Here is a 261,019-nt window from a genome sequence, read left to right as displayed (position 1 = left end):
GGTGGTTCTGGCATCTACCACTCCTGTGCTTCTGATCCAGGCTGCTGCTGCCATCACTGTTCTGAATGAGGACCGGGAGAGAAAAACTGCTCAGATTGCAGGTGATCGTTCAGGCTTTTATCTGTAAAATATAAAAGTCAAAGGTCTTCTGCTCTGAACTTACCTGCAATATAAGATAATCAGTGGAACAAAGTGAAGACAGAACACACTGCAATGTGCTTTTATACACTTGTGGAGTCACCGCCTTTTATTGTGGGGGTAAGTGTGTGGGTGTGTGTTTGTGTGAGTGCATATGTGTTTGTGTAAATGTGTAGGCAAGTTTGTGCATGTTTTTTTTCCTGTAGTGTCAGTCTCTTAATCTATAAGCTCTTTTGTTTCATTTTCAGAAAAACAGAATCAGTTAGATGCATTTTTGAGGAACATGCCAACATAACTTTGTGAAGTTGGTCCATGTTATGGAACAAAATAATTCCATCTCTGTGTGATTTACCTTTCAGAGCCTTGATCAGTGTCATATATTCTTTTCAGTTGATACTGGTACACACATAGATAATTATAGAAGACCAAAGCAGCCATGCTCGACTATTATTCTTGTTTTTAATCGTTATCTAGAAATAATTTAATTTTCTTGTTATATCACGATAACGAGGACAGTTTTCTTGTGACAACGAAATAATTTTTCTCATTATTTTGAGAAAACAAATTTTTTTTCTCAAGAAAATAAGATAAAATATCCCGTATCCCATTCAAGATAGGTGTGTTACACCTAAATTCACTTATCAAAATATTCCCCGTGACAGCTGGGGAGGTGCTACAGTCATGGTATGTGTAATTCTCTGAAGGAGTGATTGGTAAAACTTCAGACATGTCGCAACTTCAGCCGTTCTCAGTCTTGATAGAAGTAAAATCAGATGTATTGAACAGTGATGGATGTTCCTCAATCTGACGTCAGCTTTCATCTCTTCCTGGCTTGACTGTTCTGAAACATCCCAGTACAGAGTTGTTCTGTACTGGGATGCCCCTTGGCCCCACCTGTTGAGGTGTTGGGAAATAGGAAGATAATAGCTAAGCTCTCATCAATGTTGAAGGACAATCCTCCTCCCCGTTGCCCCACACCCCTCCCAAACACTGACAGTCCTGCAGAGCTCCTTCAGCTACAGATCGCTGCACCCAAAGCCTGAAGGAGCTTTTGCAGGTCTTTAAATCCTGCAGCAGACTGGAAACCAGCACTGCTCCCAGTAGACTGCAAACACACTCAATAAAAAACAATATAATTCATTAATGTACATAATGTTATTTTGTTTTTATAATTCTAGAAGTAGGTTTCTGGGGGGCTTGTGAGGCTTTTGCATGTTTGTGTATGCGTTTTCCTGGCTTCCTTCCACAGTCCAAAAACATGCATGTTTGGCTAATTTGCAACTCTAAATTCTCATGACAATATGTTTTTAATAACAGCAAGGCTAAAGAGCAATTAATTTACCAGCTGACCTCTGTCCAAAAGGGAGTTTGTGAAGCAGGCCAGGCTCAGCAAAGAGGCAATAAGCAAGATGCCTTCAACCAGTCCTGTGCTACTGATCTCGGCTGCTGCTGATATTAGTTGTCTTTTCAGCAGAACAGCTGGTTAACCTGTTGTGTTCACTGTTAAAACAGCAGAACTCAAATTGGGTTATTTTACTATCATTCATCAACATTAACAGAGAGTCAGAATCGCTCAAATTTTTTTTCATTAGTCTATTTGTTATTGGTTGTGGGCTGATAGTTGATAGCTGATAGGCTCCTGTGGAGGTGTTTAATGGACAATATACAGAGATAAATAACTTTTTAAGATTGTTCGCATTTTTGTACATATGTTATACAGCTGTTTGTCCCATTTAAAAAATAAAAGATTACACTTTTGTGAGAAGAATTCAATGTATTTACTCTTACTGATTCCTGCTAACTCAATGCATTGTTTTAGAAGTTGCATGGCTTATATTTAGTTCAAGGGAGCACAAAGATTTGTGGTATGTATGATCGCATCTTGGGCGGAAATGCCAGGGCCTATTTTCTTGTCCCAGCTCGCACCTGTTCAGGCAATCTCATTTGTTTCATTTTCAGAGAAACCGTTTTTCAAAGTTTCATTTTAGAGGAACCTGATAACGTAACCTAGAAAAGTTGGTGCATGTTATGAAACAGAAAGCAAATTCCTGAATAATGACTTCAGAATCAGAAGATATACTGTACAAACTGGGCAACAATTGTTAAAGCAATACTACAGAAGTTCCTGCCATAAAACTCTGTGCCTCAGATTCTTTTTGATGGCACTCTGACATTCATTGTGCACATTCCTGTTGCTACTCATTCACCTACAGCATGACTAGGCCGAGAAACTGAAGTTGAGATAGTTGTGTTCCAGTCCCTAGCAATACGTGAGATCCTCGCTTTACTTTATGGCACCACATCACACACCAGTGTTAAGGTATTCAACATAAAACTCCCAGATCTGGATTTGTGATCCTGGATCAGGTTAAAAAAATATTACAAAAATGTTTGAAAGATAGTTCCTCAAAAACTATCACTGGAAAATCAAAGCTTAGAGTCAAAAACATTGAAGACAGTGAGTAAAAGCAAAATGCTTCTTATTACTTCAGCATAAAAATACAGGCAACAAACTGAGTGAAGACCCAGGTCAAGACTGATCGTAAAACTCATATTCAGCATTTTTTAAACGGTCACAACCCCTGTGACATTATAGCACATTAATACATGTACATGTCAGGGGGAGGAAGCTGGCTGACTGATAGGACCACCATTCACTCCCGTATGTGGTCAAGGATTAGTTTTCCTGAGGAGCAAGTGGTCAGTCAATAAGCCACTTAGTTGTTTATAATAAAATATAAACAGTTTACAAAACAAAACAAAACAAAACAAATGTCCAGCTAAAGCTGATAAAAAAAAAAGTCCCTCGCAACCCTCAGTGCCAACCAGCAGGGATGCGGTCCTCTCTGATGCGTCCTCCGGATCCAGTGGGAGGAGTAACGCTGCTAGTAGCCAGTCCCCATCCACCCCAACCAAGAGTTTCCGCTGCCCCAGCTAAAATCCAATGCAAACAGGAAAAGGCAAGGCCATCAACAAACCATGCTAAAAAGAATAAATAAAATCCGGCTAGTACAGTTGATAAAAAGCAGTCGGTGAATGATGACCGGGTAATTTAAGAAAGGTCACTTATCTGTGTGGAGGGGCGAAGCGTATGTTCCCGCCCTCCACGTATCCAGTCCGGCGTCCTTTCTCCTGGCGCGGCTCCCTTCTTGCAACTATTTTGGTACAGATCCACCGATTACATCACATCACAAGGCTCTGTCTCCGGTCTCCCAGTCAGATGTCCGCCTTGCTTTGGCCCGTTGCCTGTCGCCCCGCTGCGGCTCTCCCCCTGGAGCTCCTGTTGTACCTGTGTCCGGCCCGCCACCAAAAATAAAGGGCTGGACTCACAAGCCAGTCTCGCTGGTCTCTTAGTGTGTTTTTTTCTAACTCATCTGTTTGGATCTTGATATTCGGCATAATTAGGGGCACGTCCTTTTGATTGACAAGTATCCAATATCCATGGCAGAAAGGGAGAGTGCAGCACAACCACAGTTTTTAGCCGGCTAACAGCCCGCCTTAGCTTTTGCCCGCCTACCTCTGTTTGCTGGTTAGCTACCTTTAGCTCCGAGTTAGCTTGGTTAGCTTATGGCTACAGGCAGCTCAGAGTTTGATGGGTGTCAATCATCCACCTCCATCTTGACAGTCTCCCTCTCAATTCCACCTCTTTGCCAATTTTTGGATTTTCCGGCAATGACGACATGTGTGACGCTGCCAAGACGGCAACGGTGAGAACCGCCCAATGAGCTTCAATCAGTCTGTGTCAGCTGACATCACACTCGGGATAGCCGCAGTTGATTGCCATGTTGGTTGCATCCTCATTGTGAACAACTGTTCATCGTCTTTGCCTGCGTTATAATCTTTGATAAAATGGGAGTCTTGTGTTGTGTGAATGACTGCCATACTTAGTCGTACGATTAAAAAAGGTAGAAAAGTAAGCCACAACATTAGATTTCTTTTGGTTTCCCACTTTTAAAAGAGGCTTTTGACAGCAGGTTGAAGATGTAACTGAGACATCGGATGGCCCGGTCGCAGTGGTGAAGGAAGGACATCACTTTCAACACCATCTCCCTTCGTGCGTTTGCTCTCGGCATTTTCATAAAGGGAAGTAGGAGAGTTTTTGTTGTTGCTGTTGTTTTTGTTGTGTAAGTAATGTTAATGAAAACACTTTATTTGGCTTTCTAAAGTTGCTATATTCACATTGGCTAACTTCACTTGTAAATTTCAGGCAAAGAGGGAGGGAAATAGAAATGGGTTCATCTGTTTGTGTTTGATCAGTGTTTATTTCATTAAATCATCTTATATCAAACAGAGTGAATGATTTTAAAGATACAGGTAAATACCAAGAGTGCTCTGTGAGATCTGGTGGTTACAATTGTAAAATGTAATGGAAGCATCCAATGTTAACTAGTTTTTTAATAACACCAAACATGTGGTTGCAGGTTATTAAGCCCGCCGGCTTATCCGCCAGGAGGAACTGGAGGAGCAGGAAGTGCTGGCAAACCAAGTGACTGTGGGGACTAACCAGCACCCGCCTCCCTGGCTTCATGATTGGTCACCCTACCCGTCACTCCCTAAGCAGCTACTCAATCCGGAGGAGAGGCCTCCTTTAAGAAGCCATCATCACCATCATTCGTGGCAGCTGTGGACAGTGGGACACATGTATGCCAGTTTAAGAGAGATTTCTGCTTGTGTGGTTTAGAGACTTTTCCTGTGTGGATTTTGGTGATTTGATGTAAGACTAATTCTTTTTGTGTTCTGAGTTTGAGTACTGTCCCTGCCTGAAATAAGGAGGTTTTGTGTTTGTTTATTGAGAGCTTGGTTTTGTTTTGATTATTAGAAGTCCGCCTTAGCGCATGTATTTGTTTTGTTTGTTGTATTCCACCTGTGAGCGTGTAGCCCGTTTTAGAGACATTTTTGGTTTGTTTGGTTTGTTTATTAGTGTTAAAGATAATTGTTAAAAACCCAAAAGGGACACTTTTGGTTTGTTTATTTTGTTTTGTAGTTAGACCATAGCCGGAGAAGGATTGTTTGTGTTTAGGAACCCATTTTTACTAATAAAGAACATTGTATATTCTGTCCTAGCTGATACGTCACCAGTATTGCTAGACAGATAGCTAACACAAAAGACTCAGTAGGCTTGAATCCAGATTGAGCTGATTTTACTGAGTTCTTCCAAGTTTGTAAAACTGCAACACAAAATCAAAATATACAGTATATTAACATCAACTAAAATATGTGCAAAGTTCCAGCTCAACCTTTCTCTTACTCCTTATAGATTAATGACAATTCAAAGTAACCAATCTTTAGGCAACAATATTTGATAAGATGAACACAAACATTGTAACAATAGAATCCACCCACAGGTAAGAAATAAGGCATAAGACGCAGTAAAGCAAATGTGCAAGGACACATAACAGAAATGAGGCCCAACATTAAGCAACACAGCCTGCAGCTACCTATGCTAACATTCAGCTCCCAATTAGCATTAGCATAATTAGCTTGGTTTTAGAACTGAAAATACAAAGCTTCAGAGACTATTATGATGCTCACAAGTTGGAACTAACTTAAATAAACACGGAGCAGTCATACTCACTGACAGATCTACTCCAAGGATCAGACAAATGACTGTGGTGGAGCACTCAGCCTGCATGTGCTGTGGTTCAATACTGTTCTGCATGGCGTAATGACACAAGTCACCACCAGAGGTCTCTTACATTTGCTGACTACCGACAGGAGTCAGAACACTCCCCGCTTGATATAATCGTGTTATATCACTTTACTCTATTACTTTGGGTACAAGTAAAACAATATCACTGATGGGCCTAAGAAATTCCTTAATTACCCCATGGCTAAGAGTCTTCACCATAACCTTACGGATTTTGGTGTTTGAGCTGGGGATGGTCTTAACTATCAGACCAAGAGGCCACTCATTACGTTTGACTTGAATGTCCTTTATCACAACAACGTCACCCCCCTGAAGGTCGGGCATGTCCTTCGTCCACTTCCTCCGGGGCTGAAGAGTTGCCAGATACTCCTGTCTCCACCTTTTCCAGAAGGAGTCTGCCAAGCTCTGAACCTGGCGCCACTGCACTCTACATAGATGGTCCAGTTTGAAGTCACCTGGAGGAGTAGGAATAACACTTGCCTTTTGGGTTAGAAGAGTGGCAGGTGAAAGCATTTCAGGAATCTCTGCATCATATGAGATTGGGACTAGTGGTCTGGCATTCATGATGGCCATAACCTCAGCAAGCAAGGTTGTTAGGACTTCATGCGTCAGTCTGGTAGCTCCATCCTTCACCAGCAGTGAATCCAGGATACGCCTAGCCACTCCTATCAATCTCTCCCAGGCCCCTCCCATATGCGAGGAATGAGGTGCAGAGAAGGTCCATGTACAGCCCTGCTCTTGCAGGTAGTTTTTTACTTCAGGGTCATTGGTGTTGATCTGAAGCTCTCTACATGCACCAATAAAATTAGTGCCTCTATCCGACCTTAAGTGCTTGACAGGTCCACGTATTGATAGGAAGCGCCTCAACGCATTTATGAAGCTCGAGGTTGACATTGATTCAATAACCTCAAGGTGAATGGCTCTTGTACTAAGGCAAGTGAAAATGACAGCCCACCTTTTACTGTCAGCAACACCACCTCGCATGCGTCGAGTTACAACACTCCATGGACCGAAAACATCAAGTCCTACATGAGTAAAAGGGGGGTCCATACTTAGTCTGTCTTTGGGAAGATCAGACATCTTTTGAACCTCAAACTTTCCCCTCAACCTTTTACAAATGACACATTTGAATATGATGCTGGAGATAAGTCTCTTCCCTCCTACAATCCAGACACCAGCAGTGCGCAGTGCGCCCTCAGTAAAGTGGCGACCTTGGTGAGCTACTTTATCATGATAGTGACGAACTAGGAGGGTGGCTACATGATGACCAGCTGGTAGGATTAGTGGGTGTTTCTCTTGGTCTTCCACATCTGCTTTGTGTATCCTACCCCCCACTCTAATTAATCCACTCTTGTCAACAAAGGGATCCAGCTTAACAAGGGTGCTCTGGCGATGAACTTTGATGCCCTGAGTTAGGCATTTTAGTTCCTCCCTGTACACATCCACCTGGACTGCCTTTATGATATCTAGCTTCGCTTGAGTGCGCTCTGTGGTGAGTTGCTGACTGCATCGATGCCATCCTTCACAACTACCAGTCCCTTGCTCACTGGAGAATGACTTGGACACATGAATGAGACATGCCATTCCTCTAACAAGGCTCCTCCAAGTAGAGAAGCGATGGAATCTTGCTGATCCAAGAGACTGCACTGTGACCTTTGTTGCAAGACAGGTGACTTGGGGCCGAACATCCTTATCTGTGTCTGGTTGCACAAGCTCGAATGATCCTGTTTCATTATCCTGATCTGTGTTTGGCTCTCTGAGAAAGGTAGGGCCAAGCAACCAACTGGATGAGGCCAGAGAAGATGTTGGAACTGGCCTGGTCCCATGATCCGCGGGGTTCTTGTCAGTTGACACGTGTTGCCACTGCTTTGGTTCAGTGGAGCTCCGGATGCAAGCTATGCGGTTAGCTACATAGGTATAAAACCTTCGTGAACTGTTGTGGATGTATCCTAGCACAATGCGACTGTCTGTGTAGAACCTTACTGCTTGCAACTCTATATCCATCTCAGACTGGATCAGTTCTGCCAGTTCAACCGCCAATACTGCTGCGCACAACTCCAAGCGTGGTATGGTCTGCATGGGGTAAGGAGCCAGCTTTGATTTTCCCATTATAAATCCTACGTGCCACGTTTCATCAGAGTCCAAGACATGCAGGTAGGCCACAGAGGCTATAGCCATATTGGAAGCATCTGCAAAAACACACAGTTCTGTCCACCTGTGACATGACATGGAGACAGGAATGTATGCTCTCTGAATGCTAACCAGTTCCAGTTCAGATAAGGGATTAGTCCATTCTGTCCACTGTGTCTCTTTGTCTGGTGGGAGAGGTGTGTCCCATTCATACTGCTCTGAGGAGAGGTTTCTTACTAATGCCTTGCCTTGCACTGTAATGGGGGAAGCAAAGCCAAGGGGATCATAAAGGCTGTTTACAGTGGACAGTATACCTCTCCGTGTGAATGGTTTAATATCTCTAGACACTCTGAAAGTGAAACTGTCTGTCTGGAGTTCCCAGCTTAAACCCAAACTTCGCTGGAGGGGCAAGGGGTCTGCTCTTAAATCTAGATCCTTAAAGTCACTTGCTCGTTCTTCAATAGGAAAGGCCTCCATGACCCTTGCACTATTTGAGGCTATCTTGTGTAGCCTTAAGTTAGACTCAGCCAGTAGCGCCTTAGTTCTCCATAAGAGGTCAATCGCATCATCCTCCTTTGCCACCGAGGCGAGTCCATCGTCGACATAAAAATTCCTGAAGACGAAGTGCTTTGTATCTGTACCATGTTCCGTTTCTCCATGCTCTGCCGCTTTCCTCAGCCCATATGTAGCAACAGCAGGAGATGGACTATTTCCAAACACATGCACGGTCATCCAGTAGTCGATGATCTCCTTATCCGGATCATTATCTTTATGCCACAGAAACCGAAGGAAAGTGCGGTGGTCCTCTCTGACCTTGAATCCATAGAACATTTGTTCCACGTCAGCTGTGATGGCTATTTTTTCCCTCCTGAATCTTAGTAGGACACCCACTAGTACGTTGTTGAGGTTAGGTCCACTAAGAAGCATGTCGTTCAGTGATGTTCCTCTGTACACTGCGCTGGAATCAAAAACTACCCTAATCTTTCCAGGTTTCTGGGGATGGTATACACCGAAGATAGGTAAATACCAACATTCTTGCCCTGGCTGCGGTTGAGGAGCTGGCTCTGCCTGGTGGTTATCAATAACTTTCTGCATAAAGTCAAAGAAGTGCTTTTTCATGTCAGGTCTTCTTCTAAATGAGCGCTGGAGAGAAGAGAGTCTCTGTGCAGCCTGCTCTTTGTTATTAGGAAGGGGCTTGCGAGGTGAGCGAAAAGGTAGAGGTGCTACCCAGTGGTTTTGATCATCTATGTACATTTCATTTTCCATTATTCTGAGAAACGTGTTGTCATCCACTGACATGGCTGGTTTGTCATCGTCAGGTGTTCTCTGAAACACACTTTCTCCCAGACCATCTAAACATGTCTCGTGAAAGTTCTCCTTGCCTTGAGACAATGTTGGAAGATGTTGGGTCGGACTTTTTAGTTTCTCCTTTATGTAGATATTGTTGGTGCATGGCTTAAGGAAAGAGGAGCGTCCATTTAGAAGAATATGTGTCTTGTAGGCGTTGACTTCCTCTGTCTTGTGAGTACCACCCAAGCACAACTCACCAACTATGACCCAGCCAAGGTCAAGACGCTGTGCATATGGTGAGTTGTGAGATCCGTTGCGCTGTTCGCGTACCTTATGCAAACTCAAAATGTCTCTGCCTAACAGAAGAAGAATAGGAGCACTGGTGTCAAGAGGTGGGATCTTGTCTGTCACAGATTTGAGGTGAGGAAAATCTTGGGTGCACTCAGGAGTTGGAATCTCTGACCTGTCATCAGGTATGTGGTCACATTCCAGCAAGGTGGGAAGTTTCACCTTGGTTTTCCCATCAAGTGACTCCACTGTAATGTTACTTGCTTTCCTCCCTGCAGTCTCTACTGTTCCAGAGCATGTCTTAAGAGTGTAAGGTGACACACTACTGTTAATGTCTAGTAGATCAAAGAATTGTGATTTTACTAGAGACCGGTTGCTTTGGTCATCTAGTACTGCATACACCCTATGACACTTGTTGGGATGATTGGCGTGGTAAACATTTACCAAGCAGATTTTTGAACAGGATCTGGGCTTGGGGACACCACCACATATCTGTGTGCACTTAGAAGTGACTGTAGGGTTTGCAAGGTTTTCATGCTCCCCGATTTGCTTTGCGTTAGATGTGTGTTCAGTCGTTGCCTCAAGTGCGTGCTCAGTCTGCTCTCCAAGCAACCAAGGGGCTGGACCAGGATGCAACGCTGAGATATGCTTGTTGCTTTCACACTCTTTACATTGGATTTTGGCCTTGCATTCCTTAGCAATATGCTTGGTACTGGCACAACATCGAAAGCAGATTGAATTTTCTTTCAGGTATATTTTCCTCTCATCAAGATGTTTCCCTCTGAACCCACGGCATTTTGACAGCGGATGAGGTTTATTATGTATAGGACATTGCTTGTCTGGCTCATCCTTTTTGGCAGCTGTGTTAGCTTGTGGGGCAGTAGTTGCAGCAGTGATTTCAGTCTTTCTTACTGACACAGTTGATTTTTGGAGGTATTTGGCTGCCCTTTCAACCTTGAAGTGGCTAGGTGCAGGGGAGAGGTTAAATGCAAAACTGGGGTCGTTGCGGGCCCTGGCCTGGGAACACACAAAGTCTACGAAAAAGCTGAATGGTGGGAAGGGGACATGATAGTTCTCTTTATATTGGGATCCCTGTGTGATCCAGCGTTCCCGTAAAGAGAAGGGAAGTTTTTCGACTATCGGATTCACACCCCTTGCTGTGTCTAGATATGTGAGTCCAGGCAAGAATCCCTCAGCCCTCGCAGCTTCAAGCTCTTTTAATAAATCACCTAATTCCCTGAGGCTGTGTGTGTCTTTATTAGATATGGCTGGGAAGGTATCTAATCTGCTCAGCAAAGCACTTTCAATCACCTCTGGGCTTCCGTATGTTTCCTCCAAGCGTTCCCATATCATACACACACCTGCTCTTGGATTATTTACATGTACTGATCTTATCCTTTTGGCTTGAGCTGATGATTCTGGCCCAAGCCATTTAACAAGAAGGTTGAGCTCTTCCTGATCAGTTAAATTCAGGTCACTTGTGGCTGCTAGGAAAGAAGATTTCCAAGCCCAGTAGTTTTCTGGGTGATCATCAAAGGGCACAAGACCAGAGCTCACCATTTCTTTTCTCATCAGATAGTGGGCAAAGTCCATGTTCTGGGGAGTTGAAGGTGAGTATTTCTTAAATTGGACCTGAGGAGGGGCCTGGCAATTAGCAGCTGCATATTTCTTCGGAGTGCCAGGAGTCGCAGGTAAATTTTCCTGCTTTGGGAGAAATACCTTCGGAGCAGGAGGAGGTAAGTAGTGTTCACTCCCCACATGTTTGTGATCATCTTCCTCCTGGAATGACTTATACTCCGACTCATGTGGCTTGTTGATAGGCACTTGAGTTTCCCTGCTTTTCTCATGCAGGTTTGGCAGCAGTGGGGTAACCTCTTGAGGCTTCTGTGGCACATGTTTTCCAAATGGCTGCGTTTCTATATAGTCTTTGGTGCGTTTCATTGGGTCTTCAAGAGTTAAACTCTGTAACTCACCAAGAGATCCTCTTTCTTTATTTTCAGCTGCTGCTGCTTCTTCGAATATTGCTGCTTCTTTTAATGCTGCAGTAGCTTCTTTCTCTTGTTTTAATACATGAAGACTTGCTTCCAATAAAGCCTTTTCTTTCATCATGGCTGCCTCCCTTTCTGCAAAGGATACTTTTATTTTGGCTGCTTCGGCCTTGGCTCTAGCCTTTGTCGCAGCAGCACTGACAGATGTCCGGGTTGAGGTTCTGCTGGACTTGTCAGAAGCTGAGACCCGAGATCTGGTCTGGAGCTGAGACTGACGTTCTTCATCGCTGTTATTACTCATCTCGTCAGAGTGTTAGGCTTCTGTGTGCTGTTCACAATTATTTATGTTGCCTTTTCCCGCTGTGTGGATGTCATTTTACTATTCTGTCCTAGCTGATACGTCACCAGTATTGCTAGACAGATAGCTAACACAAAAGACTCAGTAGGCTTGACTCCAGATTGAGCTGATTTTACTGAGTTCTTCCAAGTTTGTAAAACTGCAACACAAAATCAAAATATACAGTATATTAACATCAGCTAAAATATGTGCAAAGTTCCAGCTCAACCTTTCTCTTACTCCTTATAGATTAATGACAATTCAAAGTAACCAATCTTTAGGCAACAATATTTGATAAGATGAACACAAACATTGTAACAATAGAATCCACCCACAGGTAAGAAATAAGGCATAAGACGCAGTAAAGCAAATGTGCAAGGACACATAACAGAAATGAGGCCCAACATTAAGCAACACAGCCTGCAGCTACCTATGCTAACATTCAGCTCCCAATTAGCATTAGCATAATTAGCTTGGTTTTAGAACTGAAAATACAAAGCTTCAGAGACTATTATGATGCTCACAAGTTGGAACTAACTTAAATAAACACGGAGCAGTCATACTCACTGACAGATCTACTCCAAGGATCAGACAAATGACTGTGGTGGAGCACTCAGCCTGCATGTGCTGTGGTTCAATACTGTTCTGCATGGCGTAATGACACAAGTCACCACCAGAGGTCTCTTACATTTGCTGACTACCGACAGGAGTCAGAACATTGTATTTTATTTATCCTTGGTCTGGCTTCGTTTGTGTTACTGTCCTATTGACCCCTGGACAAATGGGGGACGTAACACAGGTCAACCAGCTTATGAAATGGCGGAGGCTGACCCAGATTGGGCACCATCCCTGCTTCCAGGACACACATCAGTTACACCCACAAACGCTGCACGCTCTGCAAGACGAACAAGACGGGATCAGCTGAGGAAGCAGCAGCGATGAAGTCCACCAGGATGCAGACACTGGAGAGAAACAGACCATGAAGCGGACACCTGATGCTAGACAAGATGGTGATCAGCTGATCAGAGGATAAGACACATGATGATGATGTATGTGTACAGTCAGACAGTTGGAAAATTTTTTTTTTTCAATATTATTTGTGCAGCAAAAATGTGCATTTTTTTGTTTTTGTACATGGCTTAAACATAAATAATAGTGTGTCAATGGCATTTTTTTTTAAATATTTTGACTTTTCGTTACCTCCTAAGCACATAAATAACCAGTGTCAGTTTTGATAATGAAAATTACGTCACATTAAATTTTAATTACATTACAAAATCTTGTGGAGATAAACACTGAATAGAAAACATGATTGTTAACCAGATGAGAAGCTTGACAGTTTTACTTTTTCACAAAAGTTTTCATTGAAATTCTCAGTCAGAATAAACAGTAGCAGCACAATAGTAAATAAATAAAATTTCAATAAAAGAAAATAGAGAATATGCACACATGATATAATAAAACAATGACGTTGTGGCATAATATCTTCAAGTAATGTAGAAAGAGAATTTTACATCTTTGCATGCCAATTTCAGCACTAAAACAATATAACTTGCAATTGTGCTAAAAACTGCAAAATATGTGAAAATTTGTCAACAAGAGGAACAATGAGAGCAGATCCAGAAATCTTTAGCTGCTGCATGCTGTTGACTTCAATAATGACACAGGGCTTCAGTGGAGAGTCAGTCAGGTGCTGGGAGTGCAGGAGCTGTAGACAACACACTGGCAGACAAACAACAACCGTTTACAACAGTGTTCAACCATTTGCTATATTTAGCTTCATTTATAAGGATGTCTATATTATTACAGTTTATGGTTTACAGGCTGATGCCAGACGGACATCTTAGCTTGAGTAATTATGTTGTATGAAAATGTGGTAGGGTTATTAGATCATTTTAAACTTTTTCTGAGTTATGTAACATAAATATGAAGTTGTTTCTTTTGCAACATTATAATGCATATTAATAATTTATGCTCAGAGTTTAAATGAGTAAAGAAAATCGGACAACACAAGCAAAGTAACCCTAACCACCAGTCATAACTTCACTAACAGCAGGTTAGCAAGTTAGGTCATGTGTCTGACACAGACCGATTCAGCTCTTCAGAAACCTACGGGTGACATCACGCAGGGTCCGTCCATCTTTACGGTCTATGGTTAGAACAGGCATAGCAGGATGATGTAATCTTAGGTGCCAAGGTTTTCCAATTCGAGTAACTATCGGTTGTTACAAACCCCCAGCTCTCTAGGTAAAAGATGTTGTAAACCCAAAACAAATTCTTAATTAAAGGATTTATTTAATGGGTGATTTTTAAGTGACAACAAGGTGGGTTAAACAGTGCTTTTAACAAAAAACGAGGCCTCAACAAGACCCAGAGGCTCTTCAAGCCAAATGCCAAACACAAAAGAGGACTAAGCAAAAGAAGGCCACCAGGGCTTACATTTAACTTTACCTACAAATTACAAAACACAACACAGCTTTTCTAAATCAGACCAAAGGTACAAATGGTCACAGAAGATCCACCAATCTACTAGATCCACAAAGTTTTACAAAGTTTCTACGAAGCACAAGAATAACAAGTCTACAGAATATATCAGGGATTTCCAAGTCCAGTTCTGGTGAGCTAATTTCCTGCAGGTTTTATAGGTTTCCTGCTGAAACACACCTGACTCAGATCAATGGATTATTAACAGGCTTGTGCAAAACTTTTCCTTTGAATGAGGTCTGTTGTACTTGGGAAAACATCTGCAACCTGCTGGACAGTAGCTCATGAAGACTGGAGCTGGAGATCCCTGGAGTAGATAGTCAAACCCCAAAGTCTGGAAAACTGTGGGGAAACCACACAGCTGCTCTGAAACACTATCAGCCTGCTCTTTAAGTAGGGCTGATTAGCCAGGACCAGATGGAGAGGAAGACCAAGCAGCCAATCCTGGCTCGGGGATGCCACAGCCAGCCAACCGCAGGCAAGGACCAACACAGCAGGGGTAGATCCAGATGGCTGTCCAATTGTCTAATTGGGATCAAACAGTCAGTTCAACATATCCAAAGGCCATGGGGCGAAACATTGGTCAAGACGTTTTACGGCATCTCAGCCTGCATGATCATGCTACAATTTCCTAGTACGCTCTACACATCCTAAAAGGTATCATGCAGTACTGCTCAGCATCTCACACACAAGAGGATGACCGAAAACATGTAATTTCCGATAAGAGGGCTCCTCGGCTGTTTTTTTAAAAAAAAAAACACTACTCCAACAACTGGATATCAACTTACTGTTTTAGATGTGCACCATGGCTGAATCAGACAAAAAGCGGATCTTATCAAAGGAAGTGGTGGGAAAAAAGTGAAAAAGTGACAAAGCAAGAGATAAGACCAGAGTCAGCACTGGACTGATTTTTACTGGCTGGAGAGAGCTGAGCGAATAGACAAAAACAAATAATTTTAGCCTTTGTTAAGGAGCACTAAAGAACAAACATCTGTTGAAGTTCAGCAGTGTTGCTTTATATATTTCAACAAGTTTCCCATATTCATACTTTTCAGCTGATACTACAAAGCACATACACAAATATGTGCTCATGGCACATACACAAGCCCACACACACACACACACACAGACACACACACACACACACAAATTAATGAAGAAAGACAGGTTCTGATGCCAAATAAAAAGTATGACATTTAAACTAAGAGCCAAAGAGGACACACACCCATCACTTTTATTGTTTTAAAGGTGATGATGTTATGTAGTGATCTTGATATAAATAGTAACTGGAAACTACCAGACTCTAACAGATTGTACAACTGATAAACCAGTTGTGTGAGCAATGGGAATCAAAGGGAATGCAGAGTGGAGAAAAATATACTTCAAAATTATCAGACAGCTGTTTCACATGATTTTTAGCATTTATTTATAAGGTTGCCTGCTTTAGAGTCCAGTTCACAATCATTTTTCACCAAATAAACATTTGGAAAGATAACAAAGAAAAATTAATTATCACTCATTTTAACTCAAAAAACAATCATTAGATGTAAGTTTATGTAATTTTGTACATGATCTCTTTTCAAAAACGCACTTATAATCATCCACAAAATGTATTTTATTTGATTAAAAGAACTCAGTAGAAATGTATTCTATGGAAAGCATTGGCAAGTTAAAATTTATCTACCCGCTCTTCGACTAAACTGATCAATATCTTAAGTTTCCACAACTCCTCATCGAGAACATAATAGTCCACAGCTGACTCCTGGTTCATCATGTCGACATAAGTCTTGGTTTTCTCCAGCATGGTCCTGGTCTTGTCCACAAGTGAATCCATTGCAGGAAAGTCATCAGGTAAATTCTCCTGAAGTTTCTTCATTTGGGCTTTCAGTGGGTCCATGTAGTTTAGATATTCGGTCAAGAGGTCTGACGAGGCCTTTGTTACCATGTACTCAGCCTAATGGGAGAAGATAAAAGTGCATCATGATATTGAAAGATGCTTTCTCCAAGCCGCAATACAGGAATAAATTCTACAATCTTCTTAATAGACAATTTCCTTTTGATCAATGACAAGTAACACCCTAACAGATTTTTTCATGTGATTTATAATCAATGCACATGTTGCAAAAGGACCAACAGACTGAGTGAAGTATAACAGTAGCACTTTCTTTTTAACCACAGTAGGTAACAGCATATTTATCATCATACACTTACACAAATGTGAATATGTGAAATTTTTACTTACACTTTGTCAAAAGAAGCAATTTATACAAACCTTTTCTTTGGTCTAGAGCTTTGATTGTGTCATTAATTCACTTTCCCATTACTTAAAACTAACACGAGACAATGCTACATGAGCACCGTTTTACTGACCTTTATTTTCTCCATGTCTTGCTTTGAACTCTGATAAGTTTCCTTCAGCTCTGCCTGCAAATAAACAATTAGAATAAACATATTGTGACATTTAAAATACATCCTGTTAAAATATTCATAAACAGAAAAAAAGATCTGTGAAATTGTTTTTAATAACAGAAATGTTAGGAACAATTAATTTACCAGCTCGCTCTTATCAAAAAGGGAGCTTGCAAAGCAGACCAGACTCAGCAAAGTGAAAATGAGCAGGATGCTTTTGGTGTTTCTGGCATCAGCCATTCCTCTGCTTCCAATCCACACTGCTGCCATCACTGTTCTGTAGGAAGAATAGAGAGAGAAAATCAAATTATTGTCAGGTTCGCCTGTAATACAACATTAAAGAATCTGCTGCTCTTAACTTACCTGCAACTTAAGGTGATAAGTGGAAAAAAGTGAAGAGACAACACACGTTAATGTGCTTTTATACCTTTAAGTCACCTCCCCCTTTTTGTGGATGTAAATGTGTTAGCATAATCACATGTTTGTCATGCCATAGTTCCAGTTTTATGAATCATTGTTGTCTTTTTTGTTTCATTTTTACATAAACGTTTTTAATTTTGCAGTGTCATTTTACAAGAACATGCCAACATAACTTAGTGAACTTGGGTACATGTTATTAAAAACAAAATAAAACATACAAACTGCACAACATTGTGGAATGAAGTAAATTATAACTTTTATATTTAACTTTCAGAACCACTATCACGTATTTGCTTTTATGAGTCTGTATCATGGTCAGCCCATTCTTTTCAGCCTCCCCTCATACTGATCCTTAATTATCTGACAACAAGTGTACACACATGGAGTTAGGGTCCATCTGGGTCTGGGCTCATGTGACATTTACACTGTGTACAGGTGAACTTCATTTCACTAATGATGTCACTTCCGAATGTAACTGGTTGCACTGGAGCTTCTTAGGGGTTTCATAACAAAGGGGATGGATACATATGCACATACCAATTTTCAGTTTTTTATTAAAAAAAAAAAAGGAATTATATATTTCACACTTCACTTCAAAACCTAAAAAAAGTAAAAAAAAATAATAATAGAGGTCGAATTCTTTTGCAAGGCACTGAATGTATAGTGTGTTGACAAATACAAATGATCAGCAGGTGAGAGGCAATCATCTGACTCAAACCAAGTCATGACTTAAACATGAAAGGAAAGCAAAACTAATGTGAATGAATGAACAATGAACATATGAAACTTCTAAGCCTTGAAAGATAAAGTGGCCATGGCATGTGCCGATGCAGTTTTAAAACTAATCAGTTTCTGTTTTACTGTGTGACAACATTTAAAAAAATGTGGATGAAATGACTACAGAGGTGATTTATTCCTGTTATCCGCTATGTGAATGACAGTTTTGACAATTAACTTTGTGTGTTATGTTGTTGTTTAATGTTTTATACTTTATAGATTTTCTATTTTTGATTTGTATTTCATGGATGCCGTTTTTCTTTTCGTTTACATTTACATTGCATTACATTTACATTTATTCATATCTACATCTATAAATATGTTGTGTTACTGTTGTATTACAGGGGAGACAGAGCAAAATGTCTCACAGGGAATTTATTCTCAACATCTAGGTGTTTCCTTGGAATGCAAAGGATATTGAAAGAAGCACGATTGATACTGAAAATGTTCTCGTCCATTTCTTAACCACAAGCCAAGTAGTTCAGTTAAAAACCAAATATTTCCTTCTGTGTTTGTTTTATTTTTTATTTTCAAGGCTGAGCACAAGGGGCAGGTTAAATGTGGTTTAATACTCAAAGGATCCAACCACAGCAACACTGATAGAAGAAGCATGCAGATCAGAGTGGAGACTATGCTGAAAAATACATTTTTGGAGTCAAATTCAGCCATTGGATCATACTCTACAAAATTTCCTGCCTATTTTCAAAGGTATACTTTTTCAGTTGATAGTTTTGGGCACACACACACACAGTAATATGGGTTTATATGATATAGAGGTACATTTTCGCCAAACCAGCCCGGTGGTGGTTTAGATGGACTACCGTTTCCCGACGTCCTAGAGGAATGAGAGTAAGCTTAGAACAATGCAAAAAATATTAAACATTTTTAGCTCAATTTAGGTTTCAGCTTGATCCACAGCACCCTGACTGTATAGTGGTTTATATAGACATTTAATTTGACAAATGTGTGGTGTATAAGGACAAAATAAACATTATTAGGTCTTGAAAGGGACAGTGACGTCACATTTAAATTGCTCCTTTTTATCATAAATACACACACCTGACAGGAGATCACGTCTGAACATTCTGGTCCTGATGACATCAATATGTAACAAAAAGAAAAACAACAACAACAACAAAAAAAGAAAACCTCTGTTCAATCTTTCGTTGAACCTGGTTGAAGTAGCATCTCCTGAAGAGAGGAGCAGGCAGCAGATGCTGTTTCTACACTTTGTACGGGAGCAGATTTCATCTGATTCATCATTTCTCATGTCTGTTTTGTTTTATTTCTCTGTCAAACTAGCATAGATTTTTATTTAAACAGATTACACTTTTTGGAAGAATTCAATGTATTTACTCTCACTAATTCCTGCTAACTCATTGCATTGTTATAGAAGTTGCATGGCTTATATTTACGTTCAAGGGAGCACAAAGATTTGTAGTATGTATGATCGCATCATGGGCCGGTCTGGGCCAAAATGCCAGGGCCTATCTTTTGTCCCAGCTCGCAGCTGTTCAGGTAATCTCATTTGTTTCATTTTCAGAGACACAATTCTTCGAAGTTCCATTTTTAGAGGAACCTGATAACATAACCTAGAAAAGTTGGTGCATGTTATGAAACAGAAAGCAAACTCCTGAATGACTTCAAGGTTTAATCAGAAGATATACTGTACAAACTGGACAGCAATTGTTAAAGCAATACTACATAAGTTCCTGTAATACAACTCTGTGCCTCAGATTCGTTTTGATGACACACTGACATTCATTGTGCACATTCCTGTTGCTCCTCATTTCCCTACAGCATGACAAGGCCGAGAAACTGAAGTTGAGAAAGTTGTGTTCAAGTCCCAAGCAGATCTGCGCTTTGCTTTATGGCACCATATCACACACCAGTGTTAAGGTTTTCAACATAAAACTCCCGGATCTGGATTTGTGAAGCTGCATCAGGTTAAAAATAAAATATATATAAAAAATGTTCAGAAGGTAGTTCTTCTAAAACTGTTACTGTAAATTCAAAGCCTAGAGTAAAACACTTTGAAGACAGTGAGTGAAAGAAGGGTGCGTCTTATTAGTCCAGCATAAAAAATACAGGCAACAAACTGAGTGAGTGAAGACCCAGGTCAAGACTTATTGTAAAACTCACATTCGGCATCTTTAAAAGGTTACATCCCCTGTGCCATTACAGCACATTAATACATGTACACACTTCTACTTAAATTATAGAAATTACCACTGATTATACATTTATTGATTGTCAGTCATTTAGACATTTGTCATTGATACAATAACACACTTCTGTTGATCATACGTTCAAACAACATAAACCAACAGAACAGGCACAGCGGGATGATGCAATCTCAGACATCTAGGTTTTCCTATTCGAGTAACTATTGGTCAAGAAGTTTTACGGCATCTCAGCCTGCATGATCATGCTACAATTTCCTAGTATGCTCTACACATCCTAAAAGGTTTCATGCTGTACTGCTCAGCATCTCACACACAAGAGGATGACTGAAAACATGTAATTTCTGATAAGATGGCTCTCCGGTTGTTTTTTTTTTTTTTGGTTTGGTTTCTTTTAAACTCCAGCAACTGGATATCAACTGTTTTACTGTTTTAGATGTGCACCATGTGAAAAAGTGACAAAGCAAGAGGTAAGACCAGAGTCAGCACTGGACTGACTGGCTGGAGAGAGCTGAGAGAATAAACAAAACAAGATGATTTTTAGCCTTTGTTAAGGAGCACTAAAGAACAAAAATCTGTTAAAAGCTTTAAATATTTCAACAAATTGCTCATATTCATACTTTTCAGCCGATACTGCTAAGCACTTACATAAATGTGTGCACATGATACACACTCGCGCGCACACACTCACACAGAAATTAATGAAGACAGGCAGGTTCTGAAACCAGCCATCCTTCTTATGAGAAAAAAAAAGCTTCTAATGTTGCCACTTTTGATGCCAAATAAAAAGTATGACATTTAAACTAAGAGCCAAAGAGGACACACACCCATCACTTTTATTGTTTTAAAGTTGATGATGTTATGTAGTGATCTTGATATAAATAGTAACTGGAAACTATCAGACTCTAACAGATTGTACAACTGATAAACCAGTTGTTTTTTTTAAGTGTGAGCAATGGGAATCAAGGGGAATGCAGAGTGGAGAAAAATATACTTCAAAATTATGATGACAAAGAAAAAAGCTATCAGACAGCTGTTTCACATGATTTTTAGCATTTATTTATAAGGTTGCCTACTTTAGAGTCCAGTTCACAATAATTTTTCACCAAATAAACATTTGGAAAGATAACAAAGAGAAATTAATTATCACTCATTTTAACTCAAAAAACAATCATTAGATGTAAGTTTATGTAATTTTATAGATGATATCTTTTAAAAAATTCACTTATAGTCACACACAAAAATGTATTTTATTTGATTAAAGATCTCAGTAGATATGTGTCTTATGGAAGGCGTTGGCAAATTAAAGCTCAGCTTCCAGCTCTTCAACAAAATTGATCAATTTCTCAAGTTGCCACAATTCCTCTTCGACATAATCTATGTCCACAGCTGACTCCTGATTCATCATGTCGACATAAATCTTGGTTTTCTCCAGCATGGTCTTGGTCTTGTCCAAAAGTGAATCCATTGCAGGAAAGTCATCAGGTAAATTCTCCTGAAGTTTCTTCATTTGGGCTTTCAGTGGGTCCATGTAGTTTAGATATTCGGTCAAGAGGTCTGACGAGGCCTTAGCTGCCATGTACTCAGCCTAATGGGAGAAGATAAAAGTGCATCATAATATTGGAAGATGCTTCCTCCAAGCAGTAATACAGGAATAAAGTCTACAATCTTCTTGATAGACAATTTTCTTTTGATCAATAACAAATAACACCCTAACAGATTTTTTCATGTGATTTATAATCAATGCACATGTTGCAAAAGGACCAACAGACTGAGTGAAGTATAACAGTAGCACTTTCTTTTAAACCACAGTAGGTAACAGCATATTTATCATCATACACTTACACAAATGTGAATATGTGAAATTTTTACTTACACTTTGTCAAAAGAAGCAATTTATACAAACCTTTTCTTTGGTCTAGAGCTTTGATTGTGTCATTAATTCACTTTCCCATTACTTAAAAGTAACACGAGACAATGCTACATGAGCACCGTTTTACTGACCTTTATTTTCTCCATGTCTTGCTTTGAACTCTGACAAGTTTCCTTCAGCTCTGCCTGCAAATAAACAATTAGAATAAACATATTGTGACATTTAAAATACATCCTGTTAAAATATTCATAAACAGAAAAAAAAAAAAAATCTGTGAAATTGTTTTTAATAACAGAAATGTTAGGAACAATTAATTTACCAGCTCGCTCTTATCAAAAAGGGAGCTTGCAAAGCAGACCAGACTCAGCAAAGTGAAAATGAGCAGGATGCTTTTGGTGTTTCTGGCATCAGCCATTCCTCTGCTTCCAATCCACACTGCTGCCATCACTGTTCTGTAGGAAGACCAGAGAGAGAAAATCAAATAATTGTCAGGTTCGCCTGTAATACAACATTAAAGAATCTGCTGCTCTTAACTTACCTGCAACTTAAGGTGATAAGTGGAAAAAAGTGAAGAGACAACACACGTTAATGTGCTTTTATGCCTTGGAGTCACCTCCCCCTTTTTGTGCATGTAAATGTGTTAGCATAATCACATGTTTGTCATGCCATAGTTCCAATTTTATGAATCATTGTTGTCTTTTTTGTTTCATTTTTACATAAACGTTTTTAATTTTGCAGTGTCATTTTACAAGAACATGCCAACATAACTTAGTGAACTTGGGTACATGTTATTAAAAACAAAATAAAACATACAAACTGCACAACATTGTGGAATGAAGTAAATTATAACTTTTATATTTAACTTTCAGAACCACTATCACGTAATTGCTTTTATGAGTCTGTATCATGGTCAGCCCATTCTTTTCAGCCTCCCCTCATACTGATCCTTAATTATCTGACAACAAGTGTACACACATGAAATGAAAGAGAAAGGTTTTGGTGATTAGAACTGACACAACTGATTGTGGTTGTTTATTTATTTATTTATTTTTGTTACTTATATAAGCAGTATAGGCAGTGAGGAATACATGCTGATACATTACGCATTGCCTCGAAAGGCCTCACAGCATTTATCAGATGGCACAGTACACGGCAAAGAAAGGAGGACTGTAGGCAGATAAACATAGTTGTATGATGCAGGACTGAAAATTTTAGGACCAAGTCTTAAGACACCTACCCCCCTTCTTCCTGCTCCTGCCTTCCTAAGGGTGTAGCTCTCCAGTAATGCTTGATTATTCATTCAAATTGTGTCTGCACTGATGGCCTCCTCCTGGGGTCTGGGTTAGGGTCCATCTGGGTCTGGGCTCATGTGACATTTACACTGTGTACAGGTGAACTTCATTTCACTAATGATGTCACTTCCGAATGTAACTGGTTGCACTGGAGCTTCTTAGGGGTTTCATAACAAAGGGAGTGGATACATATGCACATGCCAATTTTCAGTTTTTTATATAAAAAAAAAAAGATATTATATATTTCACACTTCACTTCAAAACCTAAACCTAAAAAAAAAAAAAAAAAAAAAAAAATAATAGAGGTCGAATTCTTTTGCAAGGCACTGACTGTATAGTGTGTTGACAAATACAAATAATCAGCAGGTGAGATTCAATCATCTGACTCAAACCAAGTCATGACTTAAACATGAAAGGAAAGCAAAACTAATGTGAATGAATGAACAATGAACATATGAAACTTCTAAGCCTTGAAAGATAAAGTGGCCATGGCATGTGCCGATGCAGTTTTAAAACTAATCAGTTTCTGTTTTACTGTGTGACAACATTTAAAAAAATGTGGATGAAATGACTACAGAGGTGATTTATTCCTGTTATCCGCTATGTGAATGACAGTTTTGACAATTAACCTTGTGTGGTATGTTGTTGTTTAATGTTTTATACTTTATAGATTTTCTATTTTTGATTTGTATTTCATGGATGCCGTTTTTCTTTTTGTTTATATTTACATTGCATTACATTTACATTTATTCATATCTACATCTATAACTATGTTGTGTTACTGTTATATTACAGAGGAGACAGAGCAAAATGTCTCACAGGGAATTTATTCTCAACATCTAGGTGTTTCCTTGAAATGCAAAGGATATTGAAAGAAGCACGATTGATACTGAAAGTGTCCTCATCCATTTCTTAACCACAAGCCACAAGTTCAGTTGAAACCAAATATTTCTTTCTGTGTTTGTTTTATTTTTTATTTTCAAGGCTGAGCACAAGGGACAGGTTAAATGTGGTTTAATACTCAAAGGATCCAACCACAGCAACACTGATAGAAGAAGCATGCAGATCAGAGTGGAGACTATGCTGAAAAATACATTTTTGGAGTCAAATTCAGCCATTGTATCATTGTCTCCAAAATTTCCTGCCTATTTTCAAAGGAATACTTTTTCAGTTGATAGTTTTGGGCACACACACACACACACACACACACACACACACACACAGTAATATGGGTTTATATGGTATAGAGGTACATTTTCGCCAAATCAGCCCGGTGGTGGTTTAGATGGACTACCGTTTCCCAACGTCCTAGAGGAATGAGAGTAAGCTTAGAACAATGCAAAAAATATGAAACATTTTTAGCTCAATTTAGGTTTCAGGTATGAGCTTCACAGCTTGATCTACAGCACCCTGACTATATAGTGGTTTATATGGACATTTTTTTGGACACATGTGTGGTTTATAAGGACAAAATAAGCATTATTAGGTCTTTAAAGGGACAGTGACATCACATTTAAATTGCTCCATTTTTAGCAGAAATACACACACCTGACAGGAGACTGCATTATAATAATATATAAATATATGAAAAAGTGCATGAAAAAAAGTCCACTTGACTAATTTCAACCACATCATAAAATTAACAAATTGTGGCTTTTAAGGGGACAACTGCTAAAAATAAAAACAATCAAAATAAAAAACTTAAACTTCTCAATAAGAACCAAAAACTTCTCTAAGTTATTAACAAAAAGCCAGAGGGCACTGCATCTTATAAGATTAAATAATTTTAAACACTTATCAAATTTACAATTTCTGCTTCACTGACTGCCTCTATGCAGCTACTCCACGGTTTCTTACAAAGTCTCTTATATTTTGCACTGTTCTTTGTGCTAACACATGGCCCTCAACATGCTTACAGTGGCTACATTCAAGTTTGGTGGCCAACTTTCCTTTGTTTATATGGTTTTTGAAATGTTGCATTACTGCAGCAACCTCAGCCTTCGACCACGTTTTCTTTGGCACTCTTCTGGAGCAACATTCTTTATCAGAATCTTGTCAGAATGTTTAACCGGTGCGCACGGCGTGGGCAGTGTGGTTTTCTTCCCGGTCGTGGAACAATGGACCAGCTCTACAAACTCTTCGGGGTCTTTGAGGGGGCATGGGAGTTTGCCCAACCAATCTACATGTGTTTTGTGGATTTGGAGAATGCATTCGACCGTGTTCCCCGGGGACTCCTGTGGGGGGGTACTCCGAGAGTATGGAGTGCTGGACTCGCTTGTACGAGCTGTCCGGTCCCTGTACGACTGGTGTCAGAGCTTGGTCCGCATTGCCGGCAGTAAATCAGAATCATTTCCAGTGTGGGTTGGACTCCGCCAAGGCTGCCCTCTGTCACCGATTCTGTTCATAACCTTTATGGACAGAATTTCTAGGCGCAGCCGCGGTGTTGAGGGGATCCGGTTCGGTGGCCTCAGGATTGGGTCTCTGCTCTTTGCGGATGATGTGGTTCTGTTGGCTTCATCGGGCTGTGATCTTCAACTCTCACTGGAACGATTTGCAGCCGAGTGTGAAGCGGCTGGGATGAGAATCAGCACCTCCAAATCCGAGACCATGGTCCTCAGCCGGAAAAGGGTGAAGTGCTCTTTCCGGGTCTGCAATAGGGTCCTGACCCAAGTGGAGGAGTTCACGTATCTCAGGGTCTTGTTCACGAGTGAGGGAAGGATGGAGTGGGAGATCGACAGGCGTCAGTACGGCGTCTGCAGTGATGCGGACTCTGCATCGATCTGTCGTTGTGAAGAGGGAGCTGAGCCAAAAGGCAAAGTTTTTCGATTTACCAGTCAATCTACGTTCCTACCCTCACCTATGGTCATGAGCTGTGGGTTGTGACCGAAAGAACGAGATCGTGAATGCAAGTGGCCGAAATGAGTCTTCTCCGCAGGGTGGCCGGCTCTCCCTTACAGATAGGGTGAGAAGCTCGGTGATCCGGGAGGGGCTCAGAGTAGAGCCGCTGCTCCCCCACATCGAGAGGAGCCAGATGAGGTGGCTCGGGCATCTGGTTAGGATGCCTCCTGGACGCCTCCCTGGTGAGGTGTTCTGGACACATCCCACTGGAAAGAGGCCCCAGGGAAGACCTAGGACACGCTGGATGGACTACATCTCTCTGCTGGCCTGGGAACGCCTCGGGATCCCTCCGGATGAGCTGGTGAATGTGGCCGGGGAGAGGGAAGTCTGGGTTTCCCTGCTTAGGCAGCTGCCCCCGCAACCCAACTCGGGATAAGCGGAAGAAAATGGATGGATGGATGGATGGAAAAAAAAAAATCATGAATTTTGGACATAGGAGGTTTGTGCCCGACAGCAATGAAAAGAGGAACTAACTGGCAGTTCTGTATTTAATCATCATCATCATCCTCATCATCATCATTACTTGCTTAAGTGGTTCTTCAGCTCTTCCTCAACTTCCACTTTTCATCCTTTGATCCTTTGCAGGCATCAGGGATAAACATCCCATCAAACAGATGAGAAAGGGTCCATGTCTTTGGACTGTGTGCTTAGTCATAAACTAAGCAGCATTTACAATTGTCCTGTGTTTACATGCAAAAAACATTTTCCTCCCAAACACTATTTGCCTTCAGAAGTCTAATCTCACTTATTTGACTGGGAAATCACTTATTTGACAGCAGAAGCAGTGCCAATTTGTGAATAGTTATACTTTCATTTAATCACAGGAGGAAAGACTTCTCCTCTTTTCTCACTGTGAAGATGACAACACATGTTAACATTAGACATTAGATTTTTACAATTGATGATCAGACTGCTGTTGTGCCAAGGGCAGCTTTATGGGTATAAGACTCCTCTGGATAATCTGATTGATTATTTATTTTTTTATATATTTATTTATATAAATTCATTCGTTCGTTCATTTATTTATTTTGTAGCAGATTCAGCCTTGGAAATTAAAGATTGGAACTTTTGTTTAATCCTGACTTAATTAAACATCTTTGAGGATTTTTCTCCTTACAGACAAACAGTCTCTCTCACTCCCAAAGTGGGGGTTGTTCGGGATCCAAAACCACCTGTGCCAACTTCCTCATTTGGCCGGGAGAGTCACCACAACGGTCGTAAGTCAGCTTGATCCAAACAGAACCGGACGAGTCTGCTCGGATTAATTCTCTGCTTGTCTGCTCAAGGAATGGTTGGTTGTCTGACAGTGACCTTAGCAGTTCTACATCTTGGTTAAACTTCCAGCTTTAAATAGATGAGATTCAGTTTTCCCTCTTTTTCTTTTAGGATTCAGAGATCCTTTTCAGTCCTAAACCTTAGTTTAATTAACACGGAAGGTTAAGTAACTTTTGTTTCATTTCTTGCATACATTTCATTCATTGAAATAAGATTCTGGTTTGAACCCCATATTTTGCATTTTACAATGTTTGATTCATTTTCCCATGCAAAGTCCTTTGTAAAGATTTCCTTTTCATTTATGCATGATTAGACTAGTAATAAATATTTCATATTTATCCTAAACTGGTCTGGTTATTGTGAACTCCTCCTTTGAGTCATGTTATGGGTCCCTTCGACTTAAGAATTCACGTTATTAGCGTCCTGAGACTGATTAATTGATAACTGATTGATTTGACTAGCTTGAATTAGTTAATTTATTAAATTAATTAATTTAGTACTCTAATGGTGTCCATTAGGTGGTGGTGGTGTCTGGTGTTGCTTTTGATGGGGGTGTGTTCAGCTGAAGTAAGCTGCCATGTTTTGGTACCCAGGGAGCAGTGGAAGGGGTTACGGGCCCACACGGGCCTTGACTTGAACCTATGTTTTTCATACTTGGGTATGCCTATCTCTGTAACCACTAGATTACACCTCCCACCGTTGAGTTCCTCAAAATGTTAACGTTTTAATATATAAAGAGTTTTTCATTGTATTTGATCTGTTTTGTGTTTAGGTGTATTAAAATTTAGTAAAAATATAAGTGAACTGAAAGGTTTCAAGAGTTTTCCGACTGAACTGAGAACAGAATTATTTAAAGAACCTCCACAAAAAAAACAAACATTTCAGCCCCCAGGATAATAAAATTTTACATTTCTAAATTCAAACATATGTTCAGTATGTACATTTGACTATTAATCTATGCAGGGGTGTACATTTCCAATCCTGTTCTGCAAGTTTGAAATGTTTCCCTGCTTCAGCACAACTGATTGAAATATAATTAATCTCCCCAATAAGCTGTGATCAAGTTCTGCACAAGCCTGTTGTTTATTTGTCCCCGAGCTTTGTCAGTTTCTCATTCAAACTATCACATTTCTCCATTTTTTAAACTAAGTTAACCGAAAATTGCCTAAGAATTCAGCTTGCTCCATGTAGAGCAGATCCAATCAAAGATGTATTTGTGTAACACAGGATTGACGTGTACTTACAGTTTACTGTACTGGTTCAGAACGGTGCCGCTGGAAAACAGGAGGAAGCAGTATAAGCGCTATAAAAGGGATTTTTAGACTTTCTGGTTATAAAAAGCCTTATGAATTGCTGGAGTGTTGAAATTAACTTATGATTTGACTATTGATGTTGGATTTTCATCTCTTTATGATGTCATTTTAAGCAGTACAATATACCGCCATCTAAGTTATCTATCTGCTTAGTCATGAATGGAAGTTTTCTTATTTTGTTTTGAATAAAGGAATTTTAAGTGTGTGATTGTATCAATGACAAATGTCTAAATGGCTGACAATCAATAAATGTATAATCAGTGGTAATTTCTATAATGTAAGTAGAAGTGTGTACATGTATTAATGTGCTGTAATGGCACAGGGGTTGTAACCTTTTAAAAATGCCGAATGTGAGTTTTACAATAAGTCTTGACCTGGGTCTTCACTCACTCAGTTTGTTGCCTGTATTTTTTTTGCTGGACTAATAAGACACACCCTTCTTTCACTCACTGTCTTCAAAGTTTTTTACTCTAGGCTTTGAATTTACAGTAATAGTTTTTGAAAAACTACCTTTTGAACATTTTTTATGTATTTTTTTAACCTGATGCAGCATCACAAATCCAGATCCGGGGGTTTTATGTTGAAAACCTTAACACTGGTGTGTGATATGGTGCCATAAAGCAAAGCGCAGATTTCACGTATTGCTCAGGACAATTTTCTCAACTTCAGTTTCTCAGCCTAATCATGCTGCAGGGAAATGAGGAGCAACAGGAATGTGCACAATGAATGTCAGTGTGCCATCAAAACGAATCTGAGGCACAGAGTTGTATTACAGGAACTTATGTAGTATTGCTTTAACAGTTGCTGTCCAGTTTGTACAGTATATCTTCTGATTAAAACTTGAAGTCATTATTCAGTGTTACGACCCAAAGTAGGGGTATGATTGGGCGTAACAAAAAAAGATAATGTTGGGACAGATGTAAAACTATAATCAGCTCATTTTATTGGCACAGCAGTGAAACGCAGAATAAAACCTGTAAAAGAAATAACCATGTGTTGGGGTTAGAGAAACTGCTGAAATAAATACAAAGGAATGAACAAAACCCTGTATAAGACCCACCGAGTGAAACCAAAAGAATGTACAGAACTCAGTGTGACAACCAAATCAAACAAAAGAGCAGCAGTTCCATAAACTAATGTGACCGTCGTCACAAACAAAATACTAAACTAGCCCAACACCAAACTAAACAAAAGATAACCACAATGGCAGAACACAAAGGTGTAGCAAAGCTTGAACTAAAACTAAGTGTAAAACAAAAGTTAAGTCCAGACTAAAACGGACTGTTCTACCATCCCCCACTGGGAACACACAAGCAGCCAGGATTTATCCTGCTGCACTCACTCGAACAGTCACACACCAAACAGACTACCACATAGCCAATTTCCTGCCAAACTCGGAGCCAAGGCCACCTGCGCTGACCAGCCTCGCTCCTACAACCTGAACACACACAGTGAATAAAGTGAGGGGAAGCGGCCTGTGCCATTCCGGCTTCCCCTCCCGACTGAACTCTGCAGCAGCCTTTTCAATGTTTGCTTCCACTAAGCTGCAGCATGATTGACTGCTCGTTCAGCCAATCAGAGGGGAGGAGACTGGGGTGTGTTGGAATCCAGCCAATCCAGACAGAGCTCTGACAGCAATCGGCAGTGGCCGTAACATTCAGGAATTTGCTTTCTGTTTTTTAAAACATGCACCAACTTTTCTAGGTTATGTTATCAGGTTCCTCTAAAATGAAACTTCGAAGAATTGTTTCTCTGAAAATGAAACAAATGAGATTACCTGAACAGCTGCGAGCTGGGACAAAAGATAGGCCCTGGCATTTTGGTCCAGACCGGCCCATGATGCGATCGTACATACTACAAATCTTTGTGCTCCCTTGAACGTAAATATAAGCCATGCAACTTCTATAACAATGCATTGAGTTAGCAGGAATTAGCGAGAGTAAATACACTGAATTCTTCCAAAAAGTGTAATCTGTTTAAATAAAAATCTATGCTAGTTTGACAGAGAAATAAAACAAAACAGACATGAGAAATGATGAATCAGATAAAAACTGCTCCCGTCCAAAGTGCAGAAACAGCATCTGCTGCCTGCTCCTCTCTTCAGGAGATGCTACTTCAACCAGGTTCAACGAAAGATTGAATAGAGGTTTTCTTTTTTCTTTTTGTTACATATTGATGTTGTCAGGACCAGAATGATCAGTTTCTCTGATAGAGACAAACAGCTACATCAGTATAACATATGGACAAAAATGTAAATAAATACACAGACTTTCTGTATATTGTCCATAAAACCCCTTACACAGGAAGCTGCCTCTTACACAATCTAACCCAAAAGTATCCAACTAATAGCCCACAGCCAATAACAAATAGGCTAATAAAACAAAAATCAGAGTGCTTTGATGTTGTTTTTTTTTTGTTGTTTGTTTTTTTTTTTTGTTTTTTTTACTGTACAGCCATAGTGGTTGATGTTTCTTTTGTATCTTTCTCCCTCCTGCTGTCTTTTGTCCTGTCAGGTCCACTATCGGTTAGAAATAAAAAAAAAAAAATATACTTGAGTGTCAATAAGCACTTTATATTAATAAAGCTCCTCTTGGCAGAGCAGATTTGTTCAGCACAACATGATCATCATTCTGCTAGACAGGAAAAGGTAAAAAGATTAAAGGTTGAAAAGTTATGTAGTATTTCTTGTTATTTGCTTTATTTCCACAATGCTGTGCAGTTTGTGATTCAGGAATTATTATTCCATTCCATAACGTGGACTAACTTCACAACAATGACAGTTGTCTTGGCATGTTCCTCTAAAATGAAACTACCACATTCTATTTCTCTGAAAATGAAACAAAAGAGCTGATAAGAGAAAAGGGGTGGCACTACAAGAAAGAAACATACATGCACTTGCCCACAGACTCGCCCACACACACACACACACACACACACACAAAAAACACACATTCACACACCTACCTCCTCTAAAGGAGGTGACTCCATAAGTGTATAAAAGCACATTAACAGTGTGTTCTGTCTTCACTTTGTTCCACTGATTATCTTATATCACAGGTAAGTTCAGAGCAGAAAACCTTTGACTTTTATATTTTACAGATGAAAACCTGCAGTCTGAGCAGTTTTTTCTTCTAGTCCTCATTCAGAACAGTGATGGCGGCAGCAGCCTGGATCAGAAGCACAGGAGTGGTAGATGCCAGAACCACCAAAGCCATCTTGCTTATTTTTACTCTGCTGAGTCTGGTCGGCTTCACAAGCTCCCTTTTGGACAAGGGCCAGCTGGTAACTTAATTGCTTTTTAACTTTGCTGTATTTACACCAATTATTTATTTTTTAATACCGGTACATGCATTAATTATAGCCATGTCCCTAAATGTTGCTACGTAATGATTCTGTATTTGCAGGCAAAACTCAAGGAAAGTCATGAAAAACTGAAACAAGACACAGAGAGACTGAAGGTGAGTGAAAATGGTGCTTGTTTGAGTAGCATTGCTGCTGGACTAAATGAATTTATGATGATAAGTCAGCATAATGACGAGAACTGTGTTACCCACAACAGTTAAAATAAAAGGGCTACTGCTATATTTCCTCTGAACTTACCTCCTCTTGCATCTGCATCTTCCCCGCTTGAGCACTGCTTGTGTATTGATAAATCACATAGAACAATTTGTTAGGGTGTTATACATTTAAAGTGATGGCCTGCAAGTCATTGATCAAAAGATAAAACTTTATTTTTAGGAACATGTAAACTTCTTTCTGTACCACTGGTTAAAAAATATAATCTTCAATAAATGTCATAATGTCACTTTTATCTTCCCTAGGCTGAGTACATGTTGTTAAAGAGCACATCTGCAGACGCATTGAGTACGTTTGAAAACTACATTCACCCAATGCTGGAACTGATGAAGAAAATGGGGTTACCTGATGACTTTCCCTCAATAAATTCACTGCAACAAACAAAGGCATTGTTGGAGAAAACCAGGGCCTTCACTGACAAGAAAACAGAGGCGATAGATGCAAAACTACATAATACAGAAGAGAAATCAAGGAATCTTGATGAAATGATCAAGCTGCAAGATGAATTGTAACTACACAATGTCTTTCATAGGACATCTGTGTACTGAAATCTTCTGATGCAAAAAAGACAATATATACTGATTTTTCTTTTTAAAATAAATAAAAAACATTCACACAATGACTGATTCATGTTATCTCAAGATGTGTGGTAAATTTCCTCCTCTGTTTCGGTATTTTCAGGAGTATAACTGATAAAATATCATTGTATATTTCACTTTTAAACAGACCGCAGACAGCAAACATTTTGGAGTCTCTTATTTACAATAATTTATTAACCAAACCAGGGTTCAAACAAACAAACAAAAGAAATATTAACTAACAAAAGGTGTCCTATGTTCAGGTAATATATCCAGTCTGGTATAATAAAGAAAAAAGAACAAACGAAAGGTGTCCTTAATTCAGGTAACAAGTTAGCAATGTACAATTAACATTAATTAACAAAACAACAGTATCTACTTTACAAACCAAAAGTGTCTCATATAGAACATGCAAAAAAGGTAACTAAACTAGTCAAATTCTCCTAACGAGAAAACCAAAATCAAATACAAACAACCAAAAGCTCTTCTCCAACGGAGTGTCTCTTCTCAATTATCACTTCCAGCACAATCGTGCAAACAACTAAACAAAAGGGAATACAAAGCTTATCCAACTACAAAAAAACCCCTCAGGGTACCAAAGTCACAACCAGCATTTTCACACAATCCCAGAGTGGCGCACTGCGAGTCAGTGAACCAATGACAGCTGCTCCTTCTTAAGGACCCGGCGTCGTCCTGATTGGTCCCTGTAGCAGAGGCACAGCACAGGTCGCATCCAATCCCAGCCGTGGGCGGTGACATCAGGCAGGAAGTGGGTGAATCCATCCAATCCCGCTCGTTATTAGGGATTGTCTTCAGCTGTGACAGCTATCAATCAATTTCAGCAGAGGTCACACATACATCCTCAGGCTGCAGGCCGGAGACGTAACAAGGACAGCAATCCTCTTTCCAGAGACTTTGGATCCCGTCTAAACAGTTTTGGACTACAACAATAAATTTCTCTACTCACTCCAAAAATCATATTCTGGACTTGGTTTGCTGCTCTGGTGTATCTCCTACTGATGCTATAGCCCATCACATCCCCTTCTCTGATTATAAATTAATCTCCTTCAAATTAAGTGTGTCTCTTTATAAAACTCACCCTCCCCGTTTGATTTCCTTCAGGAAAATCAAGGATATTAATCTCGACACACTGTCTTCTGCCATAAATAACCTCCCCACTCCTTGCAATTTTTCCACTTCCGTTTATTTAGTTTCTCACTACAATGATAGCCTCAACAATCTTTTTAACATCTTTGCTCCACTGAAACACAGATGTGTTTCCGTCTCCCACTCTGCTCCATGGTTCACTCCCACCTTGCACCAACATAAAGTCAAAGGGCGCCGGCTTGAACGCCTTGCCAGGAAAACTGGACTCACCATTCACAAGGACATGTATAATAGCCATATTCTTCTATATGACTGTATTGCTTCAGTAAAAACCACATACTATTCAGGCTTAATCTGTTCCAAATCTCTCTTTTCACTGTTCAATATTGTCACAAAACCCTCCGGACACGTTCCCTCCTCATCTTTACTCAGCTGACTTTTGCAATTCCCTTTTGTCCTCCTTTACCTCAAAAATCTCAAATATCCATCAACAGCTTGCCACTGGAGAAGCTGCTTTCTCCATCGCAGACACTCTACCTCCATTTCTTTTTATCCCACACCCGTTCTCAGATTTCACTCTTCCATCCCAACTGATATTTCTGAACTGATTCAGAATTCCAAACCTTCCACCTGCCTGCTTGACCCTCTCCCTACAGTCCTAGTCAAAGCTTGTCTCCCTTCACTGGTTCCTCGCATCATTGTCATCATTCATTCCTCCCTCAACACCAGATATGTTCCACTAGCCTTCAAGACTGCTGCTGTCACTCCTCAACATCAACAAACCTGGTGCTGATTCATCTGACTTCAATAACCTTCATCCCATTACTAATCTTCCCTTCCTCTCCAAAATTCTCCAAAAAGTTGTCGCCTCTCAGCTCCACAAACACATCACTAATAATAACCTTTATGAACAATTCCAGTCTGGCTTCCGTCCTTTTCACATTACAGAGTCTGCTCTGTTAAAAATCACCAATGACCTGCTGATGGCAGCTGACTCCAGTCTTCTCACACTCCTCATCCTCTTAGATCTCAGCGCATCATTTAACACCATCTCACACAGCATCCTCTTAAATAGACTGGCAACCCTTGGTGTTTCTCATACCCCTCTCACTTGGTTTTCCTCGTATTTCTTCAACTGCACAGTTTATTCAACTCAAGGCCTACATTTCAGAGTCACTCCCTGTCATGGCCAGTGTAACCCAGGGTTCAGTCCTGGGCTCCCTTCTGTTCATCACTTATCTTCTCCCCCTTGGCTACATTTTCCGTAATATAATATCAACTTCCATTCCTATGCTGACAACACCCAGCTCTACATCTCCTCCAAACCGTACTCCTCTCTTCCACCTTCCTCTCTCTCTGACTGTTTCCAGAAAATCAAAGCATGGTTCTCCTCCAATTTTCTCAAACTCAGCAGTAGTAAAACTGAGGTTCTACTTGTCGGCACGCCCTCCACTCTAACCAAGTCTCACAGTTTCTCCATCAACGTTTACAGTTCTGCCATTTTCCCCTCCCCTCAGGTCAAGAGTCTCAACATCATTCTCGATAGCACCCTATCTTTTCAAGCCTACATCAATAGCATTACTCGGTCTGCTTACTTCCACCTTCGTAATATCAGCCATCTGCGCTCATCACTTACTCCATATGCTGCCGCAATCCTTATTCACAGTCTTGTCATGTCTCGCATTAGCTACTGTAACTCCTCTTAGGTTTTCCCAATAAATCACTTCAAAAACTACAGCTTCTCCAGAAATCTGCTGCTCGTATCCTGTCCCACACCTCTTCCTTTAAACATTACCCCTGTACTTCAACAGCTCCACTGGCTCCCAATAAAATACCAAATCAACTATAAGTTACTGCTCCTCACTTTCAATCTGTAACTTTTGTAACTGACAGTTTTGTATTATTTTTTATCTCAGTGTCTTTTAAACTGTTTTTAACTCTTATGTAATCTATTTTTATCCATTTGTGTATGGTGACCTTGGGTATGGAAAGATGCCAAGAGATTAAATTTATTACAATTATTATTATTAAAATTAATCATCTTGATAATCATGATTTGTGGCAATAACCACTGTGAGCTTAAAAGTGTGTTATTCTCTACAAATATGAAGCCAGAAGACTGGAGCTGTTAGCTGTTTACTGTATTTGGATTTTGTTCACTGAAAGTGCTCTGCCTAACTGGACAGGACTGAACAAACATAAAGAGAGCTGTTAGGCATATTCAAAACATCCATGGTAAAATATCCAGAGCCCTTGTGTACAATCTTTGCACAAATGTTTATCCAGTATCAGTTTCCTGTTGCCATCATTTCTCATGTTATGAATCAGTATCCGCACAGAGCCAACATGATATGCATCACTGGTGGTTTTACAGTATTTAGAAGTTCAGTATTTTCTATGTGTACTAAAACATGCCGCCATCAATAAACACTAGTCCAATACAAACCAACCCTAGGAAGATCAAGATTTTGCTCTATATGTGTGTCATTTCCAGATTTTTAAACCAAGCTGTTTGCAAGAGAAAAAAAAATTCCAGGCCCCCAAAACTGGTACTGCTCATACAAGTGGTTGTTTGAAAGGGCTAGAAGTTGATAAGCTACATGTCCCGTAGTTTTTCATTTTGAAAGTCCTTCTTAATGACTGCTTTGTCATCAATCCCATTACATTACTGTGTGAAGGGAAAAGCTAGTGTGTGCTTTTGGATGTCTGACTCACTGACCTCATTCTAAAAAATTTTGCATGATGTGTAGCTGAAAATAACCAACAACTCAACAAATGATACATACAAAGCCTGTTCACATCTACATATCATTAAACACTAGCACATTTCACACATTTGCTCTCACTGTGACTACAACAATCACTTTAATTATTCAGTATAACCTAAGAATATATAATAACTATGATGGTCACAGTTAACTTGAATTGCAGTGTAAAGGCTTAGTAATGATAGTTTAATACTAGATAATAAAAATCCAGTGTGTTCGCTGTACATCTGATTGACAATATTCCTGAATGGGCTATAAACTTTCCAGGGTTAACTAAGCTTGGTTGTTAAAGCAGGCTAGCTGTACAGAAAAATCTTCATGTTAACTTTTGTGTCCTGTTTCTGTGAAACTAAATCAAACACATTTTCAGCCATGATAACTGGAAATTCTCAGCTTAACCTCCTACCTGGTTTGTTATCTCTGGTCCTCCTAGAACACACAATCTTCTTATTTATCGTCAGTCATCACCTATACACACCACAACTGCAGAGCAATCTAAGTATTTTGTCCAAAAATAGCTGCATAAATTTATTTCCATAAAATACTAAATTAATTTCATTATCATTTATCAACAGACTTATTGATTATAACAACTTTATGTGGATTATTGTTTACGGTATTCATTTAGCTTGTGTTGCATGGTCACAATTAACAAAAAGTGCAGGTCAGAATTAGACTTTATTGGGGTGATTGAATAACATTTAGAAAAAGAAGCCAATGCAAAGACATTTGTAAGGTAAACTGTATTATTAATAACATATGTATTAATCTGCTAACAGATGAACCTTTAAGTGCAATATTGCTGATGGCCACTGAGTGCCGGTTATTGTTGGTCTGACTTTAATGTGACTCAACCCTTTTCAGCAAATAAGCTAGGAGGTGTGGCGATATTGAAAAGACTGAAAAAGGATTTTGCAGAGTCAATATTCTGCTTTATAAAATTCAGTCTCCACACACCGTCCTCCAAGCTATCACACTGCATCTCAGAGCTACCTAAGGCAAGGCAAGTTTATTTATTTCATGTCAAGACAATTCAAGGTGCTTTATATAGAACAAAAACATTACATTGGGGTGCAGAATGCATTAAAAAGTACATAAGAGGAACTACAAGTCGCTTTTTAGGAATTATAAAGAAACTGGTTGTGATAAGGAATTCACCTGCACACTAATTTTCTAGCCAGTTAGCATAAATCCTGAGACCCTCTTTAAGTCATAAGTCATAGCATAGAGTGGTAGCATAACGAAGAACTGCCCAGTATCAAAAGCACTGGATCATGTTTTGAGAACTCTGCAGCTAGGTGAGTAATATTTTTTTAAATCATATCTTTAGGTTTCAGTTAAACTTTGGTTTAGAAATATTCAAATAATTTAAAAAATGTTTCTCTTTTATTATATATCTAATAAAAAAATGAAATTTAAAAAAAAATGCCGGAACAAGTGCATGAAATTAGATGTATATTTTAGAATTAGAGTACAGAGTTTTGACACATGTAGGTTTAATGACTAGTGTTTACAATTTAAATGGAGGGAGAAGAAATTCACAATTTGTCTAAATTTCAAAGGAATTTGACCTCACTAGTATTTTCAGTGTATCTTTGTCATTCATTAGGTCTGGGTGAAACACTATAAAACGTCAAATGTCATGGCGGCACGCACAAGATTTTATCTATCCATTGGATTTTTGTGATTCATGTTTTTTATCATGTCATCATACACAAGGGACGTGATGCAAAAGGTATGATTCAAAACAACATATATGCTTCAGTCATGGCATGCTTGTATTTTGCACTACGCTTTCTGTGAATTATTTGGAGCAAGAGAGGAGCTCCAAACCCTGCCCATGTTTGCTTTATTTAGGATTGATAAAATGTCACACAGATCAGCTCTTCAGTTCAGCTTTGGAAAAGACAAATATTTGTCTTTTCACATTCACCACAACCTGTTACCTTCTCATGAGAGGAACAGCCTTTCAGCAAACTTACTTCTCACTAACAATTTGACAACTTTAGTCATTTAAAACACATTTTCCTTTTCTTCTCATTATTACAGCAGAAAGGATCCATCAGCAGAAACAACTTAGAAAGCAGCTGCTAAGAGAGCTATGTGATGCAGACAAAGAGGTGTTTACTGAGGGAAGACACAGTTTGGAAGAACTGAGTGACACAGAGTTGGAGAACCTCATTGTGGACGACACTCATGGCATCGTCTACTGTTACATTCCCAAGGTTGTATGTGCAAACATTACAAATTCAAAAGAAACAATCATGTTTGTTTTAATGGCTTTGTGCAGACAGTCCACTGACACAATGCATCCCATTGTCCATTACTCTAACTATATCCATCACCACTCTTAGCCTAACCTCAATGACACATTTAAACTTGCACTGGAGGAAATTTACATCACACTAGAATCCCTTCATGATGTCATGCAATCAGGGGCGGACTGGCCATCTGTGAGTTCTGGAGAATCACAGAACGGCCGGTGCTATAGGACGGCTGGCGGCCGGTCCGGCCGTCACATACAGTATGTAATTTGCATCAGCTGTTATGTAACGGCCGGCCGCCAGCTGTCACAGCAGCTGATGGCCGGCCGCAGACGTTACCAGTGCTACAATCTGCTGTTTCACATCTCAGACCTGTAGGTGGCAGCAATGCGCTTTAAAGTTGAATGTCATCCGCCAATGCGCACAAATTGCACAGCAGAAGAAGAAAATCTAAAACGAAGAGTAAGATAAAATCGAGTATGGAAAGTACTACGAATAAAAAACGGAAAGAAAAAGGTGGAGCAGAAAAAGCAAGGGATAAGAAAAAGCGTAATTTAGATGATGAAGCTGCAAAATGCCACAAACTAACAGATATGTTCAGGAGCAGCAGCAGCAGCAGCAGCGCCAGCGGCACAGAGCCAGCCAGAGCTAGCAGCAGCGCCACGGCAGCACCTGTTCATAATAATGAGGGACAGAGAGTCGAGCTTGTGGAAGTTCCACAGACAGACACAGGGCAAGTAAGTATGGAACATAAGAAAGTAAGAGAGAGTGACATGCTTGTGCTGACATGAAATAAAAACATTACTGTAGGAGTTGAAATAGCTAAACTTGAAACAGTTATGCTGTTAAATGCCACATGTAGGATTATTATTGAAAAATAGTAAATAAAAGAGAAATAAAAAAAGACAGTAGGCAGTAGATAGTGCTTTCAGTTTTTACTTCTACGTTTTATGTTTTAAAAATTGCAGTAACATACAGTTACTTCTCAAAAACTAGACTTTGAATAAAAAGGTTATATTTTTAATCTGGTGTTTTTCATTGAAATGGTATATTTGTGCAGTAAGATAATTTAAGTTACTGCTTTAATAAAGATTATTAATTGATTAAGTTTAAAAAGGGAAATAGCGTGAATATATTATTTTGTCTTTGGACAACATTATATTGTATGGTGTTCTGTGTTAAATACATAAAACATTTTTTTAAATGATTTTAATTTTTTTAATAACTTTTTAAAAGTCTATTCATCATTTGTTTATTCAGGTCGAGCATAGACCAAGGCCCAGAGACCCCCCAGCTCCACTTTAAACTGCTTTGAGCGCCCCAAGCCTGATAATCACAGTCTGGATGTTTTTTTTTCCTTCCATCCACAGAGAAATACCAAGCAGCTTTTGGTACAGAGGCTTTTTAAACACAAAGATGGCACAGACCGAAAGTGGCTGACATACTGTGAGGCAAACCATACACTTTATTGTGTGGTATGTTTAGCATTTGCAAAACCAAATGTAAACAATCCATTTATAAGTGGTATGCAGGACTGGAATCATATCAGTCAGAGAGTTGAGGAGCATGAGCGAAGCAGCATGCACAGAGGTTGTGCTGAGGCATATTTTTTGAGGGCATCCAAGTCAGATATAGCCAGCTTAATACATGGCCCCCAAATTGTGGCTCACAGAGATCAAGTTAGGAAGAAACGACAAGTGCTGGAACGTGTAGTTGATGTGGTGAAGTTCATTGGAAAGAGAGGACTGAGTTATCGAGGACAGCAGTCGGAGGCAGCATACACTCTTGATGACCACAACATCGACCATGGCAACTTTTTAGAGCTCATCACTCTTCTAGGGAAATACGATGTATGCCTGAAGGAACATCTCACTGAGTGCATAGCAAAAAGTAAACAGATGCATCAGTCACAGACCAGGGGTCGTGGTGCTGCTGTAACATTTTTATCCAAAAACACTGTGAACACAGTCATCTCCACAGTACAGTTGCTAATTCAGGAGACCATAGCAAAAGAGGTTGCTGAAAGCAAGATGTTTTCTGTTCAGATAGATACAACCCAGGACATCACATCCCATGAGCAGTGCTCTGTAATTTTGAGATATGTTACAGATGCAATTCAGGAACGGCTTCTTGCAGTGGTCAAGTGTGAGGCATCCACTGGCCAATATTTTGTTCAGATGCTAACAAATGTGATGGAACGCTTTAATCTGGACATCAGTAACTGTGTCAGCAATGCTACCGATGGTGCATCAAACATGCAGGGCCAGTACAGAGGCTTCTCTACCCTCCTCTCACTCAAAGCCCCTAACCAAATACATGTTTGGTGTTATGCTCATGTGCTAAACCTGGTCCTGGCTGATACAACTGAAGTGGCCATATCTAGTGGGTCCCTCTTCTCACTCATGAATGACATTGCTGTGTTTATTCGTGAGTCTTATCAAAGGATGAACGTGTGGGAACAAAGAAGTCAGGAAACCCGACACAGGCGTCTTTCTGTTATTGGAGAGACAAGATGGTGGGCCAAAGATGTAGCCTTGAAGAGAATCTTTGGTTCATTTGGAAAACCAGAACAAGCTTTGTATGTAGATGTCCTCATGACACTCAGCATCTTCCAAGGTCAACCCAACTTAAAAACTGCAGTGCGTGTCAAAGCTAGGGGATTCTTAGAGGCGTTGATGAAGTATGACACAGTGTTAACTGCCCAGCTTTCATGCGGATTTTTGAGGTCACAACACCACTGTCAAAATATCTACAGTCAAGTAGACTAGATATCTTAAGTGCCCACAGGATGGTCATGGCAACTCAAGATTCTGTTAAGAACATGGCAAGAGATTTTGAGTCCATTAAGCAAGCTGCTGATACCTTCATCCAATGGGTAAATGCACAACTCATGGAGGAAGAGGACTGTGAGCTTGAGTTGGAGGCAGCACATCCACAGAAGAGGAAGAGGAAAAGGAAGATGATGGCTGGTGAAACGGCAAGTGTTGAGACTTTCACAGATGCAGACAGACAGTATGAAGTTGAGGTCCATAACCAGATTATGGATACAATCACAGAGAGCATCCACAGGCGTTTTTTGACCCATGGTACACTCTATGCTGACTTGGCCCTTCTTGATCCAAGAAACTTTGCTGAGGTATCATTGAACACTCTGCCTGATTCTGCATTTCAAGAACTGAGCAAATGTTTGCTCAGATTTAACAGTGGAGCAACAGCTGTCAATTTGCAGTCTGAGTTAAAATGTTTGGCAGCTCAGTGGCCACGACTTAAAATGTCTGCTCTTGAAGAGTACAAAGTGAGGATGGTAGAGGATAACTGTAATGATGATGAAGACACAGATGTACTAAATAAACAGTGCAAATCTTGTAAGGATTGCCCAGTTTGCTGCTACCAAATTCTGAAACGCTACAACCTCTTCACAGATGCCTATCATATCCTAGGCTGGGCATACAAGTTCCTCCTTACTCTGCCTGTGACACAGGTAGCCTGTGAGAGAACCTTCTCTGTTCTCAAACACATCAAAAGTCGCATAAGGAGCACGCAGTCACAAGAGCACCTGGAAGCATTCATGCTTATGAGCACAGAAAAAGACATCCTCATGTCTCTTGACAATGACTTGGTCATTGACAGAGTTGCAGAAAAAAGTGACCTGTTAAAGAAACTCTTAATCCCCCAACATTGAGGAAAACGCCACAGATCCTAGCTGGGTTTTTTAAGGTAAGTATTTAAATGTAATTTAAAAAAAATTAAATAGTAACAGATACTTTACAGACTAATTGTTTGTGATTTATGATAAACCAAAGATTATGTGTTGTGTGTTTTAGTTACCTGTTTTTTGGCTGAGTCTGAGAAACTAGAGAGAAACTACATCTTCTTTTCATTGTAAGTATATTACAGATACTTTACAAAATAATAGTTTGTGATTTATAATAAACCAAAGATTATGTGTTGTGTATTTTAGAGACCTGTTTTATTTTGGCTCAGTCAGACGGAGAAGAAACTACAGCATCTTCTTATTGTGAGTATTCAAGTTCAAACCCTATACAGTGCTCATAACACAACACCTTATGCATTAACTAAGGCCATCGCTATTGGTATAATTTAGACAGTACAGTATCTGTGCCAGGTGGTGGCGTTGAGTTTGCGTATCAATTTTGGGCCGGGCTGAGTCAAAGTCCAGGGCTGCTTTTTTGTCCCAGTCCGTCCCTGCATGCAATCCACATGGACCAAAACATTTTACCTGGTTTAGTAAATGTGGTCCTATGATAACTGGATGAAACCCCAGTTAAAATTTGCCTTGTGACTTGAAAAGTGTAGTTTTTTGTTGTTGTGCACGTTACAAAGCACCAGCATGGCTGTGGACTCATATTCATATCTACATCTGTAGGTGGCATGTACCAACTGGAAGAGGGTTTTGCTTGTCTTGAACCAGAACGAGCCATATCCTGACCCAGAGTCGATTGATCCTGACTCAGTCCATTTCATGAACAACTTCACTCTCCTGAACTCCTTCCCAATGACAGAGATGAAGGTGAGTTCATGCAGTGATATCAAACGTCACCTGATTGTTGCAAATAGAGGACTGATGTTTGTTTTGTAATACAGGCGAGGTTGAAGCACTGCACAAAATTCCTGTTTGTTCGAGACTCTTTTGTACGTCTCATATCTGCCTACAGAGACAAGTTCCAGCATCACAATGAGTATTTTTATGTAAACTTCGGCAGATACATTCTGCAACTTTATGGCAACCTCTCCAATCCACCACGAACAGCAGATGAAGCGTTTGCATTAAGTGTGCGTCCCTCATTTTACAACTTTATTCAGTACCTACTCGACCCAAAGACAGAGAAGATGGAGCCCTTTGAGCCCCACTGGAGGCAGATGTATCGATTGTGTCACCCCTGCTTTATAGAGTAAGTCTAATTTTGCCCGCAGACTTGAAATGGTAAAGACCACTTTCGTAAAACAACAAAGAGCAACTCTGAAACAAGTGTAAGACATCAGTAGTCTAAACAAAGTTTACAAAACTGTTTTATTTCCTTCTCAGGTATGACTTTGTTGGACATCAGGAGACACTTCAGGAAGATGCTCAAGAGTTGCTGAAGTTGTTAAAACTGGAGGACGAAATTAAGTTCCCTCCATCCTATGACAATATGACAACTCACAGTTTTATTAAAGAATGGTTCAGAGTGGTGCCCCTGGAGGACAGGAGGAAGCTGTACAAGCTCTATGAAGGGGACTTCATGCTTTTTGGATACCGAAGACCAAGTGTGTTGCTTGATGACTGAGATGAGGACATGACTTAGTTAATTGGGCTGGTGTGAGTTTCATTAATTTCCTTAACCAGTTAACAGTTTCTGCAGCTTCACAAAAATGGTACAAGTGTTGTTTCTTACTTTTGCAAACGTTATAAATTCTTAACACTTTAAAGTTTGCACCAAGATAAAAGCGAAAAAAAAGATGTTTTTTTTTTCACATCTTTTCTTTTCCTTTCAACAATAATCTTTAAAAACAATGTTTTATAACAAATAGTTGAGATGAAAGTTATTAATATATTAACAATGGAGAAATGGTCAGAATTTGAAACAGTAATGGGATAACAACTCGCTTTGGGTATTAGATACCCAAACCAAGATGACACAGGGGAGTTTATTTCCACAAACGTTTCATAAAATTGATTATAGTCACAAAAAATTTTACTCTAGCAAGTGGTACAGGCTGTTAAAGGCTTAAGTTAAATGAATATCCACATATGCTCATTATATATACATTCTGCACTGCCAATTCAGAACTGAAGTTCATTATATTCATTATAAAATAAAACCGTTCAATCAAATTTTCAAAGATTTGCAAATTCCAGGAGTTTGAATAATCAAATTTCTCTGAAAATTAAACAAAAGAGCCTATAGATTGAGAGAGTGACACTACAGGAAAGAAAGATGCATGCACTTCCCCACTCACACACACACACACACACACACACACACACACACACACACACACACAAAACACCAACCAACAAAGTTAAGGACAGGTTCTGATACCAGCCACACTTCTCCAAGTCTGAAACCAGGTTTAGTTGTTTTAAATTAAATGGGAGAAGATTTAATGCAATGATCTAAATTAACATCATTTACAGAAACAAACTAGCTGGGTAATGGAACAGATTACATTGGATACACCAGATTATTTTAATCCACATTCCAGCAGAAGCAATAAAGAATAGAAGGGCAATACAAGCTGAAGCAATTAGCATTTCCTCAAAAAGCCTGAACATTTACCAGATGCTAGCACACAGAATGCAGCAAAGAAAAAGAATCTCTGCATAGAAGAAATTATTTGAAGAAACAAAAATTAAGGATACTGAACAGAAGAAATCATGAAGGTAAGGTAAGAGACATGCAGCAGACTGAAACCAAAGCATGATTTAAACATGGCAGAAAATCCAAATTAATGTAAATAAACACAAACACAGAACACACAATAAACCAGGAAGTAAAACTGAGGCACTGAAAATGAAAAATTCCAAAACTTCAAAAGACAAATTGACCAAAACACACCTAAAACCACAGCACAACACATGACAATGTCGTCTTCAGGGGATAACCAGTCTGGTTAAAAAGATGAAATGGTTACAAGGTAATTTATTCCTGTAATCAGCTTTTTGAATGATAGTATTTGATGATAAACTTTGTTTTTTTTTAAAAAAAATGCATCTTACATCAGCTATGTTCTCAGTAGGTCACGCTGTTTGCCTGTCTGCATTTAACCTGTGTGCACTAGCAGGTCTGTGTATCCACCAGGTAAATATATAACAGTGTACAATCAGTAAAAATGTACAAATGTTCGTTTATTTCCTTATTAATGTGGTTAATATTACTGTTATTACCATTAAATTTATTATTAATGTTAATATGTACATGCTTTACAGCCTTAATGCAAATACTGTAACTCCGTTACTTAATTGATGCAGTTATAAATATTGCACTTACACTCCTGGACTTCTTTTATTCCTTTTTTTCCCTCTTTTTTAATCTTATTCATACACTCCTCAATTTTTAAATCTATTTTTGTTTTTTTGTTTTTTTTTTTTTTGCTGCTGTAACACCTGGAATTTCCACAGTGTGAGAATAAAAGAAAAGAATGTGTCTTTTGTCTTATCTTTTTATTGCTTTAAAGTTGATACTTGTTATATTCTTATTTTGTATTTCATGAATACTGCTTTAAATTAAAACTGCAAAAGAAGAAGAAGAGAGAGAGAAGAAAAATACATATTGGTTTTCTGCCCTTGTCAAATGTCTTACTGTGGTCATGCCACCCTTCTAGGGCCTCAGCCAGACTCCAGTGGGTAATGCAGTCCAGAGACTGAATCAAATCAAATCAAATCAAATCAAATTTTATTTATAGAGCATTTTTCATGCACAAAGCAACACAAAGTGCTTTGCATAATAACCACAAATTATGGGTATTAAAAACAAAATTTAAAAGCTTTCGCACAGCAGAGTGGATAACAGAAAATTAAAACACACCTCATAGTAGTCTCTTTCACACACAATCTCACACACATGCACTCACACACATACAAACAAAGCGCATGTACACTTCCCCCACCCGCCCACACCCCATTCTGTACAATCACGAACTCCCATCCCTACTGTCTCTTAACATGAATGTATTTATAAAAATATCAATCGAAAGAAAACATCTGGCTTGATGCTGCACACCTGGCAACCTGCTCATTAGGGTTCAGCAAAAGAGTGTGGAGTGCGTGTTAGACCCTATTCTTCAACTTGCCCAGACTGCTTCTAACCTCACTGTGTTTGGCAGATTTGCCCTGTTACTCTGCTCCCTTCTCCTTCCTTCACAGGTGGAGGTAAGGGGAGAGATGAAAGGTGGGTCATTAAAGCCAATTTTACTTTAATAAAAAACTGATGCTGATTAAATACAGCAGCACAACATAGTTATACACTGTTGATTAAGAAAATCTATTTCCTAAATGTAATAATCAGATACAATAAACAATAAACAAAATTATTTAATTAAACATATATTAGAATCCAGTTCAGGAGAGGAGGCAGGTGGAAGAGCAGAGTGAGGTAAAGAGAGAGAGAAAACTGGAAAAAGGGCTGATCATTGATAGTTTGAAAATTCCTCTGAAGATAAAACTTGCTATCAACACACAACACTACTGACACTTTAACTCTGGGTAGATTTCTATCATAGAATCTCAAGAGTTTAAGATGACACCATCTCTGCTCATTTGTTGTAAGTGTTGCAAATATTTTATAAGCATTTTGATTCATTTACTCATTTATTATTCATTTACTCATTTAAGCATTCTTATTCATTTATTCATTTACATTTTATCCTTAGATTTTAGTAACATGCATTAGGCTCTGCTTTTAATTAATAGAACTACAGCTTAATTGTTATCATTGCTTTGCAGCTCACAGATAATGCGTTCACAAACAGGACACAAACTCATATAGGGTTACTGAGTTCAATACTGAGAAAAGAGCTGAGAATTAGCAGCCTTGACAATGTTCTGGATGGCCACTAGGGAGTAATTGTAAATATTGTTACATCTCTTTGCTTATCTATTCACTCCTAGCAGAACGGAATTTCCCAGTAACTCAGAAATCATTAAAAAGAACAGCCTTTGTGTAAAACTGTGGGAACAGGTAGAAGAAAGTTAGCAAAAAAGGCAGACAGATAACAGGGCAGAGCGAAGCATCTTCTTTCCTTTCAGCTCTGACGTACCCCAAAAGGAGGACCTGGAGGAATCAAATTCCCGGAAGAAGGAAGGACCACCTTGCAAAATACACATTCACATGAATGCGCACCACATGCACGCACATAGCCACAATGCATTGTATCACTATAAATGAGGAGGATAATTTAGTTAGGCGGGTCTTTTGGCTGAACCGAAGGGTCCCGACACTTTGTGTATTAGTTAATCAGAAGCTAAGCTAACAGGCCTCCTTCTCGAGAAGATATGTATTGTTTTCTTATTACTGGCTTAACAAAGAATTGTCAATTCTACTCAAACTCTGGTGTTTTTGCCTTCTTTTAAAAATGTGGATTTTTGAACACTCTTCCTTCTGATTTACAGGTGGTGAACAAATCTTTAAAGCCAACAAAGAATAATTTAAAACTTCATAAGTCAGGGTTAAATGAGATACAGGTTTACATTCAGGATGAAACATATCAACTTCATACTTCATCAAGTGTGATCTCTCCTGCCAGATAGAATACTTTAGCTCACTGTACGGTTGTGAAAAAAACTAAGTGGTCACACATCATATTTACCATGTGTTATTCCTCACAGTGTTCATGTTCACATCTGTGCTTATCAGTAAAGTAGCTTTTAAAACATTCAGGAGGAAAGCATAGCATGTAAGGATGGAGACTCGAGGGACGGGGAGGTAAGCTGCAGGTAATAAAAATGTCAGAGAGCTCTGAAGTGAAATATGAAGTATTCTAAGCAATGACAACACAGTCAGATGATGTCAAAATTGAGTTGGACTAGATTGTGTCAGTTTCGTTTTGGTTTTTAATAATTCCACTCAAACTCTTGTACTTTGATCTTTTCTTTATTCCGAATGAAAGGGGAGTTACATGATGGAGGAATGCCAGACATTTCAGCTACGGGGGATTATCTATCAGAGGATGAGTCTGAGAATTTTATAAAAAAAAATTTAAATTAATAAGCAAATTAATTTATAAATTTAGCTTTCCTATCATTTTGCTAATGGGGACAGATATATACACTAGGTTTATGAAGTTCTTTTGCAAACTTTGAAAATAAACTAATGAAAATATATAAAACATACCAAACTAATGGTATTTGAGCATTTTCATGGTAATGTGTATTTTAACTGCAGGATTATTTTTTTTAAATAATTTTTTATTTATTCATTTGTCTTTTTTAAATGAAAATGTTTCCAGAATTATTATCAGATGTCACAGAGATGCAATTTTTATCCAGCTGTATACTTAGTTCATACAGTGACTCACTATTAGTGTTGCATTTAGAATACAGATGGTCTTTAGAGGATTGAGACCCTAGAAATAAGCGTGATTACTGACACAGTAAATGTCATAGCCAAATATAATTTACTATGTCATAACACACACTTATTTCTCTACCAACATTTCCTTCCGTTTTTAAAAACATGCTTAATCTAGCACAAATATTAGTGAATTTTTCCTACATTATTCAAAAGGTGCAAAGTTGTAGAATTTCATTTTGCCGAATTTCTTTTTTTTTTATAAAACTCAGATTTTTAAACCATTTTTAACAACTGAATGTGCTGCAGTCATGCAACAAAGCTCCTACTTCTCCTCCTCATCATCACAACCATCAACATCAGAAGTTGCTCAGCCTGTGACACGAGGTGATAGAAAGAGAGCAGGCTCTGTGGGGAAAAAGTAAGGTGACCCACAGTTCATATGTGCACCGTATCTTTAGAGGAAAGCCAAAGCAGTAAGTATGACTTGGAAAAAGATTTTTTTTCAAAGGTTTGAATGATGTTTTAGATCTGTTTTACCATATATAATATTCTGTAAAATGGTTTTTGATGTGATTATTCTAGACATGATTAAGCAGAATAGATGCTGTGGGTTGGATAGGTGGTGGAAACATGATATAGAAAGAGCTGCTAAATGCCATGTACAGTAGAAAGTAGGCAAGGGAAGTTTATTTATATAGCAATTCAAAGTGCTTTACATAATACATTAAAAGCATTACAGATGGTGCAAAGAAAGCATAAAAAAGTAGAAAAGGCAGCAACAAATGGCTAAAATCAATGAAATCACAAATGACATTAAAATTATTAAAATTACAATAGCGGCTCCATTTTGTATCAAAATGGATGCCAGACGTGTAAAGTCGTACAAAACACGTGCACAGAAGAAATTATAGACTTGACTGCCATCCATTTTATGTTATAATACCTTGTATATCAGCATATCAGTGTCTCCCATTAGGCATTTTTTAAAGTGGATTTTATGTTTCTTATTGATGATATTTTAATAGATATTTATAGACTCTGATTTGGTCTGACTGCAGTCTTGTCTGTGGATTGTTGACAGTACAATCTTATCAAAATTAATGTTTTTTTTTTGCATACAGCTACAACTAGATAGCTCAGGAATGTTTCCAGTCTCAAAGAAATAAGTAAAATCATTTGGCACAATTCTAATAGGTTTGGTCACTTGAGACTAAAAAGTCCATAGCTCCCATAAGGTTTTACCTAGAAATCTAAAATTTCAGCCAGGTGTAGTTAAGTAGAGAGGATATGTAGTAAATATTTTGTGTCTGGTGTGAAGCATCTTAAAATTACATATATTCAATTATGGGTGCAAAAAAAAAAAAGAAGAAAAAAAAAAAAAAAACAGCTTCATTTTACCTGATGTGGGTCAGGTTATATTTCAGTTCATACTAAAAGAGAACATTTTATTAAACTAGAGCTTATGACCTTTCAAATGAGGTGTCATTGAATGAAATGGTTAAACATAAGAAAGCTGATTTAGAAGCAGTAGCACAAGTAAAAATAACATTTAGATGGCTTTCATCATTTTGGATTTTATTATTATGACCACAAAAAAAAAAAAAAAAAAAAAAAGCTATCAGACAAGAGTTTCACATGATTTTCATAATTTATTTCACGGACTGTCTAGTGTAGCGTGATACAGAGTCATTGGCTATTCTTTTTTAAATGTAATCTCGAGAAAACGAGGAACGTTTTCTCATAACAAGATGATTTATCTCGTTATCTTGAGAAAACAAGGTTTGTTTTCTATTTGTTTTCCATTAAAAGCAAAATTTGTTTTCTCAAGACAACGGATTATTATCCCATTATCACGAGTAAATGGTATAAAAAATGTACACACACACACACACACACACACACACACACACACACACCTATATATATATATATATATATAGGTGTGTGTGTGTGCTTTTAAATTAGTATGTTAAAGTTCAGCTTTCAGCTTTTCAAGGTAATTGATTATTTTCTCCAGGCTCTCCAACTCATTTTCCCATTTATCTATTTTCTTGGTTGTCTCCTCATTTTTCTTGTTGCTGTAAGTCTTTCTTTTCTCAAAAAGGATCCTGATCTTGTCCAGAAGCGCATCAGCTGGAGGAAAGTCAGCAGGTAAATCTTTGTAAAGTTTCTTGATTAGTGCGATTACCGGCTCCATATACTGTAAATATACACTCAAGTCGTCTGATGAGGATGTTTCTGACATGTGCAGGGCCTAATGGGAGAAGATGAAAGTGCATTATGGCTTTGGAAATGCTTATTCTTGTAGAGATAAATTAATCAAGTCCACAACTTCTTAAAACAAAACTTTATGGCATCATCAGTGCACATGGTCGAGTAGGGAGAAAATATAACAGCCCATTAGTTTTAAGTAGATAACAGCTACATCTGTACTGAAAAGACACAAAACCACCTTTCTTTCATTATATGTTTGCACAAATATGATTATGTAAAATTCTTACTCACACCCTGAAAATCTTTCATATATGGGAACCTTTTTAAGCCAATAAGAGCTCTGGTTGTGTCAATTGTAGCTCATTAATGTTCCTATCTTTTTCATCATTTACAAAATAATCAGTGACAAAGCTATCCAAGCATGTGAGCACCATTTTCACTGACCTTTAGTTTCTCCATGTCTTGTTTCAGTTTCTGTTGTTGTTTCTTGATCTCTCTCTGCAAATACACAATGACAATCAACATGTCATGACATCTACAGTGCATTTTGTAAAACTTTAATGTAAAAGAGAGAAGAAATTATTTAATTTTTTGGGTAATATATATATATATATTTTTTTTTTTGTATTTGTATACAGCAAGGTTAAAGGGTGTTTAATTTACCAGCTCGTTCCGGTCAAAAAGGGAGCTTGCAAAGCAGACCAGACTCAGCAAAGTGAAAGTAAGCAGGATGCCTCTGCTCTGTCCGGCATTGCCCACTCCTCTCCTTCTGATCCAGGCTGCCGCTGACATCTCTGTACTGAATGAAGGCAGGAGAGAAGTTTAAGTTTCTGGTGAAAATTCAGTTTTAACATGTACAGTACAATATTCAAATACCTTCTGCTATCAACATACCTGTGTTGTAAGATAATCAGTGGAAACAAGTGAAGACACAACACACCGTGAGCTTTTCTGCTTTCAGGAAGTCACCTCCCCCATGGTGTAAATGGGAGTGTTTTGGTTTGTGCATGTAAGGTTGTTTGTTGCATGTAGTGCCACTCTTTTTGTTAGTTTCATTTTCAAAGAAACAGCATTGTGCAGTTTAATTTTAGAGGAACATGCCAACATAACAAAGTAACGTTGTGTATATGTTACAATACCTACAGTATAAAGTTGCATCAACAAATATACAAACTTCACAGCATTGTGGAAATAAGTAAATGACTACTTTTAAATAAATAAACTTTCTGAACCTAAAATTTTAATCATGATGCATTGGTTGAATTTGAATTTTTCAGCCTCCCTTCAGGGGCAGACTCTTTTAGTTGATGACATTAAGTACACACTTACAGTAAAAGTGAAAGACAGGTTCTACTGCTGCCACTGTTGATGTAGTGTAATGGAAAAATGTATACACATAACCCTTGTATTCTGTAGACTATACTTTGTATTATTAAAAACCTTGACTTATGATTCACTGAGGAAGGAGAACGACTTGTACCCAGATAATATTTAGTGAGCTCTCCTTTCTTATCACATTACTGATAACATTCTTTAGAAACTGTGTACCAGGCTCTGCAGGGTTTTGAAGCAGTGTACTGAGAATCTGCTTCAACGACCTTGATGATGTCATGCGAGTCTTTATTAACCAAGCCCATGTGTATCTTGGCGGACTCGCTCAGCCAAAGCTGTTTGACTGTGTGACTCCCATTGCTGATCAGCTCTTAATAAAATACTTTGTTTGATTCTCACTTAGTTTGTGATCTTTGATAATAAAAATTCCACAACAGTAGATAACACTGTAAGCTCAAAAGAAAACAAAAGAGCAGGGTATTCATACACAGAACAGACCAATTAAATTCTGTAACTAAAGCTTTGTTGATTTTAAACTTAAAGATGTGGAGATGTAATGTAATGATCTAGCTTTAGACTGCGTGATTACCAGAAACAACTGGCAGGGGACTGGTGACACACTAGATTGCTTTTGTACATGCCAGTGTAAGCAGTGAATCACTTGTGTCAGACCGTTACTTTACAAGCAACTGATTTGATTTCTTTTGCTTCAAAAAACTATCACCAGTGCGGATTTATGATGCTTCGGGGTGCGGCGTGGTCACAGCTCCATTGCAAGCACACATTTCATCCTTGTTGCATGGTCACACATGCACGTTCACACGTGCATGCTCACAAACATGCTCCTTTCTCCATCCGCTTCCGGCTAGATGTTGCTGATGTTTGTGTGTTAGTACGCCTCTCTGCAGGTACGTTTGATGACTGTTATACTTTTTCATATCATCATTATGTTATTGTCTTTATGCATCGTGTAGTATTGTGGTAATTTATATTGTTTTTGTAAATACTGATGTGATTTAGGCAGCCTAGACAACTTTTATTTCCACGTTTAAATTCTGTCCTTGCCTCTTTTTCTCTCTTCATTTATCTGTCAGGTTCCCCACTGACATATCAAGACTAAAGAGAATAAGATTACAATAAAAGCAATAAAAATATTTCAAAACATCAAGGGCAGACATTTACATAAAATGTCTCCCTTGGTAGAGCAAATCTGTCTGGCAAAATATGGCACACAGACCGCTGTTCTGTATGTTAGAATGCTGGACAGGACAGAGTAAATAAAAAACAAAACAGTTTCTTCAGTAAAAACCTCCCAAATTGATTTTCTTTTAATACTTCCTGGTGAGTACACTGCAGTTCCTTCACACTCACGGACTGCAGTTAGGGGTTCAACTAGCTCGGAGTCTATAAAGAAAGTCTGGGATAATGTACTCTGAGCTAAACATCTCTGAGGTTCAATTTACTAGTCAGTTGCTATGGTAACAGAAAGTGGATTATGTTGAAACTCTGAGTATATTAATGCTGACTTGAGGGAAACCTAGATTTAAGACTTTAGTCTTACTTCAAATCTATTACCATGGTAACTGACCTTTCATTGCTTTCTGGAACGGAAAACCAAGAGTTTCCAGCAACTCAGGGTTAACGTAACATTCTTTCTGGAGCATGTTCTCTCGGCATTCATTGTATACCCTCACAATATATACCCTACTGTAAAGTGCAAGGCTGTGAGTTCATAGTTTTATGTTAAATTCCGCTACCTGAGCAGCTTTCATACCACTGAGTGCATTTGTCAAGTTACATAAAAATATATGTAAATAGATTCACCGTATTTTTGTGATTTACATCTTCATAAATACTGGGTGACAAATCTCATAAGACGCGAAAACAGTCACTAAATAAGTTGTAGGTGTTTATTGTGGTCAGCAATTTAAATATTACATGGTAAGTTCATACAAAGTTAAGCTTTTTATAAACAAATTCACATTAAACACCAGAAACAGAGACAATAGCAACCACATTAAATTTAGTTATACAATGGTCATTAATAATTTATTTAATATTTTTTTCTTTCTAAATGGACCATAGTATAAGCAGGATAATGTCCTCCGTGTCGTCCATAAATTTATGATAATGGCCACCTCGTCGGGCATTATCCCTTACATGTGTTTGTCTGCTAGGTTTGTTATCACACTCTCTAGTTCTCTCAGTTGCTCTTCATGGTCCCTGATTTTTGCATTTTCATTTTTAAGAGTTTTATGCATATAAATCTTCACTGCCCTCAGATAGACTTGTAATTCCTCCACGAGTTCCAGCAGTGGTGGAGAATCAGAAATTTTTTCCCTAATTGATTTAAAAAGAACGTCCATTAGGTTGCCAACTTCCTCCAAGATGTCAGAGCAGAAGACGTGGTCTAACATGCTATCAGTCTGGAAAAAACAAAACAAAGAAAATAAAAATGATTGCGTACAGCATTCTCTGTCAATAAAAATGGTTTGACATGTGAAGTGGTGATTAACTTCTTTTTTCTCTCACCCTTTTTCTGGCTGCTTCATTTTGTAGCTTCCGTATGTTTTCTTTCAGCTCCACCTGCAAGTCCAGTGTGAACATCAACAAACATTTGCATTGAAAGCATGTGCTCATGGCAGCTGCTGCAACTTTTAAAAACTATTAAACAACTATTAAAAAAACAATTAAAAAACATGGACGCCATCAGTATCAGATTCAACTTTTAAAAGTGCATAATTGTATGAAAACATTTTACCATCTGGTCCTGGTCTATCAATGAGCTCCCTGGGCAGACCAGAGTCAACAGAGTGAAAATGAGGAGCAGACTGTTGGTTCTGAAACCCATCCACCCTCTGTTTCTGGACCAGTTTGCTTCAGCCATCAGTGCTCTGAACAAGCCTGTAAACGGAATAATATGATATAATCACTTAATATAGAGTTATATAGGAGGTTAGAGACTTTTTTTCATTTGAAAAATAAGGGTTGCTATATTAATAGCCAGTTAGCTTTATAAAGTACAGTCTTTCTTATCATACCTCAAACTGTAGAGAGAACTGCTCTGTAGGTTATCAGTGACTGGAATGAAGGAGTGACACGCCACAAAATGCTTTATATACTCCTAATGTCACATCCCTAGAGGTGTAGCATGTCTGTGTGGGTGTGTTTAGATTAATTTTAAAACATGCAGAGCAGATCATCATCTGACTTTCATCTTTTACTTTGGCTTTCTCAGAAATCCCCTTTGGCATTTTCACTTCACTGGAACATGCCAGGATCATTTACTGTAAACGCAAATTGTAAAATAACACACCTACACTGCATGTTACAATTGTGAAAGAGAAACTGGTACAAGTCAGACAAAGCATGACAATCATGTCTGCTGGTTTATGAGGTTTAACCTCTGATACTATGACGGACAGCAAATACTTAACACAGCCTAATGAGAAACTGCTATGGTTGGATTATTGACTGGAATGATCTTTGGCTTCAAACATAGCATGCAGAATTTGCAGATAAGTTTTAAAGCTATAGGAGAAAAGTTCTGTTTACCTATGCAATTCCTATGACAATCTCCTGGAAGCATCAGAGAAACATATACCTAATGCTGTCCACATTTATATCATTTTACAATACAGGAACTACATCTTCATGTTGACGAGGTTTTCTCTACCAGCAAAAAACATAGCTGTGGAAAAGTACCTTCACACTGATTAACATTTTTTCTATTCAACCTGTAGATGAACAAGTTATCTATTAGATTTAACAAGCTTATCTTTTGTGACAAATGGTCATTGTAAATATATTTAACCTGGTAGAAAGGATGACATGATCCACTGAAATCTATGTGGAAATCTCAACTGAAGCTCATCTTGCAGTTAACATCTAATCTTAACAGCTTTTGTGATTATGTGATATTTAGATAACTTCATGAACCTAACAGCCTTGCATTATGTTCTTGCCAGTCCAAAAACAATTTAACCACAACCAGACCACACCACATCACGGGGCAATGTATTTTAAAGAAGACAATCAGTATCTGTTTCATATTGTGTCAACATTTAAAGTAGCTGAAACAGCTACAGTAAACAATAAACAAAAAATGTGTGTTTTTATGTATTGTTCAATGCTTATCTAACACTGCTGGTTGTAAATTAGCTCCTGAAAATCTTTTAAACCTTAATTATTAACTAACATACAAGTACAGAAAGTAGAAAAGAAGAAAACAGTTTTGGATTTGTACACTGCTTTAAAAAAAAGGGAACCAGGGAATAAAAGTTCCTTTTTTTTGTTGTTGCTTTCTTCTTTTCTACTTTCTGTGCTGTGATGGACTGGTGTACCCAGCCTTTCAACCTCTAAAATGCTGGGTTAGACACCAGCTGCCCTGCGGCCCTTTACTGGACGAAGCAGTATAGATAATGGACGGATGGATGGGAATAAGAGAACACATAATCATTACAATGTAACTCAAAGTCAGTCACATCTCTGGGATATCAATCTGTCCTATTAGTAAGTAACACTGATTGTGAATCGGTTTCACCTGCTGCTTTACAAATAGAACAGAGAACTGGTGGAAATTAGCAAGACAACCGCATAAAGGAATTGTCCTGCAGGTTTTGGCCATTTCTCTGTCTTCATCCTTTCTGGCTAATTTTTGGTCATGTTTGCATTTTGCCAGTAACACGAGGCGTGTCTGCAACCCACAGAAGTTGGTCAAGTAGCGCAGCTGATCCAGGAGGCCACATCAATATGCGCTGTGGCAAGAAGGTTTGGTGTGTCTCCCAGCACAGTGTGGAGAGTATGGAGGAGATACCAGGAGACAGGCCAGTTTACTAGAGACATGGAGGGGGTAGTAGGAAAACAACAACCCAGCAGCAGGACAACTACCTGCTCCTTTCTACAACGAGGAACAGAAAACCTCCAGCAGGCCACTAATGTGCAGGTTTCTGCTTCAACCATCACAAACAGACTCCATGAGGGTAGTATGAGAGCCCGATGTCCATAAGTGGGGCCATGCAGCTTGAGTGGCATTTGCCAGAGAACACCACGACTGGCAGGTTCACCATTATTTTGATTTCCATTGATCATTCTTATGCTGTGTTGTTTTCAACACATTCCACTAGGATGTTTTGTTAAAGTGTTAACTTTTGTTTTTTTTTTTTTTTTAGCAGTGTATATTTCATGGAAGCTGCTTTTGTTCCACATCTGGATTACAAGTGTAAATACATAAAAATTGATATCTAACTGAATTGTACTTAACAAATTAAGCTGATAAGGCAAACCATGGAATTTGTACTTTTTGCATTTAAATTCAATAATAATAAAAATAATGACTAACTGTCAAAAAACATTGTGAGGAAAAAAACTGTGAAGCATCCAAGTGCAACAATTTGTCAGAGATATACACAACTAAGAGTCCTTTATAAAGAGATAAGATTGGATGAGACAGACTTAAGTGAACGCACACACAGCACTTTGTCAGACATGGAAGTATCATAACAGAGAATATAGAAGTCATAAAAGAAAGGAGGCCAAAGATCTTACCTATTTGGATTGAAGAATAATATTTAATTTTATTTAATTTAATTACACAATTGATACACAAGAATACAAAATCTCAAAGAGACTCATCAAAGGTTTTAATAAAGTGATGATTACAGTAAAAACACATTATAGAACGAGGTTGTAAATTACACCAGGCGCCAAGTGTATAAATATGTTCTATAGTATTTATAAGCCTTTCAGTTCACAGTAACAAACATGAAGTCCCATTTTCCCTTGAAATTTTCTTTATCTAGGATCTAAAAACAGGGAGGAGCATGCAAAGGTGTCATAATCTGCAGACATGGGAACTTTTACAGCTCAACATAATCATCCTGCTGGAAATGGAAAACTTTTAAAATTTCCTTCTGTGCTTCCTCAGTGTACCCTTCTTTTCCTGCAAAGCCCCGTTTCTTCAGGTCCAAGTATGTCTGAAGTTTCTTAAAGGCACGCTCCACAGTATCCAGGAGGTCTTGGCTTTCCAGAGGATGAGATACCATCTTTAATAATTGTAAAGAAGGATAAATGTTCTTAATCTGTTTATCAACTTGGTTAGACACATCCTCAAATCTGTCTCTGTCTTCTGCCTGAAACAGGGAAAAAATACAATTAATTGTTTTTGAGAGTTTTAATTTCATGAATATTTATTGCTTATTGTCTACATGTAAGCAGGTTTTTCCAACTATGTGAACAACTTGAAGACTGATTGGCTCACCTTCTGTCTGTTTGCTCGATCTACTGCTTCTTGAAGGTAATCCTCAAATATTTCCTGACATTTAATCAATGGAAGCATACACAAAGAAAACTTTCAGTCCATAGTAGTCTCTGAGCATATACAAAATGTAGTGTAATCATTTTATATCAGAAAATGTTAAAGAAAAACATCTATACCAGTTTATTCTCATCAGTCAGAGATCTTGCAGCATCCAGTAGTTTTGAAGTAATTTCATTTCTATCCTTTTCTTCTGCCTGATGGAGGAAAAAGAAATTTTAACATATCTTAAAATAAGGTGCTCACCATCACAGTTCCTGTCCTTTGCATCAGTTTGAAGACGTTTTTTTTTTTTTTAATTTAGAAAATGTATATCTTAAAATAACATGCAAGCTTTCTCCAACAAGGAGACCCACCTTCTTTCTGGCTACTTCTTTTATTGCGTTTTGAAGGTTCCCCATGAGCATTTCCTGAAAGATCCCAGAAAGGTAGTAATACATCTCTTTAGGCAATGCAAATAATTGTATATGGTGTAGTGGAATTTTTATTATCAACAGTCAAAGAAGTTTTGGCTGCGCGAGTCTGGGGAGGTACATGTGTGCTTGGTTAATATAGAGCCAGAGCATGAGCTGATAACATCGAGGTCGAAGGTCATTGTAGTAAACCCCTCACGGCCTGGTACAAGGAAGAAAAGAATGTCAAGAAGTAAAAGGGGGAAGGGGAGCTCACTAAATCCTTATCTGGGTACACAGTCATCCTCCTCCCTCAGTGAACCACAAGCCAAGGGTTTTTAACAAAAGTGTAGAATACAAACTATAAGGGTTATGTGTATGAGATTTTCCATTACAATGGAAACAGCCAATATACAAATAAATGTGATAGTTTTTAAATCAAGAATGTAAAAAAAAGAGTCCATTTACCATGCGGTCCTTGAAATCCAGAGAACTTTCAACATAAACCACGCACAGCAGAGAGAGGATGAGGAACGGGCCTTTGGTGGATCTGATACCAGCCATTCCTCTTCTTCCACATAAAACTGTTTTTGTTATTAAAAACACTCTAAGAGCTAAAAGAAAAATGTTTCTCTTCGTGTATAATGAAACATTTTAAAACAGAGATTTTTAAACACATTCAGAATAAACAACCTTTTACAGATCTTACCTGGTGGATGAATAAAACAGCAGCTACTTTACAGGCGATGACTGAAGGAAAGGTAACTTCACAAATGTTTTATACACTCCTCTTTCTACCCCTCTCACGTGACAACTCAGTGGACTTGCTTCTTTACTTTCATTTTCACAGAAGTGATAGGCAAGTTTTTGCTTGTCAAACCACATGACACATACATTCTGTTATTGTCTTTTTTTTTTTTTTTTTTTAAGAAGCTAAGCTAAAATGCATGAGCACTATGTAAAGAATTAAGTACTGATAGTTTCATTTTAACTCTATTCTGCGTGGTGATCTTCTCTTTACCTGATTATGATTATATGTTTGGGAAATTTCTATCATCCATCAGGTCAAAGCAGCTGCCCCTCTACTTTCAGTATATATGTATGACTTTTAAGTTTTAATTCCCTTCAGTGGATTAATAAAGTGATAAAGTATTTTTCATTCTTCATTCATTAATTTTGTGTATTTGTTTGTTTGTGGTTTTCATTGAAAATTTTTACTATCAACACCAGAGGTCAGCACTTCACCATATTACATGTTAAACCTGTTGTTAAGACTCAGATGGCATGTGAATGTCCTTTTTTCAGCTATTTGTATCATGTGTTTATCTAGTAAAACCACATGTACGTAAGGCTATCCTAATATTAGGATACACATTAAATCTAATTTGAATACAGAAGAGGGTTGCACTTACAGCTGTTTTTAATGCGGATTATCAACAGTATTGCCATCCAAAACAGTATTTTGGATGGCAGCAAACATTTATGACACCGCTTTCACAAGTCTTGTTTGGTCTTACATTCTTGTTTCTTTGCGAGCCCCTCCACAATATGTAACACCTGAGGAGGAGCATCCTGTTTTCCAATCAGTCTGAACTTATTTCCTATACAAGTAACCTACAAATTCTGCCACACTCGGTTCTAAGATTAAATATGTTACAGAAAATTACAGTGTACTCTAATGAATCGGGTCTCGGAGCAGCGCAAATATTCACTTTGTCTTGTCAAACGGATTTATAAAAACCCAATTAATTATAAACAGCCATAGTCACACGCACGCACATGCACAGACAGAAAGACGCAGACATGGATTAACGGTGTTTATTTCCTAAAAAATCAATCAGGAAAATTGGCAGGGCCTATTGTGCTGTTTCACCGGGGTCCTGATTTCACAGCCAGCCTCCGTCACCACTGCGTCAGCGCCGATGAGCTCAGCGCTTGTCGGGAAGAGGAGGGGGAGAGAGCGGGTGACCAGAAGGTGGGAGAGAGACCCGGAAAACAAGCAGAGAGAAACGGAGAGAGAGAGGGGTGTTGCCGCTTCTGAGACACACTCACGCATCACAGAGTAACAGCAGCAGGGCGGGAACAGAGCGTCCCTCCATCCTTCTCTGTAGGAAAACAAGGTTGTTATTTTAATTATTGAAACCATACAAACATCTTTTATATTATTAAACACTATCAAACCGAGATTTTTGCGAGATACCCAGCACCTCGCCAACAGGAGATCGACCTCGCCGTGAGCAGAAGCTGGTGTGAGACCCTTTCAGCACCTTGGACAGCGAACATGGCTCCAATGTTGGAGGATGGAGCTCAGCCTGGTGAGTCCGACCAACACGTCCACCCTAGCTTGGATGTTATTTCATGGGATAAAAAAGACGAAAAAATACACAGCCAGGTGTTATTTTCCGATGTTAAGCTGCTTAACTCCAAATGATTGAAGCTCTGCTTCCTACAAATACCCACTCTGGATGGTTTTCATTTAACTCCTTAAATAGTTTCTATTTTGTGCAATATTAGTAAATGAAAGTCACCGACATGTTCTGTGCATAGTTTTTTTTCTAGAAAAATATTGTTTTAAAAAGACCTCCGGACTCCATTTTGCATCGATCCAAAAGGGCGACAATCAATTATCAAGACACAAGTCAGTGGGGCGGATGTAAAGCCCATTTTCACACACCATTAATTCGCTACTAACAATCTAACTTCCTAATTATTTTTATTATAAAACATTAATAGTAAGGTTTTACTTTAATACAAGTAAGACCAGGATATCTCCAGTTTGTTCTGTATTCCCACCGTTCAGAAGATTTCTCACATCCCTCCCGTTGCTTCATCCATCTGTCTGTTGTTGCTTGAAAACAATTCCACCCAGAACTCCAGACTGAATTATTGATGATAAAACGTTATATTCAAGCTGTGATTTCAAATCTGATTTTAATGTTCTTCATATTACGACTCTCATCATAGCAGTGGTTAGAGAACTTGGCTCTTCAGATTGCACATCCATAATAAAATTAGCCACTTGTATATACACTTAAAACATATATAGAATAAAGTATATACAACAAATTCACATCAAATAAAACAGTAATTAAAAATATGAAAAAAACAAACAAAAAAATAACAACATATACTGTAACTTAAAAAGCATTTTGCAGTTGAATAGGAAGGAAAATATTGCTCCTTATTGTAGTTTTATATGTGTCAACATGGCACAGATACATCCCAATAATGTTGACATGAAGGCTGTTATGTGAGGAAAGCATGAATAAATGATCCAGCACACCTGCTTTGACCAGATGAAAAAGACAAGTGATTAGCCACCACCCCTGCAGCTCCACTCTGTCTCTCTTTGTATGGGTTAATCTGAGTGCTTTTCCATTGGGTCACCCTCTTAACAGCAGGAAATGATCTGCATTTCCTCTTTTGAAATTAGCCCATTAAATCTGAATGCACGAGAGGGCAGCGTGATAGCTGTTGAGTCATGGTTCAGTTCTGCAAAACAAAGAACTGAAAACATTCCCTGTAACGTCTAGATAGAAATACCACAGAACTGATGATTACTACTAAGTAGATTCAGGTCCATCAAAGTTATAATTCATGCATTGCAATTGAAAAATGGTGTCCATTTCCTTTGATGTATTTTAATAAATCTTACCCTGCTGTTCAGTAGAATGAATATAAATGAGCATAACTGCATACAAAAATGAAAGGGCTTAGCACATATCTCAGGGCTATTTAACAAATCTTGTTGATACCAGAATTAACCACCGTGCACATGAAGGGGGGAATAATTTCCACATGTTTCTGCTCTTTCTGCCATGATAAATAAACTCTTTTCTTTGTGTATTGTCATGAATGCTCAGGAACTTTGCTTGTGTCCTTTGAAAAGATTCTAGATAACATAATTGACACATGATAATGATGACCCTCTTGTACATTATTGTCCTAATAATTATATTTTCTGAGTTTAGTCATTTTTATACAACCAGTTTAATAAGTTCCTAATAATATTACAGCGTATAGCTTTCCCAGAAGTACTTTACTGATGCCAGCTGTTTCCTGTTCAAATTCTGTATCCATGTTTGGAATATGAACACATTAATTGGGTTGAACAGATTGTGTTGTTTTCATCTCCCTCTGAGTCAAGCCTGCAGCTTGCGTCAGTCAGAATACAACATGGATTCACTTGCATCAAAGCAGCATCACAATCTCCCAAAGTTATAATTTCTGCTTGTTATACAGAAGCTTGTTCCACATGCTTGTTAGTAGCTTGTTAGGGTAGTTGCACTTTTTATTAACTATTTTTGTTCCTCCCTTTCTCCTTGTTCTCTCATTCTGTCCTCCTCTATAGTGGCAGTGCCCATAGGTGTTGCTGTGGTGAGTGTTTTTGGCCTGGTCTTCACCGCATCAGCCTTTGCTTGGATCTGTTGCCAACGCAAAAACACAAAGTCCCAGAAGACACCTCCCTACAAGTTTGTGCACATGCTTAAAGGGGTCGACATCTACCCAGAGAGCCTCAGCGGGAAGAAGAAGTTTGCAGCGCCTGCCACCCCAACGACTAACGACACTAGTAAAACTGATGTTAATGGCAACTGCCACACTGCACCTATGAGTCCGTCTGGCACCACTAAGCTGGCCACAACTCCAAATGGTTCCAGATCGGCTCTGCATCTGGATCTTGAGAAGCGTGACCTGAATGGGAACTTCACCACCAAGCCTTTTCACCACCACCATCAGAAGGTGCGAAGTTCCCCAGACCTGGAACTTCCCTCTCCCCATGCTGGTTTCACCCAGCCTGGTGTGATGGACCGCCGTGACCTTCCTTCACCATCCAGCAACCTCTCCAGCCAGGCACCCACCCCAGCTGTCGACCGGCCACAGGGGGAGGAGAAAGAGGGTGGCCTTGGGACCCTCCATTTCTCCCTTGAATACCAGCCAGAGAGGAAGGCATTCATTGTCCATATTAAGGTAATGTTTGTTTTTAGATGGTGTTGAAGTGTGTTACAATTAGATTTTGACAAACATGGGTGTAAAATTTCTCTTAGTCACTTGATTTATGTGACGTTTTTTGATCCAGGAAGCCCATGGTCTCACCCCAACTGATGAGCAGTCATTGACCTCTGACCCCTACATCAAGCTGACGCTGCTGCCAGAGAAAAAGCACCGAGTGAAGACTAGAGTTCTGCGGAAGACTCTAGACCCTGCCTTTGATGAGACCTTCAGCTTCTACGGGATCCCTTTGGCCCGGGTGTCCGAGCTGGCCCTTCACTTCATGGTGCTGAGCTTTGATCGATTCTCTCGCGATGAAGTCATCGGAGAGACCCTTGTACCTTTGTCTGGAATCGACTTGTCAGAGGGGCGTGTCCTAATGAGCCGAGAGATTATTAAGAAGAATGTCAAGGTAAGCCCTGGAGCAAATGTTTAAACTCCACATGTTTTTTGGTTGTTAGACTCACACAAGCAAATGGGAGGATTTTACTGTATGTGTCTCCTGTTAGGCAAGAAAATAGTTAATGCTGAATGTTGTTAGTGGAGAAGCATGTTTTTAGATATCACTTGACCTCAAATTTTTCTTATAGAAACATTTTTATATCCAAACTTAATCAGTTTATTAAATATTAAATACAGGGACGTCCATTTTGAGATCAATTACCATGTCTAATTCCCAGTAGTGCATTGAGTAGACATGATATCCACACCACCCTTTTATGGATCTGTGGGTAGATGTTCAATGAATTTCTGGATCAGACTGGCTCTTCCTGGAATCTGTGAGGACCACAAACATATTTTCTAGCTCATTTCCAGTATGATTCTTGCTTTCAAAGGAACGTTGCACACTAATGAGAGCAACTGAAGAGAACAGGGTTCATTTACTGTGCCATAGCACCAAGACAACTGTGAGATGAAATACTTATTTGCACTAACTATCTGTAGTTCTTCTTAATGCATCAGACTGAATTTCCCTCATCTAAGGCATCTAAGGCTTTATCTAGTCTATTCCACAAAGTGGTACTAAATGGTTTGATCATGCATTAGCATTCCTCAGCTTGCAGGGGGAATGTGACAGGATTTAAGTATATTCACAGATGTGTAGGCTGATATTATACTCAGCAGAGGTCTGCTATATTTCATGCTCTGTGTCCATGAGGTGGAAGAGGATATGTTTCCTTACACTCCCTGTAGGAATAGAAGTATATCTTTAATATCTTTCATAACCCTTAAGATACAATAAAGTAGCACAGTGAAGTTCAAGAAATGGGAGAATTTGAGAAGTATTAAAGGTTTTTTGGGTTTAACTTTAAACTCTTCATGTTTCTTCTTTTTTAAATGTACTTATGGCAAATCGCATAAATCTTAGATAATTGAATTGTCTTAGCCTATTTTTGTGCATCCAGTTGAAATTTAGTTTGCAAATCCGTAATATGTCCGTGATTTTAGCGAGTGAGAAGACGAAGAGATGAATCAGTTATATCCCAAGCTAAGAAGAATGATATGCACGGTTTCTCTCGTAGAAAACATTTTACATTGAATTGCAATATTTCATTTTGATGGCTTGTACTGTGATTTAGCTCAATGGAACATGGATTAAAAAAAAGAGTTTTGTTTTTACTGTTTCAGCCTGTATTTTGTGTTTCTATGTAGTTTTAACTGATGAGATGCAGCTCTCAGCAAACAGGGTGGTGGCTCTCTTTGTCTGCGTGGCATAGATTTGGTCTACACACTAGTTTGTGTGGGTAGGTGTTAGTGCTCAGCAGTTCATGGGAAAAATACAGCATATATAAGCATCATAACCATCCTCCTATTTTCATCCTGGAATCATTTTTAATCAATAGAGGAACAATACAAAAGCACAACCATGTCTGTATTGTGAAATCTGAATATCAGGTCAGGGCTAGAAGTTGTCTTTGTGCTAGCTCTCATTGTCATGGCAACCATGAGCAGGGGTGGGAGACCCGATTAGGTGTGATCACAGCATCTGAGCCACCAGCTCTCTTGGGTGCAGCCTCAGATGTAGATCTGTATGTGGAGTAGTAACAATGTGAGAATTCCATGGAGAAAAGGAAATTAGGGAAATTCAGTGACATGTATTGTGGTTGTTGGTAAAAAGAATCAACCAAATACACAGGTTATGAGTATTTAGTCATAGAGTTATCAGGGTGGACAGCGTTTACAGGGCAAAATAAAAGAGGCTTAATCCGAAATAATAGTGCCCATGCTCATGAGTTAGCTACTGCTATATACCTACAATGAATATGTAACTCTATATCACTTCTTAAGATTAGTTAACTCAAGAACATATATATATATATATTAATATATATATTAAGATTAGTTTTTAATTTTAATTTTTTTTTGTAATACAATCTTTATAACATACATTTTAAAAATAAGTGGAGTGTTAAGAACATACGGAACAACAAAAGTAACTAAAATACTTTAGTATTAAAAAGTACTTAAGTAATTAAAAAGTAAGCAAATGAATGAATGAATTAATTATTTAACTAATTATAGGAAATGATAAACAATTCTATAATTTTGCATGTTTTTATTTTTTTATTATTTTGTTAAACTCAGTTAACTATAAGAACCAGCCAGAAGCTTCTTTGAATGAATAATTAAATGAAAGCAGTCATAAATGCAACCACATACAAACATTTTTAACAATACATTTCTGAATGTATTTATATATTTTTGATTATTGAATTTTGGTTCTCAGTTAACATAATATAACGACAATGAGTATAAAGAGAAAATAACTTTGCACATATGTTTGCATGTCTTCTTGACACATTTTATTGTTTTGATGCCATTTTAAAGCCTTAAACTATTAAATGTTTTTGCTTGGGCTGAAAGTTAAGCGCATGCTGTTATCTTGTTTCAGTACATAATTCGAAGTTAAAATATTAAACATTAAACGGTGTTTAGTGATAAAAACATGTGTTTAGGAGTGTTTCAAGTAATTTCAACAGATGAGGCTGGTAGAGTTAATGCTTTTTAAAGCTGATTATCAAATCCATTCTCTTCCCTGTCTATTTTCCCATCTTTCATCTTTTTTGACCACCTCATTTTTGTTTTGCTTATTCAACCCATCTCCACAGAAAACCTCAGGCCGAGGGGAATTACTGCTCTCACTGTGTTACCAGTCTACCACCAACACTCTGACCGTGGTTGTTCTCAAAGCTCGTCATCTGCCCAAGACTGAAAACAATGGACCCACAGGTATGTGGATTTTTTAACTGAGCCTCTCAGGATGCAGTCAGTTGGCTTGCTGTAAACACAAATTAATGCTAGTATTTCCTTGCACACAGCCAAGGACAGATCAGGCCAAAATCATCCTGCTCTTCCAACTACTTTAGATGCTGTGATAGTTGGCTTAATGACGCCGTTACTGCACCAAAGTAATCTGATCAGGATGTGATTGACAGCATTTTAGTGACAAGCGCACACACATAGTGTTTACACAGCAGCCTTTTCTGTCCTCATCACTGACATCCATCACTTCCTCTGCATTGATTGCTGTATCGATCTGGCTCAGGAATAATATGCCACTCGGCAACTGCTGCAAGGAAGGACATTTACCATGTTTTTTTTTTTTTTTTTTTTTTGCTTTTCCTTAATTTTGTATTTGCTCTTGTCATTCTTGTCTAGATCCATACGTCAAGGTGAACATGTATCAGGGAAAGAAGCGCATATGCAAGAAGAAGACCCACGTGAAGAAGTGTTCCCCCAACCCGGTCTTTAATGAGCTCTTTGTCTTTGATCTGCCCTCCGAAGAGGGTTTGAGGGACACCAGCGTGGAGCTGCTGCTGATGGACTCAGATAATAGCAACTCACGCTGCCCCAACAATGTTATCGGTCGCCTGGTGTTGGGTACATCGGCACCAGGAACCCCTGGTGAGCACTGGAGGGAGATCTGCGACCATCCGCGTCGGCAGATTGCCAAATGGCACGCCATGTCAGAGGACTAGAGAGCTGGGGTGTTGGTGGATTATGTCATCCATATCTGACCTGGTGCGAACTCGATAGGGATGGAATGAGAATGGGCAGGATGTGACGTCCTGCAGGACAGTACCTTTGGACTTTAAATGAGGAAGGGTGGGGGAAAAGGGAGGGGACTTTTATTGTACTGGAGAGGATCATTTGAAGTGATGTCATCATTAAGCCAATCATTTATTCACATATGTTTGAAGTTATTGGGGTTTAGTTGGATGGCAGGGCATGATGATGGTGACCCCATAGCTTTAAATAATCCCAAAGACTGTCACCAAGAATCACCTGGTAACAACATCTCCATGGCAACAACCAATTGTCACTGTAAATGTGTGCAGTGCAGAATGTCTTAAATGTCGCTAATAGTCTTTTTTCCTCCTCTGCTCCCCTTTTCTTCTTTTTCTTCTTTCTTAAGCTCTTCTTCCTATAGATAGTAACTTATAGAGCATCATATAAAAACCAGAACACATCTGATACAATACTGTAAAAAATGTGGATTATTAAAGTTTATTTTATAATGGCAATGTTTTCTTCTCAAATATGTAGATTTTTTTTATGTTATGTTGATTTGTACTCTTCTGGTTGGTTTGTTGAAATTGTTTTGTAAGTATAAGTGGTATTTCATATATCATGATTTAAATAAAATGAAAGCCTAAATTAGGTGGTTTTGAGAATAGACTGGAACAGATTGAGTGCACAGGGGACAGTAACTGTGGATGCATTTATGTGTGTGTGTGTGTGTTTATGTCTTTTCAGAAGCGTTTTTTTTTGTGCTGACACAGCTGTGTGAGTGTGTGGGTGTAAGATGTGAGCCACATAATGTTTACTGTATGTTTTGTCCCCTTTACTGTGAGCACAAAGACAGCTGAAATGTAAATGTCTGAACCTTATTATAAATATGGCAAGTTCTGAGAAAGAAAGAAAAGAGTTTGAAGTTTTCTTTTGCATGACCAATACTACTACTGAAAGACATTTTAGCTCTTTAAACATTGTGGAAAAGGTTAAAGTTGAGTTTTTCATGCTTTTTGATATTATCACACCCAGATGCTCAATACCACAGCAATTTGAATTTGATAAAGGCCTTTTTAAAATACTATAATAATGTAATTAATCTGCACAGATGTGCCCACCTCTCACTCACAATGATGCCATCATCGGGCTCCTTTCCAAGTTGATGATGTAATAACTGCTGAGTGGCAAAGTGCTCCATGATGAAGTCATTGCGTTTGAATTTAATATCAGCTAAGTGGTTCAGGGAGAGGACAGCTGGCTCAGCAGGCTTCCTTCATTCTTTCTTTCTTTCTTTCTTTCTTCTCTCACCTTGTTCTTCTTCACTGTTTTTGGCCTATGAGCTCACACTCTGAGCCTGCTTTCTATTTTAAAATTCAACCTGATCTCTTGTGATGCAATAAGCTGCAGCATCCCTCATCTCCCTCTAGTCCAGATACTTCTAGCTAAATCAAATTTTTCTTTACTTTTTCTTTTTTAAAATGACATTGTTAGCTGATGCTTTAAGAGGGTGTTCGAACTTATTATCCTGCACGATAAATAGTCTAATGTCAAATGTCCAAAGGGTGTTTTGACAACTGATTTTTGTTATTTAAAGGTACAATTAGCACATTAATAGTCCTAGGTAAAAAAAAAAACACAATGCAAATGTGCAGAGTTAGTCATCTAGTCACAGACAAAACTATAAAAAAAACATTGTATACAACAACAAGATACCAACAAGTAAAAATTTAAACATGTCCCGTATGTAAAAAGAAAAATAACAAGAATAAAACACTTAAGAAAAGCAAGACAGATGTATACAGTACACAGCTATACAATACATATCAATGTGCTGTAGAGCATCTGTAAAGCTGTGGGAACAGATTTGGTTGGTTATTAGCCAGTTTTTGAGATGGGATGTAAAAGTGGTGCATTCTCTGATTACTGGTGGTATTGTGTTCCAGTAAAGCTCAATGAGGACACCAATTCTCCAAAAAAAGTGTGTCTCTGGGGGACCTCACAGTCTCCTCCTCCAGACTTAATAACTAGATGACTAACACGTTAAACATATTTACATATTGTGGCAGAAATAAACTTAGTGATATTATTGTAGTCAGGAAGCAATATTCTTTATTTTTTATTTCTTTTTATACTTTTTACTTTTTAGCCCCCCAGTGGGGAAAACATTGGGTGTTCATGAGTTAGGTATTTGTAATAAAAACCAAACTGTGTCCCTTTCTTAAATATAAATAGCCAAGAAATGATTTTGTTTAAATTATTTTACTCCTAGTACAAATTATGAAATCTTGCAATTTTTTATGGTTAAGCAGTTTGTAAAATACACTTAAGTTGGACATTTAGATACACAATTGTAAAATTTGAAAGACAAACAATATGCTGACATTTAGCAAAATGCTCTTAATGCTCTTTGAACTCTTATTGAATATCATAGCAACGCATTAAAGTATGTGTGGTCCTCATAACTTTGATTCTTGAGTAAGAGGATGCATTAAAATGCTGTTGCTGCTTTGCAGGCTATCAAGGTAAAAATATTATTTCTCTTTTATTTTATAATAAAAGTTATAAAACGGCTGCTTCAAACATTTCTTGTCTCACAGGAGGCTCGTTGTCTTTCATCTAGTCAGAATAAAGCTGAAGTAGGTCAGTTTGAACTCACTGCAGACTTATGTGACTCATAGCTTATAGTGAACATACTGTACACAGGAAGTAACATCACCAAGTCATTAATTACTATTATTTTATGTTATTATTTCTAACTTTTCTGGCCTTGGGGAAAACCCAGGACACACTGGAGGGACTACATTTCTTGGCTGGCCTGGTAATGCCTTAGGATCCCCCTGGATCAGCTGGTAAATGTGGCTGTGGAGAGGAAAGTCTGGGCTTCCCTGCTTAGGTAGCTGTCCCTGTGACCCGAACCCAGATAAGCGGAAAAAAAAAACGAATGTATGGATGCAACTTTTCTGATTTGGTTAAATGTAAGTTTTCTCATACATTTAAAGAATGAGATATTTTTCTAAGGAGACAGTGGAGTCAAAAGCTGAACTGCAAATAAATCTAACAACTTTCTGGCATTGACCTGAATGGTAACTGTAGCTCAGGTGGTAGAGTAGGCTACATACTAAGAGTTTAATCCCCTGTTTTTAAAGTAAAGAACAAAAGGAATATTATTTTAGTGCAGTTCATCAGAAGTAGACTTTATTTTTTCTCTATTTATATTTCAATTCTATAGTATTTAATAAATTAAGTAAATTACATTTTCACATAACCTGTTTCATTCTTGAATCAGATTTCTTGGTCATTTGATACAGAAAACGTTCAATTTGATGATGCCTACCTTTGTCTAGTTGCATTCTTTTCATGTGTCCTTGAAATGTTTCTAGAAGTAAACACCATAATTTAATAAGAATGAAAAATTAGTTGAAAAGAAAAATGCTTGTTGAGCCAGATCCCCAGGTTATCTGTTGATTCTAAATGTCTCTTTCATCATACCTAAACAATGATTGTTTTTCTCCATTTAAGTGAAACTACTGTCAGGTGATATCAGGATTTTAGAGCCAGTCAGATCGCATATTTCCAACAGCCTCTTCAGCCTTTCACAGCCACTCTGGTGCTTTAATGGCATCTTCACACATACATGAGCATGTTGAAATTCACACAGCTCTCGTCCTTAAGATTTCATAGTTCTTAGATAAGTATCACACAAATGATGCAGTTGCCATGACTACTGGAAGTGAGTGAATGTATTCATGGCGTGCTTGATGCTTATGTGACTCTGTGTATTTGTATGTGCTCATTCAGAGTTGTCCCAGTGGGACAGCTGACAGCTGATCCCAGGAGATCAAATCAAAGAGCAACTTCAGTCACGCAGAATTAAACTCTGGTTTTGATACATTACACATTACAAAACAGACATGCTCTGAGTCACACAAACAGATGCACATCAATTTGTAAGCACTATTCTAACATCAGTAGCAGTAAATAAAGGCAAGTTCAGAGATAAAGCAATCACTGTGAATTTACAAAATAACAAAAAAAAAAAAAAAAAACAGTACACTGTCTTTCTTTTCTAAGGTTTTACATATAGCGATGATAACAGAATTATATACCGCTCTTAAAATAAATTAATACAGTTGAACAACAATACATGGTGTATTACAGTTTGTAGCATCACCATTGGCAGCAGTAACTACTTATTTTCTGTAGGACATTATCAGTTTCTCACATTATTTTGTTTTAGTTTTGCTGCAGTGCTTGGGATCTTTATCCTGTACGACTCGGCCTTGTCAGGTTTATCTATCTGATAGATGGCTTTTCTTATGACTCCAGAATAGTTTGGGGTGTGTTTTGTTCAGATGTAACTCTAAAAGTCAAAGCCACTTTTTTTTTTTTTTTGTTTTTTTTTTAGCAAAACTTCCAAACAAGCCACACTTTTTCAGTCTTTTTCTAACTGTTTGGTCATGAACTTTAAACATGTTATCTTTAGGTAACTGATGCCTGTAGAGTCTGAGATGTTGCTCTTTGGGTACAACACAACACATCTTGTCTGTTTTTTTCTGAACTTGCTGAGATGTCCACTTCTGAGAAAGTTAAAAACTATCTTGGATATTTTCTACTTGTGAATAATCACTCATTGTAGAATAATGTACTTGGTATTGTTTGAAAATGGCTTTACAATCCTTCCCAGACTGATAGACTCCACACAAGTAAATTAAAGTATTATCTAATATTGACCATAATACATAGTCAGTCTTAGTTTGTCTGTAACCTGGCTTGAGGCTTAAACTGTTGAGAATAAATAATAACTGAGAAGCACACCTGGAAAAAATTAATCTGCTGAGGGAATTAAAGAAATTGATGGAGTGAGTCTTCAAAGTGACACTCTAGAGACAGAGGAGGTAGATGGATGGTCAGAGGAGGTGTGATAAAAGTCAATCTGTCCAGCTTAGAGGGAAGGTAAACAGCAGTGAACCAAATTCCTGTTAAGTTGAAAAATCATCATAATGGGGAAATAAATTGAGGAGATAATGTCATAAGTCAGTGAATAGCTGAGTGCATGAGTTTGCAGGCAACGATTTAAAGGCCATTTTTGGATAATAAAAAGGCAGCTGAGAAGTGGAATGATGAAGCTCAATAATGACTGAGTACTGAACGTTATTACTGCATAAGAATACAGCAGAGATTTAATGACTGGAGTTTGTGAAATACAGGATTAATGCTTTCCAGCCGAAGGTACCTTAAGATTTCTGACACACTGTGATACTGGGTTATACTTTAAGCACAGAAAACCCCCAAAGAAAAACCGACTCTTTTCTCCACTTATTGTCTTTTTTCCTTCTGAAATTTCCAGACGACAGACTATAAAATATATTTCATATTGTTGCCAAAGCAAGTATTTGTGCAAAATATAGTATAAGTTATACTTTGCCTCATATTTCCTGACACAACATTTTAGATCAAATATTTAATTTCACGCAGCTCTTCATTTCAAGGATGTTCTACTTGTCATGACAGCAGAGGACACACAGCTGACATGGCGGAAGTGATTTATTTCTATAATCTGTGGTCAGTGAGGTATTTCACCTGAGGTGTGTAGTAGACTTGCAAACAGAGAGTACAAGAGAGATGGGTACATCTCTTTCTGGGACAAAGCAGACAATGACATGTGGATAACGAAGATTTGTGGTGGCAAAACTTTAAATCTGCAAAGTCATTATTAAAGAAAAATAAAAAAAAAATCTAACAAATTATTGTTTGTGAACCCTTTTGTTGAATTGATTCTTTATATGACATGGAGCATCATCATATTTCTATTTAAGGTTTAAACATGAACAAAGAAGAACACAATAAATCAAATGAGGTGGAATATAATAATAAATTAATTATTTATTGAGGAAAATTAAAATTGGACTGTATAATTTGTATTCTTCCTTTGATTCTCTATCCCGGCTTAGATAAGGTCTAAGGAAGATTACATAAAAAAATACCAAGATCTTAGAATACTAGGAAACATCCATCCATCCATCCATCCATCCATCCATCCATCCATCCATCCATCCTCTGCTTATCTTGGTTAGGGGCAGTAGCCTCAGCAGAGATCCAGACCTCCCTCTTCATGGCAATTCTTCATTCTCTCAAGGGAAGTGTCGAGGGGACAGCCTGATAAGATGCCAGATGCCAAGCCACGTCATCTAGCTCTTCTTGATGTAGAAGAGCAGCGATTCAACTCCAAGCCCCCCACCCTGGATGACCAAGTTTCTCATCCCATCTCTAAGGCAGAGTCCTGCTACCTTGTGGAGGAAATTTGCAATTTCATTCTTTGAAATACTGCCTACAGCTCATGACCTATAGTCAGAAACTCTGGACCTGCATCATTACCTCACCTCTAGGGTTACAGCCTTGTTGCCATGTTTGCTATTTGAAAATAACTAATTTGAAATAATGCTTATAGGTTAGAAAATCTACAGACATATATGCATCCATCCATAACTGCAACATCACCACAGTGTATGTAACCAGTGACCTCTCTGGCTGCTTCCTTTGAATCATTCATTTCTTCTTTTAGCCTTGAACATCTAGAAATTAATACCATTACTTTATAACCCACTTCTTTCCGTTACCACATCACACAGATGGTTTCAGGCAATTAGTCCAAGAGCTTTACTTTGCCACAAAAATCAAATATCCTTCTTTCTCTACATTATAAGAAAAAAAGAAAAAGAAACTCTGCTGTGGAAACAGTCATCTTAAGGTCTATTTTTAAGATAATAATGGTAGAAAAAATTATAAAAATGTGATGGCTATTTAAATATTCAGCTTCATCCTCTAAGATTCAGAGTGGTCTGAGTCATGACCATTAAGCTTTCTCTCCCTCAGCTGTAATTTTCCAGCATGCTCTCTCTTTAAAAGCATCCCTCAGTCTGTCTGTGTGGAGAAATCTGTCCCCAGTGCACTGTGGGGATGGAGGGGATGAGTCATCATGCAAAAGACCTTCACCCAAGCAGACAGTCGAGGTTCCACAGAAACGCTCAGTGTGTACTGTGGGCATGGGTAAACTCATCCACACATTTTATTTAAAACTATTTAGATCATATTTCAAACAATCCTAGTCATGGCTTATAAAAATGAAAATAAAAAGACTGTGTTTACACAACAACATGGCATATATTCAGTTAGTTGACAAGATTACAAATGTAAATGCTAATTACCTCATTAACTGGGGATGGAGGAATTGGTATTAGTTGGGTTAAGGGAGAACAGAGAAATAGATTAGTTAAGAGTTGGTGCCATTTCAGAAAAGGGCTACAGTTAAGGGCCATGTTTTAGGGAGATGAATGACAAATTCAAGTGGCATGTGTGGTAAACAGAATTGTAAAGAAATATTCTTTTCTTTTTATAATTTATTTAATAACATTTAACTACCAGGCTAATGGCTATTAGTCATTAGTTAGTTTTACAAAAGCTTTGCAGCCACTTGGTCTCCTCTGCCACGGGTGAGTTTATTTTCAATATGCCACCTAAAAGAAATGCTGTCACTGATGAGGAAATTGAAGAAATAAAAAAGTCTCTTAATTTTATGTCTCAAGAAAACACCAATTTCAAAACGACAAAAAGTGATTATGGACTTAATGGGAGAGATTAAAGACCTTCAAAGACAAAATGAGGAAAAGGATAAGAAAATTGTTTGCAGCATGAATATGGTATATGATATGAGCGATTTCTTAAAAACTGAAGCACATATAGATGCTTTCAGGAATTTAGGAAATAGGCTCATCGGACGTCTAGCAGAGTGGCTCCAATTAGTTTATTTTAACTACTGAGAGCCAAGCCAAGTTTCTGCAGGTAAAATCGTGACCACAAGTCATTTCATCGGTTGTCTGATCTTCATATCTTTTGCTGTAGAAGTTAATCTGTTTATTTTTCATTTCAAATAGAACAGTGAGGAATATTTCTCACAGTGTCTCTGTCAATGGAAAATACCAGACAAAATACAGCATAGAAGGCACAGCTGGGGAAGTGTATCGTCCACCACTCCACCAATCAAGACATGGCCTGGGGGTTTTACAACCAAAGAATAATCACATGCAGGATCCATGTGTGTTGCCATAGCAACTTCACAAAGGCCACATGTTCGTCTCCTCGAAGAATAGCAGCAAATGATACAGACAGCAAAAATATGTTGGGTTTCTGTGATTTAGTTGTTTAGGCTGAGAAAACAATGCAACCTGATCATTTCTTGCCTAGACATCACCTTTGCTGTCATGGCAACAGAGCACTGGAACACTTACAAAGTAAAAAAGAGGTGAAGAGCAGAGAAGATAACAAATGGAGGATGACTGTTGGGCAGTAGGCAGAAGCTTGTTAGAGCTGGGAAACAGAGGTGGGGAGAAGAGACTGAGGGGGTGGTTAACTCGGCCAGCCCGAGATGTCTCGCTCTGTCGGGCAGGGAAAATGGAAAGGAGGCAGCGTGAGATAATGGGCATGAAAAGACATGGTTGGCATGACTGCACTGATAAGTTTTTGCTTCCACTGACAATTCTAAATTTTGATGTACTGTCTCCTGTTTGCGTAGGAACATTGGGGACTTTGTGTGGTGGTTTGGGAACAAGCTGAACTGTGCACAATGCAAATGCCTGGAATAAAAGTTGAAAGTGTCTTTGAAGAAGTGAAGGGTTTAAACAGCAAAATGGTGGAAAACAGTGACAGTGTTTTGTTTCCCTGATGGTTTTTGCCTGCAGAGAACTCAGGAGACAGACGATAAGCAAGAAGATTTAAAAAGTCACTTCCTTTTTTTGTTCAGGAAGCCAAATACAATATAATTTATAACAATTTATAACAATAACAAAATAATATATGAGCTGATTTTGGAACAAATGTTTGGCAATTACAGTGTTCAAAGTTTTCAAGAAATCACAGAAAATATGAGCCTGTAAGATGTTTGAATGAGCAAATCATTTGAAAAAGTCACACTTGTACAGTCTTCTTCCTGTATGACTGAATCAGATCTGATGGCCATTTATTATTTTTCAGTATTTAATTTTGTGCTGGGCTGCCTCATACACGCTCATGGCATCTAAATGTTTTTAACTACATAGTAAGCATTGTGATTGTTGAGCTCAAACTGTTATACTACAAAAACTGTTGCCTATAAAACTGTAAAAAGTAAGAATTTTTTTCCATCCTTACTTTTCTGCTCATGACAACTTTTGGAGGAATAATTATACACTTTCAAACTTCTCTGAACTTTGGCTTTCTTGTTACACTGTGAATTTTTTATTTATTTTTTTTTTTATTCAGTTGCTCCAGAAACAGTTGTTGCAAGACAACAGAGCTCTTTCTACAATGTGTAACTCACAATCATCTCGTAAGTAAATGGTAAATGGACTGTACCTTATAGAGCACTTTTCTAGTCTTGTTGACCTCATGAGGTTTTTGTTAATAAGGTGACAGGTTTAGAAAAAGACATGTGAGGTTTTGGTACAACAGGTAGAATTCAATTAAACAAATTGTCATTCAGCATAATTAAGTTCCCTGTGAAAGCATGCATTCAGTGGCAAGTAAGAAACTGACATGACCCGATACAAAAAAAGAAAAAAAAAAAAGGAAAAAAGGAAAGTAATATAAACATAAAACCCAATGACATAAAAATGCAACAATACAATACAACATTTTACATTTAACTTTTTATTTTAAAGCTTCAGGGAACCATTAAATTTTGTCAGATTTAAAGGTTGTATTTTAACCAGGCCTGGGGAAGAATACCCCATCTTGATTTTAAAAGATTTTTCTTCCATGGACGCACATTAAGTCAAGAATCTCGAGTATGAAGGTAACAGAGACCTGCGAGGATTTTGGAAAAGTTCACCTGTTTTACACTGTGCTGATATGTTGCACAATGAAAATGATCTTGTGCCTGAAAAAGCCCTAAATCAATGGAATGTAGTCAGGTTAAATTTCATTATGAGTGCTTTGGTCACTCTTTCCAGCCTCATTACTATCCAATATTATGGGAAAATTAACTAATGTATCTAAAAATTCTATGTTATGCATGCATATAAAATTTAAAACACATTTAAAACATATCTCAATGCAAACTGGCTCCAACATGCTAAAAAACAAAGACGGCCAACATTCAGCCATTTCTTTGGGTGTGGCATACTTCATTTGAAAATTTGTCATGTAAAGTTACTGATTTAAAAGTATTTAATTATGTTTCATATCCCAATGTGTTTTTTTATATTTTCACAGAAAAAAATGTTTGTTAAATTAAATCTCCAGTCTGATAGTTCATGTTTTTTATTGCACTGTATTTCCACTGCTGCTTGTAGAGATGGTGCAGCTGATCAGCACAGGCTAAACAGTAATGAGCTAAATCTTGGGCTGTGTTGTGTGGAGTTTAATTTGATAAGTGGACAGAATTGGGAAGACCTTTCTCTGACCAGTTCTTATAAAAGGCCACTCCACTTTTCCACTGTATCATCGTTCAAGTGATTTTCTTCTTTCAGGGGTTCTCAAATCTCCTGCAGAGGACATATGAGATCCTCCATCAATGGAGAGCTGTCAGTCGCAGGCACACAAACACCCTTGATCTCTGACTCCTCTTTCTCAGCAACACCAGTTTTCTGCCATGTTTGAAACCACATTATGGATCATAAATCATCCATTTGTCACTCACTTCTCATTCTTCATTCTCTTGTCAGATATTTACGTTTTTATCACATTATCTCAACAGATTCTATTTAATAAACAAACACCTGGACACACACAGTCTCTGTTATCAGATATACTTTTAAGAAGTATGTGACCTCTTCTGGTGATCATGCATCTGACACACACACACACATGCACAGACAAGGACATATTGTATTCTATCCATGTGTAAGGCTAAGCCCAGTGTAATCACCTGCTTAACCTTTCGCTGACTCCGTCACTCTGAGCATCAAGGACTGGGATGGCAAAAACCAAAACTAGGGAAATTCATGAACTCAAATAAAATATATTTTGTACTGTATTTACCTTCAGATTCATTTTCTAGTCTGACTATGTATTTGATCATTTAATATCTATGTTTTATTTCTTCAGTTGTTGTTTCTTTAGGAGAATCCACCAGCTATGATTTCTAAAAGTAATTTCCATTTTAGCTGGTCTGACCAGGGAGCAGTTTTCTACTTTGCCTTGGTCCATTTTAAATGAGGTTTGGGCCAGAGAAGACAGCCGCATTTCTTCTCCATGTTCACATATGGCTTCTTTGCATGACAGAACTTTAACTTGCATTGTGGATGGCACAGTGAGCTGGGTTCACAATCTCTAGAAATCTTCACTGCTGCCTAAGGGGCCCAAAGATTATCAGTATTCAAAATGCATTTTTTGCCCTTGTCCTTGTGCACAGAGATATCTCCCATCATCTACACGCACTGTAGATCAAGAGATATACAAATTCTTTACAAGTTTACATTGAACATTATTCTAAAAATGTGTCACCATTCATGGTTTAGATTAATTCGTCAATTTAAGCAATTAGTTGCAGCGTGTTCTTCCAGTCGTTTAGTACTATTTGTATTTCAAGTCTTTTGTTGCCCACTTTGAAATTTTGAGACATGCTGCTGCAACAAGATTCAAAAAATTCCCCCAAAAAGTAAAAAAATATTCTCATTTTCAACACTTGAAATGTTTTCCATGTTCTTCTGTAGGGAAAAAAATCTGAGATTTCCAAATCAATACAATCAGTTTTTACATCCCGGAGTTCTAAATGTTTGAAATTTGGGTTGTATTTTGTTGTTATTTCAAGTAACAGACAGTTGTCAACTATATATCTTACATTATCACAAAAAAAGTTTTAAAAAGTAATAAATATACAGGCTATTGCAACTCTACCTTGACTAGTAGAAATGCTTTGTCTTATTAGTTGTGTTAATGCATAATACTTCAAATATTTTGCAAATGCTTGTTTCTTATAATGGTGGACCTGTTTTTTCTTTATATTGATTTACAGAGTTGTTGCCTAATCCTTACATATTTGATTTCTACTATTTAACATGCTCCACTATTATGCAGACTAATGCACAGTCATAACCTTCCCACTGATCGCAGGGCTGTGGTACCCCTGTGGAGGTCAGATCAGCTCTGGGAAAACTCACAGCCGTCACAGTATCTGTTAAAGAGGCTGTTTGCTTGCACACTGCTGTCTGTGCTGCAACTAATTAGCAAAATAACTTTCAACTTCAGTAGCTGAGGCACTGAAGAAGTTTCAAATCCTTAAGCCTGTGGAGATTTCAGAGTCAACCACTACCAAAATTCTCAACCTGTGTGGGCAGAAATAAAGCCTACAAATCAATAGCAATTTACTGCTGTTGTTTTTTTTTTTTTTTAGCCTTTTTAAGGCATTTGGAGCTCCGAACTCTGACGCCACCAATCTATCTACCTTTACTTGTGCTTCTGATTAAGTAGAAGTAACATGTATTTGAGTGGTGATTTGGGCCAAGAATTGCAGACACAGAACATACTTGCAGCTTCTGGGTGCTTAGTTAAGGGTCAGTGGTAAACATAAGTGCAGATATCTTTTCATCAGGGAAGGAGGCAGACAGGGCAACAGATTGTGGGTGTATGTGTGTATGAATATGCTAACACTACATCCCAGAAATTTTCATATGCTTTAGCGTCCAGCAGTAAAATGCAGTGGAATGCCGCCATATAGTAGATGGAAATCATAAAAGCTTGCTTTCCTCACTTTGCACTCTCATGGCAGTAAATACAGGAAGACAGTTTGAATGCTGCATGTAAATTCATTTCCAGTTGGAGTTTGCACCACATTCAGCATCACATCTGGTTAAAAAGAGCGGGGGTGGGGAAAATAAAACTTTAGAATGGAGAGGGAGAAAAATGTCTAGTGATTTTTATTTTCCTTTTTTGTGTATGTGTCAGCATAAACTATACACAACAATCAATCACACACACACATTGAGGATCGTTAAGGCTAAGCCTTCTCAAAGATCTCCTGCCTTCATCTGCTTCCCTGCTTAATTGCTTAGCTGCTGGAGACAACACAGAAGGTTATCGACTCGTTTGACACAACACTGCCACTCATTGCGATCTCGACTCGATAAAGAAAAACAAAGCTAGACCACTGCAAGATTAAAATGTCTCTTTCCTGCATCCTAGACAGCACATATATGTATATATGTGTGCATATATTATAAGTGTATATGTATGTCTGCTAAATTTGTCAGCCTGCTCATGTGGAAATTAAACCTACAAATTTATGCCAATCTACAGGAGTAACCCTCATTGGACCCCCAACTTAGTGGTTTTTTAGCTCAGCTTGCTTCATGTTAGGGTAAGCTGAGCAACAGGAACAAACTTGTATTCATTCATTTCAAACAGCATAACTCCTAACATAGTTATCAATAATTAAATCCCCCATCCTGTTCATTTTATTAGTGTTCATGAAATAAATATGATAACTAATTAGTTTGGTTTTCTGAAATGAGAAGATGCTGTGTTGAGATTTCAGGATTAAGTTATGGGCATTGATGTCTTAAATTAAAAGGAAGTTTTATATTTTTGTTGACTACTTCACTGACATAAGAGCCAGCTTGTTAGCCTCTGAACATGTTACATCATGACCTCAGTATTTGGATCATTTTAACTTAACTGAACTTTGAACTGAACCAAGTTTAAAATTAAAATCACTTTCTTTAATTCATCTGAAGAAGTAATGTACCTCAGAGTTACATTTGATTAAAACATAAATTTTAGAACTCACATTTAAAAGTGAACGGGTTCTCTCATCTCAGGAATATTGCAAAAGTATGACAGTTGCTTTTTCATGCCAATGCAGACATACTGATTTGTGCTTTTTTGCACTGGTAAAAAAGACTTTTGTCATTCTCTTCCTTTTGGTCTTCCTAAAAAGACTATAACCCATAATACTTGAGAGAGACTTCCAGCTCAAAAACTAGAAGCACTCACAGAGCGCAGACCTCCGCCAAGCCGTTGCAATTTTTATTTGCCAATGATTGTGGGCATTATTTTTTAGTTAGAAGCTCTAATGGCAAAATAATCTCCATCTCCCCATAGTATAGAATCCTTAAAAAAATTCTGCAACCAGGCAGTGATCTGGATCACCCCGAGAATCTAATCAATTCTTCCTTATTTCATTTGTGAGATTTCCTGAAGATTAAATCAAAATTTCATAACTTTTTGGGTTATGTTGCTCACAGACAGACAGACAATGTCTGTACACCACTTTGTGTTGCAATTTTTTGTATGAAGAGTACTTTAGAAATAAAGAATAAATTAACTTTACTGAAGTTTGTATGTAATGTATAATTTCACTGAAAGACTAGAAAAATAAATGGTAAAAATAACTAAATCTAAAAACTAATGTGAGCTTACGGTATGGATAAACTTAATTTAGAGGCTAAATATTTGATTTGCTTCACTCATATATGATGGCTAAAGCGATTCACCAGTCTGACTTGCCCTCAAATATGAATGTGGTTTAATTTGCCCTACAACAACCATTCAGAGAGCACCAAATCAGAGCTTTATCTTTGGTACGTCTCTCACATGTTTCAACACACTGCCAGTTAATCTATAAATATCTAAGAGATTAGACAAATAACTTCTGATGCTACAGCAGCTACAAACGGTTTGACAAGAAAATATGTTTACAACTTGATGCTCATGATTAATCTTACATGAAAATGGAAAAAGCAAACTAAATGTAGTTGTGTGACAAATTGTGCATGCATGGTGGGTCAACTTGTTCTCAAACTCATCTTACCCTGCTAACACAATATAGAGCAGCTTTGTTACCCTGTTTGTGGATTGTTCTTTGTAGTGATTTCCAGAAAATGCACAGAAGCAAGAGAAACAGCAACGAAAATGTTTCTCACCAACCATGAAGCAATAGTAGGGTGCTTCTTGCCCTCTACCCTGAAGGAGATGGGATCGGCTTATTATGGTTTCAAAGAAGAAAAGACAAAACAGAAACTTACTTGGACAAATAAAAACAAATGGTGAAATTTCTGCATACTTTGCTGTGTTCTTAAGCAGCATTGTTCATTTTTACATCGGTAATCCTGGCTAACCTACTTTAAGACTCTGGGAGTGTTTTTGCTTTCATGATCTTGGTTCTTTGGTTTTGCTTCCCAAAGTATTTTTGGAAAATATAAAATGATCTGGTTTTATAAGCTATAACAATTTTGTTTACCCCTTAGGATTTGATTTATTTGTACAAGAAAATGCAGGAAAATATTCAGTCAGACCCAAATGAGAGAGATTACTTTCTCAGCAGGCAGGCTTTGGAATATTTATCTATTTCAGTTCAGCTTTATTCTTCAGCAGCAGCAGCTCAAAGGAAAGAAGATAAAGTGCTGTTCTAACAGGCAGCGTCTGGGGGAAAGCATCCCAAACTCCCTGTCAAGATTTCACTGGAAACTGCTGTTTTCAGTCTGCAATCAAACAACTGACACAAACTCAATACAACCTATTTTAAGATAAAGGACTTCATATCAAGGCTTTGATTTTTGACAGTGCAAACAAAATTGCTGGATATTTAGTGCATAAATAAATTAGACTTAGCAAATTCCAAAGTCCCAGCTGCTCAGATTGCAGATTTTTTATTAAAACTTACTTAGTTGCTGTCTGCCAGTACATTTGTAAACAATCTATTTAATATATTTATACAGAAAGGGCTGGGGAGCGCCGGCACAGCCCACTGTGATGTAAAACTGTGTAATGACATCAACCCATTACAGTATGTGTTGCGTCTCTGAACTTCATGCATTTTTCCAAATTCATAAAAAAAAAACAAACATCACAATAATTTAACCAGGAAAACAACCAGTATTTATGTTATAAGCAGCTCTAAGCCATGATTTTCCTTAACCCCACCAAAATGTTTTTCATGCCTAAACCTAACCAAACTGCAAATTGTCCTGTAAAGATTTTAAACCACAACTTTCCAGGTAAAACTCTTTTACTCTTTTTTGATAACCTTTCACCCCTGAAATTTTTAAAAACAAATCAAAATCAAAATTTAAGTTTTCTTGTGGTTTTTGTAAACACTGGTCAGCAGGATGATAATTTACAGTACACTGAGGAATCTGAAGAAGTGAGGCTGTAAACTAATACTTAGCTTAGTGAAATCTCTTGTGAGCACAAAGTGCTGTAGGAAAAAAATCAACTGATATGCCTCATAGGTTTCATAGGGGAGGTTGAGTGCCATTGACTCGTATTGTGTTCAAGGGCATGTTATCAGATATGGTAACTGAACCCACCATGGGATCAGCTAAGGACCAACAGAGATATATCAACGATTCTGCTTGTTATGCCAAAGCCAGAGAATCAATAGATCACAACAACTTGGTTAAAATAAAGCGTAAAGTATGAAATGGAAAAAGATGGAATGTAATGTGATAAATAGAAAATTACAACCACAGTTGTCTAAGAATTAATGCTTTGTAAAATGAAGCTAAAAACTAAACACAAATTTATTAAAACATTAATATTCACAATCAAACACTGTTAACTTTCTTCTTGTATTAGGGTCAGTGCAGAAGCTGTTGGCAGCCACGTATTAAGTCCCATCCATTATATTGTGATTTATCACCTGATGATGATGCTCCCCTTTTACAAAATTAGCCAATTAAGTATTTACACCTTTTAAAAAATATTTTAATTAATGGGACATTTCTACATTTTTGCATTATATTTCTGAATCTCATATAAAACAGCATTTTGAGTGCTCAGACCTATTTTGTTTAGAGTTTTGGTGCTTTAGAATCTCCTTTCAGCTGCCATTACTTAAATGTGAAGTATCACACAAGTAAAAAATAATTTTAAAAGTACATATTGCATGAAATATAGCATTAAGAACTTTTACTTTATATAGATTTTCTTTCTCTTATTTTAAAGCTGCAAATTTGCAAATAGAAAACCCAGCTAATCCAAACGGTCCTCTGCACAACACACAGCTGGTGGTTCACGTCACTGTGATACAGGAGCTTAGAGTCATAGCTGATGAGTCATATGCACTCAGAAACTCTTTGCCTCCATCCTCTTTGTTCTTTTTTTCTTTTAATGTTACCTGGACATTATTTTTGATGAGCCAAACAAGGTAGTGCTCATGGATAAAGGAATATTAAGGGAGGGCTGAATTTAAAACCCCTCCCTATTGTGCCTAAACGTGATTGCTGTTGTAGTAAACAGGCCATGTTCAGGTAATGAATTTCCTGCTACTGCATACTGTATCACATAGATTTTGTTTCAACATGCAGAAATAAGCATTTGGAAAATTAAATTTATATGTACTTTTGTATACAAGAAAGATAAATCAAGATGTCACCTTGGGGAAATTTAAAGTAGCTGTGTATCTGCAGCCTTTTCATTGTCTCCCTAACTCCAAACATTCTCTCTCTACTGACTAATGATGCAACTTTTCCAGAAAGTATGCAAATGATTTATTTTCTCTAGGGGGAGTCATTCTGAGTTAACAAGCATTGTGAGTGATTTTAAAGTTTTAGCAGCATTTTACCTGAAACAAATCACAGTTTAAGATAAACTGAAATCCTGAATATGTGTTCTTGAAATATTGTACAGGGCAAACTGGAAAGAAACATTCTTAATGAATGCAAAATAAATAGTTGCCGTCAAAGCCTTTATATTACCAATGTATAAATAAAGAGCAAATTTGAAAGGGATTATTTGTGATATGTCAAACCCTCTCCGCTCTACTTCTTAGTTAAACAGGGTTCTTGAACCATTTATCACTGAATACAGTTATAAGATTCCACATTAGCTGGTGGGAAATACTCAATTGCAAAATGTGTGAATTAGCTATTATTTTCTTGTTACTGCCCCCATGTGTACACATATATATATTTATATCGCTGCTATAAAGCACGACTGAACTTTCACAGATATACTCAGTGAAGCAGCTAACTCAGCATCCATCTTGCACCCTCCTTCTACTCTGAGCTCTCTCCAGTCAGTAAAACTCTGTCCGATGTTGACTCTTGTCTTATTTCATGCTTTGTCCTTTGTTTTCTTTCTTTTCCTCTGATAACGTCCTAGTGCATGTCTTACAGTGCATGTTTAAAATATCTGTGTGTTGATATCCAGTTGCTAGCATGTGGTGTGTGAGACACAGCATCACAACACTGCTGTGCAATGACAGCTCCAGGAAACAATTGTTAGTGTGTCATCAAAACGAGCCAGAAACACATATGTTTATAGTCAAAGTTAGTCAGTGTTACTTCAAGCTAAAACTGAGAGATTGTTATTTTCTTTCCTTTTAAAATCTTTTATTACTTTGTAAGAAATCCATTTCACCTTATTTCATTCTAATTTAAGAATTTACTCTTTAGATTATGTGAAATTTGATTTCTTTTCTTCTATATAAGTTTTTATGGTGATTCTGTAGTGATTACTTGACTAATGGTTACCCATTATCAAACAAGGGTGTCATCCTTAAAGAACCAGTGATTTTCTGAGCTGTTAATTATTAGATCCAGTGTTTTGTAAAACTATGGCTGTCTGTTTATGACAATGTGCCCAATCCAACCTGATTTATAGCTCCACTAATTCCCCTTAGAGTTCTCTACTGGGGCAGCTGATTGATGACTTGTCCATTTGTCATTCATCTCTCCCATTGCTCTAATTTATTATTCTCCAATCCATTTTTTCTTCAAACTGTAAGGATGAAATGGCTACTGCTATGCTAATCATGCTTGAAAAGTCTATATTAATTTGAGATGCTGTTGCTGTGTGTATTCTGAAAATGTCAAAGGCAAAAAATCTTAATGAAACTGGATGTGGATTATAAATGATGTGAAAATGGACATCAGATGTTTCAAAAGGTGGAGGTTTGATTTTACATGTGATTTGCCAACAAAAGCACCAAAATCAGAAAAAACAAACTTTACTAAAAACTGAATCTAAGTTTGATTTAAATGATTTAATAGAATAGAAGTATGTACAAAATGTATTTTCACCACCAAATAGACAAGAATCAAAACATATAGCATGCAGCTTACTGGTGAATGAAGCTGTAGATCTGTTTCATACATAGCATGTCAGTCACGGACACCTGTTCCCAAGCATATCAGTCAAGCTGGTCAAGACCCCCAAACACTGATTTTTATGGGTAAAAAGCTTATTAGTATGGGGATTTATTTTAGAAAGATAATTAAGAAAATGTTTGCACGCTTTCTTCATTTTCCAGGTCTTTTTTCAATACATGGGGTAAATGATAGTTTAACATTAAAAGTGCAAAATTCAAATTCGCCTGAAGAAGAGCAAAGATGGACTAAGCTTTTATCAAGGAATCTGGGTGTGTCCCAAATCGCGCACTTCTATACTTCGAACACTACATTTAAGTGCTTAGTGCGCTGACACAGAAATTTCAGTAAAAACTCAGTGCACTGAAAGTACCCGGATGCTGCCCTAAACTCGGCCAAAAATCTAGTGCGAAACGATGGACACTACACGCACTAAACGGACGCCATCTTGCTGACGTAGCGGAAGGGGAGGGACTTTCAACCAGTTTTTCAGAGCTGGCAGCCACCGACTCAGCGGTACCGATGCAGGCGGAGGGTATTTTCAACTGTTGTAAGTATGAAGATATTTGATCATAATTCTAATATAAACTGCAGCATGCTTCTTATCTCTTCTATCCCTGATGACAGTTATGGATCTGATCATTTGTTGGAGGCTGCAGTAGAGTTAGCAACGTAAATGTTAGCAGTTTTATAGCCGATTTCGCGGATCTAGATGGGCTATAAGTGTTAAAAATGATTAATGCTAAAGGTTCCGTATGTTTATTCATGATTGCTGAACCTCCAAATTAAGCACTGCGGGGTCTCTGGCGTAAACGAAATGGTCCTTGATCTGAAAACTGATTAGGAAACACCGCTGGTTTAGAGAACCGGCCCGTTTCCATGGTAACACTGACGAAGCCGTAGCTGATTGCAGACTCTTATCTAAAGTGATGTACAAAGTACCCATAAAGTACATAATAATGTTTGCTTTTATATAAACTTCCATTCTGTGTTCACCGTAGGTCACTGTGGCATCAAACTACTGAGCCAGCAGTGGCACTGAGGCATTTACCACCTGCGGGCTAGGACGCTGCTGTGGAGAAGAGGGGGCGGCAAGAGAGAAATGATTTAATTAAAATTTTAAATAAAATGTTTTCTGCATCCCTGTTTTAGCGTCTTCATTACTGCATTTCATATTTTAAATGATGATTTCTAGTATAATCGGTTTCCTGTTGCAGACGTGAACGGTATCAGTGTAAACACCAATAAAAACAAATGTATAATGTAACGTACTTTAATTCAGTTAAGATATCTTTGCTTATTTAAAAACTGTTTTAGCATAAAAGTATGACATGCAAACACGTATGTTGACGTGATTTTGGATTTTGGAAGAAAAAAAAAGGTATATTAACCGAGCGGCGCTGCTAAGCTGGTACGTCACTACCGGTAAGTGCAAAACGTTAGTGCTCAATTTGGATCAGGACTTACCCACGATAGTGTGCACTACAGAAGGTAGTGCTTAGTGCGCACTACGCACTACCTTCCAGTGCACTCATGTAAGTGCGCGGTTTGAGACACACTCTCTGTTTAGCATGTATGTAGTGTGTATGGGTATTTCTCCATTTTTCACTAGGTTTTTTGAGACTCAGCATCTCTTTTCTTGTATATTTAAATACCTCTTCTTTTTGCAGTATTTTCACAAAATTCATCAATGCAACATTTTGGAGTAAAATTAGTAAATGATACATAATTAAATGTGAGAGAGAGCTGATTTAAGAGACATGAGGAAAGTTGATGTGTTTTGATTAGGGGTCTATTGAAGTCAGAGTAGTTTTTGAACCAGCCCAATGACCATTAGTGATATTGCACTTTAAGAAACATATGTCTTGGCTGCTTTGCCATCTTATCAAAACATCCAGATTTTATTAACAGTCTCTAATAAATCAAAATCTTATTTTAGCTCAAAACTGGTTTGTTTCCTGGGCACCCTGTTTCGTATTCATACAGAGTGCTGAGTTCACAATCGCACTTTCACAGCAACTTTTAGATAAGACACATGTGAGCCATAAATCTGTATTGATTGATTTTCAGTCTCATATTTGTGTCTACTAAAATTAAATTGACTGAGCTCAAACATCTGAGCATTTAGCCGTAAAATATCTTGTTTCCTTTAGTCTGCAATTATACGTTCACTGCTAACAAAGGTGGAGTTTGAAGTGTTCTACATAGAAATCAGGATGTTTTTCACCTTGAATTTGAAGTGCTGTTGGGAACTGATTCAATAATGAGAATTTACGTCATGCGTAAGTGGCATAATAAAACCTGTGTCTGTGTGTTGATTTCAACACATTCACAGAGGGAGGTATAAAAAGAACAAAGAGGAAAAATGCAGATCACCATGGAAACAGAGAAGAATGACTCCTTATTTTCCTTATCAGTCCTCCCTTCTTTAATCACTCTTTTTTAGACAGTCATGTTGTCCTTGCTCTTATTGTTTGTTTCATTTGTTCTCTCCTCACACAACCAGACCATCTTCAGAGATTACATCACCCTGACATGCAGTATTAAAAGATGATGAAACTTCTAATGTTGGTCTGTAGGAAATTTCTGAGAGTAGGCAGCACTGTGAAAGTGTTAAAAAGTCCAGATGGGCTGTAATTTCTGCTTCTCATTGGCACATTGACTGAGGAGATTAGATTTTTTTGAGTCACTGTAATTGCATATTTTAGTGGCTTTGGGGTAGTTTCTGTAAACTAATCAACACTAACATTAGTCGTGATGCTTATCTTCTAATTTTTTTTTTTCAAACTGCCTGAGGTTGATTATATGCTTGCAACACTTAATCTTTTTAATATTCAGGAAAATTCCTTGTACTTCTATGTTGCTCTTCTCTTGTTTAGTTATGTGACATTATTTCTTGTTCGGTTGATTGCTTGAACCATTAGCCACCACATGAAAAACATGTCCTGAAGAAAGAACAGAGGGATGTTTATCAGGTTATGTCTGTAGGTTACCATTACATTATGTGTTCCTCATATTGTTTGACATAAACCCATTTCCACTGCTACATCTGAATAAAATAATTTTTTAGTTTGTGTGAATAATAAACTGTTTGTGGTGTTATTTTAAAAGCATGGCAACTCTAACTCTAGGCAGCGCTATTATGATCTTTATATATATCCTAATTACTGCTGTGACTTCTTTTGTTGTAGGTCAGTAATTATCCTGTACTTTCCACCTTTGGGAAGTAGTGAAGATTTACCTTCTTGTGCATTGCTTTAAGTCAGCTCAGGAAAAATGTAATTAATGAGAGGTGACACGCTTGGGATCATTTGGCATTTCAATCATATTGGACAGGTGTAAACTTCTATCTGTTATATATAACTTATTCTGATTTTAATGAGAGTAGCAGCCTGTCATTGTCAATCTTGTGCTGTGATAGAAGGCTTTATTTCTACAGGATTTTCTTCTAAATTCTTGAAAAGCTGTTTCTCTAAATTTTAGGTGTATTAGGTGTATAGATTAGATATAGAAGTGAAATGTTTGTATGGATTTAAGATGTGTGCCTTTGTCTAAAGTTGAATCGTGGGACTAACTGCCTGGTAAAATCCTACTGGTAGACATACTTTGTAGTCCATCCTCTGAATATAATCAAGTAAATTTAATTGTGCCACTTTGGCAATAATGCAAATGGAAAAAACTGATAGCAGTGGACACAAAATCTTTATCTGCAGCTCCACTTGCTTTACCTACTGTAGTGTAATTGGGTGGTAGCTGAGCCCCAAATCTACCATTTTTAAAACACCTTCTATAGTTGCTTAAAATAGTGGTAATTTCTGTTCAACTTGCAGCGCAGTGCATATATTAATACAAGAATAATGGTATGCGATTTAATTTTTGATCAGTCAGCAGTCTCACACACATTATGCAGAAAGAGATTTCTGTGCAGTGAAAAGAAAAGAAATCCTTTAGTAAAAAGGTGTTTTTTTACTTCCAAAATCATTAAAGTGAGACTTCAGATATAATAAGACACCAGTAACACATTAGTGAAGACAAACATGCATTGTTTGCTTCACTGTGACTCCACCCTCGGAGTGTGTTAAGTTTATGCAATCACTGCAGCCTTAAATAGTTATTAAAGTGAGAGCACTCACACATGGTTTCTCCATTGTGGTATAGATGTAAGAAGGGATTTCTTTTAGTCAAATAAAAAACAAATATATTTGCAGCTGAAAATGTGATCTTCCACTGTTTACCTGCATCCTTCATCTTGCTGAAGCCCATCCTGGTGTGCATGAATCCATCTGTAGCTCTATTTCTTTTCTCTATAGTCTGTGATTGATGCAGTGAGCTGAGAAGCAGAGACAGGCAGGGGGAGGTGGATGTATTTATTGAAGCAAGTCAAAGATGGATGTAGTGGGGGAGACAGAAAAGAGAGAGAGAGGGAGATTAACTGTCATGGCTTCCTGAATGGCACAGCAGTCCCACCTGCAAAAACAAAGTCCTTTAATCCCTGCTACTCTGACTCAAATAGTCAGAAGATTATTTTACTATAGTATACTTTTATTGTCTCCACTTGCTCCGTTATTTGTTTTCTAAAGAGCATATAGCTGTAGCTGCAAACATACTTTACTTCTTATGCAAACACTCTTGATCAAAGCATTTTTGTTCCTCTATTCACATTGGAAAATTAGTTATGTGCTGGTATCAAACTGGTTAAATGTGACGAACAAATGTAGATTAATGTGTTCAGTCATGTGAAAATGAAAGCACACAGTTTTTAAATCCTGATATTTTATGTACCAAGACATAATGAAAACCATCTGATCTGCGTAATTCAAAAACACACACACAAAAAAAACAAAGTACCTCCCATAATATGCTAGCCCGTAGATCCCCCTTTGGCAGCAACAACACTCTGATTTATATGTGACTTTATGATGTTATTAGTCTTTCACAGTGTTGCTGAGGAATTTTGGCTCACTTTTCATTACATTTCATTTCATTTATTACAACATTGCTTAATTTGAGGCTTTCAAACAGTTCCGTAGAGTTCCCTTGAGGTCACACCTCAGCATTGTGGTCAGGTTGTGGTCTGGACTTTTACATTGCCAAACTTTGATTTGTTTCCTTTTCAGATATTGTCTTGTAGGTTTGCATGATCCTGTTGCATGGTCCAATTTCAGCCTAGTTTTAGCTGCGGTGGCCTCATTTGAATGGCTCTGATGGTCTCACATTCGACTCTCGATTACTTTTGCATAGGAGATCATGGGTGGCTTAACGACTTCAGGGAGCCCTGGTACTGTAGCGGCAGCAAGCTCCAATCATCAAGCCCTCACCGTCATGGCATTTGGTATGACGTGTTTGTTCTGATATGTCTAAAGATGGTGCCGTGCATTGCTGTGCTGACACATTCTTTTCAGAAAGAGGAACTTATTCCCAGCTGCCCTGTGAAACAGACCATCCTTGTTCATGTGTGATGAACTTTAACAAAGCTAACTGATGCTTGTCGAGTGAGAAATGTAGTTTTGGCGGTTTCCTCTCAGCATCACATTGTCTAACCTAAAAAGGATGCATCTGTTCCTACAAACTTTCTCTCTTAAGCATTCCTCTCACAATCTGTGTACTGAAGTGGGCAGGAAGTTCTAGGAATGAGCAGGCCATTGTCCAAGCGAACTGATTGGTCAGGAGGTGGTGCTTTTATACTCGTCTCATATCCAAAACATAACAGAGCAGATTAGCCGTTCAGTGTAAGTTACCATGGTGATTTACCCCGGTAAGTGAGCCAGCTTTGTGGTAGGAAAACCTCAGGTTAACCCGGAAGTTACCTCGATAAGAGAAAATCCAGCTTCGTAGTACAGGTCATAGTCCTCTGAGGTATAGATTTTTCCATTTGGAACATGAGAGAAAACAACGTCCAGTAATTGTTTTACAAATCCAGGAAAAACAAACATTGATCCACATGGTGCCATAAAAAGTAGATGAGTAGCTTAAATTGACAAACAGTAGGTGACGAGTTACAGTGGCAAATAAGATGAGAGGAACGAGAGAGCATATGGAACGAGGTGATTGTGCAATGTGAAAACTGAGCCTGAGGGAGAGTAGGACTGATCTTAACCACAGCTGATGGGTTGACCTTTGTTCTTCTCTGGCACGGAAGTCTGAGTGAATACATTACCCAGCAGTTTATAAGTCACCCCCTTAAATCTCACCAGCGAGGGAGGAGGGAGAGGAGAAGGGATGAACCTGAAGAAAAGGAGGAAAAAAGGACCAGAAGAACAAACTAAGAATTTTTAAAGGAACAAAAAGAATCAGCACAGAGTTAGCTGAAGATTTTCCAGGATGAATACAACATCATTGTCCCAATAATCTTGGTGAGACTCTGCAGCTGCAGACATGTGGATGGAAACCAAAATGGAAGTGGAGGAGGCCAGTAGGAGTCATGCCAGCAGGAGTCATGCCAGCTTGAGTCGGCGTGGTCTAAAGAGTCTATTGTTGTGCACTGGAGACATGGAGCATTTGGATAAGTACATCCAAGGTAGGAAAATACTCGCTGCTGTAACATGAATATTTCTTACAGCTAACTTGGAAACTTTGAAGCATAAAATGCTAAATATTGTGACATTCAGCACAGAAACTTGCTTTTGAAACTCGTTGAATTTAACAAGTCTTCTCTTAAAGTAATTAATAATACAATTTTGGCAGCAGAAAAAGTTCCCAAAAACTTGGAAAGTGTGGAATTGCCATTATTATAAATAAATGACTCAAGACTGAGAAATGCTTACCTTGCCATTAAAATATGCAGATGTATTCATCACACAACTCCCACAGCAAACGCTGCTGCATTCTTCCTCCAACACAAAGATCTCATCAGAGCTCTTTTACAAAACCACAAATACAACTGAGAAATTTCACCACAGTTTGTTTCATTTTTCCATCTGTGAACATCTGGCTGTGGCTTTCTATGTTTTCCTCCTTTGTCCCCAGACAAGTCGTTTGTGCTGCAGCTGGCTGTGTGGGGGCTAAGAGGGGTGACCAGGGTGATTCTAGCTAACAACCCGCTGAGTGGTGCTCTCATCCTGGCTGCCCTGTACTGGGCTTCCCCATGGCAGGGCCTGCTGGGAACCCTGGGTGTACTGGTCTCTACACTAACAGCTGTCGTTATTGGACAAGACAGGTGGATGCCACAATTCTCAGCAGTTTGCAATTATTACATTTACTAGCTCATTTATTTTTTAACCACGTAATCTTAGTTCAAGCTGTGACCCCAGTCTTTCATCTACCTCATAACTGAAGTTGATTTAGATCAGTACTTAAAATTCATAAAAAATTCAGCTTCCTAACCAAATGTCTCAAAAAAAAGCCATTTATCAGAAATTCCTACTTTAGAGCTTGTTTAAAATTTACCCCACACACCATGAAATATGCTAATATGCAACCCGTGTAGTAGGGTTTCTACTAAAATGGGGCTTATGATGTTTTTAAGTTTGACTCATGCAAGAATGTTCAATATATTTAGCCTCACCCTGGAGTTTCTGCTCATTAAAAACCAATTTACATGAAGATTCATTAGACTAATGGGATGTTTTGATCATGAGAAAAAAAGCAGTTTTATGATTTATCTTATTTTTACCCTTGTAATACAGGTAGATCATGAAGCCTGTCTGAATTTTAAACAGAAACAGCTCTGGTGTGTGTGTGTGTGTGTGTGTGTGTGTGTGCAGATGTGATGTGGCAGGAGGCCTTCATGGATTTAATGGCATGTTGGTGTCTCTGTTGATGGGAGTGTTCAGCTCAGCTGGAGACTGGTACTGGTTGCTGCTGCTGCCCGTCTGTCTCGGTTCAGCTACATGGTAAGAAACACACACATACAGCTCAGGCAGGTGTCTGTCAATTCTTCAATACTAAGTAACTAAAATGCACCATATTTCAAAAATAACTAATCAGCAGCACAAAATGTTTCCTTCATGCAAAACTCAGACAATAAGACAAAGCTAATTAAAATGTGTTTTAAGGTTTTAATGGGTTCATAGAAGTGTCTTCTTGTCATCCCGCCTAAACCAGAGTGTACACCACTGCAAATGGGTTCTTTCTATGTTTGAGATAATTAGTCAATGGTATAAACATATTTTTTCTAAAATGACAGCAAGATAATTCAACGTATGAAAATATTCCATAAGTGAACATTATTATATGTAAGTTACATACACTCATGTTATTAGAGACACCTGTTCAGTTGCTTGTTAATTATCAGCCAATCACATTTAAGTGATTTTGAACATGCCATGTTTTTGCTTCCAGACAAGCTGGTTTGAGTATTTCAGAAACTGCTGATCTAGTGGATTTTTCACATATAACCATTGCTAGGATTCACAGAGAATGTTCCAAAAAAGACAAGATGTCCAGTTTTGTCTGGACAAAAATGTCCTGCAGTTGTCAGAGGAATTTTTTTTTTTAACTCCTTTTAAAGTTGTTTTTTTTTTTTAATGCTCTTGTTGTTTCCTACACCCCACTGTAATGCTTTTAATCTTTTATGTAAAGCACTTTGAATTGTCCTGTTCATGAAATGTGTGATACACATAAACTTGCCATGCCTTGTGTAGACTGGTTGGAGATGATAGAAAAGCAACATAAGCACCAGTTATAATCGAGGTCTGCAGAACAGCATCTCTGAACACAGTCTCTGCTAGTTTATAACCACGATGCACCATCTTGTGATGGCTACTTCCAGCAGGATAACCATGTCACAAAGCTTAAATCATTTCTTGAACATGACAATGAGTTGACTGTACTCCAGTGGTCTCCACAATCACCAGATCTCAATCCAATAGAGCAGCTTTAGGATGTAGTGGAACGGGAGATTCTCATCATGGATGTACAGCTGACAAGTCTGCAGCAAAATGTTATTTCTTGTTGTCAGGACCCTGAAAACACTGACTCAAAAGACTTATTTTGTTGATGCTGGACTAATGTGTAGGTAGGTCAAAGAAACTGAGGGGCTGAGATAGCCAGGCTGGGTTTCTATTGTATGTGTGAGTTAGTTACCCTCATGAGAAGTTGGCAGAGCAAAGTGGCTTGAAAACAGGTGAGTGATTATTGACTTCAAGTGAAAGTAAGAACCGCTTCTCATCCAGGATCTAGGCTGTCAACTCCAGTCACACAAGAACAGACCCAGTTCTAAGAGCAAGAGGCAATCAGTCAGTCACATGTGAGTTGCATCAATAATCAGCTACTCCAGGAGTCACTTCTATGGAAACCAGGAACAGGAGAAAATCCAAGAGGGAAAAAAAAGAAAACCCAAATACCCAGCCAGCAACTGTGTGATGCTGTCATATTAGTATAGACCACCATCTGCAGAAGGTTTCCAGCACCTTGTTGAATCTATGCCACCAAGAATGAAAGCAGCCCTGAAGGCCAAACAGGGTTCAGCCTGGTAGCAGCAAAGTGGACCTAATAAGGTGATCGATTTAATAAAAATGATTAACATCTACTTTTCTTCATTTTCTTTTCTCTAGTGTGTTCTTGTTCAGTGGTATCTCCACATTATTAGACCGCTGGGACTTACCTGCTGCAGTATTTCCCTTCAACATCATTATCATCCTCTACCTCCTCTGTACCGGCCCAAACAACCCCTACTTTCCACATCACCCAGCTACACCACCAGGAACACTGGAATCAAATATCACAGATCTCATTGCAGTGGAGGTAAGAAGTTTGCCAACATGAAGCAATATAACAGGGCCAGAATGTCTTTGTATGTGTTTAGTCAGCTTAAAATAACATTTTATTTATTGATTGATTTTGTATAGCTGGTGTCTGGATACCAGTAAAACCTCAGCAGTCTGATATTTGCTTTCCTGGCAGAAATATAATCTAATATCCCAAAGACTCTAAAGTCGAGTAACTCAGTGAGCCAGGCGCTATACTTGCATACAGTGTAGTGCAAAATATAAACTATATTTTGACAATGTTCAACAGCATTGTTTTAAACCTAACCAACATTTGCAGGCTGAAGTAAACCTTGGCTAAAAACAAAAATGGATGTTCAGAAGATATTTGGCCACTAGAGCATAAACTTGGCTTTTTTTTCCTTGAAAGTCATGTGTAACTCCACACTCAGCCCCATCTTACCTTGAAATGCTTGTTAAATCTGACAACAGTAGTTAATAATTCCTAGACCTAAAGTATTAAATGCATACGTGGTCATATGTATCTGGGTCAGTTGTGGTAAAGTCTATATTAAACACAGTAGATGTGTAGATAACTGTGCCTCTACTGCAAAATCTCGGCTTAAAACATGCATCTACTCCTTGTTGTAATTGGCTGTTATGTTATTTTTTATGAATGAGGATTGATCTAGGTGTATGTAGACAGCAAGCTCAGTTTCCACGGCTACTAATATTTGGGTTTTACAAAGTCAGCCACAGTGGCAGTGAGTAGATCCTTGTGTACTGGTGAAAATAATGAAATTTCTCTTACAGGCCTTGTACTGAATGGATGTGGAAATCATGAATTGTCTTTAAAAATCACCAGACATTTCTAGGAGAGGTTGGATATGTAAGCTTCTGTCAGCTGAAAAGGTTGGGGCTGGATGCTGTTTGACCTTTAAGTCAAACAGAGAATATCTTGCAGGGACAGAGAGCCTGACCATGAAAATAAGATGGAAATGAAGATGGAATGGCGTCATGTTCCCTTTTGATCTTGCCTCAGTATGTTGTGTTGTATTCTTGTCGAGTCTGCCGCAGAATTTCAAACCCCAGAGCTGTCTGAGTATCATCTGTGAGAGAAAAGTTTTTTAACTTAATTTCTGCAAGTGCCTGAGTGGAGGCATGCACTAAATCTGAAGCATTATAATTGACTGTCTCAGACCCACTGATTAATAATACCATACAACAACCAGCCCACCCATACTTTTATGTTCTTTTTGCCAACTCAGTTGCTATTTTATTAGACCCATTATGTGAGATCAAAACAAACTTCCCGGAAATGAATGATCCTTTTAATGAAGTGGTGAGCTGTCTGACTGAACTGATGCATCTACAATAATTTCCCACATATGTGATGGGACCACATACTGGAAGAATATTTTGGGAAAATTTTATTACTTTGCTATTAATGTTTATGGAGGCCTTCACACACAGATCAAGGCCCACCACACCACCTCTGCTCGCTTTTTTGAAATGCAGCACCATCTGTAGACAGTTTAATGGGACTGAGAATCCAGGCCGGCTTCATCTGAGAAACCTCATATTCTCATCCTAGAAAAGCCAGTGGAGTGATTTATGATGAAATATGTTGGAAAGGTCATATAAATTGAAATTTCATAAAGCAGTTATTTGTCAGTCCACATAACTTACCTCTGTCTTGCCATATATATATATATATATATAATATATATATATATATATATATATATATTGATATGTTACTTTTTAATCCGAGGCTGCTCATTAGCAGTGTCAAATGGAAATATTTGAGGCAATTAAAAACAACTAAATCTGACTTGAGGACAGAATTATCCTAGGTGTGGCTGCAGGTTGACTATCAACCTCCTGAAGCCAACATGTCACTGATAAGAATTCAATATGCGGATCACGCTGGTCTGACTCACCAGTTACTAAGCAACAGCCATTGGTGGAGCTCTTGTTTGAAAATTGTATTCAGCACAAACCGTTTAAATTATGAGTTCTTGGTGAATATTTCACCCGGTGCAGCTTAGTGTGTAAGATAATTTCTGTGGATAGAAAGATCCTGAACTTGTGTCCAGATGACTAGAACAGTCCTGGTGCTCAGTGTACCTTGCAAAGAATATAAAAAATGTTTCCTTTAGTGTGTGTATCTATAGTAAACTTACAATGAACTGCTTCTACTGAGACATCAATTCTTGATGGAACAGTTTATGAGATCCCAATAAGGGATTATTTATCTTCCTCAAGCATGAAATTTGGTTATTATGCTAATTATATGGACAACAAAACCTCAAATACATGAAGTAGATATTTGTGGCATAACAGAGCACTACAATGCATTGTCTAATGATGTCTAATACAATAAAATTATTTAAAGATGTGCCAATGTTTGTCTTGAGAGTGGGTGCAATAATTGATATGTAATGTGCCGCTATGTGGTAGAGGGTACTCATGACAAGCTGACTGATCTATATGCCAATTCTGCAGTTGGCCTTGTAAGAAAGGGAAATATGACTTCCAATTGTTTTTGCCTTGAACAGCAACTGTACTGACCAGCCCCTCTTTTGTAATTTACATATTTCTTCTACGTTAAATGTAGGGTATGAATTCGTAAACTTACTGTGCTTTGACAGTCTAAAACCGATCTAGCAAAGTTGAACAGCCTCCATGTCTGAAAAGTGAAGTCAGCTTTGTAGTTAATTAAACCTGCATTCTTTCTAATGGTCAACAGAGGGTGAGACTTGCAAAAAGAAGCATAAATGTATGTGTGTGTGTATGTATATAATATGGTTATTTTACATTTTATTTGCTCCTGCAGTTAAACATTTTACACATATTATTTTGCTAGTAAAAAGCTGCTAACATATGGGCATTTATGTCTTTTTCTCAATCAGCTTTTTCCTCTCAGTCTGATATAATCCATTAATTTCCACAGAGAATTAATTGAATTTTTACTCTTTTATAACTGAGTATTTAATCCCTGTTTTCAGTCTATTTTTAGGAGTTTAAACCAGAACTAAATGACAGCGTGATACATGTGTGCTAGAGAAAAAGCAAGAAAAGAAGAAAATTCTTAATGAAAATCATCAGATTTTTCAAAAAGGGGAAACAGAAATAAACATTTAAAAATACCATTATGCAGCTGTTGTTTCTGCCAAAGAAAATCGTTGCTTCATTATTTCCTAATTCAGATTATAATGCAAGGCAGCGATATTTAAGTTAAGTCATGGTATGAACTAGACTGAAATGGTAAATTTGTGTCTTACTGCCTTGAGTGTATTTCTCTACAGGATTATCTACAAACTCCCTGTGACGTTGTATTAGACACACTGACTAAACCCTCTCATCTCTATAGGTGTCCTGAATATCAGGCCTTGATTTACACACGGTCTTATTAACAAGCATCACACCCTGTGGCACAGAGTGTTCCCTGCAGTAAATTACTTTCCACAAGTTTTAACTCCAACTTCTTAGATTTTGGTTTCTGTCTTCATATAAATATCAGTCTCTGTCTTTCCCTGTTTAACATTCAGCTCACTCCATTTCATTTCTGTTTCCGAGAATTAGTCTGACTCTTTCTTTATAAATGCGGCCCCTTTCAGTACTTAAGGTTCCTTTTGGTCTTTTAAGCATAGGATCTGAGACATTTGGATCTTTTTTCTCATCTTTGCACCTTGTTTTACATCGGTCTCTCTTCCTCTTATCTGTTATTAGGGCAGTCACTATATCAGACTTTTACTGTGTTATTATTGTTGCCCCAAAAATGCCAAAATAACAACACTATTCAGATATTTATAGAATTCTTCTTTCTTTTGTTAATTTCATCTTTAGCTAACCCCCTCACAATTCCTCCCCTTAGGTTTTTAAGACGTAAAGAGGCCATTTTGTCTGTGCGATAAAGGTGGTGTTTGCTTAGTTAAGGGATTCAAAATAATCACATACCTGGGGAAACAACTCAATATCTATATTAGTATTTTCTACCTTTTTCAACTATATTTGTCTATTTTTTCATATAGTTAACAACTAACAATTATCACAATCCAGCATTAAAATACCACTTCGTCATCCACATTTACCATCCTTCCCCTCCTCCTGCAAATGTCCTGGAAAATGCATTATTTTTACCACAGCTCCCTTTTTCAGTTTGTTTGCATAATCCTGATTTTCCTAGTGAAGTGCTATAGATTAAAACATTTTATGACAGTGTTTAAGGAGGATTTATGCTTAAATGCTAGCATAAACAGCATAAACATGGAAATATTTGCCTTTTGAAGCAAATATTTTAAAGGAATTCCTTGAGTTTGAGAGACCTTGTATGTATTATTATTATTATTATTTTAAAGTTTGTATATTTTAACTTTTGTCATTGTTATTTTGTTATCAAATCATCAAAATGTGTATTTAATCCACAAAGACTTAGAATAGTAATTGATAGTGGATTTATACTTAATGTAAGGCTGTTCAGTTTCTTCTCTTTTTAAGAGACAGTAATAGCAAAAAAAAAAAAAAAAAAACAAGCCTTGGTAATAAAATATGCATCCATCTGGACCACCTTTTAACAGACCCAGTGGGAGCATCTGCTGTTTTGTCTGTCTACCACCTATCAGCGGGAGTTTGATCATACTGACTGTGTTTTCCATTTTTTTGAGTAAACTTTAAGAGGAGAAGAAGAGTTTTGTGTAACATATGAGGTCTTAATGTTTTGTCTGGGACCGTTTTAAATGAGAAGAGGGAAAAAAAAATCTTTTACAAAAGCAAACAAACAAAAAGGATTTCTCTTTAAAATATTCACATTCATCTCTCTCTTCCAGTTCATCCCTCTTTACTTTTCTTTTCACCTAATTTTCTTTCCAGTTGCTTTCATTTTAATCCAGCTATCTCTGTTTCCTCCTCCCATCTCTCCTCACCTCATCTCTCCTCTGCTTCTCTCCAGAGATGGGATGACGTCTGTCCTATTTATATTTAATGTCTTTAGCTTCAGTCACTCTGCTGAGGAACGCTGCACTACCATGACAGCGTGTTTAATCCTTTACACACTCAGAGGCACATTCAGAAGGAGCTGCGAGGCAGCGGTGTAATTAAAGACCCTTTATAACTTGTAAATATCAGAAACAGGCAGGTGCACCCATCACGTTGCTATGGAAACATTTCACTTTTGACTTTCGGGAATGCAACATTTCTGTGTGTACTTAAGAAAGATTTTTTTTGTTGTTGTTTTGTTAGATAGCTGGTACCACTGCTTATATTAAACACATTTTGCCTTTGCAATATGTTTTTGTGAGTCCTCTTTTTCTTCTAATTTAATATTTGTATATTAACATGTTTAATAATTAATGTTAACATACTTCAATGAATAAACATTTTCCAAAAACCTTCCCAAATTCCTTTCTTTTTCCCAGGTGATGCGTGGCATCCCTCTTGGTGTTGGTCAGATCTTTGCTTGTGAAGTCCTTGGGCCTTCGCTTCTCATCCTTGGAGCTGTTTGTCTTTACTCCCCACTACTGGCTGTCCACGCTCTACTGGGATCAGCAGTCGGTACATTAGCAGGTTAGTCTCATACTGTGCCCTGGAGTGGAAGGATTGCATTTATCGTTTCGCTTGCATGTATTATAGGATGTTGTTAAATTACAGGGAGTAATGCAAAATTTGTATGACAAAAATTTAACACAGGTGCCTTAACTCAGGCAAAGTTTGGCGTTGTATAAATCGCTTTCTTATTTCGTGTCTTTATTATATGCAGTCTTAGGTAAAGGTCACACATAACAGACAATGGGAACCACTAATGAGTTTGTGTAATTGTTGTGTAACTAAATCCCACATGGCTTTGATAAGTCCGAGAGAGCATTTATATTAAATTGCTATGCCTCCTTGAACACTTGTGCCTTCAAGGAAGAACAGAAGAAGCAAAAATATTGTTTTAATTGCACTTTGGGAAGGTGGGAAGCGTTCATTTTTAGGATTAACACAAGCTCTAAACAATGACTTTTTTGCAGGAGATTTAGCTCTAGTAATGTCTGGAAAATGCATTTAACTGCATTTCATTTCAAAACAGTATTAAAAGAAATAGAAAATATCCCTCATCCAAATAGAACAGACCTAAAGTAAAAGTGACATTTTAAGTATGTCAGTATGTTAGTTAATTAAAAGTCTACAACACATTACAGTACTTTTAACTTACTGAATGTTTTTGTTCGCAGTCTTCATTAATAGGCATGAATATCTGACATTAAACAGAGTGGGAATAGCCAGTGTACGCTTTACACATTTCATTTTCAGTTATGGAGCGAAGTGAACATGTCCTGCTCTGACTGCAGCTGTGAGTGCTTTTAGATGGGGGAGAGGCCTGAGCCAGAACCACCGCTCATTGAGAAGAAGTCAACATGCTTTCATGTCAGTTTTCAAAAGTCTCCAACAACACCAGAAAAAGTCTCTAGGTTTGTCGCTAGTTGGTTCTTTAGTGTCACTAGATGAGTCTTGAACTAGCTAATTATAGCGCCTAAGTAGTTAAATTGGCAACACACTCTGGTGTGTTTGAGGCTGTAATCTGTGTACTGGGAGTGGTGCACGAACAAAGGTTCCGTGTTGTTTGAAATGCAAACTACGATTAAATGCGCTTTTTTCTTTTATGCGTTTTTTTTTCTAAATATTTAATCGTAATTAACACATTAAAGTCCCAACCCATATGTATGTACAGTATCTCAGAAGTGAGTACACCTCGCATTTTTGCAAATATTTCATTTTATCTTTTCATGTGAAAACACTTATAGAAATGAAACTTTACACTGCACCAAACTACAAAAGCTAAACTTTGATATTCTGTATGTCAAAGTTTAATTTCTATAGTGTTGTCCCATGAAAAGATATAATGAAATATTAGCAAAATGTGAAGGGTGTACTCACTTCTGTGAGATACTGTATGTATGTATGTATGTATGTATATATATATATATGTATGTGTGTATGTATGTGTACACACACATCCCTAGTTATTTATACTTCTTTTTGCAAGTCTTGGCCTCTGTTGACTATTACAAAGAATGCAGGTTTAATGAACAACAACACTGACTTCACTTTTCATACATGGAGGCTGTTAAACTTTGCTACATTGGTTTTGGCCAATAAAAGTTAGTTGCAGCATCCTGGAAGAAAAAGTTGTGAAGTGTGTTTTCTAAGCCTCAGGATGCTGCTTTGCAACCACACTCCTGTTTTAATTTCATGCTTCTGGACTGTTTAACAAAGCACCTACATTAGTACAGCAGAACATCTAAACACAATTGCACCTCATATAGTTTGACTGAAAAGAGATTATTTTCCACACATAATGTAAAAGTATTAAAGCAACAGCTCAGTGCAATTTCATTTTAAAAGAAACATATTACCACTTGATAACTTTGTTCTGCAGCCATCTTTACTTTAATCATCCTATCAGTGCTTGCAGCATAGTGCAGTATGATAAACTTTTGTATCACTTGACAGAATATTTCTTCCATTCATTAGACCATCAGTTCAGGAGCTCAGATAGATTGCAGAATTAGCTCCCTGGATGACAAATGATAAATTGCAGTATGTTTAAATGAGGTTAAAGTCACCTAAGGGTTATGAAGTACTCTGGCAACATAATGTCAACACTAGACATAAATTTAAAACTGCTGTTACAGCAGAAGCAGAAACACAAAGCAAGTAGCCTGGGAAATTATATCAGTTTTCCATATTTGAATGCACAGCCTTTTACATCTGCTCCACTGTGACTCCAATCCAGAAAAGAAAGAATGACAAATGAGCAAGTCTGGCCTTGCTTCCATCTTTTACATCTTCAACACAATGTCCTAAAATACTTTTAGGGGGCTATGAGTCACACTGTAAAAAAAACACAAGAGTGGGAGAGAGCTTGTAGACAAACCCATGGACACAGTGCTGCAAACAGTGTCAGGTACACACACAGGCACACACAATGCTGCTAAAGGAACAACATTGTGTTAAATTAATGAGATGTGACTCTAATGAAACTGCGTAGGAATAAGAACAAAGAGGAAACAGCCTGCTAAAGAGAGAGAGAGCAAAATGCTGCAATCGGTGTTGTCTGTTTCTTTCTTCTTTCTTTCACACTTTGTAGTTATTTTCTTTCTCCAAATTTTCTTTGAGTTTCCATTTAGTCAGTTAAAATCTAAAACGAATTATGCAATAAATACAAATCCTTCAATCAAAACAACCATATAGGTCACATGCTTTTACCCATTAAAACAACCCATAACAGAGATCCTGTAAGAATACCTACAAGTAGCAGAAGGAAACTGACTCATATGAGCATTTTCACATCAAAGCAAACGTCAGTCCCAAGTGTTTCCTTCAAGAAGCCTCAAATTCCTAATAAAGTATGAAGAATGGGGAAAGGATTGTGCAATTGTGTTCAGTGCTTTCAGTTATTTGCATGGTCATGTCACATGTTCAGGTCCATCATTTGACAACATTTTTTATGCTCCTGACTGAAGTTCAGTTACCAACATGATAGAAATTAAAACGAATTGGCAGGAATTTGCGATGTTGCGTTTGCAACTATTAACGCGAACTCAGCCAATCCTCATAAATCCTGCACGTCTATTGGCCAAATTTGCAATAATAGTTGCAATTGCAATATGGCAAATTCAGCCAATCCATGTAAATTCTGCACGTCTTGCAATTTTATCAAATCACCGCAACTTTAAAGCAACTTTGACCAGTTGCAACTCTCCTTTTCATTACGTGGTCCATGATGTTGTTACGTTCACTTCCTGTTTCAACTAACTTGTGTTAGAGTGAAATATGTTACATTTGCCAACAAAAATCACCAACAAGGACCACTCTCTAGTTTCCCCGTGCTCTACATGGTGTGGCAGTAAATTATTTTCTTGCAGTATTGTGGTTGAACTCAAACGAAAGTTGTCAAAACATTTTCCACTCCAAAACACCAACGAAGAGTCTCAGAAATGTGCGAACCAACGAAACAAATCACTTTGACAGAATCAGATTTGTTGCAAGTGCTGAAAGGATCAAGGTGAGTTTGAGTTCATACACAGTTCGATGTCACGCTGGACCAATAACAGAAAAGAAAACTTGTCTGTGTCCACGACTATGTGTTTGTGATTAAGAATTGAAGTGGGTAATTATTAAAATGTTTAACTGAGATGCATAAACATGGCATGAAAGCCATGGGACAGACCAGAGAAAAGAAAAGGAAGGGAAAAGGGTAATCTAATTAAAGTAAAACTGTTTATTGTAAAATGTGCCTTTCTGTGGATGAGGGTCCTTAAAGGTCCCATATTATGCAAAATTCACTTTTTAATGGTTTTGGAACAGTCATACTGGTCCCCCCGCATGTGTAGGAGACCCGTAAGTGTGAAACTCTTTCAGGCGCTCTCTCTCCCCCCTGCTCCACCTCTAGGGAAGTAAGCGCTGAAATGAGCTTGTTTGAAAGCGTGTACGTTATGACGTCATAAGGGACAATAACCACTCCCCACAGAGCGATGGACCCGTCTACCAGCTCTCAAAGCCAGCCCTCTAAAAATCACCTAGCGCCCAGTGTTTTTCCCTCTTCGGCAACCCTCGTTAGCGGACATGGCTAAGCGACAGAAGCACTGTTCTGTTTGTGGCTGCATAAATGAACACGAAAACGTTTTTTTACTTCCATCCACTGAACCCACGAGGACTGAGTGGATTAATTTTATTTTTGGAGGAAATGTACCCGGAAAACTTCCAAAGGTTTTGCATGTCTGTGGCCAGCATTTCAAAGAGGACTGTTTCCACAACATGGGTGCATGGAAAGCAGGCTTCGCCAACCGTTTGAAGCTGAAGCCAGGTTCAATACCAACTGTCCGTGACACAGCTGGAGAGGTAAGAGCTGGCAGTTATTTTATCGTTTCGGCCTTATTAGTCTGAATGGGTTCCGGTGTTCCGGCGTTTGTTTATCCTTCACTACGCTGTAATCAGCGTGTAGTAACCGCTAAGGCCTAACCTGTCAATCACCTCATGACGGGCGATGCGATGGGCGGAGCCAACAGCTGAGCTGCTCCACCAGGGTTCCGCCCACCATAAACGGCACATTTCTGAAGCTGCTAAAAAGAGGGAGGTGAAGAGAAGCCGCTGCACTCAAACTGAGGGTCGATTTGTCCATACCATGGCGGAAATATTTCATTTAGATATTAATGAATGGTCTCAGATTGGGAATAAAGTGTATAATATGGGACCTTTAAGTTTGATGCCACTATTCGGTTTTAAGTTTAGATATAAATTTGAAATTTTCTTTTATAATTACTTTATTTGTTACAGAGTCTGAAAAGAACAAGTTTTGTCTTTTTTGTACTCCAAACTTGGAAGCTGTTGTCATTTCTTGCTCTGTTTAAACAATAAACTACGACTTTAAGAATGTTCTGCTGGATGGTGCAGTATTCTTCCAGTGCATGTTTTTCAATAAAAATGTTGGGACATTGTAATTTATAATGTTAAATTATTAAAACAGTTTTCAGATGCTTTAAAAAAAAAACACACAAATATAAAAGCACAATTAAAACCACAAATTTGTCTGCGACAATCACAAAAGGCGCTGTCAAATTCTGGAGGGACTGAGTTGGTTAGGGTTTCATCGATCAGAAAAAAATACACACTTTCTTTTACACCACAGCAGTAACTTTCATAGATGCCATTTAGCTGGTTAATGTGGTTTTGTGTAGAAAGAGGTTACTGGTGAAATGTTGTCACTACTTATTTGGTTTTAGGTAATTAATGTCACTTAGGGGTAGAAAACAAAACTGATCCAATTGCATTCTTTTTAACACATTACTCTAATCAACACCATTTTCACAATTTACATGCAATTACTCTCACAACCATATATTTGAAAAGGACGTGTTAGGTTTAGACATTACAAAGGATATGGTCGGGATGAGAAAATTATACAAGTTTGGGTTTACACAGCTTAGTCATGGCTAAGGATGCTGCCCTGCCCATAACAACATTTCATGGTTTTTGGCCATAAACTGAGACATGCTTAAATCTCTTCCGAATTTCATGAAATTGAGGTTGGTAGTTTTTGTGTAACTTTGTAAAAGAAGAAATAGCTTGATTGTATAGTGTTTATCTGCTATAATTTCCAGCACAATCATGTTCATGTATTTACCTATCAGTGAAAAATATTCTCAGTGCCTCATAATGCCTTATTATTTAAAATAAATAAATAAATAAATAAAGGAAGAATAAAAGAGAGATGATGTCATGGGTCATAGTGAGAAACTGGGACCAGCAGAGTGAGGCCATATTTAGAGCTGTCACTCAAAGCACAGCTGTGCATACTATTCCCATGAGGGGTTTCCAGAGGAGAAGATCAGGGGCTTTATGTAGGCCAAAGCCTCTCCACCTCCTGCTGCATTAATTTTGTTGAAAAATAAATAAGAAATTCAGCATGGTGGGATCAGAACCACAAGAAGTGAGCAATTGCGACACTATGAAAAGTCATTGGAGGTTTGTTTAAGTCAGTTAAGTACATTTGTATTCATGACATAAAAGCACACAAGGGTAGTTTCCAGTAAGAATCTTACATCTGCGTGTTCTGGTTAAACATGCAGCCAGAAGAAACCAGAATGAGCTGTTTAAATGTGGATGTTTGTTTCTGTTCTGCCATCTGCAAACTAGAGGGCATGATAAGGTTGAACACCCACTTTTGTCATTTTCCTTCAGCTCATGTAAGGGCTTATTTTCAGACTTGGTCTTGGGTCAGACCTCTGGTAGTTGTATAAAAAGCCCAGGAACAGTCAGAGGCATTAAGCATTCATCCTAAATGACTAAACTGATTAAACTGAACTATTATGAATGTTAGTCACTCTTGCAGCATTTGGCTCTCACTCGTTAGGATGGATTTACATAAATTTGGTTAATGTAATTCCTATCAGCCTCCACTGCATTTTGTAATCAAAACTAATCAGCAGAAGTTATTTAAAAAATTATGTTTATTTTGAATATTTTATGAATGTTGTTTTAGGTTAACATTAACTAGATTAAAAATGTTAATGATTAACTCAAAGCGTCACTGTGGTCAAGCAGCCAACAGGGTCACCAGGCCTGCTGTAGACAAGTCTGGCTAATTTAAAACAATATCCTCACTGTACAGGAAATTATAGAGAAATGTAATTCTTTGATGTCTTACCCTACTGTTTGTACAGCAGAGCATTTATTTTTTTATATATAATTATATATATATATATAAAGTTAAGAGCAGCAATTACCTGAGCCATTTCCACGTCTTTGTAGCTTTGTAACAAAGTAGTTTATATCATTTTTGCTTGTCATTACGCAAAGAAGAATGTTTTCATGGAGTCTTGTGTTTTTTCTCGGTAAGTAAGGGCGGGCCGAAAGGGGTAGCACAGGCTCCCCAGGCCACCCCTAAATTTGGAGTAAATAAAGCATATAATCTGCTATAAGATATTCTACATAAACACTAACATGTTTTTGATGATAATGCAGCATTCATACAGCATCATTTCACCAACTGCCTATGTGGGTGATATTTGTCGAACTGAACAGTTTACTTTTTTGATAAAATTTACATAAAATACATATTACTACCAGATGTGATGACCACACAAAGTTAACTGACCAACAATGTTCAAGAAACACTGATATAACTTGTGATTTGGCTCATAGTGAACTTGTTATCAGGCTGCAGCAGTGCAGGATCATTAAAGTAAAAAAGAAAAAGGTCCCTGCTTTGCTTTTACAAAATTAACCACTTAAGTTGTAATAATTTTTTTTTTTTCCTGAAATTACTTTTTTTTAAAGGTCCTATTTTACATGTGTCCATATTTCTTCTGGTCTGTGCACCTGCCTGCCTGCCTAAGGACATTAAAGGGTTAAGTAGAACGGATTTAACATGCAAGTTGAAATATTGTGCTTGAAGAACTGATAGCGTATGAGCATTTTTCAAGAGGGAATTTAAAGCAACTGAAAATGAAGGGAGTTGTTGGACAGAGCTAGGTGAAAATGCAAACTCATTATGTGTGCAAAAGTAGCTGAGTAATGCACCAACACTGGTTTTCAAAATGAACAAAATATGTATGATTCCTTTCAGGTGTTCATTCCAGAGGGTTTGACTTTCCTTCATTCAATGTAGCTAGTTGCTGTAAAACATTTCATATGGTTCAAGCACTCTTGACTCATTCTATTAAAATAAATAAAGATTTGAACATCCTTTGGGGGCCTTCCACCAGCATTGTCATTAGTCTTTAAGAGCACTTTTATGTGCACAGAGGACAAATAGAAAAAGGGAGTGCAATGAAGGCAACAAGAAAGGCAAGGGCTAGAAGTATTGCTCATGAAGAGCAAAATGTTAAGAAAGCAGTCATGGAGAAGAAGAAAATCTTGTGTAGACTGAGAAAGAGGCTGCAGAGTAAGATGATTTCAGTGGAAGGGAAACGGATGGCAGAGTCGTCCAGCCAACACACAGCGTGAGGAGGCAGCACAGGGGTGTGGTCAGTCTGCTCCAGGAACAGACTGCTAAACTGCAGCTTTGCCTGCCTGGTAAGAAGAAAATCCATCCTATTACTGCCTGAGGTTTATTTGTCCACTGAAGAGCCTGAACCACTCAGAAAAATCATGCAATTATCAAACAGGAAGGATGCGGTGCAGACTGCTGTATGTATTTACCTTTTAATTTTGCCGCATGCATGGTGAGGCATTTTTAAAGTACTTTTTTTTTAAAATGCTTTTTTATAAAGGGTTGCCAAATGGAAAATCTCAAAAAACCACACAAAAGCCCATCCATAGCAGCTAAGAATGCATGTGTGTAAAATATAGCAAGAGTTTAAGGAGACTTAAAGCATTGTTCATCTGCACAGCAATATTAATTGATTAATTATGCCATTGTTACGCAGGAAGTCAAAAATTTCTACCACTGAGCCTGCAAATTGTGAAAATGGTCTAAATTTTTCATGAACCAGGGAAGCCGTTTTCACCATAACAAGTTAGCAAATTAAACGCTGAACTATGACACCAAATGGATAGACTAATACTAAATTTTTCACATTTTTTTATGACTTCAGCATTTGACTGACATTTTTTAAATGTTTTAAGAAAATTCACATTTATTCTTAACAGCACTGTGATGGAGCTCCATGAAAATTGAAACTGACATACATGCCCCTTAGGATGTAATGGTGCCATGATAATTAGTCTGCAACTTACATCAGGTCCGAATTTTAATTTGTCCTCTTGTTTGATTAATGACTGAATACCTGAGAACATGCTGATTAGCCAGGAGTACAAAATGGGAAAACGTAGCGGAAAAGTCGAGATATATCATGTTGTAAATGAGCTTCTTGGACTCTGCTGCTAAACTCTGTTGCCCTACTCTCTCCAGCCACATTGTGGTTTTATCATCCCCCATCATGCTTGTGATGGGACAGCACAGTTGGTGGTAACGACCATGAGAGACAATGCCAGCTCTGCTGGCTGTGCTCAGATCTAGCTGGGTCAGCATGCCCCCTGTGCAATCTACTTTTAGTTTTAGTGAGGTGTTTATCTGGTATGAACATGAGTCAGAGATGAGGTACAGATGTATTCGACTACCTTGATTATCAATACCATACAGAGATAGGATGATTAAGTCTCAAATGGTGCAATAAAACCTTTATTTAAGTAGTTATTCAAAAAAATGTAAACATTGTTTATTAAATGTAATGAAATCTAAAAATATTTTCTTGTTGAAAAGACAAGGGTGTATGTACAATCTTAGAGGTAATGAAGAGGTTATGTGTAGTAGCTGGCCACAAAAGCTCTCGTCTGCTCTCCTCATTACACAGGAAGCATTGTATCTTAAGATTAGTGTGCTGAAAAGGCTTTAGTTACATCCTCCGAATTGGGCAGCTTTTCTCTATTTCAGTCAAAAATTTCCATATTTGGTTAAACACAGATTTAAGTATTGCACTGAGGCCTACCTTAGGAGTAGTGTGTGTCTAGCACCACCACATGGACAAGCTTAGTTCTGCTGATCTGGGTCTGTGTGTTGTCACGGTTGTGTATTTCCGCTTTTTCAAACATCCAAATCTGTCTGCAGCTGTGACTCACTGGTTTTTGTAATCCAAATTTTTTTTCCCCCTCCCTTCACTTTGTATGTGCCAGGTTTGTCCATGGCAGTGCGTCATGAGTCTCTGTACTCCGGTCTGTCTGGATTTAATGGAGCTCTGGGCTGCATGTCTGTTGGAGGACTCTTCTTCACCTTCAGCTGGAGGACCCACCTATTTGCGATTGCTTGCGGTGATACAATTACACAAACACATGTAGACAGTTTTGTTTTTATTGTCCCAAAGAACACAACAACATATTAACTAAATTTATAGTAAGTAGATGACTTTGCAACTGATGCTAACCTTTCAGTGTGCCTTATGAGCATAATGTCTTTTTTATTAAAATAATATTTGCTGTAGAGGAGGTAAACATATTTTAAAAGCATAATAATTTAAATACCCTGAAAAATAAATCCAAACCGTTTAACTTCAGCCACACAAAGCCAATATAAAATAAACAGCATTTCATGCTATCATGGTTCAGTTTTAATCCTTTCTCTCAGTTCATTGTGTTGAAGGACAAATAAACATTGCAGTTTGTGTCAAATAGGCAATACTAGCTTGATATGAATGTTCAAATCCACACTCTTTGGTAAGCCTGCATCCTTTCCTTTTATTCCCCATGCAATTTGGAGCTTTCATTGTATTATAAATCTTTAGTACAAGACTTTTCAAGACTAAATATACTTGCGACTTTATTACATCTTGTTTTTTTGTTAGACTGCACCCTCAGTCCTGTTAAATTCCTTAAATGTTCTGAGCCCAAACAATCAAGACAAATGTTGGTTCCTAAAGAGCAAACCCCGGACATTTTACATAAACAGCATCACCTGCTTGCATGAAGGGCCTCTTGTTTGTTTGAGTCCTTTGAGTCATCAAAATGTCACTTACCTCATCGCTTCTACTCTCAACCAATCATTGTTCTGCTGAATCAATCAGACAGCTGAATCACGTCATGGTTATGTGAAAAACTGCTCCATTTAATAAACAGTGTGACATCTCTGGGTAAATGCAAATGAGCTTATTCAGCCTTCTCATTGTACTGTGCAGGGAAGCACTTCCTTTACCCATTTCCTCTTTCCTTCATGAATCCTTTTTATCAGCCATTTCTGCTACGTTACAGCCTAATAAATAACTCTTTAAATATCTTTTCATCTCTTTTTATCTGAGCCATTTCCTTCACATCATTTTGTGTTTATTTTCTGCTCTCATGGTGATGCAGCTGGAGCATCATGAACATCAGCACTGACCAGTTTGGCAGCTAACTAATCTGTTCACATTAGGTAAATTGGCCTAATTGAGGTTTCCAGAAAGAGCAGCCAGTTGCATCTGTACAGTCAGAACATCAGCAGACAGCTGAGAATGTGTAGAGGATATTCTGTTTTCCATCTAATCATTACTCATCCTCCTGCAGCCTTCCTCTCTGCATATGCTGACATCGCCCTGGGCAACTTGATGGGAACTGTAAGTACACACTTTTCTGTAATTATCTTTTTTTAAACTAGATAAATATTTTTTGCTTTTCAAATACACAATTCAAGTTCTTTCCTTTTTCATTATTTCTTTCCATATTTATTGATTGTAAGTACAATAACAGCATTGCAATATTAAGTCCCATGTAGTTAAAGTGTAATCCTTTCTCCATCCTCTTTAGAGGGAATACATAGTTGTTGTTCGCAACCTGATTGGTTGTCTAAAGAAACATTTATCTAAAAATGAATCACATTTTCCCACACAATTACAATGTTCCTTCTTTTAAATAATTTGCATTGAGTATAGGCAGAATTTTATTGGTTTATAATGTAAGTAAATGACAATCATTCACATGAAATAGTATTTTGTGTCAGTGGATAGAAAACACAAGGTAATACACAGGAATCCAGGTTTTAGGCAGCCATAAAAGCCATGTTATAGTCATTTTTCCTTTATTATTCCAAAACTCAAATTCAAGACCTATTTCAATCATTTATTCGGTTCATATCTGGTCATTTGTTCCACATACTTCTGTGCCAGGATTTTTCAGCCCTGCCCTGCATGTTTTAGTTGTTTTAGCACACCTGATGCCGATTAACTAAGTTCCAGCAAACCTGCTAATTAGCCATTCATTTGAGTCAGGTCTGTTAAATTATGGAACCCTCTAAAAGATTTAGGAGGGTTCCCCAAGGAGCAGGGTTTAGAAACGCTGCCTCAGCTGATTTTAACTATCCCACCTCTCTATTGCATAAGCATCACACAAGCTCACAGGAAAGTTACTTCACTCATATTGGGTAACGTTCATTATGTAATGCATGTAAAGCTTGTGTGATTTGCAGCAGACTATTACACCAGTAAAGCCACAGCATCCTGTTAAAAAGCCAATTGTGTTGAAAAAAATGGTAAAACTGAAAACTGCAGAGTCATAAAACGGTTATGCTACACGGGAAAAGAAACATGTACTCGCTCAGCGTGCTTTAAGATTTATTCTCACTGCACTCTCATTTATTATTTAATATCCTCTCTTCCTGCTCAGGTGGGTCTCCCAGCATGCAGTTGGGCAGCTACTCTAACAGTCACACTTATGTTGTTGTTGACCGGCAGTTTAGCACCATACCGGATTCCTATTGGACAAGTGATGGCCCCTGAACAGAACCTGCGCTCTCGCAGCCAATGGGAAGCTGGAAACACAGAAGAAAGGGCGAGCACAGATTTGTAGTGTGAGGACACACATACCCACACACACAGGACTATCAGTACTTTTAGAAACAAGCGGGATGGACTGGACCTAGCCTTAATACATTTTCATTTTATATTATATTCTAACAAACTCTTCCCTTTTTATCACATCCTTCCAAAAAAAAAAAAAAAAAAAAAAACTTTATAAACAATTTAAGGTCTTTACTTTGTCCAGAAGGTGGCACTATTTTTTTAAAACTACATCAATTTCTATCAAGTGTGTATATTTTTGTATCCAGATTTAGCCATATTTACTATATGTTTTCCATCAAAGAAACAGACACTTTAAAGGGAAAAAAACATCTTTAATATGCATGAAAATCAATAAGTTAGTTCAATGAAATCATAGTTTTAAAATGACAGTTTTACTGTTATCATAAAAATTGATTGCATTTTACAGTGTGTATGTTTTTTTTACTTCATAATTTTCCTGCATAGACGTGCTAAGCTGCACTCCACTGGAACTCGTTGTAAACACAGATTATACATGTATCTACATGCAGGCAGACAGCAAGATGAGGAGACCGCTGATGCTTTTATGAAGTGGTGGTCAGCTGCTTATGCCTGGATTTTGAAGGCAACTTTTATTATTATTGTTATTAATTGTGATTTCATGATTGTTGTTTAAAATTTTCTTAGATGTAAAAGTTGTGGTTAAGTGTATTTTCTTTATTTTTCACAGTGCTTCATGTTGCCTGTGTAGTTTTCACATATACTCATCTTCCTGTTTTCCAACAAAAACTTGCATTTGTTTACACACATTTTTAAATTTCCACCACAGTAAAGCCAACAAATACGCCTAAACATGTTTTTCCTCTACAGATTTGGTTACAACTGTCTGCAACAAACAATAACATTTCTTCCAAAAGATTTTTCTTAACATGATCATGCATTCCTACATCGGTGCTTTGTTTTTATCAATGCAATCCCCATATCTGGGATTGTTTCTTTTCTTTTTTTACAAAGCACCTCTCACATAATTTAAATGACATTAACAAGAAGGAATGTACAAAAGTGACTTTCAGTCTGTGATTGAATGATTGTAATAGTTGAAAAAAAAGAAAATTAAAAGTATAAATATAAATACTTGCACAAACAGTAGTTGTGTCTTTTCAAGCTGCATTAAATAGAAATGAACATTCATAGTCCTACGTACTTTCAGTTGAAGTGTCAGTTGTGTGTGCTGTTGTGCTTCATTTTCCATTATTGAGTGTGTAAGTGCACATGTATGTGTCTGTATGTATCAGGGCTTAAATGGTCATGTGTTAGAGTTCAGAACAAATGACACAGCTGATGTAGTTTGTATACTTAATATACCCTCACTCACACATATACCTTATACAAAGTTCCAACATCAGTATACAGTACTACACTCTGGCAATGTGTATAATTTCTGACAACATGAAATAAGGGACAAGAGTTTGTTATAACCAACTGAACCCAGTATGAACTGGTCCAGTGATTGTGTGTATTTGCTTTTTTGTTTTGATTAGTTTAAGCATGCATACCTTTGTGTTTTGTTATAACCCTAAACCCTAAACTTTACAACGATAATGGGTGAGAAATGTCCAATAGGAAATTTTCATTAATGTTACCAAGTAACGGCACACAGCTACAAATATATTTGCTTGTGTTCACATCGATATATATGTACCCCTACTCTGTAAAAGGTCAGACAATGTTGTTCTTCATGCATGTAAACATTCATATGAACCAAGCAAGTGTAAACAGTGATGCCGCACCTGGGTCTAGTCTAATGTTGGCACAATATTTGACCAACAGAACTGGCTTAAAAACAATGATCAATATAAACAGTCTTTAAAAAAATTAATAAAAAATATGAATGGAGTAGAGCACAAGATCCCTCATAGCCTTATGAATGAAATGAAATTAAATATTTTACATATCCCAGAGGGAAATTACAAGGTTGTGTTGTTGTTATTGAGGTCAACTTCAAGAAGGAATATTTGTTGGTTTAAAAAACAGTTTGACGCAGACTATTTCATCTGTATATTAATAAAGGTTCCACCTTCTTAGCATCGACCTGAAACGGAAACCTATATTTGTTTTAGAGTGCACTGGCATCAGCGTCTTTCAGTAGTCATTTTACACCTTTTTTACATCTTCTTTTGATTCTCCTGATTTTCTGTGAAAACACAAATTTAAATATTTTTTAAGTGCTGCTAAAATAATTATCTCACAATAATTACTGGTACTTCTGCCACTTTATAACATGTTTTAGGGAGTAACCATGCCAACGGTAGGGTGTGTAACCATGCAAACCTAAAAGCTGGAGCCATATTTGAGTTTTTTTAATTTATTTACTTTTAACTGTTTGCTGTGTGCCTGCATGCAAGATGCCTATTGAGAGTTTACCTACTTTACCTGCTGCCACTGCAGGTGACCTCATCACTTAGTTGTTGCCAGGCAACAGACAGCATTTATAGCGATCCCTGGAGAATTCAACCGCTCACCTCTCTCTCAAATTTTAGTTTGTCAATACAGTTTTATATCTCTTTTGTTTAGTTATGCTTCATTAATAGTTTATACTGCAACAGTATAATTTTGTTTAGGAGAAAGCTAAAATATACTTTAACTCAATTCAACAACCCACCAGTCAGCACCAAGCTCAGAAATGTAAATGTTATTTGTCTGATCCATGCTTAGCAATGACAATACCCCATTTATCAACTCTTCTTTCGCACAGATTTATGCATATTTGCTACGTTAAAACAAATGCAAAGTGTGGAATTTATCATCTTATTCTTAAATATACAAAACATTTAATACCAACTGATTAACCATCTTTACAGGATAAAATTAAAACATCCAAGTGGAAGATCTGTTGGTTCTCCAGCTGCAGATACGTCTCCTTTGCTGATACATTCCATTTCTATTTTCCTTAAATTGTTTTCTTAGTTTGATATCAGACGATTTAATAGCAAATCCTTTAGAACATGTGGGATTTATGAACAACTAACACTCGTACAACTGGCCTCTGCACATGTTGATAAATCCAGATTTTTTTGTATTTTACGACCCTTGTAAATTTCCTTCCTAGGATGGAATTTAGGACAGTTTCTACAAACCACTGATAAATGAGCGTGCAAAACTACTGTCTGGAACATTAACACTCCTGCATGTGCAACCTGAGGAAGTATTTAAGTTAAGGTTGAAAAGAAATCCAGTCAGCTGTAAACATGACCTCTTAGGCTTATTATGGTTAAATGCTTTGCTAAAGGACACATCAGCAATTTACATCTAAAGATAAGTGAGCTGTTGAGAGAAGATTTGTAACTGCTTATTCTAAAATACCTGCTTTGCAACTTACAGTATCTTTTTTTTTTTGTCTTTTTTTTTCTTCTTTTTTTGTGTTTGTACATTGTTGATGAGAGCAGTTAAACTGAACCTACAATATAAACATTTGGACAATTGTGCACCTCACCCCTTTCACACACAAATTGTCCCATGTGAGTAAAAACCCTGATTTTTCTTGGTTTAAAAAAAATCCTGGAATCTGATGCTCTACTCCCATATAAAACCACATTGTTCTTTCCTTCCTTGAAACTTGAATAAATCTGGTAATACTGAACCAGGAGAGAATTCTGACACAGATTAACACGTCTCCTCAAAAGATTTCAACTCAAAGCCTGGCTCATATTTTGTAAATCCCTCAGAAATCTCTGGGTTCATCTCTACTACTGCCACACAGACTAAAAGGAATCTAAAATTATCCCTAAAAAAACTTTCCTCTCCTGGAGGAGCTTAGAAGCCTCTATACCACACTGTGCACACTGTGTTTACAGCATCTTACTGTGTGTTTTAGTGCCTTTGTGTATCAACTCTGAGTGCAAATCTCTGTTGCTGTTAGTGGTGTATGTAGCCCATTTCAGACGTTTCCATTTATCTGATGGCAACTTGTCACACTTTACTGAGCCACAAGTGCTTTCCTTCAATCTTACAAAGTCAGAGTCTAGTGGAATTCACTAACCTGTGGAACACCTCTCCATAGAAACACATCTTTGAGTTTGGGTATATTCAAACTACTGCCGCTCAAGTAGAGAATAAGACCCGAATGCATCATTGTGTGTTACTACTGTACTTTCTTCTTCTTTTATTCCTATCTGTGTTTTTTTATATTTCACTGTTATTGCTTTGCATTAGGTGTACATTTAATTAAATCTGTAAAACACTTTGGAAAAAAACTTAATTGGCTCCGACTTTGACATCAACAGACTAACACACACAGTAGTGTTGAGCTTAAATCTGGTAAATAAAAATTCAGATCATGTCATTAAATACATACATACCCATGCTGTCCAAAATTCCCCTATCCTTGTTTATTCTTACTCTTATTTGGTGCAAAAGCTTTGTGTTTCTTAGAGCTTGACCCCAAAATAATTGATAAAACTATAGTTGGTCTTTGAGTGCATGCCAATGTTAATTATAACACTAACTGTGTGATGAGCTTAAACATGTAGAGTAGCGATGTATGACATGCTTTTATTAGTTTTATTTCAACATTACAAGTTATAGGAAAACCGAAACAGACTATTGTGTTAAACTTGTCTTGATGTAGGGGCCACCTCTCACCAGCAGCATCAACATGAGAGACCAACGTCTGATTGAATGAACGCTGCCACATGACTGGATCGATGAAGTTCTTAACTTGCGTATCTCATGTCTGAAAAGGGCTTTAGTGTGCAACTATGTGAATGTTTATGTGAGTGTTTCAAGTGTTTTCATGTTCAGAGCAGCCTTCCCAGCACAACCCCTTCTCTGCTTCTGGCCTCTCCTCTCAGGATCTCCAGGAAGCCCAGTTTTGTCAAGAACTCCAGCCTCTGACGGTCCGTTGGCTGCACCTCACAGAACACACCTTGAGAACCTACACGCGCACACATGGAAAAATAAACATAACACAAAAATTAGACATCCACCTGTATTTTTTCCAACACCATTAAATGGACATTATGGCACAATGTGAATTAAAAACATTCCTCTACCTAGTTACCATAGAATTTCAGTATATCCAACAGGAACATTTAGTAAGAAAGTCATTTCCAGAACATCTTAAATAGTACCGATACATTTTCCTGAGCGGTAAGGGTTACATGGGAGTTTCATAGTACTGCATTTCCTCATTTTTACTCAAACAGGAAACATAAACACACAGCATGTGCTTACCGTTGGCCTTGAGTGCAGTAAGGAGAGCAGTGAGCAGGGTTCGGCTGACACTGATGTCCACCAGCTCAGGCAGCGCGTCCAATCGCAGCTGAGAGGGGAAGTGATAGAGGAGAGAGTCTGGGTACTCACCCTGGTCTTCCTCCATTAACTGGATCAAGTTCTGCACAGAGGGAAGAGACACAAACACATTCTGACACTGTGTTTTACAGAAGTTTGTGGAAAAGTGTTTCTTAATCAGTGCGAAGCCCTAAGCTGTATTCTCCCATAGCTGCTGATAGTTTCTACTCCTGAGCCACATTTGATCGAGCATGCCCTACAAAACTCGCTAACCAGGAAATTACAGTTTTCCTCAGATAAATATTTTAATTTCATTTTAACCAACTAAATTCCATAAAAAGATCTGACCTGTTGATCACCTGTTTTACTGTTAAGCCTGTTTTACTTGCTGGTAAGCTTTCTTTCTGAAAAATAATCTAATTGCAGGTGAGGTGTTCCCCTTTGTTTGAAGTTAAATGGGAAGTTTTTTTTCTTTTCTGGAAAAAGGCATTATCAAAGATGCATGTCTTTCAAACATTTACTGGCACTCAACACAAAATATTTAAGCCAGAAAACCTTTTCTTGCATTAACCGGTGGCTGTAGTTAGAATGACAGCCATTCAAAGCGTGAGTGTCCACCATGACACATCAAGAGGAGGTTCAATCCTTCACAGATGTCACGGGTTGACTGTATCTGTTAATCACCACCGGATCCATTCGGCTCTTCGCCAAAGACGAGTGAGGAGTTTGTAATGATGAGAAATAACACTGTGACAGAACCGTAACCTCCCACTCTCAGCGAAGATGGAGGCTGATTTAATGTGAGGTGTGTGATTCTTGCCTCTACTCATACGAATGATAATTTTCTCCCTCTGTTATAAAATGTTCAGAGTTGCACGGTATGCGCATGGAAGCAAATGACACTTCTGATTATATTTTACTGCTTTAACTTGAGCTCCAACCCGATGTTATCATTGTAAAGCACATCTAAAAATCCAGTGTATGTGTGTGCAAGTGTTTATGCACATTTATATACTTTTTTTTTCTGTCTACCTTCCCAGTGGGTTATTAATCAGATGGGCCCAGATGGTGGAACAGCAGGTACAGATCTGTCCAAGCATTTCTGTCCATGACTTTGCTTATTGTCTCAGATGAGTATGTAAATGTTACATGTTCTGGGTGAGTCACAATAGTTTTGGTTCAAATATGAATATTTTATTAAGCATTTGTTTTGCATATTCACCTGTGTGTTGGGATATGTGTTGTTCCCTTTGGGTGGGTATTTGTCCCTCATGGCAGGTATCCAGCTGGCCTGGCACCGCTTGGCAAAGGATCGAACATCTAAGATGCCAAGCACACAGCCACAAACACCAAGCTCGTCTTCCAGGATGAAGCTATACTCAGGGCTCAACGCCAGGCACGGACCAAGACATCTACGGGATGAAATTCAGTATTGCACTCATTAAACTACAAACAACATTCTGTTAAAAGGAACATCCATCCAGTGTAGGAGTTTCACAAGCATATGTTGACAGACCTGTCTCCTATGACATCAGGGTGAGCTGTGCTGGACTCCTGGCCTCCCTGCGTCCTCAGGTGGAACTGGCGGACCATTCGGTACAGCTCCACCTGCACACACATGGCTCAAAATTTCAGCACAGTGTTTCCTCACAGCGAAGTTTGTAAACTCAAACAATCATGCAGATGACTGAGCAATCAGGATATTTGAGAGCTTTGTTACTCTTCCATCTAAGCAACAGTGTAACACTCAGATGGTCCTCCTACTGTATCTAATGTCCTCCCAGGCTGTTTTTCTAAGATTTGATTCATACCGTAAAAACAAATAAGTTGAGCACATTTCTCTCTTGCTTTTATTTTATCAATTATTCTAACAGAATATGTGGGTGAGACTGTCCTACCTTGTCTTTGCTGTGGTAAGGTCTGATGTTGTAGAGACGGGAGGTAGGGAAGAGCGGAGGAGGATGAGTAAAAAGTTCGTTGTTGCTGCCTATTGGTAGAAGCATCTGTAGAACACGTTGACAAACGCACACATTTGACCATTTAAAGGACATTTTTATAAAGTTAAGTCCAAATTTATTTCAAATAGTTTTTAAGCAAGTAGATACATGCAAAAACCAAATCTAACATAAATGACTTATCAAACATCCTACCTGCACCTCCCCAGATACGCCTCCTTTGAACACCCATGGCTCAGAGTCCACACCCAGCACGTCGGCTCCTGTGGTTTTCCCACACCCTATAACAGACACGAATATATCACTCTTGTATCCAACAAAATAAAATGAATATAATGAATGTTTTTACTGGGTATTGGAAGTGATTACACATCTTAAAAGGTTTACGGCATTACAGATCCTCAAAAGATGTTGGCTTTTTATTTAGGTTTTAGGATGCCGTCATAAATATTTCAAGCAGAACTGGTGGGACAGTTCTTACTCCCCCATTATCTTCACAGCTCCTCTGAGGGAGTATGTTGAAGTAATGACTAACTGTTATTTCAGGCATAGAGAAGGAGAGAGAAGTTCATTCCCACTCACAGTCAAAGCAGTTCCTCCAGGAGCCGAGGGTGGAGCTGTCACTCAGCACTCGCCCATCTGCGTCAGGCAGATGAATGTGTGGGGTAGAAAAGAACAACAGCGTCATTCAAGTAAAACAAAAACAACAAACTGATCTACAGAACTCTTTTCACTCTTTTCCAGCCTCTTCAGTCACTCAGATTCCAGAGCCAGTATTGTGTGTGTACTATGGTACTTAACAATATTTAGAAAGAAAAACTTGAAGAGCAAAGTTAACACAGCATACTACCGCTCTACTAGGTATCATGGTGTACTGAGTTCAGTATCATTAAAACACGTAGTTTAACAAAGTGAACATCACTTTGCAAAAAAAAAAAAACTATCTTGCTTATAGTATATTACAGTCTACATATACAGTATACATATACAGTATAATGCACAGTACAGTACAGTATAATATGAGCTCAACACACAAGGCAGATGTGGTAAGAGCCCACTATTAGTAAAAATACGAGTGAATCAGTGATAAATAAATGAGTAAATAAATACTGTAGTTAATAAAATTTATATAAATAAATAAATAAATAAATAAATAAATAAATAAATAAATAAAAATAATAATAACAATAATAAAAACTACTGCAGCATATTTTGCCTTTTCTATTGCAGTGTTGCATAATGCAGTAATATCTAGCCCTGTCATATTAAACTACGCCGTAAAATTGTCAGCTTTTCTTCTAAGTTCAAATGTTGGAAAATTTTGAACATTAATAACCCATTCCAGTTACCAAAAAAAAAAATGTCTAAATCTTCAGACCATAGGCTGTAAAGACGGATGCATCAGAAATAGCTTGCTCTGTGATTCCATATAAGGTGGTGTAGCTTCAGCTTGATGTAATGTATTCTATGGTAACCGGAAAACAAGCTTATCTTTACTATTGCAAAAAAATGGGAGAAATAAGTAAGCAAGGTTATTTTAAAGCAACATTACATAGTTTTCTGACTGTAAACTCTGTGCTTCAGACTAGTTTTTGTATACAGACTGACGATTATTATGTACATTCCTGGGACTGTCATTGCCCTCCAGCATGCTAGGGATGGGAAACCAAAACATTGATTTTCAACCTGGAGCAACTGAATATCAACACACTGGCCATTCTGGATGCACACAATAGATGATTCATCAAAGAAACCCAGAAACATTATTGAAGGAAAAGCAAGAGAGAAAGTGACAGAGAAAGAGATGGGACAAGAGTCAACACCAGACTGGCTTTTACTGCATGGAGAGACCTCACAAAAGAGAAAGGATGCCAAATACGCCTTCGTTAGGAAGCTCCAAAGTGTGAAAAGCTACCAAAGTCCAGCAGTGTTGCTTTAAGAGAACAGTCAGGACACCAAGGATTCAGAGGAACATTAGATTTGGGAATCGTACTACAGCATAGAAAAAGATAAGGAATTTTGCCAACTGAGAGAACTAGGGCACACCATAAGGAGTCAGTGTAAGGCGTTCAGTGATGCCTGACTCCTGCTATTTGATGAAAATGCCATCACTACTAAAATGGCAAGATGCAATAATGTACATATCACAGGTACTTTTTGGGGGATTTTATGATGGAACCCAAACCACAATATAAAATTTCAAGTCATAGTGCTATCTCAATCAACTATAACACAGCTGGACAGGAAACATAAAAACAACAGGGAAGGGTAACCACAGATGGATGGATTGCTTATGTGAAAGTCACAGCTCACTGCATTTCAGACTCATTGGATATTGGCAGGAAGCCACACAACTGTTCATGCAGTAAAAATCAACAACAGCACACTGGATAATTTAACATCTTGCATTAAGTGAATGCAAATACATGAGCTCAGAGCATTGTGGAGAATATGAGTGGATGAACAATATTAACATGCATTTGATTTTGGGAAAATGTGACAACCCTACTATACTGTTTTGACTGTGCAACTCAATGGGCTACATAATAAATGAAAACACAGCACAACATACTACTGGTATACCATACAATGAGCAGAATAACACAAGGCAGTATTGTATAGTATATTACTGCTTAACCATACCATAACAATTTAAAATGTAACTGTCTGACATAGCGCATTATGCAGAAGCAACACTGAAGAAACACAATATAAGAAGAAAAATTTTGCCTTTGCGTGCCTCAGTCTCTCTGTGTTCTTACCCAGCCAGCTTATGAAGGCCTTTGCAACCAGAGCAGTGTTCCTCAGGTCCCAAACATAAGGGTAAAGGTCGTAGAGGACAGCCCTGTTAGACCCACCCACCACACTGCAGTGAAGCTGTGCTATATCTTCACACAGAGACAGGAACCTAGAGGCCCGGCCACGCCACTCTTCAACCTGTGGACAAGATTAATTATACTGGGTGATGTGAATCAGTTATGAACTCAACATTCAAACTAAATCAGGGCCACTTAAATGCCCACTGACCTTCTGAGGCGGTGCTTTCTTGCTGTTAGCACTGACCAAGTGGCAGTTTATCTTCAGCCAGGTCAGATCCTGCAGCAGTTTCTGAGCTGAAGGCCCGTGCTCGTGGGGAAGATAGTAAAGACCAACCAACAGCCGCACCTGGGATTCACTTAAGAGGCCCTTCCCACCACAGTGACCCCGACCTTGGAACCTCTGTCCCCGGCCTCCGCCTGTGGGTGCTCCAGCCCTGGATCCTGGCAGTTGCTGAGTGGGTTGGCTTTGGTGGTTTGTTCTCTTTTTTTCCTCTTCTTGACCCTCCTTGTCCCTCTTAACCATAGTAGGTGAGGAGGGAGGGGAGCTGGAATTCAGTGGAAAGACTGGAAGTTTGGTCACAGTAGAGGTTCCCCTGAAGGTGGAAGGACAGTCGGACCTGTCTGGAGTTTTGCACCGTGATGTTGGGATAGAAGCACGCTGGTCTGTCCTCACGCTCTGCCGACCTAAAATAAACAAATATCACTATGACTGCTCCTCTTGAAGGGTACAGTATACTTTGAAACACATATGTGGAGATTACTATGTAATTATGTGTGGCTAAGTTTTACCTGCTTGCAGAGGTTGGTTGAGTTCTTCCAACCAGTCATGTAGTGCAGCAGAGAGAGCTCTTTCAGGACAGTACTCACACTCCTCATCTACAACACACATAACATTGTAGTATATCATCTATGAAAACCTTCAGCTAATTTATATTCATGAGAGTACCCTCTCACAAGAAAAAACCAGTTCCAATCAATGTGAATAATTATTCTCTGATGTCTACATTAAAGGTAAAATATATAGTATAAAGCTGCACAGCAAAGTTTCATATACTTATTAATATTCTTCCTGCATATTCTTCCATGTTACAGGGCACAGCCAGGCCTTCATCTTTTTTCCTATCTTCTTCTTTAAAGCCTCCAGCCCTCCACTTGGTTTCTTTCCCACAAGGGGACCTTGCTCTCTCTCCATTTCTTCCTTCATTACACTACACAATTACTCCTATATCACCTCCCCCATCCCCCCCCCACCTCAACCCAGTCAGCAGAACATCACATGCTACAGCGCCTCTCTGTTCCTACCACTTTCCATTCAACTCCCTGGTTTCTGCTTTCTCTCTGGTTCTATTTTCAAGCATCTCACTGTCACAGCAAATTGATTGCAATGAAAAAAAAAAAAAAAAACATGTTAGAGTAACACAAGGCAGTTTCAGCTCTGCAGTGGGGAAAGTTTTTAGTGAATGTCAAACAGAAACTCTTACTGCAAATATATATATATATATATATATATATATATATATATATATGTATATGTGTGTGTGTGTGTGTGTGTGTAACTATACCCAAAAGCTTACTAAATAACTTTTCTAGAACAACAGATGGAGCTTTAATTCTTATAATTATATTTGTTTGTTAAGTGATATCAGTCAGAATTCCTGTCTGGTGGCCAAAATGGTGCTAGTTGCCAAGCAACACAAGGTTATTAAACATTTCTCTAGGAAGCAAAGGTAGAAACAGCGCATGGATGTGGTCTGGTAGAGCGAATATTAAGTTTATTAACTGAGGACATCTCCTGTCTTATTACTGCTGCTTCTAACCTCCATCTCCATCTCCACACTCCTCACCTTTCATGTCCTCTTGTCCTGCTCTGTGCCAGCTTCCCAGGGTGTGTAGAGGGATGTAATTGGCTTCAAACTCGCAGTTGGGATTGAGCAGCAAGCCCCTCAAGTGGCTCCTCAGCTGGGACTCTCGACCCTTAAAAGGCCCTAAGAAGAGACGTCTGGAGTCGTAGTCGTTAGCGTGCAGGTTGTCCCATATGAGCGGAGGTCGCTGGAGGACAGACTCCACCTCAGCGAGGCAGTCTACAGACAGCTTCCTGGAAATGACCTTACTACCTGTGGGACAGGGTGCATGAGAAAAGTTGTCAAATGGAAACCTGTAGGTTTGTGAAAGAAATTTTGCTCACATAGAAATTAAGAAATTAAATAAACAAACCCCCAAAATGTAAAGTTTAGAAAATCTGATTTGCTGTCATTGTTATAGTAGAGTTAAAACTCGCTAGGCGTGATGATTACATGCTCATGACATTGCATAGTTTACATGCACAACAGTCTCTGGGGAAATTTATTTTAGAAAGAGCTTCAGGAAACACTTCTCAAAAACCCACAAAACTAACTTACGGTCTCAGCAAATTTCATATCAAAGAAAGTTCTCAGAAAATTAGGAGCTTTTTCAAGTCTATGAGTAATGTTAAGGATCTATGCTAAGAAATAACATCAAAAGAAAACTATAAAAGGGTTATTCAAAAGTTTAAACTAAGTTTAAACTACCAAACTTCCTCTAAACTGCAAAGCCACAATAGGTAGCATGGCATCATTTCCTCATACCTTTCAACGTGTTTTACTTAAAAACAAAGAAAATTTGCAAAGAAAATAAAGGCTGCTCTGGTGACGCATAGTAATCTGATCTGCAGGTGCTTTGAATATCCAGTAATGTTGTAAAACTTCTAGTTTTCTTTAGTGGAATAGCTGAAAAAAAAGCTCCTTTTAGAATAGCTTCTGTTGTTGAGATATGCTGTGATGAAATTCAAGGAATGAACTAAAGTGAGTGGGTGATGATGTGTGAATGTGTGTGTGTTTTCACTGTACATCCATATGCATGTGGGTGGATGTTTATCTAAATCATTTTCTAGTTTCTGGAGGAGGTTGTGTGGGTTTGTGTGCACACTCATTTGCATGTGTGCATGCTGGCATGTGTTTAACCAGTGTGTATGTGGTTATTAGAAAGAAAATGCAGACCTACTTCAGCATTTGGGTTTAAGGCTGCATTATACTGTGTTGTATTAAAGACCATTCCAGTGTTTTGGTCTTACCTGTCCATATTACTGTTATATTAGGCAGCAAGTCCTCCCCAACAGTTTGTAGATAGGGAGACTTGGATACACTAGGAGAGCATAGAGAACCGCAGTATTCTAAGGAGACAAAGCGAGTTGAAATCATTTTTCATGTAGAAATAAAAATGAACATTTATAGTCTTGGCTTGAGTCCTACCTGTGGGGCAGAATAGGAAGACAGGTGGTTCACCTAGGAACCGATAAATCTCATTGGTTACTGTGACCTGAGCATGAGCGAATGAAGCGAAAGCCTCGCTGTCGGCCTGACACATGGAGTGATCTATGTCATCGAACAGAATGGCAAATGCCTGGCAACCCAGGTCTGATACCTGAGAGGGAGAGCGAGTAGAAGCTGTACATGACAGGCTGAAGAAACATCAACATGTTTATAATATCTTACTGTGTGGAACATACCTGTCTCAGCTTGCGTTTTAATAGAGTCAAGTCACAGGAAGAAGAAAAGACGATGTCCTGACCAGGAGATAACGCGTAAACAAACTTCAGACCTCTAGACTGGGCCTCCACTATGAGAGTACGTAACTTACCTGGGAGAAAAAAACAAGGCAGGAAATCTTAATTATGAAAGTTAAACTATGACACCACACACCACCACGTCTTGTTGCAACATTCAAATTAGAGGCAATTAAAAAAAAAAGTCTGTCTTTTTGCCTACAAATATTACCATCACAGTTTGCCATCTTCTGGGCTTGTTCTCTACATGCCTCACCACCAAACAATATAAATGTCTAGTTTAGACTCCTACAACAGGAACCGCCCATTTCCCACATTCTCTGGCTTTTCCTTTAACTAAACATGACATTTTCTCTGTTTGATTTCCTGGATAGACAACACGCAAGTCACCTCCACAAAGCAGGAAACTATCCACCTAAAAAATGTGATGATTAAAACAAAGCAAACATAACAGGTGTTTGGAAACAAACATTGGATCAAAAACCTGGATTGTTCTTGAAATTGGGGAAGCTTTCACATCAGCGTGGAAACTCCCAGAAAGCCTCAAATCAGCTGAAACACTCAATTTATTTAAATCCAGGTAAGAAACCCTCCTGTTCTCTGCTGCATTTCAACAGTTATCGTGTTTTAATACTGTTTTTATCTAATGTTCTTTCTTTTTCCTTTCCCTTTTGTTTTTAATTTTAAATTATGCTTCTTATTTTCTTATGTTTCAGAGTTTATGTAAAGCACATTTGATCACCCTTGTGCTATACAAATAAACTCGCCTTGCCTTATTCTATAGTACTTTATGTTTAGTTTCAGAAGCAGCTTGTATTTCTTTGATGCCAAATTCATACCACAAATTTAAACTGTTAATCATGCTTGTATTATAAAGGGTTTCCAGCATTTTTCCTTTTATGTATCAGTAAAGAAATTCAGCTCATTTCTTTGTGTAGGCAACAATTTAAAAAAATAATATAATTAACTATGGCAATTCAAATTATTCATTATAATGGCAGTGAAAGACAAAAGACAAAATGTCTTACAGATCTGCTTCTATGTTATTCCAACTAAAAGGATCTCATTATAGATGTTTGATTTGGCCACAACAGTTTACTTTTAATTTGTATTTTATTGTTATTATTATTATTGTATTTTTTTACAGCTTCCCTGAGTGATAAAAAAAAGGCTTACCCTCCTCTTCAGGAGAATAGACCTCTCTCCAAAGCAGTCTGTGTTTCAGGTCGTCTTTTGGGCCATACAGGTAGGTGTTCAGCCCCCAGCGCTGCATCCTGGTGGAGGAGAATGAATAAAGGAGGTAAAGGGAGGGAATATGTTATGCTAAAAGAAAGAAACAACACCCAGACACATAGGGTACGAGGGGCCCATGAAAGACATTATGGATTTGAAAATGATGTACTGTTGAGCGCCAACACTCATGCTGCTCTAGCAAAATGCCGACCCTTCACTGAGTTTTCCTTCTATGTGTTACTTGTCTGTGCTTCATTCCTGTTTTTCATGTTTGAAGTAAGAACTTTGTCCAGCAGGACAGTGAGCGGTCGGGAGCTCAGAGTGATGCAAAGACAGGAGGAGGGATAAGCAGAAAAACAACAAGTGGCTTGAATATAGAAGCACTTTATTGATTTTGAGGCTCCAAGGCCATCTCACTTACAGGAAATGAGCTCCTGCATTATAAATACAGCATAGTACTAGAAGTGTACCAATATATGCATCCCCAGGCATTCATACACATCTATAAACATGAATGTTGCTCCATCTCTGGACCTGCTTTTGTCTTTCTTGTCGTTTGTGGGAGGGCAGTGTCTCTCTCTCTCTCTCTCTCTCCCTCTCTCTCGCTTACTGTTTGATTTCCTGGACAGATGGTATGCAAGTCGCCTCCACAAAGCAGCAATCTACCCACCTAAAACATGCAATCTTACACACACACGCACACACACACACACATACTTCTGCAGTTATGCAACACTCAGCATATAAACTGTACCTGCACCCTCACTAGATTCTCAAAAAAACGCTGCTATTAATAATCTGAAACCCACACACTCAGCTGCTGCTGAAGTTTTGAAAGTCAAGTTAATTCTCACAATTTCTTCATGAACCAATACCTGCCCTGTTAGCAAAGCAGTTTCATGTATCTTAGTGACAAAGTTCAAACAGAACCAGAGCGCAATAATAACTGGTAGAAATGTTTTCCTCATCTATATAAGAGCGGTGTCACTATGAGCTACTAAACTACAAAACTGCATCACATCTCCCAACTGGGATTTAAGTTGTTACACTTTCAAGTGAATTAGGTGTAGCATCGAGAATTAACTGGTTCCCTTTAAACTATAAAGTATAACTACAGATGAATGCACATGAACAGGGAATGCTGAATTCTTCATTAGTGCAGTGAGGAGTACCACTTTTTATAGCTAAGATTCTAATTAATTTAAATCCTGGACCCCTACCTCCTTTAAATTGCTTCTTTGCCTATAGCCTAACCATAGCATCTGTATTGTTTGCATAAATAATATTGCACTGTGCAAATGCCTTGAGACACCCTTATCTATCTCTCTATCTCTCTATCTATCTATCTATCTATCTATCTATCTATCTATCTATCTATCTATCTATCTCTCTATCTATCTATCTATCTATCTATCTATCTATCTATCTATCTATCTATCTCTCTCTCTCTCTCTCTCTCTCTCTCTCTCTCTCTCTCTCTCTCTCTCTCTCTCTCTATCTATCTATCTATCTATCTATCTATCTATCTATCTATCTATCTATCTATCTATCTATCTATCCATCCATCCATCCATCCATCCATCCATACATACATACATACATACATATATATATATATTTACACATACATATACATACATATATATATATTTACACATACATACATATATATATATATATATATATATATATATATATTTGGCCCTGCCAGCTTACCCGCGACCCGTAATGGACCAAGCAGTACATAGAATGAATGAATGAATGAATATATATATATATATATATACACATATATGCAGCAATATATGTGCAAACATAAATGAAAATACACTATATATGGCAAAAATGAAGTTTCTAACAGGCTTTAGTCGGACTACCCTTATTCTTCAACAGCCTGAAAACTCTTCAATAAGCTTTCCTGTAATTGCTTTAAGAGTTCTTCAAGATAGTTCTCGTGGCTTCTTAAAGGACTTTCCAAAGCTCTTCTTTGAATGCTGGCAGCCTTTTGTTCGGTTCTCTGTCAAGATGATCCCACACTGCCTCAGTAATGCTGAAATCCAGGCTCAGGGGAGGATTCATCAGTATAAGACCTGTTGGCACTGATTTTCAGTCCAGTTCTTGTATCATTTGGCAGACCTCACCCTTTTCTTCCTGTTCCCTTCCTTTAAATGGCTTCTTGGCAGCCATCTATCAATAGAGACATTTTCCGATGAGTTGGACCTTGTAAACAGTATCGGATCAACTGAAGGACCAGATGCATCTCTCAGGTTCTGTGTCAGGTTTCAGCTTGATTTTTTTGTTTTGCTTGTTTACTGCACCTGTTAAAATGCTGGGATAGGCTCCAGCTCACCCGCGACCCGAAATGGAATAAGCGGTCAAGATAATGGATGGATGGATGGATGGATGGATGGATGGCTTGTTTACTGTTACTAAATCACTTTCAAATACTGTTTATTTGTGGTACATTATGTTTTTAAGGTCTGACATTTTTAACCTCTCCACTTGTACTATTTAAGGACTCACTGCTATCACACCAAAATATGGCATGTTTTAGGCTAATAGCTCTTTGGAAACTACCTTGTTGGTGCAAACATGTCATGTCTGTCCAGCTGAAATATGTACTTTTTCATAAATGCTGCTAAATAACTGAGAACAAATTATGTGGTTTTTTTTAAACAGACTCATAGTAAACAAACTGCCTAAAGACACTATTTAAAACTGTTGTCTGTTACTTGCAAACTTGAATGATTGATAGGTCAGTGTTAAGTGGCTTAACAAACAAACAAAAACACATCCCTCTGAAAGTGGTGGGGTATAAAGACTGGTTTAAAGTGATAAGCAGCTGATGTCCAAAGAAAGACATTCAAAAAGACTTTCAAAAAACCTGAAGAACTACATGACCATTTTAAAATTATGATAAGAAAATGTGGCGCCATGAAAGTAAAACATATATATATATATATATTAAAAAAAAGAAAACGTAAGGAGCAGCTGAAGATTTTGCACAGAATTATAAAATATTTGATTAACACAAGTGGTAGTTTTGTGTTTTAAGTGTCTTTTATCCACAACTTCTGCTTCTGCTCTTGTGTTATGTTTGAAAGGGATCCAACTGAGCGCTCTACACTGATATGACTTCACACTTATTCTGAGTAACTTTGCAGTTTACATAGAAAAATAAAATATGAAAAAATAAGAGCTTCAGGCTCAGCAAGCCATACTTAAATGTTAACAGGGCACATAAATTATTAATATGAAGTGAAAACGTGGGAGCAGCTGCTTTCCTATCATGTCTAGAAACATATTTCTGTGACCGTGGTATACATCCCACTTTGGATCTCAATTTTCTGTGTCAAAATCCAGCGTCAGCCTCCTTCATGCCACAGCTGTCATCCATGACTGAGCCTCAGGTGTGAGGATGAGCCTGCTCTTTACATGGAGTCATTCTGTGTCAGAGGTTTCTCTTATGTCTGCTTGGCACTGAAATAGACTCGTGAAGCTGGGTTTAGCCCAGAGGCGTGATGTCAGCAGATCCTGAGCTCACAATATATGTATATACACAACAGTAAACTGACTTAAATACTGAACTGGGTCATGGCTTACCACTGAAAGAGAACTTTTCTCTGATCCATAGACCATGGCCTCCCATAGAAACCTGAAAGAAAATTAAATAAAAAAAAATAGTTAATATGTTTAACATTACTGATTTTTTTATGACTGGTATAAACATGAAATATGTTAAAATAACTCTGACATTGTGTTTTCTCTTTAGATAAATCTGATGTATAAAATTTAGGGAATGTTTGGTATTTTTCTAACGCAATTCAATATGATTTCATATGAAATATGCCTGATATATGCGGCACACTGCCACTTTCATTTTTCATAAACTGTACAGCTACCAGCTGCTGGTCTTCTGGCTGGCGTTGCAGCTTGAGTGCTGCATGTTTAGCCACAGAAAATGCTACAAGATCCTCCACTTACTTGGCCACATCCCTGCTGCGTTTGGCAGAGGCATAATTCATCTGCGGCTACATTCTCCATCACATTTTCTATTCTTAGAAATGGGAGCATCTCCAGCGTCCCTCTCAGTCCTTGGTGTTTTTTAATAAGTCTGCAGAATGTGTGTGTGTGTGTGTGTGTACAAATATCTCTGTACAGTAAGTGGGTCGCAGTGAGAACAGAATCAAATACAGTACAGATGACTTTCTCCTGCATGTCCAGGGGGAGATGCTTGTTATCATTTTGTTGTGCGTGTGTGTGACGTGTGCCTATGTGTGCACCCTGTGCAGTGCTTCCCACTAAACAAAACCCAATTACAAACTCTGTTGGATGCCCCCCACCCCATGAGTCTGATAAACATACAAGAGTGAGGAAATGTGAAAATAAGCAATAAGTTAAGTGACGGCAGTTTTGCTAAGATGTAGATGTGAACTGGTGGACAAACCTTAGCAGTGTGGAAAACATTAAAAATCCATTGTACTCATTTATCTTTCAAGTAGGTTGACAAGTAAAATTGTCAAACTGTGTAAATGAGATGGAATATATTTAAATATCACAGTCAAATGGATATTTGGCAACAATCAAAAATATAAAAATGACAGTTTATCCTATTAAATTACAGATATGTTTACATTTCTAAATAATTAAATAATGGTTGATAAGCTCCAAAGAGTGGCTTATTTAAGCTTTGCACAAACATTTTCTTTAATAAGAAACTTGGATCAGCTGACCTCAGCAGCACTAATAGCACAAAATCATCAAATACTTCCACATTTTTATTGTTGCTATGGTGATGAAAACAAATCACTGATTAGATTCTATTGACAACTGATTTGTTATATTTTCAACGCTGTTTGTTGCATCTCAATCTTTCTCATTTAACAATATAAATATAGCTTTTATTTCATATTGCATGAGGCTTTTTCTGCAGTTATTATTTTCATATGTTTTAGATATTTCCAACCTGTAGTATCATCAACATCATTATTAACCCTTCTAGTCTGTTCTTTTGTACCATCACAATTCTATTTATATCCATTTAAAACAATCAGACCTATTATCAGGTGTTATTTAAGCATAGCTTTTTCTTTGCTTTCATCTTCACCTGTGTGCTAGCAGCATGATTACAACTTCCTTCCTGACATCCTCTACAGCATCTCATTGTTACTGTCATGTCATGTAAACCATATAATGAAGCATCATCACAATCATCAAAATCTCTACCTGCTATAATATCTAAAAGCATATTTTCCATTAGTCTGCAGCCTTTACAGGAGATGGTATTCAACATTTTCCACTGCCTGCTCTTTGATCTTCACTTCAAGCTTAACTGATCCACACAGCATCCTCTCTCATAGACCTTTTCATCCAACCTTATCCTGTCTTCATAAATAAATGTATTACTTTTCTCCATCCATATTTTACAGTAGCCTTGGTGACAAAACGTCCGCTCTCAAATATAGGTCAGACGCTGGTCTACACTCAAAATCAGTGCCCCCAAGGTAAGAAAAAAAATCACATGATCAGCGAGGAGGTTAGTTAAAAAGTCGGCCGCTCTCACCTTCCACCACCCCACAAAGGAACTGCTTCTCCTCCATCATGCCTTCGGTCAGCACCGCTGCCTTCCTCCGTCTCCAGTCGCCCTCCAACAAGTGCGGGAAGAGATGCTTTCCCCGTCCGTTAGCTTAGATCCCGCGGATATTCTTCATGCCTCTCCTCGATCTGCTTCCACCTCTTTCTCTGCCTAGTCTCCTCCTCCTCCTCCTTCTCTCCTCTGCTCTACTGTGCTGATGCTCCCGCGATGCGTTCAGGAGCTCTCGGGCAGCTAGCACCAAAATGATAGTTGCTGTGCAATTTGTATTCATAGTAATAATTATGATAGTCATAATTGTCGTCATAATTTTACATGTTGTGAGATATCCAGCAGAGAGCAATAGTCTTCAGAAAGAAGATGCTTCCAAGTTAACTAACGTGTTGCTTTTGTTGTGGTTAAACGTCCGAATTAGGACCATTACATTCACAGAGCATTTTTACTCTTCAGTTACAATATTAGCGTCATTTTCCAACATTTTCAAACTGTTTAAATTCAGTACCTGGAGAAAAAGAAGTAACAGAAGTTAGCTAACTAGACAGATGTTACAAGCAGCTGGCTTAATTAGCATATTTGCTAAAGTTGCTGTTGGGAGGCACTATCTCCCACCTGAGTTTTGTTACCTCTTGTGTGCAAAGGTAAATTATGGGCACCTAACATCCACTGTCTTTTTTTTTTTTTTTTTTTTTTTTTTTTTAATTTGTGTAATATCAGTCATTCCCTGTCAAAGTGTTTTTTCTAAGAAAGAATTTGTCTTTGTTTAGGGAGAAGGCCTGTCTATCATGGAGTTCTCATAAAGAGTGTGGGCTTGGGCATGTTCTCAGGCTTGATTGAATAATTGAATAGATGTAATTAGAAGTTAAAAGGTGGACATTGAGGTTTGTACCAAATATGTTGTCTGGTTTGAATTGTTAATTTGGATACTGTAGAATTGAGCACATGAGAATATGTTTCAGTATCATGATGTTTTAATTATCTTGTTAACTTACTATTTTTTTTCAGAAGTCTGCTGTGATAGGCCTATTGGAATTGAGAGGGTGGTGCTTCAGGATATATTATAGGAAGTACTGCCAAGCAGACTGGTTAGACTGCAGAGAGGGATGTAGAATGTTTGGTGTGCAGAATGTTATAATAAACTGTGGTTGTCTGCTACCCCAAGCCTGCAAATGGACTTATTCTTCCTTTGCTCAAACATCATCTTGCCACAGTTGCTAATAAGCTAGTATGATAGACGTTATAACACAGTCAAAGTCTGGTCTTCAAGGACCACATCTGATTCAAATGAATGACTAATTGTGCAGAACTTGACAAGCTGTTGGATCAATTTAATTTAAATCAAGCATGCTGGGGCAGAGGAGCATCTAAATATTGCAGGACAAGGTATTATTCCTCTTTTTGGATGAAGAAATCAATTATACTGTCATTGTACAAGAATCCAGCACTTTAAAATTAGTGACTAAAGTTATGTCTTTTTTTTTCCTTCTTGTCTTTTATACAAGAAGAAATTGCTGCAGTTGATGCTCACACACAAGCTAAATCTAACCTCCAACACAATGTCAGGATTCATGAAATAAAATAACTTTATTACAAATATCTGTTAAGTAAAAACAAACAAAAAAAAAACTTTACTCTGAATACCTCTTGCTGAAAATAGATTTATTTACATCACCTCATGAATTGGCAGGGCGCTGTGTTTATCTCTCATAGTGGAAACCTGGTAAGTAATACAGACAAACATGCAGGTTGTTAAAATCAGCTTCAACCTGTGCCCAAGATAAAGATGAAATTATATGTTTTTAGGTTTACAAATCATCAGTCATTACAAGCCCTTCTACATGGACATGATGAAGCTACAGTATGAGCTACTTTGCTTAGATATTAGTATTAGTACTGTTTAGTATTTTTCTCTTTAATTTTTAATTAATTAATCTCTGGTCTAAGGGATATCTGAGTCGAACCTACAGACATCTCAAGTTTTAACAATGAATTCTCATGACAGCTACATCCGTCTACCAGGTAACTTGATAGAAGAATGTGGTTTATCCAGGAAATCTTTAGCCAGTTTTAGGAGCCAAAATATGCTTTTGTTTAAAGGTTATACAACACCTCCTTATAAACCACTGCTTTGTTGGAATTTATGTGGTGATATGCAGACCCCATCCCAACCATAAGGGGTAGTATAGCAAAATGACACAGCTCATAAGTTGTGTGGTCGGTGTTAAGGTTTAATTTGCATTTATTTCACCTTCATAAGTATTGTACAGTTTAGGATAGAGAAACTGATTAAAACGTGGTCTAGTTTTGTTCAGTTGGAAACAGTCCCTTGTGTGTATATTTTCCAGGATATCTAGAAATGTAACAAGTATTATCAGTAATAGATGATCTAGTCTTAAAGCTACCTGACTATGACCAGAAGCTTAAAATTCTCACTGTAACAGGTCCAATTTTGGGTCGTGATCCTTAAATCTTCCTGCTTGTGCCCTCTTTCCTCTCTACTATCAAAGAAATACCAGGAGAAATAAAAAACCTTTAAAAACACCCTGACTTTCACTTTAAAGTTCCTCTAAAACTTCAACATCAAACAGCTAAGAAAATGTAGATTTTTAGAGATCATAACCAAAGTATTTAATGCTACTGATTGGCTGACGGGTTCTAAGTTAATCACAGAACATCATGTTTAGTTGTGGATGAAAAGTAATCTACATTCTGATAAAGACCAATAAAACTCTGTAACCCTTTTTTGTATACACAATTTAAACACCACAACACATGTTTAAATAGCAATATTTAGTAATATGCATTGCAGTAAGTCAGTGAAACCAGTAAGGCAGATGAAGTTATGATACAGCTTTTTACATAGAAATTCCTGCTGTACAGTTTGGTACATTAGAACGTCTACAAGGAAACTACTTATTAGGTTAAAAAAATGTTTTATAAGAAACTACCAGGAAAAATCACCCGACATTTCTAAACAACTTCCTTATCATCATAGCAACTATGTGTGTGTAGATGTGTAAAAGGTGTATATGGCTTTAAAACGCCTGGGGAAGAAAGGCAAGAATGCTTTGTGGCTAATTAGAACCGTAGGTCAACTGCTCTGTTTAAAGTTGGTCTTTTCTTCCCTGTTTAGCATAACTGACTTCTTTCACTTGTCTCCCAAAATTTCTGTCTTCCATGTTCATAATGTGGAAATTACTATCCTCAAACGAGTTTCTTGGCTGCTGAGTTTCAACCTAAAGTTTCTCCTTAAGTTTTACCATTTGCATGTGAAGTGGTTGTTTAGTTTCCCTGTATAAAGGTCAGTTTGTGTTTGGATGTTTTGTACTTAGAGGGAATCAGTTTAACTCTGAGGGTGTTTTGGGTTAGATGTTGTTGTGTTTGAAGAAGATCCTTATAAGTCTCCCAGACACACAAAAGAAATGTTTCAGCCTGTTTCTCTTTTGCTCTCTGTTTGCTGTGGTGTTTTTTAAGGTTATTTGATCAAATTGACAAAGGCCTAGTTTTGATATCTACAGTGTTATTTGAGGGAACACTCTCAGCCAGATGATGCAAAGATCGGATGATGGCCAGTTTGTTTTCCAGTCAGTAGTACAGGACAAAGAGCCGGCGTTAGTCTGTGTACATGTCTGGTGTATCTCAATGTTAAGACTTCCGGCCTCCTTAATCTGCACATTACAGTTTTAAAAGGCAGTTTCATTTTATTTTTTTCTTCCTCCTTCATGAACTGGAATTGTTGTCCACATTGTTGACATGTTCAGTTAAGATCTCTACTCGAGTTTGGATTGTGGCCCAGATGTCATCCACATACAGTACGAGTGTCTTCATATTTAGACCTGACTTTCCTCCACTGGCAATTTTCTCACCGCTCATCCATTGAAACATATAAACAAAACACCGTTGACCAGGTAAGTAAACAAGTTGCAGGTAAAAACAAACCTCAGTGACCCACAAGGAGCTGAGTCAGCAACACACTTTCAACTACAATAACTTTCAAACCATGAATGTCCCAGTAACAGTCCATTAAAGTCCATCAAATTACAGAAGACTTTTACATTAAATATGCAACCTATTCAAGAACAAAGAAAGTAGTGCAGTTACCTTCAATTCAAGCACTCAGGAATTGTCACATATAAAAGTAAAAAGCCCAGTGTAGTAACATCTACTTGAATTTCAGTGATTTGAAAATGGTTCTAAGTTGATTATTCCTACCTTTGTCTATTGTTCGTTGATATTTTTTAATTCTGGTTAATAACTGAAATCTATTAAATGTTTACAAAAACAAATACACATTAAAGTGAATTAATAACTTTAACCAGGTTGAATGTAAAGTATGACTCTGACTCATGAAACTCATTATTACAAACACCAGATATTTGATACACTGTGTGTCCTCCAGTTAAAACAGGTTGTAGCACATCATTATTTCCTTGTGCCAGTCATAATGAGAAAAACTTAACTATTTGATTGTGTTGGTACTTCCTGATTCCTGAGATGCACTTCTTTCGTTTTGAGAAATACATCTTAACTACGCCCATCAGTAATCATTTTCAGCATATCAGCAACTGAGCTGAAAAAAAACTGAAGAGCACATGCACATATTAAGCGATACTCAGATGCTGCTTGGAGTTGCTTTAAGTTATAAGAGGAGGTGTTTGAATGGTTTGTGAAATCTACAGTAATTTACACATTTTACAAAGATTAGCATTGTGCTTTGGTTTATAGGTGCATATCTGCTTGTATATGGATGTGAAATACAAGTACATTCTGTTTTTTTCAAAGGTTTAAATCGTGGATTACAGGATGATCATCGTTGTGCTCACAGGTTGGTTCCTTTTTTTAAAATTATTCTGACTTGTTTTAATATTGATAGCATGTGTGGAATTTTTTTGTCTATACTGAATATTTTTGGTTTTTGTCGTCTACTGTATAGTGAACATGGAGCACTGCTTTACTGAGACAAACTTGATCTCATTAAACCTTGGCAATTAAATCTAAGAGGCAGCAGTGGGAATTCAGTGCACTGCAACTAGGAATAAGCTAGGAATTCCTTACATTCAATCATATAATCTTGTATAATGTCATGTCTGTTGATTAACATAAGTCTAAATTTAAGAATTGTACTTTAATCCAGGAATAATAATGAGAAAGAAAAAACATTAAATTAAAACTAAATTTTTTTCAGCATTCCAGTCAAAGGCATGGCCAAAACTGAGGGAGTATTTTCTCACAGTGTTTGAATGTTGTTGTTTTTTTTTTGTTTTTTTGTTTGTTTTTTTTGTTTTTTTTACTATTTAGTTCAGCATTTTGTGTTTGAAGAAAAACTGGAAAAATTATTAATTACTTTAAAAAGAAAACTCTAAATATGTTTTGCTTCAGGAGCACTGCTCAGTGTTGCCTTCGCCCAGACTCGTCAGTACTACTTTGTGAACACGCAGCTGAACTGGATCAATGCTCAGAGTGTCTGCAGACGTGACTTCACCGACCTGGCCACCATAGAAAACACAGCAGAGGTTGATGCTGTTAATGGGGCCACACAAAGCTACTCAGGTTGGCTTTAAATATTGCATTTATGAACCTAAAATTCAGTCTTGCATGTACAGAATAAGCACACAATATATAGACAAATACAATAAGATAACACTTTGAAAATAAGCTTTATTGCAACTCTTATGGTATTGTGTTTTTGAACAGGAAAGGCTTGGATAGGTCTGTATGATGAGTTGGTAAACAGCTGGAGATGGTCCCTAAATGACAGCAGCTTCTATAGAGAAGGAGAGACAACGTTCAGAAGCTGGTTTCCTGGCTCACCCAACAACTTTGGAGGACAACAATACTGTGTCAGATTTCTTGGTGGGATTTCATCCCCAAATACATGGGATGACCGTCCATGCACTGATGTAATACCATTTGTGTGTTATAATGGTAAGTTTTTACAAAGTAGGAATTAAAGACATTAGTCCATTGTATTGGATTTGTTATTATCAGGACATTTCCAGAAACTTTAAAGTGTTATACAATGTTATAACCCACTGACTCAGACCAGATCTCTTTTTTCCATAACTGAGAACACTTCTGGCTTAGTGGTAAACTGGTTTACTAGTTAATGTTTGTTTATTCTTTCCATCCATGAAATTACAGGTACAGTGAACGGTGGACCATCTTTTGTTTTCATTCAAACTTCTCTAAATTGGACTGATGCTCAGACATTCTGCAGAAAGAATTATGTTGATCTAGCCAGGTACAGTCTACACTAAGGATGAACTGGTATACATAATGTACAACTGTACAATACATATGTTTAATGCATTCTGATGAAATGAAGCTCATCAGAAAGAACAATGTTAAAATGTGACCATCATTGTTTTTACTGTTTTATGTGTTTTTACTTATTAATTACCTCTCTTTATAATTTTTTTTTTATCAATTGTTTTCTATTTTCCATACAAGTTAAGTATCTTTGTCTGGAATTTTATAGATGTCTAACTTTGCAGTATAGGAATCGCAATGCACATGTAAACCTTGTTTATTGGTTAACAGCACAGTTGTTGAGGAATGTTCCCCACATGTTTCAGAGATTGTTTAAATATGTTAGCAGATCCTTAAATGGCTACAGTCTATACATACCAAAACAATTATAAAAGTCACATTGTTCTGGAATTGTTTTGCGTATGTTGTTATTCATCAGTTGATCTTGAAGTTAATATGTGTTCTTTTCACAGTATAAGAAATCAAACAGAAAATGGCATCATCCAAGCCCTGGTAGGCTCAGTTACTGTCTGGATTGGTCTGTATCGCCAGAAATTGTGGTCTGACGGCAGCAACTCTGTCTTTGTGAACTGGGATACTGGTCGACCAAACTCTGATGGGGCGCGGTGTGTTGCCACATCATTCAGTAATTCGGGAAAATGGTCGGATGAAGACTGTACCCAAACGCTCCCATTCATCTGTTACAAACAAGGTAATGTATCTACACTTTTATATACTGGTTAAGTTTTCATTATTTCATAAAAGCAGTTTAAATAGATTTATTTAGAAAAAGTCATTGGCAAACATTGGGAATTCAGGTTTTTAGTATAACAAATAAAAAAGGTTCCAATAGCAGACAATTATGTAAATGAGAAAGGCTTAAAAGAGAAATAAAATCAAATCATTTTCAATAAAATTGCAGTTCTTTTGCATAACCTACATGTTGTTCCTTTAAAGTATTTATCATATTTTGAGTGAATGTTATCCATTCATGAAGTAGCACATAACCATAGAACTTGTGTCATATAAATAAAAAAATAGATAAACTATAACATTGCAAAGGAGATGCTTAGAAGTATTACAAAATTATTCACATTGCTATAGTTCAGAAAAACAAAGAAAAAGTTGAAAATAGAGACATCATGACGTTAGGAAGCATGTGGAAAAATTGTAGGAGAGAATTTATCAGATTATGTTTGATATGTAAGGAGAAAGTTGTGCCTTGAGTTTGATACATATTTATTTCATTGCTTGATGTCACAAAATACTGTATCATAGTTTAAATTACATGATGCAACATAGTTTAAATGAATCAGTGTTCTACAGTAAGATGCCGTCTTTGTTACAGTTCCAGTGTCTGACACCAATAGTGCAAAAAAAAAATTGCTTTTCTGCATGCATCAGTGTGACTTTTTTGTTTCTTTGCTAAATATAGTAATGAAGAATACATCAAAACTCTTGCGTTTCACAGCAAATCTTACTCTTTTTTATGAGTCTGTGGTCAATTGGTAGCATTATTGTCATGTGGAGGCATTTAGTTTAAAGAGTTGTATTGGAATTCCTCCCAGCCAGATTCTGCAGACCCCAACTAGTTCACACAGAACAGCCTTACCTACATGTGATTCCAAAGAAGATCTAGTTCTTCTTAAAAGCTGGTTTAATACTTTGCTCCTAAAACTGTGTTTAATGTGTTGATTTTCTCATAATAACTTGATAAGTTAGTTGTATTATTCAGGAAATGCAAAGAGGACTTTCATTCATGATTTTGGGATGATTTGTCACAGAGTTGCAAAGGAAGTAAATTCTAACATTGAGTCCCAGCGCCCCCAAGTGGACAAGTCACCAAAATGTCTTTGGTTTTATAAATGTTCTTTAAACTTGCAATGTGTTACGAACCCCTTCCGTCTAGGGCAAAGGGCTGGTAACAAACCAGGAGCCGTAACACAGTGGAGTTAATTGTTCATTTTTCAGGCATCAGGAAATATCCTAACCATTGACTAAAGTATTTTGGTTTAAGTTTGCTGTTCTTTTCAGGTCCCTGGACGACAAAACACTTCTACATGTGAATAAGCACTTGAAAACGTTTTACTGAATTAATTAAGTTTTCCCTTTCACTGTTTGATGTTAACCATGTTGTTAACCCTGTTCATGAGTATATGTGTGGTACATGATATTCTTAAAGGTTCATGGTCTGTGTGTTTTTGGTTTAGTGTTACTCCTTATGGGTTCATTGGCTTGTCTGGTTTCCTGTTTTATTTTGTATTTCATTCCCCTTGTGTATTGTGTTTTGCTTCCTGATCGTCAGCTCATCTGGTTTAATAAGCAAATTCACTTCACCTGTTCCCTGTTAGTTTCTTATGTGTATTTATACCCCTTGGTTTCAGTTTTCCTTTGTCAAGTGTGGCTTCTCCATCATGTCTGCTGTTATGTGCCTGTCAGTTTGTCATGATTCTGTATTTAAACCTCTGTTCCCTCATTCCGTCTGCTTCCTGCCTTTCCCTCCTGCATTTGGGTCCTCACTTCCATCACACCGAGGCACTTACAGGCGAGGCTCTTAAGTATAAAGCCCACCTCCACGGTAAAATCCCAGTACTTTGGACAGAAGGCGTTCGACATGCCATAAACAACCAATAAACTAGGAAACTCAAAGTAAGAGAAGGGAGAACAAAGATAAACCATGAAGAAGTTCAAACCTAAATTTTTGTCTTTGTTCGTCGGCGCCTTGTCTTCGTTCTTCTTTTTTCATCTTAGTTTTTGTATCTTGATTTTTGCTCGTTTCTCAACCAGGAAGTCCTGTTGTAACGAATGTAATCTCTTTTTGTCAGTTTAAGATGCTTTTTTGACTTGTCATTTTTTTTGGGAAGGCAGCCCAAAGTCTTCCAGCCAGAGCCAGCAAAGTAAGAAGCATTTGAGCACATATGCCAAACTTTTGGTGATGGACTCTAAGAAGCCACCACACCGCTCTGGTGAAAATTACCACCTGGAGTTCTTGTTATACGGAAACACAGCTCAGAAGCTTCTTTGTCATGAAGAGGGAGAGTGAGAACCGGTACTACTTTGTAGATGTCCAACTGAGACCTGGTAATGCGATGAGCCATCCCCACCTCACAGATCGAGATAAGGAATCCATGGAGATTTTTCTTTATTTATATTCCAATCAGATCCAACTTAATTTAACTTCTTTAACCACTAATCTGCTAAATCTAAACTACTATGACAAATTCCGATACTGTCAAATTAATTTGGATTCGCTTTTAAATAAATTTATAGGATAATTTAGTTCAGACTTTCCCATCTTTTCAATCTTATTAGCTTAACGGTACTCATCCACAAATAAAAACTATTTCGCTGTTTCATGATCTTCTCTTTTCTACATGAATTCTTCAAAATTATTTTCAGCCTCGTTATGGAAGTTTTGCAGGTTACTGCAAAGTGTAGCTCACCTGTTGCCATATTTCTTTTTACATTGATTTCTTTCTGTTATTGATTACAAGTGCTTAAGAATTTGTGACATATCTGTCATTGTTTGTGTGGTTTCTTTGGAAGAGAAATGTCTCTAACTAAATGTCTCTAACTAAATGTAGCATTTAGAGACTGATTTATTTAAATAATTATCTACCCATTTATAGCTATATTGTATTGTAATAGGCTTGTATTTTGAACAGTTATTAATCTTTGATAAAATGTTAAATATTAATATTTCATATAAAATTTGAAGCACTGTAATGCTAAATGTCACTGCAGAGTGTAGATCCCACTGTGTGACCAACGTTCTTATATGTTTATAAAGAAAACAAAGAAAAAGAGGATTCAGGGTGGCGGATACAGTTTTTTTTTCATCGTCACTCTTTCCACACAGAACCTCCTGTGATAAATATGTTCTTTTTGGATTTTCAATTAAGCTTTTAATGGGTATTTGTGTCATTTAACTCTGCTCTCTTTTCTGTCTCAGCAAACTTCACATTATCAGGAAAAAATCAGACCAGTATCACTCTGCAGTGGAATAAAGACAACAACAACATCAGCTTTGTTCTCAGTGTTAATGGCACAGAGACAAATATAAATCCACCAGTTGGACCAGTAACCTACACAGTCTCACCTCTCACTGCTGGAACTACATACACATTCACTCTCTTCTCTGTGTTTGAGAACATTAGAAGCAGTGGACTACAACTTACAGCTGCCACTGGTAAGATGATTCTCTTGACTTAAAATTATGTCAGTACATTTGGCAGTTAGAGGAAATACATATGTGTCTTGAATATAAGAAAGTTATAGGAGAGAAATCTTAGAGTCCAGATATGAGATATTATGAAGAAGAGATGGCAGATGGTTAAAAATACAGAAGAGAGTTCTTGAATACTAAGGATGTGGAGTGTGGAGGACAGAAACTTAAAATTTTATAATAAATAGTGAAATACATAACTGTCTCAAAATTGATATGCAAATATATTACACAAAAATGTTTAAAAGATTCTTTTCATAAAACAAAACTATTTAACATTACATAAATTTATATTTATTTTGTCATTTTCAACTGTTTTAATTTAACTTTTAATACTCCTAATTACTTACTTTCCATATCATTTTCAGTTCAGTTTATTTAAGGCTAGTAACTTGTAAACAGCAGTAACCAATTAATGATATTTAATTGTGTTAACATTTTTTAACACAATTAATGCATGTGTGACAAGACAAGCCCAATACAGCCATCATTTCTCTGTCTCTGACATGGGGGTGTCCAGAGGCAAGATGGAACAAGATGAGCCTTGTCTCTATGAATGGATTTGAGAATAAAAAGAACACTGATAGAACAAGCAATGGCTGTTGCCCTTGTGGAGGATGAGGAAGTTTTAACACCCACACTTTTCGTGTTTAGAGGGTTACAAACCTGGGGGGTATTCCATGAAGCTGGATTAAGGGAAAGCCAGGCTTATCTTGATAAGTCTGGCCCATTTCAGCCAGAGGTCCGTTCCATCAACGTGGCTTATGTGAATGCCCGCTGAGTAAGTATGGTAACTCAAGGGCAGGCTAACATTCAAGCTTAGCTTAGCTGTGTCTCAAAGGTCTGATACAGACTCCCAAAAGAAAGTTCCACCTGTTAGAATGCTGCGCTCCCGCCACTTATTCTGGTATAAAAGTAAAAAAATTAAAAATAAAAAGCACTTATCACTACTTTGACTGTCTTGAATAATCAATAAATCTGTCTGTGCCAATGTAACTAAAGAAACGCAATTATACAAGTACTCAACATGAAATTAAATGAAAAAGAACATGGTATTCATTAAAAATAATTAATACCTTACTAACCCCCCTCCCCAATTTCATGAACACCCAATCTTCACTGTCTCTGGTTGGCTAACAGTTAAACTGGGATCAGCTGAGCCCTGTCCATAAAGGCCTAGGGTATTTAAAGAGCGAGATAGAGAAAGAGAAAGCTAATCTAAAGAGATGGATGGAGAAAGATATGGATGGATAGAGACATGGTTCCTTTTTGGTTACCATGGCTTGGCCTTGTATTAATGACCCTGCAGAGGGCGCACGCTTAATTCAAAGCGCATTCAGACCACCAGACCCACAGGTTTTAGGGGGAGGACCCCCAGGAGTAGCAGTGGTCTCTGACATTGTCTTGGTATCTCCAGTTCAATGTAATTACAGCTTACCACATGTTTTGGACAAATACATTTCTTCAAAGGCTACCTCCCACTCTGAAATATGTTGTACTTTTTTTTAACCTGCTGCAGGTACGCTTTGGCTGGTAAGATTGTTTCTGTTGAGATTTAACAGTGCAGAATTAATGTAGGTCGCACACACGCAAGCACATGCACACACACATGCATGATAATCACAAAGATGATGCATATTGATTATTGGGTTATTAATACATTGAACAGGGCCAGTACATACAGAGATAATTCAGCCTGCTTTATGTAAACAGATTTCTAACACAAGAGGAGACAATAAATAAATGAGGACAGTGAAATCAACATTTTACAGCAGTGACGTGTGGTCAGGAGAGGCGTCATGGTAAAAAAAAAAGAAAAATTTAAAAGTACTTAAAATAAATATTAGTATTTTCCACTCATCTGTGTTACAAATACATTTTCAGCATGACTACACAAAAATCGCAGAATTTGAGAATTTCCCGAGTACTCTACCTCACCTCAAGGGGGCATAGTTGCATGCTGTTGGATGAATATTGAAATAAGATGCTTTTTTCAGTTCTTACAGTCATAAATCTGACTCCAGAGGAGTCAGTGCCTCACCAGCCATGAACCCCATCGCATGCCACTGATCTCTATCAGCATTCTTTGTTCAGCTGCTGAGAAAATGACAGCTCTCTTTTTCTACTAGCTCTTCTGTTTTACCATCCACTCGTCAGGGTTTCCTTCGTTTCTAAGGACCTCCCACATAGCTAGGCTATGTAAGCCTCACTTGAATTAGCCTGAAGTAGATTCAGCTGATATTTGTTAGTAGAACGCTTGAGCCTTAATTGGTAATAATGTTAGTTCAAGCAAGGCATTTCCGATACAGCCTGGCTTTCTTTAGCTATGTTAATGGAATACTCCCCTACATTTTTTCTGCATCCAGGTACTGTTGTTGAGCTCAGAGCATTTCTAGGACTTGTAAGCTATTATTGGCAATATATCAGAGATTATTCTCATATTGCTAGTCCATTGTATGACTTTTTTAAAGCCTCTTTGGAAGCAGAGGCTCAGCCGTACACAAGAAAAAGGACACTGAAACAGAACAGCACTGTACCCTCAAGTACTCCTATTCAGAGCAGTGATGTACATCACGCAGTCTTAGAAAGGTAGATTGACTGTTCAGTTCAGTCTTCTGTTTTTGGTTTCCCAGATTTTACATACAGATGCCTCTGACCAGGGATTAGGAGCTGTATTGTATCAGGAAAAATGGTGAACCCTGTGTAAACTCTTGCGGTTCTAGAGCCGGCATATTTAAACAGCAGCCAACGGTCCACATGGCCAGAACCAGGGTCCATATGGCCCAGCCTATGGTTTTAACAGAAGAAATAAATTCATATATAAAAGTCAAAAGCTTTTAGACATTTCCAAAATGCTGAATTAAATTCCTACTGTTGTATGGACCTTAAATGCAACACTTGGTAACCTAGTAATAATAAACCCATAATGCAGCTCGTGTTGTGTTTTGAAGTTGTAACAGTAGCATTAGTGAGCATGTCTTCCTCCACCCTAAAATGAAACTGACATAAAAAACTGTCAATTTAACCCCACCGGGACCGACAAATACGTGTTTATTTTAAGGTCACATTCAAACATAAAAGCAATATGTTTAGTATGCAATGAGCACACATGGCAGTGTAAAAAGATTACGATGTGCAGGCACCACAGGAACATCAGACATTTTCCAAACTTTCCAGAGGAAACCCAGGACAGGACTGCAAAAGTGTAGAGCAGGGCCGGCCCTAGGCCAGCAGGTGCCCTAGGCAAAACAGGAGTTTTGAGCCCCACCCTACGCAGCAAAATGCTTACCAAAACTGAAGCTACCTAACTCTGTCGCACACATTTTGTAACTAATGTATAAATTCTTTCTCTTTATTAACAAACAAAACAAAGTCACACGAAAACACTCTAAACTAAACAAACTGCTACAAAAATTATAAATAGCACAAAATAAATAACATTTAATTAAAAATAAACAATGTTTAGTGCAAAAGTCCAGGGCAAGAAATGGCACAAGTGCAAATCTTAAATCAATGTAAAATGGTGCAAACTATAAAAACTGCTACAATGGTTTCAAAACAAAACAAAATAATGCCACTGTGTAATAATTCCTCTCTGACAGCCTCTGGTGCAGACCATAAGGCTAAGGCCTCGTCCTTAGTAGCTTCTACTGAGGCCTGTTATGGCTGTGAAGTTTTCTCACCGCATCTGGACAAAAACAAATTTAATACATTACTTTAAATTTTATAGCAGTAATGTAACATACCATCTTAGTCTGTTAAGGCTGAGTAAGTTGTGTGTCCCTATGAGTTGCCATAGGGCAGGCAGACTGTGCCGAGGTCAGTGGGATTTGTAGTCCTGAGTGTGAATAAAAAGCAGGAAGACCGCAAAAGGAAACTTTTGATGTCTCATTTCTGTTTATTGCTTTATTATGAACTATCCAGTTAGGCGAACCCCAGGAAGCTTGGTGGCAGCGGTGGGGTGCCTGTTTACAGTGAGTTCGTTCATTAGCAAAAGTTAGAACGCGTTGTGTAACTCCTTCAGCTGTATCAGTTAGCACTGCTTGCATCGTTTAGCCGTGTTGTCAACATGTGGCGTGGAGACGAGGACCCTTCCAAACCACGTCCTCATCAGCTTGGTGAATACTCATCATGTAGGAATGTAAAAGTGAATCTGCTCCATTTAACGGTGATGGGGGCCAAAGTTACCTCGCCTGGGCGAGACAGTTGGAAGTCGCCATCGGAGCTAAGGTGGAGACCTACGGTCACTGCAACGATGAATTGGCCATGATTCTGCCAATGCGTTTAAATGGGTCCGCGTTTCTTTTATGGGACAGTCTCCCAGGGGGGATTAAGATGGATTACAGCGCTGCTAAAGAGAAACTTGGAGCAACGTTTTGACAGAGACAATTCATGGACCGATTTAGAGCTAACCTCTCTGCTCGGGTACGTGATCTGGGTGAAAGCTTGGAGGTTTACGCTGCTGATGTGAGCCGGCTGGTAGAGAGGCATTCCTAGATTACGGAGAAGTGGCGTAGAGAGAGGAAAAATTCCAACACTTCCTCGTTGGCCTGGATCCTGCTTTGAAAGTGAAGTGTCTGGAGCAGGGTGCCACTGATTTGGAGGAAGCATTGAATATTGCAGAAAGGTGTGAAAATGCTATAGAGGCCCTGCAGAGAGCCTATGGTGGAGCGCATGCCATTGGGGCGGGGTTACCTATTCAGTCTGTGTCAGTCACTGATGGACTGCAGAAAGCTGTGGATAAACAAGTAGAAGTGGCGTGCAACATGAGAATGGAAATGAAGGCACTGTATAATGATAAGATACTGAAGGATTATGTTTCTGACAAAAGAGAGCAGCGGTTCTGTTTTCCATCAGGTGGCAGCTGTGGCTACACTTAAGGAGAAGGGGGGTGTCAAATGCGAGCATCCCAGGATTGATCTTGGGGCCTCTATGCTGACTGTGAAACATGGCATCATCATTAGGGGGACTACCAACAGGGTGGCCGACAGCAAAGCTCGAGAACATCACCTACTCCAAGGTCATTCAGAGACAGGAGTCCAAGCCCAGGGTGGCGTGCTCAATGGGAGGCAGAGCCCAGGAAGTGGGGTGTGTGTTTCCTGTCACAGCTGCGGCCACCACTGACGACAATCCCCAGGAAAACTATAAGTAGTTGGAGTTGAGGCCCAGACAGCTATACTATCTATGGGCCCTCTTCAGGATGACTTTAACACCCCAGAGCTGAGCACAGAGAACAGTGGGAACCACCCTACATCGTACGTTAGGGGAGTGGTTGAAGGCACAGAAGTTTCAATTCTGGTGGACGTATGTCAGTCCCTGCCCTGCGGAGCCGGCCTCTGAAAAAGAATTATGTGGATTCACGTGCAGTTAATGGATAGATGCTGTACACTTTGGGCACCACAACAGTAACCTTTTGTATGGGCCCCACCTGTTGGCAGCACACGTTCTATGTACTGCGGGGATCCACACAGGTTGTCTTATTGGGCCTGGATTTTATGGCTAAATATCATGCACTGCTGGATCCGGGGCGTGGGGTGCTGCAATTATGGGATATAGCGGTGCCTCTGCTTAGTGTTGGAGAATTATCTCCAACATGCTGCAATGTGTCCCTGGCGGAGATTACATCTATTCCACCCCTAAGTAAAGACCTGGTTCCCGTGATTGCGTCTTCTACAGCAGGCGCTGGCCTGCTTACTTGTGACTTTGACGGTTACCTGGCACCTAACATTCCAGAATCAACTGGACTTGTGTTTGCCCATACAGTGGCAGCAGTGAAGGACAGAATCACTCTAGCCCCTGTTCCTAATCCCACAGGGAATGCAATAGAGTTTAAACTGCTGGCAGATGGTCTGGTGGAAGAGAGCTGCAGTCTATGGGCTTCACCAGTGGTTCTCGTCAGGAAGAAAGTGGGTCAGTGGAGATTCTGTATTGATTACCGTTGCCTCAATTCGGTGACGATTAAGAGATTCACACCCACTCCCATAGGTTGATGATAGCCTTGATGTGCTGGCAGGCTCCTCCTGTTTCACCACACTGGACTTCTCAAATGGTTAATGGCAAGTGGAGGTGGCTGAAGAGTATAGGGAGAAAACAGCCTTCACGACAGGCAGGGGCCTGTCTCAGTGGCGTGCCATGCCCATGGGCCTAACAAATTCTCCTGCCACCTTTCAGCGCATGATGGAGCGGGTTCTGCGGGGCCTACCTTGGCACATCTGTATGGTATAAATGGACAATATATTGATCTACAGTTGCACCTTTGAGGAGCACCTGGTGCATTTGGAGGAGGTCTTGTCCAGAATACAAGGTGCAGGCTTGAAAGTCAGCCCAAGGAAATGCCAGTTTGCCAGAGACCATGTTGTTTTTCTGGGTCATGTTGTCTCCCGACAGGGTCTCCAGCCCAATCCATGCAATACAGACAAGGCAAAGAACTGGCTGACACCGCGCACTCCCTCAGAGGTTAGAGCTTTTGTGGGCCTTTGCTCATATTACAGGCAGTTTGTTAAGAATTTCTATGAGTACGCAGCACCACTGAACCACCTTGTTCCTGAATGTGAGCGTGCGTTTGCCTATTTGAAGCAAGTGCTTACCTCTGCACCAATAGTGACATTGCCAAACTTTTCACTGCCATTCAGGATCTATACTGATGCTTCAAAAGACTCTGGCAACCTCACGGAAAGCCGCACAAAGCTAGCCCCACACTGGAAGGGCCCTTATTGTGTTGAGCAGAATTTGGCTTCAGACACTGAAACTGCACCGACGTACCGCAATGTGAACCCCCTTGACCCACAGGAGTGGGTCCAAGTACACCTGTACACCTTGCCCCTGCCTGCTGGTTCAGTGAACAACGGCAGGGACTCACTTCCTCCCTCCCCTTTTCCCCGAGCTGAGACTTCTTGGGATTTCATGGACAGGGAGCAGCTGCAGCCCAGTGGACTGGACGTGGATCTTTTGTACTCTCATAGAGGCAGGATGGTGCGTGCCCCGTCACGCTTTTAGGACTTTGTCATGTTGTGATATGTGGTCTTAATGCTGGTTTCATCTCTCCATCTTGGATGACCTGTTTGTTAGTACATGGCTCTTGTTATTTGTTTTGTATTGTGGGGTTGGATCCTATGGGATATCTTTTTTTTTTTTTTTTTTTTTTTTTTTTTGTAGGTGTGTGTTCAGTTATGGGGTTTATAGTAGTTATTTACGGGGGGATGTTTTCTATTGGAAGTGCTTTCTGTGTGCCTTCTGGTTGCATCATAATGAATATCATTTTGTATGTTATCACATGTGTGCTGTTTTTGCAGTTCATGTTATTGAAGAAATGGGGACATTTCTTTTGGAGTGGTGGACAGGGTGGACATATGTAACATACCTTCTTAGTCTGTTATATGTTAAGGTTGAGTAAGATGTGTTTCCCTTCAGAGTTGCCATAGGGTAAGCAGACTGTGCCCAGGTTGGTGGGATTTGCAGTCCTGAGTGTGACTAAAAAGCGGAAAGACAGCGAAAGTAAATGCTTGAATGCTTGATGTCTCTTCTCCATTTATTGTTTCATTATGAACTATCCAGTTAGGCAAACTCCAGGAAGCTTGGTTACATTGGTGGCAGCGGTGGGATGCCTGTTTACAGTGAGTTTGTTCATTAGCAAAAGTTAGAACGCGTTGTGTAACTCCTTTAGCTGTTACAGTAACATTAAACAGCTGTAGCCTACCCTTATAATAAACTGTATTGCAATTACAAGTAGAAAATCTTTACGTCGTTTTTCCTCCTTCCTACATTTTCTGTAAGCAGCACCTGACGGCTTGAACTGTCTTTTCATTATAAACACTATAAACAAGATGACGTTGCTCATCAGTATAATCATTACGAACCTGGATGCGGCGCAAAAAAAAAAACAAACAACAAAAAAAAAAAAAAAACTGGATGCGCCGTTCCCCTCCCTCCACTCTCACCTGCCAGTCTGCAGCAGCAGGTCAGGCGGGTGGTCATCATCACAGAATATTTTAGGTTCTTTTCATTTTTATAATTGTTTGGTCTAGGTATTGTTTACGAGGAAATGGAATGGAAATCAAATGAGTGCAAAAAAAAAAAAAAAAAGACGGCAATTTGGCGCCCCTTCCAACAGATGGTGCCCAAGGCAACTGCCTAGGTCTCCTATGCCCAGGGCCGGCACTGGTGCAGAGTTTAACTGTGTCTTACAACCGGAGTTGTGCTACCATAGCACAGTCATGCATGTCCCAGGAGTGTTTCAACAGGATCCTTTTGTGTTTCGTGGATATTTCCTGGAATAAAGCAAAATAGAGTGAACTGATGCAGCAGAGGATTCAACACTTCCCGCTTAAGACCTTGATTTGTCTCCAGAGGCCACACACCACAGAGCCAGATAGAGCAGGCAGAAATGGCTGCACAGTCCTCCCTGCACTAACAGCATGTGACCTACTGCGTTGATTGACCAATAGGCGAGGATCTGGCATCAAGACGTGCTTTGAAATACCACCCCCCTCATTTACATAATGTGGCAGAAATGCATACAGAAATATAAAAAAAAAAAATAATAATAAATATGCATGGAGAAAAAAATAGAGAAAGAAAATAACAGATTGGAAATAATGAGGGCCGTGAATAAATAAATAATTTTGGTGACAGAAAATATAAAATGAAAATAATACAAAAATAAATACAGGTATAAAAATTAAGGAGAAAGAAAATCTAAAAAATTACCAAATAAATAATTAAGTTACACAGAAAATGATATGGAAAGGTCAATAAATAGAAATATTAACACAAAGTTAAATTAAAACATTTGAAAATAACAAAAGGAACAGAAATTTATGTCATGTTTTATAGGTTTCTTAATGGAAAAAAATATTTAAAAAAATTTTCTTTTGTATAATTTATTGACATAATTTGTTTATAGAGCCAATATCTATATTTCTGTATTTATTTTTAATTTTGGCTCATTTGGTCAGGATGAGGGCTGAAAACAAGTTGTTCTTGTAGGTAGAATGATAGAAAAGCACAGAGGGTTATTTATTTATTTATTTTTGTTAAAGGCGGGGTCATTGATTATTTAGCTAGTGTTATCCCCCGTCCAGGAATGGCCAAGACACAACAAAAAGACAATCTTCTCCAGGCCACAAACCTTGTTTAGGTGTAACAATATACACTGCTCAAAAAAATCAAGGGAACACTAAACTAACACATCCTAGATCTGAATGAATGAAATATTCTTATTAAACACTATGTTCTTTACATAGTTGAATGTGCTGACAACAAAATTCCATTAAATTATCAATGGATTGGAGGTCTGGATTTGGAGTCACACTCCAAATTAAAAGGCCTCCACGTGCCTGTAGGACCGCCCTACTATGCCTGGGCATGCTCCTGATGAGGTGGCGGATGGTCTCTTGAGGGATCTCCTCCCAGACCTGGGAGGGATCTCCTCCCAGACCTGGACTAAAACATCTGCAAACTCTTGGACAGTCTGTGGTGCAATGTGGCGTTAGTGGATGGAGCGAGACATGATGTCCCACATGTGCTCAATTGGATTCAGGTCTGGGGAACGGGCGGGCCAGTCCATAGCATCAATGCCTTTGTCTTGCAGGAACTGCTGACACACTCCAGCCACATGAGGTCTAGCATTGTCTTGGATTAGGAGGAACCCAGGGTCAACTGCACCAGCATATGGTCTTACAAGGGGTCTGAGGATCTCATCTCGGTACCTAATAGCAGTCAGGCTACCTCTGGCGAGCACATGGAGGGCTGTGCGGCCCCCCCAAAGAAATGCCACCCCACACCCTTACCGACCCACTGCCAAACTGGTCATGCTGGAGGATGTTGCAGGCAGCAGAACGTTCCCTAAGGTGTCTCCAGACTCTGTCACGTCTGTCACATGTGCTCAGTGTGAACCTACTTTCATCTGTGAAGAGCACAGGGCACCAGTGGCGCAGTTGCCAATCTTGGTGTTCTCTGGCAAATGCCAAACGTCCTGCACAGTGTTGGGCTGTAAGCACAACCCCCACCTGTGGACGTCGGGCCCTCATACCACCCTTTTGGAGTCTGTTTCTGACCGTTCGATCAGACACATGCACATTTGTGGCCTGCTGAAGGTCATTTTGCAGGGTTCTGGCAGCGCTCCTCCTGTTCCTCCTTGCACAAAGACAGAGGTAGCGGTCCTGCTGCTGGGTTGTATCCCACCTACAGCCTCCTCCACGTCTCCTGATGTACTGGTCTGTCTCCTGGTAGGGCCTCCATGCTCTGTACACTACGCTGACAGACACAGCAAACCTTCTTGCCACAGTTTGCATTGATGCACCATCTTGGATGAGCTGCAATACCTGAGCAACTTGTATGGGTTGTAGACTCGGTCTCATGCTGCTACTAGAGTGAAAGCGCCGCCAGCATTCAAAAGTGACCAGAACATCAGCCAGAAAGCAAAAGAAGAGAGAAGTGGTCTGTGGTCCCCACCTGCAGAACCACTCCTTTATTGGGGGTGTCTTGCTAATTGCCTGTAATTTCCACCTGTTGTCTATTCCATTTGGACAACAGCATGTAAAATTGTTTGTCAATCAGTGTTGCTTCCTAAGTGGACAGTTTGATTTCACAGAAGTGTGACTGATTTGGAGTTACATTGTGTTGTTTAAGTGTTCCCTTTATTTATTTTTTTTTGAGCAGTGTAGAATGATTTTTACATTCAGAAATTATGACAAGCATCAAGATGGACAAAAGCAATAGTAACAGAATAAATGTAACTATTTTGGCATGTGAGAGTTAACCTATTGAAGTAATGTTCATGGACTAATGAAAACAAGAGAAAAAGAGAATGGAAACAAACAGTAGGTTACCCTTAGAAACTACTAGTTACTAGTTAATCAAGTTACAGTAAACACTGTATATGTTATAAACTGTGTGGTAGTTAGTAGAGGGAGATAATTGAGTCCTCTGGCCTCCTCTCAGGTCTCTAAGACTGACCTGTAACTCAAAAGCCAATCCTAGGTGATCACACCTGAGTATTCAGCATTAGATATTGTTCCTAACATTTTCAGACTTGCTAACAATATCTTTTCTTATTCCTCATGTTGAATGAAATGAAGAGGAACTACCCACCAGCTGCGTACAGCTAGGTTGTCCTTCTGGCCAGGATTGCATCACTTTTAATGGAACAGACCAATGTGTCGACCCCTGTCAGAACTACACCTCACTGTATGATGACTGGCGCTCAGTCAATAACACAGACCAATCAACTTTGCACTGCGACAATATTAACTGGCAAGGCTGGTATCGGCTGTTTCTCAATTATAACAATGCTCAAATCCCACAGAGATGTATAGAAACAAACCGATGTGGAACTCATGCTCCGATGTGGATAACAGAACCTCATCCCACACAGTCAGATGTTATAGTAAATCGGACTGTGTGTAATAACTGGAGTGGTTCCTGCTGTCGTTTTCCCAGTCATACCATCCAGGTCAAACTCTGCTCTGGATACTATGTCTACAAACTACAGAGACCATCTGCCTGCAACCTGGCATATTGTGCAGGTATTGTTGTATGTCCTATAGCTTGAATGGTTTCTAAAAAAATTAATTGTCTACTCTAAACTCCTCATTTATTGTGACAATAAACAAGGTATCATTTTAGCATTAATGATATGCTGTTTTACCACGTACATAGAAGAGAAAAATACACATTTTTAATCTTAAAATTCCTTTAATTTTCTTTTTACTGTCTTTAGAGCAACTATTAGCAAAAGTATCTGGACAAAATGAGACCAGTATCACTCTGCAGTGGAGTAAAATCAACAACAATGTTAGCTATGTTCTCCAGTTTAATGGTACAGAGACAAACATCACTGCACCAGATGGAGATGGACCAGTAACTTACACAGTCTCATCTCTCACTGCTGGGACTAAATACACATTCACTCTCTTCTCTGTGTTTGTGAATATCAGAAGCAGTGGACTACAACTTACAGCTGTTACTGGTACGAATTCACTTTCTTAATGTGTTTTTACTTTATTTAATCACTTTTTGCTCCCTAAATGTTGATCTTGTGGAACCATACAATAACAATATGAATGAAAAAATGTATTAATTAAATAGTTTCAAGCTGTTTATTAAATTACATGTTTTTGTTCAGATTTAACTGACCAATATACAAAAATTATATATGAAATATTTTTGCGTTAGTGGGATATGGATGAAAATTAGTGTCAAAACTAAAAATTGCAAGCTTTACAAGTTCCTAATGAATGATGATGACATAGCAGTTACTTGGAATTATTAAAAAAAAAGGATACAAAGGACAAACTCAGGGAGATATGATAATGATCGGCTAATGTCTTATTTTGAAGATTCCTTGGTTCACGCTAAAATTTATCGGAGTGCTCTGATTCCAGTCAGACCAGTTAAATGTGGACGAATATATTTGCCAAGATTGTATTTACAACATCATCTCTTTCCTTATTTCTCTGTCCTAGCTCCCAAGAACGCAGAAAATCTCAGACCAGCAGCACAAAATGAGACCAGTATCACTCTGCAGTGGAGTAAAATCAACAACAACGTTAGCTTTGTTCTCCAGTTTAATGGTACAGAGACAAACATCACTGCACCAGATGGAGATGGACCAGTAACTTACACAGTCTCATCTCTCACTGCTGGGACTAAATACACATTCACTTTGTTCTCTGTGTTTGTGAATATCAGAAGCAGTGGACTACAACTTACAGCTGTTACTGGTACAAATTCACTTTCTTAATGTGTTTTTACTTTATTTAATCACTTTTTGCTCCCTAAATGTTGATCTTGTGGAACCATACAATAACAATATGAATGAAAAAATGTATTAATTAAATAGTTTCAAGCTGTTTATTAAATTACATGTTTTTGTTCAGATTTAACTAACCAATTTACAACCATTATATATGAAATATTTTTGCGTTAGTGGGATATGGATGAAAATTAGTGTCAAAACTTTAAATTGCAATCTTTACAAATTCTTAATGAATGATGACGACATAGCAGTTATTTGGAAATTTACAAAAAATGTATAAAAAGGACAAACTCAGTGAGATAAACTAATGAATGGCTAATGTGTTATTCTGAAGATTCCTTGGTTCATGCTGAGAGTTGTCGGAGTGCTCTGATTCCAGTCAGACCAGTTAAATGTGGACGAATATATTTGCCAAGATTGTAATTACAACATCATCTCTTTCCTTATTTCTCTGTCCTAGCTGCCAAGAATGCAGAAAATCTCAGACCAGCAGCACAAAATGAGACCAGTATCACTCTGCAGTGGAGTAAAATCAACAATAACGTTAGCTTTGTTCTCCAGTTTAATGGTACAGAGACAAACATCACTGCACCAGGTGGAGATGGACCAGTAACTTACACAGTCTCATCTCTCACTGCTGGGACTAAATACACATTCACTCTGTTCTCTGTGTTTGTGAATATCAGAAGCAGTGGTCTACAACTTACAGCTGTTACTGGTACGAGTTCACTTTCTTAATGTGTTTTTACTTTATTTAATCACTTTTTGCTCCCTAAATGTTGATCTTGTGGAACTATACAATAACAATATGAATGAAAAAATGTATTAATTAAATAGTTTCAAGGTGTTTATTAAATGACATGTTTTTTTTTTCAGATTTAACTGACCAATTTACAACCATTATATATGAAATATTTTTGCGTTAGAGGGATACGGATGAAAATAACTGTCAAAACTATAAATTGCAAGCTTTACAAATTCCTAATGAATGATGATGACATAGCAGTTACTTGGAAACAATAAAAAAAAAGTATAAAAAGGACAATCTCAGTAAGATATGATAATGAACGGCTAATGTCTTATTCTGAAGATTCCTTGGTTCATGCTGAGATTTATCGGAGTGCTCTGATTCCAGTCAGACCAGTTAAATGTGGACAAACATATTTGCCAAGATTGTATTTACAACATCATCTCTTTCCTTATTTCTCTGTCCTAGCTCCAAGGAATGCAGAAAATCTCAGACCAGCAGCACAAAATGAGACCAGTATCACTCTGCAGTGGAGTAAAGTCAACAACAATGTCAGCTTTGTTCTCCAGTTTAATGGTACAGAGACAAACATCACTGCACCAGATGGAGATGTACCAGTAACTTACACAGTCTCATCTCTCACTGCTGGGACTAAATACACATTCACTCTGTTCTCTGTGTTTATGAATATCAGAAGCAGTGGACTACAACTTACAGCTGTTACTGGTATGAATTCACTTTCTTAATGTGTTTTTACTTTATTTAATCACTTTTCGCTCCCTAAATGTTGATCTTGTGGAACCATACAATAACAATATGAATGGAAAAATGTATTAATTAAATAGTTTCAAGCTGTTTCTTAAATTACATGTTTTTGTTCAGATTTAACTAACCAATTTACAACCATTATATATGAAATATTTTTGAATCAGTGGGATATGGATGAAAATAAGTGTCAAAACTTTGAATTGCGCTCTTTACAAATTCCTAATGAATGATGACGACATAGAAGTTATTTGGACATAAACAAAACATGTATAAAAAGGACAAACTCAGTGAGATATGCTAATGCATGGCTAATGTGTTATTTTAAAGATTCCTTGGTTGATGCTAAAATTTATCGGAGAGTTCTGATTCTAGTAAGACCGGTTAAATGTGGACAAATATATTTGCCAAGATTGTATTTAAAACATCATCTCTTTCCTTTTGTCTCTGTCCTAGCTCCCAAGAATTCAGAAAATCTTGGACCAGCAGCACAAAATGAGACCAGTATCACTCTGCAGTGGAGTAAAATCAACAACAATGTCAGCTTTGTTCTCCAGTTTAATGGTACAGAGACAAACATCACTGCACCAGATGGAGATGTACCAGTAACTTACACAGTCTCATCTCTCACTGCTGGGACTAAATACACATTCACTCTGTTCGCTGTGTTTGTGAGTATCAGAAGCAGTGGACTACAACTTACAGCTGTTACTGGTACAAATTCACTTTCTTAATGTGTTTTTACTTTATTTAATCACTTTTTGCTCCCTAAATGTTGATCTTGTGGAACCATACAATAACAATATGAATGAAAAAATGTATTAATTAAATAGTTTCAAGCTGTTTATTAAATTACATGTTTTTGTTCAGATTTAACTAACCAATTTAAGACCATTATATATGACATATTTCAGAGTCAGTGGGATATGGATGAAAATTAGTGTCAAAACTTTGAATTGCAATCTTTACAAGTTCCTAATGAATGATGACGACATAGAAGTTATTTGCAAATTAAAAAAAATGTATAAAAAGGACAAACTCAGTGAGATAAACTAATGAATGGCTAATGTGTTATTCTGAAGATTCCTTGGTTCATGCTGAGAGTTATTGGAGTGCTCTGATTCCAGTCAGGCCAGTTAAATGTGGACGAATATATTTGCCAAGATTGTATTTACAACATCATCTCTTTCCTTATTTCTCTGTCCTAGCTCCAAAGAATGCAGAAAATCTTGGCCCAGCAGCACAAAATGAGACCAGTATCACTCTGCAGTGGAGTAAAATCAACAACAATGTCAGCTTTGTTCTCCAGTTTAGTGGTACAGAGACAAACATCACTGCACCAGATGGAGATGTACCAGTAACTTACACAGTCTCATCTCTCACTGCTGGGACTAAATACACATTCACTCTGTTCTCTGTGTTTATGAATATCAGAAGCAGTGGACTACAACTTACAGCTGTTACTGGTATGAATTCACTTTCTTAATGTGTTTTTACTTTATTTAATCACTTTTCGCTCCCTAAATGTTGATCTTGTGGAACCATACAATAACAATATGAATGGAAAAATGTATTAATTAAATAGTTTCAAGCTGTTTCTTAAATTACATGTTTTTGTTCAGATTTAACTGACCAATTTACAACCATTATATATGAAATATTTTTGCGTTAGAGGAATATGGATGAAAATAAGTGTCAAAACTATAAATTGCAAGCTTTACAAATTCCTAATGAATGATGATGACATAGCAGTTACTTGGAAACAATAAAAAAAAAGTATAAAAAGGACAAACTCAGTGAGATATGCTAATGAATGGCTAATGTCTTATTTTGAAGATTCCTTGGTTCATGCTGAAATTTATCGGAGTGCTTTGATTACGGTCAGGCCAGTTAAATGTGGACGAATATATTTGCCAAGATTGTATTTACAACATCATCTCTTTCCTTATTTCTCTGTCCTAGCTCCAAAGAATGCAGAAAATCTTGGCCCAGCAGCACAAAATGAGACCAGTATCACTCTGCAGTGGAGTAAAATCAACAACAACGTTAGCTTTGTTCTCCAGTTTAATGGTACAGAGACAAATATCACTGCACCAGATGGAGATGGACCAGTAACTTATACAGTCTCATCTCTCACTGCTGGGACTAAATACACATTCACTCTCTTCTCTGTGTTTGTGAATATCAGAAGCAGTGGACTACAACTTACAGCTGTTACTGGTACAAATTCACTTTCTTAATGTGTTTTTACTTTATTTAATCACTTTTTGCTCCTTAAATGTTGATCTTGTGGAACCATACAATAACAATAGAATGAAAAAATTTATTAATTAAATAGTTTCACGCTGTTTATTAAATTACATGTTTTTTGTTCAGATTTAACTGACCAATTTACAACCATTATATATGAAATATTTTTGCGTAAGTGGGATATGGATGAAAATTAGTGTCAAAACTTTAAATTGCAATCTTTACAAATTCTTAATCAATGATGATGACATAGCAGTTACTTGGAAACAATAAAAAAAAGTATAAAAAGGACAAACTCAGTGAGATAAACTAATGAATGGCTAATGTGTTATTCTGAAGATTCCTTGGTTCATGCTGAGAGTTGTCGGAGTGCTCTGATTCCAGTCAGGCCAGTTAAATGTGGACGAATATATTTGCCAAGATTGTATTTACAACATCATCTCTTTCCTTATTTCTCTGTCCTAGCTCCAAAGAATGCAGAAAATCTCAGACCAGCAGCACAAAATGAAACCAGTATCACTCTGCAGTGGAGTAAAATCAACAACGTTAGCTTTGTTCTCCAGTTTAATGGTACAGAGACAAACATCACTGCACCAGATGGAGATGGACCAGTAACTTACACAGTCTCATCACTCACTGCTGGGACTAAATACACATTCACTCTGTTCGCTGTGTTTGTGAATATCAGAAGCAGTGGACTACAACTTACATCTGTTACTGGTACGAGTTCACTTTCTTAATGTGTTTTTACTTTATTTAATCACTTTTTGCTCCCTAAATGTTGATCTTGTGGAACTATACAATAACAATATGAATGAAAAAATGTATTAATTAAATAGTTTCAAGGTGTTTATTAAATGACATGTTTTTTTTCAGATTTAACTGACCAATTTACAACCATTATATATGAAATATTTTTGCGTTAGAGGAATATGGATGAAAATAAGTGTCAAAACTATAAATTGCAAGCTTTACAAATTCCTAATGAATGATGATGACATAGCAGTTACTTGGAAACAATAAAAAAAAAGTATAAAAAGGACAAACTCAGTGAGATATGATAATGAATGGCTAATGTCTTATTTTGAAGATTCCTTGGTTCATGCTGAAATTTATCGGAGTGCTTTGATTACGGTCAGGCCAGTTAAATGTGGACGAATATATTTGCCAAGATTGTATTTACAACATCATCTCTTTCCTTATTTCTCTGTCCTAGCTCCAAAGAATGCAGAAAATCTTGGCCCAGCAGCACAAAATGAGACCAGTATCACTCTGCAGTGGAGTAAAATCAACAACAACGTTAGCTTTGTTCTCCAGTTTAATGGTACAGAGACAAATATCACTGCACCAGATGGAGATGGACCAGTAACTTATACAGTCTCATCTCTCACTGCTGGGACTAAATACACATTCACTCTCTTCTCTGTGTTTGTGAATATCAGAAGCAGTGGACTACAACTTACAGCTGTTACTGGTACAAATTCACTTTCTTAATGTGTTTTTACTTTATTTAATCACTTTTTGCTCCTTAAATGTTGATCTTGTGGAACCATACAATAACAATAGAATGAAAAAATGTATTAATTAAATAGTTTCACGCTGTTTATTAAATTACATGTTTTTTGTTCAGATTTAATTGACCAATTTACAACCATTATATATGAAATATTTTTGCGTAAGTGGGATATGGATGAAAATTAGTGTCAAAACTTTAAATTGCAATCTTTACAAATTCTTAATCAATGATGATGACATAGCAGTTACTTGGAAACAATAAAAAAAAGTATAAAAAGGACAAACTCAGTGAGATAAACTAATGAATGGCTAATGTGTTATTCTGAAGATTCCTTGGTTCATGCTGAGAGTTGTCGGAGTGCTCTGATTCCAGTCAGGCCAGTTAAATGTGGACGAATATATTTGCCAAGATTGTATTTACAACATCATCTCTTTCCTTATTTCTCTGTCCTAGCTCCAAAGAATGCAGAAAATCTCAGACCAGCAGCACAAAATGAGACCAGTATCACTCTGCAGTGGAGTAAAATCAACAACGTTAGCTTTGTTCTCCAGTTTAATGGTACAGAGACAAACATCACTGCACCAGATGGAGATGGACCAGTAACTTACACAGTCTCATCACTCACTGCTGGGACTAAATACACATTCACTCTGTTCTCTGTGTTTGTGAATATCAGAAGCAGTGGACTACAACTTACATCTGTTACTGGTACGAGTTCACTTTCTTAATGTGTTTTTACTTTATTTAATCACTTTTTGCTCCCTAAATGTTGATCTTGTGGAACTATACAATAACAATATGAATGAAAAAATGTATTAATTAAATAGTTTCAAGGTGTTTATTAAATGACATGGTTTTTTTCAGATTTAACTGACCAATTTACAACCATTATATATGAAATATTTTTGCGTTAGAGGGATATGGATGAAAATAAGTGTCAAAACTATAAATTGCAAGCTTTACAAATTCCTAATGAATGATGATGACATAGCAGTTACTTGGAAACAATAAAAAAAAAGTATAAAAAGGACAAACTCAGTGAGATATGATAATGAATGGCTAATGTCTTATTTTGAAGATTCCTTGGTTCATGCTGAAATTTATCGGAGTGCTTTGATTACGGTCAGGCCAGTTAAATGTGGACGAATATATTTGCCAAGATTGTATTTACAACATCATCTCTTTCCTTATTTCTCTGTTCTAGCTCCCAAGAATGCAGAAAATCTCAGACCAGCAGCACAAAATGAGACCAGTATCACTCTGCAGTGGAGTAAAATCAACAACAACTTTAGCTTTGTTCTCCAGTTTAATGGTACAGAGACAAACATCACTGCACCAGATGGAGATGGACCAGTAACTTACACAGTCTCATCTCTCACTGCTGCGACTAAATACACATTCACTTTGTTCTCTGTGTTTGTGAATATCAGAAGCAGTGGACTACAACTTACAGCTGTTACTGGTACAAATTCACTTTCTTAATGTGTTTTTACTTTATTTAATCACGTTTTGCTCCCTAAATGTTGATGTTGTGGAACCATACAATAACAATATGAATGAAAAAATGTATTAATGAAATAGTTTCAAGCTGTTCATTAAATTATATGTTTTTTGTTCAGATTTAACTAACCAATTTACAACCATTATATATGAAATATTTTTGAATCAGTGGGATATGGATGAAAATAAGTGTCAAAAACTATAAATTGCAAGCTTTACAAATTCCCAATGAATGATGATGACATAGCAGTTACTTGGAAACAATAAAAAAAAAAGTATAAAACGCACAAACTCAGTGAGATATGCTAATGAATGGCTAATGTCTTATTTTGAAGATTCCTTGGTTCATGCTGAAATTTATCGGAGTGCTCTGATTCCAGTCAGACCAGTTAAATGTGGACAAATATATTTGCCAAGATTGTATTTGCAACATCATCTCTTTCCTTATTTCTTTGCCCTAGCTCCCAAGAATGCAGAAAATCTCAGACCAGCAGCACAAAATGAGACCAGTATCACTCTGCAGTGGAGTAAATTCAAAAACAGTGTTAGCTTTGTTCTCCAGTTTAATGGTACAGAGGCAAACATCACTGCACCAGATGGAGATGGACCAGTAACTTACACAGTCTCATCTCTCACTGCTGGGACTAAATACACATTCACTCTGTTCTCTGTGTTTGAGAATATCAGAAGCAGTGGAGTCAGCATCACTGCAGCTACTGGTAAGAGAAATTAAGTTTAAGAACAATTTAACACCTGTTCATATTCATACCTATCCAAAACTAATGTATTTACAATCAAAGTGTTTTTCATATTTATACATTTTAAAGTTTGTTCTTTAAATTTCACTTTCTAGTATAATTGTAGTTTTAAGTTTCACTGAGATATTTCAGTCCAAAAACTTCAATAATTTTTTTTTCCCTCTTAACAACCACTGTCTTGCCATTCGTTTGTATTCTTCATCTAAAGGACCCAGTGAGTCATTGCTTTAATTTTCTTTCATTTTAATTGATATGATTATCAATACATAAACTTTAGAAATCTTCTTTCTTCTTGTAAAATCCTTCCCTTTTTTACTTAAATAAGTATTTCATAAGTCTTTTTTATAGCTGATGCAAATGTTGTATTTTTAATACAAGTGCTTTCTTTATTATTAACTTGTGTTCATTGCATTGTTAAATATTTATTTAATATAAATATTTTACTTGTGTTATGAACAGGTTATTTCCTGCGAATTAAAATGAAATTACAATTATCTCCAGAGCTGTCTAAATTAAACTTAGAAGATGAATTAGTGGAGGTAAGACAATCTTCTCCTACATTTATTTTTATAGTTTAATGTCTTATTCATATTCACTTCAAATTTAAATGATATGCAAATGTTATTTCATTTTTTTCTTTCTTTTTTTCTTCTTTTTTTAAATGCAGCTCCTCAAACAATTTGGATTGTCTCCACAGATGTATGCCCTGATGGTTCATACTGCCGAACCATGAAATCCCAAAATTAAATAAGGTAGAATAGATGTGCAGTCCTTTACAATTTTTATTATAAAAAATGCATGTATTAAAGATTTAATATATTCTGAACATTATTAGCAATGCCTTGTTCTTATTTCTAATAAAAGTAAAACTCAAATTAGAAAAAAAGTCCAACAATTGTTAGGAGCTGAACTCAAACAAATCAAATTTATTTGTTGTGTTTAAAACACATCTTTTCTGATTGACGTACAATGTACAATGTAAAAACAGGTTTGTGAACACCTTTTGAATTGTACTTTAAATCTTTTGGATAGTACAGGTTTAGAGCATCTGTAAGGTGAACCTGTACCTGCTACTTAGTCATGGTTAAAGCACTAAAGAACAATTTGTTATCTGATATAATAGATTGTGGCTTTAAAACAGCATATAATGATGTTGCAATGGAAATGTTTAATTGTTGTTAATAAATAAGATGATTTTTAAAGGGTATTTGAATTCTTTAATACAGACTTCCTGGTTCAAAGCCGATTCGGCCTTTCTGTGTGGAGTTTGCATGTTCTCCCCTTTGTAAACGTGGGTATAGCCGTTAAATCTGCACTTAAACCCACTGAGGGGCTGTTTGCACTGATGCTCTCGCCATATCACTATCATGTCATCTGTTTGTGTGATTGATGAATGAAAAAGTATCCAAACATAAGTTTTCTTTGCTTAAGATTTATTACTCATCCAAACTAGTCTTCATTTCCTTGCCAATAATCCACAGTACAGATCCATCTTCATCTTAAATTCCAATCATTACATTAAACACTACAAGCACCATTGTTACTCAGGGATGAGAATAAATTACATAGAAATAGTACTTATGATAACCCCTTAACTTTCAGTTTCATGTAATAAAGCTTAGTCTCAGGCCTTTCGCAGGAGTCCTTTCTTATCACAAACATTGTCCAAAATCCTTCCACGTGACCAAGAACCTTGTGAAGCAGTAGGATCCATTATGACTACAATATCTCCAGGCTTAAAATAAATTTTAGCCCTCCCTGCAGCACAGGTGAGTACTCGTGCATCAAACATTTCCAGAAAAGATCTGAAATGTACTGCACTTGTTTCCATCTTTTCCTTACATGCAGGTCGTGGGGTTCAAACATTCCAGGAGGCAATGCTGTTTTTTTCTTTCATCAGAAGAATGTGATTTGGTGTAAATGGCTCAAGGTCATTAGGGTCATCAGACAGCTTAGTGATGGGAAGATCGTTCCCATCAAAATAATCAACGCTAGCACTGGTGAATGGTGGATGTCTGGCAAAATCTGTTCCTTGGGCAGATCTGCCATCTGTTGCTCCACTGCCTTTCCATGATCTCGTTTACAAAAGCAACGTTCCTTTATTATTTTCCTTACAGCTGAGTTTGCCATGGTGATCCAGTATTTTCTCCTCAGTGTAGATAAGGTGTGATGACGACCACTATGGCCAAGCTGTTGGTGAATGTGTTTAAGGATAAGGTTACTCACATGTTGATCTTTAGAAAGAATGTTAGGATGCTATATTTCTTCTGGCAAAGAAGAAATTTTTTTCAACCTTTTCAACCTACCACCAACTCTCAAGAGGCCTTTCTCTAGATATGGATCCAACCTGTAAATAGGACTTTGCCAGCTTACAACTTGCTTTCCCAGATTACAGCATAGAAATCTCATCTTCAAACCTCTGTTGCTGACAATACTGAACAATAGCCAGTTCAGCTTCCCAAAGGTCTTCTAAAGATCCTTTGTAGAAGTGTCTATTTCACCTTAACCCTTTATGGCATGATGTTGCCCTCAGGCAACAAACCACATATCTGGTCCTCACACCACCCCTTTAAGTTTTTTGAGGAGGTAAAAAATTGAAATATCACTAGAAATGTTTGTGTCCAACAAAAAGTGGGGCAAAAGTACATGTGGCCTATTAGCTGGGAGTGGAGCAGTCCTTTCTGGGAGCAGACATAGTGCACACAGCTCCCGTTTGGCAAGATCTACATCACTTTTCAACATGTTTATATCGCTAACAAAAACAAGGTCGGATAAAACGTAAATATATAACAATAATTTTATTAACAAGCCCAGGTTCTAATCAATACAACAAATAATAAGCAACAAGGGTTGTCCTAAATTAGGTTTTATATATAGTCTGGTAACAAATAAAAGAAATCTAATAAATAAAAGGTGTCCTTAACTTACGGTTTAACGCTTAACAATTACACAAAGGAAACTTAACCAGATATTGTATACAAAATGTAAATATCCTTTAAAAGCTTTCTCTGTAAATACCTATAAACACAAACTAATTCACTTATACAAATTTACATCACAAAAGGTGAGAGCATCTCTGCTCAATATCAACACAAAAGGCACAACCGTGCACACAACCAAAAGGGAAGGAATTCTGCTCACAAACCTGCTCTGACACACACCAAAGACCACCGTTTACTCTCAAACCCAGACTGGCGAGCTGTGGGCCTAATGGAACACAGCTGCCATGATTGCAGTTGCTTCCTCCCTTTTGAAGTCCCTGAGTCTGTCTGGATTGGCTGTCGAGGAGGAAGGTAGGAACACCGCCATCGTCCAGCTGGGCACAGTGTAGATGGAGCTTGAGCGAGCAGTGGCCAATCACCACCGAGATGCAGAGGGAGAGGGCGTCTCCATTGGAACTGTCTCCAATCGCCGAAATGCAACCGGGCAGCAACATTTACATTATTACGACTCCAGGCTGCAGTCATAATAATAATAATAATAATAATAATAATAATAATAATAATAATAATGACAAACACTTACAGTAGGTGGACCTAAAATACTTTAGAAGTGGAAACTTCATGATTGAGGATTTAGGTAAAGAAAAAAAAATTTGATTATGTGTAAGCATGTCCATCATGGCTCCCTCACATCTTTTGCCTTTTTTAAGCTTGTTTGTGCATGTCTTCAGAAATGTGTGCTATGTTTTCACAACTCCATAAATTTACATAAATAGTCATATAAAGAAAGTTTCCCCTCTAATTTCCATTGTCTGATCCAGCCATTAATCCACTGCTCAGCTAAAGACAATAAAAAGTAACACCAATTTTCTCTTTTACAAACTTAGTTTCATTCATTTTCTTCTTATCCTCCTTCTTCTTTTTCTGCTTCTTTTTCTTGTACTTGCACTTTTTTCATGCTTTCTCTGATCATCAGAAGATGGAGAGGATGAGGATGATGAAGGGGAGTAATGGGCTGCTTACTTGAATGACTGATGAGTTAGAGTAATCTGAGTCATGTAAGTCAGATGAAACATCTAACCCAGTGCTATTGTTCTTCTTGTCTAATGAAGGAGAAAGAGTGAGAGAGATTAGTACAGAGCCAAAACACAAAGATACAGTTATAACCTATATATATATTTCTAGTCTTAGAGATAAGCATTCATAAAATGTTTAATAATAAAAATGTGGTACAATCTAAAAAGTGATCCTTGCGTTTACTGTCAGTTTGTAATGTTTCCTTTGCTCAAATAACAAGTTATGCCCAGGTAGTTAGGGCCAGTTAAAATGCCCCATAGTTTTTGTGTTTTGTACAAACCCATGACAATTACATTCAATCATTTTCAAGGACAATGTGCATTAATAGTGAATACAAAAGTTATATATATATATATATATATATATATATATATATATATATATATATATATATATATATATTGTTAAATATTTTACTTATCTTGCTTTAATTGAATTAAAATTCCTAACTATATTATAAATCTTATGTTTTGGATCTTATTTAGAACAATCTGTGTTTATATTTAACATAATTCTGATGTGTATCACAATACATTTGAAAATATCTGTTTACATTTCAGCCCCAGCAGTTATCCTGCAAGATAATTTACTAAAGTAGCCAAAATAATGTATGCATTTATTTGTTTTTTGTAGATTAAGCATTTAGGTGATGTAATTGCGCATGTCTTACTTTCTAAGAACTGCCTAAGTAGGGAGCCTCTTTCTTCTGTCAACTCTGCAATTTTTCTTTGATTGAAGGTCTTCTTTTTCCTTTGCCTTGTCGAGTTGTGTGTAACTTTTCTTAGTTAATAGCTCAGCTATTGGGGATTGTGTCACTCCTGAAATGATACAGAAAGTTGTTAACATGTGTTTGTGTTAATTTGTATAAACCATAAGTTAGTTACAGTAAATAAGGCTTTAATTACATCAGCACCTCCTTTTGGTCAAAAAGGCTCAGAGACTGGATTCACACCTATCAGGTAATTATGCAAAAGCATTCCCCTCCTGACCCACATGTTGTTTACTTTATGTGTATTTCTGTGTTGGCTTTTTTGTGTGGGCTCAGATGGATCCTAAATGTAATTTTTGTTTAAGCAGCATTTGAAATATCGTATTCATGGTCATGAAACACATCTCTTAATTCACTTAATAATCATACAAAAAGCACACTGTATATTTATTGTGTGTGCTTCTACTGATATACAAATCAAAAAGTTTTGGTGCAAGTCAACTTCAACTTCATTAGCTAAGTACGTTGTTTGCAGTTAGCTTAACCAGCACAAATGTTATGAAGTGTGTGGTAGTTAAGTATATGAAATATTTATCTATGCTGCTGCCCGGGTCATTTTTTCCCCCTTTGCTCGACGGCTGTTTAATCATTTTTCTGGTTGAACCGTTATCTCAAACGTGTTGGTTGTTTTTGGGCACCGTAAGTACTTGAAGGTGCTGCCGTTTCTGCCACTCGTTGTAATGTTCATAGTGATGCATGCAGACCTCCCACTTCTCACCCTGACAGGACACCATTTCCCATAATGCTTTGTAGTCCTTGCCAGCGAGATGTGCCACTGTAAACTGCAGGTTTTAGATTTCTTCAGAAAAAAGTTGCTGGTAGCGGACATAAAATTAACCAGCATGCACTCCGGCGGCAAGCTAACCTACAGGCCTGTGGATTGATCAGAAAAGACACTTACAAGAATGCTAAATTTAGCTAGGAATTTGAGGGAGCTGGTGGAGGGAAAGACACATCTGAAACTTATAAAATGGATGCAAAAGGAAAAAATACCTAAAAGAATGATTACATGTAATGCATGTGGTCATAAAATGAAGTTTACGAAAAAGAACTGCATTGCCAAATATAAATGGTAAGTAAGGTGGGGTGGTCGAATTTTATGTGTAATTAATGCATTTGTTGTCACAAGGTCAAGGTGGAGGACCCAGAGAGCAGACCAAGATCTAAAGCTGATAACTAAAAGGCTGGTCCAGCTGGTCCTTGGTCCTTCTGGAGACAAAGTTAAGCAGAAGTTGCGGTACATCCAACAGGCTAGGTATGTAACGTGGCTTAAAAAGGATTCTCTGGAAGAACAATGCAGACATTAAACCAGGAAACATGAGCAAGATAAGAATCTCAAAATACAAGAGATCAGATACCAAATGCTGATAGCTCTGGCGTCAAGTGAAGGAAGGATGCGGTCTGCATATACTGCTGATGGATGAGTAGATAACTGGTAGCCGTCATGATTAGATAAATGGCAGCTGTGCCACACCCACAAACACACATAGGGGAAAGAAGGAAACTAACAAAAGGGCAGACACTAGAGTCCCGAGTCCCAGAGTCCATGACATTTGTATATATATGTTAATGTCAGTGCCATGCATTATAAATTACATGTTAAGTAAATGTTTGATTTCCATAGCTTGCTTTATATGTCAAATAACTAAGTAATTTAGAGGAGGTGTTGTCATATTGTTAATATTATAGTCAATTGTTAAAGCTAACAAAATAGCCCATACAAAAGTTGAAAGATAAATACAGCACTTGTGTAAATGAAATCACCACTTTAAATTACATTAATTATCATATCTGAATTTATAAACCATATTTACCTTTTCAGTTATCTCTCAGAAGGTGCCAGGGTAGCAGTCACAGAGGCAGAAGTATGAAGAAGTCAGTAGGGCACAAGTCATTTTTTAGTCATTCCAAAGTGTCCCTCTTCAACTGGATGACATTTCTTTACAGGTTTGTTCAGGGGTGGCCAATGGCGGTCCTCAAGAGCCACAATCCTGCATGTTTTCCATGCATCCCTGCACCAACACACCTGACTCAAATTAAATGGATCCAACAGCCTATAAGGATCTGGACAATGACTCATTAGTTTAAGTCAGGTGTGTCGGTGCAGGGATGCATGTAAAACCTGCAGGATTGTGGCTCTCGAGGACCGACGTTGGCTACCCATGGGTTAGTTTAACCCCCCCCAGTCATACAACAGCCTCTCAAATTACCTATTGTCCATTAATTTTGATTACTTTGTAGGTTTTCTCAGGAACTTTGTTTGAGACAAATAGATATGATTGAAGATGGCATTGCAGGGAGCTCTGCAACCTTGTCAAAGATGACTAAAAAGTGCGAGAGACACAACAAATAGGAGGCAGAAGACAGTTTATTTTATAGATGAGAGTCACTTTCGACATAAAAGAAAAGCAAGAATAATAAATATTTTTACAAGTAATATGCTTCATATAAAAAAGAAGTTTTAATTAATTCATCTATTTTACTGTTATTACTTAAAATAGTCATCTAAAAGGGTTTGAAGCATAGTCTATTTAAATGGGTGCAAATCTATGTAAAATTAATTTTACTGTCGTTTTCAGTGAGGCAGTATGACTGGTGGATGGAAACGGAGGAAGTGGGTGTTTGGCATGCTGGGGGTGAAATATCAAGGCCACAAATCTGTAAAACCAGTTCTCTGCTTGGTTAAAAGAAGGACCAGATGGGAATTTGTGCCAGTTATTGTTCACCATGCCAAGAGAGGGTCCATCATCATCAGCGATGAGTGGAGAAGTTACAGACATGCTCTTCCCCAGCTTGGCTACAGGCATTATACTGTGAGCCACAGTGTGGCATTTGTTGATGAGAACCTACAAGGAGAATGTGTGGAGACTTAGAGGAAACTGCTCAGAAGAAATACTAGTGGACCACCTTGCAGTTATTAAATTGGCTGGCAAAGAACCTCACAATGGACCCCTAGGACGTCTCCTTCATGACACCAGACATTTCTATAACTAAATGATAGGAGAATTTTTAAAGACGTGTTCTTAGTTGTATGTCTACAGAAGACATGTTATTTTGTTACACCACTGTTTAAATGAATGTTATTCTGCTGTTACCTTCAAACATCGTTTCCTCATATTCAGACACAGTTTCTTGCACATTTGTTACAGATAATTTGTAAAAGGTAAGAAAGATTAGTAACACATTTATAAGTGATGTGTTGTTTACACTTTAGATTGGGGAATGCAGAAAGATCTGAAACTTATTTATTAATATAGTTACACATCATTGATAACAGGTGCTATATACTTTGTAGGGTGACCTGCTGTGTAAGGGCTCACTAGTGAGGGTACAGACAGATTCTCTGACACATGCAGTATTTTATTAATGTTCATCTGGTGTGATCTTCCATGGGACATAAAACCAGTTCACATAATTGCATTTTGTACTTTAGAACAGAGGTTCCTAACCCTGGTCCTCAAGGCCCACTATCTTGCAGGTCTTAGATGTCTCCCTGCTGCAACACACCTGATTCAAATTAAATGGCTCTCTGACAAGTTCTGCACAAGTCTGCTAATGAGCCATTAAAGAGACTTGCAGGACAGTGGGCCTTGAGGACCAGGGTTGGGGACCTCTGCTTTACAACAGATCAGCTTACAATTAACTTCACTTACAACTACAGATAAAAAATAAATTATTGACTCATTAATATATTACTTATTAATAAATTGTAAACGTGTTGTCATGTTTTCTAAATTATTAGTTTATCATTATCTAATCACTTGTAAATGATATGGAGTGAATCAGCAAAACATACTTGAACTATTACCATATTATGTAATAATCATTTATTAATGCATTGTCAAGTTTTGTAAATTAGTTCATCATTAACTAATAATTCACACATGGATTACAACAAAACATTATTATAAATTGCTACCCTTACAACCTGTATCTTTGATTTATTCCAACTCTGTAATCAGTTACTTCAGAAAAAACAAACAAACAAACAAACAAAAACTTTTAAAGCATAATTATTATTTTAAGTCTGACAGCAGGTGTGATAAATTGTCTTTTGTCTAGCAGCTGCTGGGACAGGCTCCGGCCCCACATGACCATGCATTGTAGTAAATAAGTATAAAAATGGATAGATAGAATACATACATCCTAACTTAATTGACAAAACATTAAAAAGCAAGGCAACTAGATGAAAATCATTTTTGAGTAAACTACACAAAAGAAATTGTGTTGTGTTCAACCTAAATTAAGGGTGTTAATCAAAATTAGAATTTTTATTTGGTTATATGAAACTAAAGTTCTCTATCATCTCAATTTTTAGAGAATATAGGGAAGTTTTCAACTAAACGTAAGTTGTTTTAGTTCAAAGACACGATTAAACCTGAATATCTATTCTAACTTTATTAAAGATTCTACTGTGTTGTCCTCTTAGGTTAGGTTCACACCCCAGAACCCACAGCTGAGTTTACTCAAACCTACTTACTTTTTTAAGTTCACACAACGTGCTTTTACATATTGAATAGACTTATGGAGAAGATGCAAACACCAAATCACTGCTTCTGGAAGTATCAAAATCAAAAATTTATTGATTTGATAGGGACAAGTATGTGTCATGAGTCATGTCACACACTATAGCATTTTAGCCAAGGCTAATTCTCAATGCCCATCCCTAGTTAGGCTTTTACAAAAAACACAGACAACAGTAACTTTATACAATAAATTACAATGCAAAGCAATAAAACATTACAAATACAACATGGGATGTTCAAATGTCTGACCTCTCAATTAAACATTATCAAAAAATAAAACAATGTCTTCAATTGTCAGTGCATACAACAATCCCACCGATTTAACACCCACACAGAAAATTACAGTTTTAAGAATGAATACAGTCCTGGTTGTCTTTAGACAGTTCTTAAGCCTGAAAATAAACCTTTTAAAGTCAGGTATGGTCTTAATGTCAGATGGTGGTGAGTTCCAGATCTTAAAGCTCTTAACAAAGCTAGTCCTGCAGTATGGGGTTTTACAGTTGGGATTTGTGGCACTTCTGGTGACTCTGCTGCTGTTTTGTCTCTCAACAAATGTACTTAGTGGCTCAGGTACTAAATGATGAATATTTTTGTGAATTAATTTAATGAAATGATACTTACTGAACCTATCAAAGCTCATTAGATTATATTTTTAAGGATTGGACAATGATGATGGTGGATTGGCTGTTCATCCATAATTTTTAGTGCTCGTTTGTATAGCGAGCCTAAATGTTTGGTTGCAGTAGGAGCAGCCTGTGCCCATGCTGTCATGCAGTATATACAAGAAAAAAAACTCCTAGCATGCACATCTTAGATCAAGTAGATCATAATAAAATCAGTATAGTCCAAGAAATAGTTGCAGTTAAGAGTCCTTCTAAGCAGCAAGTCTGCTTTTATAAACCATAACAGGGTTTAACACACAGCGGAAGAAAAACGTCGCAGGAATGAACGTTTAACATTAATCAAGCACATTTTTATCTCCATCTCCATCTTTCCAAGGTTGTTCACAGGGAGGTATTATTTTTAGAAACTAACTAAAACGTACCCTACTATCCATATTATCTCTTACTCTGTAAATACCCTTTATTGATAATACGCTCATTTTTTACCTCTAAATTACCATACTGGACTGTTTTTGTGCCATAATATTTATAAAGTCTTCCTGTACATATTACAGTTTAATATTAGTTTCATATTTTTATATTTGTTTTAAATTATGTTTTATTGATCTCATGGCTGTTGACAAAATTTACCAAACTGGATTAATATAATGCAGTCTATATTATTCTGTCAATGTTGGAAGTGCTGTTTTTGCATGTAAGAAGACCCCAAATACACAGTGGTAAGTGCAAATTATAATCTATCCTAGGGCATTGTATCTGTATACTGGATCTTATCTATAGGTAAATATAAAGGAAAATAAGTGAAGATCGGTTGGACTAAAGTCTGAACATTGTGGAAGGTACTATTAGTCTTTAATCAAACAGTTCAGCAGTAGGACCCACAAGACATCAGAGACCTTAGGATTTGATGAATCAAAATTTATTCTGCTCAGGTGTTTCAAGAAAGTATTATCTGGTCCTTGGCAGTTGGCGCTTCTGTGGACGTAAGACAACAGAGTGGACAAACTGAACGACTGTAGTAGAATGATTCAGGCAGTGAAATAACGTGCCAGCAGAAGTGATGGGATCCTGATCAGGTATCTTCTCCATGGAGCTGTGGTCAACTGATGAACAGGAGATTACTGAAATAAGAACTAGAGGGTTAAGAGAGCTTGGTTACTCCGATCCAGACAGGGATCTCCTAGATGGCCGGTGTTTTCTTAAATCCATCCAATAAGGAAATAAGAAGCTTAGTCCAGAATCCAAATCCAATCCGGTATAACACTTTGAAGTTAAAAAAATCCACAAAAAGAGAGCAGAAGTTACCAGGCTGGAGCAGGCAGATACAAATACTCTCCAGGAAGGGAGAAAACAGGTCAACAGGCCAATGGGAAAGGCTGGAAATGTTCAGGAGAATACACTGACGATGTGGCAGTGAACAGCAGTGAGACTACTGCTTATCTAGGGAGCAACACAGGTGGAGGGCATTAAGAATAAGTGCACGGCAATCAGAGCCAGAGGAAAGATGCCTTCAGAGGTGGCTGGGAAATCCCAACCCCAGCTTAAAACCGTGACAATTATTATTAGTCTTTCGTCTGTTCTTTTCCATATATCACTATAACACTGTTGAAAATTTTGAACTTGAATCTAAAACTGCAACACTTATAATTGAAAAAATTTTCACCTTTGACACAGCTAAATAAAAACAATCTGACATATAATAAACATCCACCCTGGCTGCAGTTGAGTGCCAAATATAGTTTATGTAAACCCCAGTCCTCCCCTCATCCCACCAGAATCTCAGGTCCTGTCGTATCTACAACACAATTCAGTCAGCCTGTGGGCAAAAAAATGGGTTGTGGTGTTGTTTTCCTATAAAAGGACCGATGTGTCCTGATTGCACACTGAGTGTCCCAGACTTGAAAAACTGCACCTTATGACTGTTTTCTAGCCTGGAGCATCTTGTGATGGCTGTGTTTTTACTTTATGTTCCTGTGTTACACACCAGCAAATCGATATTAATATAACATTTTCAAACACACACCATGGCTAATTAACCAAAAAAAAAAAAAAAAAAACACAAGAGGACATCATCGGAAGTGAGGAAAGAAAGCAAGCCAGTGATTTTCCATACTTACTGGAGAGCTCAGAGAAGTAACAGGATTCAGGAATTAGCCTCCATATAGAGGTGCCAAAGTAAAAAACTATGCCAGAAATCAGTAGTTTCGCTTTAAAGCATCTGAAGTAGTCATAGTCCATTGATGTAATGTTAGAGAAAATTAGAACATAGACTGAGACTACCGGTTGTAAGATACAGTTATCTCATTAGAAACCAAAGTTTTTTTTTAAACATACAAAGAAAAAAAACATATTTGTTTCAGAAGCAAACTTCAGTGTTGCCTCCTCTCAAAGCCATGAAAGTTACTCAGAACTGGACTGGAAGGCTGCTGGAGTGAGTGCTCACATCGGAGCTGACACAGTAATATACTTTTAATTAGAAACTCTTTCTAAAAAAATCATCATACTTAAATTGTTTCTGTATACCAATAATGCACTTTAAATTCTCTCTTGACAATACTCTCCTGATAATTTATGTTATAGAACATTCCAGCTTAGCTCTACTGAATCTTGATGCGGTTCTAAATGTGAAATACTCCATATTTTACTGCTTTGAAAGGAATTCATGTTTTTTTAGACATCTTTTTTCTAATAAGGTAGAGCATCTTTAATATCGAGTAAATGTAATCTGTTAAAAGGAGAACATTTTGCCTTATAACATTCTGTGTATGTTAAGGAGCCACTATACTATTACTAAATAGATTTTTGTACGGCTTTCACACATTGAACACAATCATTGCACCTACAGGACTTGCAGAGCAAAATGAGTCGCATGGAGGCAGTTTTCTACAGAAATAAACCCTTTTGGCTTGTGTAGGTCAGGAAACTACCACAGATATCAAAACTTGTCAACATTTGACAAAAATTATTTTTAGTGATCTGAAAAACATGACAATGACAGTGTCATAATCCTCTTCCTTTATTGCAATATAAACGTGTAGCTGTAGTTTTTGGTTGTAAATGTTAGCAAGCTTACCTAAAAAAGGAATGGATAAATATCCACAAATTTGCATACACACAGCCTACATACAAGCAGAGCCTACATGAGCATCACAAGTTTGAACAAATACAACGACATGGCCACAGTGCATGGTCCACTAGCAGGAATGTGGTTTGCCTGGTTAGTTCCCAGAAGCAGCGCTGTTACAGGAATCTGGTTGATTCCAGTGAAAAACCTTGAGCTGACTCTTTAGGTCAGGGGTGTCAAACTCAAATATACAGTGAGCCAAAATGAAAAAGATTAGAAACAAGTTGAGGTCCAGACTGGTTCAATGCTTATTATCTTTTTTATTTAATTACCCTTTTGCACACGTTGAACCTGGAACTAACAGAGCCTCTTAGTTATTGCCCATAAAAAAAAAAAAAAATCTTTAATTAGAAATGTCTTTTCAAATCTGTTGCATTTTTCTTTTTCTGAGTAATTTCAAGGGAAAACGTTTTCTACAGGCAAATAACAACCAAAAATAATTTCCTCAATTGAAAAATTAAATCCTGTGTAATAGAAAGAGAATAAAAGCAAAAAAGTTTAACTGCATTGAAGGTCAGTTTATATATATATATACAGTATATATATATATATATATATATATAGAGAGAGAGAGAGAGAGAGAGTGAGAGAGATAAGTCTGTGTGTGTTCATAGTGCATGTTTTAGAATTTAATACGACTGTCACAAGGCTCTGCAAGACGTTTTGCAGAGCCAAGCTTGCTCATTTTTGATAGTGTGCATCTTGCAACATGTCAACTTGGCACAGCCTCAAACCCTGAGAAAATCTATAGTTGGCTTTTTTGTTTTAGAAATATTAAAACAAATACATGCATTTGTATTACTACAAAAATTAATTATAATGCAAGATGGTCTGATCACATAGATAACATGTAGTACACATTACATACTGTCACTAAGTGAATCAGCCCCTTTTGCAATTTCTGGCTTTTTTTAGAAATGGAGAATGCGAAAAAATATTAATATAATATGTATCGGAAAAAGATAAAAACAAAGCAACAAAAAATCAATTACATTTCACATTTCTGGGATAATACACGTGAAACAGATCCCAGGCCAGCTCATGCTTTCAGTGGGAAACAATACTAATGTTAAACTGTCGTCAGCAGGACAGCATTGACTCTGAGCAATAAACGTCTCTGCTTGTGTGTAGGCTATGTGTACGCAGGTTTTATAGAATTTCTTTTAGGTAAACTTGTCACCATTTATTACAAAAAAATTACATCTACACATCTATATTGGAATTAAAAAAGAGGATTATGACATTGACAACAGATCATCCACCCATGAAATCATTGTCATGTTTTCAGGTATTGACAGATTTTGATATCTGTTGGTAAATCAAGGCATGAAAGGCTGCAGGTCCAGATGGAATCAGCTCAAGGCTCATACATGCAGATCCTCAGTCCTTTTATTCAGGCATTGATTGGCTGGAGGAGGCCATCACCTAACATCACCTAAGTCAACTCAAAGTTTAACACAGGAATCAATCACATTCCTGAAACAGTGCTGTTTCTGAGAACTAAGCTAACCACATTCCTGCTAGTGGACCGTGATCTGTAGCAATGTCATTTTTTAAAAGCGAACTTGTGATGGTCACGTAGGCTGTACTTGTGTGTAGGCTCTGTGTATGCGAATTACAGCTATTGGAATAAAAAAGAGGATTATGACACTAACAACACATCATCCACCATTAAATCAATGTCATGTTTTTCAGATTACTAACGATAATGATATTCGTCAAGTGTTGACAGGTTTTGATATCTGTTGGTAAATTCTTGACCTACACAAGCCAAAAGGGGTTATTTCTGTAGAAAACTGCCTCCATGTGACTCATTTTGCTATGCAAGTCCTGTAGGTGCAATGTTTGTGTTCAATGTGTGAATGCTGTATGGAAATCTATTCAATAATAGTAAAATGGCTCCTTAACATACCCAGAATGTTAGAAGGCAAAATGTTCCCCCTTTAACACATATTATTTTTTAAAGATGCTCTACCCTATTAGAAAAAAGGTTATTTCCTGCAAATTAAAATGAAATTACAATCATCTCCTGAGCTGTTAAAATTAAACTTATAGGATGAATTAGTGGAAGTGAGACAATCTTCTCCTACATTAATTTTATAGTATTTTTTTTTATATTCACTTTAAATTTAAATGATATGTAACTTTTATTATTATCAGCTATTGTTTTTCTTAGTTTTTCTTTCTTTCTTAATGCAACTCCTCAAACAATTTGGACTGTTTCCACAGATGTATGCTCTGACGGTTCATGTGTCGGTCAGGAATTTAAGAGAAGATAATTCTTTCTTTGTCCCACGGTGAGGAAATTTTGGTGTTACAGCAGCAAAGGTTATAATGCAAAACCAGTGTAAAAGACAGCATTGCAGAGATAAGAAAAAAAAACTGTACAGAACAAAAACTATATAAAAAATCTGTGTAAAAAATCTATATAAAAGTCTGTTTAAAAAAGCACATATAACGAATGAGTTCAAATTATTGCACAAGCATTAATATTGCACATCTGTGTACGTTATTAATTCTCAGTTGTGGCTGTGTGGCTACTGGGAGCAGTGCAGATTGTAGAGTCTGACAGCAGCAGGAAGGAAGGACCTGTCGTATCTCTCCTTCACACACCACGGGTGAAGCAGTCTGTCACTGAAGGAGCTGCTTAGTGTTGTTAAAAAGTCCTGCATAGGGTGCGATGTTTTCTCCAGCACAGACAAAAGTTATTAGCCATCATTCTTCTCTCCGTCACCACCTCCACTGGATCGACGGAGCATCCCAGGAGGAAAGAGTTGGCCTTCTTAACCAGTTTGTTAAGTCTCTTCTTGTCAGCAGTCGAGATGTTGCTGCCCCAGAAGACCACACCATAATAGCTGATGCCACCACAGAGTCAAAAAAGGATCTTAGCAGTGTCCCTTGCACTCCAAAACACCTGAGTCTCCTTAGGAGAGACAGCCTACTCCGTCCTTTCTTTTACAGGACGTTAGTGTTGTCTGTCCATTCCACTTTGTTATTCAGGTGAACACCCAGGTAAGATGTTACCCTCTCAATGTCCATTCCCTGGATGTTCACCGGTGCCGGAGGGGAGTGTTTATACCTGTGGAAGTCCACCACCAGCTCTTTGGTTTTCCCTGCATTGATCTGGAGGCAGTTCCACTGACACCAGCACACAAAATCTTGGATCAGTTATCTGTACTCTCTGTTGTCTCCGTCTACGATGAAGCCAATGACTGCAGAGTCATCTGAGAACTTTTGTAGGTGGCAGTTTGTTCAATTGTGTGTGAAGTCTGTAGTGTAAATGGTGAAGAGGATGGTGGCCAAAACTGTTCCCTGTGGGGTACCCCGTGCTGTAGACTACCCGGTTGGACTCACAATCTCGTGTCCTCACATACTGTGGTCGGTTAGTGAAGTAGTCCAGGATCCATAATGTGAGATGGAGGTCTACCCCTGTAATTTCCAACTTGTCTCTCAGAAGCATGGGCTGTACAGTGCTGAAGGCATTGGAAAAATAAAAGTGCATACAGTGCTCCCATCCTTTTCCAGGTGAGAGAGGGATCTCTGTAGTGGGTACCATGTCACTGGGGTGACCACGTCATCCACCCCAATACCAGGCTGTTGCAGGCTGATAGGCAAACTGAAACAGGTCCATTGATGGGCTCACTAGAGGCTGGAGATGGGCAAGAACCAGCATCTCAAAAGTCTTCATCAGATGGGATGTCAGTGCCACCGGCCTGTAGCTGTTGGGGTCCTTTGGGTTCGGGGTATTTGAAACCGGTACCATGCAGGATGTTTTCCACGGCTGTGGAACCCTCCCCAGTTTCAGGCTCTGGTTGAACATGTGACATACTATCCCACACAGCTGGTCTGCACATGTCTTGAGAAGCTTTGAGCTGATTCCATCTGGACCTGCAGCCTTTCTTGCCATGATTTACCAACAGATATCAAAATCTGTCAACACCTGAAAACATGACAATGATTTCATGGGTGGATGATCTGTTGTCAGTGTCATAATCCTCTTTTTTTTATTCCATTATAGATGTGTAGATATAATCTTTTGTTATAAATGGTGGCAAGTTTATCTAAAAAATTTCTAAAAACTTGCATACACATAAACTAGACTACATAAGCATCACGAGTTCAAACAAAAAACAATGGCATTGCCACAGTGCACGGTCCACTAGCAGGAATGTGGTTTGACTGGTTAGTTCCCAGAAGCAGCACTTTTAGAGGAATCTGGTTGATTCCTGTGATAAACTTTGGGCTGACTCTCCAGGTGCTGCTCCTTCTGTTAAGTAATAGCCTCCTCTAGCCAACCAAAGCCTGAATAAAAGGACTGAGGATCTGCACTTCTGGGCCTTTTGGCCACTTGCCATTGCACCTTGTGTTTGTTGTAAGCCTAGGTTTAATTTTGATTATCTTTAGTTTTCCAGATTGGCCTTGTATGTGTTTTGTTTGTTATGTCGCCCTTGGCTCTACAAGACACTATCGGTCTTTTTGTTTATTTTAGCTGCTACACAAACATTGGATGAATCGTTAACTTAAGACTGTTTCCTCATTGGCATCTACTGGAGTGTGTTATTTCCTTCTTCCCCTGGATGTAGGGATGTAACAAGCACATGCTAAGATATGCATGCAAATGTTTGAAAATATTTTTTGCATATTAAAAGAAAATTAAACAAACAGCATAATATTTTTTGCATCGATTTTTCTCTACAAACTGATTTATGCACCTGCATGTGAGGGTACAGGTATATCTAAAGACAAGCAATGCAATTTTCTGGGTCACAGAAATAAAAGTACACTATAATTGATACAACACATTAAATGGTAGAGTGAAAAAATGAAGTAGACATTAAATGAAAATGTATATATGTATATTCATAAACACACAGAGATACACACTCACACATTTCACTTCACTCAAATGATAATAGACTCTCAATCTAAAACCTGTGTGCATCATCAAAATCTACAAATGCATCAAGTGCAATATTTACACAGCAAACAGCTTGTTGTCTTTCTAGCTGCTGACTTTCTCAACTTATAGAGTTGGTTATACATGTATTTATACAATGTACACACTGTATGTACGTACACACAAATACACACAAAGAAAAAAACTCTCAGGTCTCTTTGGTAATCACAGCTCATGTCATTATATATATATATATAAATCCAGATATTCATGAATTGAATTTTATTAAAACTGTTGAATCTGTTAAATATAATAAAAGTATCTATTATCACTTTTTCTCAGTGGAATGCTGACATTACAGAATGCAAAGATTTGAACTGTAATTACAGTAAAATTAAAAGTTTTGTTTAAATAGAAGTCAATTGGGCACAAAGGTGATCAGTGTGTCTGACACTGTATGAAAAATACTAATGCAATAACATCAATTTAGTTGCTCATCTCTAACATATCAAAGACTCTAATCACCACCAAAGCACCAACAAAGATTTTTGTGTGATTGGATGTTTTTAAGATTGAAGTTTTTCAGTTGATTTATGAAAAAACAGGAAATAAAATTGATGTATGATGATTTAATGACAATCAAAAAGGTGTCAGAATTTGCTTTTGTTTCCTGGTTCCTTGACTACATTTATCAGATAAAAAATGTTTTTCAGCTACCCCCACTGCAACGTAAAACCGGTTCATGTTAATAAATTCATGTTCAACTTTGCAACTCCAGCACACATTATTGATACTGGAGGGAAGTGCTGTGTTTCCAGAGAGGCAGAAGTTAAAAATCCAAAGGTATGTACTTTTTACCTTTGTGGGCATTTTCAGATGTTATTTAATCCTTCAACGTAAGTTAGAATAATGTTTTTAAAATTTCATAGAAGATTAGTTAACAGTAAGGATTTTTTTTTCAAAGGTTCAACTCATGGATTGTAAGCTGATCATCTTTGTGCTCACAGGTGGGTGCCTTTTATTTCATTATTATAACTTCTTCAGCTTTCTCTTTTCTGCGACAGCTTCAGCAGACTAGTCCTGTAAACATAAAAATGGAGGCATGATGGAGAAGTTCAACTTGAAAGGAAGAAAATGTTTTTAAGTTCGAACAGTTTTCTATAAAATTTTTTATTTTTTTTTTTATTTATAGTTATAAAGGAGTTTTAGGCTATTTTACCAAATTTGTAATATTTGTTTCTTAAAGTGATAAATTTAACTGTTATTTAATTTAATTACAATTTAACTAATTTATTAATAGTTAAATCTGTTTTATGAAATATTAAACTTTTTCATTTTGAATTCTGATTCATACTTAAGTTAACAATTAAACCAAAAAAAAAAAAAAAAAAAAGTTTTTGGTGGTTATTATATTCATTTGAATATTAACTGAGATCTGAATAAGAAAAAAAAAATATTTATTTATTTATTTATTGCAACATCACAAAATCTCAAATAATTCTTAACATTTTTATGAATATGAATAATGACAGATTATGCAGCTATGATACATACAGGCGTTTTGTACCGTATCAGAGAAGTTGTGCAGACTGCACCAAAAGCAGAGAGCAGGAGAACACTACCTCTTCATGTTGCAATAGAACAAAAACTACAACAAAAACCTGAATATGTTTTGCTTCAGGAGCACTGCTCAGTGTTGCCTTCGCACAGACTCGTCAGTACTACTTTGTGAACACGCAGCTGAACTGGACTAGTGCTCAGAGTGTCTGCAGACACGACTTCACTGATCTGGCAACCATAGAAAACACAGATGACATCAATGCTGTTGTTAGCACCACATCAACCTTTACAGGTAAGTTCTGAGTAGAGAACACAGTTTGTATACTTCCTCCAGGGTAAACCACGTCTTTAATAAACTCAACACAAACACAGAAAACCAAGAAATATCATGTTAATTGTTAAAGAAAAACAAAGACAGAAAAAAATCTTATGTTGCAACTCTTTTATTAAATGAACATTTCCAAACAGGCAAGGCTTGGATAGGTCTCCATGATGACTTGGTAAACAGCTGGAGATGGTCCCTAAATGACAGCAGCTTCTACGGTGAAGGAGAGACGACATTCAGAAACTGGGATTCTGGCCAGCCCGACAATTTTGGTGGAACACAGTACTGTGTGAGGCTTTTAGCTAATGGCAAATGGGATGACGTGAACTGCAGTCAGCAGTATAATTTTGTGTGCTACAATGGTGAGTTTCTACAGCATATGAAGTAGTAAATGTTGACATTATTTTTAATATTTCTCTTTTATATATATTACATGTTGTTTATGCAGATATAATAATTAACAATGTTTTATCCTTTAGTCTATTTGACAGTTTATTTCTTTTTTCATCCATATTTTTACAGGCACAGTGAACGGCACACCATCTCTCGTTTTTGATCAAACTTTGCTCTTAAATTGGACTGAAGCTCAGCAATTCTGCAAGCAGAATTATGTTGATCTGGTCAGGTACAGTTTACATTAATAAATACCCAGATGCATTACTGACCTGAATTATGTCTTCTTCTTTTATTAATTCCACATCATTTGTGTTCTGTCTAAAGTTTTCTTTGATGCAGAACATTCATTATGAAAATAATTATTTGGGTATTTTCACTTTTTTTTCAGAATGTAGCAGTACAAAGATTGATTAGATTAATAGGATAACGTTATGAGGAATAAAAAGGCAGTTGTATATGTTGCAGTGGACGGTGTTGCCTTGTTTCCTAGCAAAGACTGTTGATTTTTCCTGGAAGTCATATTATTGCTCTTCTTTTTTAAAATGTAATCTAACCTCTTATTGCTAATTTGCATTATTCAAGGCTTACTAAACTAGTGTGGAAAATAGTGCAACATAACCAAGATATTTTTTAGCTTTCTAAAGTACTAATGGCGGTTTTGTGAAGATTCCTAAAATATTGAAATGGATTTATTTGTGATTTTATTTCCGAACATTCTCAATTTAATCTGAAATGAATGAGTGCAGTGGATCTTTGATAATCTTCAGTTAACTGTGATGTTATGCTCTTCTTTCCTTCACAGCATACGAAATCAAACTGAAAATAACATCATCAAAGACATAGCAGGTGGATCTACTGTGTGGATCGGTCTGTACCGGTATAAAGAGTGGTCTGATGGCAGCAACTTTCTGTTTCAATACTGGGCTAACGGTCAGCCAGACAGTGGCTCACAGCAGTGTGTGGCAGCAGGATTCGGTGACTCGGGAAAATGGTCAGATGAAGACTGTAGCCAGAGTTTACCGTTCATCTGTTACACACCAAGTAATGTATCCGCTCTCACATATCACCTCTGTTCTTTATTACATTAAAGATGTTTAAAAAGAACTTCATTACTTCTTGGTGGAATTTTACATTTTAAGTATTTATGTTTATAACTGATTTAGATAAAGCAGCTGTCTTAAATTTTATTTACTTTTTACATGTGCTACTTAGATTTTTTTCTAAAAAGGCTCTATTGCACCATCTACTGTCATTTTTTAAGACTGTGAAACAGTACTGAGAGGCTGCCTTGTGCTGCCATGATTACAGTAAAAAGCAGCAAAGAGAAGATGTTTGAATAATGTTAAGGATCAGTAAAATCACTGTAAACCAACTTATTGTTTCAGGGACATTATTTACTTTTAATCTTAAACTTTTAACTAAAAGTAAAAATGTGATTTTTTAATTTATTTATTTATTTAAATATAATTTTATTGGCCTCCTTTAAAGGAACGAGGACACATTTCATATTTGAAAGTTGACAATGTCTTATTTCCATTTCCAAGCAAGTTCTTTATTTAGCCTGTTAGCAATGAGGCATGCAGCTGTTACTGGATACTAAAGTTATTTAAACCTGCTCTCTTCTGTCTCAGCTGCAAACTTCAGATTATCAGGAAAAGATGAGACCAGTATCACTCTGCAGTGGAATAAAGTCAACAACAACGTTAGCTTTGTTCTCCAGTTTAATGGTACAGAGACAAACATCTCTGCACCAGATGGAGATGGACCAGTAACTTACACAGTCTCATCTCTCACTGCTGGAGCTACATACACATTCACTCTCTTCTCTGTGTTTGAGAACATCAGAAGCAGTGGAGTCAGCATCACTGCATCTACTGGTAAGATGATTTTCTTGACTAAAAATTTAGGTAAAACATCTCAGGGTGAAGAAAAATAGGTTATGAAATTATGTAAAGGGGCTGGTTGTTGAAAAATTTAATCCGGATAAAAGCTGTCCAGATTTCGTAATCCATTTTTTCTGGACAGCGGATCACACAGTCCGGCTTACTTTTACCCCGGTTGTTCAAAGCAAAATGGGATTGGATCACCCTGATCCAAAAACCCATTTTTCAGGATCACAAAATCTGATTTTAGGATTTTAGAAATTATAAGAGAGCAGTGTTGCCAACTTAGCGACTTTGTCGCTACATTTAGCGAGTTTTCAGACCCTCTAGCAACTTTTTTTTCACAAAAGTGAAATCTAGCAACTTTTTCTGGTAGTAATGGAGACTTTTGGAGACTGACGTGAATGAATGTAGTTTACTCTTTTCAATGTGGAGTTGGTGCTGTGCAGGCCCCTCCCCCTTCCTAAAGCACTCAGAAGAGGCTTGGTTCTCAGCAGCACACAGCTCTAAGCCAGAGCAGTCAGAGCAGGACAGGATCACCTGTTTCATAACCAGGCTGAAAATGAAACGCGCAAAGCTCCTTATAGTCAGATAGTAATGTCTATTAATGAGGAGTGTGGAGGAAAACATTAAAAATTTTAGAAATTTAGCAAACTCCTAATTTTTAAAAAAAAAGAAAAAACCCCACTAAGCCTAATAAAACTGAATTACAAAACATATTAACCAAATAATTTATTTTTATTTTATTATTTATAATTTTGTGTGTGTGTGTGTGTGTGAGAGAGAGATCAAAACATTTTTAGGTTGTGTTTTCAATTTTTACCTTTCCTTTCCCCCCCCCCCGACATTCCTCTCCACAGCAGCTTCTATTCCAACTAAGGCTGTGTCCGAATGTGCACCCTACTCCCTACATGGTGCCCTATATAGGGGTCATGCCATTTTGTCGGAGTGTGGAATGTCCAGAAAGAAAAAAGTAGGGCACTCAAAATTACCCACAATGCATCTTTAGCAAAGTGAGCATTGATGGTCACTAGATGGGTCAATATAGATCACAATGCATTGCGGGCAGAAGCTCAACATGGTGCAAGGAGGAGAAAAATTGAGCTGTGCAAAATTACCTATAAGCAAACAAAGAATAAAATACAACATAAGGAATAAAAAAATATTTACACACAACTTTGGATTGGATTTGGAATGACATCTTGACTCAGGTTGTAGTTGCTGTGGTGATGGCGGTAGTCAGGCATTTGCGGCGAGGAAAAAATAAGCAGCTTCGTGTCCGAATCGCCAAGAGAATGAGTGCACTATGTAGTGTGCTATGTAGTGCAGACCTATGTAGTGAACGAGGGGTTAGAGAGTAGGGTGGACATTTGGACACAGCCTAAATGTACCAGATTTATTATGCAATTTAGGCGATGACGCCATTTAGCGACATTTAGCCAATGGCTACGTTTCTTACTAAGGAGTTGGCAACAGTGTAGGACGGGACTCTTAGAGCCCAGATACCAAAGATTATAGAGAAGAGGTGGCAGATGGCTAAAAATACAGAAAAGAATTCTTGAACATCAAGGATGCAGAGGACCTGGTCACGATGAGGACTAAAATCAAGTTGTTCTTGTAGGAAGAATGTTTGAAAAGAATCTGACCTTTTTTTCTTTTTTTTGTATTATTAACAAAGGGGCGGGGGAGGTGGTCATTGATTAATTAGCTAGTGTTATCCCCCTAAGAGTGGACAAGACACAACATGAACATAGACCATCTTCTCCAGGCCACAAATCTTATTCAGGTGTAACAACAGAAATTGTTTTTACCAGAGACAAATGATCACAAGGTCTAAAAGGAGTTTGGTTTATTTCACGATGGACAAAAGCAACAATAACAGACTAAATCAAACTATTGACACATAAGAGATAACCCATTGATAATGATGTTTAATACAGTAACTGATCATCATGGACAAATGAAAACAAGAGAAAAAGAGAATAGAAATATCACAGGTGGCGTGTGGCCCCGATAATATGGAGTTATTTTTGTGTTTTTATTAAATGCAAAAAAAATAGTGATCTGAGAGTGGAAAAATTATCTGAAAGGAAAAAAATATATTTGAGATAAATATTTTTCACACTGATAGCAAAAAATAATATTTGAGACTAAAAAAAGTTTTGAGATAAAGTATCTTGTTACAGCACATTTAAAAAATAATTTGACATTTAAAAAAATAATTTCCTAGAAAAAAAAAAACTCTCAAAAGCCTTTCTTTACTCTCAAATATATATTTTTTTTGCTATCAGAGTGAAAACTTTTACTCTCCCAATTTCTCTCTCTCTCAAAGCTTTTTTCTTCTCTCTCTCAAAACCGAAGTCTTTGCTATCGTTTCAAGATTTTGCTATCGATGTGAAAATTGTGTCATGGGCGGGTCCATGTTACTATTGGTCATTCTCAACCGAACTGACAGCTGAGTGGCGATCATTTCTCCATACTGATTACGCCTTTCTCATTAATATTCATGACTAACTCCTGCTATCCCTGAGCTGTGATCCACCATTGATTCACTGGGAAATGCAGACATAGTGAATATGCATTGATCTGTTGTTTTTGGCGGCGGAGACTCCAATATTTGGGTAAGATTATGACACAGCACACACAAAAGGCGTAGTCAGTATGGAGAAATGATCGCCACCCAGCTGTCAATTCGGTTGAGAATGACCAATAGTAACATGGACCCGCCCATGACACAAGTTTCACATCTATAGCAAAATCTTGAAACGATAGCAAAGACTTTGGTTTTGAGAGAGAGAAGAAAAAAGCGTTGAGAGAGAAAAAAAAAATTGGGAGAGTAAAAGTTTTCACTCTGATAGCAAAAAAATATATATTTGAGAGTAAAGAAAGGCTTTTGAGAGAGGTTTTTTTTTCTAGGAAATTATTTTTTTAAATGTCAAATTATTTTTTAAATGTGCTGTAACAAGATACTTTATCTCAAAACTTTTTTTAGTCTCAAATATTATTATTTTTTGCTATCAGTGTGAAAAATATTTATATCAAATATATTTTTTTCCTTTCAGATAATTTTTCCACTCTCAGATCACTATTTTTTTTGCATTTAATAAAAACACAAAAATAACTCCATACCATAAGGGCATTGCCACTGGAGGTTCTTTTCAGTTCAGGGGAGCAGATTTAAACAGCCACACACCAAAAAAGGTCAAGGTTTTAAAACAGTTTATTCCTATACAAGTGTAAGCCAGCTTCCAGTCTTGGCTATTAAAATGTTCCATAGAATGTCCAGGCACCTCTGGCAGCGTTCAGGGTGGGCACTTGCCGACACTTGCTGCTCTTCTCTGTCGTAGAGCCCACCGATGACCTGTAGAGAAGAGGGAAACGCGGCAGTCCTTTTTCACTGGGGGATTCCCCCACCCCTTTTCGCCTACCCTGCAGCCGATGCCTCGCTTCAAGTACAAACTACTGAAAGGAAGATTTACTGAGTAGCTGCACCATGGATCCCGGGTCGGCTGTTGCGCTCCCGACACAATCCGCCTGCCACTCCTCTGAAGTCTCGCGGCATGGCGCCTCCTCCAGCTCTCAGCCGCCTTCTTCTGATCCCGGCCGCATCTGGTTCTAGAGGCTTCCAAACTCAGTTGCCCGTTCCTTGGCACCTCTGCCTCCAATCCCGGCCGTCTTCTGCCGACCGCAGCCGTGTCCTCTCATCACTCTGCAGGCTCCGCCTAAACCCCCCCAGAACCGCTCACACCTGTCTCTCATTAAGCTAATTATAAGGGTTGATTGGCTTCCAGAGGGTGTCAATGAAAATACAAAATACTCCATAAAACCCAGGGTATAAAACAAGTAAAACATGCCGTTAAATATATAAATATTATATGCAGTTAAAAAATAAATAAAAACAATGTACTATTAAAATAAGTCACACACCCTCTTTGGCCCCATCACAGAAACAAACAGTAGATAACCCTTAGAAACTACTAGTTACCAGTTAATCAAGTTACAGTAAACACTGTATATGTTATAAACTGTGTGGTAGTTAGTAGAGGGAGATAAGTGAGTCCTCTGGCCTCCTCTCAGGTCTCTAAGACTGAGCTGTACCTCATCAGCCAATCCTAGGTGATCACACCTGAGTATTCAGCTTTAGATATTGTTCTTAACATTTTCAGACTTGCTAACAATATCTTTTCTTACTCCTCATGGTGAATGAAATGAAGAGGAACTACCCCCCACCTGCGTACAGCTAGGTTGTCCTTCTGGCCAGGATTGCATCACTTTTAATGGAATAGACCAATGTGTTGACCCCTGTCAGCACTACACCCCACTGAATGATGACTGGCGCTCAGTAAATAATACAGACCTTTCCCATTGGTACGGGGACTATTCTATTAACTGGCAAGGCTGGTATCAGCTGTTTCTCAATCAAAACAGTGCTCAAATCCCAGAGAGATGTATAGAAGCAAACCGATGTGGAACTTATCTTCCGATGTGGATAACAGAACCTCATCCCACACAGTCAGATGTTATAGTCAGTAGAACTGTGTGTAATAGCTGGTATGGTTCCTGCTGTTATTTCTCCTCACATACCATCCAGGTCAAACTCTGCTATGGATACTATGTCTACAAACTTCAGAGACCATCCTACTACTACATGGCATATTGTGCAGGTATTGTTTAATTTTCTATAGCTGGAAAAGTTTTTAAATGATTGAATTTTCTTCTTGTAAATAAAAAAAGAAAAATGCTTTTTTTTTGCATTAAAATTCCTTTCATTTTCTTTTTACTGTTTTTAGAGCAAATGTTCAGTGTTTCTGGACAAAATGAGACCAGTATCACTCTGCAGTGGAAGAAAATCAACAACAACGTTAGCTTTGTTCTCCAGTTTAATGGTACAGAGACAAACATCACTGCACCAGACGGAAATGGAACAGTAACTCACACAGTCTCATCTCTCACTGCTGGGACTAAATACACATTCACTCTCTTCTATGTGTTTGAGAACATTAGAAGCAGTGGAGAACAACTTACAGCTGTTACTGGTAAGATGTCTCACTTGATTCATGTAACATTCCTGGTGACTTTCCAAGTGTTTGTGTGATAATTAAACTGAAATCAGGGAAACTGTTAATTCCAAATGTACATCAGCTGTGATTTCCAAGCAGCAGACAAAGGTGTTGGATGTTTTTAAGTGTAACTTTCCCTTCAGATTGTTAACTATAAAGAAAAATATAAGTAGGGGAGAAAAAGGATAGTTGTAACAATTTTGACATTTCTTTCTTCATCTTCAAACTCTTTTAACCCGGTGTGTTCAAACGGCTATGCAAACTAGCTTTAAGTGACTGCTAATAATTTGCTTGGAAATTGCCTGTGCAGCCCAAACAGAAAATGGACAGCTTGTTCTCAAACATAAGGAATGACATGTTACAACCGACCCCATAGTCAGGGTCATGCCTTGGGGTGAGAACATTATGAAATAAGGAGCATGGTAATGACTTAAGATACTGAAAGCTTTTTATTCAAAACTTTTAAACAAAAATTGTGTGGTCCCACAGCATAGAAGTTAAAGATGAACTACATAAATTTTCAACCAGTTTCTGGAGCTGTAGTTGCCCAGAAGTCATCCTGAGGCTGAGAAATAACACTATATAAATTTTTCCATCCTGGACATTGAATATTTCGCTTCACACTCTAGCAAACTGATATAAACACACTGGACGTTTTTGAATGTGCACTGGGGCTGATTCAGCAAAGAAACACAAGAAGACATTATTGGAGGAAGAGAGGAAGAGAAAGAGAGAAAGGGACAAAACAGGCACAACATATGTGTGTTTTCTGATTCCATGTCTTAATACAGTAAAAACAAACATAGAATACAACATGCAACAGGCTTTCGCTGCTGAAGAGAGCTCACAGTACAGATAGGAAATAAGATGGATGCTGGATTAGCCGTTAATGGGGAGGCACTTCACTAGGAACATTGCAAATGTTCTCTCTTTAAAGTATTTAAACTACACTAAAATCTTAATCACCAAAATCGGTTTAGTCCATGTCAGTAGAAAGTAGTGTGAAGCGTGTTACAACTGTCCCTAAGTACATTATCCATGACCTAGCTTGTCATACAGCTAACAACTACAACATTAACACAAAAAACGTGCTTGAAACACAGTTAAACAAACACAGTCTCCCCTACTATTAACACAGTAACTGTATGACACCAATAGTAAAATATTTTTTGCACACATCAGTGTGATTTTTTTTTTTATACTGCAAAATGTAGAAACACAGATTACTTTTAAAGACTCAGTTTTCCTTTTTAGAGCAAATCTTGCTCTTTTTTGTGTAACTGTGGTCACTTTATATTATTCTTGTTACATGGAGGTATCTAGTTCATTGAGTGTAGATCTCAGCAGTGTTACATTGTGTGTGAAGACATTCTTATATGTTCAAAAAAAAAAAAAGACAAAAAAGTTTTAGATGCTTCAGCAGTTTTTGTTTTTATCTTAACATATTTTGACTGTTTCCACTCAGGGCTTCTGTTTTGAATATGTTCATTTTGGCTTTTTAATCAAATTTTGATGGGTATTTGTGTCATTTAACCCTGCTCTCTTTTCTGCCTCAGCTCCTCTAAATGCTGCAAACTTCACATCATCGGGAAAATATCCGAACAGTATCACTCTGCAGTGGAATAAAGATAATAACAACATCAGCTTTGTTCTCAGTGTTAATGGCACAGAAACAAATATAAATCCACCAGTTGGACCAGTAACTTACACAGTCTCATCTCTCACTGCTGGAACTACATACACATTCACTCTCTTCTCTGTGTTTGAGAACATCAGGAGCAGTGGACTACAACTTACTGGTAAGATGATTCTCTTGACGTAAAGTTGAAGTAAAATATCTCAGAGTGGAAAAAAAAAAACATCAAGACATTATGTCAATATGTTTGGCAGTTAGAGGAAGTTTAGATGTTTCTTGAAGGAAAAAGAATTTATAGGAGAGGACTCTTAGAGTCAAGATAGCAGAGATTATGGAGAAGAGGTGGCAGATCGCTAAAAATAGAGAAGAGAATTTTTGGACATCAAGAATGCAGAGCACCTGGTCAAGATGAGGACTGAAAACAAGTTGTTCTTGTAGGAAGAATGTTTGAAAAGCACTGAGGTTTTTTTCTTAATTAACAAACGGGGAGGGATCATTGATTAATTAGCTAGTATTATCCCCGTCTAGGAGTTGACAAGACACAACATGAACAAAGACCATCTTCTCCAGGCCACAAACCTTGTTCAGGTGTAACAATATAAAAATTATTTTTACCAGAGACAAATGATCACAAGGTCTAAAAGGAGTTTGGTTTATGTCAAGATGGACAAAAGCAACAATAACAAAATAAATTAAACTATTTTGGCATGTAAGAGATAACCCATTAAAATAATGTTTAATACAGTAACTGACCTTCATGGACTAATGAAAACAAGAGAAAAAGAGGATGCAAACAAACACTAGGTTACCCTTAAAAACTACTAGTTACTAGTTAATCAAGTTACAGTAAACACTGTATATGTTATAAACTGTGTGGTAGTTAGTAGAGGGAGATAAGTGAGTCCTCTGGCCTCCTCTCAGGTCTCTAAGACTGACTTGTAACTCAAAAGCCAATCCTAGGTGATCACACCTGAGTATTCAGCTTTAGATATTGTTCTTAACATTTCAGACTTGCTAACAATATCTTTTCTTATTCCTCATATTGAATGAAATGAAGAGGAACTACCCCCTCAGCTGTGTACAGCTAGGGTAGGTTGTCCTGCTGGCCAGGATTGCATCCACTTTTAATGGAGACGGACCCAATGTGTCGACACCCTGCCAGAACTACAACCTCACTGAAATGATTGACTGGCGCTCAGTAAATTAACACAGACATTTCAACTTTGCACTGTGACTATATTAACTGGCAAGGCTGGTATCGGCTGTTTCTCAATAATAACAGTGCTCAAATCCCAGAGAGATGTATAGAAACATTGAGATGTGGAACTCATGCTCCGATGTGGATAACAGCACCTCATCCCACACAGTCAGATGTTATAGTAAATCGGACTGTGTGTAATAACTGGGCTGGTTCCTGCTGTCAGTTTCCCTCACATGCCATCCAGGTCAAACTCTGCTATGGATACTATGTCTACAAACTACAGCGACCATACGCCTGCCACCTGGCATATTGTGCAGGTATGTTTTATTTTCTATAGCTTGAATGGTGTATAAATAATTAAATTTTCTTTTCTAAACTTGTTTTTTAACATAAATAAAAAAGAAAAATACATGTCTTTAGCATTAAAAAAATTCCTTTCATTTTCTATTTACTGTTTTTAGAGCAAATGTTCAGTGTTTCTGGACAAAATGAGACCAGTATCACTCTGCAGTGGAAGAAACTCAACAACAATGTTAGCTTTTGTTCTCCAGTTTAATGAGTACAGAGACAAACATCACTGCACCAGACGGAAATGGAACAGTAACGTCACACAGTCTCATCTCTCACTGCTGGGACTTAAATACACATTCACTCTCTTCTATGTGTTTGACAACGTCAGATACAGTAGAGTACAACTTACAGCTGTTACTGGTAAGATGTCTCACTGATTCATGTAAACATTCCTGGTGACTTTCCAAGTGTTTGTGTGATAATTAAACTGAAATCAGGGAGACTGTTAATTCCAAATGTACATCAGCTGTGATTTCCAAGCAGCAGACAAAGGTGTTGGATGTTTTTAAGTGTAACTTTCCCTTCAGATTGTGTCTTTAATTACTGTAAAGAAAAATATAAGTAGGGGAGAAAAAGGATAGTTGTAACAATTTTGACATTTCTTTCTTCGTCTTCAAACTCTTTTAATCCAATGTGTTCAAACGGCTATGCAAACTAGCTTTAAGTGACTGCTAATAATTTGCTTGGAAATTGCCTGTGCAGCCCAAACAGAAAATGGACAGCTTGATCTCAAACATAAGGAATGACATGTTACAACTGACCCCATAGTCAGGGGCAGTTGTAACATGTCTTGTGGTGAGAACATTACAAAATAAGGAGCACGGTAATGAGTTAAGATACTGAAAGCTTTTTATTCAAAACTTTTAAACAAAAATGTTGTGGTCCCACAGCATAGAAGTTAAAGACCCACTAGGTAAATTTTCAACCAGTTTCTGGAGCTGTAGTTGCCCAGAAGTCATCCTGAGGCTGAGAAATAACACTATATAAATTTTTCCATCCTGGACATTGAATATTTCGCTTCACACGCTAGCAAACTGATATGAACACACTGGACGTTTTTGAATGTGTGCTTGGGCTGATTCAGCAAAGAAACACAAGAATACATTATTGGAGGAAGAGAGGAAGAGAAAGAGAGAAAGGGACAAAACAGGCACAACATATGTGTGTTTTCTGATTCCATGTCTTAATACAGTAAAAACAAACATAGAATACAACATGCAACAGGCTTTTGTTGCTAGAGAGAGCTCACAGTACAGATAGGATATAAGATGGATGCTGGATTAGCCGTTAATGGGGAGGCGCTTCACTAGGAACATTGCAAAAGTTCTGCCTTTAAAGTATTTAAATTACACTAAAATCTTAATCACTAACAATCAGGTTTAGTCCACGTGAGTAGAAAGCAGCGTTAAGCGTGTTACAACTGTCCCTAAGTACATTATCCATGACCTAGCTTGTCATACAGCTAACAACTACAACATTAACACAAAAAAACGTGCTTGAAACACAGTTAAACAAACACAGTCTCCCCTACTATTAACACAGTAACTGTATGACACCAATAGTAAAATATTTTTTGGCATCACATCAGTGTGATTTTTTGTTTTTATACTGCAAAATGTAGAAAACACAGATTACATTTAAAGACTCAGTTTTCCTTTTTAGAGCAAATCTTGCTCTTTTTTGTGTAACTGTGGACACTTTATATTATTCTTGTTACATGGAGGTATCTAGTTCATTGAGTGTAGATCTCAGCAGTGTTACATTGTGTGTGAAGACATTCCTATATGTTCAAAGAAAATAAAACAAAAAAGTTTTAGATGCTTCAGCAGTTTTTGTTTTTATCTTAACGTATTTTGACTGTTTCCACTCAGGGCTTCTGTTTTGAATATGTTCATTTTGGCTTTTCAATCAATTTTGATGGGTATTTGTGTCATTTAACCCTGCTCTCTTCTTTCTGCCTCAGCTCCTCTAAATGCTGCAAACTTCACATCATCGGGAAAATATCCGAACAGTATCACTCTGCAGTGGAATAAAGATAATAACAACATCAGCTTTGTTCTCAGTGTTAATGGCACAGAAACAAATATAAATCCACCAGTTGGACCAGTAACTTACACAGTCTCATCTCTCACTGCTGGAACTACATACACATTCACTCTCTTCTCTGTGTTTGAGAACATCAGGAGCAGTGGACTACAACTTACTGGTAAGATGATTCTCTTGACGTAAAGTTGAAGTAAAATATCTCAGGGTGGAAAAAAAAAAACATCATGACATTATGTCAATATGTTTGGCACTTAGAGGAAGTTTAGATGTGTCTTGAAGGAAAAAGACTTTATAGGAGAGGACTCTTAGTGAAGATAGCAGAGATTATGGAGAAGAGGTGGCAGATCGCTAAACATGCAGAAGAGAATTCTTGGACATCAAGGATGCAGAGAGAACCTGGTCAGGTTGAGGACTGAAAACAAGTTGTTCTTGTAGGAAGAATGACAGATAAAAGGAATGAGATTTTTTACTATTATTATTAACAAAGGGGGAGGGATCATTGATTAATTAGCTAGTGTTATCACCCGTCTAGGAGTGGACAAGACACAACATGAACAAAGACCATCTTCTCCAGGCCACAAACCTTGTTAAGGTGTAACAATAGAAAAATTATTTTTACCAGAGACAAATGATCACAAGGTCTAAAAGGAGTTTGGTTTATGTCAAGATGGACAAAAGCAACAATAACATAATAAATTAAACTATTTTGGCATGTAAGAGATAACGCATTAAAATAATGTTTAATACGGTAACTGACCTTCATGGACTAATGAAAACAAGAGAAAAAGAGGATGCAAACAAACACTAGGTTACACTTAAAAACTACCAGTTACTAGTTAATCAAGTTACAGTAAACACTGTATATGTTATAAACTGTGTGGTAGTTAGTAGAGGGAGATAAATGAGTCCTCTGGCCTCCTCTCAGGTCTCTAAGACTGACCTGTAACTCAAAAGCCAATCCTAGGTGATCACACCTGAGTATTCAGCTTTAGATATTGTTCTTAACATTTTCAGACTTGCTAACAATATCTTTTCTTATTCCTCATATTGAATGAAATGAAGAGAAACTACCCCCCAGCTGTGTACAGCTAGGTTGTCCTTCTGGCCTGGATTGCATCACTTTTAATGAAACGGACCAATGTGTCGACCCCTGCCAGAACTACACCCCACTGAATGATGACTGGCGCTCAGTAAATAACACAGACATTTCAACTTTGCACTGTGACTATATTAACTGGCAAGGCTGGTATCGGCTGTTTCTCAATAATAACAGTGCTCAAATCCCAGAGAGATGTATAGAAACATTGAGATGTGGAACTCATGCTCCGATGTGGATAACAGCACCTCATCCCACACAGTCAGATGTTATAGTAAATCGGACTGTGTGTAATAACTGGGCTGGTTCCTGCTGTCAGTTTCCCTCACATGCCATCCAGGTCAAACTCTGCTATGGATACTATGTCTACAAACTACAGCGGACCATACGCCTGCCACCTGGCATATTGTGCAGGTATGTTTTATTTTCTATAGCTTGAATGGTGTATAAATAATTAAATTTTCTTTTCTAAACTTGTTTTTTAACATAAATAAAAAAGAAAAATACATGTCTTTAGCATTAAAAAAATTCCTTTCATTTTCTATTTACTGTTTTTAGAGCAAATGTTCAGTGTTTCTGGACAAAATGAGACCAGTATCACTCTGCAGTGGAAGAAACTCAACAACAACGTTAGCTTTGTTCTCCAGTTTAATGATACAGAGACAAACATCACTGCACCAGACGGAAATGGAACAGTAACGTACACAGTCTCATCTCTCACTGCTGGGACTAAATACACATTCACTCTCTTCTATGTGTTTGACAACGTCAGATACAGTAGAGTACAACTTACAGCTGTTACTGGTAAGTTGTCTCACTTAATTCATGTAACATTCCTGGTGACTTTCCAAGTGTTTGTGTGATAATTAAACTGAAATCAGGGAGACTGTTAATTCCAAATGTACATCAGCTGTGATTTCCAAGCAGCAGACAAAGGTGTTGGATGTTTTTAAGTGTAACTTTCCCTTCAGTTTGTGTCTTTAATTACTGTAAAGAAAAATATAAGAAGGGGAGAAAAAGGATAGTTGTAACAATTTTGACATTTCTTTCTTCATCTTCAAACTCTTTTAATCCAATGTGTTAAAACGGCTATGCAAACTAGCTTTAAGTGACTGCTAATAATTTGCTTGGAAATTGCCTGTGCAGCCCAAACAGAAAATGGACAGCTTGATCTCAAACATAAGGAATGACATGTTACAACTGACCCCATAGTCAGGGGCAGTTGTAACATGTCTTGGGGTGAGAACATTATAAAATAAGGAGCACGGTAATGACTTAAGATACTGAAAGCTTTTTATTCAAAACTTTTAAACAAAAATGTTGTGGTCCCACAGCATAGAAGTTAAAGACCCACTAGGTAAATTTTCAACCAGTTTCTGGAGCTGTAGTTGCCCAGAAGTCATCCTGAGGCTGAGAAATAACACTATATAAATTTTTCCATCCTGGACATTGAATATTTCGCTTCACACTCTAGCAAACTGATATGAACACAGCGGACGTTTTTGAATGTGTGCTGGGGCTGATTCAGCAAAGAAACACAAGAATACATTATTGGAGGAAGAGAGGAAGAGAAAGAGAGAAAGGGACAAAACAGGCACAACATATGGGTGTTTTCTGATTCCATGTCTTAATACAGTAAAAACAAACATAGAATACAATATGCAACAGGCTTTTGTTGCTAGAGAGAGCTCACAGTACAGATAGGAAATAAGATGGATGCTGGATTAGCCGTTAATGGGGAGGCACTTCACTAGGAACATTACAAAAGTTCTGCCTTTAAAGTATTTAAACTACACTAAAATCTTAATCACTAACATCAGTTTAGTCCACGTGAGTAGAAAGCAGCGTGAAGCGTGTTACAACTGTCCCTAAGTACATTATCCATGACCTAGCTCTCCATTTAGCTAACAACTACAACATGAACACAAAAAACGTGCTTGAAACACAGCTAAACAAACACAGTCTCCCCTACTATTCACACAGTAACTGTATGACACCAATAGTAAAATATTTTTTTGCACACATCAGTGTGATTTTTTGTTTTTATACTGCAAAATGTAGAAACACAGATTACATTTAAAGACTCAGTTTTCCTTTTTAGAGGAAATCTTGCTCTTTTTTGTGTAACTGTGGTCACTTTATATTATTCTTGTTACATGGAGGTATCTAGTTCATTGAGTGTAGATCTCAGCAGTGTTACACTGTGTGAGAAGACATTCTTATATGTTCAAAAAAAATAAAACAAAAAAGTTTTAGATGCTTCAGCAGTTTTTGTTTTTATCTTAACATATGGTGACTGTTTCCACTCAGGGCTTCTGTTTTGAATATGTTCATTTTGGCTTTTTAATTAAACTTTTGATGGGTATTTGTGTCATTTAACCCTGCTCTCTTTTCTGCCTCAGCTCCTCTAAATGCTGCAAACTTCACATCATCGGGAAAATATCCGAACAGTATCACTCTGCAGTGGAATAAAGATAATAAAAACATCAGCTTTGTTCTCAGTGTAAATGGCACAGAAACAAATATAAATCCACCAGTTGGACCAGTAACTTACACAGTCTCACCTCTCACTGCTGGAGCTACATACACATTCACTCTCTTCTCTGTGTTTGAGAACATCAGGAGCAGTGGACTACAACTTACTGGTAAGATGATTCTCTTGACTTAAAGTTTAAGTAAAATATCTCAGGGTGGAAAAAAAAAAAACATCATGACATTATGTCAATATGTTTGGCACTTAGAGGAAGTTCTTGAAGGAAAAAGACTTTATAGGAGAGGACTCTTAGTGAAGATAGCAGAGATTATGGAGAAGAGGTGGCAGATCGCTAAACATGCAGAAGAGAATTTTTGGACATCAAGAATGCAGAGCACCTGGTCAAGATGAGGACTGAAAACAAGTTGTTCTTGTAGGAAGAATGTTTGAAAAGCACTGAGGTTTTTTTCTTAATTAACAAACGGGGAGGGATCATTGATTAATTAGCTAGTATTATCCCCGTCTAGGAGTGGACAAGTCACAACATGAACAAAGACCATCTTCTCCAGGTCACAAACCTTGTTCAGGTGTAACAATATAAAAATTATTTTTACCAGAGACAAATGATCACAAGGTCTAAAAGGAGTTTGGTTTATGTCAAGATGGACAAAAGCAACAATAACAAAATAAATTAAACTATTTTGGCATGTAAGAGATAACACATTAAAATAATGTTTAATACAGTAACTGACCTTCATGGACTAATTAAAACAAGAGAAAAAGAGGATGCAAACAAACACTAGGTTACCCTTAGAAACTACTAGTTACTAGTTAATCAAGTTACAGTAAACACTGTATATGTTATAAACTGTGTGGTAGTTAGTAGAGGGAGATAAATGAGTCCTCTGGCCTCCTCTCAGGTCTCTAAGACTGACTTGTAACTCAAAAGCCAATCCTAGGTGATCACACCTGAGTATTCAGCTTTAGATATTGTTCTTAACATTTTCAGACTTGCTAACAATATCTTTTCTAATTCCTCATGTTGAATGAAATGAAGAGGAACTACCCCCCAGCTGCGTACAGCTAGGTTGTCCTTCTGGCCAGGATTGCATCACTTTTAATGGAACGGACCAATGTGTCGACCCCTGCCAGAACTACACCTCACTGAATGATGACTGGCGCTCAGTAAATAACACAGACATTTCAACTTTGCACTGTGACTATATTAACTGGCATGGCTGGTATCGGCTGTTTCTCAATAATAACAGTGCTCAAATCCCAGAGAGATGTATAGAAACATTGAGATGTGGAACTCATGCTCCGATGTGGATAACAGCACCTCATCCCACACAGTCAGATGTTATAGTAAATCGGACTGTGTGTAATAACTGGGCTGGTTCCTGCTGTCAGTTTCCCTCACATACCATCCAGGTCAAACTCTGCTATGGATACTATGTCTACAAACTACAGCGACCATACGCCTGCCACCTGGCATATTGTGCAGGTATGTTTTATTTTCTATAGCTTGAATGGTGTATAAATAATTAAATTTTCTTTTCTAAACTTGTTTTTTAACATAAATAAAAAAGAAAAATACATGTCTTTAGCATTAAAAAAATTCCTTTCATTTTCTTTTTACTGTTTTTAGAGCAAATGTTCAGTGTTTCTGGACAAAATGAGACCAGTATCACTCTGCAGTGGAAGAAACTCAACAACAATGTTAGCTTTGTTCTCCAGTTTAATGGTACAGAGACAAACATCACTGCACCAGACGGAAATGGAACAGTAACGTACACAGTCTCATCTCTCACTGCTGGGACTAAATACACATTCACTCTCTTCTATGTGTTTGACAACATCAGATACAGTAGAGTACAACTTACAGCTGTTACTGGTAAGATGTCTCACTTGATTCATGTAACATTCCTGGTGCCTTTCCAAGTGTTTGTGTGATAATTAAACTGAAATCAGGGAAACTGTTAATTCCAAATGTACATCAGCTGTGATTTCCAAGCAGCAGACAAAGGTGTTGGATGTTTTTAAGTGTAACTTTCCCTTCAGATTGTGTCTTTAATTACTGTAAAGAAAAATATAAGTAGGGGAGAAAAGGGATAGTTGTAACAATTTTGACATTTCTTTCTTCATCTTCAAACTCTTTTAACCCAATGTGTTCAAACGGCTATGCAAACTAGCTTTAAGTGACTGCTAATAATTCGCTTGGAAATTGCCTGTGCAGCCCAAACAGAAAATGGACAGCTTGATCTCAAACATAAGGAATGACATGTTACAACTGACCCCATAGTCAGGGGCAGTTGTAACATGTCTTGGGGTGAGAACATTATAAAATAAGGAGCACGGTAATGACTTAAGATACTGAAAGCTTTTTATTCAAAACTTTTAAACAAAAATGTTGTGGTCCCACAGCATAGAAGTTAAAGATGCACTATGTAAATTTTCAACCAGTTTCTGGAGCTGTAGTTGCCCAGAAGTCATCCTGAGGCTGAGAAATAACTCTATAAAAATTTTTCCATCCTGGACATCGAATGTTTAGCTTCACACTCTAGCAAACTATTATAAACACACCGGACGTTTTTGAATGTGTGCCGGGGCTTATTCAGCAAAGAAACACAAGAATACATTATTGGAGGAAGAGAGGAATAGAAAGAGAGAAAGGAACAAAACAGGCACAACATATGTGTGTTTTCTGATTCCATGTCTTAATACAGTAAAAACAAACATAGAATACAACATGCAACAGGCTTTTGTTGCTGAAGAGAGCTCACAGTACAGATAGGATATAAGATGGATGCTGGATTAGCCGTTAATGGGGAGGCGCTTCACTAGGAGCATTGCAAAAGTTCTGTCTTTAAAGTATTTAAACTACACTAAAATCTTAATAACTAACATCGGTTTGGTCCACTTGAGTAGAAAGTAGTGTGAAGCGTGTTACAACTGTCCCTAAGTACATTATCCATGACCTAGCTTGTCATACAGCTAACAACTACAACATTAACACAAAAAACGTGCTTGAAACACAGTTAAACAAACACAGTCTCCCCTACTATTAAGACAGTAACTGTATGACACCAATAGTAAAATATTTTTTGCACACATCAGTGTGAATTTTTGTTTTTATACTGCAAAATGTAGAAACACAGATTACATTTAAAGACTCAGTTTTCCTTTTTAGAGCAAATCTTGCTCTTTTTTTGTGTAACTGTGGTCAGTTTATATTATTCTTTTTACATGGAGGCATCCAGTTCATTGAGTTTAGATCTCAGCAGTGTTACATTGTGTGAGAAGACATTCTTATATGTTCAAAGAAAAGGACAAAAAAGTTTTAGATGCTTCAGCAATTTTTGTTTTTATCTTAACGTATTTTTACTGTTTCCACTCAGGGCTTCTGTCATGAATATGTTCATCTTGGCTTTTTAATTAAACTTTTGATGGGTATTTGTGTGATTTAACCCTGCTCTCTTTTCTGCCTCAGCTCCTCTAAATGCTGCAAACTTCACATCATCAGGAAAAACTCAGACCAGTATCACTCTGCAGTGGAACAAAGATAACAACAACACCAACTTTGTTCTCAGTGTTAATGGCACAGAAACAAATATAAATCCACCAGTAGGACCAGTAACTTACACAGTCTCACCTCTCACTGCTGGAACTACATACACATTCACTCTCTTCTCTGTGTTTGAGAACATCAGAAGCAGTGGACTACAGCTTACTGGTAAGATGATTCTCTTGACTTCAAACTGTAGTAAAATATCTTAGGGTGGAAAAGATACAATTCATGAAATTATGTCAACATGTTTGGCAGTTAGAGGAAGTACAGATGTGTCTTGAAGATAAAAAAAAAATAGGAGAGTACTCTTACGCCAGAATTATACTGGTGGCGTTTGCATCAAGTTATGGCTGCGCCACGGTTTTGTTCCGACCTCCGTGGCGCTGGCGCTCCACACCTGAGCGCAGGATCCGCGAGATCACAAAATCACAGGACAGGTGGAGTATCTTGTGATTCTCCACTTCCAGGATAAACGTCTTTTCATCTACGATGACAAAAGAAAAAAAAAAAAAAACACTAAGACCCCATAACCAGTTAAACACGTAATGTTTTCATGGTTCAGCAGTTCAATTCTGCACGGGGGCTTTTATTTTGAAAAATTCCGGAAGCTTTTACACTTCTCCCATGTCTGATTTCTTGCCTGCCACTATCTGAACTGCGGAATTGATTCATTTTGGGTGCGTGAAACGTCAAAAATAGACTCGGCGCGTAAATTAAGCAGAGCGCCATGACAACGCGCTGCTGGGACACTTCTGATACGTTCTGCGGTGCACCCGGTACAAAACAAACTATTGACTAAAATGGCCACAAATAGCAGCGGAGGCCATGGCGCAGCCGTAACATGCCACACACACACTCATATAATTCAGCCTTTAGAGTCCAGATAGCAGAGATTATGGAAAAGAGGTGGCAGATGTCCAAAAATACAGAGAGAATTCTTGGACATCAAGGATGCAGAGGACCTGGGGCCTTATTAATTAAGCTTGTGTAAGAACAAAAACCGGCGTACGCCAAATATAGTCAACTTTGGGGATCTCTGAAAACCAAACTTGATGAGAAAATGTTCCTACCTCCATGCAAACTCTGTCCCAGGTGTACACACAGAATATGGGAAAACGGGAAACTGCGACACCAACGGTCCAGAATAAAATCAAGGAAATGATGTGAAATGTGAGACATTTTTGCATAATCCACTATTACCTTTCACACCACATGTTAGATATTAAAGCTGCAGAAATAAATAATGACGCACATTTGATAGTAATTAAGACCGCACATTCAGGGGGGAGGGGGGGAAACAGGATGTTCAGGAAAAATGGAAATGATATTAATAAGAACCTCAACCACTAAAATATGTTCTGTCATTGTGAAACAAATTTTACATGTTATAAAATACATTCAGCTAAATAAGGTGGACAGTCTGCTGCCAGCATGTCAGAAAGTCATTCCAGCAGAGCAGGACGCAGACTGGAGGCTGGAGGTCTAGAAATGATGTAAAGCTAATGAAACACACAAGAGGTGGACTTCCTTTTATTTATTTATTCTTACACAGTGTTTTTTTTTTTATTTTATTTTTTTTTTTGTTGTCCCAATTTCTGTCAAGACGTCTTTATTTCCCACAACTCCTTGTCTGGTTAATAGCAGTGATTGTGTCCCTCTGCTCCGCCCACCCAGATGGAGCACCCAGCAACTAGAAAGGAAAATTATTTAACACTAAATACACTGCTAGTGCTACCAATCTCAGATTTATCTGTACAGATTTATTTTATAAATTAAAATAAATTAATAAATTACCGGCATCATTACTGTCATTCAGCAGACGCTTTTCCCCAAAGCGATTCACCACTCTAGGAATCGAACTTCAGTCTCCCACAAGGGAGATGGATGCTCTACCAACTGAGATATTCAGCCGCATGCTTCGATACCTCTGGTGTGTTTTCCTTTCTGACAATGTGATGACAGCATCTGCCACTATTCTGCCTTTTTGACAAAAGTAATACCCATGCTGTGGCTGTAATGATCGTTTCGGGACGACCCGGAAATTCAGCCCACACACGGTGATGAGTGTAAACAGTTTATTTGATGCTGGAAGAGTTGAGGCAGGAAGGGAACAGGTTGACGGCAGGCACAGCAACCAGTTCCAGGAAGTGGGGCTAGGCAGAAGGTGGAGGTCGGTCCAGAAAGAGGTCAAATCCAGGTAGGCAGAAATCAGGAAAGTCCAGCAGGGATCAGGCAAAGGGGAGTCCGTGAGCGGCAGCAAGGTCGGCAACAGAGATCTAGAACAAGACAATGATTATCACGCGGTATTGTCGAAACCGCTGATGAATATTTACCCTATTGTCAATTCTTTGACCGACATTTCAGGCTCACGTCCTGTTGCTTCCTCTCTTGGATCTTTAACGACTAGTGAGACTCCAGTCGCGAAGTGATGGGCGAACCTTTCCACCTCGATTCTTTTGGCGCAGAAACAAGCAATTTTACCCCTTTAGAATTCCTGATTATTATCGTCTGCTCATGCGGAGATAGACCTGAGGAGTTATTCTGGTAGATAAGCCAACCTTTGGGTCTAGGAGTATGAAGCTACCGTACTGTCGTCCTAACAGGATCACTACCTGGTGTCGAAGTAATAACCTAGCGAATTCTTATGTCTCATCGGGCATTGGGGAATCTGGGGCTTACCTGCTCGTCGTGGTGCTCTCTCTTCCCTTCAGTGGGTGTAGAAAAATATAAGAGAAATGAGTTTGGTTGGGAAGTTAACCGAAGTTAACTATAACCCTTTTATTCAAGTTTTCTATTGTTGGTACAATACAGAGAAAAATAAAAAGAAAGAAAATATAACAAAATTCCCCTTTCGGGGTTTTCCCTTAGCTGTGGGTCAAAAGTAGAATATATGAAATAAGTACAGAATAAAAAGGTTTCTCACAAGGAGTGATTCCGCTCTCGTGGTCTAAGTCTTCTTCAACAATAAAATTCTCCCTTGGCAAGAGGGTAAAAATCTCCCCAGTAAAGGAGTAAAGATCTGCAAAATCTGCCAAAATCTCCGCAAAATCCGACTCTCTTCAAATTATCACTGGTACATATACACAACTCAAGACCATCCCACTTGGTATCTTCCCACTAGCAGAAAAACAACTCAAAACCAACCCACTCAGTATTTTTCCATTGACAGAAAAAGACATATGTGGCCATGTGTGTGCGTGTGGTGCACATTCATGTGAATGTGTATCTTGCAAGGTGGTCCCTCCTTCTGGGTTGCGTCAGAGCTGAAGGAAAAGAAGACACTTCGCTCTGCCCTGTTTATCTATTTGCCTTTCTGTGCTGACTCCCTTCCTCACCTGTTCTCACAGTTTCACACAAAGGCTGCTCTTTAATAATTTTTCTGAGTTACTGGGAAATTCTGCTATGCTTGGAGTGAGTAGATAAGGAATAACTCCCTTGCTTGGACACCCAGACCTGTTTCAAGGTCTCTTGCTATTTTCCCAGTAGTGTGAAACCCTGTCTTCTGTTTGTGTCCAGTTTGTGAATGCACTGTCTGTAAGCTGTAGAATAATAATAACAATAAAGCTGTAGTTCTATTAATTAAAAGCAAAACCTAATGAATGTCACTAGAATCTAAGGATAACATGTAAATGAGTAAATTAACAAGAATGTATAAAATGTGATTAAGTAATGCATAAAACATAGAAAAATATAACTGAGTATTGATCAGTCAGTCCATAGACTCAGTCTTTGATGTTGATTATTATCTCACATCATATGTGTCATAGCAGTCATAGATTCAAACTTTAATAAAACTTCTCTCCCTTCTAACACACTAAAAGCCAAAGTGGTGGTTTCCATGTGTGAGTTATCTGGAAAGATAAGGGCCTCTGCTTCTCCTGATTGTTGCCTTAGCAACGCTCTCCAGGCAGAGCAGTGTTCCCGTCACTCCCTGAAGAGCGTGGCCTTCACAGTATCTCACAGGAAAGTAATGACCATCTGGCAGGGAAGCAGACACTGAAGAGGGATTATAGGTGATGAACAGGTGAGGAGAGTGAGAGCTGATGAGACCCAGGTGGAGCAGATGAGCCTGATTGCATGAGTTGCAGGTGATGCATGCCAGCCCTCATGACTGTGCCCACCAATTAAACATTTTTATGTTTGTCAACGTGGTCAGGATCTCTGTCACACACCTCGAAAAATTCCACTTCTTCCTTTTGTTTCCCTCCCGAGTCTTCATGGGAATGATGTCATGAATATGTATCATAGGCGTCCACCTGACCATTTATAGCCATCATGTGAGCGTGGGAAGGGGTTGCCTCACATGCGCATCACGTTACAGTTGATTCTGATTTCTAAACGAAAACAGACATAGGAAGTGTGTGTGCAGCCTTTGATAAATCTTAAAGTTGAAGTGCGCAGCATTTCCTTTTTGTGCAGCAGACGCCACCTGTAGTTTGCTTTGCTTCATACAGTTTGATAAAAGACCCCTGGTCAGGATGTTCTTTTTTTTTAAATAACAAAGGGGGAGGGATCATTGATTAATTAGCGTAAGTAAGAGATAACCCATTAAAATAATGTTTAATACAGTAACTGACATTCATGGACTAATGAAAACAAGATAAAAAGAGGATGGAAACAAACACTAGGTTACCCTTAGAAACTACTAGTTACCAGTTAATCAAGTTACAGTAAACACTGTATATGTTATAACCTGTGTGGTAGTTAGTAGAGGGAGATAAATGAGTCCTCTGGCCTCCTCTCAGGTCTTTAAGACTGACCCGTAACTCAAAGGCCAATGCTAGGTGATCACACCTGAACATTCAGCTTTAGATATTGTTCTTAACATTTTCAGACTTGCTAACAATATCTTTTCTAATTCCTCATGTTGAATGAAATGAAGAGAAACTACCCCCCAGCTGTGTACAGCTAGGTTGTCCTTCTGGCCAGGATTGCATCACTTTTAATGGAATAGACCAATGTGTCGACCCCTGTCAGAACTACACCTCACTGAATGATGACTGGCGCTCAGTAAATAACACAGACCTTTCACATTGGTACGGGGACTATTCTATTAACTGGCAAGGCTGGTATCGGCTGTTTCTCAATCAAAACAGTGCTCAAATCCCAGAGAGATGTATTGAAGCACACCGATGTGGAACTTATCTTCCGATGTGGATAACAGGACCTCATCCCACACAGTCAGATGTTATAGTCAGTCGAACTGTGTGTAATAGCTGGTATGGTTCCTGCTGTTATTTCTCCTCACATACCATCCAGGTCAAACTCTGCTATGGATACTATGTCTACAAACTTCAGAGACCATCCTACTACTACATGGCATATTGTGCAGGTATTGTTTAACTTTCTATAGTTTGAATGGTTGGAAAATAATTTCATTTTCTTCTCGAAAAAGAAAAAGAAAAATACATTTTATATAGCATTAAAATTCCTTTCATTTTCTTTTTACTGTTTTTAGAGCAAATATTCCGACCAGCAGCACAAAATGAGACCAGTATCACTCTGCAGTGGAGTAAAGTCAACAACAATGGCAGCTTTGTTCTCCAGTTTAATGGTACAGAGACAAACATCACTGCACCAGATGGAGATGAACCAGTAACTTACACAGTCTCATCTCTCACTGCTGGGACTAAATACACATTCACTCTCTTCTATGTCTTTGAGAACATTAGAAGCAGTGGAGAACAACTTACAGCTTTTACTGGTAAGATAAAAACATTTTTTTTTAATTATTCATGCGCATAAAATGTGTATTTGTACCATAGTTTATGGAGTGATTTGTTCATTTTTTTACATCTATCTATCTATCTATCTATCTATCTATCTATCTATCTATGTATATATATATATATATATATATATATATATATATATATGTATGTATATAGTACTTTTCCTACCAACGGCAACACAAAGTGCTTTACATGATAAAAACAAATGTATGCATATGTAATAAACCAAGCTTTCACACACACAAAAAATAAGTAAACAAATACAAAATCTTTCTGACAAAAAGAGTCTGGTTGAGAAAAAGTGTATCAAAGTTTATTTAATAAAAATTACTTCCAGCAAGAAGAGTCTCACCTGACTTGTGTGAAGTCAGATGAAAAACAAAGAGTTTTTACATTTCTGTTGAAAGAATCCTCCCTTCCTCAAGACCTTGGATTAACACAATTCCCAGGACTGGCGCCAGAGCAACCTCACACGGTTGTGTCTCTATAAGAGCCAGTCGGTACTAAGGTTCTGAGGTAGGACCAGATAAAGGTCATTTTGCCCTCTTAGTGAACTTTTAACAGAGTCAGAACAGAAGGAGCAATGCATGAGTATTTCAAGTGAACAAACATATTGCAAAATATGAATTTTTTTTTTTTTTTTTTTACCCTGTCCTGTCCAGCATCCTAACATACAGAACGGTGGTCTGTGTGCCATATTTTGCTTGACAGATTTGCTCTACCAAGGGAGACATGTTATATACATGGCTGCCCTTGATATTTTTATTATTTTTATTGTAATCTTATTTTCTTAAGTCTTTATATGTCAGTGCCGAACCTGACAGGGAGATAGAGGAAGAGAGAGAAAAAAAAGGGAGAAAAGGACAGGATTAAAATGTGGAAATAACAGTTGTCTATGCTGCCCAGAACATATCACAAAAAAAAAAACAACAATATAAACTACCACAGTACTACATGATACCAAAAGAAAAATAGGATGATGATAATATAAAATATTACAATAGTCATCAAACGTACCTGCAGACAAACGTACCAACACACAAACATCAGCTACATCTCGTGAGAAGAGGATGGAGAGACGAGCATGTTTGTGAGCATGCACGTGTTAACATGCATGTGTGGCCATGCAACAAGGAGGAAATGTGTACCCGCAAGGGGGCCGCGATCACGCCGCACCCCGAAGCATCAGCGGGGGACGGGGGGAGCCCGAGACCCCAAAGGCCAAGCAGGTCCACAGAGCACCAAGCCCGGGACAGCCAAAGCAGACAGAGCAGCGGCCCACCCGGACCACAGCAGAGGGGCCCCCAGACCGGAACCCCCGGCGCGACGGGACAGGGGCACCGGGCAGCCCAGGGCGATGGCGAGCAGGCCCAGCGGGCCGCACGGAGGGCAGGCGCCCCACAGGCCCAAGGACCACCCATTCCCCCCAGCAGAGCCCCACCCAGGAACCCGACGGGGCCCGACCGCCCCAGGCAAAACCACTGTGGGCCACGCCAACCCAACACCAAGGCTAGGCACCCCAGGGACAAGAACATGTCTGCAGGTCCTCCCCCCCTCCCATAAAAAAAAAAAAAAAAAAACCCTCTTTACCCCAACCCTTACCCGTTCATCCTGGTGGGCCCCAGACCAGACCCTCTCCACATACACACACCCACACAACCACATACATTCTCCCTGAGGTCTCACCAGCCCCCCGATGCGGCACCGAGGGCAGCCTCCAGGGCAGACGGCGCCCAGTAGCACCCCGCACAGGACTCCAGGCAGGCACCGAACCTGAGTGCATCCCGGGACACGAGGGCGTAGGAAGACCCCTGCCCCCCTGCCCCCCAGCCTGAGTTGTGTGTGCATGAGTATGGGCTATTTATAATGCAATTAAAAGGTCTGGGGGCTGCCTCCCTTCAGCTTGGTGGGCCCTTCCTGGGCCTCGGTGGGGGTTGGTCGCCCTGGGCATGCCATCGGGGTCGGGCTGATCCGATGCCGGGCAGGTACCCTTGGGATTACAATGTCTCCGTTGGGTCTAAGGGAGGGGTAGGGGGAAGGGGGGCGGCGGGGGTCCTGGTGGGCAGTGGGGGGGATTAGGGCTCATGGGGGTGGAGTCTGCTCTCCTTCTCACTCTCTCCCCTCCCGCCAGGGGCTCCTTCGGGGTGGATGGGGGCGCTGTGCCTTGGACCCGACCAGGATACGTGTGTGCAACCTGGGGCTCTCTGGTCCCCTGGTGTGGTGGCGTGGGCTGCCGGGGGTGGGTGGGCGTCCGGGGCACTGATGCGTTGGGCTCTTGGCTGGGCCGGGCCTTTGCCCCTCTTCCCTCGGGTGGTCTTGGGGAGGCGGGGGCGCCTACAGCAGCCAGCTGAGGAGTTGGCTGCCTGGGACGGGGATCTCTCTCCCAGTTGTGCCCCTCCCCGAGCCCCTCTCCTCCCCCGCCACCCCACATCATACACACTACACATAGGGCACTGTGGGGCGGGTGGAGGCGGTGGGTTTGGCTGAGGGGTCCCCATTGCGGGATCCCCCGGTGGACCCCTGCGACTGCCCGCCCCACTAGATTTTAATCACAACCTAGACATCAATGTACATTTAGGGCCTCGGGGGGATGGGCACATGGGCTGTGGGTGGGCGGACAGGAGCCACCGAGGTGGCCCTTCCTCCATCCCCTCCCTTTGTGACCTCTCTCCCCCCGATTTTATTTACATGTTAGACACTACCACATTTAACAGTACTGCACTACACACATAACACGCAGAATATGAAATTTTAATACAGAAACAATCCATGAATAAATGTACATAAATATATAGTGAAAGAAATAATGATTGGTACCATTAATGAACTTTTAACAAAGTAAATATATAAAGCAATACGGCATAATAAGTAGAAATTCTACTACACAGATTTAGACACAGAGATCCACCACACACATGCACAAACAGAGCATGTGTGTTGGATTCAACACAAACATGACCTCCCTAATTTTTGTCTCTTAGAATAATATTAATATATATACATATATATATATATATATATATATATATATATATATATACAGTACAGATAGGATATAAGATGGATGCTGGATTAGCCGTTAATGGGAAGGTGCTTCACTAGGAACATTGCAAAAATTCTGTCTTTAAAGCATTTAAACTACACTAAAATTTTAAATATGTAAAGCAATACGGCATAATAAGTAGAAGTTCTACTACACAGATTTGGACACAGACATCCACCACACACATGCACAAACAGAGCAGTTAACTAACCCTACTATTAACCCATTAACTGCTGTTAACAGAAACTGTAATAAAATAAGGCATCCCTGAATTATTGAGTGCCAGAATCACAGGCTTTTCACAAGAAAGGAAAGAACCTGCTGCCAGAGTCAGTATTTGGCTGACCAGAGAAAAGCAATGCAGAGTGATGTTTTCATTTAAGACTGACAGCTTTTTCCTCTTCACACTTAAATTTGGTTAAAAAACAACCAGGTTTGCTACCAAACTTATCATTAAGACTTAAACTATTTCATCTATTTATCTGGGAGTGTTTTCTTTCTTCCCCTTGCCTTGAGCAGCTCAGCCAGCAGCCGACCACAAACTGTATCTCCAAGCCATGTCTTACATTTCCCTTGGAAAGCACTCTGTAGCTGTAGTACAGCCTTGACAGCAGGCTTGATCAGTATTAATTCTATTTTCTTCTATCGCAACATGAGCCAACATAGTGAGTTTTACAGATTTGGAAGCGACTTGGAGGAAAAGGCAGATCTGTGGATGAATCTCATTCATAGATCCCCACTTACTAAATAGGTAGTAGAAAGATCATACCAGATGCAATATTATGTACATAAGAAGTTTTTGCATGGCAAGAACTTAAAGTTGTACATTTTTCAAATAGGTGAGTTGTCAGGGAACCAGGAACTCCTGCAGTGGGATTATTTGTCAGCAGAGATTGTGCATGAGGAGAACCAATATATCAGTTTATTGGCATCTGATCTTTATTCAAATGATGTCAAATATCAACCTTAATTTATTCCAGTGACAATGAAATTTACAAGGCATAAACAGAAATTGACTTGCATTCCTTTTGTCTTTTTCTGTTTCAGCTCCTCCAAATGCTGCAAACCTCCGTTCTTTAATAAACAATGAGACCAGTGTCACTCTGCAGTGGAGTAAAGTCAACAACAACGTCAGCTTTGTTCTCCAGTTTAATGGTACAGAGACAAACATCACTGCACCAGATGGAGATGGACCAGTAACTTACACAGTCTCATCTCTCACTGCTGGGACTGAATACACATTCACTCTCTTCTCTGTGTTTGAGAACATCAGAAGCAGTGGAGTCAGCGTCACTGCAGCTACCGGTAAGATGTCTGCAGCTTGCTTATTTAAATGTGAGATTGCATCATCGTTTCCTTGTTCCTGCTTTTCTCAGCTAGAAATGTAAAACAGTATAAACCACAGTCATTTCCTGTTTTAATATCACTCAGTATAAGTTTAAGTTGGTAGGTTATCAAATAAATTATAGTTCAATATTAACAATGTCTTCTTTTCATGTCAACAAACACCATCTTGCCAAAAAAAAAAAAAAAACACTGTCTGACCTACAATAAAAGGATCCAGTAAGTAAATAAATTTGTTGCATTCATTGCCGAGCTTTATGTTTTTTCATTACATGTGCAATTAATAAAACATGTTTCATCATCCTGGTTTTAAATGGTACTTGATGTTTTTATGCATTTTATTAATTCCAATATGAATTATGTTTTAATAGAAATAATTATAAGAAGACATGACCTAATGCAAAACAGCTTTTAATTATTGCAACTTCCATGTTTCCATCATTTGATGTAACATTGTATATTTGTGTCAACAGATTTCGTTGTTGGATTAGAAATTGAATTAAATTCATTAACTGAACTGTCAGATTCAGATCTCCAGGATGCGCTGGCAGAGGTAAGACTTTCATTTCAGTTTATTTTAATTGTCTTCAGACTTTAACTTTCAGTGAAGATAATGTACATATGATTGTGGAAAAAACAAACAAAAAGAACACAAATAAACTAAGTGGCTTTCTTTTTTTCTTTCTTTCTTTTTTTTTTTAAATCCAGCTCTTTAATCTATATGGGATACTGCCACAGATTTCCATGAAGGTCCTGTCTGTGAAGCCAGGAGATGAGTGAAGCAGAACCTTTGTTTCATGTGTTTCCCTGAAAAGAGCAGAACTTGATGATGGGAATATTTTTAATGTCATACTTATACAAAATTATTCTTTTAACTTTATGTATCTGTAACAGTGAAATCATTATTAGATTAAATATCATTTGTAAAATACAAATTTGTTAAGACTGGGTTAAGCTTTCTTTAGTGCATTGCAATTATTATGTTGTAATTTTTTGTTTGAAATAAATCATCTGAGAGTGCTGAAATTAATTCATCTACCTTTTCCTTGTTGGTAAAGCCTACATGTATGATAAAAATATATAGAAAGAAATACCAGACAAAACAAATGCAATACTTCACCTGAGCCAGACTTTACTCCTCCCACCTTCAAACAACATGCAAGATGAGTCTCAGAGGGAGGGGTAACAGCTGAATGGGAGGACTTTGGCTACTTTTTCTTCTAAATAAAAATGCTGTTATTACAGAATGCATGGCTTTAAAATAATTACAATGAGATGAAAATGTCTCATTTCAACAGAGTCAATTGGGTATTATTGGCCACAAAGATGATCAGAGTGTCTGACAAGAAAAATACTAATGCAGTCATGTCAGTTTGTTTATTATATCTGACATATCCAAGACTCTCATCACACCCAAAGCACCCAAAAGGTTTTTTGTAATAAATAATGATTGGATGTTTGCAAGTTTGAAGTTATTTAAGTAATTTATGAAAAAATCAGGAAATGATATTGATGTAAGATGATTTAATGACAAGTTTTTTTCTACATGTATTTTTCCCACTGAGGTGCTCAACATGTGTTAAATGTATCAACAGAGTATGAAAAACATGTAGTTAAATACACTAGATTTAAAAAAAAGAAAGAAAAACGAGTTTTTACTACAACCTGCCAACAGCCAACTAAACAAAACAGCTGAGAAAAATATTCAAAAATGCCCACAAGGGTGAACCATATCTGCACATGTTGCATTGTTTTCCAAAGTAACAACTTAGCACTGAAGTTTTTTTTTTCCTTTTCTTTCTCTTTTTAACAAAGTGGAAGGATAATTTATTAATTAGCTTGTTCAGGTGTAACAATATAGAATTTAATTTCACCAAAGACAGATGACCACAAGGTCTAAAAGAAGTTTGGTTTATTTCAAGGCAAAGGCAAAAATAAAATACTAAATTAAAAAATTTTGGCGTGTAAGAGATAACCCATTGAAAATGATGTTTACTGACCTTCACTGACTACTGAAAACAAGAGAAAGGAGAAGCAAACAATAGTGTAGCCCAGTGGAACTGAGCTTCCTGATTTAAGATTTTTCTCCTTTCTGCAGAATTTATTTTTGTATATTTCATTATCATTATTTTCTGTTTTGCAAAGCCGTTTTCTTTATTTATTATTCATATGTCTGTCAAGTATATTTTTCAGTTCTTTTATGTTATTGGTTAAAACTATGGGAACTCGCATCTGATTGGATGTGGGAAGTAGATCCCTTCCCCTTACATGGATGAGGCTGCAGCAGATGGAGTGAGGTTGAGTAAGATGACCAGGAATCATTAAGTTTTTTGTATTTTTGTTTATGACTTTTTGACTTGACACTTTTTAGTTTAGGATAAAATAAGATATAATAAGATATTTCTTACTAGTCTAATTATGCATAAATGTCAAAGGAAATATTTACAAAGGACTTTGAATGGGAAAATGAATCAAACATTGTCAAATGCAGAATACGATGTTCAAACCAAATGCTCACTTTAAGGCCAATGTAATGTGTCAGAATGAATGAAATGTATGCAAGAAGTGAAACAAAAGTTAAACGGTGGTGTTAATTAAACTAATGTTTAAGAAAACTGGAAGAGGATCTCTGAGTCCTAAAAAGAAAAGAGGAAAACGGAATCTCATCCGTTTAAAGCTGGAAGTTTAACTAAAGCCTGGTACACGTAACGATTTTTTTAATTTTGTGAGATTTTTTATCTGGTCGAGACCTCACACGTGAAGATAAAACAATCAGTTTTGATCGTACTGTGTGTGGTGTGCTCTGATAATGTAATCACAGAACAACACACACATGATGATGCTGTCCAGCAACTCATCTACAATCTAGTCCTCCGAGCCGGACAAACGTTTAAACGTAGAAGAAGAACCATAGCAACAACCGGCAAAAAACGAAGAAGAAGAAACATAGCAACAATCGAAAAAAAAACAACACACAGCATGGAAGGGGATATGTAGGACGAGGGAATGATGGTGCTCTTGGGACTATTGCTAACAAAAAAGCCAGAACTGAAAAAAATACCAGATTGGAGACGGTGTGAACACAGACTTTATTTACTTCCTTGCTCCCCAGCCAGCTCGCTCTCTGATTGGCTATACTCCGTGCCACGTCACCACCCATGCAGTCACAATGCATGAATCTTCGGCGTTCTTCAGAAATCGGCACTGAAATATTTAACATGTTCAATGTTCCCAATTGTCGGCTACGACCCAGTTCGGAGCAGATTATCGGGACAAATCGGCTCGTAACACACCACAGACCAAATGATAATTGGTAGAGCTCCTCAAACAATTTGGATTGTCTCCACAGATGTATGCTCTTATGGTTCATCCTGCTGAACCATGAAATCCCTACATGAAATAAGATAAAATAGATGTGCAGTCCATTAGAATTTGTTTTTTTACAGTATGCATGTTTTAAATTTTTATCTTTTTTCTACATAGTTTTCCAGTATATATATTGCTGTTTTATATCTTTTACATATTTTTATCTTTGTTGTTTTTAGTTATGTTTTTTCTTTCTTATGGCTGTTGTGACAAAACAATTTACCAAACTGGATTAATAAAATGCATAACATAATGTCTATTTGTATATCTTTCCCCACATAGTCCATAAAACTCAATAGATTTGTTGACATTTTTACAGTTAGAGCAGAATTTTGTGTAAAAATATCTTATCTTACTTTTTTTTAAAATTTCCTCTTGAAAAAAATTTATGTAAACATGTAAAAATCTGTGTTATATTAACATATTGTGTATGTTTTTACAAATTTATTTTTGTTTTCTCATTATAACCAGTTTCTGTACATGATAAATTAGGTACTTTGCAGCTCATTGATGGGTATTTTTCTATCATAAAATAAGACACAAAGAACTCAGGTTGAGGTCAGCAACATTGCGATGGGGAGAGACAGAGAGTATCTGATGTCAACTCCGAAGTCTCAAGCCCCCGCGCAGTCTTTTTATTAAGCAGATTATGTAAATCACATGAATCAGTAGCGCAAGCAAGTCAGAAAGTAAAAACACAACAACCTTATTGTAACCTTTATCGTGCAGAGCAGTTGCAGCCACATCCTGTTTTCTACAGGACAGGCAAGACTGCGAGTCACTACACAAGTTTAAAAAAGGAACTTTAAGATGTCAACACTTCTGCTTGCTTTAACACTCATATTCACTGCAAGTAAAAATGCCCCACAGACACAGTGGCAAGTGCAACTTATAATATGATCTCCTAGGGAATTGTTTCTTGTATCTGGATTTTATCTATTGGTACATATGTGGAAAATAATGGAAGGTCAGTAGAATTAATGTCTGGAGATTTTGGAAGGTATTATTATTTTACATATATCTGTCAGGGGGAATCCAGAGAGGAGCCGGACACAAGTGCAGGTAAGAATTCAGAGTGTTTTATGATCAAATATCAAGTGTTAATAGTCTCTAAGCACAATAATGACTGGTACGAGTCAAGAGTAGAATAATGAATACTACACAATGTAGCAGTCTGTGCAGGGAGTATATAAAGGCAGATGACCAGGTGCAGACTGATGATGATGATGATGATGATGATGATAGAAGGCAGGTGTGTCCAAGATAGCTGGAGCAGAGGGTTTCTGGGTAATGTAGTGCTGTAACTGGTGATCAGTACTTGGGAGATGCGGCACGAGGAGGGAGCAGGCATAACAACATCAGGACAACACTGTTGTTCTTTTGAATTTGGATGTAAAACTGTAACAGTCACAAATGAAAACATTTTCACAAATAAAACCAATCTAACATCTGGAACGCACTTCCTCCGCAATACCGACTCTCTCCTCACCTTCATCTCCAAACTCAAAACTCATCTTTTCAGAACAGCAGACTGTCTGTAACATTATTTTCAATCACATCCTCACCACTCTGCCTTTTATGTTTAGGTTTTTAGATTGTGTTGTATATGTGTGCCTTTCCTGTACTCGTAATGTTTTATTTGTTTGTACAGCGTCCTTGGGTGCCCTGAAAGGCGCTTTAAATAAAATGTATTATTATTATTATTATTATTATTATTATTATTATTATTATTATTATTATTATTAAACATCCACCCTGGTTGCATTTGAGTGACAAATAATATTTATGTAAACCCCAGTTCTCCTCTCATCCCACCAACAATCCTGCCATATTTACAACATAGTCCAGTCAACCTGTGGGCAAAAAAGGGGTTTGTTGTATTGTCTTCCTGTAAAAGGACCGATGTGTCCTGACTGCACACTGAGATTCATTATGCACAGTCCTGGTGCTGTCCTGCAGTGTCCCAGAGCTAAGAAATTGCACCTCACAACTATTTTTTTCTAGCCTGAAGCATCTTGTGATGGATGTATTTTAACTTTATGGTCCCGTGTTACACACCAGCAAATGGAAATCAACACAATAACATTTTTGAACACACACCGTGGCTTATTAATCAAAGAAACTCAAAAAGGACATTATCAGATGGAGTGAGGAAAGCTAGTGATTCTCCTTACTTGCTGGAGAGCTCAGATAAGTGACAGGATGCATGAATTAGCCTCTGTATGGAGGTGCCAAAGTACAAAATTTTGCCAGAGTTTAGTAGTGACGCATAAAGCCCCCAAAGTAGTCATAGTCTGTAGATGTAATGTTACACAAAATTAGGACATAAGTTAGGATACAATTATATCATTAGCAAACATTTTTTAAATGTACAAATAAAAACAATTTGTTTTAGGAGCAAACTTCAGTGTTGCCTCCTCTCAAACTCACTGTTACGACCCATGGCGATCTAGGGGGATCTGGGTCGCTAACAAAACAAAGCCAAACAGGTTTAAAATATAATAACAATAATATTTATTACAAAACCCAGGTTCAGGGGTAAAGTAACAATAAAACAGTCAACAAAACAACAGAATAAACTAAAGGTCTATTACGGTTTACCAGTTAAATGATATTACAGAATAAACTAAAGGTGCCCGTATCTCACGGTGTAAAGGTTACCAAACGGTTATAAAAAGGAAACTTAACCAAGATCGCTACTACCAAAGGTAAACCAAAAGCGACTCACAAAAGGTGAGCGTCCATCTAAGTCAAACACAAAGGAAACTTAGCAACACAAAAAGGTGTGAGCTTCTCCGCTCGTTATCACCTGTAAACACTCTGTTCACAGTCCCAAGTACTAACCCAAAGGGCATAGAAACCACTACTAAGCACACACAAAGACCAACGTCTAAACCACCAAAATCCCAGCCTGGCACACTGTGAGCCTGGAAGAACACAGCTGCCTCGATTGCTGTATTCCCCTCCCACACTAACATGCTTTGCTTTTAAAACTCTTTCTAGTACAATTCATCATACTTTAAATGTTTCTGTAGACCAAATATGCTCTTTAATTTGTTTCTTAACAATACGAGCTAATGGCTCCATCCAGGGGCGATTCTAGGACCAGAGGTTTAGGGGTGCTGAGCACCCAGACAGCTGCCTGGCCAGGAAGAGAAATATCACTGTTTTATATATTTTAACACAATTTCATTTCCACATTTGTGAAAGAAAAGCAAAACACTTTTTGGTAAAGTCTAACTAAACCATCAAATCTGATATAGGCTATTTAAATGCTGAGCCACAGCGAAAGAGGAATGGATTGGAATAATGAAAGAAACATAATGTAACTCTAATTTCAGGGGGAAGAAAACTCATTTTGATACAATAGCTCTTCAACTTAAACATATACATACACAACCGTATGTATGTTTCTGGAGTAAACCAGCACTTCATTAGGGACTACCAAAGATATCAAAAATGGACCTTGGGTTTATTTTTTTGGACTTTTACTTGAACTGTACAACATGTAAAAAACACATTAACAGAAACAGACTTTTGCTTTAATCTACAAAATAACTACAACAACAATAATAATAATAGTAATAATAATAAGAATAATACAATTATAAGAGAGGCAACCCTGCCTATCAAATGTCACGGATTCCAGCATCTTGAAAATAAAGATTGGAGCTTGTGTTTAATCCTGACTGAAGTAAACATTCTCCTTACAGACAAACAGTCCCTCTCACTCCAAAAGGGGGGATCTGACTGGTAAAACCCCAGGACTCAGATTTATGAATTCGTTTCCAGTTCCACAGGTCAACAAAGGTCAACCCTCCAACCTGGACTGGGGGAGTACTTTGTTAAGTTATATCAAAGATCTGAGGCCTGTACTGCAAACTTCTAACTAACTTCAGGGTTAACTCTGGGTTTTCTGGACTACAACGCTGGTTCAATTCTTACCAAGCTGTATCACCGCAGCAACAGATGCTGAACGGCTAACCTGCTCCAGAGCAGGTTAAGTTCTGGATAAGAGATCAACGAGTATAAAATCTGACAAATCGAAAAATGACCTGCCCATTTTTAGAAGATCCCGTTGATGTTGGTGCACGGATAGTGAGAGGAGAGAAAGAGTCTTTAGGGACAGATCCAACCCACTGGACTTTCCTGATGACATTCCACCACACAGATAGCTTTATTCTAATCTAATGGTTGTGTGGACACCATTAGAGAACTAAATTAATTAATTTAATAAATTAATTAATTCAAGCTAGAAATCAATCAGTTATCAATCAATCAGTCTCAGGACTCTAATAACATGAATTCTTATGTCGAAGGGACCCATAACATGGTTCAAAGGAGAAGTTCACAATAACCAGACCAGCTTAGGATAAATATGAAATATTTATTACTAAACTAATCATGCATAAATGAAAAGGAAATATTTACAAAGGACTTCGCATGGAGAAATGAATCAAACATGGTAAAATGCAGAATATGGAGTTCAAACCAGAATCTTATTTCAGTGTGTCAGAATGAATGAAATGTATGCAAGAAATGAACAAAAGTTAATTAACCTTAGTGTTAATTAAACTAAGGTTCAGGACTGAAAAAGATCTCTAAATCCTAAAAGGAAAAAGGGAAAACTGAATCTCATCTGTTTAAAGCTGGAAGCTTAACTAAGATGTAGAACTACTAAGGTCGCTGTCAGACAACCAACGATTCTTGAGCAGAAAAGCAGAGAATTGATCCGAGCAGGACTCGTCCGGTTCTGTTTGCATCGAGCCGACTTACGACCGTTGTGGTGACTCTGATGGCAAGTGAGGAAGTTGGTGCAGGTGGTTTGGATCCCGAGCGACTTCCAGAAGGCCAGAAGATGCGTCACGTGGTGGTCCGAAGGTTTGGATCAGGCAGCTCTGCGGATGCGGCCTCTCCCGCGGCTCGGCTGGTGGTATCGATGATGGACAGTGAATGACTTGCGGTGATATGGCAAAGATGAAAATGTCCAGCTTTAGGTCAGTCCAAAAAAAGAAACTCTGTAGGATCTATTTAGGATCTATATTAAAAGTCCAAAAGATAAAAACTCAAGAAAAGCGAAGTATTAGCTGGAAAAAGGAATGAATTACGGAGTCCAAAAAGAGCCAAAAATTGTCAATCATGCATCTGGTATGCAGGCACAAACTTTAGTATCGGTAGTGATGTTCTTCACATCACTGCAAACTTAATTCTCTGGCAGCATCTCTCTCTTTCTCTCTGGCGTTCAGACCAAGTGTCCTAACTCTGGAAGAGAGCCATGTCTGGAGAGGATGGGTTGACTTGGAGAGAGCCTCCAAGAGCAGAGAACTTGAGGTCAACTTAAGGAAGAGAGCAACGGAGGAAGAGACGACTAAACTCTTTGTTCTGAGTTTAAAAGTGTTAGCTGATTATTTTGTAAAGAGTTATCAAATTAAACATTTTGTGAATAGATCTATATATCCAAGTTATTAAAGCCTTAAATGAGACATCATTAAAATCCATCAGTGAATCATCGAAAAGACAATACAATAGTAAAAAGGTTATATCTCACACAAACACAGTAATAAAGTTTCAGGTCACCACTTAAGCAAGCTTGTTGATTAAACCTTGTACACAATGATAATGATTATATGCATGTGCATGGTATCAAGCTGAAACATATATATATATATATATATATATATATATATATATATATATATATATATATATATATATATATATATGTATCTATTTAAATGAACATTTTAGACTAGTAAAATATAATTTACTCTTCATGCAAAAGTCTTGTCTTTCTCTGTGCTGGGACACAGAGAAACATTAAGACACTTTATTACCCTCTGGGATGTTAAGATAAACGTTTCTTGGTGTGTCCAGGTGTTCTGTTTCCAGTTAAGACTGCCTGAAAAAGGGGTTTTCGTTTATCAGTGGAAGGAAAACACAAGTTAAGAAGAGACAGTTTCAAAGTGGACATCTTGCATGAAGAGTTGCATCTGGGATCCTTTGGTTGTTAACTAAAAAGCAAATTTATGTTGCAGAAGATTAAAGTTCAGAAATTTCCCAGGTCTCGTAAATAACTTAATGAAGTCCTTTCCAGTCCATGTTGGGGAGAGTCGACCTTTGTTGACCTGTGGAGCTGGAAACCAAGTCATAAATTTGAGTCAGACCCCCACTTTGGGAGTGAGACCGTTAGTCTGTAAAGGGGAGGAAATCCTCAAATATGTTTAATTTAGTCACAATTACACAAAAGTTCCAATCTTTATTTTGAAGACGCTGGAATCCGCTACACAGGAATGTCCAACTCTGGTCTTCAAGGACCACACCTGACTCAAACGAATGACTAATTGGGCAAAACTTGACAAGATTTTGGATCAATTTAATTTGAATAAGGAGTGTTGGAGCAGAGGAGTGAATGGCTAAGCCAAGGTATTATTCCTCTTTTTGATAAAGAACTCACTTATGCTGTCATTTTCCAATCCAGCACTTTGAAATTAGTGACACAATTTTGTTTTTATTTTATTATTTATCTTTTATACAAGAAGAAATTGCTGCAGTTGATGCTCACACAAGCTAAATCTAACCTCCAACACAATGTCAGGATTCATTAAATAAAATAACTTTATTACAAATATCTGTTAAGTGAAATTTTGAGTGAAAGTGAATCTTGTTTACATAAAATACTTTTCTGTTCTTATTTTTGATTTTCCCATAGCCCTGAATGCAGCACCTGCTTGAAGTGCCTTCTAGTCTGTACAAGTGCAGCGACTTGCCTCTTACAAGCATAACAGCAAAGTGTGTGTTTTGTTTGTGTGCAAGTATGTGAGCAATTTAACAATCACACCCACAGTGGCAATTCAGTTCTATCTTTGTTTTGTTTACATTTTAATTAATCTGTTGATCTTTGAGGAAGCTCAGTATGTTGGCAGAATGGATCTTTATCTGTTTTCAGGATATTTGTAAAATACACAATGAAAAGTACTTTAAAGAGACTTCTGAAAACTCATGAGTATTTATTGATGATGTGTCTCTAAAAATGTGGGGTATGCATTCCCAAATTTACTGTGACATCATGTAAAGAAAAAAAGAAACCTTTACTCTGAACACCTCTTGCTGAAATTAGATTTATCTACATCACCACATGAATTTAGAGACCCCTATGTTTATTTCTCATAGTGGAAACCTGGTAAGTAATACAGACAAACATGCAGATTGTTAAAATCAGCTTCAACTTGTGCCCATTTTAAAGATGAAATTACATGTTTTTAAGTTTACAAATCTTCAGTCATTAAAAACCCTTCTACATGGACATGATGAAGCTACAGTATGAGCTACTTTGCTTAGATTTGCGAAGTATTTTTCTCTTTAATGTGTAATTAATTAATCTCTGGTCTAAGGGATATCTGAGTCGAACCTACAGACATCTAAAGTTTTAACAATAAATCCTCATGACAGCTTCATCTGTCTACCAGGTAACTTGATAGAAGAATGTGGTTTATCCAGGAAATCTTTAGCCAGTTTTAGGAGCCAAAATATGCTTTTGTTTAAAGGTTATACAACACCTCCTTATAAACCACTGCTTTGCTGGAATTAATGTGGTGCTATGTAGTCCCCATTCTAACCATAAGGGACAGTAGAGCAAAATAACACATATAAGTTGTGTGTTTGGTATCAGTGTTTAATCTGATTTATTTATTTAATCTTTATAAGTATTGTACAGTTTAGGATAGATAAACTGATTAACGAATGGTCTAGTTTTGTTCAGTTGGAAATAGTCCCTTGTGTGTAAAGTTTCTAGGATATCTATAAATGTAATAAGTATTATCAATAATAGATCATCTAGAGTCTTAAATATAAAGGCACTTGTTTGACCAAGTAAGCATGAACAGAAGCTTAAAATTCTCATTGTAACAGGCCCAAGTTTGGGTCGTGATCCTTAAATCTTCCTGCTTGTGCCCTCTTTCCTCTCTCTACTATCAAAGGAATGCCAGGAGAGATTAAAAATATTTAAAAACATCCTGACATTCACTTTAAAATTCCTCCAAACAGTTAAGAAAATGTAGATTTTTAGAGACTGCAATCAAAGTATTTATTGCTACTGATTGGCTGACGGGTTTTAAGTTAATCACAGAACATCATGTTTAGATGTGGATGAGAAGTAATCTACATTCTGATGAAGACCAATGAAACTATGTAACCCTTTTTTGTATACACAATTTAAACACCACAACACATGTTTAAATAGCAATATTTAGTAATATGCATTGAGGTAAGTCAGTTCTGTACAGTTTGGTACATTAGAACAAGGAAACAACTTACTAGGGAAAAAAAGTTATGTAAGAAACTACCAGGGAAAGTCCCCCAACATTTCTAAACAACTTTCTTATCATCATAGCAACTAGGTGTGTAGATGTGTGTAGGTGTGTATGGCTTTAAAATACCTGGGGAAGAAAGGCAAGAATGCTTTGTGGCTAAGTAGTACCTTAGGTCAACTGCTCTGTTTAACTAAAGCACAACTGACTTCTTTCACTTGTCTCCCAAACCATTTGTCTTCCACGTCCATAATGTGGAAATTACTTTCCTCAAACGAGTGTATTGACTGCTGAGTTTCAACCTGATGTGCTTGTGAAGTGGTTGTTTAGTTGCCCTGTATAAAGGTCAGTTTGTGTATGGATATTTCAGAATCAGTTTCTCTCTGAGGATGTTTTGGGTTAGATGTTGTTGTGTTTGAAGAAGATCCTAATAAGTCTCCCACACACATAAAAGAAATGTTTCAGCCTGTTCCTCTTTGTTCTCTGTATGCTGTGGTGTTTTTTAACATTATTTGACCAAACTAACAAAGGCCTAGTTTTGATATCTACAGTGTTATTTGAGGGAACATTCTCAGCCAGACGATGCAGAGTTCTGATGATGATGATAGCCAGTTTGTTTTCCAGTCAGTAGTACAAGACTAAGAGCCGGCGTTAGTCTGCGTACATGTCTGGTGTATCTCAATGTTAAGACTTCTGTCCTCCTTAATCTGCACATTACAGTTTTAAAATGCAGTTTCATTTTATTGTTTTCTTCCTCCTTCATTTACTGGAATTGTTGTCCACATTGTTGACAGGTTTATTAAAGATCTCTACTCCTCCAGTTTGGATTGTGGCCCAGGTGTTGTCCACATACAGTATGAGTGTCTTCAGAGTGAGACCTGACTTTCGTCCACTGGCAATTTTTTCACCACTCATCCATTGAAACATATGAACAAAACACCGTTGACCAGGTATATAAACAAGTTGCAGGTAAAAACAAACCTTAGTGACCCACAAGAAGCTGAGTCAGCAACACACATTAAACTACAATAACTTTCAAACCATGAATGTCCCAATAACAGTCCATTAAAGTCCATCAAACTACAGAAACCTTTCAAATTAAATATACAACCTCTTCAAGAACAAAGAAGAGTATTGCAGTTACCTTCAATTCAAGCACTCAGGAAGTGTCACATATAAAAGTAGAAAGCCCAGTGTGCAGCAATACAAGTTAGTCTTAACCCAGTAGACATTAACAGTTTCTAATACATCTATTTGGCTTTCAGTGATTTGGAAATGGTTCTAAGTTGATTATTCCTACCTTTGTCTATTGTTGGTTGATATTTTTAATTCTGATTAATAACAGAAATCTATTAAACGTTTACAAGAACAAATAAGCATTAAAGGTGAATTGATAACTTTAAGCAGGTTGAATGTAAAGTATAACTCTGTCTCATGAAACTCTTTGTTACAAATGCACTGTGTGTCCTCCAGTTAAAACAGGTTGGGACACATAATTGGGACACATAATTATTTCCTTGTACCAGTCACACAGAGACAAACGGTGTCTCTTAACTATTTGATTCTGTTGATACTTCCCGATTCCTGAGATGCACTTTTTTTGGCATTGACAAATAAATTTTAACTACACCCATCAGTAGTTATTTTCAGCATGTGAGCAACTGAACAGCAACAACAACAAAATAATGTATGACTGAATAACACATATGTTTTAATGCATTCTGTTGATAAAGTGAAGCTCATCAGAAACAACCTTAAAATGTGACCATCATTGTTTTTACTCTTTTATCTGTTTCTACATATTATTTAGCTCCTTTTTTTAAACCTTTTTTTAATCAATCATTTTCTGTTTTCCATACAAGTTGTTTATCTTTTTCTGGAATTTTATACATGCCTGACTTTGCAGAATAATAATCGTACATGCGCGTGTATGTTTATTAGTTAACAGCACAGTTGTTGAAAAATGTTCCCCACATGTTTCAGAGATTGTTTAAATATATTAGCAGATCCTTAAATCTTAAATGTTCATCGGGCAGAAATACAGTACGTTCATTCACGTTCACCCAAAATATGAGCAAGTTCATGAATGATCACTCAATGGTCGGGTTCAGGCACAACACTGAAATTCTTGATGGTAAAAAGTATTTGTATCGGTGAAGGGTTAATTTAAAGTTTATCTGTAAATTTAGAAAAACTTTAAATCATAAATGACAAATAGCATCAATCACTTTGTGGTAAATCAAAGTAAAACTGGTTGGAGCATCTCTTTAAACCATCTGTCACAGCCATGCAGAGAAAAACATTGAGTCTGATGAAAATTTTTCTTGTACTTCCAGATTCCTAAGTTGCTGTGTTCAGTGTATAATAATAAGTCTTGACTACGCCCTTTAATAGTTTCACAGCAGCTGAGCAATAACAAATGCAAAAACAAGTTTAGTATAAAAGCACACGTTGGCTGATACTCAGAGGTTGTTGGAAGTGCTGTGTGTTCCAGGAGGTAAGTGGGATCTAAACAGAAACTGCCACACTTTGCAAGAATTAGTATTGTGTATTTGCATGTTGGTACATATCCACATAAATGTGATTTTAATGAGTTTATAGGTAAGTTCGATAACTTTCATTTTCAATTGAATTAACATGATGCATCTTTTCAAAGGTTTAACTAATGGATCTCAAGCTGATCATCTTTGTACTCTTCTGCAGTGAACTTATAGCTTCCACTGGTAAGATGATTCCCTTGACTTAAAATTATCTCAATACATTCATCAGTTAGAGGAATTACTGATGTGTCTTGAATATGAGAAAGTTATAGGAGAGGACTCTTAGAGTCTAGATACAAAGATTATGGAGAAGAGGTGGCAGATGGCTAAAAATATATCAAGGACATGGAGTATGGAGGACAGAAATTCAATTTTAAAAAAAATAGTGAAAAACAAACATGGCTTGAAATTTAAATGCCAATATATTACACAATATTTAAAAATATACTTTTCATTAAAAAACCTATTAAACATTACGTAAATTTATATTTCTTTTGTCTTTTTCAACAGTTTTGATTTAACTCCGTGTTAATACACCTAATTAGTTCCATCACTTAGTGTAGGTGGACGACTGTGACCTCCTTGCTATGGGGAAATGGCCGGGAGTGATTGGTGGTTGCGGGTTCTTTGTGGTTGCCCGTGGTGCGGGACCGGGCTGCTCTGCAATGGGGGTTGCTCTGGGTCTGGCCTCGTCGGGGGCTGTGGGGGCCAGCGGTTGGAGTTGCCTCGTGGCGGGGGGTGAGGGCACTGGTGGCGCCTGGGTTGGTGGGCGTTGGTCCTAAGCCGGGCGGCCGGGCTATTCCGGGGCGGGCTGGGCGGGGGTTCTGGGCTCTGGTCCCCGAGGGTGGTCCTCCTCCCTCCGGGGTGGTGGGGTCCGTATGTGCCGGGGGTCTGGGCCTGCCTGGATGTGCTGCCATGGTGTGGGTTGGTGCATGCCCTGGTGTCTGGTTGACGCCCTGGGACCCAGGGTATGGCCTGGGGGCAGGGGGGGTGTAGGGGTTTGAAGGAGGGCTGAGTGGGATTCGGGGGATTATAGGGGGAGGTGCTGGGGTGTGAGACAGGGATGCTTGTATGTTGTGTGTGTGTCTGTACTTTGGATGATGTTTGTGTGGATGTGGGGGTATGTTTGTGTGCGTGTGTATGCATGTGTTAGGATGAATGGAGGTGTGTCTGGGGAGTGAGAGTGGGAGGGTTGGATGCTGTGTGAGTGTTTATATTGCGTGGGTAGGGCTGAGAGGGCATATATGAGTTAGGATGAGCGGGAGTATGCAGGGAAATAGGTGTGTGCATGTGTTTCTGTGTGTGGTTGGGGCGGGGTTAAGTGCACTTGTGGGGGGTGGCCTGGGCAGGCCTGGGGGTGATGGGCCTTGGGTCTGCCACTGTCCCCATCCTCTCATTCCCCGTTAGGGTTGTGGGAGGGTGGGTACTTTCTAGGGTTGGTGATGGCTCACTGGCTGTGGCCCATGAATGGCCTGGTCGTGGGGGGCGGCCTCCCCTGGCCTGTCTTGCCCTGGGGGGCCTCCTGGGGAGCGGGGGTGCCTAATGCCACTAGAGGCTCATCATCCAGAGGGAAGTTTGCTTCCCTCTGGCCTGGTCCTCCTAGGCATGTTGCGGGCCCTCTGCCTTTGGGGGCTGGGGTGGCCACCTCTGGGCTCCTGGGACCCTCGGCCCTTCGCTTGGGCTGCCCTGGGTGGCTGGTCCCTGGTGGGGCCGGCGGCTGCTGATCTTGGCCCACTGGGACCTGTGCCCCGGGACCGTGGGGGGCTCTTGCTGGGGCTCTCCTTTGCTGCCCTTTGGGTGGGGCTGAAGTCATCTTCATGGTGGGGTGGCTTGGGTTGGTGCTCCGGGTCTGCTGCTGAGGACCCGGGCCTCTGGCCCTGGTCTGCCTTTGACCTCCATGGAGGCATGGTCGCATTTGCATGATCTCACTTACCACTCTTCATCACTGGTCACTCCTTGTTTCTCATGTTCTGCATGCTGACACAATCACTAAGTTGTCCAGTGGGTTTTAATACTAAGCGATGATTTTTTTTTTTTTTTTTCCTGTGAGTTAGTATCTGGTCGCTGTTATGTCTTTTTGATTTGGTTAATATTTAAAAACTCTTAATGACTAGTTTTTCTGTGTGTGTGTTTCTGCTTTTGTAAAAGTTGTTTTCTGATGTGTTCATGTGTGGGTGTAGCAGTTTGTTGTCTGGTGGTGGTGTGGATTGAAGGGTCGTTTCCTTCTGTCTGCGATCTTTTTGTCTCCTTTCTTCTTTCCCTTTTGCTCTTTTGCTATTTTCCATCTTTTTCTGTCCCCTCCGGTCGGGTCCAGCAAGATTACATAGATTCCGTGATTCAAAGTAAATAAATAAATAAATAAATCAGATTATCAAGAGGAGCCTTACCCATAGGCCTCCCCTTGGCAGAGCAAATTTGTTCAGCACGATACAGCAACCAGCTTATCATTTTGCTTGCTATGATGCTGGACAGAACAAGTTAAAAAAAAAAAAAAAAAAAATACACCTAATTATTTATTTTTCCATTTTCACTTCAGTTTCTTTAAGGTTATATACAAATAACACGTTAACGGCAGTAACTAATTTATGTAATAATTGTGGTCATATTTTTAACGCAATTAACGCATGTGCGACATGACAAGCCCAACACATCCATTATTTCTCTGTTATGACTGGGGGTTATGGAGGGGTTCAGAGGCAAGATGGAACAAGATGAGCTGACTGGCTCTATGCATGGATTTGAGAATAAAAAGAACATTGATGCAACAATCAATGTTCCATCCTCTTGAGGATGAAGGTGTTTTAACACCCTCGCTTTTCACATTTAGTGGATTCCACACCTGTATTTTTTCCTGTATTATAAAACAACAACAACAAAAAGAATTTTCCTGCGTTTTGCACAAACCTGGCTGCTCTAGTGGATCTCCGATTCTCTACACAGTGCAACGTGGCTCCTCCTCTCCTGTTGTTCTGTGAATCATCACACCAGCATTTGGTGATCAGCTGATCAGCTTTTCTGTCACTAGTACCATCTCTCTTCTTGCCTTTGTTTATCGTTCAGCTGAGAAAGTGGAAAGTAAAGGTTCATGGTCCACACCTGTACTTATTTACCCCAAATATTGTTTTTGGCACGACCCTTCTTAAACAGAATAGTTGACAGGTGCCTTGGCAGGATTGTCTCTGCTGAGGTAGAATGGACCTGGCAGATACAGCTGTCATGCGAGCCCTGAAAAACACTCAGCCAGGTAATGTTGGTGAGCTCAGAGCATTTCTAGGACTGGTAAGCTATTATTGGCAATATATCAGATTTTTCTCATATTGCTAGTCCTTTGTATGACTTGTTTTAAACCCTTTGAAAGCGAGACTCAGGTGTACACAAGAAAATGGACACTGAAACAAAACAAGAATGTACCCTCAAGTACTCCTATTCAGAGCAGTAATGTACATCACTCAGTCTTGGAAATGTTGATTGACTGTTCAGTTAAGCCTCCTGTTCTCGGTTTCCCACATTTTACGCAGCCGTTTATTTTACATACAGATGCCTCTAACCAGGGATTAGGAGCTGTATTGTATCACAGGCAAAATGGTGAAACCTGTGTAAACTCTTACGGCTCTACAGCAGACCTTTTCAAATGGCAGCCAACGGGCCACATGGCCAGAACCAGGGTCCATGTGGCCCAGCCTATGGTTTTAACAGAAGAAATAAATTCATATATAAAAATCAAAAGCCTTTAGATATTTCCACATTGCTGAATTAAATTCCTGTTGTACAGACAATGAATGCAACACTCGGTAACCTAGTAATATTAAACCTAATGCAACGCGTGTTGTGTTTTGAAGTTGTAACTATAACATTAGCGAGCACGTCTTCCTCCACCCTAAAAAGAAAAACTGACATCAAAAACTATCAATTTAACCCCACCTGGACCAACAAATATGTGTTTATTTTACTGTCACATTAGTTTTGTTTTGTGTTTTTGTTTGTTGTTTTTTTTTAACCTGTCCTGTCCAGCATCATAGCAAGCTGCCTGATTGTCTGGATGTGGATGTCAATTTGCTTTGACATTTTTGAGTATAAGGCTCCTCTTGATAATCTGATTAATTTGTTTATTTATTTACTGTTGAATTTAATCTATATAATCTTGCTGAACCAGATCGGAGGGAACAGAAAAAGGAGGAAGACAGCAAAAAGAAGCAAAAGGAGAAGCAGAAAAAAGAAAGAGGAGACAAAAACACCACAGATGGAAGGCAACGACCCTTCAATCCAAACTATCACCAGACAACAAACTGTTATACTTGTACATAAACACACCAGAAAATTTCCTACGGCTTTTACAGAAAAACAGATTTTACCAAAATGAAGTAAAAATGTCAGCTGCTTCTCCCTCTTTCATTTAGCTAAAAAGTAACCACATACTTCTCCAAAACTGACGCAGCAGAGAGAGGCCACATGCCACAGAGCCAGATAGAGCCAGGCAGAATCGGCTGCACAATCCTCCCTCACTAACAACCAGTAACCTAGTGTTGTGCGAGTCATGAAAGAATCGAGAATCACTTTACTGCCTCATAAATCACGATTCCTCGTCCCCACTGACTCATTCACCGAATCGTCCTTGTTACTGTAGCAAGCTAACTACAGAGCTAAGTGAAGAGACCAAACAATATAGTATCACTATTGTGCAACTGCTGTTCTAACTGCACTTGTAGAAATATATTAAGCTAATCATTGTAATAGAGGGAAAAGTAACAGCTTGTGTTTCTTAACTAAACCATCCATTTCCCTGGCATGCCATCATTATTTCCCTCCCTGCTATGAGCTGTGAATGAGCTAGCACACAGTTAGCACCACTCGACTGGCAGCATGTGCAACTCACTCACCCCTTCCCTTCCTGTAAGCTACGAATCATTCACTAACCCGCTGACTCGACTCGTAGCATGAACTAATCACTCAGTTACTTAGTACGAACTCACAGTACGTACGAGTAACCCCTCCTTTATGTGGTGTGGTGGTGTGTGCACAGCACGTTATGCCTGCGCCGCGGCCTCCACTGCTATTCGTGGCTGTTTTAGTCAGTGGTTCACAAATCAGAAGAACAGTCACAGCGCTCCGCTAAATTTACGCGCCAAGTATATTTTTGTCGCTTCACACACCCAGAATATATCCGCAGTTCAGATAGGGGCAGACAGAAAATCTGACACGGGAGCAGTGTAAAGGCTTCCAGTATTTTTCAAAATAAAAGCTGTGCAGATTTGCGCTGCTGAACCATGTAAACATTACATGTTTAACTTTCAGGGGGTGTCAGTGTTTTGTTTTTTTTTGTCATCATAGACGACGAGATGTTTATCCAAGAAGTGGAGAAGATTCTCCACTTGGATAAACGTCTCGTGGAGAATCACAAAATTCTCCACTCGCAGTCCAGATCCTGCTAGGTGGACTGCACTCGTGGGTGCTCCACACCTGATACGCTCCCGGTAAAAATTGCTGTGCCACGGAGGTCGGAACAAAATCGTGGAGCAGCCGTAACGTGGCGCACAAGTTCCCAGGATAAAGGAGGGGTTACTCACCCCTTCCCTTCCTGTGAGCTACATACGAATCACTCACTAACCTGCTGACTCAACTCGTAGCATGAATTAATCACTCAGTTGCTCAATACGGACTCACAGTACATACGAGTTATTCACCCCCTCCCTCACGGCTCTCAGCTCGCTGGAAGAGCCGCTTCCTCACTGAGCTGAAACTTTGCTGCTCTGCTACGAGAGTCTGAGTGTCGCCATATGAAGAAATAAGCAGCGTAAAGAAAAATATATTCAGCCAGTTCCTCTAGTATTTATTTTGAAGATAAACTATAACATTAGTGTCTAATTAGCTACTTTTTACTGATGCAAGTAAACTTTTTTTTTTTTAACCCTGTCCTGTGCAGCACGTGGTCTGTGTGCCATATTTTGCTTGACAGATTTGCTCTACCAAGGGAGACATGTTATATACATGCCTGCCCTTGATATTTTTATTATTTTTATTGCAATCTTATTTTCTTTAGTCTTTATATGTCAGTGCTGAACCTGACAGGGAGAAAAAAAAGGTGAAAAAAGGTCAGGATTAAAATGTGGAAATAACAGTTGTTTAGGGTGCCTAAAACACACCACAATAAAAACAATATAAACTACCACAGTACTACATGATACATAAAGAAAAATAGGATAATGATGATATGAAAAAGTACAGTAGTCATCAAACGTACCTGCAGAGAAACGTACCAACACACAAACTTCAGCAACATCTAGTCAGAAGCAGATGGAGAGACAAGCATGTTTGTGAGCATGCACATGTGAACGTGCGTGTGGCCATGCAACAAGGAAGAAATGTGTGCTTGCAAGGGGGCCGTGATCACAAGATGGGGCAGGGGCACCGGGCAACACAGCGTGATGGTGAGCAGGCCCAGCAGGCGCCGCGGCGTGAGCCACACAGAGGGCAGGCACCCCACAGGCCCAAGGGTCACCCAATACCCCCAGCAGAGCCCCGCCCAGGAACCCGACTGGGCCCTACCGCCCCAGGCAAAACCACTGCCGGCCACACCAACCCAACACTAAGACTAGGCACCCCAGGGACAAGAACATGTCTGCAGGTGTCCCTTTGTTTTCAATTAGTTGTTTTAGTGGTATGAATCAGTCAGAAATGGGGCGAAGCTTGTGTGCACATGTAGATTTCAATGTACTCTCCGGGTAACTGACTCAAAAGACAAAAAAACCTTATTCACTTGGGTGAGCGACTCTTTCAAACTTGAGTCAGTAAAAAGAATCGAGTTTACCATCACTACTGTGCTGATTGACTAATAGGTGAGGATCTGGCATCAAGACAAAGCTTGAAAGACCGCCCCCCCTCATCTACATAATGTGGCAGAGATGTATACAGAAATGTAAAAAGGAAAACACAGAAATAAATATGCATGGAGAAAAAAAACTACAGGAAGAAAATTTGAGATTGGACAAAGTGAGGAGGTACATATAACTGTGAATAAAATATAGTGTGAATTAATAAAATCCCCCCCCCCGCACAAATGAATCATTTTGGGGACAGAAGATAAAGGAGGAAGAAACTTTAGAAAATTACAAAATAAATAATTAACTTAAACAGCAAATGACAGGAAAGTAAATGAGTGGGAGTCTTCACAAAAAGTTTAATTGAAACGGTTGAAAATAAAAGAAATATAGATGTATGTCATGTTTTATATGTTTCTTAATGAAAAAGCTATTTTTCCATTTTTTTGTATAATTTATTGGCATAATTTCTTTAAAAAGCCATTTTTATATTTTTGTATTTATTTTAAACTTAGCTCTTGTGGTGAGGATGAGGTCTGAAAACAAGTTGTTCTTGTAGGTAAAATGAGAGAAAATCACTAAAGTTTGTTTATTTATTTTTTGCTGTAGTTTTTGTCCTCTCCTTTATTTTCTTTGAAGTGAGGGTCATTGATTAATTAGCTAGTATTATCCCCGTCTAGGAGTGGCCAAGACACAACATGAACAAAGACCATCTTCTCCAGGCCGCAAACCTTGTTCAGGTGTAACAATATACAAATTATCACAAGGTCTATTTTACTTCAAGATGAGCAGAAGCAAAAATAACAGAATAAATTGAACTATTTTGGCATGTAAGAGATAACCCATTAAAATAATGTTTGATACAGTAACTGACCTTCATGGACTAATGAAAACAAGAGAAAAAGAGAATGGAAACAAACAGTAGGTTACCCTTAGAAACTACTAGTTACCAGTTAATCAGGTTACATTAAACACTGTATATGTTATAAACTGTGTGGTAGTTAGTAGAGGGAGATAAGTGAGTCCTCTGGCCTCCTCTCAGGTCTCTAAGACTGACCTGTACCTCAAAAGCCAATCCTAGGTGATCACACCTGAGTATTCAGCTTTACATATTGTTCTTAACATTTTCAGACTTGCTAACAATATCTTTTCTAATTCCTCATGTTTAATGAAATGAAGAGGAACTACCCCCCAGCTGTGTACAGCTAGGTTGTCCTTCTGGCCAGGATTGCATCACTTTTAATGGAATAGACCAATGTGTCGACCCCTGCCAGAACTACACCTCACTGAATGATGACTGGCGCTCAGTAAATAACACAGACAATTCAAATGTGCACTGTGACTATATTAACTGGCAAGGCTGGTATCGGCTGTTTCTCAATCAAAACAGTGCTCAAATCCCAGACAGATGTATAGAAGCAAACCGATGTGGAACTCATGCTCCGATGTGGATAACAGCACCTCATCCCACACAGTCAGATGTTATAGTCAGTCGGACTGTGTGTAATAACTGGGCTGGTTCCTGCTGTCAATTTCCCTCACATACAATCCAGGTCAAACTCTGCTATGGATACTATGTCTACAAACTACAGAGACCATCCGCCTGTCACCTGGCATATTGTGCAGGTATTGTTGTATTTCCTGTAGCTTGAATGGTTTATAAAACATTTAATTGTCTACTCTAATCTCCTCATTCATTGTCCCAATAAACAAGATACCATTTTAGGATTAAATCTGTGCTGTTTTAACACGTAAACAGAACAGAAAAATACACATTTTTAATGCTAAAATTCCTTCAATTTTCTTTTTACTGTTTTTAGAGCAACTGTTTAGCACAAAAGTATCTGGACAAAATGAGACCAGTATCACTCTGCAGTGGAGTAAAGTCAACAACAGTGTTAGCTTTGTTCTCCAGTTTAATGGTACAGATACAAACATCACTGCACCAGATGGAAATGGACCAGTAACTTACACAGTCTCATCTCTCACTGCTGGGACTAAATACACATTCACTCTCTTCTCTGTGTTTGACAACATCAGATACAGTAGAGAACAACTTACAGCTGTTACAGGTAAGATAAAAATAATTGTTAAATAAGTCATGCACTTAAGACCTGTATTTGTACAATAACCTATGGAGTGATTTTATATATATATATATATATATATATATATATATATATATATATATATATATGTATATATATATATATATATAGTATTTTTCCTACCAACGGCAACACAAAATGCTTTACATGATAAAAACAAATGTATGCATACATAATAAAACAAGCCTTCGCACACAAAAAAATAAATAAATGCAAAATCTTTCTCACATGCAGTTGTTGTAGCAAAAATGAATTACCAAGAGTCTGGCTGAGAGAAAGTGTAACAAAGTCTATTTAAGAAAAAATACTTCCAGGAAGAAGAGTCTCATTTGACTCGCGTGAAGTCAGATGAGACTCTGGGGAAGCAGGAGAACACAAAAAGTTTATACATTTCTGTTGAAAGAATCCTCCCTTCCTCAAGAACACAATTCCCAGGACTGGAGCCATAGCAACCTCACATGGTTGTGTCTGTACTAAGGTTCTGAGGTAGGACCGGATAAAGATAATTTTGCCCTCTTAGTGAACTTTTAACAGAAGGAGCAATGCACGAGTAGTTGAAGTGAACAAACATATTGCAAAATATGAAATTCTAATGTTAAGTTATAAGAGAAGCTAGCAGGTATGATTTCTTGTGGTTGGATATGACATGCTCTTCTTGTGGTTTGTGATAGCATGAAAGACTCAGTAAGGTTTAATGTCTTACCCAGACGTGTTAAACTAGAACAGAAACGGTTTCACTTGGAAACAAGACAATATGGTTCTGCATTCTCCATGTTTCAGATTTAACCCACAAACTGTTTTTGTATGGGAGAAGCTTTGTGCCACTGGGGAGCAAATCTGAATTCTTTATATTTGAATTTGAATCATTCAATTTGAATCTGAATATGCCTGTTTGAATAATTGCTTAAAAAAACCGAATCCAGATTACCATATTTGATATTGAATCTTTGTCTTTTGAATGTGTATATTGGTAAAGTTGAAACTTTTGTATTTGAAAAAATTCATTCCCTAATTCATTTTCATAGTTCAGTTTCAGTTCTCTCCATTCAAATTCAGATCTGAAATTCAAATTCAGATCTGAAATACAAATTCAGATCTGAAATACAAATTCAAATCTGAAATTCAAATTAAGATCTGAAATTCAAACTTTTGTGCCACACATCCGGGACCTGACGTGAGGCAAAACTAGTCGATCGCAGATGGAGTAACGTCAGTTTTGTGCAGTTGTTCTCAACAGCTACAAGCAGAGGGAGGGCGAGGGGAGAGAAAGAGAGAGACGCTAAGATCCAGGCCAGTAACTCGCCGGGCTGCAGACACGCCAGATCACGTCTGTGACGGCGCATCGTTGTGAAAGCAGCTTGCAGGCTTGCTGTCTTTCTGCCTCAGCAAGCAAGGTCATTAAGACAGAAAGACAGGCGACGACCTATTTAAAATTAAATGCAACGTTGCCGTTGATCGGGAAATTTCATAAAGATACTGGCATGTCCATAGTGGTGTTTGAAGGACGGAGATTTAACGTTTGTGGACGCTGACCACTGCTGGTTGGGACGTTGCGGGACGACAGAATGTTGCTCCATTCTCGTCTCTCCTGGACTGACGGAGCCCAATAAGCCTGCAAGCTGCTTTAACAGCGATGCGCCGTCACAGACGTGATGTGGCGTGTCTGCAGGCCGGCGAGTTACTTACTAAAATGTTTCCAAACCAACGCAAAAGATCAAGCTTGTCCGTTATAGCCTACATGGTGTATGTACGTCACTTGAGGTGCAGATTAATCTGTGCAAACTTAAACATATTTTTCTCGTATTAGGAGTTACCACTAATGTGAAAAGTCTGCAATCAGCCCACAGTGGCAAACCGCTGAGACCGTTGAGGAAACGGTAACTGCCGTTGTAGCGAGAGTGGCTGGCCTGGATCTTAGCATCTCTCTCTCTCTCCCCCCGCCGCCATCCTCCCCTCGCCCTCCCTCTGCTTGTAGCCATTGAGAACAACTGCACAAAACTGACATTACTCCATCTGCGATCGACTAGTTTTACCTCACGTCAGGTCCCGGATGTGTGGCACAAAAGTTTGAATTTCAGATCTGAATTTGAATTTCAGATCTGAATTTGTGTTTCAGATCTGAATTTGAATTTCAGATCTGAATTTGAATGGAGAGAACTGAAACTGAACTATGAAAATGAATTAGGGAATGAATTTTTTCAAATACAAAAGTTTCAACTTTACCAATATACACATTCAAAAGACAAAGATTCAATATCAAATATGGTAATCTGGATTCCATTTTTTTAAGCAATTATTCAAACAGGCATATTCAGATTTAAATTGAATGATTCAAATTCAAATATAAAGAAATCAGATTTGCTCCCCAGTGGCACAAAGCTTATCCCATATTTTTGCCACTAATCAGAAACTGTAATAAAATAAGGCATCCCTGAATTATTGAGTGCCTAGAATCCCAGGCTTTTCACAAGAAAGGAAGCAACCTGCTGCCAAAGTCAATACTTGGCTGACCAGAGAAAAGCAATGCAGAGTGATGTTTTCATTTAAGACTGACAGCTTTTTCCTCCTCACACTTAAATTTGGTTAAAAAACAACCAGATTTACAACTAAACTTATCATCAAGACTTAAACTATTTCAGCCATTTATCTGGGACACACCGTGAGTATGTGGGTGTGTTTTCTTTCTTTCCCTTTTCTCTTCACAACTCTTGTCTCCGTGTAAAAAGCCTTGAGCAACTCAGCCAGCAGCCGACCACAAACTGTATCTCCAAGCCATGTCTGACATTTCCCTTGGAAAGCACTCTGTATGTTTAGTACAGCCATGACAGCAGCTTTGATCAGTATTAATTGTATTTTCTTCTATCACAACATGAGCCAACATTGTGAGTTTTTTAAATTTGGAAGCAACTTGGAGGAAAAGGCAGATCTGTGGATGAAGATCATTCATAGATCCCCACTTATTAAATGGGGAGTAGAAAGGTCAAACCAGATGCAATATTAAGTACATAAGAAGTTTTTTCATGGCAAGAACTTAAAGTTATATATTTTTTAAATAGGTGAGTTGTCAGGGAACCAGGAACTCCTGCGGTGGGATTATTTGTCAGCAGAGATTGTGCATGAGGAGAACCAATATATCAGTTTATTGACATCTGATCTTGTTTATTCAAATGATGTCAAATATCAACCTTAATTTATTCCAGTGACAATGAAATTTACAAGGCGTGAACAGAAATTTACTTTTATTCTTTTCATCTTTTTCTGTTTCAGCTCCTCCAAATGCTGCAAACCTCCATTCTTTAAGAAACAATGAGACCAGTATCACTCTGCAGTGGAGTAAAGTCAACAACAATGTTAGCTTTGTTCTCCAGTTTAATGGTACAGAGACAAACATCAGTGCACCAGATGGAGATGGACCAGTAACTTACACAGTCTCATCTCTCACTGCTGGGACTAAATACACATTCACTCTGTTCTCTGTGTTTGAGAACATCAAGAGCAGTGGAGTCAGCATCACTGCAGCTACCGGTAAGATGTCTGCACAACAGCTTTTCTAATTAACTCATCAGTTAAACACATAAATGCTTATTATTTGAATAAATAGTTTGACCAGCATCATTTCCTGTTTTAATATCACTAAGTATAAGGTTAAGATGGTTATAAAATTATAGTTCAATATTAACACTATCTTCTTTTAATGTCAACAAACACCATCTTGCCAAAAACCCTGTCTGACCTACAATAAAAGGACCCAGTAAGTAAATTAATTTGTTGCACTCATTGCTGAGCTTTTTTTTTTTTTTTTTTCATTACATGTGCAATTAACAAAACATGTTTTATCATCCTGGTTTAAATGGTACTGTATTTTTTATGCATTTCTTATTAATTCCAATATGAATTATATTTTAAAAGAAATAATTATAAGAACTAAAGCCATGACCCAATGCAACAATAGCTTTTAAACATTTAATTATTTAACGTTCATGTTTTCATCATTTGATGTAACATTGTATATTTGTGTCAACAGATTTCGTTGTTGGATTAGAAATTGAATTAAATTCATTAACTGAACTGTCAGATTCAGATCTCCAGGATGCGCTGGCAGAGGTAAGACTTTCATTTCAGTTTATTTTAATTGTCTTCAAAAGTTTGCATTACCTTTCAGTTAAGGTAATGGACATATGAGTGTGGAAAAAACAAACAAACAAATATAAAACAAATGAACTAAGTGTCCATGTGTGACTTTCTTTTTTTCTGTTTTTAATCCAGCTCTTTAATCTATATGGGATACTGCCTCAGATTTCCATGAAGGTCCTATCTGTGAAGCCAGGAGATGAGTGAAGAACAACATTGTTTCCTATGCTTCCCTGAAAAGAGCAGAACTTGATGATGGGAATATTTTTAATTTTACAATTACACAAAATCATTCCTTTAACTTTATGTATCTGTAACAGTGAAATCAGTATCAGATTAAATATCATCTACAAATTTGTTAAGACTGTGTTAAGCTTTCTTTAGTGCATTGTAATTATTGTTATTGCTATGTTGTAATTTGTTTGAAATAAATCATCTGAGAGTGCTGCAATTAATTCATCCACATGTTCCTTGTTGCTGAAACCTACATGTATGATACCAATATATACAAAGAAATACCAGACAAAACAGATGCAGTACTTCACCTGAGCCAGACTTTACTCCTCCCACCTTCAAACAACATGCACGATGTGTTAGGGTTCTGTTATGGTTCCTGGATTTTTGTGTGTTTCTTGGTTTATTAGGTTTTGATTATGGTTTGGGTTTCTGGGTTTATGTCATGTCCAGTTCTGTTTTCCTGTTTTCCCTCATGTGCTCTGGTTTCTGTTCCTAGCTTATTACTCCACCTGGTTTGATCCTCATTCACGTCACCTGAGCCTAATTACTCCCTATGTCTATAAATCCCGATGGTTTTCAGTTTTGCCTTGTCAGATCCTTGTGTGTGTGTGTGGTTCATGCACCTGTACTGTGTGTTTCCGGCTCCTGAGTTCAAGTTAATAAACTCATTTACCCGCACCGACCTGTCTCCTGTCTTGCCTGCCTGCAAGTGGGTCCACACCCCGACAACACATGCGTAAGAGAAGGATCTGACCAGAACCGGACCCAGCAGGCAGAATGAGCTGTTTGTGAACTGAGTACCTCACCTTTCCTGGAGCAGCTGACCTAGGGTTAGAGTCAACTGTTCGAAAGGCAAGGGCTGAACTCCGTCTGCCGGCTCCACGCCTCACGTCATGGGTGATGCCACCAGCTCCACGGTCGAAGTCTCCGGTTTCACCACCAATTTCGAGGACCACTTCTCGGGTGTTGCCAGTGGCTCCGAGGTCCACGTTACGGAGGTCATCACCAGCTCTACACTCCATGTCACGGTTGTCGCCACCGGCTTCCAGGCCCAGATTCCTGTCCCTGAGGTGGTCTCCGGTTGTGACGCCTCTCTTCTGGTCCCTGTCCCTGAGGGGGTCCCCGGTTGTGACGCCTCTCTTCTGGTCCCTGTTCCTGAGGGGGTCAACGGTTGTGACGCCTCTCTTCTGGTTCCTGTCCCGGAGAGGATCTCCGGTTGTGACGCCTCTCTTCTGGTCCCTGTTCCTGAGGGGGTTTTCGGTTGTGACGCCTCTCTTCTGGTCCTTGTTCCTGAGGGGGTCAACGGTTGTGACGCCTCTCTTCTGGTCCTTGTTCCTGAGGGGGTCAACGGTTGTGACGCCTCTCTTCTGGTCCCTGTTCCTGAGGAGGTCCCTTGTCAAGACGCTCCTCTCCCTCTTCTGGTCCCTGTTCCTGAGGAGGTACCTGGCCTAGATGCTCCTGTTCCTCTTCTGGTCCCCAGCGCCGAGGAGACCGCTCCTACTTCGCAGCCTGAGGTTGATAATTTGACAATATTATGCTATGTTCTCTGGTTCCAGGGCTCATCGCGTTAAAGTGCCTGTTGAGCTCTCCGGAAAGTCAGTCCCAGTCAGTGCGCCTTCCAGAGATCCAGCCTGCAGAGATCCAGCCTGCTCAGCCTCCGGAGATCCAGTCTGCTCAGCCTGCAGAGAATCCGCCTGCTCAGCCTACGGAGATCCAACCTGCCCGTCCTCCAGAGCTTCGGTCCAAGCCTGCCTGTCCGCCAGAGACCCTGTTGTCTGCGCGTCCCCCGGGTTGTCCTCCAGAGATCCGGCCCAAGTCTTTTTCGACCTTCTTCTAAATAAAAATGCTGTTATTACAGAATGCATGGTTTTAAACGGCAAATACAATCAGATAAAAGTTCTTTTTAAATAGGGTCAATTTGACAGTTTTGGCCACAAAGGTGATCAGTGTGTCTGACAGTGCATGAAAAATACTAATGCAGTCATGTCAATTTTGTTCATGTCTGACATATCCAAGACTCTAATCACACCCAAAGTACCCAAAAGGTTTTTTGTAATAACTAATGATTGGGTGTTTGCAAGTTTGAAGTTATTTAAGTAATTTCTGAAAAAATCAGGAAATATTAATGTATGATTTAATGACAAGTTTTTTTTCTACATGTATTTTTCCCACTGAGGTGCTCAAAATTAGATAAATGTATCAACAGAGTACGGAAGACATGTAGTTAAATACACTAGATTAAAAAAAAAAAAAGTTCTTACTACGACCTGTAAAATGGACAACTAAACAAAACAGTTGTTTAACATGTCCAAGGAGACCACAAGGGTGAACCATAGCTGCACATGTTCCATTTTTTTTCCAAAGTAATCACCTTAGCACTGAGGGTTTTTGTTTTTTTCTTTTTTTGTTTTGTTTTTAAGAATGTGGAAGGATAATTGATTAGCTTGTTCAGGTTTTATTTATATTCACTTTAAATTCAAAAGATATGTAATTATTTAGTTAACTAATATTATCTATTTTTTCTTTCTTTTTTGTTTTTCTTTTTATTAAATACAGCTCTTCAAACAATTTGGATTGTCTCCACAGACGTATGCTCTTATGGTTCATACTGCCGAACCATGAAATCCCCTGAGGAAATAAGGTAGAATAGATGTGCAGTCCAAAACATTTTTTTAATACAAAATGCATGTAATAAAGATTTATTATACTATAACCATTTATAGCAATGTCTTGTTCTTATTTGTAATAAAAATAAAACTCAAGTTAGAAAAAGGTCCAACAAATGAATTTGTTGTGTTTAAAATACATCTTCCCTGATTCATGTTATTTGCCATGTACGATGTAAAAACAGGTTTGTGAAAACCTTCTAAAGTGCCTCAAAACTGTACTTCAAGTCCTTTGGATAGTACAGGTTTAGAGCATCTGTAAGACACACTCGTACCTGCTACTCAGTCAGTGTTCAAGCACTAAAGAACAGTTTGTTAGCTGATTTAATTGATTGTGGCCTTAAAAGTGCCATATTACACACTTTATTCCCATTCTGAAACAATTCTTTAACATCACAATGAATTGTCAGAGCCATGTTTTGGTTAAATCGGCCCTTAGTTCATCTGCAGCAGGACGTTTCTGAATAGTTAGTGTATTGTTAGTGTATTGTCTCTAAATATGTTGCTTAATTGTTATTAGAGTTAATAACATGTAGCTTCTGCTAACTTTAAGGTTAACTGTTATGGAACCATACACTATCTTAATTTATATCTTTTCTCTTTTTTTTTGGTAAACAAAAGGTCCAATCTTAATTTGCCGGGTGAATCCGCTACAAAACAAAACAATATAATTCCTTAATGTTATACGTTTTTCTTTTTAAAACATTAGCTGAGTGTATTTGCTGCTTGGAGATGGCACAGGTAGCAGTGTCATTGCTAAAAAGAAAACCAAATTGTCAAAAATGGGCGACTGGTTGCGTTACTAATTACAATAACATCTACTGTTTATCATTCACTGTAGATCACTACACGACTACAGGAGGTAGATGACGACATTATCTTGTATGGTCAACCATCCTGGGATGGAGCCTGTCTGCCTAAACATCTACTCCCTGCAGAAAGCCTGCCAAATATACAGAGCTGACTATGGTCTTTTATAGCTGAGAGGAATGCACCAGTATGTTGTGTTTTATAAAATGTCCTAGTCCTAAAATAAAACATGTGAAATCTTGCTTTGCTGCAGCAGGCATATATTTAGGTTTTTGGTATCATCAATAGATGGAGTCAGTTATGTAGACACTTTCAAACATTTATTTGAAAAGAAAAAAATGGCATATAACTCTCTGTAAGAATTCTGTCCATTGTTTTAAGTTGTTACAGATATCTGGTCTATCAGAGTTTTATGACCTGGTGCTGGGGCTTCCTAGGCCACAGAATCCGGGTTTAGGGGTGGTGAAACCGAGGCCTCATGAATCATCGAGCCAACTTTGACCCAAATGCATGAAAATGGCTTGCTGTTCTGAATCATTTGACCATATTAAAGAGCTCCATCTGCTGGCTGTGGGAGTCTACATCAGAAGGTCAGCATTGCAGTTGACACCTCACATCTGTCATCCCTATCTCAACTTGGAATACGTGTTCAATAAACGATACATATTCTACCATGGGTGAATATTTATTTTCTGTAGTTCATAAATTATAAAGAGGGGTTAATAGGTATGATTAGTGAAGGTAACAGAATTGTGGTGTAACTTAAGTATACCAATCTGTAATGACAATAGTTACTCACAGCAGGAACATATGAGGGAAGGGTGCTTGTGCAACAGGGATAATGATTGTGTTAGTGATTTTAGACAGTTGTAGTAAAATTGTTTACTGTTTTATGTGTCTTATTATTTATAATAAATATTGCAAATGCATCTTATCTTCTACCTCATGAGTTTGTTTTTCTTTTTTTTGCATAGCTGATTGTTGTTGAATGTAGCACACTGCACATTTATGTACATAGATTATTTACTCCAAGTTTTTTTTATGTTATCTTTATCTTCTATCTAGTTTTTTTAATTGTTTATTTATTTTATAATGTTTTCTGGCATTCAGGTTGGACGGCAAAGTAAGATTTTCATTGTTCAGGGAAACTTGTTTCCTTACTGTGCAAATGACAAACACTTTGAATATTGAATCTTGAAATGTATTATGAGAAAAATGCTTTGGCAACTGTGTGATCTGTCATAATTTTTTATTTAAAAACGTATTTTCTCAGTAATGTCAGGCTTCAGTCTGCTCCTCTTCTAGCACACTACCTCTCCAGCTTTGGAGAGGTTGCACCTGAAAGAAACACAATAACAAAATTGTAATTAACCAAGTTTAAAATTATTAAAATTCTCTACTGATGATGATCAGAAACCAGCTCGACTGTCCAAGGTCCTGCAGGTTGTAGTTTTCCTCTGCAGCTGCAGACCGAGATGTTTCCTTGGATGCTTCTGGTTAAAGTTTGATGTATTTTAAAAGTCTGCTTTTTGTATGGCTATTAAAACATTTATATAAGGAGAAGGAAATAAAGCTTACCTGTGATGTTGAAGGCACCGCCCGATCCGTCCTTCTCTCACACTCCGAGCTCCTTCAGCAGTAACCCTGGCAACGGCGTCTCGCGCAGACGTTTGTTTCCCAAAATCTCTAAAAGCTAAGTGTGATCCAATATAAACTAATGCTGATGTGATGCTTTCCCTAATTTTGTTGTCAAAATGTAACGTCGCACAATGGCTCCTCTCAAAAACCCGCTATCTCCTCAGCGTTTGTAATCTCTCATTGAGAGATCGATAGATAACAGGTCCCTGTGAAGATCCCGCGTGCTGCTCAAAATGCGCTGATGAGGTAACGAGGCCTCGTTTGGTCTATCACGTGACTTTTGGCATGCTGAATCAATGCTCAGAGACAATGCTCCCAACACATCTGTGTCACATGCTCGACACGTGATCGAGCAGATCGGCTCGAGCATAACATCCCTATCCGGGTTGTCATTCCAGCCTGTGTGGTCCTTCACATCCACACAGTTTCCTGATGTTTAAGGCCACTACGTAGGATTCAAATTGACTCTCGATTGAACCTGGAAACAAAGCTGGCAACAACCTTCTCCTTGTCAGGCTGCTCTTCCAGCACAGTTAAGTCTTCTGGGACAGGGATGGCCATGAGGGCATATGAGCAGGGGTACAACTACCTACTTTCTGAGGGGTATGCACATTTTTTTTTTTTTTTTTTTTTTTTTGTTGTTGTTGTTGTTATTAGATGAATTTCGTAAAGTTAAATGAGGGCTGAGAATATTATTCAGATAAATAAGGGACTGCAGGGAGAATCGAAAGTGATCAAACAGTAAATCATTGGGATTAAATATCTAAACCTGATCAAACTTCCGGGGAATGATTTGATGTCTACTGATCTTTCAAAAGAAAAAAGAGAGACACCACGTCTGATCAGCGATTTAGTTCAATCTGAATGTGCAGCTGAAGAGGAGAAACTCAGCTAGGTCTAAACTTGCCAGCGAGCAGGTTAATCTCACAGAGTCTGTTACCAAGGTAACTGACTTAGAGTCCGGCTAAACTCTATGAAACGAAAAACTCAGTTCCCTTTAACTCTCTGTTTTAAATAAACCCGCTTTCTAGAAATAGGCCCAAGTACACAGTTGCAAAACAACAGAAACCCGTCATTTTACAAAAACTAGCTACTGAAACTAACCTGAATATTTACAAGCGTCCGCACACAGAGCTCGAGCTACACTTGACATAATCTACCTGCTGTCTTTCAACCACTTAAAGACATTGATTTTCATCCTAACAAAATCTTTCTCCTTCTCCCTCCTCTGCTTCCTATTTTGCGCCCCTGACAGCTTCCTTTTTGTTTGACCATCTTTATCTCCAGATCATTTACAAGATAATTGAAATGAAAACACCACACTCCAGAACACACTCCCTTGAGAACTCGCCAGCGCACACCCCCCTAAACCACACTGGAGCATCTTGCGTATAGAGAGGGTGAGAGAACGAGGGGCAGGGGGTTCCTATTGAGTAACGTGCCTCTGTTATTGATGATGATCATAACATTTACACATGCCCAAAAGGTGTTACATGCAGAAAATGCATATTTCAATTCATTTTCCACCATCGCTTTGGTGTCCCCCCTGGTGCTGCACACCTATTCGCCACATATATTGCATACCCAGTTTTTGCGCCACTGCATGTGAGTATGACGCAGAGTTCATAAAGACTTCCAGATATGAGGTCCAATATGTGAGCAACATACCCTATATCATAAAACACAAGCACATAAGATTTACTTTATTGTTATTTTTTTAAATGTATTAAATCTATTTAATACCAAATGCATCTTCTAAATTATATAATTAATTATTTAAGGTTTTAGTACATGTGAGGGTAATAGCAAGTTCAAAACATGTTCTGGTTAAAAGTAAAAAAGAATTTAACACTTACTACCTACACTTACTTAACACTTTGAATGTCGACTCTGTCCTATGTGGTTTGCTCTGCATTCTCCCTTCATGGCCTTTGGAAAGTGGATCTTGAAGAGAGGTAAACCTTCCTGTGTTTTGGCTTGCAGTTGGCCAGTGTTTTCATTGTAATGCATGGCAGCCAGGTGGAGTCTGGAAGAAGAAAAACAAAATAACAGATATTCATGATCAACGTTTAGGCTACAACTCTTGTGAGTTATAAGCAATCCAATTTTAATTTACCTGCACAGCGTTCCAGTAAATGGAAAAACAACATTATTTGGGGCAAAACGAAGGATGGAAAGCCTCCAAAGATGAAGTCTGGTGGTGAGCAGTTTTGCAACATCCTTCAGAGTTCTTTTGTTTGTCAGCACCCTCTCTAACTTGTAAAACACTGGATTTGCTACAAATAATGAAAGAAGCATATTTTGAAGTTACAAAGTCATAAATATCATGTTAGCTATATCACTAGGTGATCACTATTTAATTTTTTTAGAACAAATATAATACATTTTAGTTATTCTATAAATAAAGCTCTTGCTTGTAGCCATTATACAGACACATGTTTTGTTTATTATGTAATTTTATTAGCAGCTACTATAATGATGTGGATACAGATGAAAATCAGGAAATATACCTTTTGTCATGTGTCAGACATCATAGTAGTGGGTGATGTTTTTCTCCTTTAGGAACTTCTGAATTTGTGGATGACTGTCTGTGACAATACACTCAAGAGTCACACCACGTGCTTCCAGCAATGCCAGACTCCTCATCAGGCTCTCTTTCTCCATACGGCAGCTACCACCACCCTCATTACTCTGTTGCCTTACCACAAAAAAACAAAACAAAACAAAAAAAAGAAAATATTAAGTATTAAAAACTGCATAATGGGTAATTCATTTTTTTTTAAAAATCCACTGAATAACTTTGTTATAATTTCAATTTTAGCCTTTTACCTGAACCAGATGGATGTGTTTGTACTGATGTCTGTGTTTCAGTCTTCATGTTAGTCATCACATTTCTTATGTAATTTATTTATTTATTTTTGTCAGTTATTTAAACTTTACAAAATTGATACCTGTAAAACCTGTAGTATTTCAGGAAATTATACATACCTGGAGAGTCAGCCCTCCTGACTGAGCTGTTGTAGCGTCACATCCTGTGATGTTTTCCAGAGGTGAATAACTGCAGGTTCAATGAAGGCTCTGGCATGTCGGTGAAATGTGTCATACTGATATGACTACAGCTGTATTGTCTCAAAAAACTGTCGGTAGAAAATAAATAAATGTTTCTTGACATGATGCATGTAATTTGATCAGAAATTACTTCATACTCAGAGCCAAATTCTCAATAGAAGGTAATATAGTAGCACATCTTTTACTTTGGTAATTTTGAAGAAAGATGCACTGTTCAGGTACACTGCTGCAGAAAGGTGGAGGTTCCCAGCTGGTGTGCTTCCAAGGGGAGGCTGGCTATTGCAGTGTTGTAGAACTTATAATGGGAGCATCGCTGCTCCACAGACAGGAATGTTATCCACTTTTTGGTCATCACATCACATACCCGCATGCAGACAGGACACAATGCAAACAGCTCCAGAATGCAGCTCTCGTACACTGTACTTTTTATGCTGTGGGTAGGTGTGGATGATTATTCTCTAAAAGAAAAAGAATAAATAAATAAATGCAAGACACACAAAGAGCAATTAAAGAGCATGAGCTCTTCTCAGTAATGTACTTAAAACATTACACTCTTTCCAGTCTTTTTTAGTTCATATAAACAGTTAAAACTTACTGTACTGTACGTACTGTAAACCACAACAGTCCTGCAATGAAAGCTGCGGGTCATCGAGGTTCTAGGACATTTTCAGAGCAGTAAAATTGAACTTCAGCCTGCACTGAGATGGACGTATGACAACAATGTTGGCTCTGTCAATGCTGTGGCACAATCAGCAATGTAAATAAATGTAAATAAAGTTATGTTAACCTTTGTTTGTCTCCGAGGGGTCTTTGCAACATCCATTGATGCAGGTAATTGAGTGGCTGTACTTGATTTGCTGGCCTGTGTAGAGGAAACATGGTTTATACTAACATCTTCTCAAATTCTTGATTACAACATCTGCAGACAAAGCAAAAAGTGCGACAGCAAATTCTGTTACGACAGACTAGTTTATGTCCACTGTAAATTGGAAGACATCCAACGCCTGTAATTTACATGTTCACAATTTAGAAAACGTGCATTCTGTTGAATTTTTTATATATACACATTGTAACTATGCACTTACTTATAAGTGCACACTAAAACAACATAAAATCCAAAAAATGAGGGACAAGAGACATGATCGTGAATTGTCACTAAATCAAATAAATTGGTCGTTTGGCCACCACAAATGTTAGACCACCACACACTTGCTCCCTAGTCGTGTTTTATTTTTGATCATAACCACAAAAGCCAAATATTTGAGCTAACATGTCGTCGGCTTGCTTGGATCGCGGTTGTAAGACGACCAAACTTAACCCTCCACAGTATCCCGATGTGGAAGAGAGTCTGGTCCATTTAATTTTATTCTGCTAAGTTAAAGATAGTGTATGATTTTCTTTTTTTATGTTGTTTCTCTAAATACATACACATGACTGCATGTGCACAGAGACATGTAAAAAACATGCAATCTTACTGTTACGGCCCCCCCGCTAGGAATCGGGGAGAACGCAGCAAAAACAATCGAGTCCAGATATAAAAGGAAACAAGTATTTTATTTCCACACAACACAAAACAAAACCCACAGACACAAACCACACCGGGAGCCTTAAAGATAACAGAAATGATCCTAGGAAAGAAAAACCCGGAATTATCTACAACTACAAATAAACAAACGAAAAAAAAAAGCCCTTTTTCAGGTGTTATATTTAAACAGTAACCCAACACAAACAACCAGAAAGCCTGGGAGTATTCCTCTATGAAAAGAAACAAAAAAACACAGCTAACAAACGCAGGGCAAACAACAAAACAATTAATCCCAAAAGCAAAGGTTCATTTACGATACACAAAGTTAATTGAGAGAGTCTTTTCACCCCACACAAACAAACCAGAAAGCTCAGTATCCAATGTCCAATGTTTTACCATCCAATTCACACAGTCTCTTTCTCAGTCCAAAGCCACCCTTGGCGCACTGGTGTTAACCAACCACACAGCCGCGCCGACAGGTTGATACTGTCTGGCTTTTATGGGCAAGCAGTTCATCAGGGAAGCGTTGGCGTCCAATCCGGCCTTCGAGGGGAGGGAACCAGGAGAGAGTCGGTAGCCAATCCTGGGAGTGCTGCAGCACAGCAGCTCTGCACACCTGCAAACGCTGTCCAGGAGGCCTGGGACCGTAACACCCCCACCCTTAAATGTTGGCTTGCGGTGACTCCACGTTCCATCCTCAACATGTGTACACACACATACACACACACATTAACGTAGTTACTCATGACACGTGCTACACAGGCATTATGTATCACTGTAGACGCGGGACAGGGCATCTGCACAGACGTTATCCACTCCTTTTTTGTGTTTTATTTCAAGGTTGTATTCCTGCACTGTCAGTGCCCAACGCATTAACCTTTGGTTGTGGTTATACATCCTATTAAGAAATGTCAGGGGGTTGTGGTCCGTGTAAACTTGCACAGGCACCAGGGAGGATCCCACGTACACCTCGAAGTGCTGGAGTGCGAGCAGTAATGACAACGTTTCTTTTTCGACTGCGGAGTAATGCAGTTGGTATCCAGCAAATTTCCTGGAGAAATAGCTGACGGGGTGATCAGTCCCATCGTCGCCGGTCTGCAGGAGCAAGGCGCCAGCCCCCACAGCACTAGCGTCGATCTCCAGTTTAAAGGGCCTACTCATGTCGGGTGCTGTCAATACTGGTGCATGTTTGAGGAGCGCCTTAGCGCTTTCAAATGCATGCTGGCATTCCTGGGTCCACCGGTACTCACGTTTCGGGCTCACGAGCTCAGTTAGCGGACTTACAACCGTCGCATAATTTCTGCAAAAGTTTCTGTAATACCCTGCCATTCCTAAAAACCATCGTAAGGCTTTCCTGTTTTCAGGAACCGGGTATTTCTCTACGGCAGCTATTTTGGCGTCAAGAGGGCGCACTTTCCCTCTGTCTACCTGTCTCCCTAAATATGTCACAGTCGCCTGGCCGAACTCACATTTCGCCAGGTTAAAGGTGAGCGAAGCGTCTCCTAGACGCGTAAACACGGTTTCCAAAGCAGCAATGTGTTCATGCCACGTATTTGTATACACCACGATATCATCCAAATAAGCCGTGCAAAATCGCAAGTCAGCGAACAAGGTATTCACCAGGCGCTGGAATGTGGCTGGAGCGTTGCACATTCCAAACGCCATAACGGTGTACTGGAGGAAACGATCCGGGGTTACAAAAGCTGAAATAACAGATGCTCTTTCGGTTAATGGCACCTGCCAGTACCCTTTTAGCATGTCGAGCTTGGTCACGAACGCAGCAGACCCGATACTATCCACACAGTCTTCCACTCTGGGTAACGGATAAGCATCAGTAACCGTAACCGCATTTACCTTCCTGTAGTCCGTAATAAAACGGGGTGAGCCATCGGGTTTCGTCTCCACCAAGCAAGGGGAACTCCAGGGACTCTTGCTGGGAATCGCAAAGCCATTGGTCAGCAGATAGTCTGTTTCTTGTTTCATTATTTCACGTTTACTCGGATTACAACGATACGGATGTTGTTTTATGGGTTTAGTGGTGTCCACCTCAATGTCGTGGGTTATGAAGGTCGTGCTTAATGGAACATCATTAAACAACCGGCGGTGTCGTGAGATTAGTGACTTTAGATCGGCCCCCCACTCAGGATTAAGATGACTGACTGTCTCTGGGAATGAAGCCAGCATCTCGGAGTTGGATAATCTAGGCGCCAGCTTCGCCTCAATCTTCGCTAATAGTTTATCATCTGAGGTGAAGGTTTTGGCCACAGTAACCCCCACACTTCGGGGAAAGATATTTGTCTGCGTCGTGGTATCACCCACCGGGGGTGGAGCTTGAGCATTCCGGGTTATGTATGCTTTGAGCATGTTTATGTGGCAGACCCTGGTTTTGCGTCGGCGCTCGGGAGTCGCGATCACATAGTCGGTTTCACTTAGCCGGTGTTTCACAACATACGGACCTGAAAACCTCGCGCTCAGTGCCGTACCCGTCACGGGGAGCAAGGCCAACACTTTGTCTCCTTCATGAAACACTCGGAGAATGGCCTTTTTATCATACCGGCGCTTCATGGACGCCTGGGATGACTTTAGTGCCACTAAAGCAAATTTGCGAGTGTGTCTAAGGCGGTCCCGGAAAGAAGTCATGTAATCCGAGATATTTTCTTTTTCTTTTGCTGACATCGGCGTCTCTAACAGCCTGTCTTTCAAAACTTTCAGTGGACCCCGTAATTCATGTCCAAATACGAGTTCGGTTGGGCTAAATCCCAACGATTCTTGCGGAGCCTCACGAGCGGCAAACAGTAAAAAGGGAATTCCCTCATCCCAATGACGTCCCTCCTGTTCGCAGTATTTCCGTAACATTGACTTTAGCGTCTGGTGCCACCGTTCTAGGGCCCCCTGGCTTTCAGGATGGTACGCAGACGAAGTAACGTGTTTGACGTTCAATTCACGAAGCACTTGTCTAAATACCTTAGACGTGAAATTACTCCCTTGGTCGGTTTGAACCACCCGGGGTAAACCAAAAGTGGAGAAAAATTTCAGTAATGACTTAAGCACAGAGCGAGTGGTGATCCGGCGCAATGGAATTGCCTCAGGGTAACGAGTCGCGACACACATCAAAGTGAGCAGAAACACATTTCCCCCACGAGTTCGAGGCAACGGGCCAACACAGTCTATTATTAAATGTTCAAATGGTTCTGACACTACTGGCACGGGATGCAAAGGTGCACGCGGAACTTTTTGATTAGGCTTTCCCACTATTTGGCACACATGACAACTATTTATGTGGGCAGCAACATCCCCTTTTAATCCCGGCCAGTAAAAATGTTTTAACACTCGTCTATACGTTTTTCGTATGCCCAGATGTCCCGACCAATGATCATCATGGGCCAGAGCAAGTACTTGGGGACGGTAGGGCTCCGGTACAACAATCTGGGTCTCCACATTCCAGTCAGCTCCAGGAATCATTACCGGACACCAACGTCTCATAAGTACTCCATCTCGTATGTAGAACTTACTGCCTGAAGTCAAACTGTCAGCACTCACCACCTCTTGGTAACATCGCGTCAGCGTGGGATCCCCCTCCTGCGCCATACGCAACCGGTCACGTGATACCGGAAGAGAGGGTCCAGCCCGGGGCAGCGGAGACTACCGAGCTTTTATGTCGGGGACCTCCACCCCCCTGACGGTCTCCCCCGCCACCGTCTGAACCGGCTCAGCAGTCTCTAAAAAGGAAGACAAGCGGAAACTGTCAGAGAGATCTACAGTTTTGTCTTCAGACTCATTTTTACGAGCCTGGGCACGAGTAACCACGCCCACAGAGAGTAACCTATCTTTCTCGGGTTTGTCGAGGACTTCCAGGGCAGGAACCACTTTTCCCCCCGCGATGTCATTTCCCAGTAGGACAGACACATTCGCGATGGGCAGTGCAGCACAAACAGCCATCGGGAATACACCTGAAATTAAATCAGTTTTTAAGCACACATAATGAACTGGCTGGGGTACATAACCCATCTCCACGCCTCGTAAGATTACACTGTATCCCGCATACGACTTCTCCGTAAAGGAAAGAGTATCGGCTTGAATGAGTGTCTGGGATGCACCTGTGTCCCGCAGAATACAGACCTGCTTCTGTTCAGCGTCAGACACGTTCACTGAGACCGTTCCCACCATAGTAAAGGGCTTAAAACAGGGATCCACTCCGCCGTTCACGGCGGTAGTATTTTCCAGCCTGTTTACAAAGCCCACTTCCTTCTTTGGAAAGGAGGCTGACTCTTTTGGTTTTAGCTGCGGACACTGGGCAATTAAGTGTCCCGGCTTACGGCAACAGAAACAAACTCTTTCAGGCAAGGGCTTGTTTCTCCCTCGATTTGATGCCTCGTACACAGTCGATTTCACTGTTGAAATACCGTTCTGTGTGTAAGAACGTACTCGTCTGCCAACACAGCAGCCCCGGATAAAGATTTTATTCTTTGTTCGTTTAAATGAACCACAATATTATCTGGCAGTTGTCTTTTAAATTCTTCCAACAATATTAATTCTTTCAATGTTCCAAGAGAGTTCACACCGCACGAAGCACACCATCGGTCAAACAAAATGCTTTTCTCTCTTGCGAATTCTACATAGGTATGGCGTTGGTCTTTTCTGAAACCTCTAAATTTCTGTCTATATGCCTCAGGAACTAGTTCATATGCTTTTAGGACGGCGGCCTTCACAATATCATACCGCTGACTATCTAACAGCGGAAGAGCGGCAACCACCTCCTGAGCTTTTCCAGAAAGTTTACATTGTACCAGGAGTGCCCACACATCATGTGGCCAGTGCAATGCTAAAGCGATGCGCTCAAAAGCAGAAAAATAGCAGTCTACATCAGACTCTCTGAAGTTAGGCACAAACTGTATGCACTTGGTAATGTCAAAAAAACCAGAAGAAGAGGCAGCAGGCGGGGGACCAGCTGGGGGACCAGCTGGGGTACCAGCGCGGGGCGTTGCAGGGAAACCTGCTTGAGCCTCCAGCTCCAAGCGGCGCAACCGGACAGCCTTGTTAGCCTCGATTTCCAGTCGCCTGATCTCGAGCTGCTGCTGCCGTTGCTGGGCCTTTTCCTCGGCCTCCAGATGCAGCCTGGCTAATTTCACTTTCACCCGGGCTTCCACCGGGGAAGTTCCCGAGCTACCTTCAAGGGTGAATGGTTCAAACCGGGGAAGAGTAACAGGAGTCTCGGGCCGGTCATCACCCTCTGACCCACCATCAGAGACATCCGCCTCGGGCGGATTCTCCGGCTCAGCCTTCTGGAGCCCCGCCTCCACCGGCGGGCTCTTCACACATGCCAGCTCCGTCTGCACACCCTCAGCCTCCAGCACCTTCCTCTCAACTAGTCCAGCCACCACTGCCACCCTCATCTCCGCCTTTTTCAGAGTGCGCGACAGAGGAATCTCATAGAAGTCTGCTAACACAGCCAAGTCATCCTTTCGGCATGCGTTTACTTGATCCAAAGAGGGATTCTCTTTGAACGCCTCCAGGTCAAAGCGTGCCATTATCTCGCAAGCCACTCCTAGAGTACAATGTAACAACGCACAAGCAAGTGAAAAGAGTCTCTCCGCACCTGTTATCAATAATCTCCCGGACGAGCCCCCACTTTGTTACGGCCCCCCCGCTAGGAATCGGGGCGAACGCAGCACACGCACTTCTGCAGTTCCGCAACACTCAGCATATAAACTGCCTGCACCCTCACTAGATTCTCAAAAAAACGCTGTTATTAATAACCTGAAACCCAAATATTCAACTGCTGTTGAAGTTTTGAAAGTCAAGTTAATTCTCATAGTTTTGGTGAACCAATAACTGCCTTGTTAGCAAAGCAGTTTACTGCTTGGAAACTAATGCAATCAATAGATACTTCAGGCTCATTTTTGGGAAATAATAGCTGTTTATTATGAAACTTAGTGACAAAGTTCAAACAGAACCAGAGCACAACAATAACTAGTAGATATGGTTTTCCTATCTATATAAGAGCAAAGGCAGGCGTCACTATTAGCTACTGAACTACAAAACTGTGTCTACAGTGTCTTCTTTTAAGTTGTTACATTTATAAGTGAGATTGGTGTGGCATCAAGAATTAACTGGTTCCCTTTAAGCTATAAAGAATAACTCTAGATTATGAATGTACATGAACAGGGAATGCTGAATTCTTAATTAGTGCATCGTTTTACTGTATATCTGTGTTACAGCCCAGGCATGTCAGCAGGAGGGAATGTATGTAAATGTGACTGTGTGAGTGCTTGCAGGTAATTGGCTGGGGTTCCTTCGGCTTCGATCCCTCCCTCCTTCGTCAGGATTGGACGACGATGTCTCCGCTCCTTTCCAGCCCAGCCAGTCCGGAACTCTGCCCTGCTATAAAAGGCCGGAACTGCCCTCAGTCGTGGCAGTTGTGTGTGATTACAACACAGCTCGCCACCTCCTCCATGTGTCTAGTGACTGCACCTGTGTGTGCATTTGATTGATCGTTTGTTACCCAGGGGAGATTTGGGGTTTGGTATTTGTGTGATTAGACTTGGTAATCATTGGTTTGAGTGCTTTAAGCCTCTAGAAAGACATCTCTCCTTTTGTTAATGGTTTTGTGTCTTTGTTCTCCCTTTCTGTTGTTAAGTTGCCACTTTTGGGCTTTACCTGATTGCAGGACACTCTAAGTTGGTTTACCTTTGTGTTAAATGAGTTACACTTTTGTTGGTTGGAGTTAATAATAATTGTATGTTGTTTTGGTGCCTTCTTTTTCTTTTGGTGACCTTTTAGTACCGACAACCTACCTTGTTTTGTACATTTATTTTATTTTTGTAAATAAATTACTCATATTGTGAGTATTTGTCTCCGGCCTTATTTGTTGCTACCCCTCTTACCCCTAGACTCCCGAGGGGCCGTAACAATCTGAATCACTGCTGTTCCTTTGGTGGCCATGTTTGATTGTATAAGAGGCATTTGTTTAAAATTCACTTTTTGTGGTTGTTGGGAATCCGAATCAAACAAAGTGTTTGTCTCCCTTTGTCAACTGATTAAACTGTTAATGAAAGACGTGGCATGCACAGTGAGGAGTACCCTTGCTTTTCATGGCTAAGATTCAAATTAATTTGAATCCTGGATCCCTACATCCTTTGAATTGCCTCTTACTTGGAAGAATGAATCTTCATCTGTGTTTTTTAGAATATTTGTAAAATACACAATGAAAAGTACTTTGTAATAGCGCATTAATGACTTATCTCTAAAATATTGCTGCTGTCGCGCAAAAACCTCCTATGTCCAAAATTCGTGATTTTTGTTTTCCTTCATAAATCAGTACTATTGGTCACCCTTTATGTCTGTCTGTTGTTTTACAAATATTTAACCAACGATATATGATTAAAACACAATACAAAGTTGGATGACATTATGTCCAGTTATTACAAAACCATACAGTTTTTTTTTCATTTTTTCAAAAATGATACTTTTGGAGATAGGAAGCTTTTGCCCGACAGCAGTGATATGTGGGATATGCCTTTCAACATTTACTGTGACATCATGTAAAGGAAAAAAAGAAAACTTTACTCTGAACACCTCTTGCTGAAATTAGATTTATCTACATCCCTACATGAATTTATACGCTGCTAGTGGAAACCTGGTAAGCAATACAGACAAACATGCAGGTTGTTAAAATCAGCTTCAACTTGTGCCCAAGATAAAGATGAAATTATATGTTTTTAAGTTTACAAATCTTCAGTCATTACAAGCCCTTCTACATGGACATAATGAAGCTGAATGTGGCGGTACGGGGTCGTGCAAGGGTTGGACAATGCCACCCCAGGGCTTCCACCTGAGGAAATGAACCCCGGTGGTAATTCTTACCAGCAGGTACCCAGGTTCAAAATGCACGGGGCAGAGACAGCACTTCCAATAAACCAAAAACAAAGCAGTATCCGTTAAAATAACCAATAAGACTAAAAGGGTAAATCAGGGCTGAGACCTACTTGGTTGGGGAAGGGTCCAAAACAAACGAAAAGGGGATCCCCGGGACACCACAAGTGAGGGTGAACAAACCACACCAACTCAAATCCACACAACACACATGGGGGGAAACCACCACTAGGGACACCAATC

General features: G+C 38.3%; 5 protein-coding genes and 3 long non-coding RNA genes across 9 annotated transcripts; 7 read left to right on the top strand and 1 right to left on the bottom strand.

The window, feature by feature from the left end:
- Positions 1-38,412: 38,412 nt before the first annotated feature.
- LOC121639225 (carbohydrate sulfotransferase 12-like) lies at positions 38,413-44,323 on the top strand (the record flags this gene model as incomplete). Its single annotated transcript, XM_041984385.1, has 5 exons — positions 38,413-38,506; positions 38,821-38,996; positions 43,423-43,566; positions 43,641-43,948; positions 44,083-44,323. Coding segments are annotated over 5 exons (963 nt in total), but the record flags the coding sequence as incomplete, so codon positions are not given.
- On the top strand, positions 42,628-43,083 carry LOC121639226. Its single transcript, XR_006010140.1, has 3 exons — positions 42,628-42,752; positions 42,860-42,917; positions 42,997-43,083. It is a non-coding gene; the product is annotated as an uncharacterized LOC121639226 (long non-coding RNA).
- Positions 44,324-61,313: 16,990 nt separating the features above from the next.
- syt4 (synaptotagmin IV) lies at positions 61,314-68,533 on the top strand. Its single transcript, XM_041986740.1, has 5 exons — positions 61,314-61,617; positions 63,654-64,270; positions 64,380-64,703; positions 67,402-67,522; positions 67,952-68,533. The coding sequence occupies exons 1-5, from the start codon at positions 61,584-61,586 to the stop codon at positions 68,269-68,271; spliced, it is 1,416 nt and encodes a 471-aa protein (XP_041842674.1). The 5' UTR covers positions 61,314-61,583; the 3' UTR covers positions 68,272-68,533.
- Positions 68,534-93,241: 24,708 nt separating this feature from the next.
- si:dkey-183c6.7 (urea transporter 1) lies at positions 93,242-116,673 on the top strand. The gene is made up of 8 exons (XM_041985031.1): positions 93,242-93,883; positions 94,333-94,522; positions 95,070-95,198; positions 96,861-97,050; positions 102,434-102,581; positions 112,176-112,310; positions 113,535-113,584; positions 114,630-116,673. The coding sequence occupies exons 1-8, from the start codon at positions 93,742-93,744 to the stop codon at positions 114,810-114,812; spliced, it is 1,167 nt and encodes a 388-aa protein (XP_041840965.1). The 5' UTR covers positions 93,242-93,741; the 3' UTR covers positions 114,813-116,673.
- Positions 116,674-118,038: 1,365 nt separating this feature from the next.
- si:dkey-183c6.8 (protein O-GlcNAcase) lies at positions 118,039-135,413 on the bottom strand. Of its 2 annotated transcripts, XM_041985027.1 has the most exons (17): positions 135,227-135,413; positions 133,267-133,318; positions 129,607-129,704; positions 128,374-128,504; positions 128,117-128,288; positions 127,939-128,037; positions 126,692-126,961; positions 125,637-125,723; positions 125,056-125,531; positions 124,791-124,965; positions 122,611-122,667; positions 122,224-122,309; positions 121,972-122,076; positions 121,590-121,681; positions 121,296-121,485; positions 120,017-120,176; positions 118,039-119,717 (listed from the first exon to the last, which is right to left on the bottom strand). In XM_041985027.1, the coding sequence occupies exons 1-17, from the start codon at positions 135,264-135,266 to the stop codon at positions 119,581-119,583; spliced, it is 2,427 nt and encodes an 808-aa protein (XP_041840961.1). In that variant the 5' UTR covers positions 135,267-135,413; the 3' UTR covers positions 118,039-119,580. The 2 variants fall into 2 exon arrangements, with proteins under 2 accessions (XP_041840961.1, XP_041840962.1); XM_041985028.1 differs by lacking the exon at positions 133,267-133,318.
- A 5,684-nt stretch (positions 135,414-141,097) lies between these two features.
- On the top strand, positions 141,098-165,044 carry LOC121639654. Its single transcript, XR_006010232.1, has 4 exons — positions 141,098-141,178; positions 141,395-141,494; positions 141,976-142,214; positions 164,968-165,044. It is a non-coding gene; the product is annotated as an uncharacterized LOC121639654 (long non-coding RNA).
- An 852-nt stretch (positions 165,045-165,896) lies between these two features.
- Positions 165,897-166,861, top strand: LOC121639652. The gene is made up of 4 exons (XR_006010230.1): positions 165,897-165,982; positions 166,230-166,235; positions 166,481-166,560; positions 166,689-166,861. It is a non-coding gene; the product is annotated as an uncharacterized LOC121639652 (long non-coding RNA).
- A 17,909-nt stretch (positions 166,862-184,770) lies between these two features.
- Positions 184,771-243,878, top strand: LOC121639644. The gene is made up of 15 exons (XM_041985026.1): positions 184,771-184,822; positions 184,944-184,986; positions 185,661-185,831; positions 186,008-186,226; positions 186,387-186,489; positions 187,063-187,301; positions 203,064-203,510; positions 203,655-203,900; positions 205,497-205,739; positions 237,900-238,346; positions 238,541-238,792; positions 242,096-242,353; positions 242,574-242,579; positions 242,853-242,932; positions 243,095-243,878. The coding sequence occupies exons 2-15, from the start codon at positions 184,953-184,955 to the stop codon at positions 243,164-243,166; spliced, it is 2,817 nt and encodes a 938-aa protein (XP_041840960.1). The 5' UTR covers positions 184,771-184,822; positions 184,944-184,952; the 3' UTR covers positions 243,167-243,878.
- Positions 243,879-261,019: the final 17,141 nt, after the last annotated feature.

Source organism: Melanotaenia boesemani, chromosome 5, assembly GCF_017639745.1.
Source record: "Melanotaenia boesemani isolate fMelBoe1 chromosome 5, fMelBoe1.pri, whole genome shotgun sequence".
NCBI lineage: Eukaryota > Metazoa > Chordata > Actinopteri > Atheriniformes > Melanotaeniidae > Melanotaenia > Melanotaenia boesemani.
This window is presented reverse-complemented; position numbering and strand designations above follow the sequence as displayed.

What these genes read in the sequence shown, in the direction of transcription:
- LOC121639644 (XM_041985026.1), top strand. Translation starts at nt 184,953, where the DNA reads ATGGATTGTAAGCTGATCATCTTTGTGCTCACAG. An exon ending in CCACCTGGCATATTGTGCAG is followed by an intron (nt 203,511 to 203,654) that starts GTATGTTTTATT and finishes TACTGTTTTTAG; the next exon opens with AGCAAATGTTCAGTGTTTCT. An exon ending in TCACCTGGCATATTGTGCAG is followed by an intron (nt 238,347 to 238,540) that starts GTATTGTTGTAT and finishes TACTGTTTTTAG; the next exon opens with AGCAACTGTTTAGCACAAAA.
- si:dkey-183c6.7 (XM_041985031.1), top strand. Translation starts at nt 93,742, where the DNA reads ATGTGGATGGAAACCAAAATGGAAGTGGAGGAGGCCAGTAGGAGTCAT. An exon ending in CAGATCTCATTGCAGTGGAG is followed by an intron (nt 97,051 to 102,433) that starts GTAAGAAGTTTG and finishes TCTTTTTCCCAG; the next exon opens with GTGATGCGTGGCATCCCTCT. An exon ending in TGGGCAACTTGATGGGAACT is followed by an intron (nt 113,585 to 114,629) that starts GTAAGTACACAC and finishes CTTCCTGCTCAG; the next exon opens with GTGGGTCTCCCAGCATGCAG.
- syt4 (XM_041986740.1), top strand. Translation starts at nt 61,584, where the DNA reads ATGGCTCCAATGTTGGAGGATGGAGCTCAGCCTG. An exon ending in CATTCATTGTCCATATTAAG is followed by an intron (nt 64,271 to 64,379) that starts GTAATGTTTGTT and finishes TTTTTGATCCAG; the next exon opens with GAAGCCCATGGTCTCACCCC. An exon ending in TGAAAACAATGGACCCACAG is followed by an intron (nt 67,523 to 67,951) that starts GTATGTGGATTT and finishes ATTCTTGTCTAG; the next exon opens with ATCCATACGTCAAGGTGAAC.
- si:dkey-183c6.8 (XM_041985027.1), bottom strand. Translation starts at nt 135,266, where the DNA reads ATGATGGAGGAGAAGCAGTTCCTTTGTGGGGTGGTGGAAG. An exon ending in CAACCAACCTCTGCAAGCAG is followed by an intron (nt 125,532 to 125,636) that starts GTAAAACTTAGC and finishes TGTTTATTTTAG; the next exon opens with GTCGGCAGAGCGTGAGGACA. An exon ending in TACTGCACTCAAGGCCAACG is followed by an intron (nt 119,718 to 120,016) that starts GTAAGCACATGC and finishes GTGCGCGTGTAG; the next exon opens with GTTCTCAAGGTGTGTTCTGT.